This window comes from Gopherus evgoodei, chromosome 10 (assembly GCF_007399415.2).
Source record: "Gopherus evgoodei ecotype Sinaloan lineage chromosome 10, rGopEvg1_v1.p, whole genome shotgun sequence".
NCBI classification, from domain to species: Eukaryota; Metazoa; Chordata; order Testudines; family Testudinidae; genus Gopherus; species Gopherus evgoodei.
Genome location: NC_044331.1, coordinates 75,153,265 through 75,391,670, shown reverse-complemented (window position 1 = coordinate 75,391,670; position 238,406 = coordinate 75,153,265). Strand labels below are relative to the sequence as shown.

At 43.8% G+C, this 238,406-nt stretch overlaps 4 protein-coding genes across 11 annotated transcripts; 2 read left to right on the top strand and 2 right to left on the bottom strand.

Annotated features, from left to right (window-relative positions):
• Nucleotides 1-18,963: 18,963 nt before the first annotated feature.
• Nucleotides 18,964-45,388, bottom strand: AMZ1 (archaelysin family metallopeptidase 1). Of its 2 annotated transcripts, XM_030577863.1 has the most exons (8): nucleotides 45,264-45,388; nucleotides 32,436-32,553; nucleotides 31,592-31,925; nucleotides 30,721-30,888; nucleotides 29,658-29,786; nucleotides 27,558-27,721; nucleotides 25,280-25,456; nucleotides 18,964-19,678 (listed from the first exon to the last, which is right to left on the bottom strand). In XM_030577863.1, exons 1-8 carry the CDS (start codon nucleotides 45,302-45,304, stop codon nucleotides 19,112-19,114), a joined length of 1,698 nt encoding a protein of 565 aa, XP_030433723.1. In that variant the 5' UTR covers nucleotides 45,305-45,388; the 3' UTR covers nucleotides 18,964-19,111. The 2 variants fall into 2 exon arrangements, with proteins under 2 accessions (XP_030433723.1, XP_030433724.1); XM_030577864.1 differs by lacking the exons at nucleotides 32,436-32,553; nucleotides 45,264-45,388 and adding an exon at nucleotides 39,133-40,105.
• An 8,767-nt stretch (nucleotides 45,389-54,155) lies between these two features.
• BRAT1 (BRCA1 associated ATM activator 1) lies at nucleotides 54,156-72,560 on the bottom strand. Of its 3 annotated transcripts, none has more exons than XM_030577859.1 (14): nucleotides 72,498-72,560; nucleotides 71,141-71,285; nucleotides 70,525-70,679; nucleotides 66,681-66,828; nucleotides 65,294-65,666; nucleotides 65,060-65,179; nucleotides 64,063-64,154; nucleotides 63,301-63,419; nucleotides 62,477-62,663; nucleotides 61,965-62,038; nucleotides 61,220-61,322; nucleotides 60,814-60,912; nucleotides 59,548-59,726; nucleotides 54,156-59,354 (listed from the first exon to the last, which is right to left on the bottom strand). In XM_030577859.1, exons 2-14 carry the CDS (start codon nucleotides 71,265-71,267, stop codon nucleotides 58,617-58,619), a joined length of 2,514 nt encoding a protein of 837 aa, XP_030433719.1. In that variant the 5' UTR covers nucleotides 71,268-71,285; nucleotides 72,498-72,560; the 3' UTR covers nucleotides 54,156-58,616. The 3 variants fall into 3 exon arrangements, with proteins under 3 accessions (XP_030433719.1, XP_030433721.1, XP_030433720.1); XM_030577861.1 differs by having other exon boundaries at nucleotides 66,681-66,825; XM_030577860.1 differs by lacking the exon at nucleotides 72,498-72,560 and adding an exon at nucleotides 71,793-71,972.
• Nucleotides 72,561-74,915: 2,355 nt separating this feature from the next.
• Nucleotides 74,916-119,193, top strand: IQCE (IQ motif containing E). Its single transcript, XM_030576702.1, is given in 24 exon segments — nucleotides 74,916-75,167; nucleotides 79,070-79,117; nucleotides 79,923-79,965; nucleotides 81,249-81,389; nucleotides 81,863-81,997; nucleotides 82,768-82,838; nucleotides 83,565-83,678; nucleotides 84,460-84,507; nucleotides 85,915-85,985; nucleotides 86,208-86,280; nucleotides 86,738-86,791; nucleotides 90,555-90,717; nucleotides 92,098-92,156; nucleotides 92,543-92,751; nucleotides 94,642-94,746; nucleotides 97,172-97,274; nucleotides 101,434-101,529; nucleotides 103,258-103,281; nucleotides 106,098-106,120; nucleotides 106,122-106,206; nucleotides 107,271-107,401; nucleotides 111,890-112,011; nucleotides 112,613-112,723; nucleotides 115,522-119,193. Coding segments are annotated over 24 exon segments (2,199 nt in total). The 5' UTR covers nucleotides 74,916-75,125; the 3' UTR covers nucleotides 115,650-119,193.
• A 10,908-nt stretch (nucleotides 119,194-130,101) lies between these two features.
• On the top strand, nucleotides 130,102-235,965 carry TTYH3 (tweety family member 3). Of its 5 annotated transcripts, none has more exons than XM_030576703.1 (15): nucleotides 130,102-130,265; nucleotides 189,670-189,839; nucleotides 198,878-198,989; nucleotides 199,832-200,052; nucleotides 200,976-201,071; nucleotides 204,704-204,776; nucleotides 205,159-205,234; nucleotides 214,628-214,683; nucleotides 215,633-215,725; nucleotides 215,854-215,946; nucleotides 216,727-216,863; nucleotides 220,694-220,867; nucleotides 221,856-221,931; nucleotides 224,046-224,147; nucleotides 229,765-229,850. In XM_030576703.1, exons 1-14 carry the CDS (start codon nucleotides 130,143-130,145, stop codon nucleotides 224,124-224,126), a joined length of 1,581 nt encoding a protein of 526 aa, XP_030432563.1. In that variant the 5' UTR covers nucleotides 130,102-130,142; the 3' UTR covers nucleotides 224,127-224,147; nucleotides 229,765-229,850. The 5 variants fall into 5 exon arrangements, 3 of the variants coding, with proteins under 3 accessions (XP_030432563.1, XP_030432564.1, XP_030432566.1); XM_030576704.1 differs by lacking the exon at nucleotides 229,765-229,850 and adding an exon at nucleotides 225,769-226,733; XR_004002203.1 differs by lacking the exon at nucleotides 224,046-224,147 and adding an exon at nucleotides 222,021-222,140 and having other exon boundaries at nucleotides 130,103-130,265.
• Nucleotides 235,966-238,406: the final 2,441 nt, after the last annotated feature.

The following is a 238,406-nucleotide window of genomic DNA, read 5'->3' as shown; positions in this document are numbered from 1 at the left end:
GTGGAAGCTGATTAAAGTTTTTAGCAAAATTTTTGGTGATAGAGCAGCTGCTTGATTAGTTCCTAACAGCTGACCTTACACAAGAAGAGCCAGCACTCTTGAGATCCCAATTTTACAGCTGCACTGATAGCTTCAAACAGCAGGACTCTGCTGTAAACTAGCCCATTTTTAATGTTTCTTAATGGGATCTTTAGCGTATATTAATTTATATATAGTATTTGTAAACTGTCAAAATTAGTTGCCTATTTCAGGCAATGGTGTACACGTGTGAAATTGCAAGAGGCTGTGAATAATATTGATGTGAACTGTTGGCTTTCTAGCTCTCTAAACTTACGTAGTTAACTATCAGGTGCCTTTCTTTGTGTACAGATAATTCCAACCATGTCTACTACAGTGAGGTACATAAACAAAATTTAAGATCTGCCTTTTATTTCAGTGCTGTAGTGTCTTTTTTTTCTTCTTCCCAGGGAACTTTCAAACACAAATGGTTACTGTGCAATTGGTACCATAGTTTGATTTTATTTAAAAAAAATAAATCAGAAGGGCTTTCTCTAGCTCGACCAAGTCATTAGAATCTCTGTATTTCTTGTCCCCTTTAAAACTATAATGACATGTCGAAAAAGGAACACTTTAGCATTTAATCCGATGAGAAATGCTGATCTAAAAAGAACCCTGCCCTGGAGTTTTCACGTGTTTAACTTGGATAAAATCTAGAATCCTTCCTTTTGTGCCTTGCAGAAGTTTATTTCTCTGTGTGTGGTATGCGCAGCTTCCTAATGCAGAAATCTTGTAGCTTTCTTTGTGCTGGCTTCAGGAGTGAAAAGGATGTGGTTGTGTTCTAGTTTTGTATAATGCATATAAAATGTTTGAAGTAAACCAGTAAGGAGCTGCAGACAGAAAAATCTATTTATTTTAAAATTACACTTCCACTACTTCTCAAATGTAAACAGTAGTTAATTGCCCAGTTAGAAAAGTCTTACTCACCAGGGACCAAATTTACTTTTAGTGATTTTTTTTAATAGAAAAAGGGAAATATCAAGTCACCCCATCTTGACTGTTCTGCATTGTTGCAGATGAGGATTCTGTTATGGTAATTGCATTTGGAAAGGTAAATGCCTCAACATGAGGTGTTACAAATAGTAGCTTACGGGTCTAATGGAATGTGTTCTTCTGAGCATGCCTCTTTATTTGGTTAAACGAGATCTAAAGTGTTAATTCTTCATTACTTAAGCATTCAGATAATGTATTTAGACTTTGCAGTAGTTTCTACTCAACAGAAGGCTTTAGAGCTATAGCAGGGCAACTCAGACTGCCTCACTTCCCAGTCGATTCTTTGTGCACTTTGTTGTTTTACTGAGTGTTCTATTTGGAATAATGTTCTGCCCATTTAACTCTTGAGAAAACATTCCCTTTTTAGAACCAGATATTATTGAAAAGCTGCCTCAGTTTTACATATGAAGTCTGCCGTAGCTTTAACTGCAATACTGGAGCATGAAACTACTCCTCTTTTTAATGCAAATGTAAGGTCTTGTATTCCTGATCATCTTGTTGATTTTTAGAAGAACTCAGCTAATAAATGTGGTGTTCTCAAAGCAACTCTCACTGTTATAGTTGCACTCTGAAAAGTAGCATCATGCGTTTCCATGTTTAATGTCAACAACTCTTAACAAGTTTCAATTTTTTGTAATAGTAGTAAAACAACCAGTTCTTCTGGGATGCTGGGGATGCTTTGTACCATAAAGTTGGCCTGTTAGGACCCCAGGAGGAAAGTGGGGACACAAGGCTGCATAACCGTGATGCCCCAGACTGCATCTATCCTCAGGTGCTATCTTGTCTCCTTTGGGCCATTAGGTATAAGAGCAGCCTAGCTTTGGGCTGGGACCATCCTTTCACACCGTAGCCCTGTGATTGAGGAAGTGCAGAGGAAAATTTTTTTGTGCACAAGTCAGAATAGGGCTTTGCACCTCTCAGCCATAGCTAAGGATCTAGCTAATGTTTTACTCACTGCAAGCCCTGTAAATTCTACTAAGACTCTGTAACTTAAGCAGCTTTCTTGCTCAAGCATTATCATCCAACCATCAAGACTTCACAGTTGGTTAACAGTTTGGATGGGGGATCTAGAGAACAATTCAGGTCAGTATTCCATAGCTCTATTAATTCTGCAACGCAAAGAGCGGTTAACAAATAGCAAACTTGTCATTGTCAAAAGTAATCAATATGGCTCTGAATTTGTTAATGGAAAATGTGAGTTAGTCACTTTTCTGACCATAATGACAAACAAAAATTAGACTGGAATACGATGTGCTTCACTACTTTAATGCAAAATGACACCTTGATGTAAGTTGACACTATGCCATGTTAGTGACTGCTTCAAGGATTCAAGCCCACCACTGTTTTTAGTCAATACTTAAATTAGTTTGAAACAGGTTTGAGTGGACCTGTGTCTTTACATTTGGTGCATGATGAAACCATCTTAAGCAGAGTAGTTTGGAGACACGAGCTATATACCGTATTAGGTGAATATACATCTTTCAGGTGTAGTTATGACATGCATTGTCCAGTCATAGTATTAAACTTCATTGAAAGTTTCCACTAGAAAATCAAAATACCCTTAGTCCAGCAGGATTTCCTCTTGCAAAGAGACACTCATTCTAAAGTGGCAAATACATTTACCTGGTTGGGACATACTTTTAAATACATGCCCTACTGGATTTCCCTTACTAAAAATAGTACAATAAAGCTACTCGTCTGTGGTACTAGTAATTACTAATGCAGAATTCAAAAGGTACTACCCAGTATTGTGCAACGATCTTTAGCCAGACTTGGTGGTCTGCTCAATTCTTTTGCAAGAAACAACTGATAGTCTCCAGGATGTCCCTGAAAAATACAATCTTCTGGTAAACACAGCTGGGAGGGCAGCTCTTTTTTATAAACTTCATAAGTTATTGTTCAACTGACTAGTCAGGAAATGGGTCATGGGCAAGACTACAATCAGGTGGAGGCCTTGAACATATGCTTTCTTTAAAAAAAATAAAGCTCTTCGCTGTCCCTCAGTTGTCACATACAGGTCACTGACAAGGGTCCTCCGTGTGTTTTGTATCCTGCAAGGACAAAGAGGAAATGCCTGCAGCATGTTTAAGCAGGTGAGCCCTATGATGTGATCTACTATCAGCTTTATAAAAAGTGGCAGATGGGAGCCTATACTGAAAATCATGTTGGTAATGTTTTGAAGACTCAGTCAGGTCACCGATAGATGCCTTTTCCTCAAAGTAGCTAACCAATAAGTTTTCTCTTTGAATTAGCTACCTACAAGGCAATAACTGCTCTAGAATTAGCAAGTGAACGGGCTTAAACAATTTTTATCTTTAAAATGTTACGTTATAATTGTTGATAAACTACATGTTCAATAGGTAACTGCCATTTTTAACAACCCATTGAACAATATTTTTGAGATGTAGAGGGAACACAAGATACTGTGACGAAGATTTAATGGAGTTAAGATTAACAGCTGCTCTATTTTAAGTGACAACTCTCTAGAATATTTCTAGTTTCCATTGTAACTACACATCTGAATCTCATTCCATGTAATATAGCATAGTAGTCTGTTTGAGCTTGCCAACTTTATAGTAATGTTTAAAATGTTTAAAATTGTGCTGTTAAACTTAGAACTGTGCTGCTAATATGTCTGAAGGAGCTTCCACCAACTAGCATTTCTGTAGGCTTTTCAAAGCTAACTAAAGGGTTAACAAATTTGCTGGCTTAAGTTCAAACAGAGTGGAGAGCATTTGTGTAGCTCAGAGATTTTGGTACGGAAGGAGCTATAGTTTAAACAGTGTGGGAGGAGCTGATCGGGCCAAAGACTAAAATTTCACTGTACTGAAGCGGTGATAGCAGCTGAAGTGGAGTCTGGGATAGTGTGAAATGCATTCCATCAGTCCATTGACAACACTGATTTCCCCTTTCCGCCCAGAATAGTGTCACAAGGCTTTTAGGGGTGTTATGAGGTGGTACCTAAGTAATCAGGATTTAATTGATTATGTCCAGCTAACTTGTGTCTTATGTATGGGTATCTTCTCTTCCCCACTTCTGTGATGGTCTTTCAATTTAGTGCTGGTTCTCTAGTGCTCTGTAAAGATTTATAATGGGTGCATTTTATTACTGTTCATGTGAAGCCCATTTTCTCTGGGCTTCACAGCTCAGATTTTTCCCAAACCTGTGATTCAAAGTTGTTTAAAGTGTGGGGGCGAGGGGGGAGTGTCTTGAATCTCTGCAACTCTTACTCTGGACGAATCACTCTTATTTCTTCCTTTAAAATATCTTGGCTGACAGTAGTTGTACTTATAGGCTGAGACTGATTAATTAACTGACTAGCAAGAAATGATGATTTTGAGCAACTGCCCCCAGGCCCTCGAAATCCAACCATGCACCCGAGCTCAACCTCCCTGGAGAACAGGTGCTACAATATTGCTTCTAAGCTAATGTTCTGAAGCTCTGCTTCCCCATTTATAATCTGCTTGGTACTGAACAGTCCTGGTGAATGAACAGAAGTGCAGGGGTATCCTGTAAGGAGTTTTCCTGGTCAAGGAAATTGCAGCATGGAGAATGAGCCATTGAAGGGATTAACAACCCTTTTCTGCCACACATCTTTTCTGTCCCTAGACAAACTAAGGCCCATGTTCATTTCCACCTGTGCCCTAAACTTGCTGGGGACAGCACTTTGATAAAGATAATCAGTATGGTCTTTCTGTTTGCACCAATGAGCAGGGCAGTGGCATTGTAACCTATTCTGTAATTCCTTGCTAAGCCCACAACAATAACGTATTCAGTCCTCTAGCTCATTGCTTTGACAATAGGTAAAATGTAAATGCTCCTCTCTGGATATGCCCTTCTTGCATTTGATAATGAAAATCCCTTGAAACAGCTGAACTTGTTTAGCAGCCTAGAGAACAGCCCTCACCCTTGTTTTATTGCAGTAACAAAACACACCTTATGCTTTGCATTCTCCATATAGTTGCCTTTGCGAGCAGTGATGCTACGTGGTGGGGCCTTGATTCTTTTCTTAACAACTTTGAAGGGAGTTGCATGGAGAAAACTTCCCTCAGATGTTTAGGGCGGCCTTTTATACACCTACCAGGATTCCAACTTTCAAATGGAATGAGCCTTGAGGGCTGCATGATGTTTGATGGTTATCAACAGATGTTCACATCAAAACAGCTATTGGTGCTGTCAAGCAACTGGCTGTATGCCATCCTGGGGCAATAAAAACTACGTAAATGAACATTTTTTTTTAAAGTGCAACTTGCTATAAATCAAATACTGATCTCCCAGGGATGAAGGCAGTACCTATTTTTGCAAGCTAGTATTAGTCTCTTCCCCATATCAGTTGTCCAGTATGCATTAAACTAAGTGGTGTAGTGAGGTTGTAGGCCTCAGACCTGACCAACCCCTCCCCACATATTAAACAAGCCTGGGCTGGTGTTCAGATAGCACTTCCATTGTAAGCCCAAATTTACATCAGGGTATCCCTTCTCCCTCACTCTGTAACACAATAAAAGTCAGTGGATTGGGAGATCCTTCAGCCGCTCCTCTAAAGCAATTAGACTGTTTGGTAAGTGAATTATTATCTAAGGATTTCCACAATGGCTGCTTCTTGGAAGACTTGTATTCCTAGAACAGATCTTTAAGATTGGCTTAATCAGTGCCTGAAATTGAATAAGCATGGAGTCCCCTCCACTCACTTCTGGATGCTCCAGCCGAAGAGGGAGGTATGTTGACCAGACATTGCAGCAACTGCCCCTGTGCTTGTGTTGCTGCTGTCAGTGTTGAGTATTTCTTGTGACTAGCTGGAGGACTCCCCCACTTGGTGGTGGTTATTTATTTATTTTTTGTGAGCACTAAATTAACTTTTTGTTTTTAAACAATGACACTAAATTGTTTAACACAAATGGGGATGAAGGGCAGCTTGGATATTCAGAACTCAGGCTGGGTCTCTGGTAACTAATCAGATGGTGCCTCTGGGTGAGTCAGTTTAGTCTTGACTACAAATTGCTGGGCTCTTTGTAAGTCTGTATCTCTTTTTAATGGCATCTTTAAAAGCAGTGTTTAGGTTTCTGGGTCTGACATGCTTGTCTTTCCATGTGAGGAAAAGGGAAGGGAGACACCGGATGGCTCCAGTGCCAGCAGTTCTGTGGCTGCCTTGCTGTACTCTGTAAACTACCACCATCTAGCTCTTGGCGTGTGTCCATGGTTCATCTGGCTGACTTGGAAAGAACCACAGTCAGAAGGAAAGAGCTGCACTGATGTTCTCCAAGATGGACTTTCTGGAGAACAGCCAAAGGATATTGTTGGGATGGGGATGGAGAGAGCAGCGATCTAGTTTCTAAATGGATCCCAAATGCTTCTGCTTATATACGGTTTGTATATTGAAACGAAATGCCATCAGTAGGGAGTTAGTGTTCTTTGATGACTGACTCCAGGGAAGCTATTTGGCTCTGTATTCTACCAGCACATTGGCACAGCTATAGCTGCTTGCACTTCCCTTAAATCTTTTTTTCCAGCTGTTTGTAACTGGGTCCTATAAACTCAATCCTTCCTAACTCGACATGCAAGCCTCTTGTCAGTCAGCATGCCTCACGCCAATTTAAAAACAAGTTAACCTTGCTTTAAGGTATTAAATGGTGAGGAGTATGCAGAGACAACTGCTTTAAAGGGGTCAGATTGCTTCAGGCTACTTTGAGACATGAGGGCATCTTGTTCAAAATCAGCGGCTGCTCTTAGAGTACTTCACACAAACGTGTTAAGCTCACGTGCTTGGCACAATCGTGAGTAAATGATCTTTCGATAATCCACAGGATTTAAAGTCCCTGTGGTAAAGTCTGCTTTGGAAGTTGTGTTTCAGTTCATAGACATTAGTCTGTTGGATAAAGTGCATTTTTCCGGATAAGCCTGTTCTGTTGTAGTATTTGCCCAATAGACTAGAACAGCTAATACACCTTTTTATTAATGACTGACTGCACACAACAATGTCTCTAATACCTACGCGTAAAAATTGGCAAAGTGTGGTGGTGTTCTTTTAAACAAGCTGTCTGATTTTTTTTTAATTTGATTTGAATTGTATACAAGTGAAACGATTATGGCTGAGTGTGTGTCAAACAAGTCACAGATTCTGTGATTTTAACACAGGTCTCAGAGTTCTTGGGCTTCAGCTCTAGCCCCACGTGGCAGGGCTCAGGCTTCAGCATGATTTATCATCTGCCTTCTATCTGTGACTTTTAATAAAAATACCTGTGCCAAAATCCTAGGCATAGGAATGACAAAACACTAGTTTAATTTTGTGACACAATCCTGTATCTTGGAAATCGATTTTAAAATGTTACCTTTTCTGCTCTAACGCCGTGTGGTGCCTAGGTATTGTAGCACACATACTATGCAATATCATACAACTGTTTTTAAACCAGTTTGCTGCATTGAGCAGGAAGGGCCTGAATTTAGCCTTAATTTCTAACATTCATGTAAAACTTCTTTTTAAAGACGGTGACTAACTAAAATAAGTTGAGGTGAAAAAGGCATTACTCATTTAAGTGTCTTTGTAGAACCAAAACCAAAACCACCATAGAAGCAGCCTGTTTGCTGTGATCGTCTCAACTTATGAAAACTGTGTACTAGATAATTCTATTGTGGTGTGTAAAAAGTGTATTTTATAGTTTTGGTGAATTAGTTTACTGTTTTGTATATATGAATTTTATAAATATTAAAACTTGACTTGTTATACTGTTCTTTGTGGAGTGTTGAATCTTTCAGTACAGAGCCTGAATTCTGGTAAAATTTTAACCTTGTTCATGTGCTTACTATGATAATACAGGAACCTGACTGAAGTAGTCTTGGAACTGTTAGCGGTTATCTTCTAGAACTCATGGAGGACACGGGTGAAATCCTAGAAGACTGAAGAAGGGCAAATAGTATCTGTCTTTAAAAAGGGGAACACAGAGGACTTGGGGACTTATAGGCGGACTGAACCTTTATATATGTAAGGATACTGAAATATGAGTTTTTAGGCACCTGGAGGATAATGGGTTTTTAAGGAATAGCCAGCATGGATTGGTCCAGAACCAATCACGGCAACCTAACTTCCTTCTTTGACAGGGTTACTGGCCTAGTGGATGGTAGATGTAATACCTTGATTTTGAGTAAGGCTTTTGGCACATTCCCCCATGACATTCTCATAAACAAATGAGGGAAATTCAGTCTAGATGAATTTATTATAAGGTGAGTGCACAACTGTTTGAAAGGCCGTACTCAGAGTAGTTCAGTGGTATCAAACAGGGAGGGTGTAAGTAGTGGGGTCCTGTGTGTGGTACTAGTCGATATTTTCATTAATGATTTGGATAATGGAGTGGAGAGAATGCTTACAAAATTTTCAGACACCAAGCTGGGAGGTATTGCAAGCACTCTGTTTTGAATTCTGTCTTCCAATCTTGACAAATTAGAGAATTGGTCTAAATTCAACAAGTTGAAAGTCAGTGAAGACAAGTGCTAAGTATTTCACTTAAGATGAAAAAATCAAACTCCTAAATATAAAATGGGGAAGTAACTGGCTAGATGGTAGTGCTGACGAAAAGGATATGGAATTATAGTGGATAACAAATATGAGTCAATAGTGTGATGCAACTGTGAAAAAGACTAATATTCTTGGCTGTATTAATAAGAGTATTGTATGTAAGATGCAAGAAGAAATTGTTCCACTCAGCTCTGGTGAAGCCTCAGCTGGAGTAGTGTGTCCAATTCTGGGCACTACACTTTAGGAAAGATGTGGACAAATTGGAGGGAGTCCAGAGAGAGCAACAAAAATCATTAAAGGTTTAGAAAGCCTGACCTATGAAGAATAATTTAAAAAACTAGACATGTTTAGTCTAAAAAAAAAAAAAAGACTATGGGGGACCTGAGAGGACAACGATCAACGTTCTCCATGCCCACTGAAGGTAGGAGAAGAAGTAATTGGCTTAATGTGCCACAAAGAGATTTAGGTTAGATATTAAGAAAAACTTTCTAACTATGAGGGAAGTTAAACTCTGGAATAGGCTTCTGAGGGAGGCTGTGGAATCTCCTCACTGGAGGTTTTTAATAACAGGTTGGACAAACACCTGTTAGGGATGGTGTAGGCTTACTTCATCCAGCCTCAGCACAGGGGTCTGGACTTAAAGTCTTCTCGAGGTTCTTTCAGCCCTATATTTCTATTATTCTAAGAAATTAATAAAAATGAGACCATGGCTGTCATACAACAAAAACTTGGGTGGAAGAGCACTTGTCCATAATTATGACTGTCAATCGCAGTTAACTCACACGATTAACTCAAAAATTAGTCGCGATTAATCACAGTTCTAATCGCACTGTTAACAATAGAATACCAATTGAACTTTATTAAATATTTTGGATGATGTTTTTCTACATTTTCAAATATATTGATTTCAGTTACAACACAGAATACAAAGTGTACAGTACTCGATTTTTATTACAAATATTTGCACTGTAAAAATAAAATTAGTATTCAGTTCACCTCATTCAAGTACTGTAGTGCAATCTCTTTATTGTGAAAGCACAACTTACAAATGTAGATTTATTTTTTTTTGTTACACAACTGTACTCAAAAACAAAACAATGTAAAACCTTAGTACCTACAAGTCCACTCAGTTCTACTTCTTGTTCAGCCAATCACTAAGACAAACAAGTATGTTTACGTTTACGGGAGATAATGCTGCACACTTCGTACTTACAATGTCACCTGAAAGTGAGAACAGACATTCGCATGGCACTTCTGTAGCTAGCATTGTAAGATATTTATGTGCCAGATATGCTAAACATTCATATGTCCCTTCATGCTTTGGCCACCATTCCAGAGGACATGCTTCCATGCCGATGCTTGTTTAAAAAAGTGTTAATTGAATTTGAGTGAAGTCCTTGGGGGTGAATTGTATGTCTCCTGTTCTGTGTATTACCTGCATTCTGCCATCTATTTCATATTATAGCAGTCTTGGATGATGACTCAGCATGTTGTGTAACAAATCAATATATTTGAAAATGTGGAAAACATACAAAAATATATATAAATAGTATTGTTTAACAGTGTGATTAATCACTAATTTTTTTAATCACACGATTAATCATTATTAATTTTTTTAATTGCCTGCCAGCCCTACCCATAATCTGAACATATTCCATATGTTCTTCCCTTGATTCTGCTCTGAATTGCTGCTCTTGAGTCTGTCAAAGAATTGAACCTTTAGTATGGCATATGGACGAAATGCTGATGAACTGTTATCCTATTTAAATCTCTGTTAAAATTCAGATTCATCCTGTAGAATTTCAGTCGCTGGTGTAAATATTAAAGTTTGACGGGGGTACAGCTAGAACCACTTGTTTGTGTATTTCAAACTCAGCCAGGGAAGATTTTTTTTTAAACTGGTTCAGTTGACACCACCTGTTAGAAGTAATTTCTCTTCAGCTGCGTAGTATCCAATAATAGCAGCATGACCTACGTGTATGTGTGTGTATCTCTCTCTCGTGTCTGTCTCTCATGGTGCCAGTTCCTCCCTTGTCAGCCTCACTTGCTTTTATCACCATGGAGAACTACTGACTTTAGGACAATTTTAATAATCTACCTCATTGGCCACCTCTTAGAGTATTGCATCTTAGCACCAGCTAATTCTATCAGGCCTTGAGCTCCTGCTCTTCGCAATCCATACAACCTTTCCTCTATCGTACTTGGCAGGTCACATGCTATGAGTATTGCTTTTATTGTATGACTGAAATTGCAGTTCCTAATTGTAGATTGACACTACATTGTCAATCCCGTTTGACCGGGGCAGTACAAGCACAATTTGACTCACTTTAATGGGAGTCTTGGCTGTTTTGTTATCTGGAAACGTTGGGTGCCCCAGGTTAGATATCACTGGTCGGGTATATGAATTGGCTTGATTTTTGTTTCCACAGATGCCCTGAGCATCTTCAGCTCCCATTTAGCCTAGTGAGAGTTGTGGTGTGTCAGTACTTCTGAAAATCAGTTCAGTTCAAGAGCTTGAATAGGGATATAGGTGCCTACAAGGAAGCATTCAAGCTCAGATGTTTAGGTCTTGATCAGAATAATGCACAGGTAAGCATTTGGGGTTGCTGCTGCTACTCATTTCATGGTCCAAGTCCATCCAAGATGGGACCAAGATTACATATGTAATCTTCGATGGCATGTGTGTATTTCACAGCTTTAGAAGGATCCTTGGATAGTCGCTGGACATCATACTGTTGCTGGATGTCTGCAGTGAAAGCTGAACGATATCTAGTCTATGGTCTGAGTTTGCTGGTGCTCCTGTACCACCAAAGACCCAGTGAAATTTCACTATGGAGCTATTTTCCGATGAGGATGTGGTCAACTTCAATTTTTTCATGGCACATCCATTGTTTGAAATACAGATCCAGCAAGGGTGGTTAAGGGACCTAGATAAAGATCCCATAACAGACAAGCCCTCAGTGGCACATAATGTCAAAATCCAGATGGTGTCATTTGGGGAACCCAAACCAAAGGGACTTATCACTGTTTCATAGGCAGTTTCACTGCAGCCAGTCACACCATTGGAATCTCAGAGCACTAGTATTGTGTCATGTGGCAGAATTGACTGGATTTTTGCTGATAGCACAATGCATCCTTTTGCACAAGTAATGCATCTTATGTTGGCTTATCGGCTATGTTGACAGGTAAGTGTACATGATGATGTTGGAGCCAAGCCCAGAGTCAGCACGGAGAGACCAAGTTCCTTGTGGTTCAGGTCTGCTACAGGTTATCTAATAACAAGTACCATATGCTGAGTTTGGTGTAGACCATTGGAGTGGAGAAAGTGACTTGATTGCTTCGTGGCAGATAGGCCTCGGTGACACTGGTGATTACGGTCTTTGTAGTAGGTGAGTTCTTTGACAAGAGCTGTCTTGTATCCAGTGCAGTTCGGTGTTAACACATTCTGTGTGGTGGCATAGAACACATCTCTAAGGTATGTCTTGGACTTTCAGGAAATAAGGAAGGTACAGCCCCAATGACCCCAAACATGGGTTTGGGACATGTCTATTCTAATGCATGCAGAACACACATGCGCTCTTCCTGAAGCTTCCTCCTGGAGTCGGTAATAGCAGGGGCTTTAACCCTGGTGCTGTCTGTTATGGCTGGTCTGCTCCTTTGGGACTGGAGGGACAGGGGGTTATTTTGAGGGACACCTTCCTCTTCCCCAGAAACTCTTCCACTAGATGTCTCTGTTCTTAAGGTTGTGGGTGATGGTTATGAAAGGGAAGGCTATTCAGTTATTAATCTAACAAGGACCATACTTCTGCCTTCCTGACTGTGGAGCCTTGGAAAGCCATACAGTAGTGTCAGTGGAGGGAAGTTTCGTTGTAGTATTTCTGGGTTTCATTCAAACAGGATCTTTAAAAATACACCCCCGCCCCCATCCCAAACAAAGAACCCAACAAAACCCATACAGCTGAGTTAAATGACAGTGCAAGAGAAGCTTTTGAGCTCCATAGAGCTTCTTGGTTTCTTCCGTAAAGTTGGCCCATAATGATAATACCTTACTATCTTGTTTCTAACTAGTGTAATTATCTACAAGAGAATGCAACCTCCTTTTTTTCCTCTGCAGACCATTGTTTGCAATTGTTGCCACCTAGGGTTGGATGCAAACTATTCTTCTAATGCCTCTCTCTTGCTCCTCTTCCCTCATAGAGTGCAGTAACTTCCTAGTATTGGTGATGGGAGTGCAACCCAAAGAGTCAATAGTTTAGCAGTGGAAGGCTGATCTACCTGTTAGATCTTGTCCTTCCTAATGGAGGCGTTTGGCTTTCCTGAGCTTGTAAGGCCATGTAACCACTATCCCATTGATGCGGTATGGAGAATTATAGGGTTTACGAGATGGCAAGAATGGCTTAAAAATAGTCTGTCTGCTTTTAGTGTTTATCGGGTATCAACATAACGGATACTGGAACCACCACTGAGGTTTGGGTTATGGGCTAGAACTATATTGAATTTGGACACTCAGTGTGACACCAGCTAACCTTAGCTGATCCACCTCTAAAGCACTCTCGACATCTCTGCTCTTGGGTGTTACTTGAAAGATTTCTGAAGTGAGGCCCCTTGTGCATGACAATACAGCTGGGCGGATGACTGCATAAATCCAGAACAAATGGCAGTCCATCTTCCTCCCCTTCCAGTATACACATGCACACCACCCCACTATTTTACGCCCTTTTGTGTCTTTGCCTCTGCAGCTGGTGGGCTTCCTGGAGCTGCTACCACAAGAAAGTGGCTAGGTAGTAGCCAAGGCTGTTCCAGACCTGGTTCAGGACAGCAAGATATTCTCTCGGTGGTAGTACAGCAGTAAGACTTCTAGGAGGCTGCAGATAGGGCTCCTAAGCATTCAGGAATGGAGCTCTGTTGTTAGCAGGGGTAGGAGTTATATACCTGTAGCTAGCGTGCTCTACGCTGCTATGAAGCTGCAGAGAGTCCTGCACAGCTTGGGAGCTACTTAACCTCACAGAAGTAAAGTCTGCTCTTGGCAGTTTAAGCTTCTCCCCGTTAGCAGCCGTGCTTCTCCTGTATGACAATCTCCCTCTCCTTGCTCTGTTCATTAGCGCCCCTCTGCCCCCCAGATTGTAAATGTCTCCCTGGATTCCTGGGGAGCTCCATAGACCCACAGGAGTGCTCTGCCGTACTTGTATGCAAATCAACCTAGTGTAGTGGTGCTGTGTGCTTCACTTACAATATCCTAACACAATGGACATGTTCCCCAAAATAGTCCAGTGAACGCTGCATCTGTCATGAAGCTTTGTGCCCCCTCATACGCTTCCCCATGCAAAGGCGCCCCATTTGAGGTCTGAAGTGCTGTCTAGTACAAAAGGCACAGGCTCCCCTACCCATTATCACAGCATAATGAGCTCTGTATGTGCCTGACCCATTTGTAACACTCTGTGACCCCCACTAGTGGATTGCAACTAATTTTCCTTGCGTTACAGTGTGTGTAAAGTGCTCATCTACCTCTTGCTGATTGAGTCCTTCAAATTAACTTCCTAAAAACCAAACTTCAAATCCCTTCCTCTTGTTGCCCTGCCCCATCCACAGCTAATAGCTGTACCTATGTCTTTCCCACCTCCTTAATCAAGATAGGAGGGAAGTAATTTAAACCCTGTGTGCTCAATAGCACTGACTGCTACTTAAAGGGGGGGATACTCCTTTTAACAGGGCACCTTCATCTAATTCAATAGCAGTTTGTTGTGCATCAGAAGTGTTCAAACCTTCATACTAAAAGTGTTGGACTTCTCCCTGGAACATATGAAAGATGAAATACGGGTTCTGACACACGTGTTCAACTCCTTAGGCTGATGAATTCCATCCCCAGAATATTACCCATCTAGGTGTCCGGTTGGTGAGTCTTGGGAAGGAATTCTCCTCCAAGACAGATTGGCATCAGCCCTGGGGATTTTTCGCCTTCCTCTGCAGCGTGGGGCACAGGTCACTTGCTGGAGGATTCTCTGCACCTTGAAGTCTTTAAACCATGATTTGAGGACTTCAATAGCTCAGACATTGGTTAGGGGCTCGTTATAGGAGGGGGTGGGTGAGATTCTGTGGCCTGCGTTGTGCAGGAGGTCAGACTAGATGATCATAGTGGTCCCTTCTGACCTTAAAGTCTATGAGTCTATGAATCGTCTGGCTGTTTGCTCCTCCCCTTTTCCTTCCATCCATCCATCCATCCTCAGCTGTGACGCACAGAAAGGGCAGAATGGCGTCTTTGTGCCCTAGCTCTGAAACTGACTTTCTGCAGAATCTTTGGCCAGTCACTTCACCGTTCTGTGCCTCAGTTTCCTCCATCTCTACTAAGGGGATAATGACATTGCTCACCTTTGGTAATCAAACCCTGCTACGTGAGTGCTAAGCATTACCAATCTGCACCTTCAGTGTCCAGTGCCCCTTTTGCGTTCATTGCTACTGCTGGTTGGTCTGTCAGTTGACGCCCCCATGCACATAAGCTGCCCGTGAGTCTGACCAGTAACAATTTCTGAACTCCTGGGCTACACAGCACACCCTGCTTAGCAGCATTACAATAAAAGTAGTGTGATAGATCCAGGCCAGTTGGGAACAGCAGAGTAGTAGAAGGGAGATATACTGGCCACTGGATAAGCTGTTTTCTGTTCCCTGAGTGACCAGAGCAGGGGCTGCTCCAGGATAATGAGAACACTGGACTCCAATTAACCTGCTAAGAGTCAGGTGAGGCAGTTAAGCACTTGACTCTAATTAAGGCTCCTCTGATGCTATAAAAGGGCTCACTCCAGTCAGGCGAGAGGGAGCCAGAGGAGAGGAAGTGTGTGCGAGGAACTGGGAGCAAGAGGCGTGCAAGAAGCTGACAGTGAGTAGGCACACTGCTGGAGGGCTGAGACATACAAGCTTTATCAGACCTCAGGAGGAAGGTCCGATTGTGAGGATAAGAAAGGTGTTGGGAGGAGGCCCTGGGGAAGTAGACAAGGGAGTTGTAGCTGTCGCGCAACTGTACCAGGAGGTACCCTAGATAGCTGCAGTCCACAGGGCCCTGGGCTGGAACCCGGAGTAGAGGGCAGGACTGGGTTCCCCGCAAAACCTCCCAACTCCTGATCAGACACAGGAGGAATTGACCTGGACTATGGCTTCTACTAGAGGCAATGTCTCTGGGCTGTTTCCCGACCCACAGGGTGAATCTGTGAGGTGTGCAAATCCACCAATAAGCACAGGACCCACCAAGGTAGAGGAGGAACTTTGTCACAGTAGTCTCTGTTAACTGGAAATTCTCTTAATGGGAAGGAAAGACTGTCCTCTACTGTGCCTCGATGAAGAGGACTTCACTAGACATCTATCTGCTGGTGCTGAGTGTAATCTGCTGCAAAGGAATGTGATACTTCTGCGTGAACAGAAGTCTACTGATCTGTATTGTACAGACTCTCTCTACCGTACAGCTGCTTGAGGGCTCAGCAGCGTTGGCTTTACATCCATCTCCCTGAAGTTATATTATGGCCCTGGATCCCCTTCAGCTGTCTGTGAATGCGTGAAGCAGAGTTCCAGAGCTCCTTTAGTCCTTACCTGGAGTTGATCCTAGATTTTCTGAACTGGTAAGTGGTTGATATATCAGTGATTATACTATTGCAAACATTTCCGTGATTGTGGAGCGTGGAGCAGGAGGATCTAAACCAGGGGTAGGCAACCTATGGCACACATGCCAAAGGCGGCACACAAGCTGATTTTCAGTGGCACTCTCTCTGCCCGGGTCCTGGCCACCGATTCGGAGGACTCTGCATTTTAATTTAATTTTAAATGAAGCTTCTTAAACATTTAGAAAACCTTATTTACTTTACATACAACAATAGTTTAGTTATATATTTTAGACTTATAGAAAGAGACCTTCTAAAAACATTAAAATGCAGGGCTTTGGAGCAGAGCCTGGAGCACGGAGCAGCTCCACAGCAGTGGAACTGCAGGTTTTTGCCTGGAACTGGAGCGGAGCTGGAGCACAGCTCCAAAGCCCTGTTAAAATCTATTACTGGCATGCAGAACCTTAAATTAGAGTGAATACATGAAGACTCGGCACACCACTTCTGAATGGTTGCTGACCCCTCGTCTAAACTCTTCCATGACAGCAGGGATACTGTTGACAGGTTACTAATAACTATAAGCAAAAGTGTCTATAGCCAACCAGAGTCTCCCCACTTTGCACCCCTCCCCCAGGTTTCTTGCCCCTCTCTGCTTTTGGAGTATCCTAAATAGTGAGTGGGAATAGCTATGCATTCCCTTTGTTTGCCATTGTCTGCATGGGAGACTTCCATATCTCTGCACTTCAGCTTAGCCATTCTTCTCCTGTATTCCCTCTGCAATTGTGTCAGAGCTAAGAGCTGTCTCCGTCACACTCCCCACTTGATTATCTAGCAATATCACCACCTTGCATTAGTAATATCTCTCTAGAAACTGTCTTAAATTCAGCCTTATAACTTGTCTCTTGCTTGATCCTGCAGTAAAGAGGCAAAAAAAAAAAAAAAAAAAAGCTCTTGTTAAAAATAGTCAACGTATTTAAGAAACACTAGACCGAGATTTGGGATAGTGGATGGATTTATAGTTCAAGTATGATTTGTTTTAAAGTTTCTGTTTGTCTGAAGAATCTTAAATGAAGTGATTTTTTTTTAATGTCCTTTAGTATTTAGACAGCCAGCAGGTGGCGGCAGCAGGAGCAGCGTTCACATAACATGGATTCCAGATGTGCAGACTGGAAAAAATGCCTTTCCAGTAATTGACATCATTAGTCTTTTAGAAGTCAGAACCTCCATTGTTCTTTGTATGAATCATGCTGGCTTTAATTTTTTTATACATTTTTCTTTTCGTGAGCTTAACTTAGGTCACTACAGATTTTCTCCTGCAATCACCTGCACTAACAGGCCCCAAGTTTTCTTCAGGTGTCTTCCCCTGAACCCCCTACCTCCCTTCCTTTCCTTCCTCTCCCACCCTCCCCCATGGAATTCAAAGGTTATTGTGGCCTTCTCAATCTCAGATTGTAGGGGGGTGGGCAGGGGACATGCTTAGTATTCTCATTAAAGCCCAAAGCTCCAGCCTGGTAGGAAACACCCCCCCTCCACAAACACACACTGAATGTAATGGACTCAGTTTTACTTTCCTTTCTGCTTTGGACAGTTGGGAATTTAAAGGTATTTTTAGATCAGAACAATCTGAACTCTGACCACTAAACTGCAAGTTGATGAGTGTATTATCAAGTGTTGGAATTCTGAGTGAGACTATAATGGGGAGAGTCAGCCTGCGCCAGCACACGTCTCTCACTATTACAGGGCTTGAAAAACTGTCAGCCTCTCGAGCGCCGAGCTATAAATAACTGAAAAGTTATTGCATGTAGTAGCAACTGAAAGGCAGGCTCTGCTGCAGCTTTCTCTCAGGAGAGGCACCCATGTGCTGCAGAGACTTATGGATCTTGGGGAAAGGACGGGATGCAGCTTTTCTGCTGCTGGAGCTAAAAAGGGAGGGGAACGAATAGTTCCCTTTAAGCTAACACCACTGATTATGTTGGATAAGCAGAAAGGGTTCTTGGTGCTTGCTTGTTTGCTGTACCCCTCATGCCTGTTACATAAGAACATAAGAATGGCCATACTGGGTCAGACCAAAGGTCCATCCAGCCCAGTATCCTGCCTACCAACAGTGACCAATGCCAGGTGTCCCAGAGGGACTGAACTTAACAGGTAATGATCAAGTGATCTCTCACCTGCTATCCATCACCACCCTCTGACAAACAGAGGCTAGGGACACCATTCCTTACCCATCCTGGCTAATAGTCATTAATGGACTTAACCTCCATGAATTTATCCAGTTCTCTTTTAAACCCTGTTCCCCTCTGCCTCCCTTAGACCATGTGTCTGCTTTTCACCCAGACTCCACAGGGCTATGGTTAGAAAGTTTCAGCTCTGCGCCTGTGCTTGGTGCAATCTGCAATGTATGGGCCCGGGACATGGCTGGAAATAGACATTTGGTATAAAACACAATGAAGAAACATTTCCATGCTTAGAGCTCAAATGCTCAGTAGCCTGAGGCCATGCCTATATTGGAAAGTTTGCATGGGTTTAACTTACACCAGTTTTTAAACCAGTTTTAGTTAAGCTGATACATATTCCTATGTGGACATGCTTGTTTTGATTTAACATAAACCAATTCCCAGCGAACTTAAGCCAAACTGAAATATGCAACTTTTATACCAAAACATGGGCATCCACACAGGGCTTTGTGCATTGTTGGATTCACATCTTGGGTTAAACCGGTGCAAACTTCTCATGTATATAAGCTCTTAAAGCACCAGAATGATTGAAACAAATTCCATGTTTGGAACCTCGGAAAAAGAAACAGCTTTTATTTCAGTAGGGACTTCCTGTTTCCTTCTCAGCCAGACAGTAACTTCTGGTGAGAAGGATCAAAGGCATGGCAATTGTAACAAACTTTAAATCAGAATGATGAGCTGAGCTTGCTTTTCCCAGAAAGGAGCAATGACTGCCGAAGGACAAGTCAGACCAAGCACTAGTTTTCCTCCCAACTCCAGCGATGAGGGGAAGATTCAGCTTTGGACAGTTTTCTATAATTTAGTTTCCTCCGCAAGGAGGAGAATTTGTCTCCCAGGACTTTCCTGAGCCCTGCGTTGTCTCTGGGGAAGGGCAGATCCTTCCTCATGGTGGGGAGCTGCCCTGTAAACATTTCCCACTTAGCCAGGGCATCCACGGTTTTGTCCACTTGAGCCAGCTCCTCCTCAGAGACTTTCTTCTCCAGGGCAGCGATGCATGTTTCCAGCCATAGTTCGTAATCTTTAATGATATCTGTGGACTTGGTGGTCCTGCCCAGCTGCGGCTGGCTGTGCGTGTCAGCCGGAGAAACACACTGCTGGTCGTGCTCCAGCTCCTGCCCAATGGAAACGGCTTGGCTGCACGTGTCTGGTGTCAATGGCTCAGACAGGGAAGTTAAAGGCTCAGAGTCATTCTCACAGCACATCCCAGAGTCTGAGCTGAATGGCAGGAGGTCCTCAGATGTTGATAGGTCTGATTCTTGACTAGGCCAGGTAGACAATACAGTTTGTATCCAAGCATAGAGTTTCTGTGGTGAGGGAAAAGGTTTTCATGTTAGAGCGACTTGGCACTTTTGAAAATCGTGGCCAACTTACATTGTTGCGCTAAGTAATCTCAGGTCCCTCAATTTTGGGGTGTTTGTAAGACACTTTAAAGGCATGTGATTTCCAGGAGGTGCTGAGCACCCAGTCTGAAAACGGCGCCCCTTTTAGGCATTTCAAGTTGGGTATCCCAAAATTCAAGACATCCCAAATCACTAGGCACCCTTTTAAAATCTTGACCGTACAGTAACAAGAGTAGAATAACACTCCTAGCATCCGAATATCATTCAGGTGAAACTGGGCCTGGAATATTTAAAAATGCTTTCACAGCCTGTGGTTCTGCACCATTCCTTCCAGTGATTGCTGCTAGAAAAGACTGGGCCGAAACTCCACTTGAGTACCTTACAGATGACGGTAGAGAAGTAGCTGTGTACTCCCCTGATGTTACCCCCGCCACAAGAATCTGTGTGCCATATAATCTGTGTAAAAGCAACACAAAAACAAGTGCCATCTCCCTGGAGGAAGTTAGGTTACATGAATATAAATGCTCCTGAGGCAAAGCTAAGAAGTCTTGTTTCACAAACATGTTCATTCCTATTCAGAATGCATTTTCAGTCTCAAGAGCAGCTCTTCACTTGAACTACATATAAGGAAAGGCTGGGCTCTAGAAAAGAATTAATAGAAAATAATATTTTAAAAGGAAATCTCAGAAATTTTTCATGCTGTAATATGTCAAACAGCTGCTTGCTTCTGGCACACTTTCCTTAGGCTTTTGGGAATTCATCAAAGCACTTGACAGTTGCCAACTGATAAAATTTGGTCTCCTTGTCTATTTAGCTGGCATACATGTTGATTCTTTTTGTTCCTTAGTGTTCACACCCCCCACTCCTATCTTCTCACATACTGATGTATCTTATCTTTGTTTTCTGTTACTCCCCAGCTGGTATCTCTGAAAAGCGATACACTTCCTCAAGCAAATACAGTGGCAGCAGTTAGAAACTATTAGCATGGGGCTGGTAGTTAATGTATGAATTATGTGAGTGTACTGTGCTTTCTGCTCCTAGTGAGGATGGTGCTGGCATGGTCCAGCAGAGGGCATCAGTGTTGCACTTTGGCTAAGTCTCCAGGCCTTATCAGCATTTGCAGAGGTCCCTTGCCAGAACTTTCCATTCCCTCTTCTATAATTGCCTTCTTTTCCCAGGCCAGTGACAGAAGCGGTACAAAGACCAAGCGGAGTGGGTGGTGGCAAGGCAGCCATGTTCCCTATTTCTGTCTTTGTGTGAAGCCCTGGCAAAAAGTTTTGTACAGGCCAGGGTGCGGGAACAATTTGTATAGTGAAGGTGCTGAGAGCCATTGACCCAAACTGTAAACCCTATGTAGATAATGGAAACCACTTCAAGCCGGGTGTGTTTACAGGGATGCATCTGAACAGTTGAGATCCCCTATGACCAAGAAAAAATGCCAAGGGAAGACTTTCTTTTTGCCTTACTGTGATCACTATTATACAGTTAAAGCCAGCTCTGCACACACTCCTGACCACCCATGCACATGTTCAACAGAACATGCATCAGAGCCTGCAGAGGGGCCAGAGTGGAGGGAGGGGCAGTGATGCTGTCTGAAAGCTGCAGCTATGTCCTGGATTTTATCATGGCTCTTTAAGACATCAATGAAAGCTCCAGAATAATCAGAACCACCACTCAGTCTAAAACCACCTGAGGGGGGGAAACATGTATCCCAACAAAAAGGATAGCTGAAGCCAGGACATCCACACAGAGATGTTGGGTAGAGATGTGTGAATAAGGGATGTTTCTGTTCGCAGGTAATTCGGGGGGGGGGGCGAGGATGTTTTCGGTCTACCTGAAAACTAAATTAAAAAAAAAATTGGCAAACCAAAAAGTAGGGGAAACAATTAACTTCAGATTAACAGAGACATCTTGTTTTGACAAATCAAAACATGTACTTTTTGATTTTGATCATTTTTAAAATCTTTTTGATTTTTATATCAAATTGAAGGAAATTCAAAACTCGGTCATTTAGAACCAAAAATAACTTAGAATTTCAAAAATGTAAGTGAAACATTTTGATTAGGTGAAACTGACATGAAGTTACAAAATGCTTTGGTGTTGCCAAATCTGCATTATCTTTTTTACAGGAAAATTCAAGCAGCTCTAAGGTCTTGCTCATTTCAAGTCAAGAAGAGGGAAGAGCTGTCCCTGAAATCCTTGTCATGGGGGTGGGAGGGAGTGGAATCCTTTTCTATCTTCCAGACTCTGTGGCACACTTTAAACAAGCTCTTTAAGGGTTTGTGTGGTTTTTAGCTTCATTCTTCTATTCTGCTGCTTAGCCAGATGGGGGCATGCTGCACATGCTTCTCTTATCTGCAGGAGCCTGTGAAATCCGTGGCCGTGGGAAGGCAGCTGGTATGCCTGCTCAGCATGCACTTGAGCGCTGCTTGAAATCCACTTTTTGCCATTACAAGGGAACGGTGCTACTCAGATTTTAGTACAGGGTCAGCCTGTCCTCAGCTGCAGCAGTGGCATCTCCGTCAGTGCACGGTAGGCTAGACAGGAGCAGTTTGACCTGGTGATGATGATTATCGGTGAGAAAACTGGAACTGAGCAATTTGCAGAGGGCAGAGAGAATAAAGCCTCTGCCTAAGGGACTGCTGGGGTATCATCTTCTGCAATTAGCTGCCATTTGCTGCATTCTGAAGGGGGAAAGGAAAAATATCTTCCATAATGAGCCAGAGAGAAGTCATCCATAGCAGGACTGATTTACATCAGCCAGTGAGAGACTGAACTCCACAGAGACAGGGATATCCCCTGCTTCAAGCCAAACCTTGCCACACCCCAATCTGAGCATCATTAATCCATTAATGGGTCTTATTAACCAATCTTCTTCCCAATGGCTGCAGCTGGCCGAGCAATAAGTTAGGGCTTATCTTCGCTGCAGTGTTAGCACGAACTGTAACTCGAGCATTGACCGAGCCAGCTCCTGTTTCTACACCCATCTCTAGCTTGAGTTGGTGCTTTAAACTTGAGCTAGCTGGCAGGGCCGGCTCCAGCGTTTTTGCCACCCCAAGTGGCCAAAAAAAACCCCAAAAGCCACGTTCAACAGCACTTCAGCAGCAGGTTACCGGGCTGCTTCATTCTTCGGCAGCAATTCGGCGGCAGGTCCTTCCCTCTGAGAGAGACTGAGAGACTCGCCGCTGAAGACCCAGATGTGCCACCCCTTCCTCTCGGCCGCCCCAAGCACCTGCTTGCTGTGCTGATGCCTGGAGACAGCCCTGCGAACTGGCCCAGCAGAGCGCTAATGCAGTGGGGCTGCAGAGACTTCAGTGTTTTGCCGTATGACTGCTCTCACTCCAGCTAGCCTGAGCAAGCCCTTAAGGTCTGGCTACACTGAAATGCCTGCAGCAGTGAATCTCTGAGGCCGGGGCTATGGGCACGAGATTGTGCTACGGCACCAAAAATAGCAGCCCAGACATTCTTGCTCAGTTCTCTGTAACCTACCCCCACCCTGCGTTTCAGAGCTCAGACTCCAGCATAAGCAGGAACATCTACATGGCTATTTTTAGTGTCATTGCACAAGCCCGAATCTGTAGTCTCAGGCTCTGAGACTCAGTGCCCCAGAGCGTGTTTGTAGTGTAGATGTACCCTTAGTTGCTATCCAGCTGCTCTTCTATACTAGAGCCTTGAAGGGAAATGTTGCAGGGGGGGAGTTTGCTGCACAGAACAGCCTGTGACACACTATGGGAAACATGGAAACTCTGTGTAACATTAAGTGCAGCCTGGACTTTTTTTTTTGCTCTAAATTGATCAAGATAAAACAAATCCTGGCTGATGTCAAAATAGAGCGTATTTGACTGTAAACTCAAATCAATTAATTGCAAAGAGTTCATCTTCTTACTGAAAGATTGCCTATCTCCACCCGCTGCCCTTTCTGCCCGTGGCCCGTGCTGCCCTTTTTGGCCTTGGCAGCATTATCTGATATGGGGAAGGCACAGCTCTGTGCCAGGCATTAGCCGTATTTGTTGCTTCTGACCTGGGCTGTTGTGCAATTTAGGGAGATTGGTTCCTCAACCGGAAGAAGCAATAATTCAAGATAAAGCTGATTCCAAACGCAGGGCATTGGATAGCCATGGCCTCTCAGAATGTGCTTTACAAGCAACTTTGCTTTCTGGTATGATTTTGCCTCCATAGGCTCAGTGCCCTCTGCTGTCATGTTAGCTATTTAACCTGTCTTTCTAGGCACTTAAATACTGCATTGATGCTGGCCCTATAAGCCCCTTATGGATCTTATCACAACTCCACTATATAGCCCTGCATATAGTCTACTCAAGAAACCCTGAAAAAGAGGAGCCAACTGGCTCCTCCCCCACAACTGACAATGGCCTCCAGGACAATAAATCCTGGAGGCCGTTGTCAGTTGTGGGGGAGGAAGCGAGTTGGCTCCTCTTTTTCAGGGTTTCTTTCACTGTGGCTGTGGGGAACTTGAGTTAATTACACTAGTTACTGCAATGAAACAGGTGCAGAGGGAAACCAGTTATGGAAACATTTAATTCAGATTGTGTTTCTCTGTTGGAAAGAGAGAGCGCTGCCTTGCAGAGGGCAATTTGCTGCGTGTGCTCTGGCTTGTGTTAACAGCAGCCCAGAGAGGCTGGGTCTGAGGACTGCTCAGTTTTGGATGTAGAGCAGCTGGCCCAAGATCTAGATGAAAAGCACTAATTCTAACCTCACCATCTCAGTGACTGGCAACACAACCGGGTAGTGTTCTCCCCAAAGCATGGTGAAGTCCTTCTGTGTGAATGTGTCTGATTTCCAGTCTGAATGAGTAAGAACTTGGGGCGGGGGGGGAGAAAGAAGCTAGAAAACTTCCTGGAACAGCACAGCTAACTTTATACAAGATGACAATTCAATGCACCGAAGTTTAAAATAGGCAAGCCTGGAAAAATCCAGTCTCTGAAGATGATGCATGTGCTAGGGAACTAATAAAATCATGCAGAAGATAGGGCATTTAGCATGAATTGTAGGCTTGCTTATTTTGATGCTTTACATAATACACCTGTCCTAAGACTAGAGTCCAGCACTTTAGCTATTCAAGGGAGATCCTATTTCCAGCATCGAAAGCTAGTTGTGCTATTAGCATTTCCTTGATGGGCCAGGAAACCCTGCTGACACACAGCACTGTCTGAGCAGAGGACTGGGACCCAGGAACTTCCACATGCAAACCACAATTCTGCCATTGCTCGTCTCTTTCCCTTTGCCTCCATTTCCTCATTAGTAAAATGGGGAGAATAGTTTTGTGCTCGGGTGTTTGTAATATTGTTCGCAAAGAGCTTTGGAGATTGTGTTTAAAGTGCTCAGAATTAGTCACAGTGAATGTGTATGGGATACCCACCCTCTCTATGTTGGATCTTGTGTTAAATATCTTGTAACTCATGCCAAATGCCAGGAGAGAGCTCTGTGTATTTCGACATCCGGCCCTTTTACTTTAACAGAGGCTGTGATTGGCAGATGGGCTACCTGGCTGGAGAACTTCTTGCTTTACCCCTTTGCCCCAAGAGGACTCAGTGGTCCGTCTCTCACCCTGTAGCGCTCGATGAGTTTGAAGCCCGCAACGTATTGCAGTTTCCTGAGGCAAACTGGGCAGGGCTCGAGGGGCCGCAATAATGCTTCATCCAAACTCAGCGCGCCCTGCATGATGCACTGTAGCCATCTGCAGTTCCCCAGGCCAATCAGGTGGCAGATCTCATGACACGTAACCTTTCAGGAAAACAAAGTCGCTTTGTTGTTAAAAACAAACCAGCCAACCAAACTTTTCCCACAACCTCCTCTTGCTCAATCCTGCCTCATTCAGGGAGGTGAAAGAGGTGAAAGCTCCTTGTTTGTTCAATCATGGACATGCGCCAGACTTTTCCACTAATGCACTTCAACCCTGACATAGAGGGATGACCCTTTTCTGGGGTGAGAGGGAAACTCAGTATCCTGAATCCCAGACTGTCCTTAGAAGCAATGTCCATGCATGGGCTGAGAAGGGAGAGTTTGGAGGACATTTTAGTAAAGAACTGAAAGAAGACCCTTTAGGGGCACATAGGCATAGGTAGGGCACTACCAAATCCACAGCCATGAAAATCAGGTCCGGGACTGAAATCTGGTCTTATGTGCTTTTACCCTGTACTATACAGATTTCACAAGGAGATCAGCATTTCTCATTGGAGGTCCTGACCCAAAATGGAGTTGCAGGGGGGTCACGGTATTGCCACCCTTATTCTGTGCTGCCTTCAGAGCTGGGCAGCTGGAGAGCGGCAGCTGCTGGCCGAGAGTCCAGCTCTGAAGGCAGCACCTCGGCCAGTAGCAGCACAGAAGTAAGGGTAGCAGGACCACAACGCCCTCCACCCCCCCCCAATAACCTTGTGACACCCCCTCTCCCCCCGCCCCAACTCCTTTGAGAGTCAGGACCCCTACAATTACAACACCGAAATTTCATGATTTCAGCTATTTAAATCTGAAATGTAGGTTCCTTTAAAACCCTATGATTGTGAAATTGACGAAAATAGATTGTGAATTTGGTAGGGCCCTAGTCATAGTCCTAGGAACACTAGGCAGCCACTTGCATCACCTTCTCCTTCAAGGGGAGGTGTGACTTGTGCCATTGGTCTCTGAGAGACATACTGTTCCACTGGGAGGCAGGAGGGGAACAGTTAAGAGACCCACATCTGTAACAATGCCCACCCCAAGTTATTACCAAAGACCGAACCTGGGTCCTTCAGTACCACAGCCCAGGCTAATACAATTTGAGTTAGCTGCCCTGAGCTAGTACCAGACCCACTTAATTCCCAGCCTTCCAGCTTCTGGACAGCCTCTGCTGCTTTCAACTTCCTGGGCAGTTGTCTAGCATGAAAGATGTTGATGACTGAGAGTCCCTCTCCTTCCCCTGCCATCCAGTCAGGCTGCCTCCCTCTCCCAATCTGATCCATAGGGAGCTAGGGAAGGAGCCCAGGGCAGGGAATGCCAAGTGCCAGCTGGGGAAGTAGAGAGGGAGGGGAGCCAGCCCTGCAGCAGCAGGAGCTGCTACTATTGCTCATAGGCCACCCCTGTGAGGAAATACCACATGCCAGAAGCGCAGCTGGGGAGAACATAGGAGATGTCTCAGAGGGAACACTGGAGTGGAGATGCCTATGGGGATTATGAACATATTTGCATATAGATATGTGTAAACTTTTCTCTGCTCTTTCCGATGAGCTCTCATAGGCAGGTCTGGCAGGGATTAGCACCAGGTTTTCCTCCGCTGTGGACACCAGTCGCTGGAGGGAGATGCAATTGCATACAACTTGCCTCCTGCATCCATCACAATGTTTGATATGCAACTCTGCTATGCTGCCTGTGAAGAGACTACCAGACTACAAATGACAACTCGGGGATAGAGAAGGTATTATCCATTCATCACCTACTGCCAGCCAAGCAGTACCATCTAGTGTCTTCAGCATGAGACTGGGAGCCAAAAATGACTTGGTTCCTAATCCCAGCTCTGCCACACACTCACAGTGTGATGTAAGGCAAATCCTGTGACCTCTCCCTATCTGTAAAATGGAGATAAGTCCCAATTCCCTCCCAGAGCCCAGGCTACAACCCAGGAGTCCCAGTTCCTGCTCTAACTACTAGACTCCCCTCGCAGGGTGTTGTGGGGAATGGTCAAGCAGTGCTTGGAAGGTGTAAAGTGTTATGTGAGCATAGGAACATTGCTGGAACTTTCAATGGCTTTTGCTAAGTTGGTGTCACTCCTCTTTCAGGGAACCGTCACAAGCTGCTGGCACATAACCCCACATTGCAGGACATTGGCTTCTGTGTAGGTTGCTAACCGCACCTTGCAACACTGAACCATCTCCAGCACATTGAACAGCAACGGCCGGTCTCGGGCCTTCTCGGTGACCTCACGCAGTTCCTCTCGCCCGGTAGCTGGATTTAAGGTGGTGCAGCCTGGCTGGGGGAAACTGCCAGAAAATCTGGCAAAGCTGCAGACGCCCACTTCTACAGAAAGAGGCAAATAAAGGTGAGACAGGGTCTCTTAGCCTTAGGCCCCATGATGGGAAACTGCCTTAGCTTCATCCAAAATAGCCCTTCACCCTCCACTGCACTGAATGTGTGGGGGCATGTGCTCCCCTAAAGGCTTAAGAACATAAGAATGGCCATACTGGGTTAGACCAAAGGTCCATCTAGCCCAGTATCCTGTCTTCCAACAGTGGCCAACGCCAGATGCCCTAGAGGGGATTAACAGACAGGTTATCATCAAGTGATCCATCCCCTGTTGCCCATTCCCCACTTCTGGCAAACAGAGGCTAAGGACACCATCCCTGCCCATCCTGGCTAATAGCCATTGATGCACCTGTCCTCCATGAATTTATTTTGTTCTTTTTTGAACCCTGTTATAGTCTTGGCCTTCACAACATCCTCTGGCAAGGAGTTCCACAGGTTGACTGTGCATTGTGTGAAAAAATCCTTCCTTTTGTTTTAAACCTGCTGCCTATTAATTTCATTTGGTGACCCCTAGTTCTTGTGTTAAGAGGAGGAGTAAATAACTTTCTTCCTCCACACCAGTCATGATTTTATAGACCTCTATCATATCCCCCTTTAGTTGTCTTATTAATCTCTCCTCTTATGGCAGCTGTTCCATACCCCTAATCATTTTTGTTGCCCTTTTCTGAACCTTTTTGAAGTCCAATATATCTTTTTTGAGATGAGGCTATCACATCCGCACGCAGTATTCAAGATGTGGGTGAACCATGGATTTATACAGAGGCAATTTATTTTCTATCTTAGCTATTTCTTTCTTAATGATTCCCAACAATCTGTTCGCTTTTTTGACTGCCTTTGTGGATGTTTTCAGGAAACTATCCACAATGACTCCATGATCTCTTTATTGAGTGGTCACAGCTAATTTAGACCCATCATTGTATATGTATAGTTGGGATTATGTTTTCCAATGTGCATTATTTTGAATTTATCAACACTGAATTTCATCTGCCATTTTGTTGCCCAGTCACCCAGTTTTGAGATCTTTTCATAGTCTGCCTGGGACTTAACTATCTTGAGTAGTTTTGTATCATCTGCACATTTTGCTACCTCACTGTCTACCCCTTTTTCCAGATCATTTTTGTATAGGACTGGGCCCAGTACAGACCCCTGGAAGACACCACTATTTACCTCTCTCCATTCTGAAAACTGAGCATTTATTCCTCCCCTTTGTTTCCTATATTTTAACCAGTTAGCAATCCATGAAAGAACCTTCCCTCTTATCCCATGACAGCTTACTTTGCTTAAGAGCCTTTGGTAAAGGACCTTGTCAAAGGCTTTCTGAAAATCTAAACACACTATATCCACTGGATCTCACTTGTCCGCATGCTTGTTGACCCCCTCAAAGAATTCTAGTAGATTGGTGAGGCATGATTTCCCTTTACAAAAACCATGTTGACTCTTCCCCAACAAATTATGTCATCTATGTGTCTGATTTTGTTCTTTACTATAGTTTCAACCAGTTATCCCGGTACTGAAGTCAGGCTTACCAGCTTGTAATTGCCGGGGTCACTTCTGGAGCCCTTTATAAAATTGGAATCATATTAGCTATCCTCCAGTCATTTGGTACAGATGACAGGTAATAGTTCTGCAATTTCACATTTGAGTTCCTTCAGAACTCTTAGGTGAATACCAGCTGGTCCTGGTGACTTATTACTGTTTAGTCACCAGCTTGTAGCTAGTCAGCTTTCCCTGCCTGGACCAACAGCCTCTTGGCGGCTTTGAGCCCTGAGCTCCCATGCTTTACATTGGGAAATCCTGTTTCCTTCCACTGGGGTGTTTATTAAAGTTGTGGGGGGAGGACTTGGCTACTCTGCCTTCCAAGCACTGGTTTAAGGTAAAGTGCTTTCTTGTTCATTCCCCGCTTAGGAAGAATATGGGATGTCACTTGCACCTTGTCCTGGCAGGAATTTGCCAAAGGTGAAGCTCCAGGTCTCACAAGGGTACAGGTCCAAGAGAGTGAGTCCAAGGACGCACAGGGCATCTGGAGGCTTGTTGTTCTTCAAGAAGGTTAGGATCCCATCTGGATAAATGGGAGAGAGAAGGTAAAAATCCAGTTTCCCATTTCTACGGTCCCTGGGATGGAACTTGGAGTCCAAGCCACAAGCTGGTGGAGGTACTGAACTCAATATCCAGGGTGAAGGGGGTGGTCCTCTTCCTTGCTCGTTATCACCCATTCTCTTTGCTCTGGGCACCAGTAGACCTGGCTTCCCTAGAGATGCTGCTGCACTGAATAAAGCTAAAAGAGAATTCTAAGGACAAAGACACAATGAGTGAATCCTGTGCCGAGTCACATGAAAGAAAGGATGGATGGGTCAGAGCACAGAATTTCTCTGTGGGCACCTCAGCCCTGACCTGCAACAGCCCTACTGTGCCAGCACTGGGCCTTTCCGGAGCACACGCTGCCAGCTGTACCAAGCAGCATGGCAGTCTTGCATTGTGGACCAATGGTCACGCAACACTAGCCTGGCACCAGCAAACCCATTTCACCTGAGACTTAACTTCTATTTGAACTCCAATTTCCTCATGTGAAAGGCTAGTGCATTAACCCCCCCAGGCATTCATTTAATCTGGCTTTAGGCAACAGATGAGGGAATGACATAAAATAGTCAAACAGAATGAAATCTAAAAGCACGTTGTACTCTGAGCGAAGGTGAGCAGCAGCTTTTACCTTGCAAAACTGACTTTAAAGATAAAAACTCTGAAAAATAAAAACCTAGAGGAAAAAGTATGATGAGCACTGCCCTCCTGGTTAGTTATTGTGGTGGTTTCCAGCCCCAAAAGCTGGGTTTTCCACGGAAACAGGATTTCTCCCTCTTCCCTCCCTTCCTCCTCTGTGTAGGCAGAGAAGTGATATCACAGGCATTTCCTAAGGGAGCGGATGTGGGCCGAGAGACTGTCATGAGCCAATGTGCCAGATGGACTTCTCTGCTCGCTCTGCTCTTCTCCCTCCTTACCTGCATGGAGTTGCGCTCTGTCTGAATCCTGGCTCTGTCGATAGCAGCAGTGGATGGAGGAAATGGGAACAGAGGGAAGGCACTTGACATGAAGGCCCAAGAAGAAAGACTCTAGGCAACTTCTGAGGGAATCCAGCAGCCAGATCCCAGCAGGCTCTTCAATTAGATCTAAGAGCAGAAGCACCAATGTCAGTTACTTGTATGACAGGGTCAGGTCAAAATATCTTAAAGGATTTCTCTGGGGCTAGTCAAAGGTATGGTAAGGGGTTAGTTCTGCAAGGGTCTTTCAGGGCGGCTGCCAGGTCTCTCTGGAGCTAGTCATTCAGACTGGAGGGTGTTTTTCAGGGACAGGCTGCTTAGGGGATTAGGTGCTGTGGGGAGTATCTCAGTCTAGTCATTTACAGGGCAGGCCACTGAAAGAAGTTAGCTCTATGTGGGGGGTCCGAGAAGTCATTTGGGGGCAGGCATGCCATGCAGAGAGCTTAGCCATGTGTGTGGGGGGGTATCTCTGGGACCACTTTCTTAGTTCACCATTTTGTATGTATTTCTTTCCAGTTATACATGGAGAAACTGCTCCCCAGGGCACGTAATGCCCTTGGGGTGGGACCCGATCTCCAGTTGTCAGTAATGGCTCTTTACTGTGGATCGAAAGCAACCCTTAGCACCACCATGCACGATCAATCACAGGTTATCCAAATGTAAAGGTTGTCCAAAAAGGCCTTGCTGTGGCATTGGCCATTCACAGTTTCAGCCCTTGGACAGACGAGGCTGAGGTAACGACGGAGTGCTGACAATGTTTAAAAAACAACTAATTCCTCTTTCTTTAAAGATGTCCCACATCAAAGATGCTGTGGCTCTTGGCCTGTGTTACCTATAGGCTGCAGGTATATGTGCTTCTGGCAGAAACTCTGCTTCTTCGTTAACATGGAGTGATAGAAGGTCTCGAAGTCCTCAGGGGCATCAGGGTGGCTGAGGAGCCAGTCGAAGGCAGTCCTGATCAATAGAGTACAGAAGAGTGTCCTCTGGGGATTGTATGCTTCAGAAAGGAAAAGTTTCTCTGCGCTGGAGAAGGCTCTGGCATAGAGCTCCTGGAGGGCAGGGTTAGTAGAGATGAGTGCATCCTTCAGAGCTCGAGGCCCAAAGCTGAATTCCTGAGCATGTCTGCACTGCAACATTGCTGACAGGCCCTGGGGCTGTGGCACTGCCTGTAGAAAGTGAATCAAATCATCAGCATTTAGCCTCTCAAGGGACCTGGGGATTTGCACTTGGGTAAATCTGCCTAATGATTTCAGCTGAGATCACTGGGTGCTCAGAGTTCTGTGGTGCTGCTGGCTTGAAGTCCTATACCTTTGTGGTAACATTTGTTACAGGAGTACTCTGTGTTTATGTATATGTAAATAGTTAATAGATAATGAACCAGTGGATGGCACGCAAGAACATATAACATAGTTCCTGGGTTCTGAGAGACTACCAATAGCTTCCTCTAGCAGCTTTTTACACTAACAGTAAAGCATTCATTTGCTTTATCCATAGCCATCTAGCTAGGTACTTACAGGGCCTCATCTCTGTAATGTCTGAGCACCTTCATGCAATGCAGTAAACACTACACGGAGGTAAATACCCTGCAAATCAAAGCCTGCAGCTAAAAGGCATGATATTCCCAGGATACTACATGTTATTTCCAGGTTCCTCGCTGGGGGCATGTCTAGACTTACCTGCGGAGCAATCGATCCGGGGGGGTAAATTGACCACCGAGTGCTCTCCCATTGACTCCGGTATTCCACTGGAGTTAGAAGCGTTGATGGAGATGACGGGGAAGCATCAGCAGTCGACCTACCACAGTGAAGACACTGCGGTAAATAGATCTAAGTATGTTGACTTCAGCTGTGTTGTTCACGTAGCTGAAGTTGCATAACTTAGATCGACACTCTTCTCCTCCCCCGCCCCCCCAAGTGTAGACCAGGCCTAAGGTGGTGGTTTTCATAGGAGTTAGGCATCCAACTCGCATTGCAATTTAGACTTAGCCTACAACTATATCTCAGCCTAGGAACTTGGGGGAGAGGGGAAGTGCTGTCCAAGACTATCGATCCCAGATTTACACTGAGCCCAGGGCACGCTAGGAAATGACTTTGGGCATTTGTCAGTGTTGTGGAAATAGCCATGCAGTGCAAACATGGTCAACATAGCTCACAGTTGGGAGTCTTCCTCCTGAGTCCTTGGTTCAAGGAGCTGCCCAGTCAGCTGGACACAACAGAATGAAAATGTTCAAACAGAAAAGAGAAGCATTTCCTTGACAGCTGTGAAACCACGTCAAGGAAAACTGAGGAATGCTGGGGACAGATGCCAACAGCCTGACCATGAAGAGGAAACCAGCAGAACCCACTTACAGCTCAGTTTTCCAAAGCTTGTGTCTCTGAAATGTAGGAGACAAGACAGTGATAAACATCTTGGCATGACGGTAAAAAGAGGCAAGCCTGCTGTGTGTCTGCAGCACAGGGAATACAGCATCCCTGCAAAGGGTGCTGCACCAGGAAACTGACTCTTGCAAATGCAACACCACCTCCATGTGTACAGCTAGATAATGGCACCTGCAGCTGTATTTCTGTGGAGTCAGAGTGATGATCAGTGGCCCTATAGGGTAGGGCTAACAATAATTCATTAACTGTTAATAAATACCATGGGCCAAATTTTATATACAATTTATATACTTTTCTGCATGTCCTAGATGCTTACAACTAAACAAGTAACCTTTGGAAAGACTAATGTGTGTAAACAAGCATTAACAGTGACTCATTCCGTGTGGCCTTCCTGAGGCTGAAAAGGAGAGCTCCAGAGAGGGCAAAGGATGAGCAGTATCCCTTTGTGTCTGCAAGCCTTGGATTCCAACAGCCCCGATGCCTTGGATTGCAGAGAGCACAATAGTACTGATGGAGGCAATGGGGGCCTACTCCAATCAAAGCTTTACATTCAGAAACCATCTACAACACTGTTTATGCCCAGCCCTCTGGATCTGTCAAGGGATGGATCCATAGATTCCATGGGCGGACGAGACCATTGTGATCATCTAGTCCGACTTCCTGTATAACACAGGCCACAGAACTTCCCCAAAATAATTCCTAGAGCAGACCTTTTAGAAAAACATCCCACTTGCTGCAAACTATTGACCAAGGTGAAGATGCAAATCTACAAGTCTTGCGTGCTGGCATCCCTGCTCTCTGGTACCTAGAGTATGTAGTTCATGTTTCTGAACATCAGGAGACTGAACAGCTTCCATGTGAGATGCCTGCACAAGAACCTGAAAATAAAGTGGGAAGACAAATACCAAGCACAGAGGTGCTGGAGCATGCAGCACTGACACACTTAGAAACCACTATTAAGAAGAGGAAGTTGCAATGGCTCGATCACGTCGGGAGAAGAGGAGACCATATCCCCCAAGAATATTTTGTACAGAGATTCGTGACGGCTCTAGAAAGTGGAGTCGCCCTATATGGTGAACGACTATGTGTGCAAAAATGATATGAAGTCATTCAACATGAATGTAGAAAGCTGGGAGGAGCACGCACAAACCCATCCAATCTGGAGGGAATATCTGGCACTGGGTGCAGCTCAACATGAAGCGGCTTTGATCCAGAGGATGGAAGCAAAGCAAGAAAAAAAGAGAGCAGCCTGCTACAATCTTGGTCTCTATTTCAGACAACATTGGATCTGTGAAACTTGTAACAAGCTGTCACTCTCAAACTGGGCTAGTCAGCCGTAAGCAGATTCATCAGGCACCTAACTAGATCTCTGACATGAACACCCTGATCCAGTGGATTGACAGTTGCCTAGAGATATAAACACACTTAAAACCAAAGGCTTTGGCTTTTTATCTCTCACACTCCAGACCAGCAAAGACTTGGAGCACTGAAGAAGTCTTACAGGAGCTGTAAGATGAGCTGTAAGACTCCAGCCTAGGCACTGCTATCTGGATGAGCAGATGCCACAAGATGGGACCTTCTGAGAAGAACATTAGCTGTTTCTGGTGTAAGTGTGGCTTTTGTTGGTACCTCAGGTCTTCACACCATATTGTACATATTATACAACTACTTTTACTGGGGAGTTCGTGACTTGAACTTTGTTCTAATGGCTGATATTTTCTCCAGGAATGCTCCCTAAAAATACAGCTTCATCTCTCAGTTGGCTTTAGTCATTATATTTCCTCCAGAGCTGACAGTTATCCATAAAAGGTTCTACTTGCAATTCAGTTGCTCATAAATTATTCTCTTTGTAAATCAGCTACCTATAAATTATTCCCTGTAATTGACAATTACTTATGAATTATTCTTGTTCTAATTCTGTAAATTAGTCTCAATATATTGACATTTCTCCCTAGGATAGACATGTTTTGAAGGTGACAGTAACGGCATAATTGAGAACATATGTAGAATAAAACAGCACAAGTACTGAGAGGAGACAGGATTGGGCCCTGGGTGAACAGATTATATGTACTGTTGGTCTGGTGAGAGAAAAAATGCCCAGCACCCATGGGATTTGCTCAGCACTTTCCATGATCTAGCCCTAAGCTGAGTTTAGGTCACTTAAAAACCACCATCTAAGCTGTTTCTTTTATACATCGTTCTACTCACTTTCATACAAACTATGGATTTCAGATTCAGAGAAGGAATCTTTGGAATTTTGTTTCTTCCCCTCTGAATTTCTGTGAAGTGTTTAGAGGTGAGTTAATTTAACTAGGCACTTGGAATGTCTGAGGGATGCTAGCTGAGTCTGTTAAAACTGATTAATCGGTTAAATTAGGTGCTCTACTGTAAATAAGTAGTCCTAGTGCACAAAATTCATAGCCTGTCAACCTAAATGAAAAGCCCGGAGTGCATATAAAGAACATTAGCTAATTATCAGCAAATGCTCTAATCACTCAGTAGGTCCTTCCCGAGATCTGCAATCAGTGCTTGCTACTGCTGCTTTCAGAACATCCTCTTATTTCCAGTACAAAGGGAGATGCAATGCCGAAGGCAATTTTCTCAATTTGTTGACATGTATTGAAAAAGACTTTTTGACTAAGAGGCTGAACTCTTTGATATATAGGACAGTCAAGGTCTGTGAGAGGAAGGGAGAGCACTAAGGGAAGCCAGGGTGTTTAACCCTCATGTAAACAAAATTTGCATTCCCCTGGCCCCGGTGGTACTTGCCTACACATATTCCCGTGCTTAGGCTGATGCATCGTGCCCTGAGTGGGCCTAGCTGTTGAGGTCAAAGGAGTACAAACTTTTTGCCGAGTTCAATCTTGAGGGGTAGTGAAGACCTGCTACTCCCACTGGCTTCAGAAGAAATTGATGGTGCTCAGCACCTTGCAAGATCAGGCTCCTCTGCTCAAGGAGAAAATAAAATGCACCTGGGCCCAACTCATCATTACTGTATCAATGGAAAGTACTACCCAATCAGGACTGTTATTTTACACCCACTTTGCACTGGGGTAAATGACTACTGAAGATGCAGGGCCTTGTGTGCTTCATGCCATAAGGGTAGATTAAAGAGTCCTGTCCCCACAGTTACCACCTGATTCTGCTCAAACTTATTTTCCTGGAGACATTACAAATGTTTGTCACTTTGAAACAGATGCTTCATTTAGTCTCCCTGGCAGAAGTCATTCCCATCGCTGAGAGGGTTTCCCATGCATATATATGCATTACTGATAAGACAATTTACCTGTCACATTGTACCTGTTATTGGTCTGCTTTATTATTGCAGGGAGGAGGGAATCCTCCAAGCCCTTACTGAATCATCCTCATGCAGCTAGCTGCATTGAAGTCAAAGAAATGACTCGAGTAAAGGTTTGCAGGATTAAGGGCTAGATTTGTAATGGTATTGAGGTGCCTAAAGATACAGATAAGGTTGAATGGTTTCACGGGGAGCCCCTTGCTTTTGTTTTATTTATTGAAAAGGAGAAAAGGGTGGATTCCAATACAGACTCCTTCGGGTATTAACATGTATTAAGCAGATCCATTACCCTAACTTCATTCTTCTCTCTCAAGGGTTTTATACGTTCTGTTTCCCGATGGATCATGTTATAATAATTCTTTGCCCTCTTCTATAGCACTTTCCATCTGTTGAGCTCGAAATACTTTACCGACATTAATTACCCTCCAGCAGGTAGGATGGGGGACTTACTGTCACGGTTAGTATTTTATATAGTGTTGGACCAAATAGTCACTAAAAGAACTGATGAGTAGGTCATTTCATTCAGTTTTTAAACAGGCTATTTCTTCCAGTGCTCATTTTAATGTGTATGGGTAACACCTTCAACAGTGCCTAAGTCACTTATGTGCTTTTGAAAATGCTACCATGTGTATGCATGTGGTGGTGTGGCTGCATTCTCTCTTCCTTGTTCTTATAGCAGATACTGCTGGCTACTTCATATCAGGGTGCCAAAACTAGGAGAGGGGCAAAGTTGTCAGTGGCTAGAATGTTTTGTGTGTTATATCCTGCAAAGTCAGGAGGGGATTGGAAGACACAGTGGAGCATATAGAGCTGTGAAAAGTCAGGGGACAAGAGCAATCCCCTGTCCCATAGCAAACTATGCCACTATTTCACATGCAACTGATAACCAAATATGCACACATAACAGATCATCTAATGACATTTTTTTAATAGAAAAATCTTGCTGAAGTACCACCCAAGTGCAAATCATTCATCGCTCAGGGCACCTTAGTCTTCTCTAAACATGTGTAGACAGACCTAATGCTTCTACAGGTGGACCCTCATAGTTTCCTGAATGTTTTAAAAGTTTAAATAAAATTGCAGTGTTATAATGGTTTAACACACACATCTGTGCTCTGCCTTAACAACTGTCAAAAGGGATATGGTAACATTTCATTTTTATTTAAATACAGATGCATTGCACTGATGCCCAAAGCATTTTACAAACAAACTATTCCTTGCTTATTGCACCAAGCTGAGTTATTTTACCAATTTTGCACATTAGGACACTGAGGCATGCCAAGTTGCTGTGACTTGCCTAAAGCCACCCAGCCAGCGGCATACCTGGGAATAAAATCCCAGATCTCATCTAACCTGGTGCTCTAAGCACTGGACTGCATTGTCTTGCATAAAATCCCGTAAGCATAGCTGAAAAGGCATATCTTCAAGAATGATTTTAAATAAACTGAAAATGTAAAAACACGTCCTTTGTTTTGATGACAGCTGGAGCCTCTGAGCTCATGCTGGCTTCCTGCTTGGTTTGGCCCATTGGACCTGGACTGACAATGCAACACTTCCACCCCTGTCTCCCCGTTACTGAGTCACTCCTAGAGCTGCAGGAACGTTCAGCTCCTGTACTTACATGGGAGAGGCTAGTAAATGTTTGCATTAAAGTTATTGCAGGGAAAAGCCTTGGAGAGACTAACAAGCCTCTTGTTTTCCCAAAACACAGCCACAGCCTCAGCCTTATTGTATCACCCGGACCTGGAGCTGGGCTAAGATACACTACACCCACCCCTTCCCCTGCTGGCAGCAAAGGGAGGGTTTCCCATCAACCCTGCCACGTTTATCAGGTACAAGGGGCTGGCATTTGCTTTGATCCATGCTGGGGTTCAGGGCTCCTCCATGCATCTGCCTCCTATTCTGGAATGTACTGCTCAGTGCTGACCTTGTAAGGAAAGAGGTGCTGGTGGTCCAGCCATTTTTTTACATTCATAACTGCCGCCGCAAGCCCAGAGGTGCTGGGGCCATGAACTGCCAAGCCTCCAGGGACAGGGCCTCAGCTCTGGCACAAATTAAGCCATAGGGCTGCCCTACCCCTCTGCCAGCAGCCAGGCATGTAGAGCACATCCCTTGCAGCAGCTCCCTGGCCCCACTCAGACCAAGGTACCAGGGCAGGGCGCTGGGCTACACCAGGTTCCTAATCCCGCCTCCCTGAACAGCTGTTGCATGAACATTCCGGCAGCAGCCCCCGAGCCTGGAGCCCAGGCAGGCAGCGCTGCTGCTCGGGACTCCCTTGCAGGCTGCATTCCCACCCTGGGGCGAACTCCGGCCGGAAAGGAGACACAGGCAGCACAGCCTCTCCAGCGCCAGGCGGAGACCCAGAAGGGACCCAGGGGTGGAGAGCAGCCTGCAGTAGCAGCGCCAGCCCCTCGGTGCAGAGGGTCCCGCTCAAGGCAGTTAGGGACCTGCTCTCCCCTCTCTCCATGAGGGGCGAGAGCTCGCTGTTTTGCACACCGGCATGTGTTCCCCTTAGCTGCAGCACGGGCGCCCCGGCGTTAATCCCCCGCAGGGGTGGCTGCATTTCCCCATGGCCCTGAGCCGCACCGTCTCTCCCTCCCCGTCATCTGCCTTCGAGGGGCGGACCGCGCTGCCCTCTGCTCATCCTGCCCGGGCTGCAGGCAGGCCGGGCCGCCGCTTTGCAGGAGCAGGACTTACCTGGGGGAGCAGCAGCCGACGCCGGGTCTGCAGTGGCTGGGCCGGCACGGAGGCGAGAGACACGCGCTGGGTGAGTGGGGATGGGGAGGCTCCAGCACTCGTGACGTCTGCTCTGGGGCGGGGGTCCGTGGAGAGCTGGTGCTGCGAGACCGGGGGGCGGCGGAATCTGCGCCTTCCCGGGGAGGAAACGGGCCGAGTTGGCCGGCCACGAAGCGCCCCGCCCGCCTCCAGGACACCTGCGCATGGGAGATTCCCAAAGGGGGTGGTGGGGTGAATGTCTCTCCCTGCGGTTCGGGTTCCCGGAGCACGTGTCTGCAGCGATGCCAGCTCCGAAGGGTCCGAGCCCAGGGCAGGGTCTGTTCACACCGGCGCTGCTGCGGTTAAGGGGTGCCGTTTAGACGGCCTGGCGTCAGTGTACGGGTCTGACATGACCACGGGGATCCTCGGGAGTTCTGGCTCGAATCTGTAGTGCGTCAGAAGAGCATTTCAATCCGGGGGAGTGGGGGAAGGGACTTTGCTTTGATCACTTTTTGCCTCTCAAAGGACATACTAATTGAGGATCAGTTACAAATCCGTGGAAGGGATAGTCATTGTGGGATAGTCATTCCAGGACATCCCAGGATCCCATGCTGTGGAAGAGCAGTGCCTTGGCTGTTCTCAGCCCAGGGAGGTGTCAGCCCAGATGATGGGGGAATAGGTTTGGTGGAACAGTGTGGGGAAAGCAATAGCTCCTCTTAGCCTCAGGGAGGAGGCTTTCAGGTAAGGGCTCCAGGCTGGGATGGCATTGACCATGCGCAGGGTGGACAGTCTCAATTCTGTTCTAGCCCTGATGGCTAGTCGTGTGTGTAGATCAGGGATTGGGGGATGGATGAGAGCAAAGAAGTCATGTGCCTGAATGAGCCTGGGGCTGAGCAATGTGATAATGCCCAGAAGTACTAAAGCCCTCTTGAATGTCATCTTCTAATGAGAAATGAATAAAGCCACATCTGCCTGGAGACCAGTGCTCTGGATACTTGGTTCTGCAGCATATCACAAGATCAGGAGTGTGAAAGCTGGTATTTGCATTTGGTTCTAATATACACTGTACCATTCCCACCCTCTGTCCCACATGGACTCGGGGCTTCGCTCTGTCCCTGTGAATTATTTTACACCAGGAACACTGAGTCAGTTAATAGCTGTTCTAGAAAATGTTACTTACCTTAGAGAAATCGATCTCATTTCCTTTGTTTCTTGCTTTATTCTCCTGGATGCTGACCCCCCTTTTGGATCTTAGCAAGCTAATAAGCAGGGAAGGGAAGGAAAAGCATCTGATAGGGGCCTTGTCCTTCTGTCTAAGGTGGGTAGAAGTAGCAGGCAGGGTTGTCAGGAGAAGCTACACCACAGAATTTGTTGCCTAAGTGTGGCTTGTGGGCCAAATGCTGTCAGTTCAAAATGACACTGGCAGGCAATGCAGGAGCTTGGTAGGCAGTGTTCAATCTTGGTGTAAGCAGTGTGGTTCCAGAAAAGGACAGGATGCCACGTACAATGCTCTATCTCGATCAGAGCAGCCAAACCAAGGCATTGCAAAGCCTAAGGCATGGCCTGGCTAAGGCGACAGGCAGAACTACCCTCTGTAGTCCTACATGGCGCAGTCCTCTTAATGCTGCCTGCCCTGGGGTGCAGAAACCGCAAACTGGGTGAGGGCAGCAATGTGTTAAACTGCAGTGGACCCAGGTCATTAAACCAGCTCCCACTCTTCCAGTCACTGCCACACTTCTAAAACCCTCAGCTGTAGGCAGGACATGAGAGCAAGGAAATAAATCAAGAGGTGGCTTAGGCGGGCAGTTGATCCTGGCTATAGGGACGAAGGAGGTGAGGCTCTGAATGCTAGAGCCAGCGGAAGGGAGAAGTGGCAGTGAAGAGAAGGCTCATTCTATGGCCTGTTTTCACACCATGTGAGAGAGACAGAGATATGGGAGATATGGACTCTAAGAGCAGCAGAAACTCTGCCCCAATTAGTAACACTCTGTTGATCTCCAACAAGCTACACTGACTTATGGCCCTCCGAGGATTAGGCTCAATGTGTTTGTTTTTCCTCCGGAGCTGACTGTGCAATGGATGTTTTCTGGGAACGAGGATGCTGGTAAATTTGCAAGTTGTGCCATTCTGTTTTCCTTCAAGGCCTTCAGCGTGGGTACATCTACACTGTGTTTTAAAACCTGTAGCAGCGAGTCTCAGAGCTCAGATCTGCAGACTCAGCAGGGCTCAGGCTACAGCAGTGTAGATGTTGCGACCTGAGCTGGAGCTCGGCCTTCGAAACCCGCCCTCCTCCTCAGGCTTCAGATTCTGAGCTCCAGCCTGATCCTGAAAGTCTACAGACAGCTATTTTTACTGCTGTCACATGAGCCCCCAGCCTAAGACTCACTGCAGCAGGTTTTGAAATGCAGTGTAGATGTACCCCATGATTCCTTTCTAAGATGGAAGCAGTATTATTACAAACCTCAAAAGATTAGGTGCCATTCTAAAGCTACAGCTCATCAGTTGCTGGTCAGTTCATACTCCGTGGTGAATATCATCCAGGAGAATTTGTCCGTGACTTGCCCTTCTTTGATTTAATAGAAAATTAAAAACTCAAACTCAATATAATTCTTGGCAGTAGTATCTGAGTCAGCAGAAACCTTAGCCTATCAGAGGCACCTAGTTAACTGCAGGGCAGTGATTAGCCGGAACATCAGCTATTTATTTTCAGAGTGGATATTGTCAGACAGTGACTGGGCAGTCTGTGTACCTAATCCACTCTTTCCTCTCCTTGGATTTGAAGTGTACTTGACCCTTATTAAACCAGTCACTGACATTGTGCCCAGATATGCTTGAGCTCACTGCAAAATCGTAGTGGTGATCACCACAACGTGGAAGGGAGATGCCAGTGTGTCAGCTGCTGTAGCCAACTGTGTGAGTGTTTCCTGTTAGACCAATGTGTAGGGAGGCTGAATCCAGGAACAAATTAAAGCCACCACCAGAAATCTTGAGAGTCTGAGTCTGGGAGATGACTAAATGTGGTACATGATTCTTACAGCAGTTGAAGATCTGGCCACCCAACAGGTACAATCTTTTCCCCCTGGCACGCTTAAACACCACAAAGACTAGGACCAGCACATGGACTTAGGAAAGGTAGATTAAATGTAAATTTGCTCCAGGTCAATAGAAAACATCAGGTGGAGGATCCTTAGACTTTGTATTAAAGTCCTTGAGATCACTTGTTTCTGAGGAGAAATTCCCCTGGCATGAAGTTCTAAAGTGTTATGTTGGATGTCTGGAGGATTATCCTGCTGTTGGAGTCACTGTAAGCACCAGCAGTTAAACAACCTTGAAAAACATTAAAAGATGACAAACCCTGCTTGGAAGGGTACCTCACAACTGACCCTCATTGGTAGAGGTGGCATGACCTAGTGGATGGGGCACTGACATGAGAGTCACGAGACCTTCCCAGTTCTCTGTCACCTGCTGTGTGACCCTGGGCAAATCCCTCCTTTGTGCTTTTGTTTCCCCTCTTCTTGTCTGTTTGAACAATAAGATCTTGCTGTGTGTGTTAATGTCTAGCACAGAGGGGCTCTGATCCAGGTTTCTGCTCAAGAAGGAGATCTTGGAGTCACTGTGGATAGTTCTCTGAAAACATCCACTCGATGTGCAGTGACAGTAAGAAAAGCTAACAATGTTAGGAACCATTAGGAAAGGGCTAGATAATAAAACAGAAAAATCATAAAGTTGCTATGTAAATCCATGGTATGCCTACATCTTGAATATTGCGTGCAGTTCTGGTGGTTCCGTTTCAAGAAAGATGTATTAGAATTGGAAAAACGACAGAGAAGGGCAATAAAAATGATTAGGGGCATGGTACAGCTTCCATGTGAGGGGAGATTAAAAACACTGGGACTGGTCAGCCTAGAAAAGAGATGACTAAGGGGGAATATGATAAAGGTCTATAAAATGATGAATGATGGGAGAAAGTGAATAGGGACCTGTTATTTATCCCATCACATAGCACAAGAACTAAGCGTCATCTGATGAAATTAATAGGTAAGAGGTTTAAAACAAACAAAAGGAAGTACTGCTTCACACAACGCACAATCAGCTTGTGGGACTTCTTGGGGATATTTGAAGGCCAAAAATAAAACTCGGTTAAAAAAAGTTAGATAAATGCATAGAGGATAGGTCCATCAATGGCTATTCGCTGAGATGGTCAGGGACACAACCCCATGCTCCAGGTACCCCTCAACTTCCAACTGGGATTGGACAGCGGGATGGATCATTTTAAATTGCCCTGTTTTGTTCCTTCTGAGGCATTAGCAGGCAGCATACTGGGCTAGATGGACCAATGTTCTGACCCAGTCTGTTTGTTCTTAGGGGACATTTAATCTTCTGGTTTTCATTTCTGTAATGGACATGGCAAGTGTAAAGAACCCGTGTGGGCTGTAGTGTGGACATGCATGTCTGCGACTCCGCACTGCCAGAGTGGGGCCAGGATTTATGCAATCCAAGAGGCAGTTCAATTTGTAAGCCTTGGCTAATCTCCCACCTGTAGATAAATGGCTTTTTCCCTTCTGCCAATTAGCAAATTAGATTGAAAATGCAGGTGTCCCGGAGCTAGTATGCACCACAGGCCAACAAAGCCCAGTGCCTCTTTGAGGATTGCTGATGCATGGGACTGTCTCTTGCAAATGTATCAAGTGCCGTTTTCTTTGATTATCACCTACTGCAGTGTGTGTGTGAGTGAGTGAGAGAGAGAAGCCTGTCCTGGTCCCCTGTGCAGCCTGCAATATAGGGCAAGACGGTATGTGGCCAGAGATCACTATTCCCCTGCTGGGTTGGTGGAATGGCCTATAAGCAGCTGTGGGAAGCTACTGTAAATTGGAGCAGCCTCTGGGGCTGCTCTTATTTATGCTGGGGAACAAATATGCCTCTAGCCAGGCTCAGAATTCCAGAGGCCCAAAGGAGGCTTCAAGCCATCTTTGTTTTCTCTGCTCCACCCTGAGCTGTACCTCTGGAGAGGTGCCATTCAGAACCTCGCCCAATAGTGATCCAGGTTCTTATACCATGGCATCAGCATAGTATCCAAGCTCCTCACAAGATGATGTGTCTTAAGAGGTGGATACTTTGCGTCAGATCGCTCTCCTTGAGGTGATCTGTATCCTAGTACCAATCCCTTAATAAGACACTCAGTTCTGGGGGTAGGGGAGGGGGCATGGATAATGTTTAGGATTTGTATGTGGGGAAAATGGAATCTTACAGCTTGGGCACTGTTATGTGTATCCTGTGGTACTGGGGACTGTGCCTTTTAAGGGCTAAGCATCCCAGACAGAGAGTCTGGGTGGGGTGCTGTGAAGTTTATTGTTATGCACAGCACTTGGACGTGGACACAGAGCTGAGCTCTTGCAAGTACATAGGCCTGGATCCACAAAGGGACCTGGACATTGCACCACCTAACTTTTAGATCCCTAGAAAATCCCTGGAACAACAATGGGATCCACAGAGCCTGAGTTAGGCACCTAGACTCCCTGTACAATGCATGGGGGCGGGGAGGAGATAGGTGCCTAAGAGTGGGATACCCAAAAGCCAGTATGGTAGGTGGGGAGCTGCTGAAGTCAGTCAATGGGAGATGCTGATGAGGGGAGTGTCCTAAGCCTTGCCCGTCCCTTAGACTTTGGTGCTTAAATCCAGGCTGCTGGGAGGTGCCTGTCTCTGGCTACAATCCACAGCTGGGAACCCTCTCCTGGAGTCAGGCAGCTTAGGCGCGCCAAAGGACTTGTGAGAGGAGGTTAGGCAGGCACCTAACTCCACAGAAGGCAGCCGGGTGGGGGAAAGGAGGCTGGCAGAAGGAAGATGACCTCCCTTAAGACCGTTAGCCCAGGGGTTAGGGTACTCTCTTGGGATGAGAGACCCTCAGTTCAAGTCCCATCTCTGCCCGATAAGGATATGGGATTTGATCAGGTGTTCGCCACCTCTGAGGTGCAGGACCTAGACACTGGACTGGAGGGCAATTCTCACTGAGTCTCGTCCAATTAATATTGAATTCAAGTGGAACAACTTCAATAGGAGAGATGGAGGAAGACTCATATCAGACTACCCCATAGCCTCAGGGTTAGCGCTCTCACCTGAGAGGTGGTTGATCTCTGTTCACGTTCCTTCTCTTCATCAGGTAAGATAGACGTTCCTCTGCATATCTTCCTCTGTGGATCGCTCTGGTGTTCTGGCGGCGGAGCGGAGTCCTGTCGTCTAGAATGAGGCAGCAGTGCTCATGCCTGGAGGCAGAAACAAAGGTACCTAGAGAACTTTTACAGCAAAAATCATAGGCTCCACATGAGTTTAGGCACCACTGGGTTAGGCAGCAGCCAAATGGGGGTTTTGTGAATTGTAGCGGTGCCTAAAAATGGGATTTAGGTGCCTATATCTAGGATTAGGCACCAAAACCTTTATGGACTGGGCCTGAGTGATCACTGGACACCTCATATACTTTCTGAGAAGTTTCTCTGCCAATAGAAGGGGTTCTGTAGAGGTCTGTTATGAAGACAGCAGAAATAACATCTCTCTTATTTTTGGTTGAGGTATTAAGTAGAACACGGTTAAGTTGAGACAGGCAGGATAGATGTTTCCTTTGAAGTACTATTGTTTGATAGTTGATCTTTAGTGCTGAGGAATTTTGAGAGGAATCCTGTACTTTGTAGAGGGATAGAGGGTTGCATTAAAGCAGCTGTTTCTCGTCGAACAGGGTATTTAACTAAAGGAAACAAGTGTTTGAGATTATTTTGTTACTTAGAATATGTGGTATCAACTGGTAACCAATACTGTAACATTTCAGCCTGGGACTGTCTCGCTGATGGCATCCCTTGATAAAACAGTAAGGTCCCAACTAAGTGAGATCATGGAATTCAGATCGTACAACTAACTTGTGTGTATATGGTGCAGGTAGAAGGATTCTGCCTAACAATGTCCCGGCTCTAAGCTTCTTTTGATAGTTTTTCTCAAATTCAGGTGGAAACAGAAGAAGTTTATTACAGGAAATGTCAGACAAAATACCGTTCATGGAAGAATTTCAGTTTAAAAAGAGAGGTTTGTGACTGAGAAATAAACCTGATGAAAAGCTGACTGGGAAATAAAAATTGGTTTGAGGTGAGGTAATGGAGGAGTTGAGGAGGACTGTTTGTAGACACTGAGAAAGATAAGGACTTCCAGCTATTATACTGCATAGGTGTTTGGAGAACTGATTATATGCAGGATATCCCTAGTGCCTGATTTCTCCCCTGCTTTGCTGCTTATGTGATTATTTACACCTGTGCAAAGGGGGGGTGGGTAAGATGCTACTGAACCAAAATCCTCCAATCACTTGCACAGTGTAGCATTTGACATCCGTTGTGCACTCGGTGCAGATATAAATGACCATACAAGGTGCAAGAATGGAGGATCAGACCCTTGGCCTGTCGCACTTTCAGTCTGAGTTAACATCTTCGTTGTTTTGACCTCACTTGTGGCCTGATGTGAGGCTGTTATTTTTCCTTAAGATCAACCTACACCTTAGTTCGCATTTGGCTCAATGACAGTGGTGATGTCCTTGGTGTGGTGTTGTGCATAATGCCCATGTGCAATCGTTGCAACCAGATTGAATTAATACAGCACACGTGAGTACAAAATATTGTGCTTTTAAAATGTATGTGCCTGGCCCCCATCGACTGTAACTGTTGTTGTCACAGTCAGAGTACTCGGAACATTGATTAACCCAACAGATCCCTTCATTTTGTGCTTTCTGTTCCATAATTAAGCCATAAGACATAGCAGGGTACAGCTTTTGTGGCATTCATTCGTGTCTAGCGTATTCTGCCTGTGCACTGGGATAAGGCTGTGTTGGCAGTCTGATTTGACACAGCACAGTTTTTACTCTAGAATTTCTTAATGTGATTATAAAAATGTATTTGTGTTGGTAATTAAGGGTCTGCTTCTATGCCCATTGAAGGCAAGAGTAAGACTCCCACTGGCTTCAGTGAGAGCAAGATCCGACTCTCAGCAGTGTTGGGAGCATTATCCAGTTCCGTAGTGAATTGGATTGATTAGGCATGGCTTGGCATTCTTATTAGCCAGTTAAATCACTTAATGCCTCCCACCTGTTTTGCTCATCTCATGACATGCATTTTAAAATGTGGGTCTTGACATTGAATCAAATTTTCTTCAGTCTGTGCCGTTATTTTTTGGAGATCTCAGAAATTTAAAGCAAATTAAAAATCTCCTTTTGGTTTCAGGCATGGCTCAGCCAAAGTAATTGGAGTCTGGCTGAATCCCAGGGCTGATTTCCCTGGGCTGGCTCAGGTCTGCAAGTCATGACATCCAGGGCTTCAACGGGAAGAAAGGGAGAAAGTCACTGGCCTTGACTTGCGCCTGGGCTGCCTCAGTACAGAATTCATGGATGCAGCTTCTGATGCAAGAAGGGTTAATGTCGTCCCAAGCTTTAGCACGTACACAGCCTTACAAACATGCACAGGCATGCATGTCGATGGCTGTCACGTCTCCCTGCAGCTCAGGATTTAATGTACCATGTTCTTTGCTTTGCTGTCTATTGTGTCTGTTACCATCTCTGGACTCATTTAGCAATAGCATTGCAATCAGCCCCTCCCCCAGGGTGACCAGATGTCCTGATTTTATAGGGACAGTCCCGATTTTGGGGACTTTTTCTTATATAGGCTCCTGTTACCCCCACCCCCATCTCGATTTTTCATACTTGCTGTCTGATCACCCTAGCCCCCCACCCCGCAGTACTTCCCCCTTCATAGCCCACTTCTTCCAAGGCCTACGTGACTTGGGATGGGGACAAACTACAGCGCAGAAGGCACCTCCACTGTCTCATCTCCTCAGTGGACAAATCTGGGACCTGTCAAGTGCCCAACTAGATCTGAGCTGTGGGGGACAAAGCAAAGAAAAAGAGGCTGTCTCCTAGATCCCAGATCCAAACTATTTATGGCTTTATCCATCCACCACCACCACTTTGAATTACACTGGAAGGAAACAGCCCTGGGAGCACAGATGTAATATGCTTCAGGGAGTAGGTGGGTACCAGCAAATCTGTGCAGCCTGAAGTTTCCCAGTGGTTTTAAGGTCCAGTAATCCTGTTGAGACGTGCTAGATGCATGCACAAGAACAATTACAACCTTCCAGCTAAAGCCAAATGCAAAAACTCACAAGCTTCAAAACTCACATGGGCCTTCACGATCACACACACATTCCCATTCTCTTATGTACACCTGTGCAGCTCAGAAGGGAGACCCACAAGTTTACAAATTTTTGTATAGGCACACATGCACACTTGAATTTTGGCTCTGCTCCAGTCTGTCATGGATGCACACATACTAATTACATGCCCACGCATGTGTATGCTGCTCACATTATCAGTTCTTACTAATCAAATCATTTACGCAGAGAAGTGAATGCTGATATATCTAATCTCAAGGCTCCAGTTTAAAAACAGAGCTGAAAACAATAGGCAGGATCTAAAGTCACCGTACTGAAACTGTAGGAGCTCAAATGTTTCCATGGAGACACATCTTTGATCTAGTAATAAACAAAGGAGAAGACAGTCCCAATCTAAAAATGCAGAAAGGGCTAATTCCTGCTAGGCCCGTGTCTGTGAAGTTGGGAATCAGAGCAATTGGATCCAAGACTTTTTGGTTTTGTGATGCTGCAGGGTCTGTAGTGATGATTAGAATAGGATGCCCTCCTGCCTGTGCTGGACAAGGTTATGAGCGGAGGGAAGCTACATTTTGGCATATGGTATTTCCTCAGGCAGACAGAAAACATGGCATATCTTTGAGCTGGTTCCATTTGCATCTGCTGTGAGGTCAAGCCAGATGCCTGTAGGTATCCCCAAAGCATTAGCCAGCATGTGCTGTGGAACATAGACAGGGCCGGCTTTAGGCCTATTCCACCAATTCCCCCGAATCAGGCCCCGTGCCTAAAAGGGGCCCCACGCCCAGTGAGAATCCCTTCCCTGGCTAGAGGCGCCTTTTTAATTTTTACTCACCTGGCGGCGCTTTGGGTCTTCAGCGGCACTTCAGCGGCGGGTCCTTCGCTCACTCTGGGTCTTGGGCGACACTTCAGCAGCGGGTCCTTCAGTGCCGCTGAAGACCTGGAGCAAGTGAAGGACCCACCGCCGAAGTGCCGCCAAAGACTCAGAGCACCGTCCAGTGAATACAAGCCCCATGTGTTTTTTTATATGTTTTTTTTTAAAGTCATCCCTGCCAGGGCCCCGTCGAAATTGTTTGAATTGGGCCCCGCACTTCCTAAAGCCGGCCCTGAACATAGATACCCATGTTACACAGAACTTTGATAAGCACCATGCAGTAAGTGGCGTTCTGATTTTCTTCTTGAGTGGCGAGAAGTGATTTGGGCCATGGGGAACATACTGAGGCATGCTGCCTTTATGGATGGGGTGCAGAGGTGATGTACAAGGAGTGTGGCCTTTGGATGGGATGTAGAAAAGTACCTCATTTTACTGGTATGGGAAGAAGATTAAAAGCATTTACCATGTTCACATGGGGTTTGTGGTCATGTGCATATATCTTTGTAACCATATATAATGAACCCTGGCTCCATATAGAATGTCTTTAGGGGTGTGAGAATAGGAGGCTGGATCACCCCTTTGAAGGAAACCTGTCCACTTGCACTACGCCAGTGTATTCCACTCACAAAGATGCATGTTGACAGATGAACATGTTCATATTGGCTTGAATGCCTAGCTGCAGTATCTATACAGTACCTGTGTGGATATTGTATTCATGGATCTGTGTACATGTGCAGCAGGCTTGGGTGTCCGCATATTTCTGCATATCTATTTGTAAGTTTCTCACTTCCCTTAACTTCTAGGTGGTGCCTTTCCTTTGTCACTTCCTATCTGTCCCACTGATTATTGGATGTGGACAGATTCAGCTGCCTTATCTTTGCTGCCAACAAGGCCACTGCATCAGTCATGCAAGGTTTTTCCATGAGGTTGTGAAGTTACATAATACCCAGGGTGAGTGAGCTCTGTGTGTACTCTGATTTTGATCCCCTCCAGTAATTCTCATTTGTACATCTCAGGCTTACAGGCATTAAACTCCGAAAGGTGGCATCTCCCAATCTGAACCACACTTGCTTTTTTTCTTAGGACCTGTCTACATTAGGGAATTTGCATTGCTACATAGGTCTTCCATATCTATACCAACGCAAATTTCACTGAAGCATTTAGGCCCTTCACAGCCTGCGGTACCTTTGAGAACTCAGCAGCAGCCTGCCTGTTGTTAATTGTACTGTGATAGCACCCACAGGCCCCTTTCTTACTGAGCCAGTCACTGTAAAAGTGCATGGTAAGAGACAATCTCTATCCCAAAAGGCTGATAAGGTGAGAGAGATAGCTCAGTGGTTTGAGTATTGGCCGGCTAAACCCAGGGTTGAGAGTTCAATCCTTGAGAGGGCCACTTAGGGATCTGGGGCAAAACCAGTACTTGGTCCTGCTAATGAAGGCAAGGGGCTGGACTCACTGACCTTTCAGGGTCCCTTCCAGCTCTATGAGATAGGTATAGCTTCATATTATAATCTAAATAGGCAAGACAGACAAAGGGTGTGAGAGGAAACAGGCACAGAGAGGTGAAATGTCTTGCTCCTCCAGGTCAGTAGCACAGTTGGGAATCAGAAGTAGGTCTCCTGAGTGCTAGGTTAGTGCACTATCCAGTATTAGACCATGTTGTCTAATACTAAGATGATTTCCTGAGAGAGGAAAATTGAATTTCCCTTCTCTTTGGTGGGATTTGTTGTTTATCCCAAGGAAATGCTACTGCCAAACTGGGCCCAGGCTTCAAAGGTGTTTGACATTTGTATAAAGTGCCCGTGATTTGTGTGTGCATAAAATTATATGTATTGGACTCAGGGCTGGCGCTTCCATTAGGCGACCCTAGGCGGTCGCCTAGGGCACCAGGATTCAGGGGCGCACGGGAGCTTCCGGTTCCACTCCCGTCGCACTGCCGAAGAAGGACCAGCAGTCATTGAGTAGCTCAATGACTGCTGCTGTCACCTGCGGCATTTCGGCGGAGGGTCCTTCGGCGGCGCGATGGGAGTGGCACCGGAAGCTCCCACGCACCCCATGGGGAGTGCATAAAATGCTGCCCCCCGAATTCTGCCTAGTGCGCTAGAAACCCTGGTGCCACTTCTGATTGGACTGCAAGAAAAACACTGAGGGATTGAGTCTCTCATTGGTGAGAAGGATTCACTTGTGTAATTTCTTCCTCTTTTCCTCTCACACCCCAGACCTGGGTTAGGAGGCTCTCTGATGGCATTTTGAAAGAAACAAATTAAGAGAAGTTGTTTGCTAAGAGTAAGATCTGACTTCCGTTAGTCACTGAAAAGACTCCCAGCTGGATCAGACCCTGTTGAGCACAATTATCCCTCAGTTTACATCAAAAATACCAAAGATGATTTTCTATCACTTTATCAACGTTGACTGTGAGGATATTGGGCCTCTAGCAGACTCTCAGGGAATTAGGATAAATAGAAGAAACCAGCATGATCCCCCAAAGCTCCTGTAAGCCCAGAAGACAATTGGAATATTTATCACAGGTTATGAATATTGCAGGAATCTTCCTTGTGAAACATAGCCTGTATAGAAAGCTGTGGGTTATATCTCCCGGGATGAGACTGCAACCATCACCTATTGTAAAGCTCTATTTTAGAACCCTTTATCACTCTGGCTTGGCCTGGAAATTGCCAGATTAACCCTGGACACCAAGAATGCTGAGCTGAAGTAATTAAAAACAAACAAGCAAAACCCCTCATTAGAAATGTTAATTTTTGTCTCACTCTCGCTCAGAAATGGCTCCTAGAAATAAACTTGCCATGTTGTCAGCTTGAAAATGTATGCACCAGCTATTTTTGCAAGAAAATTGGATGAAATGAAATTAACAGTTTTTGCTGTGGAGACCTTGGAGCCCAAATCTATAGCCACTGATTTCAATTGGAGTTGTGGACCTGCGTTGGTTGTGGGGTTTTATCTTTCACAGCTCAACAACCTTAAAGAATAGCCCTGGGTTAAGGACTTTGGATTATGATGAAATACGCATTTCTTTGTGCTTGATAAGAACATGTTTGATTATGTGTGGGGCATGTTCGGTTTTATGAAGGTTGTAGCTATTCACTTCCTTGGTTTTAAGAGCTTCGGTTAGTGAATATGAGAGGTTTGTACAGATGCTGTCACTTAGCAACCACAGCTGTTTTTTGAAATGCAGCTCTATTAGAATATAACAAGAATTGTAATCTGTGCCTCATTCTCATGGAAAGGGTTTTATATTAGACAATGATGGATTCCAGCACTAAACTGTACCTTCACTGCATGAGGATTATCCTAGTGGAGGGACATGCCCAGACTAGGAAAATCGGTTGTGTTAGCTAATGCATTTTAAGTTCACTAGGTGCGAAGTCCCAGCTAAAATCCTGTTAGACAGGGTGAGTCATGTTTTAAAATGTGTGTCTGGTTGTGATCATGTGACCTATTTTACTACTCTAGACATGCCCTGTCTCTTTATTCTGTTATTTCCGTCTGGTCTCCGCATAGCCTGGGACTCAGCTGGGAGCCTCTCTTCTGAAAGTGAAAGAAATGAAGTCTGCCTGGGACTGGGATTGTGGCAGGGTGGACCATGCCCTGAGGTCCCCTGGCTAGAGGCCTCATGGCCCTGCCACAACCCACTCCAGAAAAGGGCAGTGGAGAGGGTCCTCCAAGCTGCCTCGAGTGACTGTGTGGAACACAGCCAATCAGAAAGGGGCTGCAGGGAACAGCCAATCAGGGCCCAGCAGGCTAGTAGAAGAGCTGCAGGGCCAGAGTGAGCTCAGATCCTTTTTCCTTGGAGCTGGAGGAACGTGGATGGTGTACTGGCTGAAGGAGCTACAGGATGTTAGACAGAACAGTGCTGGCAGAGAATGGCAAGAGTGAGAAGGAGCTCTGGGCTGGTGACAGGGACTCAACTAGGACAAGGTCCTGAGATAAGGGTGAAGAACATGCTGGGGCCATAGAGAAGTGGCCCAGGGAATCATAGCCGCTGGAGCAACTTAGTTAAAAGGACACTGCAGATGGCTGCTTTCTTTAGGGCCCTTGGGCTTGGATCTGGAGTTCAGGGCAGGCCTGGGTCCCCCCACCAACCACTGGGAAAGTGGCCTAGACTTTGATGTACCCCATAAGAGGAACTGAACTCTTTTTAGTTGCCCAGCAGAAAAGCTGGGCCCAGCGAGGGCGAGGACATTGCCTCTAAGAAGAGAGCCCTGGAATACGGTTCAATACCAGGGCCAATGCCATTTTAAAGACTGCTGGACTAATTGAGGGCTACAAGAAAGAAAGGCCAACTGAGGGTTTCTGGGATAGGCCCCCATTCAACCGGAAAGAGTTTTTATTTCACATATAGACTGTGTGTGACTTGGCTGGAGGGCTGAAGCCATGTCTACGCTTACAAGCTTACAGCAGCATAGATGTACCGATACATTTCCTGATGTGAAGCTAGGATCTTATCTAAAGTTTTGGTTTTAGTCACAGCACTGTGCTATAGCTATGATAAACGTTCCTTGGAAATGTCTTGGACCTGGTCTATATACAGGGCTTACGCTGGTACAACCGTTAGTTAGGGATATGATTTTTTTTTTTAACAGAAATTGTTGTCCAACCCCCAGTGTGGATGCAGTTAAATGGTATCAAGGTAACTTTTCTACCAGGATAGCTTATGTCCTTAAATATAAGCTATACTAGTATGACTGCATCTACACTAGCAAAGTTGCAACACTTTAATTATACCAGGGTCACTGCATCCACACTGGGGAGGGGATGAGGAAGGATATTTTAACTATACCAGCATGGTTAGAGTAGTACAGAGTGATACAACTTACATGTGGGCAAGTCCTTCTTTGCTCCTCATTGTGCATTTTAAAGCTGTGTAATGCAGCAGGAACACATGGGTGTGTTTTAATTTGCTATTTAAAATCCAGAGAACATTCTCCACAGTTTTAACAATTGTATTCACTGGTCAAATGCAGGGCATAAATGAATACAGTTGTTCCATTAACCCATAGCTCTTAAAGGAAAATGTCATTTTGAAAGTGTCTCATATATGTAATACAAACAGATCTCTGGTGAAGAATATACATTTCTACAGGCATGTGTGATGATTACATTTTAAAAGCCACCCACCTATGGGGAGGAAACTGGTTCAGCAGTTTCACTATGAAAAATCGCATTACAATTTATACAGGGGGAATCGGCAGTAACACCTTTGTTGTGGCCTTTGTCAATTGCTTTTGCAAACAATGGCTTTGCATACTAAGAAATACAGTTCTAACAAAGACTTCCAAGCCATACTCTGCAAGGCTTGTTCTCTTCAGACAGAGACATCTCAGTGCAGTGGTAGCAAAAAAATGCTTGTTTTCTTGTGCTCTCTGTTGGTGACTCTGCATGAGCCAATAAAGGGACAAATCCTTTCTCCCAAGCTGTGCTGAAATTTGTTGAATAAAGACTTAATGCATAGAATTTCACATCCCCTCATATATCATGCAATAGGACTTATACTGCAAGTGTTTGGAAAAAGCTCTGTGAAATAAGCTTCTGCTCTGATGCATCTTTATACTCTAAATGTGGATACAACAGGCCACAGCCTGAAGTTATTACTCAAATTAATAGCTGATGGCAATGGGGAATTTTGCTTATGGGTTGTATTGTGTGTATGGAAAAGTCTCCCTATGACAGCAGCTAATGTTCTGAGTTATAAAAGCTACAGAGCTTCCACAGTGGGCCCTCCCCCCCAAAAAAACGAGGCAGTGTGGGCATTGCTGGATTCCCTCCACCATAACATGTGTTCTGAATGCTGATGAGCACATGTTCTTGTTCACATACCTACAAAATCCCTTCCCCAGCATGAATGATGGCTGTTGCTCTCAGTATTCTGGATATACACAATTTAAGGAGACCACTACCCCAGCCTAGAGGATGATGTGCTAGATAGCAAAACCTGCAATTCTGTGGTGTTGTGTTCAGTGTGCATATTTCTGAACAGGCAGGGTATGTGCTCTGTAGGCCCTGATGAAGATTCTATCTGAGCCGAACCCTGGTCTCTGCACTGGGGGTGAGAGTGTAGGGGTCTGTTATGAATTTAGCAAGGCACTCTCCTTGGGAAAAGCCCACATCATGAGGTGCTGTGATCACTGTGCTCAGGAGTGAAGGGCAACATAGGCAAACTGCTTAAATTCTCAACACCATGGCAGACTATACCAGAATATACTCAGGGATTGGGATGATGCTCTTGCTGCAGGACAAGACTAATTCCTTATCTTTAATCTGCTCAATAAATTGGAAGCCCTGCAAGGGTTTGGGTTTATAGTCCTGACTCCTCACTGACTCACCAAGAGACCAGAGTGTCCTGGGGAGACATCACTGTACAAGGGAAGGGTAAACCATTGCCAGGAGGCAGATCAGGCCACAGCACTCATCTCCCTCCTTACAGAATAGCACTAGATGACTAAGGTAGGAGGCTCATTTATTTTAAATTTGCTTGTTGGATTTTTGTTGGCATTGGGGCATTTTTCAGCAGCAAAGGCAGAACTCCTTGGGGGTCCAGAACAAGTCTAGGATATGCCATTCTGGAGACAGAGACACGACATGAACCAGGCTTTTCTTTTCAAGGGTGCAGTAGGAAAACGTTCTACTTAACTCTAAAAACCGAAGGGGGGGGGGCAGAGAGCCCCGTGGCTGTTGTGGCCAGAACTCAGTTTCAATTTCTCTTGAAGCTGGCTGTCTGCCCTTACAAGCACCTAGGGGAATGCACTAGTTGCTGGCTGTGTCATTGTGTTCATTTACAAGTCAGGCAGCTAAGGTTTTGGTTTAAACAAGATTTGTAACATCCCTAAGCACTAGCTGAATTTTTCTGCAGTAGCAAAAGTAGGGTTTTCTTTGCTGCTCTTTACACCTGCCTTGATCTTTCCACCTCCCTGCCACTTTGCTGTTATGCTGCTGCTTTTCATGCTGCTCAGCTCTTCCCCTTCTTGTTGGATATGTGATTCCAGTCTCAGCATCCCAGCACTAATGCAAGTCTTGAAGAACAGAGTGCAGTGAACAGACACATGCAAAGAACAATAAAGGAGGTCAAAACAGAAAGATCAGAAGAAATGGAAGCTGTGCAAAAGTCAGTATTGTTTTTAGCCTAATTGCTGAAGTTTGAGAGCTTTTCAGTACAATACTGTTTATGAAAAGTTCCAAAATTAATCCTTCTGTCTGCAAGTGGAGGTGACAGGATGATGAATAAGATGCTACTTCACACTGCAGATGTAAGTAGCCCTCCCTGTCCATCATTCCAGACTGTATGTCTTTCTCCGGTGGCATATAAATCATGCATTGCTTCCAAATACAAGAAGTCCGGGCCCTCAGCTTAGCTTCACCATCACTTCTAGCTAAAGGTGACACACTGAGGAAACAAAGCAGGTAGAATCCAGTGGCCTGTGAGGCAGGAGACCTGAGTTGTAGTCCTTAACCTTCCCCGCCTGTAAAAGGTGGTAATATATACTTGTCTTTCTTTGGGTAGTTGTTTGGATTCCTTTAATGAAAGGCATTACCTAAAAAGTGTCCCTGATTGGGATCTAATAACCCTGCTCTCTTGCCCTTTAAACAGGTCAGAGAATGCCCTGCAACGTGTGTGGTGCTAGCTTTGGATAACAATCCATCCAGCAGACTGCAGCAGTTGAGTAAAACAATCTACGCTTCCTTAAATTATCCAGACTCCTCTTGACTAACCCTCCCAGTTTCTCCAAGTGGCGTGTAGGGTAAGGATATGGCCATCTTGGTCTTATACCTTTTTTCCTTTCTTGAGTCAGATACAGCCCACGGCCTGTATATCATCATCAAAGGCTGCTCCTTCCAGTTGCCATAAGAGAGCTGGAGCTCTTATGTAGAAAGCTGTGTGCAGCGTGGCAGATAAGCTTATTGTCTGAATTCATTAAAGGGTATGTTGTAAACTTCCAACCTCAGCAGTTAAGTAGTCAAACCTATGTCTAGCCTTCCTGCATTGCTGCCAGTGAGCTGTTCAAAAAGACAGAATTTGGGATGCTGCTTCACTGGCTAGCACAGCTGTTGGCAGAAGGGAATGAATGAGATGGTGTTTGAACTGAGACTCTCTCCTCCTGAGACACTGCAGCTGGATGAGAGCTTAGTATCCTCCATTAGCCTAAACTGAATGGCGTGTTCTTACCTTGCCAACCAGGAATGGTATAGTTTCACATCGGTGCTCAAGGGGCTTAGGTACAGTTTGACACTGTTGCCATGGCTATGCTGTTTCACTGTATTAAAACCTCTCCTCTATAGTGTCACTTCTTGGGCTGCTGAAGTTGTAAACTACAAATTTCCCCCAAGCTGTTTTCTAAAAGCTGTCAAATTGTCCTCAGAAAGAAGCCCTGCCACTTTGGGTATGGCTGCTAGATTTCTAATTAAGGAGGTTTGTTGACTTGGATGAGGCAAACCGAAGTCTGACACTGACATTTTATCAAAAAGCTCCAGCTGCCAAAGCTGCCTTCTCCCACTGGGAGTCATTCCAGCTTTTCTGAAATGGAGACTAGAGCACTCTGAAGGCTTAGCAACTGCAATTGCCCCTGTGTCACTGAAATGCAAGTGTAGTGCACCTCGCATCTCATCTTCTCCCTAGGAACCTGTGCGGGAAGAAGTCAGAAACGTTTTTGCCACTGTAATTTTTAATTGATCTCCTGCCACAGTTACAGGAAACATTCAAAACACCGATGTTGTGACTCTTCCCTAAATGTTCTCCTCGGCCTCTAGGCCCTTCACTATAACAGGGACTCTGATTTTAGAGTGGTAGTGTAGACAAAGCAAAAATGGATAGATCCCTTTTAAAACCAGTCTACTTGAACCAGCTTTCAGCAAGTTTAACCAACCAGGCTGTAAAAGAGGGTTTATAGATTTTTTTTTACCTTGTTTACACCAGCACTTTAAATCAGTTTTAAAACTTGGGGGGAGGAGGGCGGTAATTTTCTGTGGCTTTACGTGAGGGTATATTAAAATGAAACAGATGCTTTTTTGGACTTAAAAAAAAAAGCTTTGGGCAGTGACTACAGAGTCTGAATTCATACAGACCCTGTATTTAACAATGACTTGTTAAAATACATTGTATTATAGTTCCATGGCTGTACCTCTTAAATACTCTCTCATTTAAATTCCTTGCATTCTGGGCTACAGCTAGCAAGGACAACATGCCACTAATAACTGTCTAACCCGTTTGATAGCCAACCAAGTTGTCATCCTCACTGTTCAGACCAGTCCAAGACAGAGTCCTCCTCCTGGGCCTTTCTTTCACAGTTTCCCCTTTTGCAAGGCCTGGTTTCTACTCTTGGGTAGCAAGTAACTTCTCCTGCAGCCAGATATTGGTTTGGAATGGCTTCCTCTCTGAGGAAGAAACTGACACTGACTAATAGCAGTCAGCTTCATTGTCCTCCAAGGTCCCCACAGTGGCCAGGATGTCCTGCAAGAGGGATTGAGGGCTCTTCTCAATGTGGTCACTACTTCTGTTCAGAGACCTGTGCAGCCCTTCTAAGTCCACTGTTCTCAAAACCAGCAGCACACCGTTTGGGTCTTGGGATCCAGCCTCATCAGCATCACCTCTGGGACAGGGCTTGGCACAGGAACTCCATCTCCTCAGAGTCTCTTCTAACCAAGTAATACCACGTGCTTCTGTAGACAAGCCTGCACTTGTTCCTTCCTTCAGGCTGCTCTCATCACACAGCTCAGCTTTCAAGGCAATGAGGATATCGCAGGCTTTCTGAGCCACTGGCCTGTCACAGTCACACAAAGCACCAAAAAGGAACTCAAACAGTTTCACCTGGCAGAATATCTGCAGAGACTCACTCATCTGAGTGGAGCGGGTGGCAGAGGATAAAACAGCAGCATATGGGCATGCAGCAAGGCCAAGCCGTCCAAGTGTCTGGGCAGAGAAAATTTCAGCCAGTTCCAAACCACCAGCTTTAACTTCCCAGTCAAAGTCACTGTTCACAGCTTGGAGCACGCTGGAGACAAACGGCTCAGTGTCTGTCAGTACATCTGGGTGGCCTTCTCTCAGCCAGTCACTGAAGACACTGATCACAGCTCTTCTAGGGAAGCCCTCTGAGTCTGTTGATAAGATTTCTTTAAGCTGTGCTACAATGCTTTTCTAAGAATGAGAAAACAAGGAGGGAATATGTTTAACAAAATGGAAACTCTTGGCTAAAGAGTTCAAAACGCTCCAGTTTCTCTCTAGTGCTTCAGCATCTTAGTTAATGGCTGCAAAATCTCCTATTTGCTCATGGGAAGTTCTACCAGATTCTGCTGTGGGTTAAACAAGGGTTATCTTCCCCCTCCCTTACCTCTTTAAGATTTCCATTTTCTAGGCCAGGCTTCTTTGAGATGAGATGGGTGAGGAAGGACAATTGTCCCATGGCTGTCACAGCACTTGCTCGCACATAACTCTCTGGGTCCTCAAGAAGATCCTCTGTGAGCTTGGGCACCTCCGAAGAGAAGAGAACTTGCCTGAACCCCTCCTTCTCTGTAAATATACAGCAGTCCAAAGAAAGGCTTTATTCCTCTGTCCAGCCAAACTGTTTCCAATGCAAACAGGCCCTAGTCTTACCAGGATGTTGTCTGCCTGCAGAATGAGTTGAGCTGCTATGCAGACCAGGCAACTGCTTATAAGAGCACAGATGCACTACCACGGGCTTGTTGAATTCCAGTCAACCCCCCTCCACCCCCCCCCCCCCAATTGTTAGAGCTCAGAAAATCTACTTGCCATTGGTGTGCATGCAAATGAACCTCTCCCTGGCAAGTGGGTATTTACTCTCAGCTTGCTGAATTTAGGCTTTTATTTAAAAATGAATGTCTAGCTCTGATGGTTTTAAAGAACCTACCCAACACACGCTGAGTAACTGACAGTGCCAGTGAGGGGTCTGCAGTCCCATGAAACAGGTGTGAGCTGCTCAAGGCCCAAAGCCAGAGGCTGTGTGCTAGGACAAGCAGCTGGGTTGCACACTGGAGAGTTCCACTTTGGTTTGGGGACAGAAGAAGGGAAAATAAATTAATCTTTCCTCTCTGCCATCAAACAGGAACTGAGCTACCGTGGGGTTAGCTATCCTGGCCTCAGAGCTAGGCCTCTGCCAAGTAAGGGGGGAATGGAGGGTGAATCTGCAATGGGCAGAAAGCCCCTGCACCATCCATGCGTGTGCTCTTGTGCAAACCCTCCAAATCCTGCCCCACTGCCAGCTCAGCGAAACTTTATCCATTCCACTTTGAGACACTGTTGGAGAAGGGGGACATTATTATTTGCCTTTAACAGATATGAACTGCCTCCCTCCATATCTCATTGTTTCACTGCCTCCTAGTCATATTCCTTAAAACTGCTCTGTCTGGAACTTCAGGAGGACTCAGCACTTGGACCACAGTGGGAAAGTAGGATAAACCTACTGATGACTTGTCAGGGTTTCTCATGGCTTAGGCCACTCAAAAGTGTTGGGTGCAACGGGTTTGTTTTTGCAAGTAGGTGAGTTTGCAGGCTAAGTTTTTGGGAGGGTTTCTGGGTATTAAATGCTTGGATGTGGTGATAAGCCTCAAATCTAAAATGTTAATTTCTCTGAACTTACCTCTCAGATGCTTAACCAGGAGGGTGATAAATTCCAGGGCAGAGTCCCGTACTTCCCAGTAAGGGCTGCACAAACGCTTCTGCAGCACCAGAAACAGATCTGCACATGGCAAGCAATAGGTTTAGATCAATAGGAAGGGACCAAGTCAGTAGTAGCAATTTTTTGGTTAACCATTAGCATCCTTTAAATCATCATATGCAACATCTTTTACTGCTGTTGCATACTTCCTTCAGAGATCCCTAGCACATTTTATTGGACACTGCTCCAACAGTTGTGTTATAGGGATTGTGAAAGACAGGCAGAGTAGCAGTTCTGTACGAGCTATTTCTCTGTTGGAACCATTTGCCCATTACTGCTGGAATACTTTATGCCATTAGTTTGACTTTACCCCCAACCGTTTCCTTACCTCGGAGAAACTGCTCAGTCTGTTGCCAGCGATCCTTGGAGCTGGGTGCCTCTGACAAACTCACCAGCCATTTGAGTGTTGCTTGAAATGACTTCTTCAGAACCTAGAACACGACAAAGCAGGGCTACAGCAATCACAGGGAGGCTGCCCTTCTAATATTCACTTCACAAGGAGGCATTTTTTTGCATTTACACTGGATAACATTTGCTTAGTTTTCAATTGTAGCCAAACTGCTAGGGATAACAACCCAACATCCTCTGTTATCAAGAACCAGGCTGCTGGTAAACATTGCCTAGATCAAGAATCCAATGGTGCCTGCTTGTTTTCCTAGCAGGCTACTGGAACGTGTCTACTCTTAATACCAGCTTCTAATTTTCCAGAGTCTCAACAAGCAGGAAATCTCCAGTCATCTCAGCAATGCAATAATGTAATACCAAAAACATTGGCAAACCCAGGACCAAGTACTAGAAACCCCAAGATTGAGGGAAGTGTGATGTGACACTACTCTTGGGTACAATAACTCCTGACTGTGTTCAATATCCTTGAAAGGAAACAGTTGTATAATGGCTTAGTCACATTTCTTGAGCCACTTCCTCTGTCACTCAGAGCTGAGACAGAGGCCTCTTAAGATGTTCCAGTACAGTTGTTTGTGGTGTCAAACGGTTTCTCAGAACCACATCCTAATGACACTAGAATTACTGTTTTAGTAAACTATCACCTTCAGTGATTTGTTTTCTGTACTTACGGTAGGACTGGTATCTGGACTCTTCAGGTATGCAAGGAGGATGTCAAATACACTTCCCATGAATACACTGTGACCTGAACACAGGAAAAGTGATAGCCAACGATCAATACTAATCAGAAAAAAAAGACAAATCAACTCTTGAATTACCAACATTTATTACAGAACTATTTGTAGGGGAGGAAAGCAAGTGTAATTCCACTAAACAGCAAAATACATTATGTCTGAAAGCAGGGGAGAAGAGAAATGGCCTACCTATAAAAACTGCTTTCATCACTAGTTGCTCTAACTTACTAACAGTGATGAAGATTCATTGGTGAAGTTGATGTATGGGCTGAGAAGCCCAGAACTGAACAAACTTGGGAAACGGTTTGTTCTTATACCTCAAAATGGTGGACCCAGAGGCCGAGAGAGGAAATGGGTACAGGACACTCTGCACTGCTACAAATCCAGAATGGCTACAAGTTCCAGAAATAAGTAAATACACTGAAGCATAAAACGTGGGAAACACTCACTTTCCCAGTGAGACAGCACGCCCAGGATGTCAAGTGCTGACCGCTGAACTCTGAAGCAACCAATCAGGATTCTACTGATCTTTTTTCCCAGACAGGATGCTGGAATCGCAAGGCCAATACAGAATTGCAGTATTGTCACTACAGACTGTAGCAAAGGTATATGGGGCAAATCCACTGGCAAGCAGGTCTGAGAAAGAAAGCAGATAAGTTTCTAGCAAATACCTCATACATGTGTTTTTATATGCAGTGTATATATTTTTCTATTAAAAGAGAAGTTGGAGAGCATTGGCAGAAACCTGTTTTGTTCTAATGTGGCATCATCCCTGTGGTATCACAAGTCTGATAGTTATGAACAGGTTCCCTCCCACACCCCAAAAAGCTATTGCACAAATGAGGGAGGGTTACTATTAGTACTAGAGAAAGCAATTTAAACAGGGTTTACAGTAGATGAGACCTCAGAATCTGAAAGGAAACTTAAAAATAGAAACTTCTGCAGTGCTAGAGGGCAAACTTGGCATGGGTGGGTGAAGGAGGAAAGATGATCATCTCTCTTGCCATCACTGACATGTGGTGGACAGTAGCCTCAAATCCACTGTGATGCATAAGCTAAATGCAGCCTTCTTTTAAAGCTTAAATATGCCTGTTCTGCGAGTGAAGAAATCTACTACCCTCTTCTGCCATCTTGCTTCTACAACTAGACGTGTCACCAATGGAAAGTCCCCACTGCCAACCTTTCCCCATGTTCTGTTTGGTTGCAGATTTTCACAGTAAGGCCTATCTTAATGAAATCTTTCAAATAACCCATTCCTTCCCCAGACCACTACCAGGTACTGCAGCTCCTCCAGATGAGCCAACGTCTGACACAGGAGGCTAGCACAAGAGGATCTGCAGGACAGAAGAGTTTCAACAGTGGCAGAATCATTCACAGACCTATTCAGCAAACCTGGAGATGGAAAGGAGGAGAGAACTAAGGTTAGAGTACAGCAATGGGTTTGAAATAGAGAGGGAAACAGAGTTTTAAGTAAAGGAAGGAATGGATTTAGTGCCATCCTTCACAGAAGAATAAGACCCTTCCCTCAGCAGGATACTGCATACCAGAGATTAGCAACGTTTGGCACGTGGCTTGCCAGGGTAAGCCCCTTGGCAGGCTGGACTGGTTTGTTAATTTGCCACATCCGCAGGTTCGGCTGATCGCGGGTCCCACTGGCTGCGGTTCACTGCTCCAGGCCAATGGGGGCTGTGGGAAGCGGAGGCCAGCACATCCTTCATCCCGCACTGCTTCCCGCAGCCCCCATTGGCCTGGAGTGGCGAACCGCAGCCAGTGGGAGCCACGATCAGCCGAGCCTGCGGATGTGGCTAGTAAACAAACCAGCCCGGCTGCGTTCCAAATGTTCCTGATCCCTGCTGTATACTCTGGCAGCTATATCACAAACGCTGCTTCTTGACTTTAGTCTCACTCTTACACAACAGTTGTTCAGTTCCCTCCACTCATTAAAGATATTCATACCCCCATTCCTTCTGGATACAGTCTTGTCCTTTATAGGCAGATTGGTTGTTTATCCTTCACTTGTCTATAACTATTATACCTGGGTATTCCAAGGATTGGGAGGCTGCTTTCAGAACACAGTCCATTGGTTGAAGCAGAACATTCAGAGCTTGGATCCTTACTGCCTGTGGGCTTCAAAGGAAGAAGTAACAGTGAACACACAACAATTTGTTCTCCCTGAGTGTCTGCCCTCAAATTCTGATTAGTAAATTCATAACAATTCACAAGAGTAGATTCTTTCAGCCTTAGATCGGGCTGGTACTGGTGGGAGTGTAACACGTTACCATGTGTGCCAAGCTCTGTCCCAAGTTTCCTGTGCTAAGCCAGGAGAGGGAGGAGAAAGGTCTTTGTGGTTTTCAAGCAATGTCACTGCAGTAGAGCTGACTCATTTTGGTGTGAAGTTTTCCAAGAGAAGGGGACTGTAAAGGGACGGAATCCTGGGTGACCTTCTTCCCATCTAAACAACGTCATATACTTAGAGTGCAGGCATTACTTAACCTGCAACACTGGATCATGTGCACCCAATAATTCTCTCCTATTTAAAATAAATTAATTTCTCCTCACATTTCTGGTTTAGATAAAAGTCCCTAGAGCAACGATGGCGATTTCTGCTGGCAAGCAGAGAGGGTACTTCTAGTAGACAGCATAGGTGAAGGGGAAGGAAATAGAGGGAAGTCGTGTTTGACTTGCACTCAAGATAATGCCTACTCTGAATGTTAACTTTGGCGCTAGAGAGCAAAAACAACGTTTGCTATTCTGATCCTAGAGGCTGGCTGACTGTAGGTGGGATTTGAGAGCATGTACAGGGCAGTTGCTTCTCCTGTTCCTCGTGTTTGAAACTGAACAGTCTAACCACCAGCATGTGCAGCTCCTGGACACTTTCTGTACCATTGGCAGTGAGTTGCACCACAAAGTTTCCCTCCTTATATAGAACACTGACAATCAGAAAGGGACTTGACAACTTATTGAAAGATTTGCAGAATAATATTCCAAGAACGTAAGAAAGCTTTTTCAAGTTTGATACCAACAATTCATACCATTCCTGAAGTTTCAGTACTCCCGCTGCCAAACAACCAACTTGAGCTGGGTTTAAGTGCTCCAGAGCACATGTTACTGATGTCCACAGGCTACATTCAGGACAGCTAAACACAGGAGACCTGAAAGAAAGAAGTGTTAACATATTTTTGGGGAACACCTTGGAAAAGACAATCACATTTCTTGTAACATTTTGGACAGTACTGCATGAATCCAAGTTCCAAAGAGGTCTTTACCTTGCCATGCTCAGGAAAAGGTCCACCAGTAAGTGCCCGGTGTGGACTGGCTCCTCGTCCAAAAGATATACAATTGGCTCTGATAGCTGTGACCAAAGTACTTCAGTCCACAGATCATGACAGCATGCAAACACACTGGTTAGCAGCTTCAAGGATTGCTTGATATGAGAGGCAGAGTTGGAATTAAGGGACTCTTCAATGTGCACTATAAGCTTTTGAGCACATATTGGCCAATCACAGTCCTTTATATTTACAGGTTTTGTCTGGAACGACTGTAGAGAGAAGGTGAGCACGTGCACTACAAGCTGATTGGCAGCTGAAGCCACAAACAGGCTGGGGTCTCCCTGCAGAGTGAAGATCACATCTATGGCTCCTATGTCAAAGGAAAAACAACAACAACAAAGCCATGACACTCAAAGAAACAAGGTTTGTTACAACTTGGAGAATTCATTGCAGTCCAATCACGTGTCATCTTACTTCTGAGTAACTCTCACAAATTAAAATGTAAAATTAAAATGAAAAGAAAAACTTAATGTTACACATGAACAGACTGAGAAAAGGCAGTCCATCCATCATTGACCATATGGGGGAAAAAAGGAAATAAAAATGACAATGGCTGGCATTGTAAAATTTCTGTTTTTCCAACTGTAAGATTTTAGGGGCTGTGATAGGCAGCTTATGCTCTCCCGCCAACATAGCACAGTGCACACTACCACTTATGTCATTCAGGATGTGTTACTGTGGTTTACAGAGAATGAATTGAATCTTCGGGGTGTAGGAACTGACAGCTGGAGGAGGCTGTTAGTTTTAATTTAGACTGATAAACTGATCTGAGTTAAAATGTTCTGTATATGTTAACAGTCTTTATTAGATACCTAGTTAAGTTAGCAGCCATTAATTATTAAGACTAGTGGATTATTTGAATATAAACAAAAATAGGACTGCTCACATTGAGTAAAATCTACAAGCCCAATTAAAAGTGCATGGGAACGAAATCTGGGTTAATTTCCCTGGAGTACAATAATCCTGAGCTATTTCTAATAGACTGCAAATAAGAATTTTGGTGGCTTTCTAATGCACTATTTTTACTTTGCCTATTGGGTGTGTGTTTCTCGCTCCAACATGGAGGCTATTTTTTTTATATTGAGGAACCTTAATACATAGGTACGTGTAACAAAAATAAAGCAATACAATTAACTTTTACAACAGCTTAAGTCCCTTCTGTCATTGTTTCCTCATTTTATTTTTCTCAAAGTAAAATAATGACATCTAAACATAATATCCTATGACGATTCTGCTCATTTAACACTTAAGTGATAGATTACAATAGTCAAGGCACAGTAGGGATTTAAGAAGTTAAAGAAAACTGGCAAGAAACAGAGCTCACCACAGTTGCACAAAAAATGGAGGGCGCTCTGGTGCTGCACCATGCTGTACACCCCCTGGACCCAGCCGCTTCGCACAGATGCCTCTTCCCACAGAGCACTGCTGAGAGGCCCCACCTCTCCAAAGAGACTGATCAACAGCTCCCTCTGCTGAGTCAAGAGGAGAGAAAACAAGTAAACTATGCAGCAAGCAGTTTTGGGGGCTTGTAGGTTAGCTGTGTGTATCAACTTGATAATAACTACCACAGTGAAACCCTACCTAATTAAAACATTTAATAAAAGGCGCTCTGCATATCTAGGGAAAACATTTGTCACATGCTTAACCCAGGAGTGAGAGAAATGTTAACCATTTGAATGAGATTTTTAGAACTTTAGGAAAAATTCTAAGGCTATGACAGCCCCATGAGGTTGTTTCCTAGCCAGGTGTTCTCTTCCCTGTAGGCCTCGATCTGACTTTAGAGTATACTCTAAATTCAGCTACCAGCATACAAAACAAGGGGACTATAAAAACATATTTCCCTCATGTTTGAGGCACACTGAAACTGCTGGGTCCCCACCCTGTCCTACTCACAGGAAAAACTATGTTCCATTATTGCAATTTAAATTAAAAGGATCTTTCTGGGGAGCTACTATTATCCAGCCTCTGCTGTAGGATGCTGTTAGGCCACATACTACAATGCACTTTAAAGATGAAAAACACTGCATAAATTATTATTATTGTGTGCTATTATTTGAAGCACATCATATGGCAGAGACAAGAAAGTGGTGACTACATTAAGTCAGAATTCCCATAGTTTAGTAAGTTTGTAAGTCTGGCTTAATGTATTAATGTTTGCTGATCAATTTGGCATATACTAGCTGCTTTGTCTGAAGCATGCATACTCTAAGAAAGTTTTCACAAATTAAACCACTGCCCAAAATGTGTTTAGATCACTGTAAATTTAGTGTAGATTGAAGGAGAGATACTGGTGTATACCATGGCTTTATGTGGTTTATTTTCCTCCTTCCACAATGCAGCCAGTTTGAGGAAAAACATCCTGGAGCCCGGTTAGTCTGACCTTTTGTATATCACAGAGCACTAAATTTCACCCAGTTACCCTTGTATGAAGCCGAATAACTTGTGTCTGGCTAAAGCATCTCTTCCAGAAAGGCACCCAGTTTTGATCCAAAGACATCAAGAGACTGAGAATTCATTACTTCCTCTACTTTGTAGTTTGTTCCAGTGGTTAATCACACTCTCTGTTAAATTTATGCCTAATTTCTAATTTAATCTGTTTTCTGTTTCCAGCCATTGGTTCTTGTTATGTAGTTCTCTGCTAGATTAAAGAGCCCTTTAGTACACAGCTCTTTCTTCCCATGACGGCACTTAAATAATGTAATCAAGTCACCCTCAGTCTTCTTTTTGATAAGCTAAACAGATTGAACTCTTTCAGTCTCTAACTGTAAAGCATTTTCTCCTCTCCTTTGAATAATTCTTGTGGTTCTCTTCTATGCCTGCTTTAATTTTTAAAGCACTTTTTTTTTTAAATGTGGACACCAGGACTAGGTGTAGTACTCTAGCATTGGTCTCACTAAGACTGTACAGAGGGGTAAAATCACCTCCCTACTCCCCTATTTGTACAGCCATGGATCACATTAGTCCTTTTGGCACAGCATCACACTGGGAGCTCATGTTCAGTTGCTTATCCTTTGAGCCCTAAATCCTTTTCCAAGTCACTGCTTTCCAAGATACAGCCCCCCCCCCATTCTGTAGATATGGCTTGCATTCCTTGTCCCTAGATGTGTAACTTTGCATTTGACTGTATTAAAATCCATTTTGTTTGACTGGGCCAGGTTACCAAGTATCCAGATCACGCTGTATGACTGCCCTGTCCTCACTGTTATTTACCACTCCACCTATCTCTGTCACCTTATGTTTGACCAGCAATTTTTTATATTTACTTCCAGATCACTGAATGCATTGAACAGTATCATATCTAGTACAGATCCCTATGGAACCCTACTAGAAACACTCCCATGTGATGATGCCCCATTGAAAACTACTTTTTGAGATCTGTCAGTTAGCCAGTAAATCCATTTAGTGTGCTCCTTTTATATGGTATAGTGCTAATTTTGTAAACAATGTTATGTGGTAGAAGTCAAATGCCTTAAAGTCTAAGTATATTACATCTACAGAGTTACCTTATCAACCACACTTTTTAATTGCAGAAGAACTAAATCAAATTCATTTAACAAGACCTGTTTTCCATAAAGCCAGGTTGACTTACACTAGTTATATTCCTAACTTTTGATTTTTATCAACTGAATTCCATTATTAGCTTTACCATTATTTTGCCTGGAATTCATGTCCACTTAACTAGCCAATCACTACCTAAGTCATCCCACTTGCCTTTTTTTAATATTAGGATAACATTAGCACTCTTCCAGTCTTTTGGATATTCCCACTATTCCAAGATTTATGAAAATCAAAACCAGCATGTCACAGATCTGCTCTGCCAATGCTTTTAGGACTCTGCAGGCAACTTATGTAGACCTGCAGAATTAAAAATGTTTATGCCTCGTAGATGATGTCTAACATCCTCCTCAGTTGCTAATGAACTGGAAAGTACTTCATCTTCATATGATATGAATACATAATGCTGCTTCTTTCCAAATACAGAAATATTTATTGAACACTTTTGTCTTTTGTGCATTATTAAAAATATCACCATCTCATCTAGAAATGCACCTATACCATTGCTCGGATGTCTTTTGTTCCTAATATACTTATTGTTCCTAGCCCTGCCAGCCATTGAATTTCCTCTAAAGTCTTCAGCTTCTCTTATCAATTTCCTACACTTTGTAACTTTTAGTTTATATTGATTACTATTTCCCCTTTTTTAATATATTGCCTTTTTATTTCTAATTGTTGTCTTTACTTCACTACTGAAGCAGTATGGGCTTTTAGCCAAAGTTGTCCTCTTTCTTGAACAAGGAATCATGATTTTCTGGCCATCTTAAATTCTTCTTAAAAAGAGTTCCCAATTTTCATTCACATTTTTCTATCTAAGTTTTCCTCTCAGCCTTGGAAATTAGCTCTTTTGAAGCAGCCCATGAATATATTACTGGCTGGGACTATCTTGTTTGTCTACATTGAATATAAGTAAGTCCTGATCACTGGTCTGTAAGCAACCACCAACTTTCAGTGACTGATTAATTCATTTTTATCCATCACCCTGAGGTCCAAAATAGTGAGCTCACAGGGGATGCAATACTTCATGCTAAAATGCCATGTGTGATTTTTATAAATGTGTTTTGGTAGCACATTGTAAAGCAGAGTTTGACACTAAGCCATGTAAATTAACTGATTAATTTTGAATGATGGTGTATAACCAGAATTCAGGAAATGCAAAGTTAAAACCCACTGAAGATAGTACCTGCATAGCAGCATGCACGCACAACTCCTTGAAAACAGTTTACTTATTGTTACATGCCTCAAAAGAGATTAACAAACGTGAGACAGTCATACAAGTGGTCATTCTATATTCAGTTTTGGGGCTGAGATGTGTCATTTCTCTTCCCTTCTCCCAAGCATTTGACAGCTGTGTTCTGCACACATACTCTGTTGCATGCAAGGATGAGCAAGTAGCGGCTTTTATTCCCTTCTGTCTGCTCTGACATCCCAGAGTGTGACTCTAGCAACAGGACTCAATGCTTGAATAACTTCAGGACTGGAATGTTCAGGACTGGAATGTTCTTACTAGAAAATAACCCTACATAACTATGGTTGTATTTTATTCAGGTGAGGTCGACAAAAGCTGAGAAGTGGAAGTGCTTCTGTGATTAGTCGCTTAAGGCTTAACTTACCTGTAAATACTGGAAGCAGCTTTCAGAGGCTGCAAATATCCCTGTTAATCTCAGAATAAAGGAAAGAGTGCTAGAACTTGGATCCTTCAGTTTCAGCACGCACATGATGAGCTCTGTCAAGCATGGATTCTCCTGTAACAGCAGCAGGCTAGATTCTGGGGAAGAAACATCCATGGAAGGTGGAGCAACAATTGACTATCATTTCTAGGACATCTCTTTATTTTGTATTACAGTTCTAGCAGCTTCACCTAAAAGCCAACAAGCATTAAGTGTACCCACTTAGTTGTCAGTTGGACAAGGATTCAGAAGCATTTAAAGCACCAGCCCTTTTACAGACATTAATATTTTATTAGATTAAGAATCTCAGCCACTTACAAGAAGTGAAACAAAACTTCTCTTTAAAGCTTTTGTGTGTTCTTGTTACAGTATGAAAATGTCCAGACAGCACCCTCCAAATTGAGGGAAGCTTCTATCACCCTCAGACAAGCTACCATTTTATTTAAAACCAATAGGTACAACCAAGTGGTATGTACAATATTAATTCTTTTTAAACACATCTGTGATGATCCGTCTGGCTACCAAGAGGCATAGGCCAAATCCAGACAGCCAGAATTACCTGTTTCAGTCAGAGTCTTAAACCAGTCCAGAAATTTCTCTAGAAAGGTGTCATCTGCAACAAGTTGCCTTGAGTCTGCTAGAACTGCACAAACCGACGGTAGGAGCTGAGAACATTCCCTGTCCATAGTGTGTCTGGTTTTCTTCTGGTAAAAGAACGTGAGAAACAAACTCAGTGGAAGTGCATCTCCATAACAAGGCAACATTGAAAGGGAGGTACAAGGTAGACACACTTTGCAGTGAAATCTAAGGGGTTGTCTATACTACCCACTGGATCGGCGGGCAGCGATCAATCCAGCAGGGGTCGACTGATGCGATAAATTGACTGCTGAGTGCTCTTCCGTTGACTCTGGTACTCCACAGGAACGAGAAGCACAAGCAGAGTCAACAGGGAAGCATCAGCTGTCAATTTACTGCAGTGAAGGCACCACAGTAAGTAGATCTAAGTATGTTGACTTCAGCTACACTATTCACGTAGCTGAAGTTGTGTATCTTAGATCAACCCTGCGTGGTAGTGTGGACAAGCCTTAAGAGACACGGTGCTTTACATCTGACAGCCTGCAACTGAATCTGGTAACAAGCAACATTTATTTTGATGCTTTTAGCCTCAAAGTGCTTTACAAACATTAAATCATACTTTCTATTCGACTCACACTATTTCAGGAGCCAGGATGATGTAAGGATACAGGCCCAAATCCTCAAAGGCAGTGGGTCTCAAACTTTTTTTCCAGCAACCCCTTTCACACAGCAAGCCTCTGAGTGCGACCCCTGCCCCCAATAAATTAAGCACACTTGTTTTTATACTTAACACCATTATAAATGCTGGAGGCAAAAGGGGTTTGCGGTGGAGGTTGACAGCTCACAACCCCCCATGTCATAACCTCGTGACCCCCTTAGGGGTCCCAACCCCCAGTTTGAGAACCGCCTGCTCAAAGGGATCCCAAATAAATACCACTGAGGACCTGGCCCACAGACCCTTTAAGCTCTCAGCGAGCGGGCTGAGCCATCTACCCACAGCTGCTCCGCAGGCTCCCTGGAGCCCAGCTGTCCGGGCTCTCGCTCCAGGCACAGGGGGAGAGGAAAGCCTGCGGCCCCAGGGCTCCCTCCACATCTAGGGGGCGGCCAGCACCACCCCGCCGACTCAGCGCGGGCCCCGGGGTGTGTGTGTGTGAACCCGGGCCCCGCGCCAGCCGACCTGCCCCTGCCGCACCGGAGGAGCGTCCGGCCCACGCTCGCTGCAGGAGCGGCCCGCGGCGCCGGGCTCTCTGTTCGCGGGGGAGGTCAGGTCTGCTCCCGGCAGCACCGAGCAGGGGGACGGGGCAGACTGAGGGACTCTGGAGCCGGGCCGCGAAACCCACCTCACCACAGACAGCGCAGGATTCAGACCGGCCGCCAACCGCGCCTCCCCCTACTGTCGTAAAACGGCGCAGAAGCAGAATAGCCAAGGGGCGGGGGTGTGGGAGGCTGTGGAGGGAGATTCTGGGGTAAAGTTGTACCGACAGTGGGGGGCGGGGCGGAGGGGCATTTCTACGCACACACGTGCACTGGTATTGACTGAAGTGGTGCAGTCCCCTGTGTGACAGGCTTTACTGGTTTGAGAGTGATCATAGCAGTTTTCATCAGTAGCAGCAAGCTATGGCGCTCTGTCAGGTTTAAATCAGAGTGCCTGTGTACACTGGCACTTTATCTTTGGCTTCACTGAATAAAAGGTGTGTGTGAGGGGATTTCAATTGCAAGAGCTATCTCTAGTTAGCTGTTGCAAAGGTAAAATCCTAGTGGAGACAAGGCAAGTTCTTCCCCTGATGTTCCTAGCCAAGATGAGCCCCAGTGTGATGATTGTAGGAATATGCCATAAGAGTATAAACTATACTGGTGTGAGGCAGCTTATACTGATATAACTGTGTCCACACTAGGGATTGTATCCATTTAACTATATTGTTAGACTATCACACTTCCAACTGAAACAGTTACATCTATTAAAAAAACTTGTGTGTAGCCCAGGCTTACTTGTTGGCAGCTATGCACTGGGGTTCTTTACAAACAGTTAAGCTCCGTTTATACAGCAGGAGGCTTGAGAGGCAGAGGGGACCTAAAGATCATCTACAGTTCTTTAAGGAGGAAAAATCAATTACATTTAGGGTGTATCTCAAAGAATCAGCTCATTAATCCCACCTCCTCAAACCATCAGGCTGGCCCTAGTGGTCAGGAGGCAGTTATATTTGGGGAATGGAAAACTATAAGCCTGTCCAAAAATGGTAAGGCTGACTCTGTGAGAGGTGAGCTGGAAGGACAGTTCCCACTTGATCTGAATTCAGAAATCTGTCTCTCTATCTGAAAGCAAGACCCTGAGAACCTCTGGGGATTTCTGCTTGCTGAAGGACCACTTGATGGCACTGTTGCTCCACATAAATATCTACAAAGCCCCTTTGATGTTTGTATTCCCAATATGATTTTTAATGACATCAGGTAAGTGTTAATGCTCTTTTTATTGGGTTTAGGGTTTGCTGGTTTTCATTGTATTATTCTTACTTTAACAAATGAAATAGATCCCCATCCTGAGTGTGTTGTGTGGGATCATGCCTCTCAGCTATCCCTCATGATGAGAGAGAATACTAGCCCCACGCAAGCTTGAGGTGTAAATTATCAACACTAGACGTGGAATCTGGAAACCAGTTATAGAAGTGTAATTTAAATGTTGTAGTAACGTAAGTGCAGCGAGGCTAGTTTTCTTGTGTCCCTTGTCATTGCCACTGTCCCACAACAGGTCCTGTGCTTGGGCCTTAGGAAATTAAAGATACATATGCCTACAATAACCCTTTTCCCCAACATTTTCCCACTGTTGCTACTACTAGCTCAGTTCCACTGTTGGTATCAGCTATAAGAGCACTGGCATAAATGAGTAACAGTGCTGGCTTTTTTACCACAAGGTCATTTGGAACTTCTCTGGGTAAGGTTAGACAACAAAGTGGTAAAATACACATTGGACTCTGCAAAAGTGCAGTATACACTAGCACTTCCAGTGGTAGAACTGGTGATAGGTAGTAACTGGGAAATTTTGGAGTGTAGACACAGTCGTCTGTGTCTCAATTACAGCAAGATGCGACCCTTGAAAGAAAAAAATATATAATGGTGAATAATAGAAACCAGGATACCAATAATACTTTTCACTTCAGTGGTGCCTTCCATCAGATGATCTGAAAGCACCATACAAACATTAATGAATTAGGTTTCACACACACAGGAGTGAGATATTAACTCCCTTTTACAGATGGAGAAAGGAGACACAGAGCAGCTGACTGACTTGTCCATGGCCACACAAGGAATTGGTGGGGGACAGAGATTCATATTTAATCCTTTGATATCTGGACCTGGGGCTGTAAGAAAAAGACCAGACTTTGTGCCATTGGCCAGACTGCGTGAAGACCCACGGGTGCCATCTGTACATGGCCTTGAGTGCCAGCATCAGGTGCTGCGAGGGCCCTTGAGAACCAGCCCTCCATGGGGCTGAGCATCTGACCATGGCCCTGTTGGGGAGGGTCCCAGGCCAGATTCTGCGTGGGGCCCTTGTGTGGGTGTCTGGCCCTAGCCTGGGTAACCCCATCAGTAGGGCTTCCCCAGCCCCTGCCTGCTGGCTCCCCAGCTGACCTCGTTACTCCCCTGCTCTGTGTTCTCCCAACTCCGAGCAAACACTTGGTTGTCCCAGCCCCGTGACGAAGCCGCTTCCCCAAACGCCGGGCGCAGAGGCTCCTGGCCCGGGCGTCGCGTGCCCTGTTCATCCGGGTATTGGCGCGGCTGCCGCGGCTGGTTGCCATGGCCTCGGAAACCCGGAAGTTCTGAGGGGAGGGGGCTCGATCCAGGCTGGCACCGCTGGTCGCTGCCCTTCAGGCCGCCCTGTCCTGCCCCCCGCCTGGTGACATGCCCCTGCCGAGCCCGCTCCCCCGAAGCGGCTCCTGTGATCCGGCCGCTCCCTGAGCGCCGCTCGCGCCATGTCCCTAGCGACCAGCGAGGCGGCCACGGAGGGGGAGCTGGTGAGCAGGGGACCGAGGGAATCCAATGGGAGCGGCTGGAAGAGGGGCCGGGACCGGGGGAGAGGGGGAGGAAGGGCAGTGGGATCGGGACCGGGGGAGATGGGGAGGAAGGGCAGTGGGACCGGGACCAGGGGAGATGGGGAGGAGGGGCAGTGGGCCCCGGGACCAGGGGAGATGGGGAGGAGGGGCAGTGGGCCCCGGGACCAGGGGAGATGGGGAGGAAGGGCAGTGGGCCCGGGACCGGGGGAGATGGGGAGGAGGGGCAGTGGGACCGGGACCGGGGGAGATGGGGAGGAGGGGCAGTGGGCCCCGGGACCAGGGGAGATGGGGAGGAAGGGCAGTGGGCCCGGGACCGGGGGAGATGGGGAGGAGGGGCAGTGGGACCGGGACCGGGGGAGATGGGGAGGAGGGGCAGTGGGACCGGGGGAGATGGGGAGGAAGGGCAGTGGGCCCGGGACCGGGGGAGATGGGGAGGAGGGGCAGTGGGACCGGGGGAGATGGGGAGGAGGGGCAGTGGGCCCGGGACCAGGGGAGATGGGGAGGAGGGAGCAGTGGGCCCGGGACCGGGGGAGATGGGGAGGAGGGGCAGTGGGACCGGGGGAGATGGGGAGGAAGGGCAGTGGGCCCGGGACCGGGGGAGATGGGGAGGAGGGGCAGTGGGACCGGGGGAGATGGGGAGGAGGGGCAGTGGGCCCGGGACCAGGGGAGATGGGGAGGAGGGAGCAGTGGGCCCGGGACCGGGGGAGATGGGGAGGAGGGGCAGTGGGACCGGGGGAGATGGGGAGGAAGGGCAGTGGGCCCGGGACCGGGGGAGATGGGGAGGAAGGGCAGTGGGATCGGGACCGGGGGAGATGGGGAGGAGGGGCAGTGGGCCCGGGACCGGGGGAGATGGGGAGGAGGGGCAGTGGGACCGGGACCGGGGGAGATGGGGAGGAGGGGCAGTGGGACCGGGGGAGATGAGGAGGAAGGGCAGTGGCACTGAGGGAGATGGGGAGCGGGGGAGATGGGGAGGGGGGCAGTGGGACCAGGGGAGATGGGGAGGGGGGCAGTGGTGGGACTGGGACTGAGGGAGATGGGGGGGCAGTGGGACCGGGACCGGAGACACTGGAGTTGGGGCAGGGGTTGTGGGACAGTGGGACTGAGACAGGAGGAGATGGAAAGGAGGTAGAGGCACCAGGGCAGGGGACACTGGGACTGGGACCAGGGCAGATGGGGAGGGAGACATTGGGGCCAGGGACAGGAACAAGACTTATGAGGATGGGGGACAATGGGACCGGGGCAGATGTGTGGAGTTGAAAGGTAGGACTGGGATGCCCACTACCCTAGAGTCCCTGGGGCAAGTACAACCTTCTCTCCAGTAGCATGTAAAGTGGGGCATCATCATGTCAATGAGGACACTGCACACCTTACTATGCATTCTTAATATGATGTGCCTGGGATTGTGCATGCTGTGGTGACACCAAAGGGCTTTGACATCATGGAGTGTGATAAGGAACTATCTAGCTCAGTTCCTATTTTGGCACCCATCACCATAGTTTCTGAGCACCTCTTGAGAAGACTCCAGTGATATTGTGCTCCTCCTTTCCCGCTGACAAGAGACAGGGTTAAGTTTTGTTTCTAAATGGATGTGATGACAGTGTCATGCACTGAGGTACTGATGTGGCCTGGTGGTTTGACTCCTCTTGATCCGATATTTCTCAGCAGCTTGGTGTCGATGCCTCCTCGCACTGTAGCGAGGTTTGCACATGTTGTGAAGATGCCATGTAATGAGGGTTTGAAACCTGTGGCAGTTCAGTCAAAATGTTGTGAAGTGTTGAATGCGCAAATATGTGGTAAAACTTTCTAGGATTGGGTGTAAGCGCCGCTGGGTGTTGCCACGAGCTCACTCTTGACCTTGGGAAGAACTCTTCCCCTATCTGTGCTTTAGTGTCCTAAAATTACTTCCCTGTCACCTCCATTGCACTAGACTTCTTGAGTTCATCTGCTGAAAGCCATACTGTTCTATTATTATCTGTCACAGTCTTTCTATCTATCCCTTTTATTTAGGGAGATGCAGATTTTCAGGAGTAGGAGATTCTATCCATTGAAGATTTATATGCACATTAGTTAGTTTTTCTTCTTACCCACTGTTGTTTATCTGTCCTCGTTGCTGCTGTTCCCTATCTAATTGCTAACATAGCCGATGGAGTTTCATAGTGATATCCAGCAGTGTGATAAAATGCTCCAAGAATAACAAAAATAACCTGTCAGTATGCTGCTAGGAACATTGACCCAGGAAATTAAAAACTGTATGGCATAGTGTATAAAATGTATGCCTACCTGCACTCAGCCAGGCCGAAAAGCTGCTTTATCTGTTCTTAATATTTTCTATGCTGCCTTCTTTCCTGTCAGCCAACACTTTAAAATCTGCTTTACCTCTTCTCCTGCCTCTCACAATGAGCTAGATCTGGATCTTGCCTAGGAACAGAGCTGCATCTGTAAGTGCCAGTGAAGCCAGCAGCAAGCGGAAATGAATTGCATGGTCTTTTCTGCAAGGGCAACAAAACATGAACATCATATGAAATTGAAATTTTCCAAACTTTCCTTCTGTCCTTGATATACTCGTGTATGACAAGTAGGCAAAGATCATCCATTGGCTCAGTATGAAGAGATCGTACTCTTCTATGTTGGTGCAATGTTAAACCAATAGTTATTTTCAGGTACTGTGATCTGAAGGGATAAACATGGGAAACCTATCCATCTACCTATTTAGATATTTGTATGGCCACCATCACCTTAGTCTCTCACAGTCTTTAGTGTGTTTATACTCCCAACATTCAGCGAGGTAGGGAAGTGCTGTTATCCTCATTTTACAGAAGGGAAGCTGAGGCACAGAAGCGAAGTGACTTGCCTAAGGTCACAAGGGAAATCTGTGGCAGAGTAGGGAACTGCACGTGGGTCTCGTAAGTGCCCTAACCACTGGACAATCCTTTCTCTCTGAATTCCGATGCTGTCTCTTTCACTGACTCACTGTCTAACCCTGGTCAAATCACTGAACTTTGCTATGCTTCTGGTTCCTTGTCTTTAAAATGAGGATGGTGATACTTCCCTCTCAGGGCTGTTGTGAGGGTTGCTTAATGTTGCAATTGAAAATGTGAAGCAGTGTATAAGTGCTAAGGTATTAATAAGGAACTAATTAGCCACCCAGTACTCTTTGGAGAGCCTGTAAGTGGGAGAGTGTTAAGGTTAATATGAGCATCTCTGGTCATATTGCATCTAGAATATAACGAACACTGAAAAATAGTTACTACTTATTAAATGCAGAGTTACTTGAGAGAGAGGCTTACAGGTACATCATGCTCTTTTATTAGACTAAAGGCACTGAAAAGCGGGCATGAAGATATGAAGCTGGCCTTTCTGCCAATTGCTCTGGCCATCCCACCCAGCATTGTCACTATCTGTCAAAGAAAATATAGCGATGATTTAAAAATAATAATAGAAATGTTATTTAATGTAAGTGAGATTTTTATTACTTGCTTAGGAAAATGTTAGGGTTTCCATGGATATTTGTCATTTACTTTATATGTAATCCTATGTTACTACCTTTTCTGAAATTGATTTATCACTCTGCAGTGATTTTTTCATTCTGCACCTACTGATGCTGTCTGATATTGTGAATAAGCAGTCCAGGTTGCTGTAGCCCAGGTTTTCAACATTTTAGGGTCAGATCTTGCAGAGGCTTCCTCTTTAGGAAATGTTTCCCAACTACACTGTCTCTTTGTAAATGCAGTGACAAAGTACACAGTTGAATTTACTGCAGTGATTGTTATAAAAAACGGGTATTATTTAAGTTCTGGTGATCTAAATATTAACCAACCATCTAAAGAGCAGAAAAGGTTATACTGTACATATCTACTCCCCAGGGAGATGACAGTCTGTCTGCTGTAACCTACGAATCTGACACAGAGATGGTGAGTTTTATCATCAATGTGCTTTTTGTAAACACTTGAAAAAACTTCTCAGAATCTGTTTGTATCCCACACAGCATATCCCAGTTATGTCTACTGATTATTGATAGATACTTTAGAAAATAGAGCTAACTATATTGTTCCAACAAAGAATTTAACATGTGGGGGCTCCAGTAATTCCAAACATTATTGGTCTTTCAAAATTCTCATGCATGGTCTGAGACAATTTGTAAATGACATTCAGGGAATTTCTCAATACCATCAAATTAAGGGACCCTAAACTGTCTGTCTAGTACGTTCTAGTTGAATGGAACAAGTAAGGGTTCTTCCATCTTTTAGGGAATTGTAAGCTCCATTCTCTGCCCTGTAATAGTCCTGCACCTCTAAGGACTTGCTGATTCCCATATTTAAAATGGACAGGTAAACCTCACAGAGTTGTTCAATAAATGAGCAAAAATAGGTAGCTTTGGCTTTGTAGCATGCACCATTGTGGGGCAGCACCTTAATTGTGGTGGGATGCTTTGTTTTGGCAAGCATTTATTTTCATTCATTTGCTATAGTCTGCTACAGTGGCATTTGAACTTTGGTAAAACTAGACCGGTTGGGATAGCTATGTTGAATCCGTTTTGTTCTGCAGGTAGTCGTGCACTACAGTCCTGTTTCTTAGACGAGTTGATATTGTTTTATTAGGTCTCTGTTGATTCCCCATTAGAAGTGGCTGCAGTTTCTGTTTTTCAGATTATTTGCTGAGGTGTTTTAGGAATGGGAGAGTTTGAATACAGAAAGCCTATTTTTCTTTTTCTTCCAGAAACGGAAGAAGAAAACTTCTCATAAACCCCCAAAGTCACCAAGTAAGTGTTACCATATTTTTTCTTCTGTTTTCTTTGTCCTGAATGAGATTGATCTCCCTGGAACACACCACCTTGAAGAGATGCCCAAAATAAGAACATCTGTGATTCTCTATGGAATGTGAAGCCTTCCCAGCTGAGTGTTATATCCTATAACAAGAGACATTTTACTTTTCTAGGTGTTGGATTGGAGTTTACAGTTTTCTGGAGATTCTTGTGCTAGGCACTAACTGAGTAGTAATGCACTTTTCCCTTGTGATGGCAAGCAGTTTGCAGATAAAATCACTGTTTGCCTTTTATTTCCTTGAAGAAATGCTGTGTCCTTTGCTGTTCCTTGGCAGAAAGAGATCCAAAGTTTTGGGGTCTAGAAGTACTGAAGCAGTGCATCCTAACATCCAATGGACCTAGTGGGTTGCAGAATATCTGGGTCATGGAGGCTACAGAAGGATTTAAGCCATTCCATTTTTCATTTAGCACTATAATTCTGCGGTTAAGGAAACTGCCCCCTGTTGTCATAGAATCCTTAATGTCTATAAACTGCAGATAAAACCTTTTATTCATTTTTTAAGTCCATTGCCAGTAAACTGTCTAATATTCAGTTTATCTTTTGGGAATTTGTATTTCATACCTAATGTTTGTGTTTTATAAACAGTATATAATATTTCTAAACAGTGGACTTCTTCTAACGTGCTACGTTTGGTTAGGTGCTTCCCTTTCTTTGTACCTACAAACGCTTTTTTCTTTCTGAACTACCTATGACTATATGATCAAGTCGTCTTAAAAATAGCACTTTTATTTCTATCATGGCCTTTGTGACATCACTTTTGACTATGCTTTTATTGATGTCATAAAGGCTGTGACAAACTTGCACACGTAAAAGTGTTCTCTTCTGTTGAGCCATACAGTATCTTTTGTGTAGCATATATGCATACTCTCTTTTTAATAGATCATTTCAATTTATTAATTTAGGTGTGTGTATATTTCTTATGGGTGCATAGATTGTTTGAAGTGTACATACAGATATGTCGGTATATATTAAGTCGTGATTATTCCTCTTTTTCTAAACTCTGTAGCAACTATTTCTGGAAGGCGGACTTTTTTATTATTTTGATGTGGCTATGTTCCACTTGCCTTCTGTTGTTGTTTTTAAGAGCTAAGCATTTAAGGTGTTATAAAATGTATTTTGATAATTCGGAAGACTGTATCAGGGATTATGTTCAAGAAGGAGAAAATTGTTTTGTGACATCAACTGTAATAATGCTGTGAAATATTTTCTCTTGCCTTAGAATCTCCATATATCTCCAGCACATACCTGTTTCCTAAAAAGGCTGCAGTTTGGAGGTCCTTGAAGGGAACAGGGATCATACAGCATGAGAACCCAATGGCTAAAACACCAAGGCAGATGTGGCTAGGATCTCTGAAGCAAGGTATCAGTGTAGTAATTCCATCCACATCTGCAAGTGAAATTTCGTAGGGTTTATAATACAGTCCTGATTTAAGTGGGTTCAGCTTCCATTCAGTCCAGTATAAATTAATCTTTTTTACTCCAGGATTGCATTTGGTCCACCATAATGTTTTACATTTAAAAGTTTGCTTAAGACCATTTTTGTTGGTTGAATATTTGCATAACTTGCTCTTCAGTATTGAGTACCTATAAGCTCTGTGATGCCTCCAAACAGAAATATGTCCTTGATTAAATGCCTAGCTGGAATTTACTTTGCTGTTGTCTGCTTCATTTGTTGGGAATGAATTCGACTTACATAATTCTTTACAGTATTTGGATGTACTTGTTTCTGGTGGGGGTTCGTAGAGGCAGCCAGAGCTGTTCTGGGCTTTGCTGTTGCATTCATTCAGGGTGACTTGAATGTATAGTTATCTGTTATTTTTTCCTCATTACTAGCAGGTATGAGCCAGGCCCTGAAATCGGACTTTGATGTGTCACATGCACGGACTAACCTTTCCAGCAGCACTCCAGAATATCTAAAGGAAGCTCTAGGCATGAAAAAGCCAAAGCATGCTCGTTCTTCTAGCAATGGTGAGCTCAGAAATTAAGCAACATCGTTTTGTTTAAGGTCCTTGCTTCAGTAGACCAAACTCTCAAAAGGTGGTTCTCTGTGAGCTGTCTGGTCACATGGTGCTTGCTCTCCTTATTTCTAGCTACTTAAGTACATAAGACATCTGCCTACCTGAAATTCTGTGTAAAGTATTGACTTCTTTTGTTACTTCTCTCTATAAAGTGTTTGTGATACATTATGTTACTATGTAAAAATCATTTTGATTGTATGAGAATATCAAAAGGAACGCACACACTTGAATATTGCTTTTTCTCCTTTTAGCAATAAATTATTTAAAAATCACGCTTCTGTCTGAAAATTTTGTTACAAGTAACACCTAAGATTCCTATAACTTAGAAGGCTAGAAAAGTACACATTTTTCTTTTTCTTTCCAAAGTATTGTGTGGCTTTTGTAAGTTGTTGATTTCAGTATTTTCCATTATATGGTCCATTGGTTTGTCTTGTTTTTGTGTGGATGGATCTTTCATACAACAACTGCAGGGAAAGAGGTTTGTTGTTGTTGTTTTTTAAAGAAAAAATTGCCCCCAAAATCTGGCAGGGGTTTCAGGTGCAGCTGCAGCAGCTGAAACTCTTTCTGTTTTCAGTTTATTTTTTTTAATTGTCTAAATTCAAATTCATGCTGTTAAAGCATTATTTATTATCTATGAGATTGTCATTCAGAAAAAGAAATGCCTGTTTTAGATTTCCTTTTGTCAAGAGTTTTCCTTATTTTGTGTCTTTCTTTCTGTAGGCTACATCCCGGGAACACCTGACTACAAAGAAAAGGAAGATATGTATGATGAGATTATTGAACTGAAGAAGGTACAGTTGCTTTGCTACTTGAATAGAAAAAGTCCTATGTTCTGCCTCATCCATCTGTGGGTACCCAGCCGTGACCAGATCAGCAGGGTCTGGTGCCTATACCTGGAAGAGCCGCCGAGCTTCTTCACTTCAGTAATGTATGGACTGAACTGAAACCATGCCTATTTAAAGATATTTCATTTTACTAATGGTGTGATAGTCAGTTCTTCTTGATCTGGGAGACCATGTAGTATACCCAAAAGACTGAACAAACCCCTATCTGGACTTTGAAAAGGTTGATAGGGGTTGGTTCCTTTGCCACTTGAATTTCTATAGCAGCCCCTGATTATTCTTTTAGTGATTAAAAGTCAGCCAGTTGGGTCTATGTGTACATGAAGATGGGTGTTGGGCTTGACTCCTGGGCAAAGCTGAGCCAGGCTCTTGGTTAGAGGGAGGAGCTGAGATAGAGGTACCGGTAGACAATCATCTTGGCTGCTCCAGTGGCTCCAGTAAAGTTGCCCTCCCATTGAAGTCTCTTTTTTTCCTCCTCTTCTCCATACCCTGCAACTTTCCCTCCTAATCAGTCCTAATCCAACATGATGGTCCTCTTCTTGCTTTTCCTTCATCATGAGTGCTAGCTATTTTAATTGGGTTGCTCTTGGTGTCCAAGAGTGAGTTAATTGTAAAAGCCTGGAGAACTTGGGCAGAATTTGTAGATGAACCTGTTCTTTTTTTGTTCCACTTTAGACAATACAGGTTCAGAAAAGTGAGGGGGATCGGATGAAAACAAAGATCCGACGACTGGAGGAGGAGAACAACAGGAAGGATCGACAAATTGAGCAGCTGTTGGATCCTTCCAGGGTGAGTCTTGTAACCTTTCCCAGTAGCATAGCTGACAGCAGGATGTTAGTTTACAGTATTAGTGCAAGATAGTGAAAGTGGTGTTTTTGAATTTTTAGTGTCAAACTGAAAGGTCAGCCTGCTCTGAGTCAGTAAGGGAAACTCATGTCTCAGACATGAAAAGTCTGTAACATGATGGCTCCAACTTGAATATGGTTCCTAGGAACTTTCAAGGTAAGTGTGGTAGGGGAGCACAGGAGGTAATACTAAATCAGGCCTGCCCCTGCGCCCATCATTTCTCTACTCTGAATATCTCAATTGTAGTAATGGTGAGCTTGCCTAAGACAGAGATACAGCTGATGATTTCTGTTCTGTGTATCCAAGTTTGCCATTCCAGTCTATCCGTTAACTGGAAGCACAAAATTAAATTCAAGGACAACTTACAGCATATGTCATATTTTATAGATGGGTTTATTTAGGAGAAGATAATTTTCATTTCTACTGGCAAATTTAAGCCCACATACTGAGTTATTTACCTGATGGTGGGGAGCCAAGCCCTGTGCACAGTGAATGGCAGGTATGGTCCTGCCTCCTCACCTGTAGAGCAGAAGGAAAACCCTATTGTAAGACCAGTGAGCCTAGAAGACTAATTCTTGGTCTTTGCTGTAACGGATGGAACAGAAAATCCTTAGATAAGTGTAAGAACATGTTCCTGGGCTGGAGGCTAGGAGGAAAATCTTCAGGGAGGAAGCTGAAGAAGAATTTAACAAAACTAAGTTGATTTTGTTGTCTTCTGTTACAGGGTTCTGATTTTGCCCAGACTTTGGCAGAGAAGAACGATACTAGATGGGTAATTGTTTCTTCACCTTCACCTTCACCTTCAAATATGATTTTTCTCCTTTCCAACTGAACGCTTACTGGTAGAAGAATATCCAAGATACAGGAGGAGACCATACAGTTTAATTAGGCAATCATATAAGTGATGTCTTCATTATTGCCAAATATAAGATCTGAAACAAAGATTTAGAATTAACAGCAATTCAAGGCGCCTTTTCTCATCCTCAGGGTTAATGTGTTTGCATCAATACATCAGCTTATTCATGGCCCTGAATGTAGCAGAGTAGATGTACATTTGCATTCTCCACCTCTTTTTTTCCCACACCCCCTAATAGTGAATGGATGCAATTATAAAAGTTTGTTTTTATTTAGTGACTACATGCTATGTGAAATTCATTAAAGATAAGTGCACAGTGCTATCTTTAGGAAAGAAAATTCAAATGCACAACTTCAAAAGGAACTTAACTGGCCAAGTGGCAGTACTGCAAAAAAATCTGGTGGTTATAGGGGATCACAAATTGAAGATGAGCCAACAATGCTAAAAAGGCTAAGATCATTCTGGGGTGTATAAACTGGAGAGTTGTGTGCAGGACATGGACAGTAATTGTTCTACTCTATTCAGCACTGGTGAACCTCAGCTGGAGTATTGGATCCTGCTTGGGGGCCACACATTAAGAAGGATGTGGACAAACTGGAGACAGTCTAGAGACGAACAACAAAAATAATAAAAGGTTTAGACAACCTGGCCTTTGAGGAGAGGTTAAAAAAACTGGACATGTTCAGTCTTGAGAAAAGAAAACTGAGAGGTGACCTGATAACAGTCTTCAAATATGGACTGTTAGAAAGGGCTGTTAGAAAGAGGATGGTGAGTAATTATTCCTCTTGTCCACTGAAGGTAGGACAAGAAGTAATGGGCTTAATCTGCAACAAGGAAGATTTAGGTTAGATATTAAGAAAAACTTCCTAACTGTAAGGGTAGTTATGCACTGGAATAGGTTACCAAGGGATGTTGTGGAATCCCCATCATTGGAGGTTTTTAGGAACAGGTAAGACAAACACCTGTTGGGGTGGTCTAGATGTGTTTGGTCCTGCTTCAGCATGGGGATGGACTAGATGACCTCTTGAGGTCCTTTCCACCTTACATTTCTGTGATTGTGTGCTTATGTATTAGTAGTGTTTGCACTCAGCTCTTAATGTGGTTATATTTAAACTAGCTGTTTATTAGGCATCTGATTTAACTCTCACCCTCTAAGGATAGCAGTAATGCTTACCGTTTGTTTGTCCTGTTATACATATGGCTAAATATTTCTCATTAGATGGATTTAGAAAGATGAAGTGGGATTCCTGGGAAACAGGAATTCTGACTGGAGATTCTGAGATTTCTCTAGAACTGATGAACCGTGTTCTTTCCTTTCGGTAGGTAATCAGTGGGCTGAAGCAGAAGATTCTCAAGCTGGAACAGCAATGCAAAGAGAAAGACAACACTATCAAGTATGGTTCTTTTGGGACAAGGAAGTATATTGGACAAGAAGGGGAAGGGAATTGGTCATCCGTTTTCTTATGGAGTTAGATTCTCTGACTCATTGGGAAAGATGAATTAAGTCATAACCACATGTGACTCTCGCCATACCCTTCCCAGATATTTTAAACCTTAATGGTCATTCCTTCCTTATAAGATCTCCTGAGGTTACTGTTGTATTCTTCCATTTTCAGTAAATTCCAGACAGATGTGAAGACCACTAATTTGGAAGAGATGAGGATTGCTATGGAGACCTACTATGAGGAGGTACATCTGGTGAGGCCCCTGCCCGTGTAAACGGGAGGAGAGGTTCAATTATAGATTCTAGGTAGAAACCCTGAACAGTTTTACACTTGTTTCCTAGAGCCCAGCTGTACCTGTCTATGTGTGAAAGTCAAGTAGACACGTATGTGTTTTGTATATATATAAAAGCACTAACTAGATGTACTTGTAAAAGCCTTGATGTAAAGCAGAAAACCTATTTTTAATTAAACAAGGCAAATAATGAAAGTAATACAGTGTACAGCTCTGAGCACAGCATCCATGTTAATGCCAGTAGGACCATACTCTCTTTTGGCCATGGCATTGTTACCTGTGCTAATGCCACAAGGAACTAACTTTTATTTTCACTTACCAGACGCTGCATAGTAGGTTAGCATTCTGAGCTTTCCAATAGTTAAGTCTTTTCTGTGTCCATTAAGGCAATCTATTTTTTATACTTCAGATTCATCGTCTCCAAACCCTGCTGGCAAAATCTGAGGCTGTGGGGAAAAAGTAAGTTTATTTCTTTTGGGACATGTGCATGTATATGTTTTTGGTATATACTTTGTATACTATCCTAAGTGATGGAAAACAATTGCATGTAAATTGTTGTTTGTCTCATAACTTAACTACTGGTGGATTTGCTTTTCCATACTACCTCTGTTGACTTCACAGCACGCATGTCATGCCCATGTTCCTTCCACAGTAGATCTACCACACATTTTTAATGAGGAAAACAAAAGGCATCTATATCAATTAGAGTATTAAATTCCCGTCCTGTATCACCAAAACAGGATCCCTCTAAAGAGACACTAAATCAAAAGAACACTCTCATTGTCAAACAGAACAAAGAAATGCTTTTTACTTTACAGGGAAACCAAATATTAAAGCTGTTTGAAAATGAAGCAAAACATTTTAAAGCAGAGCAATTGAAAGCTCAAAAAAGAATTTCTAGCATTTATTCCTCATAAAAGAAAATTCGTTTCTTTACCCCCAAAATTGAACTCCTTCTCCTGGCAACATTACATGTATAGAGATTGTTGGATATTTGATTTGTGCACATTTAAGTCACTTATGTAGGCTACTCTAGAATGTGTGCTGCAAATAAAGAAAGTGCTTTGGTGTGAAAATAATCCAGTAGTGCAGGGGCATTGGTCCACAGTATGACCGAGACAGATTAATGGTAGCAGTTAGGAGGTGTTAGGATGTGGTAAGAGTGAGACATAGTCAGAGCAGTGTCTCTGCATGACTATGTCTGGTTGTGTGATTGCTGCTTATGTAGGCATACCCAAGCTAACTGTGCTTTAGCTAGATCAAAGGTAGCTTGAGTAACAATAGCTGTGAAGCTGCGGCAGCATGAGTGCAAGCTAGCAAGGGCATGAACCCGGGCTAGCCACTCAAGTTTGTACCCAGGGTCAGGAAGCTAGTCTGTGCCGCTGCCACTGCTGCTGCAGATATGCTGCTACTGTCACTCGAGCTAGCTTTGATCTGGGACAGGTACACAGATCAAAGGTAGCTCAGATATGCTTACATGATCTACAGTAACACCTTCTGATTGTGGTATAGACATACCCTTAGGCCAGTTTACCAGTGCTTGTCCCTGATGGACCAGGGATCAAGAGGAGATGCATGTTGGGCAAAACATGCTGTAGTGAGTCTAAAAATAAAACACAAAGGAAAATATAAAATATTAATAACGTTATAGTGTGTCACCTGCCCAACTAAAGGCACACAGGGAGTTGGAGAATGATTTAATAAGAAATATTACAGCATTAAAATTAGCCATTGATCTGAACCAAAGTTCTGGGCCAAACATTTGGGAAAAATCAGATCCAAATCCCAGCTCAGGCACATCTCTAATTACATACCATATGATATACCTGCCCTCTAAACTGAGAATCAGCAGAACTGGATTATAATTGTATAATCATCAGGATTATAATAGCAGGGTTATAAAAATAGGAATAGATTGAGGGGCGGGGGTTGTAGGTCATGCTTGAGGTTAATTGCTAAACGGTGTTGAGGAAGCTTGCACAATAACTGCTTCCACTTTACCTAACTATAGATAGTGCTGTTAGTCTCATTATTAAAAATTAAAAGGAAAAATCAAGACAACAAATTAGCTTGTGAGTGGGGGATGTGAGCACCTAATACCCTTCTGGTCCCTACCCAAAGTGATGTCCACTTGGCTGACAGGAGTGTTGCTCCAACATGGGCATACTGAAGAGGAATATTGGGGGAGGAATGAAGGAGATATTTTGGAGGAATCTGTATTCTTAAAATAGTTTTAAACTCTAAATTAAAAATTGTCCAGATGATATCCAGGGAGATTATAGACATGACGATAAAGATTCTGAAGCAGTGATGGAAGCTACCATGAAGATGGTAGAGAAAGATCTGTGCAGTAGGATGAAGATAAGAATATAGCAGTGCTCAAGGTTACTTTCAAAGTATCTAGTGTAGTATGCTTTTAATTTAACCTGTATCATGAATGTGAGTAACATGGGAGTAAAATTACATTCAGAGGGCAAAGTAAGTGCAGATGTGCAAGGCAGTGTTAGTCCAGCCACCTGAAAGATGAGGGCAGAGTACTGGTTAGACAGGGAGGATGATGATCTGCTGAGCTTGGAAGATAATATCTCAGTACTTCAGAGTGTGCTTGTGCTTCCCTGTCTGAAACACAATGGGCCATTTTAATCCCTGGCATAACTGTTAAAATCAATACAATTCCACCAGAACTGTTGATGGGTAATACTGTATATTCCTTCTGTTCCCCTGTTCTGTCATTTATGGTGGATTAAAAACTGGAATTTAGTTCGTCACTATGAAAAATATTTCCTTTATTTTGGCTCAGGCATGCGGTGAGTTAAAAGAAGTTGCCTTTCAGTGCTGAAGGCTATCAAATTCGATTTACGTTACAGGTGAAAAAGAGTCATCACGTTTCCTCTAGTCCTCATTTGTGCATAGCTCAAAAAAAAATGGTGAGGACAGTCTCTGCCAATTGCATGACTGGCAGAAGTCTTTACTCACAAGGTCAAGGACTGGAATAGCAAATGATGCCGAAGGTCAGAACTACGGTGCAAGGTGCCTGCCTGGATCATTCTGGACTTAACTTGTAGTGTGTTTAGTCTCTCCTTTCCTGAATCTTAATACCTTTGCCTTTTAGAACTATGTGTACATTTGACTCTCTGTGAGCAAGATGCATAAAAAGGACTAGGCAGTTATCTTTTCATTTCTCCAAAAATAACTAAATTGCTCTGGCATCAGAGGGTGTGATGTCCCTTTGCTGCCAAGTTAGAAAACCTTCAGCTCCTCAGTATGGTCCATTCCACGCAATCTGCATCTCTATGATTGTTTATTTTAACTTGACAGCTGCCTGAAATAATGAGCATTGAGTGATGCAGGTACCATTCCTGGCATCTCATTTTTCTCTCTGGGGCAGTCCTATAAAAACCCTTCATTGTTCGATTGTTTGTTTTCACTTTGTTTCCCTTCTTAGACCTCTTAAGAGTGAACTGGGCCCAGCTTTTCATACTGCGTATGCCATATTCCACAACTGTCTTCCCCTTCTCCAGTAGGTTGCCATTGTGATTGTGTTCCAGTGTGCAGAGATGTGTGGCTTCCTCACAAACTGTTTTATGTATGGCCATTGTTACTAGCATTTGGCCATGGCAGGGCTTGGTCAATTCTGTTAAGCCTCTCAGCATGGTTTGCTGGGAGGTTGCTCTATAACCTGGGTCTCTCCCATAGCAGTGCAGAGCAGTTGTTCCAGGTCATCAGGAATCCTGTAATAGGAACAAACTTTACAACCACTTCTAATGGAAGTTGAGTTACCTCAGTATGTCCAGGAGAATAATTAAAACGCAAAAGTGCAGCGACATCATCTAGTTCTGGAGGCTCTGAACACATTGTAGTCTCTAACTTGTCTGTTCCTGGTGTTCCCACTACACTCGTGTTGCCTGCATTCTCCAAGTCTGTTTCTTATCTAGTGTTGATTCCAATGTATCTTTATAAGTGGAGAGATAAGCTTGGTAGGGGACTTCCTTCAAAGGAGAAAGAGCATCTGATAACTGAATGCTTGCACTAACAGGTCTGAAAATTTAGCTTAGAAGTTACTTGTAATGCATTGCTCCTTCTTCCCAAATGCACCCTTCCCTCTCCTAACCCCCAAGCTGCTTGTTTATTGAGTGTGGGGCGTTTTCCTCATTTGTTTGTAGTTACTGCCTATGTGTGCTGTGTTTGAGTCTAAACCCCTGCTCTTGTCCCCTTTCCAAGCACAGATCCATTCCAGAGAGCAGGAATCCCGGAAACGGCTTAAGGTGCTGAATGCTGCTGTTCTGCGATTATCCAAAAACATCAAAGAGCTGCAGGATGAAAATAAGAGCCTGAAAGCAGATCTAGACCAAGCGCTGAGCAGTTCCCCAGCTTCCAGCAAAACAAAAAGTACGTGTTGAAAAGTTAGAGTAGGGAACTAGGCTTCAAATACACAGAAAGGAAGTGGTAGAGAGGCACAGTTCATAGACTGCATGACAATACGGATACAGCTCCTAGAGGCGTTGCAAATGTTTTACCTGAAAATGGGCAGCAATCCATCTGTAACTATTATTCCAGAAGCATCAAACTGGCTCCTTGAGTAGACTGAACTACCTTTTCAGTTAGGGTCTGTGGGCCAGGAATCACTAGCAAGGGTCACATTTTGCTGTCTCATCTGACTGCAGAATGTGTCTCTAGCTGGCAAGTTACAGATCATACTGGAAGACAATTGCATTCTGTTTTTGAAAAGTAAATGCCTTTGTGAAACTGTCCTTCTACTGGTCGCTAAGGCTTGGTCTACACTACAGACTTATGTAGAATAACTACATTGCTCAGGGGTGTGGAAAATCCACAGCCCTGAGCGACACAGTTATATCAACCTAACCCCAGTGTAGACACGCTATGTGGACACGAGGGCTTCTTCTGTTGACATAGCTACCACCTCTTGGGAGGTGGAGTATCCACACCAATGGAGAAACTCTCTTGTTGGCCTAGGTAACGTATTCACCAAGTGCTACAACAGGTGCAGCTACACTGCTGTATGTGTAGACAAACCCTAATTTACCCCTCTATGCATTCCCGCCACCAATCCGTTCACACACCTCCCATCCCCATTTGTCAGTTTTCTCTCTTGCTTAACCGCAATCCAATCCCCCACTGCCTCTAGGGAGTCTTTCTCATTCTCTTTCCCTCCTGCACCCTTGTGGCATTTCCCCTCATGGCTGCTGTTCTCTGAAGGGGGAGTGAGGAGCACCCCTTTTTTGACATTGTGGGCTATGTGGCAGTAGGGAAATCAGGGAAGATGGGGGAACGCTGCAGTCTGGTGTGTGGCTGTGGGGTACCCAATCAGGCATGAGTTCCCTTCTCAATTCCAGTTGCTCCAGCTCCCTCCCAGTCTCTTTGAGCTACAGCAGGCACCTGTAGGCCAGCCCCCTTTGTTTAAATCAGAGGGAATTACAGACTGGAGGAAAGTGTCCTGGGTCCATGTGTTTGACACCCATGCTTGTATCCATTCAGAGTCTGGAGGAAACAAGACATTCCCCATAAAGCCCTGTTTTCCATCATCCAAAAATATACCGTACTGGTTTAAATGGTCTAATATGAAGCCTGAAATGGTTTGAGTAGGAGTTCAAACTTTCTAGACCATTCCATCTCTCAGGGCATCCTCTCTAAAGCTGGTTTTAAGTCTCCTACAATGAGGTGGACCTCTGAATGGACACAAGCTTCCTTTTTCTAGGGATTTGTGTCTCACCAATCCAGCTTCTTGTTTAAACTTTGTTACCTTCTTAGATTACAGTGAGTGGAGCAGACAGAGGCTGGTGAGACGGGATTCTGAACTGGAAAAGTGAGTGACAGAAATAATATAGCCTGTCTTATCAATGGTAGAACAGAAAACATAAAGTCGCTGATCTGTGTTAATGGTGCCTTATCCTTCCAAGTATCTATCAGCTTGGTGCATTCACTTATACATATGAACAGCTATCTATACTGTTCCCTTTTCTGCTGCGTCATACTCATCTTGTATAGCTGCGGCTTTAAGATTAATCTCCCTTTGATCCTGCTTTCCTTTCCTCTTTCCTAGCCTGGGCCAGATCTCATGTGGTGTAAATCAGCATGGCTCCACTGAAGTCAGTTTATACCAGATGAGGATCTTTCCTCCCTCTGTCCCCCTCTTCCCCATATTTTATAGAAGGAGAAAGAGAAAATTTTCAATTTTTCCCCCCTGCACCTCTAGGAAGTGCATGAGATGGAGAACAACAGATTGCAGTCATCAGCTAATGACACATCACCATTGCTTGCTCTGCCACCTTCAGCTTCTGTACAGCTGGATCAACCAGACACTCAAGAACCTGACCCCCTTGAAGAATGTGAGCGTCTCCGAGGACTAGTGAAGAAACTGAAAGGTGATAGGAGTGCACTTCAAAATCAACTGGCCAGCAAATAGTAAGTCCGACTATTGTCTGGGATGTTACAGTCTCTGGCCTTGTCTATGATAAAGGGAAAAGTCGATCTAAGCTATGCAATTTGAGTTACATGAATAGCGTAACTCAAATCGACATAGCTTAGATCAGTGGTCCCCAACCTTTTTGTGGCCAGTAGCACATTCATGTTTTCAGAAGAGTATGGTGGGCACCAACAATTTCTCAAGGCTTATTTTGTATTTGTACATTAAATAATACAAAAACCATGATATTTAATATTACATAATATATGAATCCAGAGAGAAAAGAGAAGCTGCGAGGACAGAGAACACTGGTACCCGCAGCCCCGGAGTACTCTGTCCCCAGCAGCCGCGGGGCCGCAGCTTCTCTCCCCTGCTGGGCACTAGGCGGGTCTTGCACCTGCCTAGGACTGAGAACACCAGCGCCTGCAGCCCCAGAGTTCTCTGTCCCAGACAGGCGCGGGGCCGTGGCTTCTCTCCAGCTTAAGCCGCGGCTCCGTCCCTGCCTGGGACCAAGAACACCGGCACCTGCAGTCCCAGAGTTCTCTGTCCCCGGCAGGTGCGGGGCCGTGGCTTCTCTCTGGCTTCAGCTGCGGCCCCGAGCCTGCCTGGGACTGAGAACACTGGCACCCACAGCCTGCAGCCCTAGAGTTCTCTGTCCCCGGCAGGCATGGGGCCACAGCTTCTCTCCCCTGCTGGGCACTAGGCAGGCCCCGCACCTGCTGGGAACAGAGAACACCGCACCCGCAGCCTGAGTTCTCTGTTCCCGGTAGGCGTGGGGCTGCGGCTTCTCTCCCCTGCTAGGCACTAGGCGGGTGCACATAAATGCCCTGGTGGGCGCCATGGCACCCACGGGCACTGCATTGGGGACCACTGGCTTAGATCTGCTTACTGCGGTGACAACACTATGCGACGTCAAAGGAAGATGCTCTCCTGTCAACTCACCTTACTCTTCTCAATCCGGTGAAGTAAAGGAGTCGACGGGAGAGCTATCGACAGTCGATTTAGCAGGTTTCACTAGACCCGCTAAAATGACCGCTGATGCATCAATCGCCACAACGTTGATCTTCCAGTAAGTGTAGACAAGACAGTCTTTTCATAGGTGTGAAGTGTTTCACATTGTATCATGAAAGGAGCTATGTGAAAAGTTTCTCACATTTTAAACAAAATTGAGGTTTTGGGAGGGGTTTGGCTGGATTTGCAAAAAAGGTTTAAAAATCCACTCTTTATCATATCAGCTTTGTAAAAAGTTGCTATTAATGAATGGCAAGATTGACCATCAAAAATGGAAACTTCTGCATGTTTCTGAAGAATTTTAGAGGTTAATGAAATTTTTGGAAAGATAACATTTGAAGAACACTAAAATTTCATAGTTACTTCTTTAAATCCTTTTGCGAACCTTTTTCAGTTTTGCTGTGAGAATTTTGCAACAGAAGTTTTGACCTAATCTACCATTTTCTCCTCTGAAACATACCTCTCATTTTCTGCTATACTCTGGCGTTCACCCTTCAACTGAGCAGCTGAATTCCTTTGCTATTTCTTACAGTAGTTGTGTTTGTCAGTGCATGGAGAGACAGCTGAACTTTACCAGGTGCTTCGATGTGTGCACAGAGCAGCCTGTATGTTAATATGATCCTTCAGTGCAAAGATGCACAAAGACCTAATATCAATACCATGCAAAAAGTCCTTTTTCATCTAAACCATGTATACCATAGTGTATGGTGTTATGAGGACAAATATATACTTATTTAAAATATAAAGTACCTGTCAAGTTTAAACAAAACAAATGTTATTCAACAGTAGAAGTGTACGCAACAAATAATTCCTCTAATGCACTGAAATGCAAATTATATAAACATTGCCTTAGAGCTTAATTCCCTATTCTCATATAGTTCAGAGGTGAAGCAGTTACAGCAAGCAAAGACTGAATTGGAGAGGGAACTGCAAAAGCTGCAGGAGATGGAGACAGAAAAGAGTGAAAAAGAGGAGACTTTGAGGTACCTTGAGAGACATTTTCCAATTTTGAAAGGGACTGATAAAGTTGAGTATGACACAGTTCTCATACCAAGTGGTTCAAAATCTGCAGAATGTCATACGAAATGTGGGGAATGATGAGAAAATGAGGTCTCTGGGCAGAACTGTTTTGGCCAGACGATGATAATTTTGGAATAAGTTTTGGAGGAAGGTGATTTGAAGTATGAATGATTTCTCTGTGTCTGGAGGGATGGGGGACTGAGGAGTATGGTGGAAGAACTGAAAGGATTAAAATAGGGCTGTCAAGTGATTAATAAAAACTAATTGCGTTATTAATTGTGCTGTTAAACAATAATAGAATGCAATTTATTTAAATATTTTTGGATGTTTTCTATGTTTTCAAATACATTGATTTCATTACAACACAGAATACAAAGTGTACAGTGCTCATTTTATATTTATTTTTTATTAAAAATATTTGCACTGTGAAAAAACAAAAGAAATAGAATTTTTCAATTCACCTCATACAGGTACTGTAGTGCAATCTATTTATTTATCATGGAAGTTGAACTTACAAATGCAGAATTATTTACAAACAAATAACTGTATTCAAAAATAAAACAATGTAAAATTTAGAGCCTACTAGTCCACTCAGTCCTAATTCTAGTTCAGCCAATCACTCAGACAAACAAGTTTGGTTACAATTTGCAGGAGATAATGCTGCCCGCTTCTTGTTTACGTCACCTGAGAGTGAGAACAGGCATTTGCATGGCACTGTTGTAGCCGTCATCGCAAGATACGTGCCAGATGTGCTAAAGAGTCATATGTCCCTTCATGCTTCAGCCACCATTCCAGAGGACGTGTATCTGTGCTGATGACAGGTTCTGCTTGATACTGATCCAAAGCAGGGCGGACCAACGCATGTTCATTTTCATCGTCTGAGTCAGATGCCACCAGCAGAAGATAGATTTTCTTTTTTGGTGATTCAGGTTCTGTAGTTTCCACATCAGAGTGTTGCTCTTTTAAGACTTCTGAAAGCATGCTCCACACCTCGTCCTTCTCAGATTTTGGATGACACTTTAGATTCTTAAACCTTGGGTCGAGTGCTGTAGCTATTTTTAGAAATCTCATATTGGTACCTTCTTTGTATTTTGTCAAAACTGCTGTGAAAGTGTTCTTAAAACAAACATCTGCTGGGTCATCATCTGAGACTGCTATAACATGAAATATATGGGAAAATGCAGATAAAACAGAACAGGAGACATGCAATTCTCCCCCAAGGAGTTCAGTCATAAATTTAATTAATGCTTTATTTATTTAATGAGCATCATCAGCATGGAAGCATGTCCTCTGGAATGGCGGTCGAAACATGAAGGGGCATACGAATGTTTAGCATGTCTGGCACGTAAATGCCTTGCAATACCAGCTACAAAAGTGCTATGCGAACTCCTGTTCTCACTTTCAGGTGACATTGTAAATTAGAAACAGGCAGCAGGATCTCCCGTAAATATAAAAAACTTGTTTATCTTAATGATTGGCTGAACAGGAAGTAGGACTGAGTGGACTTGTAGGCTCTAAAGTTTTACATTGTTTTGTTTTTGAGTGCAGTTATGTAGCAAAAAAACCCCCTACTTTTGTAAGTTATGTTTTCATGATAAAAAGATTGCACTACACTACTTGTATGAGGTGAATTGAAAAATACTATTTCTTTTGTTTATTATTTTTATAGTGCAAATATTTGTAATAAAATATAATAATAAGTGAGCACTGTACACTTTGTATTCTGTGCTGTAATAGAAATCAATATATTTGAAAATGGAGAAAAACATCCAAAATATGTAATAAATTTCAATTGGTATTCTATTGTTTAACAGTGCAATTGATCATGATTAATTTTGTTAATCTCGATTAATTTTTTTGAGTTAATCGCATGAGTAGACTGCGATTGACAGCCCTAGATTAAAGTAAACCTTGAAAAGCTGGTGGGTTAGTCTGGATGACCTTTTCTTGTCCTTCTTTTTGCTTATGAGGAGAGAGCTGTAGAATCTCTACTTTACCCTTCCACTCTGACTCCTAACAGTGTGGTTTCCCATCCACTAGAGGAGTTACAGTATTTAGAACTGAGCAGCAATCGTTAGAGAGACAATCATGGCAAAAAATATGTTCCTGGTACATCAATCAGAAACTAACTTCAAGCCAAAGTAAAACACACAATTTTGCCACATCTTGTATCTGCCAGTCACTGAATTATTGGGTCAGGTGCAGAGGCATTAAAAATAGCATCAAAAGTATCACTGTGACCTTGGTCACTGTTAATTTTAATTTAGTACTGTGACATCTCTTTTTGTGAGTTCATTTTCCATATCTGTCACTATGGAGAAATGCATTGTGTGCTCCTGAACAGCAGAAAAGTTCTGGCTATAAATAACTCTGCACTCCTAACTGTAGGGAGGAAATCCAGAGCCTTACACACAAAGTGAGAGAACTGGAGGCGGAACTACATGAAGACAAGAGACAAACTGCAGATGATACCGTGGAAATGCCAAACAAGGTATAACCTCATTCTTTCTTGCATCCCATTTGTACCCTTACAAATTGGGCAGTTGAAGACTTTGTGGTTGAAAGATATTTAGGTCCATAATGCAACTGTGATTTCTTCAGATCCCTTCATGTACTAACTTAAACTGTAACCAAGGAAGGTTGTCACTTGTTTAAACCAATTTCATTTGTAAATTATAATTTCCCTGGATGTGCCTTTCATTTGCATTTGTGTCCTCAAGGGAAGAATGTCAGCAGGCAGTCCCTTTTGTCGCTAATCCTTTTAGAAACAGTTGTACTTTATGGGCCAAATCCTCCAGTCTTCACTGAGGACCAGATTGACAAAAGTATTTAAACACCTAAAGATGCGGATAGGCACCTTGTGGGATTTACAAAAGCACCTGAGTTAGGCACCTAACTCTCATTGACTTTCAATGGGAGTTAGGCACCTAACTAACTTAGTGGATATATAAAAGTGCCTAAGGTGCCTATCTGCATTTTTAGGTGCTTAAATACCATTGTCAGTCTGGTCCCAGCTTCTTATACAAGCAAAATTCCCATTGAATTCATTTTGAGTTTTGCTGGAGTAAGGATTGCAGGCTTTAGCCCTCTGGGTGTGTGATGAGTGGGCTTAATTTAATAGATTGGTAGATTTTAACTCTTGCATAACATAAGCTGTAGAATTTCACCCATAGTTTCTGCATCAAATCTATCATTTCTGAGCATATCTTTCAGAAAGATATCAAATCTTGATTTTAAAGATGGATAATGCACTACACTGGTAAATTGTTCCAGTGGTTAATTACCCAAAATTTTCTCAGTAGGCTTCATGGTGGTTGTCTACCCTTAATGTAAAGCTGGTCCTTGCTTGCTCAGTGCAGTATTACAAGAGCTCTCATGTTGAAAAGATTATTTTTTAAACAGAAAAAAGAATTGTGGGGCTAAAAACACTTCAAGCAAATACTTTTAGGTTAAAAATATAGAGTAGTACATCTAGTTTACATTGGACATTGTTTCACACCGCCAAAGAGAAATACATTGCAGAGCCTTATGATTCTCTTCCACGCATCTGCATTTTTACTAATACCCAACAAATTTAAAAATAAAATCCTCTGGAGCATGAACAGAAATAACCAAGATACCAAAACTGATATTAGTATCTGTTAGAAGGTTTGTGCTTTGACAGTTTTTGTTTCTGTATTATTACTAAATTTTATCTTCATGCGGTTTGCACAGTTGTGCAAAGATTTCCTAAATAAAGCTAGTATATTATATTGATGCTTTTTCTTTGTTTGATATTGCACGTATTTTCCTGGAGATCCAAGGGCTATGACTTTTTTTATTAATTTGTATTTATTGCATGAATTGGTCTCAGATTCAATAACTGGCCAGTTAGCCCCTTGAACCACATATCTCTTTTTATTATTCTGTTTTCTATATTGCCAAACGTGTGTGGCTTTTCCCATTAGGATTAGCTTCTTTTAGTCTATAATCCAAAATGTTTTTTTTGGTGCTAATTCCTACTTCTGTGATGCTGTCGTGAATTATGAAGTATTTGTCTTCAGCAAAAGACTGCGGTGATATGGAGTTTCAAGTAAGTAATATTGCTGGTGTTTTAGATCACTGTGTAATGAAAAATAGACACCAGAACATGGATAACAACATAATATGAATAAGAGTGCCCGCTTGCATAGGAGGTTGTTGTTTTTGACATAAGGTGCCATTCTGGCAGGGTCAGTTTTTTGTTCTGTGTTGTGGACTGATGAATATTGAGATAGGGTCATAAATTCCAAGTAGCTTTTAAAAAAAATCTGAAACCTACAGATTTTTTGAGCAATATCAGTGCTTTGATTGAAAATACAGGTCTTGTGCCCACTGTTTTTAATCATTCTTGTCTTCCTATTTATGTTTAATTTTAATAATACACTGTAGCTTTGAATATAAGGTGATCCATTTAATAAACTTAAGTCCATAATTCAGTTTTTTTTAAAGTGTGTAAGTAAATAAATCCTTTCAACAGAATGCAAAGCCCTTTTCAGTTCTCATGTAAAATAAACTTTCTATGTTATTGTAAAATGTTTAGTAAGAGAATGAATTAAATCAATCTTCAAATTCTGCTTATAACTTTTTGTTTGATTGATTAGTAAAATATCACTGACATTTTCATTACTATCCTCCTAGTAAGGTGGAAAAATTGGTTTTATGCCTGGGCAGGTGGATTCTCAGTATCATTTTTGCTGTATTAAATATTGACAAAAAGGCTGTCTTAAATATTTCAAAAGTGCAGAGAGTGGATCTTCCTGGTATAAAACCTGGTTGGTCTTCATGGATTATAATAGTGGCTGTTCTCTTGTATAATTGCATTGCTAGCAATTTGGCAAGAGTTTTGTGTCTTTATACAGCAAAGTGGTAGGTTTGTGTGAACTGCAGCAGTGGGGTCTTTTTTAGAGTTGACAAATGGAGCTAGCATGGCCAAGTTAAGAGAGCCTGCTAATAAGTTAATTAGGTGGGCATAGTCAACACATCTAGTAACGGTTTGACTAATCTCTTTCGGGTAGCTTCTGTTAAAGTGTACAAGTAGGCTGTCTGGTCCAGGCATTTTGCCTGGTTGAGCTTTTTAGTAGCTGCTTGGGTTGCTCCCCTTGTGAGGCTTCCCCCCAACATTTTGTGCCTCACACAAGTATAGTGTTTCAAGTTTTACAGTGCATGAGAATTCTTTCAATATTTTCCTGGTAGGTAATTGTATGAGATTGAGATTGACATGTTGTGGATCAGTCATGTGATTTGCCTGAGACAGGGTACAAAACCATACCCTTTTAACCTGAAGTAGGAAGATCTTTGTTTTTATCCTTACTTTTCATTTGCTTTCCAAGTTTCTGATTTGTTAACAGTGTAAATAGGAACAGGACTGTGTTAACCAGGGCTAGTGCAAGGAAGTTTCGCGCCCTAGGCAAAACTTCCACCTGCACCCCCCCACCCAGCAACCCCGCCTCCCACCCGGCAGCTAACTCAGCATCCGACCGGGGAGCCCCCCCCCCGCAGAAGCTAGCCCCCCCCCACCGTGACAGCTAACCTCTCTTCCCCTCCCGCCCCCCCCCCCCGGCAACTAACTCCACCCAGGGAGACTCCCCCCCCCACGCCAGGCAGCTAACCCTGCCTGGGGAGACTTCCCCCCCTCTCCTCCCCCCCACCGCGGAGTAACCCTGCCTGGGGAGACTTCCCCTCTCCTCCCCCCGCCACGGCAGCTAACCCTGCCTGGGTAGCCCACCCCAGCTCACCCTCGGCTCCTCTTCCTCCACTGAGCACGCTGGCGCTGCTCTAATTCTCCTCCCCGCCCAGGCTTGCGGTGCTGATTGGAGGAGACTTAGAGCTGGGCTGTGTGCTCAGCGGAGGAGGCAGAGTAGAGGTAAGCTGGGGCGGGGAGCTGTTCCCCTGTGCGCCACTCCCCGTTACTGCGGGCAGCCCTCCCCGCGTGCCCCCCCCGCGCGCCCCTCCCCCCAGCTCACCTCCACTCCAACCTCCTCGCCTGAGGGGACTTTTAGATGCCCTCAACCACTAGGTGCCCTGGGCGCGCTGAGTAGTTTGCATAATGGTTGCACCGGCCCTAGTGTTAATTTACATTGGCTCCCCTTGTTGGTGTTTCAGGATGGCCATCCATCAGTAAGTTGAACAAATGAGTATGGGACCAGTCATGCGGTCCTTACGCTTGCAAAACTCCAGTGGAAATTAGTGCAAGTTTTGCCTGTGAAAGGACTGCAAAATCAGGTCCTTTGGCATATGTTCTCAAGTTGTCTGTATTACAAGTTATGTTATTTTTCAACAAGATAGTAACTGCCACTACGGGAATGGGTACCTAAAAAAAATACATACAATAATACACCTTTAGATATTTACATAAAAAACTCTAATTTCACATCAGTTCACAGTAAGACAAGTGAGGAGTGTATTTCGATGTAAGGATTTTCCAAATGATGAGCTGAATGTAACAAATGCAGATATCTTTTAAAATGAGGTTTTCTGCTCCAACTTCCCTACATCATGTGAGGAAATGATTCTTCTCTGTTGATCTCCCTCTTTCTTTCCAGTCCTTGCTGTTTTACACCTCCAGAAAGATCACATGCCAGCAATCTCATTTAGTATGTACACTACATTCAAGTGTTTTGCCTTCACAGCCTTCATATTTCTGCTCTCATCAGAGCAAACAAGACAACAGGAAGGAACAAGCAGCCAAACTCATCCAGAGCCAGTGGAAGGCATACAGAAACAAGGTGAAATTCTTATAAATGGACAGAGAGGTGTTTTTTTTTAATATCCTGCTACTTCACCTTCATTTCAGGGTATTGAGTAGCCTGCTGATGAGCATCAGGAATCAAGCACACCGATGCAAGCATAACTAAATGTCTGGACTTTCCTTCTTCCCCTGGATATTTCTCATTTCTTAAGGGCCACTGATTAAGGATAGTTCTTTTCATTTTTGTCATCCTGTATGCTGGAAACTCTGTTGGCATTTTAACAGTGAATGTGAATTTTGCTAGGAGCAGGCATGACTTGACTGAATTAATAGGAAAGGTGTCTGTAGTAGCCAGGACTCGGATAAAGAGTACAAAGTACTAGAATTGGTCAGAAAATTTCATTGAAACTGTACTTTAATGGAAAATTTGGTTTTTTATAAAAATTACTTTTTTCATAATTGTCTGCTTTCTGTGGAAAATTTTGATATTTTTGTTAAAAAAAAAACAAAAACAAACCCAGAACTGAAGTATTTTTGAATTTTTGGCTAAAAACTGAACTATTTTGATTCTAAAATGCTGCTGCCACTGTTCCTTGGGAATTGTAGTTAAAACTGCCTCATGTTCCCCATCCTCCTCTGGGCTGGGCTCTCCAGCTTGACTTCTCTCATGACTCATCACAGCCATGTGATTCCCCTAGATATGGCCTCCCTTACCAAGAGATTTCCCATGGAGATGTAGTCTTACTAGGGGGATCCCAGCCTATAGAGGAGAAAGGGAGCATGACGAATCCAAACTACAACTCCCATCAGGCACACTGGTTACATGTCAGAATTTAAACATGTTAGATTTTGATTTTTCACTGAAAATTTGAAATTTTCAATTGATAACTTGGATTTTTTTTCATTCTAATCAAAATTTTTCTCAGAAAGAAAACCTATTTTCCAGCCAGCTCTGAGTACCGGAAGTGAGGATAAACCAGAAATGCAAGGACATTACAAATTTTTGGAACTTGTATTTAAGTGCCAGAGTTGGAAACCCAGTGCTCAGATTGTGAGGGACAGAGAAAAAAGTGAAATTAAGATATTCTTTCCATAAACACAACTAGTCAGGGCCCAAATGTGAGAACCTGATTTTAGAATATGTGCAACAGAAGCAAAATAAATGATGCAATGAAAAATAATAAAGTAAGGTGCATGAAATACAGAGGTTTAAAATTTATTTTGGAAGGTATTTATAAAAGTTGGGGCAAATCTGTTCCATGGCTTAGCATTCTGAGATCAGTAATTTGCAGAAGGTTCACGTAGGATAATACTGTTGGTATATATGGAGCTACAATGATGGTGGCCTTTGTAACTCAGTATGGTTCAGAGGGATGATTCTGCGCCACTTAAACCATCACTGCAAACCTGGAAATTCCTTAGCCTGAGTTTCATCCAGCTAGGATAAGGTTGAAAAATTAAAAGAATAGCTTATATTAAATTTTGTTATCTGAACAAACAAAGTAAATTATGCAGCTCTATATCCATGATTTCAGGGGTAGGAAATAGTGGATTTTTTATGTTCCCCTATCAAGCTAAAGAATAAACAATCCCCCAAAAAATCCAATTCCAGAAAGCTTCCCCAGGGAAGAAAAACTGAGCTTTTCCGTTGTTTTGGGATGTCTTTGTAGTAGCTGTAAGAAAGATGAGACCTTTTGGGGTAATCTTTTATTAAATAAAAGCCATAAATCCTTATGATGTTAATTAGAAGTTTTCTCCATTTCAGAAAGAAGAAATTGCCCTGGATCAGGTGAGTGTGTATCGCACAATAAAATGACAATTCAGGTTCATTTGTAATAAAAAGTATAAACAAGTAGTTTATGTAATTTTAAAAGTGATTTTAATATGAGCAGGAGTGCTAGTGATTGCTATACTAATAGTTCAGGTTGTGTGACAGTTTACCTTCTGACATCCTCTTTTCAGTTGTTCATGACTTACCTAAACTTCTCCTTTGAGTTCAGATGTTCTATATGTGGTCTCTGCCAAAAGATGCATTCTTTTGGAAAATGGAAGCAGAAATGGTTCTGGCACTTTTGAGCATAAGGAACTGTTGGTGAGATGGAGAAGAGTTTTCCCATTACAATAAAAATAATTCTTGCAGCCTTTCTATCTTCAAAAGGCTGGATGTAGACATTTGACATGGAAACAGCCCTTATTAAGAAGTGCCTGTTGCAAGGCAAGCATGCCCGTTCCCTCTTGGGAATTCACCATAATCAAGCAATATTTCATTAACTACAAATGGTGAATTTTAAGTAAATGTAAGAAATTAACAGACAGAACAAAGCAGATTACTGAGCAAATGAAACAAAGTACACAAGCTAAGCTCAATATACTTAAGAAACAAGTTACAAAATGTAATTTCTTACCCTAAATGGTTATTTTAGGAAGGTTGCAAAGTTTCTGAGGTTCAGAGTTCCAGTTATATTTCTTCTCAGACTGGACCCCTGTTTCAGTCTGGACTCCCCCTGCCTTCCCTTCAGGTGGTTTTAGCAGTCTTTCTTCTTGGCAGATAGGCCATGGAGAGGAGGAGCCACGTTTGCCTTCCTCCCCCACCCTTAAATAGGATTTACATAAGACGGGAATCCTTTGTTTCCCAAACTGACACCCCCCTAGTGGCAAGTTACAAGAAGTCCCCAGTAATGCTTAGTAACTTTGTAGTATCACAGCAAGTATCGCATGAATCAGTGGCAGTATGGAGTGGCTGCAGGAAGGCCAACCGTTTTTCACTCCATTGTCCTCGTTGATGGGCCATCCACCCTGTCTGGCTTTCCATTGTTTTACCTGAAGTGTTGGCAGTGGACGTCACCCAAAGTAGCATGGTTGAAAAACAGATACATAGTCAATATTCTTAACTCTAGATACAGAAATGATAAAGGCATACGAACTGGATAATCACATTCAATAAATTATAACCTTCCAATTATATCTTACAAGACCCATCTGCATAAGTACATCTCAGTTATGTCATATTCATATCATAGCATATTTTTATAAAGAATATGGAATGAAACATCACGTGTGGCCTTGCAGTAAAAATCATTGTGGCTGCTCTCTCTCTCTCAAGGTTGTGTGACCCAATGGCCAGAGTCAGGGTGGCAACCCCTTCCCACAGAGCTATGGGACCTAATGGCCTGCGTCAATATGGCTCTCTGGTTTGGCCGGGGTACATCACCTAATGCTCAGAGTCAACTGTGGCTGCCCGGCTCAGCAAGGCGGTATGGGCTACTGGCAAGAGTCAGTAAAGTCACCCCTCTCTCAGGGGCTGCGTGGCCTAGTGGCCTGAGTCAGCATAAACTGCCCCTTTTGTGGGGCTGCATGGCTTAGTGGCCTGTCAGGGGAGTGGACCATCACCCCAGAGTGGGTGGTGGTTGGGTAGGTGGACCTACTCCACCGGATCCCAGCTCAGGGACCTGTGAGTGGCAAATATGCCCATCAGTGGGGAATCCGCCCCAAACACCCCATTCGATACCACCACTAGTCTCCCTGAGCTACTTCCTACCCAGTTCCTGATGCCTGGATAATGCACCATAGTCACCCCTCATGGTCAAGGGAAGGCCATTGTATCACTCAAGTCCCTGGGTAGGGTGCATCATGGGAGATGTAGTTCAGTTGGGTAGCCCAGCTCATAAAGGACACTGGGCATTGGAGGAGACTGAAATAAAGCTCCTATGAGGCAACATAGCTGAATAGCTGAATTGAAGTAGTTTAACAGGTGCTTAGATTTTTGACAAAACAATCAAAAATTTCCACAGAAAGCAGACATTTCTCACCAAAAAAAAAATTGTTGAAAACTCAACTGTTTTGACAGGGTTGATAGAAAATTTGACCAGCCCTCATTGTAATAGAGTTCTTAATGGCATGATTGTATACTATTTCCAGCTAGCACAACATAATATCATATGCATTTCTTCTTTAGCCTTTGAAAATCTGCTTTGAGTAGGTTAGAAAAGAGAAGGATGAGAAGTGCCAAAGCTCTTTCCACGCTCCTCCGGTGTGAAACTGTATAAACATCTATCAGAATGGTGATTTTAAAATGTCACTTTATACCTGATATCTTCTGATATTTGGGACCTAGTCAGAATTAAATCCCTTAGCAGAGAGGAAGAACGTTTGTTTAACATAATCACCAGAATGTTTGCAGACTCCACTTGGTTTCTGATGATGTTATTAAGCAGCAATGCCTGCTGGATAGCTGGGATCTAGATGAGAATAGACTACATTGTTGTATCTGTGAAATATGGGCTAATGTTGGTACCTTGAATTTAATTGCATTTGACAGGCTCCATAATGTGCAGATTCTCAGGTTAAATTTACTGTGGAGTTGTATGTCTGTGCAGTTCTTTTATAATTTATAGGTCAGAACCCTTTTGGATTCCAGACCAGCACATGTGAAACGGTTAAGGGTGCCTCTTGATTAGAGGGGAAATGCCTGCACATTAAACAGTTGTCACTGCACAGGGAAAATAGTTCTCTCTCCTGTAATGCCTTTTTCCCTCTGGATACTACTTTAATTTGTAACTGCTGTCTTTCAAGGGAGTTAACATCCATTTATCTCTGTCCTGCTAGGCGGCTGTTGTGATTCAGGCAGCTTCAGGGACATTTAGCTCGGCAGAAATGGTTATTGAATAACACACTCAGTCGAAAATCTCCTGCCATGCATAGCCTTGGAAATAAGGTACTGTTGGGGCAAGTGGGGACATAGACACAATGGCTTCTTCATTTTCCCGTTATTACAGTCAGTTTACAATGCAAAGTACTAGGCTTTCAAGCCTTCCAGGTTTCTGTAACTCATCCAGTGGGCTTTTTTAATACTTTGGCATATTGTGTCATTTAAATTCCAAAATGTGTTAAGCCCATTTGTTGGCTTTCCTTTTTACCATCTACTTCATAGTCCTCCTGAGAAATAAAGCCATAGTATCTTCTTGCAATAGGCTGCAACCTGTATCCAAGCTGCTGGCTTTCTTTATCTAGTTCTGTCATCAAGTAAGAGTAAGGGTTATACTGTTAGGTGCAGCCTTTTCAAAAGCTGCACTGCACCCAGGCACTCATGGAGTCCTAGCGCTAGGCAAACATACTCATTGTGCTTTAGAAACAAGAAGTTGAAAATGATGGTTGGTTTGGAGTCTGGTATCCAGCATGCTCTGCTGAAGATTTGCAGCGTATTTCTTAAATCATGTCACTCTTGGCCCTGAGTGCCAGGCTCTGAATATAAAAAGACTTTCTTACTGATTACACATTTTAGATGCTGTAAATATAAAAAGACTTTCTTACTGATTACACATTTTAGATGCTGTAAATGTACTGGTTTCCTAAGTAGCCATTTAGATCTAGGGAGTCTAAAATGAATGAAGAATTCTCTAGCCAGGCCCTCCATCTCGCTACACATTATAATATTTAAGCTCAGCTTCAGCTCAGCTCATCTTAAAGATTGCCTTAACTCTCTTAGCTTGAGGACGAGTCCTGCCCGCAGTACCACTGAAATCATTTAACATTCATTTCAGCTGCCTATCCTTCATCTGTTGTGTAGTTATTTAACAACTGTATGATGACAGATTATCATTGAATCAATAGAAGTCAAGTAAAACCCCACTGGGCTGCAACCCAAAAGAAATTAAATGCTTGCTCACTGCTCAGTGACACCACATTCACAATCAAGAATAAAAATGTGAAAGGTGCAGTTATGTTGGCAAGGAATTTGTTAAAAGGCTAATTTTTTCCTTTGGTCTCTTTACACTGCAGGGCCTCAACGTGTCTCACGGGTCCAGCTCTTTAAGCTTGTCTTCTCACTTCAAGGAGGAGGAGGAGGTTGTAACATTCATCCAGTCAGTTTTCAGGGCTCACTTAGCACGTAAAGGAGAGCATGAGGAAAGGTAAGTCAGGAGTAGGTGTCTCCACCAGGACACAGTATTGTTATTTATTTGCATGGCTATATCGATGTAAAATTGTAGTAGAGGCTCCAAGGCAGCAAAAGAGAGCCCCTTGGAGCAATAGGTATGTTCAGTATGAACAGTTCACAAGTAAAATGTGTAGGAGGGGCATGCAACAAAAATTCCCCGTCCTTCTATTTCTGCAAGGGTTCTTGTTGCAACTGTAATCTCCTCAGGTATTCTTATTGTTTTTGTCCTTTAGAGGTGGGAAAAATAAGTGCAGAAAATGATTGTTACATATGTGACAGGTATATTAATCAGTGCTCAGGGCTACTGCGCTTGGCTAGCGTAGGGAAGTCTAAAGTCTAGGGGAAAAGGCTAGAATGGAATCTCATGTGCAGTCCAGTGGCTTTCCTCATCAGGAGCACACAGATTTGTTAATTTTTTAGATGTACAATGACTATATCGAAAATCATTTCCTCTCTTTCCATGGTTTACTATCCTCAAAGCTTTAGATACTGTCATGGTTACAGGACAAGCCACACTACTGTCAGAGCTCACCCCTCAGGTGACAAGCCCAAGCTTTTTCCTCTCTCAGGATGGAATCATATGATTCTCCCATGCTAATATCCCTGTTTACTAACCCTGAATTCCTCAGCAGGGTTATTTGTCACAGGCAGCCCCCAGCCACAGCCCCCAGCCACCTCTGCACTCTGGAGGCTGCCTGTGACAAATGGTCTATGCTGAGTGACCAGAAAGCATTTTCTAAATTCTATATGGTGTATTTTTAATAGTGGGAACACTGCATAGAGCAAGAGAACAAGGATTTTAAAACAATAAACAGTTTACATGTATTGTGTCAAACCAACCTAATGCCTTTTTTTAACATGATAACAAGCCTTGTGGATAGTGGGGAAGTGGTAGATGTGGTATATCTTGACTTTAGTAAGGCTTTTGATACTGTCTCTCATGACCTTCTCATAAACAAACTAGGGAAATACAACCTAGATGAAGCTGCTATAAGATGGGTACATAATTGTTCCCAGAAGGTGGTTCACAGTCAAGCTGGAAGGCATATTAAGTGGGGTCCCACAGGCATAGGTGCCAACTCCATGGTTGCTCTGGGGTTGAAACACCCACAGAAAAAAAATAGTGGATGCTCAGCACCCACCGTCAGCCCTGCGGATTGGCTTTTCCCCCTCATCCTCAGTGTCCCCCACCTGCCAGTAATCAGCTGCTCAGCAGTGTACAGAAGGCACTGGGGGAGGGGGAGAGGAGCGGGGTCAAGAAGAGGTGAGGGGAGGGAGCAGAACGGGACAGGCAGAGGTGGGGGGAAAGAGGTGGAGATGGGACAGGAAGAGGCATGGCAGAGGTGGGGGCTTGGGAGAAGGGGTGGAGTGGGAGAGGGGCCTGTGGTGAAGCACAAGTTTAGCACCCCCAGGGAAATCACAAAGTTGGTGCCTCCACCCACATGGATTGGTCCTGGGTCCAATACTGTTCAATATCTTCATCAATCATTTTTAGATAATGGCACAGAGAGTACACTTTTATAAAGTTTGCGGATGATATCAAGCTGGAAGGGGTTACAAGTGTTTTGGAGGAATCGCGCTCTGATTCAAAACAATCTAGACAAACTGGAGAAATGGTCTGAAGTAAATAGGATGAAATTCAAAAAGAACAAATGCAAAGTACTCCACTTTTGAAGGAACGATCAAATGCACACATACAAAATGGGAAATGACTGCCTAGGAAGGAATACTGTCAAAAGGACCTGGAGGTCATATTGGATCTCAAGCTAAATATGAGTCAACAGTGTAACGGTGTTGGGGGGGGGAAAAGCAAACATTATTCTGAGATGTTTTAGCAGGAGTGTTGTAAACAAGACATAAGAAGTAATTCTCCCACTGTACTCCACACTGATACGGCCTCAGCTGGAGTATTGTGTCCAGTTCTGGGCGCCACATTTCAGGAAAGATGTGGACAAATTGTAGAAAGTCCAGAGGAGAGCAACAAAAACGATTAAAGGTCTAGAAAACATGACTTATGAGGGAAAAATTGGGTTTTTTTAGTCTGGAGAAGAGAAGACTGAGAGGGGACATAACAGTTTTCAAGTATATAAAAGATTGTTACAAGGAGTAGGGAGAAAAATTGTTCTTGTTAACCTCTGGGCTTAAATTGCAGCAAACGCAGTTTAGGTTGGACATTAGAAAAAACTTCCTAACTGCCAGGGTCGTTGAGCACTGGAATAAATTGCCTAGAGAGGCTGTAGAATCAGGGATGGCCTACCTAATACTTAGTCCTGCCTTGAGTCCAGGAGACTGGTCTAGAAGACTTCTCGTGGTCCCTTTCAGCCCTACGATTCTGTGCAGGCCTGTCCCCTGATGTTAGCCAGGTAACCCAGTTTCTTCAGGCTCCCTCTGCAGAACCCCTCTGTGTCTGGACCCGTTCTTCTGGACAAGCCAGTATGAGGGACTTTTAAACTTTTTAGTATCCTTTTGATCGTAGGCCCTGAGCCATGGCAGAATCAGTCTATTAACTTTATTGGAGCCTTGGTTCTCAGACCAATTAATAGCCCGGACATCGTTTTCTTAAAGACTCACGAAGTGTTTTCTTGAAGAAATTAAGGACGGCCATACTGGTTCAGACCAAAGGTCCATATAGCCCAGTATCCTGTCTTCCAACAGTGACCAATGCCAGGTGCCCCAGAGGGAATGAACAGAACAGGTAGTCATCAAGTGATCCATCCCCTGTCACCCATTCCCAGATTCTGGTAAACAGAGGCTAAGGACACTGTCCCTGCCCATCCTGGCTAATAGCCATTGATGGACCTAGCTTCCTTGAATTTCTTTCTTTCTTTTTTGAACCCTGTTATAGTCTTGGCCTTCACAACATCCTCTGGCAAAGAGGTCCACATGTTGACTGTGGATTGTGTGAAGAAATACTTCCTTTTGTTTGTTTTTAACCAGCTGCCTATTAATTTCATTTGGTGACCCCTAGTTCTTGTATAATGAGAAGGAATAAATAACACTTCCTTATTTACTTTCTCTACACCAGTCCTGATTTTATAAATCTCTATCATATCTCCCCTTAGTCGTCTCTCTTCCAGGCTGATAAGTCCCGATCTTATTAATCGCTTCTCATACAGAAGCTGTTCCATACCCTTAATTATTTTTATTGCCCTTTTCTAAACCTTTTCCAAATCCAATATATCTTTTTTGTGATGGGGTGACCACATCTATTTGCAGTGTTCAAGATGTAGGTGTACCATGGATTTATATAGAAGCAATATGATATTTTCTGTCTTATCTATTCCAGTCTTAATGATTCCCAACATTCTGTTCACTTTTTTGACTGCTGCTGCACATTGAGTGGATATTTTCAGAGAACTATTCACAATGACTCCAAGATCTCTTTCTTGAGTTTTAACAGCTAATTTAGACCCCATCATTTTATATATATAGTTGGGATTATGCTTTCCAATGTGCATTACTTTGCATTTATCAACATTGAATTTCATCTGCCATGTTGTTGCCCTATCACTCAATTTTGTGAGATCCCTTTGTAGCTTTTCGCAGTCTGCTTTGGACTTAACTATCTTGAGTAGTTTTGTATCATCTGCAAATTTTGACACCTCACTGTTTTCCCCTTTTTCCAGATCATTTATGAATATGTTGACCAGTACTGGTCCCAGTAGAGACCCCAGTACAGACACCACTGTTTACCTCTCTCCATTCTGAAAATTGACCATTTATTCCTACCATTTGTTTCCTATCTTTTAACCAGTTATGAATCCATGAGAGGACCCTCCCTCTTATCTCATGACAGCTTAATTTGCTTAATAGTCTTTGGTGAGGGACCTTGTCAAAGGATTTCTGAAAATTTAAGTACAGTATATCCACTGGATCTCCCTTGTCCACATGCTTTTTGACCTCCTCAAATAATTGTAGTAGATTGGTGAGGCATGATTTCCATTTACAAAAAGCCTGTTGACTCTTCCCCAACAAATTATGTTCATCTATGTGTCTGACAATTCTGTTCTTTACTACACTTTCAACCAGTTTGCCCAGTACTGAAGTCAGGCTGACTGGCCTGTAATTGCCAGAATCACTTTTGTTTTCTGCTTGTTTTTCCTAAAAGCCCCTTTTGACTTAGCATCATATAGTTAGGAAGCATCCTTACAGCAATCAGACAGTCATAGAGCATATAAAGCAATAAAGCAATCGGACAACCATAGATCAATAAAGTAATACAGAGCAGGTTCATGTCATCCACGCTGCCCAACATTGTTCCTTGGGAGATGAAACAAGAAGGTAGTTGTTACATAAAGTCCACCTGTGCAATCTCTTCTGGTTTACATGTTGTCATCTCTGTGAGTTGTTACAGTTTCTGTCTGTCTGTCTTTCAACTGTATCTGTCTCATGTTTCCTGCCTGCAGCTCTGCAGGTGGATTAGTGATTCCTGCTTCATGGTAATGCAGTGCATCTTTTGCAGGTCCTCTGTCTCCAGAGCTTCAAGTGAAAGAACATTCCCTGCTGTTTCCAATAGGAAGAAGAAACAAATCTCCTCAGCACTCAGGAAACCTTTATCTTCAGCCTTCATATCAGCCTCTCCTGGTAATCTCATTTCCCTCTATGTTCAGAAGTATGTGGGCTATGAATGGGCACTCTCACTAGACCTAAAGCTCTCTTTAAAAATTGTGAAAGATTAGTAGTCTTGAAGATTGAAATCTTGTAGCCACAAAATAGATACCCGGACAGTCTGAATGCAAGTTCCCCACATACTGCCCTGCCTGTTTGTCACAACCTTGAGTTGGAGTGACCACCTCTAGAGGTAAAAGGGTAGTATCCAAGAAAATACGGTTTTCCTCTGTGCAGCCTGTCTGCTTCCAGCTCAGCCCCAGCATGTAGATGTACCTTGGGAGTTTCCATGACATTTCAGGCTTCAACCATGGAGAAATTGGGACTTGGGAGGATTTCACCTTTCTTGCTTAAGGGAAATAGATTTATCTGATAATAAAGAAGCATCCCCAGTCAGCCAGAGAGATGTGGTAATGTCTTTTCAACTGTCTACAAGTACAAGGGAGACCAGGTAAATAAAAATAACTTTAGCTCTAGAAAATCTGGATGACTAGTGCTGCTATAATACAAATAATTAATAATAATAGAGCACCATCACTGTGCAGTCATGAGGTTTCTGATTGCTGAATTATTCCAGATGATGAAGACAGTGAAGTGACCAGTGAAGAAGTTGTGGAGGAACTTACTGCTGAAGGGAGAGAGAGGAGATCAAAGGATCACAAACTTTCCTCTTTGCAGCCCTCTTCTAGTGAGTATTGGAAGAAAGAGGCAGAAGGCAAAGGGGTATTTGTTCGTTGCCCCTAAGAAAGTGGCAGATTTTTCAAAACACTCTTGGACGTTAGAAAATATTTAGCTTGCCACTGAAGAGAGAGAGCAAGCATACACGTGAATATAAGTCTAACAGATGTTGTTTTCGGGCTGGATACTACATGTCTCTTTGGACTCTTTGCCTTTAGACATGGCCATTTATAGATAGCATAACCAAATCCTCCCAAAAGGCAAATGCAACTAACTACCGAACGAAGGAGAATGCTCTGTCATAAATACCCTCTTGATGAGTGACTCTGACTATTCTGCAGTTGATTATAATTTGTTAACCATTTGAATCCATTCACTAAAAGTCTAACTTCCCTAACTTAGCTGTTGCTTGATCTAATCATCTGCTAGTGAAATAGGCCCCCAGTGCAATAATGCTCTTCCTTGATTGTCTCACACCTATGAAGGGACTTGATAGCTTTAAATTATTCAGCTGTTGAATGAGCTCTTCACCTCATACCTTCCACCCTCAAACTTACATTTGATGACCTCTAGATTTTTGATCCTAAGTGTTCTGTGGAAATACATTTTGCAAGAAGTCATTTAGTTACCCTGTCCCCTGGCATTCTTTTCAGATGACTCGTAAATATTGAAGTGTTAAAGAGGACTTGTAAGTAGGCTAGAATCAGTAGGTATTATTCAGGTTTAGTGGCATCTTGGCTTTCATTATATTGTCTCTACTTGATTCAAAAGGAACCACTGTGGTCATTTTGTCTGACCATCTTATAGCATAAGCCACACAACTTTCCCTGAATTAATTTGTGTTTAAACTAGAGGATATCTTTTAGAAAAAAATCCAGTCTTGATTTAAAAATTGGTGGAGAATTTGTCAGAACCCTTGGTAAATTGTTACAATGGCTAATTTCCCTCAGTTAATAATGTGTGCCTTATTTCTAGTCTGAAGTTGTTTAGCTTTAACTTCCAACCATTGGATCCTGTTATACCTTTGTCTGCTAGGCTAAAGAGCCCATTATCAAATTTTTGTTCCCCATATAGGTATTTAGTTTATAAACTTTAATGAAGTTACCTCTTAACCTTCTCTTTGAAAAACTAGATTGAGCTATAAATAGAGAGGTAAAATTTCACTGTGTGGAAAATGCTAAAATAAGTGATATTTTATTCAAGGCCTTCACTTCATGTGACTTCTGTAACTATAGTCCAGAACTTTCTGAAGATAAGCAAACAGTCTTTAGAGACTGATATTTAGATGTATTCAATAAGATCCTACTTGTTCAGTCACATTTGTTCCTTCCCATAAAGTTGTGTAGATAAGGGTGACAACCACAATATCTGAAACTCATTGGTTTATAACTTCCTTCTCCATCTTAGGGTGGAGCTCTGCATTTCTGTCTTCATGATTTAACTAGAGTGGCATCTCTTCCCACCTCTGTAGTGGTATATAATGGACTCTCGGAACACAGCTAAACTAACTCAAGCTGCTTAGCGGTGATTATTATTTATTTGTATTGCAATAATGCCCAAAGACCCCAATCAGAGTAAGGACCCTATTGGGCTAAGCTCTGTACAAACACAGACATAGAGTGAGCCCAAAGAGCCTAAAACCTAAAAGGAGCACAAAAAGGTGGAAAAAAGAGCAAGATAGTATGTACCAGCAAAGTTACCAGGTTAATGGATCAGGTATGTCTTATTAGAGAGGCAAAGACTGACCGTTTAGAAACAAGCAGTTTATTGTGAGAGTCACATCTTTTTATTACTATGTCAGCTTCTGAGAGTTCCCTTTATTTGCTTCTATCCTCAGTATTATTAGTTCATAAACCATTTTTCTGAAAATCTTCCCTCATCTTTTCAGCAGCAGTCCATACAGAATGTACATAGGTGCATTTAACTGGGGGCAGGGGTGCACACTTCATAGCTTCTGTAGGCTGAACACATTGCATACACACCAGAAAGTCTTGCTTTCCTCCAGTCCCCCCACCACCACCACTACCACACACAAAGTCCCTGTGTGCCATCTTCCCATCCCCGTCTATTTCAGGGACTTGTCCAATCCCCCAGCCCCATCTCACAGGTGCTCAGTGTGTCTTCTCCCCCCATGCCAGAGTCCCCCGTTCCATGGGCTCTGTATGCATCCCTGCATGCAACATTCTTCGTACTGTTCTTTCTTTCTGGGAGTCTATAGAAGAATGCATCAAGTTAAGTGAAGGACCTTCCTCCATTCATCTAAAAAAATATATAATTTTTAAAAAGATAAATCATAGTCTGGTGACAATTTTTTGTTGTTAATATTTATATGCAGTACCAACATATTTATGTATGATACTTTATAGTGCATTCCGAGTCAGAAATCATTGTCCTCAGCCATCTGTCTCCCATTTCTTTATGCATGACTGTCTGAAGGCCTCTCCATGACATTTCCACTTAACTTGATCTTGCTTGGGTCAATTTTTCCTTTTCTAGCCTGCTAATAAATATCTGTTTTTATGATGTGAGATGACTTCGGTCTCAAATTGCTTTATTTTATGGTGTGTAACCACTTGAGAAGATTTTGTGACAATAAGACAAATCAATCATGGTCAGTTTAATGCTTGCCATGCTCTTTCAGGAAAGGAGAGAGATGAGAGTTGTATGCAGGAAAAGAGGGAACAGAATTATTCTTAATAGTAGGTCACTGTGGTAACCTACTGGCTCAGAGATATTATACTTCCCACAGGGGCCTGGTTTTGTCATTGATGTTTATTGATGCCCCTGTCTTCTTTGTGGTTATTTCAGTCTTGTCCTCCCAGGACCAGCTGCAGCCCATATTCTCTCCGCCTTTGGATGAGGCTCACTCAGACGATTTGGATGATAATGTAGTCTCTCCATCCCTGCTGGTGAAGAAAAATTACTCCCACTTCTGAGTTCGGGGAGGTTCTTCTCATTCCCTTCTGCAGGCCTGGCTCACAAACAAAAGAAAATGTTTTCTTCTTTCTGGCAAGATAAAGCAAGTAGGGAGTTAAAAGGGGCAATGTCACCTTAAAGCCATTGTTATTTCAGCCATGAAAAATCATTCAGTTTTATATAACCTCTCTAGTGACTGTATCTCTCTAACCTCGTTACTGTATTTCTTTCCTGTTCTTATTCTATTGAGAATGGGGGAATTGCACTGTTCAATAGTTGTGCATCAGCAGGATCCTTACAGTGCTGTTGATAAGCATAACGCTTCACAGTTAGGAAAGAAGAGAAGGTCCTTGCCCTAAAGAGTTTACAATCTAGAGGCTCAATCCTGCAACTGTTGTCTAGTTTTTACTCATGTGAGTAGTCCCATTGACTTTAGTGTAGAGTAGATGTGGCTACAAGAGATGAAGATAGGTATAGGAAGGAACTGCATGCATTAGGCAAGAGGATGCATGCACAGTGTTCTCGAATGCATGTTTGTGATCATCAGCTTGTCTGTGCTAAGTGAAACTATGCCATAAGATCCGACTCTATTTATTTAATAGGTACTTAATTTTATTTTTTTGTGCTAAATATATCCATTATGTGCAGAACTTAGTTTAAGGGTTTTAGAGAGCGGTCTCTGTCGTAAGCGTATTATGCCATAAGTGTGTCTGCAGTTGAACTTAAATTATTGCATTTACCAAGTATGTATTTTATAGTACATATTGTGTACCGCATTGTATGTGAAATATATAACCATGTAACCCATTTCGTTTACTATAATAGTATCCGTGGAGAGAATGCATAATGGTGGGGAGTGTTGTGTAAGGGATCCTTTGATATATAAGTGGAGCAAAGGGGAACCACAAGTCGATTATGCAAGGTTATCTTTAATGTGTGAAAATATTTCACAGAGGAAATACACTGTTATGTGTTCTGTTTTAGCTTATTGTACTTTTCAATGTCTGAAATGTCATCTATACAGAATGGCTCAATCTGCTGAACACTACTCTATTTTAAAATCTGATATTATTTTTCACCTGTATGTCATCTTCTGTCTGAGGTTCTCAACATGATTTATAAACATTAATGAATTTTGCACTCCTGTTAAGGAGGTAAAGATTATCAAGAAACTCTGGCACAGAGTGGTTAAGTGACCTACCCAAGGCCATACTGGCTATCTGTTGCGCTCTTGATTCTCAGTCCTCTACCTAACCTTGTCCGATGTTTCCTCCATAGTGGCAGAGAAGTGAGCTGTCAATAAATCATGGGACTGCTTAAACACAAGTGCAATTTGCGAGGAGTGAAAAGGAATAGTGCATTCTAATGCTGACTGTAACTAAAGAAAATATACTTTTTAAATGCGCCTTCATTCAGTGTTGATTGAGCAGGAGTACAAATAGATGTTGCATACATCAGAAAGCAGTTGCATATTTGTAAATATTCTGTAAATATGTTCAGTAACTCAACAGGATTCTTAGGGAGTCTACCCATTCTCCTCAGTAGAGGGCTAACACTGCTTTTAGTTGCTGCTTGCTAAGGATGTCATCCAGGAGTTTTTGAGTCCCTTGTACACACAAACCACACTTCTAGATATAAGATTTTTATCACATTCTCTCCCTCCTTCTCTTTTTTAAATTAAAAGTCAGTCAGCATTGTTATGCTGAATACTAATAAGTCAGTTCTTCATTGCAGTCAGGCGACTGAGACTGTGTGTTATCTGAGGTTTATCATAGTCCATGCCAATACTTTCAGCCAAAGAGGAAACTGGATGGCTGCAGCACAGTGCAGCTGATTTCATTTAATTCCATCAGTGGAAATGCTGTCTGCACTATTTCCAGAGGCAGTTGTTGGGAGCTCTCCATACCCAATGCAGTCTGTAAAATGTCATTTACACTCCCATTGGATAGGGTATTCCTGCTGTTACTGCAGTCACGTGATATCATGAGGGGGAGGGGAGAAAAACAGTTCTCTTGGCCGAAGCTGAAAAAAGATGTTTTCCTTCTTTTTCTGAAACAGTCACATAAACTATGACAGAGATTGTCAGCTAGTTAAAATGGTGGTAGGTCTGTAAAAGTTGCTTATGTCTAAAATTTTAGGTCTTAAACCATGGTTAAGTATCATGGATATGCCTGTAGAGACTTGAAAGAGCTCAGGGCTCTGACCGATTAAGGGGATAGTGTGTGGTACATGGCATGTGCTAGGGCCAAGGCTGGAGCAGAATGGCTTCCCAGCCTCTGCTCTGTGGGGAGATACTTGGATTGTGAATATAATGGATAGAATACTCTCTTAAAATAGTAGGCAGTAATAATGTGCTACATAACAAAGCATTAGGAACCAGATACAGAGCAGAGAGGCTTTCATATTCACTAAGCAGTGAATCATTTTAAAAGGCTATTTGCAGTCAGATCTTAGCATCAGCAGACAAGTTCCAGGATAGAGTGGAGGGGAAATCTCTCTGAGACACAGAGTGAGTTCGAGGTAAAGGAGACACAACTTTGTGTAGGGTGGGAGAAATCAAAATGTGTCTGGAGGGAGACTAAAGTTTGAAATCTGAGCTGTCAAAAAAATGATGTTCCCTTGAGTACTGCTCTCTTGCTCACCTCTTAGTTTGGAAAGTAACTGCACTCATTTTATATCAGAGCCCTGAGTTGATATGGGGAGAAGGGAAAAATCTACAATATTAATAGCTTTGCTGTTGCTTTATTTCATTTTATTTATTAAAGGAATACATTGAAAGCAATATATAAACACCGACTAACATTCCGAGCTTTATTTTATTCCTATATGTCTTGGAGTGTCAGTAAGAAAAAGCTGAGAGGAGGCTTGAAGGAAGGAATACTCAAAGTAGATCACAACCCTACATCCTCTTTCTCCTTGCACACCCACCATGGAGACCAGGAAATGAAAATCAGCGTAGCTTAGTCCTGTCTAAACACAGTTCCTATAAAAACTCATTCAGGTTCTGAGAAATAAATGTTCACTGCAGAAGGCACTGATAACCTCGTAAGAACTTCAAGGCCTGAATTAAAATTAAACTCCATTATAACCTATCTAATCTAATTGCAAATTTTCCATTTTGCTGTTGTAGAAGTGCTCTCTGTGCCAGTGTTGTCCATTTTGTCTTCCAACAGATTTAAAATGGGCATGAGTGTGTGTGTGAGTGTGTTTGCGTGTGTTTTAGTCAGAATACAACTTTCTTGAGACTATATCTCCTCCATTTTCTTCTTGATCCTGAAGTGCCTATACTTGTAAATACATTTTAAACGTGGCATCTAGGCCTGATATGTTTATTGTGTTCTGCATACAATTAAAATAACAATTCCAGACAAAAAGCAGTTTTTAATGTAGATTAAATGTAAATGTATTAACCTTGGAACACTAGGAAGAGCAAATATATTTTGTAATCTTTTTAATATTTTATTTAGAACTGTGCTAATGTTGTACATAATTTATACTGAGATCTTTTGGATTTAAAATCAATTGCTATATATTATCCTCTAATTATTGAACTTTATAAATAAACTTTGTTTATAAATTAATTGTTCGTGCATAATTGCATCAGTAACTGCCTCTGATTGTGTTATTACCCTAACTCATAATGCATTAAAGAGGCGGTCATTATATTTTCAGTTGGGTCATTGTTCAACCCTATGCCAGAGGCTGTCTTGCTGCAGCAAGTGTGCCTAGTCCCTCTTTTTATGTTCCACAGGACAAATGAGGAGATGGAGTGGTAGAAAAGTGAAGATGGGAGTGGGGTGGAGTTTGTGTTAACTCTTCTCCTAAAGTCCTCATCTAAGTATGCAGAGAGAGGAGGGGAATTAAGGATGAAAGACATTCTTTGACTCTGTCCAAAGCACAAGTGGAATTGGCAGTGATGATAGATTCAGATATCAGATATTTGTTTCTGGTGTTCTGTTGAAAGGAAGAGTCCTGAAAATGTACTATTCAAACCAAAACTGCCACTGCCTCAGATTTTCCTGCTTTGTGCAGCCAGCAAGAAGTTTCATCTGTATCTCTGTGTTATGGCATAAAATTCAAGTGTAAGACTAAAAAGAAACGTCATGCCAACTGCATGAAGCACTTACTGTAAGCAGAGAAAGATGAAGTGTACAGGTTTCCTGGGTTCTTGATGCTGACAGAAGTGGACTGACTTCTCAGTAGTCTCGTCTCCTATTATGGGTGGATTAAGACTAACCTGGACCCGGATTACTCCTGTGGGAATTCTGCGCCACTACGCAATGCAGAATTTTGCAGAAATTGATGTTGCATAGGCAGAATTTCCTTTCCCCCCAAAGAAATGGCTGCAGTGCTGCTGGCCACCACTAGGGGCCGCTGGACCCAGTGGATCCCAGCTCACACCTAGAAGACACTGCCAGGGGGAGGGAAGGGAATTACAGGGATCTGAGCAGCTGCAGTTCCCTGCATACCCTGAGAGAAGGAGATGGCAGTGGACAGGAAACTCCACACAAACCCTGGACCCAGCATCAGGCTCTTTCTCCCTCTGGATTCCTGGCTCAGGGGTAACGGGGCAGGTGTCTGGGCTGGAGAGGGGCCATGGCTGGGCTCTGGGAGGGTGGGGGCAGGTGTCTGGGCAAGGAGGTCCCTTGGCTGGACTCTGTGGCGGGGGGGTGAGGTTATCTGAGCTGAGAGGACCTGTGATTGGGCTCTGGGGCCCAGGGGTTCAGGTGTATTGGCATGGGGGCATGGCTGGGTTCTGGGTGGGAAAGGGGTTTTGGGTGTCTGGCCCCTGGTTGGGCTTAGGGAGGAGGCAGAGAACAGGAACTAGGTTGTCACAGGGGTTTCTTTAACTTTCTACTTTTGGGGGAATTTTTGTGGGTGTCTGTATCGTTACAGACATACTTGCTGACAGGTATTTTGAAATAAATTACCAAAATAATTGAAACTGGCATGATTATGTAGTGTTCCGACAAATAATATTTGCAGAATTTTAAAATATTGTATGCAGAATTTTTAATTTTTTGGGGCAGAATTTTTAATTTTTTGACGCAGAATGCCTGCAGGAGTAGTTTGGCTTTGCCAGAACCATGGAGCGCTCTGCTTTAAGACCAGGCAATGATGGAAATGCACAGAACAATACACTTAGCAGTAGGCTCCGCAATCTGCTAGAAAGCAGGCTGGAATAAGAATCCCAGGGTTGCAAAGATTTGGGGTTAATATGCCGTCATCCCCATCATTTCTGGATGTTTAAACTGTGTTGGGAGGTAAGGGAGAAGGAATTGTGCTGTGGCTGTCTCTGTTTTTTGCTGAAAAGAGCGTCTTGGTGAAGAGTCCCATGGAAAATAGGGAGAGCCGAGATTCCACTATATGAAGAGGGAAAATCAACCAGTGCCAGGAAATGAGATGACCATGATAACTGCAGTTAAGAGAAGAAAGCCCTATAGCCATGTATTACTTGCTTCAGCCCCTCCCTCCTCCATGCTGGGGAACTCCCCTTAAGGGAGGATGGGCCGAGGGGTTAGCACCAGCAGGGGAGAGCCCTGGCAGTGTGGCTTTGTTAGAGGGAGTAGGGACTGTGGGGACCCAAGGCTAATATGGAGGCACAGGATGATCTGTGGGGCTTGGGGACCAGCCTCTGGGTAGTGGTTGGTTTTTCCTCTCAACGGAAAAATGCAGAGGAAGGTCAGTGAGTGGAATCCTACAGTTTCCCAGCTCTGACCCCAGCACAATTTGACTCAGTAGACGAGAAGGTCCTGGCTTGACATAGGGCATATAATTTGTGGAGGGGCAAGGGCAAAGTCAGTTTGGATTTTGCATAACTAGAAGGTGGCATCCTAGCATTTCCCAAGATGGAGTAGGATTGCAGAAATGCTGCTGAAATACATATGTCATACTGACTTCTCACTGATGTCCTGTAGTTTAGCCCCCAGCCTCAAGAGGGTCATAAAATTACCTCCTACCATTAGTCACAGTACAAGCCTGCATTTTTTAAATCTGTATGTGGGGTAAAATCTTTCCTACTACATGCAAGTTCTGATAAACAATAAGCTAGTGTGAGCTTCAAAGCATGATATAGTCTGAATTATCCAAACTCAAAACAACATCCAGGGGTGTGGGCCTACTTGTTGCATAATATGCTTCTATAGCACAACCAGAAGTAATTACACTGAATAAGTAAAGAAAAATGTACGAATGGTTTGGCTGACTGACTGTCAAGAGAGTCCCATGAAGAGTAAGTGCTTTTACATTTACTAGGTCTATTTGCATTTTTTCAAGCTATATCATGGGCTGAAGTGGGCCACCCTGTTGCATGCCTTGTTTTGAAGGTTTAAATTGGCCTTAATCTCTGACTGTCAAGAGAGTCCCATGAAGAGTAAGTGCTTTTACATTTACTAGGTCTATTTGCATTTTTTCAAGCTATATCATGGGCTGAAGTGGGCCACCCTGTTGCATGCCTTGTTTTGAAGGTTTAAATTGGCCTTAATCTCACTGTCTCTTCAGTACCTTTCATTTTGGAAATTCGTTCATTTGATTGATTGACTGATTGTATCTGGTGAATCTTTAACAAAGCTAATGAGTTACAAAATATGTTGCTACTGCTGCACATTAGCAAACTGTAAGTAACTAAATCTCTCAAGGACCATTTTTTCAGCAGGATTGCCATCTAACAAGATGACATTTGAAGTTGGCTCCAACTGATTGCAGAACTTTTTTTACATAAAGTGAATTACTTTCGTCTTCTATTCCTGTTGTGGCTATTGTGGTTATTCTATTCATTTGTTTTGGCAATAGTGGGAGAAATACCCTTTAAAAGAAAAATTAGGGCGGGGAAGAGGCCACTAAAATCTAATCAATGGGGTCCGACAGCCATTGGTTTTCATATAATCAAGAATTACCTAAATAGGCTCACGAAAGAGATAAAAAAAAATCTGAGATCAGACTCCCTTCTGCCTTCAATCACAGGAAATACCATAACTCCTCTATAATAGAAAATATGCCTAGTATTGAATACTGTACTTGATCTCTACTTCCTAGATCAGTGGTTCTCAACCAGGGGTACACATACTCCTGGGGGGTACACAGAGGTCTTCCAGAGGGTACATCAACTCATTTAGATACTTGCCTACTTTACAACAGGCTACATAAAAAGTACTAGCGAAGTTAGTACAAATTAAAATGTCATATTGCAGACCATGCTCTATAAACTATACACTGAAATGTAAGTACAATATTTATATTCCAATTGATGTATTTTATAATTATATGGTAAAAATGAGGAAGTCAGCCATTTTTCAGTAATAGCATGCTGTCACTTTTTTGTATTTTTAAGCCTGATTTTGTAAGCAAGTCGTTTTTAGGTGAAGTGAAACTTGGGGGTACGCAAGATAAATCTGACTTCTGAAAGGGGTAATCTGGAATGGTTGAGAGCAGCTGTCCTAGATTAAAGAGTGCATCTTTTTCTCTGCTTTGTATTTTCCCTTACACCTGTTATTGATTTTGTGAGGCAGCTTCAAAGCATTGATACCTCTTTGTTCCCTTGAACCCAGCCCTCATTCCAATGTCTTTATGTCCAGTTCTCTCTTGTAGCATACAACTGCAGGTGAGGCATGTTTACTACCATTCTTCAGCCTGCAGGAGCTCCAGCTTGTATACCACTTTGATCCTCATGATGATACTGTTGTTATTCTGTCATTTATACTCTTACTTAATTGTATTCAGCTTGTTGTAATTCAAACAGACTGAAACACTTTGGAATGATTTACAGCAGTGCTGTCAAACTAGGTCTCAATGTTGTTTTGATGGCTCTATGTTCAATTTTTTGCTGACTGAGAGCTCGGTGGATGCAGAAGAGATTTTTTTTTCTGTCCATGGGCAGGAACATCTGTAGGACGGATTCCAGCCAAGAGCATTTCAGCTTACAATTATGAGACATAAATACCTTGCCACTGGTTACCTGCATAAGGATATTTCCAGCTTTCACAATGAGCTCTGTCAGCTCCTTGTCCTAGGATTGTCAATTGCAGCTTGTTGAACTAAAGGTGAAAAATCTTAGAATGTGTGAATCCAAAATAATGTCTGCCTCCTCCTTGATGGCACTCAAAACAAAACAAAATTAAGCAAAACACTTTGACCAGAATCCTGCAGTCCTTGTGCAGGAAAATGAGAGTTTTTCTTACAAAAGGGCCGAAGGGTCTGGGCTTTTATAGTTCATGGTTACTCCTTTTTAGCAATGCTACTGTATGTCTAGCCCTGAATCCTCTGTGTTTTAAAATCTACTTACCATTGATTATAAGGATTCCTGTAAACTGTTTTGGTCTGTGCAGAAAGCCCCTCCTCAGTAAAAAAGACATTAAAATCAACTATATATTTCAAAGCTTTACAGAAACTAACATTTTATCCTAGTTTTTCAAAGAGCCCATTTTAGTCTTTTGCTTTCCATATCTATATAAGCTATACTGGTGCAGACACTGTAAAATCCTAAATTGCTTTTGGATAATATGGTAAAATCTCTCCCTGAAAATAAAGGTGTTCATGATCCATACTCATCTCCTAGTGTTTAGAGGATAAAGTTGTAGGTTTTATACTCATTTTCAAATAGAGAAACTAAGCTATTTATAGATTTTGTAGCTTGATTTATGTCATAATGGTTCCTAATTCTAAAACTATTTAAATAGACCAGTGGTTCTCAAACTGTGGTCTGTGGAATGCTTATTGGTGGCTCATGAAAAACTGGCTGGTCACATGGTGCTGGCTGTTTTATTTTTTCCGGCTGCTAAATTGCAATAAGTTATACTTAAAACATGTTACGTTCACTCTTTCATGTAATCAATTCATGTGTGTTGCCACAAGGATGTTCTACAGTCACAGCTGAGAATGCGTGGTTCACGTGATTACCAGTGGGAGGCAGGTGGCCCATGAGATGATCTCGGTATTAAAATTTGGTCTGTACTGTAGAAAAGTTTGAGGGCTCCTGCAATAATAGACCACGTGCCTCTCTACAGTAAGAATTCACTTAGATATGGGAACATTCCTTTATAATGAAAAACAACAAACTTTTTTTACAAGTTTTAATCTCCATAGAAAACAATACAATCTTTGTAATGAGGCTGGTGAAATTGTGATTTCCACTGTTCCTGCTTGAGGGCACTGGCTGCTTGTTATTTCTCATCCCTATTTACTGCAAGGTCCTGAAGCTAGTCAGATAATTTACTTAATTTTCAGTACATTTCCCAAGAGGATACACTCCACTTCTTACTTTTTGAATCTAAAAATAGTGTTATTTAATCTTTATTTGTTAGAGAATGTGAAAGGACCCTCCAGCTTAATCAGGTTGCAGACCTTAGGTAAGTCACAATGTATGAATGGCTCTGTTAAGAGCACAACACATGATCTGTTGTGCTATGCATAATAGAGTCAATTCATACTTAAATATTTAGGGGTTTATTTAATTCAAGGGTCTGATTTATGTACTGATTGTCCGCCAAATCAAATTAAGGACCCAGTCCAAAGCTCATGTAATTTGTGTCTTTTAATTAACTTCAGTGGGCTTTGGATCAGGACCTAAAGAATGCCAGAAATTTGTTTGAATTCATAGATTCCGAAGCTAGAAGGGATCATTGTGATCATCTGGTCTAACTTGTAAAAAATGGGCCATAGAACTTCTTCACAATAATTCCTTTTGATCTCGAGCATGTCATGTGCATGCTCCTAGTGTCATCTCAAGACCTAAGGTAGAGTGTGAAATTGCTGTGTCCTGTGTTGTGAAAACTCTGCTGTAAGAATCTTAAAAGTGCCTAGTAGGACAGCTATCAAGGGGATGGGAAATTGGTTTGGGCATCCAAGGATAACAATTGTGAGTTTGAACTTCCCCAGGTGACTGGATAAAGTGACCCTGCTTGGTTCTGTGTCAGAGGGGAAAAGATGTGACAAAGTGGGAATCCTCTATAATATTTGTATGAATTCTATTCATGGCAGTGACTTGCTCGACTAGAGCTTGTTACCCAGTGGTGCTAAAAAGTTTAAAAGCTGCTCTTGGGGCAGAGCAGAAGACATGAGGTGTTTGTGTCACATAACTGACTGGGGAAGTATGAATGGGTTGTTAAAGGACTGACTGAAACCCACCCATATGAATGGAAGATCTGGAAAAACAATGGGAACCTGAATGACTGAATATGCTGTAGAAATTATTTTGAGGAAGTTTTATCGCCTGTGTTTCACAGCAAGTTAGATGAGATTAGCAAAATGACTCATGTTGGCCTTGGAATCTATGACTATTTAAAAAAAAACAACTCTTGAATGGGTTTGGAGGATAGAAAAGTGGGTATGAATTTCAACAGTTAAGATGTTTACATGTTTTCAGGAGAGAACTTAAGATACCTTAACAGATTCAAGTCCTTGTTCTGCTACAGACTTCCTCTGGGCAAGTCTTTCTGTGTCTCTATTCCCCATCTGGAAAAAGGGTCTGACGGTACGTCTTTACCTTACAGGGGTGTTGTGAGGAGAAAGACATTAAAGATTGTGAGGTGCTCAGATACTACAGGGATGAGGGCCATATAAATACCTCTAATAAACAAGTAGGATGGGGACTTAATACTTTTATACACTTACCAATTCTAAATACTTGGGGTGTAATCCTGACCCCCCATAAAAGTCAATATTAAAACACCCTCTGACTTTTATGGGGGTCAGGATTACACCCTTGGAGTTTTTGTCTTCATTGTTCCATATCTGTGCATTTCTGTACACCACACCAGGTATGCTAGTAACTCCTTGTTCAATTTGGAATAAACAAAACTGTTGACTTTCTTTATTCATCCGTTTGACATACTATACCCGATGCTCACTAAAAACTCTATATTAAATTTGAAAAAGTATAAATACTGACCATATTTGCCAAAGTGGATCAGAGTATTACTCCATCAAACTCTCTATTCTGCTTCTATCATTAACTAAGACTCAATGTTTTGGTGCTTCAGAGGAGAGTACTCCCTCCTCTGGATAATGTACCTACATGAATGTGGAATGCTGTACAACATTTGTGTTTAAGGAAAAAGGACATTCTGTACTGATCCTTGCAAGCAATTAATGTGAGATTGGGTTAACCTTTAATGAGCTTAGGTGGCTTGTTCTTAAAGATCAGAATTATCCAATCCTCTTTACTTTTGAATTTCTCACATATGCTCCTAGTTCTCTTTCCTCAGGCACTCCTACAAATTTAGAACCCCTCAGCACGCACAAGTTTAGATTGTTTTGCCCAATATTAATTACAGTTATGAAAGTTTAAAATTATCTTTCATAGTGCTTCCCGATTCCCTAATGTACTTAGATCCAGCTGAAGTTACTCATGATTCTCCTTAGTTTTTCCTAAACGAAATAGTTCTGTATTGTCAGTAATCTTCATCAACAGTTTATCCACTTTCCCCTTCAAACCATTAATAAATATATTGAACAATACTGATTCAGATACTGGGCAGGAATCCAATCCCTGAGCTATCCCACTACTAGCTTCTGTCTTCTGAGGACCATCTAATTATTCTAATACTATTTTCTTATTGACTAGTGAAATGGAGAAAGACAAAGGATCTGTAATTTCATACCTGGGGCAAAGAACTTGACATACAAATAGTCTGTTTAGAGAATCTGGCAGAGTTTAGCCCTAATTTTGACCTATATTCAAGTTGATTATTTGGGGAAGAAACCTATCAATTCCAGCACTGCAGGTGAGAAATCAACACAACCATTTTAGATTGTACTTTTGTTTCTTGCCCAAGAAGGGTGAGAGGACAGAGCACTTTGGTGTTGCTTCTTCTGGTAGAACATGACCAGCACACAGTCAGTTTAATTCTAGCTCCTGTCAAGTTTTAAGAACAGCTCTCCTAGCACAGAGAATGAAACTGACTAAGTGTCATTTAGTTTCCCTCAGTGCAGAAAGCTCAGCTCCAGATGGAAGTAAAATGAGGTGGATTTAGGCATCAGCTGCACTGTGCAGGTTTGATTTGGGGGGCAGGAGAGGAGAGATTGGGAGTAGGAGGAAAGATGTGGGAAGAGATGCAGAGGATGACTTCTCTACATTTAGCTATCACTGTTAAATAACCTGCTAGCCAAAAGATGTATTTGTAACTCTGAGTTAACTTTCAATTTTGTTGTTTTCTCTGTCATGTTCTAGGATTGTTGCACACATTCTGGAAATTGTACTGTCCCCTCCCCCATCCTTCCTCTTTTAGACTTGTCTGTAGTACAAAAGGTTATTGTGCACAAATATAATTGTGAAGAACCAAATTAGTTGATATCATGCTGACCAGGGGTTTAACTGTAACTGGATGGTTTTATTATTCCAATATTTACCTAGAAGTAATGACTAAAGATGTCAACCAGGTTGAGTCCCATTGTGCTAGGTGCTGTACAAACATATACTACATGACAGCCTCTGCCCCAGAGTGCTTGAGACTAAATATTGAAAGGATCTTTAAAGACACAGATAGGTACATTTAGGTGCCTAAATACCTCTCAAAATCTGACATTACATTTTGTAATGTAGACCATTTAAAGAGTTTAGGAACTGATTTTTTTTTGTAGATGAGGCATTAGGGAAGAAAGTAAAATTCTGGAGTGAGTGTGGAGTGTTTGTGATAATCCCGGAACTGGAGATTGCTTAATGTCGCACAGTGGTATGGTTGCTCTCCATAATGTACGATGGTGCATTAGGATGATTCATAGCAACACCTGTTGTTCTACATGGTTCCTTATGCTGTGCTCATCACCGTAATATCTGAGTGCCTTTCAGTAGCGCATTAAGTAATGTAACTATACATCTATGATATGTTGTTTGTTCTCTCATCCTCTTTCCTGGGGCAGAAACTTGAGCACTAGAGTAACTTGTTTGGGTAGCATTTTAGTTTTTTTGTTTTTGTTTTTTCTGTCTTTTTTTTCTCTTCAGTATATATTGCTATGTATATATGTCAGAGAGGGCAAGGTCAAAGACATGAGTAAGTAATGTCACACGACCTTGTATGGCAATGTAATGATGTGATGAGAAGTTGCAGGTATGTAATGACAGCGCCATGGTGATGTGGAAAGGCATACTGAAGCGTGGTGGTGATGGTGCTTGCACACCTGCAGAGTAATATGGAGTAACACTGAATGGTTGTAACAGAGCGTCATGATGGTATTTGACATATAATGGTTCAGGGACATGATGCCTCAACCCAGCCCAGCCCTGAACCTGCTGCTGCTGCGGGGTGGGAGAGCTGGGGAGGAATCCTCTCTCCCCACTGTAGCCCCGGGGAGCCCCACTGCATCCTAAACCCCTCAACCCCAGTCCCACCCCAGAGGCCGCACCGCCAGCTGGAGCCCTCACCCCCCTGCACCCCAACCTTCTCCCTCAGCCCCTCCCCCCTCCAAACCCCTCTGCCCCATCCTGCCACACATGGGTGGGAAAAATTAGAGGGAACATTGGTGCCAGTCCATGTTAGTGCATATTGTGATATCCTATGGTGGTGCAGAAGTACCATGAAGGTGTGTGGTATCACAGCTTGTGTTGGTGAAGCATGACTGCACGGTTTGGCGTGTGTGGTGTTGGTGCAGTGCCATGACAATGCACAGTGGGAGGGTTTGTGGTGGCCCTTCAGTGAAGAGGCGGCGTATGTTGTCCGTGGTATCATGATGCATTGGCATGGTGGCCATGCCGTGATGTGATGTGATGGTGCAGCAATGCGACGGTGCAGTGGCATAGTGATGCAGTCTCATGATGGTGTGTGGTGGCAGTGCAGTGGCGTGGGGGTGCCACATGATGGTGCAGCAGAGTGGCGTGGTGGCACGTGGTGGTACAGTGGTGTGGCGTGATCATGCCCTGGCATGGTGGTGATGGAGTGCCATGATGGTGCAGCTAGGGTGTCCAGACAGCAAATGTGAAAAATCGGGACAAGGGCAGCGGGGGTAATAGGAGCCTATATAAGAAAAAGACCCAAAAATCGGGACTGTCCCTATAAAATCGGGACAGCTGGTCACCCTAGGTGCAGCAGTGATGGTGCGGTGACCTGACGTGACGATGGTGCAATGCCCCATCGCTGCCACAGGCCTGGGCCGAAGACCCCCGCCCCCGCCCCCGCCCGACCCTGCACACTCGTCTCAGGGAGGGCGCCCGGGGGCGTGGCCGGCGGCGGGCGGCACCAATGAGAAGCGGGAGGGCGGGGCCAGGCGGGGAGGCGGGGGAGTCTCCGCGAACAAAGAGCGAGCGAGCGAGCGGCCGGGCTGGCAGCGCGGAGCGCGCGCGGGAGGGAAGGAGGGAGCCGCTCACCTGGGCCGAGCCGGCACCGCCATGCGGGGGAGGGCGCCGCCCGGGAGCAGCGGGGGCCCGGCCGCCTGATTGGGGGGAGCCAGCGCGAGAGAGCCGAGCCGGCGGCGCTTCCTTCCTCCCCCCCATGGCAGCGACAGGCGGCTGCGGGTGAGGCGGGGGGCCGCGGCTCAGGTCTCGGAGGGAGCCGTCGGCAGGGCCGGGCCGGGCCGGGCCGGGCATGGCGGGGGTCAGCTACTCGCCGCCCTGGTGGGTGAGTCTCCTGCACCGCCTGCCGCACTTCAGCCTGCGCTGGGAGGCCGCCAGCGCCGACTTCCGCCCGGAGGACGCCGAGTACCAGCAGGTGAGGGGCCGGCTGTGGGGGGAGGGTCTCGTCAGTTTCTCCTCAGACAGCCCCCGGCTGGGCGTGGGCTGCCCCTTTCCCACCCCCTGGGGCAGATACACGGGGGGGGCAGTGTCTGTCCTGCCCCTCCCATGGGGCAGATCCGCCCTGGGGCAGGTGGGGGAGGGGATCCTGCGGGGGGCCCCACCGGGGTAGATCCGCCCAGGGTATCCTGCCCTCCTCCCGAGGTAGATCAGCCATGGGGCAGGTTGTCTTCTCTGCCTGTAGTCTATAATACATCTCTTCTGTTGTCCCGTCCCCCCGCCCCCCGGAGAGAGGCAGGAAATTATTAGCCTCTGGAACAATGAGCACAGACCCTGAGTTCCTTTGAGAGCAGCTGAAGCTCTCCCTCCTCTCGGGGAGGGTAAAACACCAGCCCCCTGGGCCCAGCTGCCAAACGGGGATGGGGAGATGGCTCCTCGGGGCTGGACGGGTAATGCTGCCGCAGGCTGAGCTGCCCAGGTGAGGCACAAGCGCTGCCTTCTATCCTGTGGCTGAATAAGTCCTTGGCTTGCCTAACAGCTGTGGGGCCACTTTGTACAAAATATCCCATCCTACATAGGATTGGAGCGGTTCAGATAGCTCAGCACCATGCCTTTGTTGGGACTCAGTGATATGTTCAGTGTCTCTTTCTGAAGCCTAAAATGCTTGGTAGACAACAGATGGCTTAGTGGCTACATAGGACCAAGTGTGTGAGGAGACACTTTTGTACAGGGTAAGCAAGGCAAAGGACACTTGAGTGACTTGCTGTCTAATTGGAATGATGGTGGAGTGGATCTGTATATTCTAACATCTGTGTTCTCTGCTGCCATCTTAGACTGGAGCTGCCGTGATTCTACTGCCTCATTGTGCCACACTCTTTGGCTTTGAAAACACCATTATGCTTCACTGAATATGCTTAGTTCTGTAGGGCACCACAATACCATAATGCAGGAATGGGAAGGCATCTAAGCGGTGCTTACCTACTGTAAAGAGATGCTACAGGAATATTTTAGCTAGCAGTATTTTTATTTTTAAGTAGCTTCAGATTGCAGGATTGATTATAGCAAAGACTATTCTTGGGGGTCTTTTTTTTTTGTGGGAGGGGGAAGTTGGCTACAAAAATGTCTGAATCTGAGAGCAAAATTGTCTTCTGATCTTCAACCTTGGTCTTTCTCTTCTTAACTCATCTGAATTTCCTTGGTTGGAGGATAAATCAAGATGTGCAAGGTTTGTTTGTTTGTTTTTTTGTTTTTAAAAAACAAAACAAAAAAGCCTCTACATATTTCCAATGATTTTAGCTCACTTCTTTGGTTGCCTCCTGTAGTGAAACAAAGAGTGTGAGGTATTGAAGTGGAGAAACACAAGTGTAGGTTGGGGAAACTGTTCTTGGATTGTTACATATTCAGTGACTGACTAGTGTGTTTCTTTCATATCTGATATCTTGTGTTTGTTTTTAATAGTTTAAAATAGAAGCACTATTTCCAAGTACTGTATCCTCTGTGTATGTATTATAAAATACTCTCTCACAGTAGTTCTGTTGAGACTTAGTGTTACAGTGAAGTCTCTTGGGGCTGGTAAACCTCCTGTTGTTCCTGCCTCACACAGATGCAAGAAGTGCATGTGCTAGTTAAGGACTTGTTTTTGCCATTGCTATCTGGCTATTTTAACTCTTCTCAAACCAGAAGTCGAGGGTGTAAGTTGTGTGTGTTTTTGAATGTCAACCCTGTCTACTTCAGTGCTGTTTATGTATAGCGCACAACCTCTGCTGCTCCATCAACAAATGTAAAGATAGTAGCAGTGTTCCATCCTGTTGCTGACTCTGTAATAAAGATGCTCTGATTCTGTAAATGGAAAGACATGTCAATGATTTGTGTGCATGTGTGCAAAGCATAATATAATACAGTAAAACTAGAAAATTTAACTTGATGGTCAAAGTAATATTGCAATCACCCCCTTCCTCTATAAATTGGTTTGAAGGCCTCCTGGCTTGAATGCTTGTTTTGTCAGTATTTTGAGTATGAATTCGAATATCCTTTTGCTCCATTTACAGTTCACACTGACTTATCTCCCCTCCGTCCCCTGGCTAAGTACAACACAAGTAACTTAACATGCTTCATTCTTCATGCACTTAAAATATAAGCACTTCTGTTTAAACTGGTTCTTGGAATTTGCAATTTTTTTTCTCTGAGCATGTGGTGATGGTGTTTTCCCCTGCCCCCTGGTTTTCAGTACTTAGGAAAAACTACCTATATTAAATGTAAGCATGCAGTGTGGCAGCTTGTAGCTAACTGGAACTGACAGTAATGTTGGAGACTTCATAGGTGCACTCTGTCCTTTTGCTCTCCTATCTTTAGTAAAAAAGGACAGGAGAACATACTTTTATCCATTTCCTGAGAATTGTTAAGCCACTAGATAGTTAGACCCTTGTCATGAGCTGATATCCACACACTTACCAGCAGGGCTTCTGAGTAAATCAGAATTGGAATGGAAATATTTTCTTAAGGAAACTGCATCCTGTTCCTTCATCAGCCCTGGGGGTGGGAGAAAAGAACTTTCTTAGTTGAAGAAAAGAGGATATTTGCAGTTTCCCTTACAATAGACTAATAAAGATGGATACAAGAACAGTTTCAAGATCACCCTGTTTCATCCAAATAGGAATACAGGAAATGCATGGGCTTTAATGGCCACTGTAACATAGCACAGAATGGTGGCATATCAAACTTAGTATCTTAGGGCTTGTCTACATCAGAAAGTTGCAGCGCTGGTGAGGGAGTTACAGCGCTGCAACTTTGAAGGTGTACACATCTGCAGGGCACCACCAGCGCTGCAACTCCCTGTTTGCAGCGCTGGCCGTACTCCCGTTTTGTCTCGGGTGTAGAGGATCCAGCGCTGGTGATCCAGCGCTGGTAATCCAATGTAGACAGTTACCAGCGCTTTTCTTGACCTCCGTGGAAGGAGGAAGCCTCTGGTAATCAAGCTGGTTTCCTTTCCCGGTTTGCTCTCTCGGTCCCGGAGCCACCCAGCAAACCGCAGGGAAGGAGACCTGCTTGCTCGGGGTTCCGGGACCGAGAGAGCAAACCGGGAAAGGAAACCAGCTTCGCCGCGGTTTGCTCTCTCGGTCCCGGAGCCAGCCAGCAAACCGCAGGGAAGGAGACCTGCTTGCTCGGGGTTCCGGGACCGAGAGAGCAAACCGGGAAAGGAAACCAGCTTCGCCGCGGTTTGCTCTCTCGGTCCTGGAGCCAGCCAGCAAACCGCAGGGAAGGAGACCTGCTTGCTCGGGGTTCCGGGACCGAGAGAGCAAACCGCGGCGTTCCCGGTTTGCTCTCTCGGTCCCGGAACCCCGAGCAAGCAGGTCTCCTTCCCTGCGGTTTGCTGGCTGGCTCCGGGACCGAGAGAGCAAACCGCGGCGTTCCCGGTTTGCTCTCTCGGTCCCGGAACCCCGAGCAAGCAGGTCTCCTTCCCTGCGGTTTGCTGGCTGGCTCCGGGACCGAGAGAGCAAACCGCGGGGAAGCTGGTTTCCTTTCCCGGTTTGCTCTCTCGTCCCGGAACCCCCCTTGAAGCCTCCCAACAGCGCTGCAGTGTGGCCACATCTAACACCACTTGCAGCGCTGGTTGCTGTAAGTGTGGCCACTCTGCAGCGCTGGCCCTATACAGCTGTAGTAATACAGCTGTAACAACCAGCGCTGCAAAATTTTAGATGTAGACATGGCCTTAGTATTGATGTAGCCTGTGTTTTGTAAGTGTAGTGTAGCTGCTTTTTTTTTTTCAGGTGGATTGGCAAGATCAAATAGGTCTTTCCATCTGCTATGATTCTGTAATGAGTAAGCTTCCATTGTGCTAAATGGCTTCTATTTGATGTCTGCTGAAACCTGTGTAATGCTCATGATGGTTTTAAGTTGAATCCAGTTTGCTTGTCTTTGAAGTCTGAATCCTTCCTGTGTCTACTGGAACCCTTGTGTATGCACATGTGGAGCTTGTAATTGGTGGCTCTGTTCTTCATGTAGTGAGACAGTACTGTCCAGCCTCTGAGGGGAGGGAATACTCTGTTTGTTTGCCTGGAGATACTACAACACAATGGTGACAGCTAACCAGGACTACATCCTTTTTGTTTGTGAGAACATGAGGTATCCTTATGGCAACAGTGTGCCATAGTCTGTCTGACACAGAGGGTGTGTGTGTGTGTGTGTGTGTGTGGATATACCCTCTGTTGGCTGTTGAAGGACTCTAAACAATCTGTGGTGCTGGCTTTTCATGCCCTCCCACCTTCTTTCACTATATGTTCAACTGATAGGTTAGAACAGGCTGTGCGGGAAGAGTAGAATGAGCCCTCCAGGGTGGGTTAGGTTGGTTATTCTTGAAGAGCTTCTCATTTTCTCTACTGGTGTTACTACCTAAAGTCCATAGTGGCCCTTTAAATGCTTCACATCAGTTGCAGCAAATTGTGCATTCTTCCATATAAAGAATTGGATATGTAACTAGGGGAGACAAGGAAAGGAGACAGTAGTTATGCATCTGCTAACTAGATTAGGGTGAGGGAAGAGGTATTTCTGATTCTGGGGAGGGAATCTGCTTTCATGTTTCTAGTTTCCATGTGTTGCTTTGAGGGTTGCATGTACTGAAATCATTCTCTAGAGCAATGGTTCTCACAACAAATTTTTGGATGGCCCCAGAGTGCGGCCGCTAATTCTTGCTGGTGGCTGCTCTGACAACTTTTCCTAAAATACTTTAATTTTATGAAAAACAAATCAATATGCACATGTCCAAATCATTGTAATTGATGTAAGGTTTTTTCAGACTCAAGTAAAAAAAAAAAAGTACAGTTATCTATTCATTATTGGACCTAAACAGAATAGAAACAAGGTGCTTTGAATGTTTTGGTAGGGTGTGTGTGTGGGGGGGAGGATTGGTGGTTTTGGGGTTTTTTTAGACTTGCTAGCTAGTAAGTCTGTGAAAAGTGAGATTTTTGTATAATTTTTAATATCACGTTTCACAGCAGATTTACTCAAGCTGAGGGACAAACTAAGCTCTGGATGAGGAGGTGGGTAGGGGGCCAAGAGATGATAGGGGGATAGATGGGAGGGAGGGGAGATGGGGGAGGTAAGCTCAAAGTGAGAGCCTGTGGCCCTGGTGCACAGGTGGGGACTGGAGGAGGTAGGGAGGTGTGGAGAGGTGAGCCTGGAGCCCTGTGGCTGGGGGATGGAGCTGCCTGCTGCTGCATGGCGAGAGCCTGAAGCCCAAGCCCCACAGGAAGGTGGGGAACTCACGCTGACTGCCTGCTCCTACAGTTCGTGGCTCCAGAAGGGGACAGAGACCAGCCCCTGCTGGCAGCCCTTGGGGAAGGTTACTCCCTGTCCCCATCTTCCCCACCCCCCGCCAATCACCCAGGAGGCTGTGGCAGCAAGAAAAGCCTATGGTGGCCGCATTTGAGAAAATGCTGCCTTAGGGTATCTTATCAGATAGACCACTTCACCCCCTCCCCCTTGCATGAATCAGTGAGGTATAACCATTATATCTTGAGTTATAAGCAGTTGTTTCAGCCGTATCCTCCTCCTGAGTCATACTGCAGTGTTCCTTTAAAGCTTATTTTGCAGCAAGTCATAAGGTGGGAAATGGAACTGAGTCTGTGTTGCTTTTGACAGTGCAGTACTATCTCCAGTTCCTATGCTTTTTACTGTCTTAATGAATTTCCAGGAGATGATCATACCAGTGCTGTCAAATTACCCTTGGATCCAGTCCACCACATCGGTAAGGTTTCTCTGCAGCTTGTGCTATCGTCCCTGACTAAAGCAATGTAGGAATGTAAAAGCTCTTCATTATTTGCCCAGGTGGCTTGAGTGTTCTCCCACTCAATTTATGGTGCTGAGAGTAGAGCTAGCCAGAAGCCTCTTTCAGGAATATCTTGCCTGCTGGAAAGATGAGCTGAAATCCTAAGAGGCTTCTTAGCACAGCAGAGCTATTGCTAATGGGATGTCCTAGGATTGACTGCTGCTTGGTACTAATGCCATCAAAAGGGAAGTTTTCAATAGTAGCTGTTAACGTATTTTACTATAACTGTTAACTCTTGTAAGCACTCGGATGTGTGGTGTTTTATAAATTAGACTTGGAAGGATTAGATTTCGATTGGCAATGTTGGCAAACATGGATTTCACCGCGCACACTCACAAACTGACACATTTCTATTGATTGAAATTTAGAAGTAGGCAAAATAAGAAAAATGCTGCTTGAGAACTAATTAGAATTTTTGATTTAAGGATATTTACTTTCTATATTTTTAATGTGAGATGTTGACAAGTTGTATATTAAGTTATAAAGCTTTAACTCTTTGAATCTCAATGTCTACTAGTGTTAAATGTCTGACTGCTCTCTAATTTCCCACAACTTTGAACATTTAAGTTGATATAGGTATTTATTTTTTAAGCATTTATTTGTCAATTAAAGAATTCTGCTAAGCCTATTTTTGAACAGATAAGAACTATTAAAGCTTACCCACAGCTTTACTTTTGTGCCTTAGTCATTACCTCAATTTAGCTCTTGCAGAAAGCTGATAAAACATCTCTGAATCACTGCAAAATGCCGAAGTCCACTGGAGTCTGTTTTACTTGTGACTAGATTATCTTGCACCTCTAGAGCATTTTGTTCTAAAAGCATCTAACTACAGCATCATAGGCTTTGTCTAAATTATGTTTTTTCTTTTAAATTCCAACATTACTACCACCTGTGTGGCACCCTGAAAAGGAGCTAGAATAGACTGCAATTGTGGGGAGGCCTAGAATAGACAGTACAGGCAGCCTCTGGCATTTGAGTAGTCATGTCACCTACACCTGCTCTGAACAAGGTTAGATGACATGGTGATTAACCCAGTTACCAATGGTTTATGCCATTCTTTCCACCACTGGTGGAGTTGATGTGATGGTGGTACTGAGTGTACACTAGACTAATTCTCACCTCTGGGGGCAATCCCTACTGTGATGTCACCCAGCTGTTCCCTTGGGTACACCTCCATCTCTACCAGAGCTCATCTGTTGCAGTACCGTCTGGCAACTCTGCTAGTCAGGCTAACAGTCAACTTGCTGTACCAGGATTCTGGAGATGGACTAGCTTGGTGCTATGTTAAATTCTACTGATACTTCACTTTGGTTTGCAGACTTCAGTTTAGTGCATGATTTTTGTGTAGATTTGGGAGGGGGGCGGAGTTCAGCAAGACAGATTCCATCTGGTACTTTCTGGCTGTACAAGGTCCTCGCCCTACACATAACTTTTTTTATTGAGTATTTCTTGGATGGAGACACTCAGTGCAGACTAAGCTGCCAAAGAACTTGGATTAGAGATGTTGTAGAACTCCTCTACTGTACTGGCGTCTCACTCCAATCCTGAAACCTAAGAGCACTTCTGAAAACTCAAAACACGTGGAGTTGGATGATGTTCCTGTCCAGTTACCAGTTGGCTCAAAGTCAGAGGGTAATCTGCCTCTTTTAGATGGGTTAGTCTTGAAGTTTCTTTCAAGGATAGATGGCCTGTTTTCCAGGTCACTTCTATTAGCCTGAAGTAGCATTAATTATTTTCTGTAGTGTCAGGAGAGGCTGGGTTGTGGAAGTCCATTCATTGTTGCTCTCCAATGAAGCTAAAGTTGCATTTAGGTCTCTCAAAATGGTGGTGCCTCCCCCAGTTTCCCATGGCCTAAAATTGAGTCGCTATTATGTCAGCGAATGGATATCGCAGTCTGATTTTTATCATTCTTTGCTCATACAGGGGTGTGGAGGTGGTAGCATGGTATAGCAACATAAGGTATTTAAAAAGTCTTTCTAGCAAACCATGCAAGTTGGGGTTTATGTGGGCTGTGCATTTAGCTCTGTAGCAACATCTGGTGTATATAGTCAGGAGACAGTGAACTCTTGCCAGCTTTCTCTCTGCAGGATCCCTTGCTCACTGATCCAGGCTGCACCCCTGTATTTTCAGCTAGTCCCCTGAGAACTGTTTGTTGCTGGAAACAACAAACTTCTGATTAGGGGTAAGCTAATCAGAACAACAGTTGTTGAGAATACATCATTTTAACGGGTCATGGTGCATGCAGATGGCTACTTGGCTAGAGGAAGGTCTAACTCTTGGCCATCTCATCAAGGCAGAATGTGGGATTAATGTTAACTTCATTCTGGAGAATGCACATTGTCTTACCAGAGCTGTTGAGCCCTAGTTTTAGGAAATCTTTACAGAGCATATGTCTGTTAGAAAGTATCTGGCTGGGTCTTAGCTGGAATAAAAGCTTAAGTTAAAAGCATTAGAAGTCTAATCAGCTGATGTAAATTGAAACCCTTTTTTCCTGCTGGAGACACTCTTGCAGAGTATGGTCAGGCTTTACAGCCTTGTATTTATCTGGTGTAGGTCAAGTTGAAGAATTAAATCCTTTTTTAAAAAAAATCATGAACTGATGCCTTATTGGTTGTGTTTCTGCACTGAGCTGCTTGCATTTGTCTTACTAGTTCTGTTTCCTTTTTGGAGTTTAAGTAGGTAGTTATGCCTATAGTGTAAGTATAGTCCTTAAGCAGGCAGCTGTCAAGTGTTGGAAGAGGGTGTTCTTGTTGGTCTTAATTATTTGTGTTTCAAAATGCTGAGAGTTCCTGAAATGGTCTTCATTTGCTTGGCCTGGTGAATTGAACATGGTGCACTTACCACTTTGTATATCTAGAAGGAATCATGCCTGTTGCTGTATGTGAGGTTTTTTTAAGTTAGGGAGGGGCTGGGGGGCAGTATTGCTTATTGCTATAAATCTTGTCCATTTTCAGATCTGAGTACAGATGGGTATAAATATTCCAGTATTTAGAGATGGCCTTATTTCTGTCCCTCTTTCCCAGGGCAAAAACTGAGGACTTGGATAGTACATTAGGTGCAGCTCACAAACACAATTTTAAGTTGCCAGAGGACTCTTGAATCTAGCTTCAGAGACTGACTTCTGGTATCAGAGGATGAATGAATGGCAAGCTGAACTGATTCTACTCTTTATCCTTTGCTGCTTTGCCTTTCTTTGGATAGACATTTTCTTGCCTTATGTCTTATGCAAAGCCCTTGTTTAAATGTTAATTCTGAGCCAATACATCAGTACAGTTTCAAGCAGAAGCTTGTGTGGGATTTTTTTAATAGACTTTCTCTTGCATTCTGAGAGTGAGAAATTCTCACTGGGAAGACTATATCTCATTAGACCTGACACTGGAGATTAAGAGTGGAAATCTAGGTGGCTTTGCCTTAATTAATCCACAGCTTTGAAATGTGTGTCCAGGAGCTGTGCACCAGGATTAGTTTCTTGCTTCCTTGTCCCTTCTTACTAGTGCTTGGGGGCATAGATTTCCTTTTGAACGTTGTAAACAGAGGTTTACGTCTAGTATCTGCCTGGTCTTTTGAGGTAGTAGCTTCCTTTTTCATTACCCATGTGCAAAAGGTAAGGCCCTGAATTGCTGTCTTGTGCCACCTATTATCTCTGCAGGTCTTTGTGGTGGAGCTTGCAGTAGTGTGCTGTATGTCAATCCAGTCCTGGAGTGCATCAGAAATTGCAAATGGCTATGGCTAGTGGGGAAGGAAGATAGACCTGAAGGCCAGGGGAGTATTAATGTTGGGAGAGAAACCTATTGGTGCTCCTCAGATTGAGCTTATGGGTACGTCCATGGCGGGTAGCGATCGAGCTATCGCGTCTTGTCTAAATGCAATAGATTGATCCCCGAATGCACTCCCTGTTGACTCCGGAACTCCACCAGGGCGAGAGGCGGAAGCGGAGTTGACAGGGAAGCCGCGGCCGTCAATCCCGTGCTGTGAGGACAGGAGGTAAGTTGAAATAAGGTACGTTGACTTCAGCTATGCTAGTCTCATAGCTGAAGTTGCATATCTTACATCGACACCCGCCCCCCTCACCCCAAGTGTAGACCAGGCCTCAGTCAGTTATGTTTGAGGAGTGTGTGTGACTAATTTCTACAAAGGCCATAAGAATGAGCTCTTGATAGCTGCTAGGTCCCCTGCTCCCCTTCTTGTTTTCCTGTTGGGTCTTCTAATATTAAGTGGAAGTTGCAATCTCCAGTCCTTCAGCTTGGGTTGCTTTTCCAGTAAAGGGGACTTGAAATGGGGAGGAGCATGGCACAGTATGCCTGGGTTTGTGCAGGTTTTGGCTCCTTGGATATCCAAACATCTGATCTTGGGGCTGGGTTTTTAACTACTCTGGAAATCGGGAATGCAGAATATTGTCTTTTTTTTCCCCGTCCTTCTGAAGCTGTCCTTATAGAAGACCCATATGAGGACTAGAGGCTCTCCTTAACTGAAGCAATGGGGAGAGATTTAGCTCTGAGTCTGACATGTGAGCAAAAATCATTTTGAATAAAAATTGGCTTCCCCTTAAGTCAGATTTCACTCTCTGTATTTGTCCTCTTATTAGGCAAATCTTTTATTACTATTTCTGCACAAGATCTTGGGGGTGGTGACTTCCTGTCTTCAGCTTGCGCATTCCAGGGTGCACGAGGTACTGGTGCTCCACATAGGACCAGAAGAGAAGTCACTTCAGTGCTGTGATAGATGGGGACTGTCACTGTTCAGGGCAACTGCAGCTGTAGTTCCCCTTCAGTGTCCCAACAAAGACACCTGCTCTCAGGCTTCCAGCTTCCTGGCTGTTGCCTTTCTGGAAGTAGATCTGTGCACCTCTCTCTTCTGACTAGTGTGTTTCCAGGCTACACAGTTCCCTACCTTCACTATCATTCACAGCATACACAAGTTGCCCAAGGACACTTCCTGTTTTCTCTTCAGAGATGGTCAACAGGTGTAATTCCTACCATTGCAAGATACCCCACATGCTTCTTGTGCAAGACTACTTTATTTGTAAGGTAAAAAGCATTACAGAGAAAATCTTTAACAATAAAAAGTGGCAGGCCTGCTAATAAACTCTGGCAAGCTTATCCTCGTATGGATTCTAGCAGGAGCAGTCCTTTCACCAACTCATTTAAGGCAATTCCTTGCAGTTACCAGTTCAGCTCAGAACAAGCACTCAATCTTATGGGATCTCAATATGCCCAGCTGTTTTCAACCCCAGCTGAAGAACTGGGATCCTCCCTGGACCAGAAGTCCTGTCCAGTTGCTGAATCAGACTCATGGCCTTCTTCCTTTCTCCTTTTTCACAGGTGGTGTGTGTCATGGTCTGTCTGCTAGAACCCACAGGCTTCAGGGTCTGGTGACCTAACTGTCCTCCCCCACAAGAAAACCTGTGCTAATGTATACTTAACACTGCAAGGATACTTTCGCTGCCAAAAACTTATAGGTTGTTAACTTTCATATTTAAATACTGAACTCTAAGAAGCCCAGTTAAGGTTCTTGCATCAATTTCTACTTTTATTTAAGCATTGGGATACAGTGATATGAATCCAGTTGGCTACCACATATGCATTACAATAAGGTCTCTTTTTGTGATTATGGGGTGGGATGTTTGAGTGGTGCTGACACTGATGCAAATGACACGTTATCTGTATTAATCAGCTATTACAAATCAGAGCTGCTAGCTTGATTTTCTTTTAAAGAAACATGATTTTCATGTTTTCAAAACAATGAAGAGGCTGTAAGAGTTCTTTAAGACAAGTGCCCCATCAATAAACTGAACAATGAATACAGTTGTGGATGTCAATACTTAATATTGCAATGATTGTTTATAGGTTTACAGGAATCAATATCTCATTCAAATCAGACAGCTGTCAATTCCAGTTGAATAATCTGAGTATCAGTTATTGATCTGATCCCAAATACAAGGGTTATGCAGATTGCCCAAACTGGTGCAGTAGGGGATATTTCTCAAGTTTCTGTTGGAGAGGGTCCTTTGAGGCATGGAGACTAGGGATGAGGAATAATACTTCTTCCTGGATGACCAAATCATGCCTAGGTGTGCACATCTAGTTTAGCTTCACCACACTTCCAGAAGATGAGAAGTTTCATTCAGGTAGTATATAAGTCCATTTTTATGGGCTAGACTAATATTGATGTTTGTCCCTGCTGTGTGCAGGGAATATTCCTTTTGGCCTCCGAAATGCTTCTGCTCGTGTATTCTGCATAGACCTTTAACAAGCAAGCCTTCCATTTGAAGTTGGAGTTAAAACTTCATTATAAAATTCAACTTCAGGTTGAAACAATTCAACTTCTCTTGACTAATCGAGTGCTTCCTCATGGGAGAGGTCCACCTGAACACTTATTGGCCTACATGTACAGTGTGTTGCTTGTTCAGACAGAGTGTGTGCGTGTGTGTGGCACCAAAGGTAAAAGTGGTTATGCCAAAACTGTGAACAAATAGTTGCACTTGTAAATTCATGAATGATCCTAAACTGACTTGGGCTATAATTAATCTCTTATCTAAACAAATTAGCTAATTCCCTGTTGTCTGCCCCTTGAAGATTCATGATTTTAGTAATCTACAAACTAAAAGTACATCTAATAATGGGCCATGGGGTTATGATTTAAATATACCATCTGGTTGAAAGTATAAAGCAACACTTCCCCATGTGTACACCACTGTTGCTTCAAGCTCTTCCTTCCCTCCCTTTAATGACCTTTTCCTACTGTCTTCCTCTTGTTTGGATGTGTGCACTTTGGTCATCTCCTCACCTCTAGTTCCTTGGTGGGTTAGTATGTAGGCACTACCTGGTATACGTGGAATTCTAGTTCAGTCTCTTGTTTTACCAGCACACTCAATCTTCTAAAAGTGGCTTGCTGATGTTGATATTAATGGGTATTTGCATCTGGACTGAGCTACTAGTAAAGTGCTGATATTTGAACCACATGTTTTCACTAGCTGAGATTTGCTGAAGTAATGCAGATTGGAACTGCTGGCCTGTCCTCTGCTTGCATTCAACTAGCTTGCAGTTCATAAGGAACTAGCAAACTTTCTCCCCTCCCACCGTTCCTCGTGGGCGCCCCCCCCCCCTCTTTCAGAATCCTTCATCTTTAAAGACAATCTGACATTCTTGTGGGTGGATGAGAAGACTATAGCAAGAGGATGTTGGTGTATATTGCTTTTGCAGGCAGGCTCAATCAGAGAGAGGGTGGGATATGACTGGCCTCCTGCTCTTCCCTCCCCCTTGTACTCCCTCCAGGAAATGCTGAGAAAGTTGAGAGTAATAGAATTCATGAAACTGAAGCTGTGCTTTAGGAGAAATCTGTTTTCAATTTCTGCCTGTTCTCTGGAAGCCTCAAGCTGAACTGAAATTGTTGAAGTTGGGTGGGGGAAGGATATCGAATGAATGAGAGTAGCTAAGTCAGCATTTAGGATAGCCGTTACACAGTATCTAGCTGCTTCTGTATTCAAAGCCTGCTGGTATGTGTTTTGTAACAGCTTCAGAAAGCATTTGTATGCAGCTACATAAAAGGTGTTAGCATTCCCTTGCCAGCTTTGATCTGACTGTCAGTGGTCTGAGTGACTGTGTCTAGGGCATGTCAGACCGGAGTGTGATGGAGAACATATCTGCTGTTGGCATCTGTGTTCTCCCCTCCCCCCGACCCAACTCCTGTAATGTTCTTTTAGCACCCTGATTATTAAGGGTGAGAGCTACAATGATAACTTGAAGACCATTGGGGAAATCCTTTGGTTCTTTGCTCCTTCAAAGAGCATGCATATAAATATTTGTGTGTAGTGTTTCAAATTAAACAGCACAGCATGTGTGTCAATGCCTAGGAACGCTCTGTTTAGTAAACCATTGAAGGCCTGATCCAGGGGATGTGCATGTAATAGACTTTTAATCAGATTTGGTTTAGCTTTCAGATCTGCATTCAAAGTAAGTTGTCACTGTGTACAGAAACTAAGGAAGAGACTGGGAGTTGTTGGTGACTGACCTCTGACAACATCTTGCCTCCTGACACTGAATAGTAGCAGAAAGAGGAAAGGGTGGAGTGCCTTCAAACATGCCTTTCATGGGATGTGCAATCAGACAGTTCTTCAATATAAAAGCAAGTAGGGCCTTTATAACATTTTTTTTTCCTTCTTTGAGTAAAAATCTGCCAAGTTTTGTGCTGACTGTTATAGAGGGTAACTGAAGTTTAGTTATAAGAAGGTTCCCATCAATGAGAGTACAATTTAGTGTAGAAAAGGTGTCGTCATTGACTTTAAAAGTGAGTATTTATTCTGAGGTGGAAGAGGTGGCTGACTGGATTTTTAACATCTCATCCAGTTACAGTACAGATGGTAGCTACTTGATTCCTTCCCCTATAGAGGAAGCAAATGCAAAACAATGGGACAGTTCTAACTATCCTCTAAACTAGCACTGGCAGCCTGTCTATACTAATGCTTCCTTGATTAGAGTAGTGTGGACAATACCAAAGTGATATCCCTATTCACTCTTAAGTAGATATCTGGTCACTGGTCTATTTAGACAAATCTGATAAATAGGCCTATTCATGCCTCAAGTGTAGGAAATCTATTTTGAAGTCTGGTAATACTCTAGGAATGGGTGGTGGGGAGACATTAACTCCATTATGGATGGAAATGTCTCAACAAAAATCAGGTGTTAGAATGTAGATTTCTCTCTCTTCCCCCCCGTCCCCCGGAAACTGAAAATGATGTGTGTGGTTCTATTCTCTTGCCAACTTGGTTATTTAGTCCCATGTATCTATGCCCAGGCGGAGTGGAAAGCAAAGAGAGCACAGGTAATAAACAATACCACAAAAAGTTCTCCTGATTTAATGGAGTATCAACTTGGATAAGGGTGTCTTCTTTTTATTTATTGATTTTTATCTATCTCTCTCTCTCTCACACACACTATAAAAAGGCTGCAGGACCTTGGCCAAAGATTTGTTTCCCTTTTAGTGTTTCAAATTGTATGGTTCCCTCTGACTAGTCCATTATTTATTAATATAATAAGGCTGCCTGCTTCTGAAACAGAGGCTCTTAAGAAAAGCATATTAAGCTCTTTCACAGTCTTGGGTTTATCCTTAATATTAATCTAAAATGTGTCCAGTCCCCTTGCTGTAGAGACGGTTGCTGAATGGACATATGCTCCACCAGGATGGATTGATATGCTCCCACTGTGCATTTTAGAATGCAGCTCTAGAGCTGCAGTGTGAGCCTGCCCAGAATGCTGGGAGCATTCTTCTGGGGTGTAAATAACAAGCTTGGACACTTCCCCTCGCTCTGCTGCTTTTTATTCATCCTGCTTAGCTTTTAGCCTCTGCATTGCCTGCCGGACTTTTCTCTCCTGGGGCTGTGGGGGCTTCAGCTGTTGGATGTGGGGAGAAGCAGAATGGTGAACTTGCTACTGACTTGAATTGTATTTTTTTCTTCCTTCGCGCCCCCCCTCCCCCACCAATATGAAATTTTTACCCAGAGAATTACTTGTAGAATCTATACATGAGGAAACATTTGGTCTCCCCATCTCTTTTATCCTTGTCTGTTGGCCTGCACATTCTTGCATCCAGTGAAATAGAGCTAGCTACCTGTGAAGAATTTCTATAGCAGACACTCTTTTAGTCCCCAAGGAAACTTTGTTTGCGGTGCTGCTGCTTCTGAGCTACTGCTGTAATACCCATGTAATGGGCTCTTGTGAGCCATGGAATCTTCCTCTCTCTCTCCCCCTCTTGGTTGATCCATTTTTGACACTTTCCCAATGCAGCACAGAATTACAAAACCAATCCAAGCAGTAATCATTCAGAGGACAGCACTGAATCTGTCTTCAATCAACATTGACTAGGCCCTAGTCCTGGTCAGGACAGGTGACAAGCCATCCTCCAAGTATAATCTAGGACTAGCACTTGAAACCCAATTTCTAAATTAAAATTTTTTTTCTGTGCTTACTATAGCTTTCTTGTTGACGATACCCCATTGGTGAAATAAATAAATAACAAAACACTTGTAAGGATATTTGGTTAACCAGGCTCAAATAAAACTGGAATGTTAGAGTGACTTCCCCATGTTTTGCAAAATGCCTCTTCAGAAATATACTGGCCTTATCTGTATCTCCTTATTGTAGTGTATCTAGTTAACTTTTTTGTAACTGTCCTCTGAAATTTCTCCCCTTCAGAAGCCTGTCCTTGTTGAACAGCATAACAATTCTTGACATGTTTGCCAGTCTTGTGAATATCAAGCACTCTTCTAAAACATTAATTTAAAAATTAAATTGTGTACGTCAACTATTCTTTCATCACTTCTCTACCTTGGTGTAATGTAACCATGGCCCCAAAGTAGGTGGCTAGCCTTGCATGAGTTTCTAATGTTGGGGATTTACACAGTTATCAGTTGGCTGGCTCTGAGGGTATGGCTACACTTGCACTGGCAGCGCTTTGAAGTTTCGAGTGTGGTCGCGGCGCCAGCCCTGGGAGAGAGCTCTCCCAGCACTGCACGTACTCCATATCCTCTGTGGGTGTAGCTTGCAGCGCTGGAAGCCGCGCTCCCAGCGCTGCGGCACTGTCTACACTGAGGCTTTACAGCGCTGTATTTTGTTGCGCTCGGGGGTGTTTTTTTCACACCCCTGAGCGCGAAAGTTGCAGCGCTGTGAAGCGCTAGTGTAGCCATGGCCTGATATCGGTCCATTGTTGCTTGGAATTCACTGGATTACATATCATGGTTTTTTTTGCTTGTGTAATGAACTTAGACTTTTTTGTAACAACATGCATTAAAAATACATGAAAACAAAGCAGATATTTAGCTTTATTTTTGTGTGTAGCAAGACTTTTTTTTATTTTTATTTTTTTATTTGCGTGCTTGTGGAAGATGAGTGGTGTCCTGGGGGTGCACCAGCTAAAGGGGAGGACATGTGAACTCCGCACCCCATGTTGCCTTGGGGACAGAGTTATGTCCTCCTGCTGTGTTAGCTTCCCCCAGCATGTTCAGCTGTTATCTCTAGCAGCCAGGCCCTGGAGCCAGTCCTGGATGCTGTCTGGAAGAATACCTGGCTACCAAGGCAGTGGGTTGCTTGGCTTCCAGGATAGTGGCTGAGTAAGTAGGAGTCATTCCCCCACCCTGCCCCACATGCTCTGTGCACAGCAGTAGCTGGCTGTGAGAGAGTCTTGCTGGGGAGGGGGCAGTGGCAGCCTGCATCCTGCCTGGGCTTGACTTCTGAGAACAAGAGCTGACTCAGCAGCTGTCCCTAGAAGCTGAGCCTGGGTGGAGGACAGCCTGCTGCTGTCACAGCCAGATGCTCTCCCAGTCAGCTGCTGCACCGCACTGGGCAGTGTCCCAGGCAGCATGGCTGGAAGAGGCTCTGGCTGTGCTGCTTCTCTTTTGGTGCCTGGCCCACCTTGTCCTCTCCCTTCCAGGCCTGCTGCTGGAGGGGCACGTGACCCTTTGTACCCTTCCCATGAGTTGCCTCAATCTTTGTCTCCTGAAGTGCTCAACAACTCCGTATGCCCTACACCTCTGTAGGAAGCTAATATTTCCTGAAGTTGATGTCTCTACTAAAAGCCTGGTCCTTACTGAGACAAGAACTAGTTGCAACCATATTTAAAAATGGTGGTGGTTCTTGGGATTCTAGCACAGTTTCCCTGGACAGGATGTATCTGGGAAATATCCTAGTAAACATACCATCAGACCACCTATGTTGCAGATTTGTAGGGGCTCAATCTATAGCACAACACAACTAGTGGTGCGGAGATATATTTCCCTGATCAGCAAATGGAACTGAAGCTAACCACTGAATGTAGACATTTTTGCTGTACTGTGGAAGGGGAACTTGTGGTGTGGATGTGTATTAAAAGCCCTTCAGATATCATTAAGCAGTACTTGGGTGGGTAGGTAGGAAAGGGTTTTTAGGCTTTTCTCAACTGCCTCCAAGGAATGGGATCTAAGATTACTTTATGCAGCATCTTGGCTGTGGTCTACTTTTATTTCCAACAGACACCAACATAGCCTCCTACTTCTGTCTCTCTTGCAAATAGGTTTCCAAGCAGAGTTACGTATGCCAGGCACGTAGTTCACTCTGCTAGTTCAAGCTGGGTTAGTCATGCATTTCAGAGTTCGTCATATCTGAAACTCTTTCTCTTGCTTCTGCTCTTCCTGAATCATAGCTGCAGTAAAGCTACGAACAGGAGAATAAAGGAATGGAGTGGTTATATGGTTTTTGGACTTGTCATTTTCCACACCCTGATCTTTGGACTAAGCAGATTTCATCTTGCTGAACTTTGAAACTAAAATGTTTCCAAGAGCCCTGGAAAAAGGCAGGCGATACCATTCAACCCTAAGAGTGTCAGTAATTTTACAATAGTATGAGCAGAAGCATGAAAACACAAACCTCCATCCCCTCGCCCTTGATGCTTCAGGGAAAACTCTGGAGGGTGGGGGGCGGGGTGGAGAGAATCCAGTTCCTTAAGATCAAATTCTGCCCTTGGATACAGTTGTTCACCTCCACTTTACATTGAGTTAGCCTCAAATATATACACGAAAACAAACTTTTTGTTTTCCCTGTTACGTTCAGGAATGAATCTCATGAAAGCATAATAACTTCCATGATCTAAATAACTACCATAAACAGGTTTATTATGTCTACCTAAGGATGACTGAGCAGATGATGAATTTTTAAGAAACAAAGATCCTGTCTGCATGGAAATATCCTCTCTCCTATAGAAATAGGAAGGGTAAATACAGAGTGACACATGTTCAGAATACAACCTTCTATTCAGAGACTACAGCTTTTTATGTCCTTGTATTCACCAGGATCTTATGTGTTAGCTAATATAGGGCTTTTTGGACTCACTCTAAAGAGGCACAAGTTGGGCTTGAAGTGTTGTATTAAAACATAGTTATACTTAACTCCAGAAATCATCTCTGCATAACTGTGTGAGAGAAGACAGTTGTGACTACATTCCCAAACTTGGTTATGTGTTTTGGTTTTTTGTTTCTTCTTCTTGGGTTGGTTGGATCTTGGTTTGCTTATCTGGAAGCTGATGTAAAATATGAGAGAACAGAATCCAGTCCTATTTTGTAGTCCTCAGTACAAAAATGACCTATTGGTTGCTCTTGCAACTGTAAATAGCTGAGTTGTCAAGTCTTTTTTTGCATGCTCATCGAGACTAACGAGACTGCTTCACATATGTAACTATTGCCAGCTGTCTTCTGTCAGGTTTTACTTACCAGGGAGCTACTGGGATGACAATAATGAAAAGTGCTGTGCATCCTGCAGTCCTGTGCAGCATGTTCTTGTGAGCAGGTACCTTTCCAAACCTATTCTAGAAACAGTCAATACACACAGGCCCGTGTGTGTGTGGTGTGTGCAACTCAAACCTCTGTTTCATTGCTTTTGGGGATCCTACTCCAAGGCTGTGCTTTAAATCCTCTTGCTAGAGAATTGCTTCCACCACCTCTTATGTTCAGATGGTGTAACCAGTTGGCTGTTAGACTCACTGAAATCTTCCAAAATGAGTTAACACCTGCTCATGGGGTGGGGTATTCCAGGCAAATACTGCTAGCCTGTTAGTGCTGTGCTAAGACTTACTATAGGCCCATTACTTATGTGTCAGTAGAGGGACTACTTTCTGCTCACTTACCCCCTTTCTCCCTCCACCCATCACAGCATACCTTACTAGGGCTATGTACACACTATAGCTTACTTTTGTGTATCTATTAGGTCATTTGGAGGGGACTAAGCCACCCACCTAAGTGACTTAATTTACACCAAACTAAGTGCTGGTATGGATAGCACTATGTTGGTGGGAGAGGTTTTCCTGCTGACATAATTATTCCAGCCTTTGCAAGCAGTGGTAGCTAAGTCAGTGGAAGAACACTCTCTCTCTCTCTCCCCCCTGTTGGCTTAGAGCATCTACACTAGCAGCCCTGCCTCTGCAAGCTCTGTAGGGTAGTCATAGCCTCTAAAGCATCTTGATTAGGGAATGGATTGCAGTGAGACGTTTTTAAAAGCTCTGTTGTGGCCTTTAGGTTTTTCTGCCCTTCCCCCCACCATCTTTGTATTCAGCTTTCTTTTCCTGACCCCCCATTGGAAGATTCTTAGTATGTGATTGAAGTGCCTGTCTAATGGTTTGGGAAGAACTGTTTATGGGAAACTTCAATATGGGAGATGTATGCTGGAAGTCTTGTGTAGTCAGTAGTAAAATTTGTGTTAGAAACTAAACTGAATGATGTAGGGGTCCTGTGTGTGTGGGAAATATACTATATGATTGATTTTTATGTAATTGATACATAAGCAACAAGGAGACCAAATCAGGGTTGCCTGTGCAAACTTGTGCCAAAATAAAACTGGATGATAGCTTCCCTCTCCTGCCCCCACGTGGAAAACTAATCAAGTGCTTAAAAGTTTAAGCTTTTAAACTTCTTTTTCTTTTCCATGTGGCTAAGACCCCCATCTTCTTTTGGGAGGGGAGAGAAGGCTCGGGGGGGCAAGAGTGGGAATATAAAGGTTGTCAAGTTGGGCTTCTTCTTACCCAACTACTTTCAACTTCTGCTCCCACCTTTTGTCCTGCCCCACCGATATTCTTGTGCCAACATGGGAGAAAGAGCAAAGAGAGACTAGGGGTATGTCTACACTACCCGCCAGATTGGCGGGCAGCGATCAATCCAGTGGGGATCAGTTTTATCAGGTCTCGTCTAGATGCAATAAGTTGACCCCAGAGCCCTCTTCCATCCTGTACTCCAGCGCTGCAAGAGGCGCAAGCAGAGTAAGCTGGGGAGTGGCAGCAATCAACTCACCGTGGTGAAGACACCACGGTAAGTTGATCTAAGTATGTTGATTTTCGCGTTGCTTTGCCAAACTTATTCCTGGCAAAGGACTTCATTCTCTCAAGCAAGATATGCCTAGCTGCACTCTTGCTCGAGACATCTGAAATGAATTTGTGTTTAATTGGTGACTTAAATACTCTCTCTCAGTTTTGTGAACATAATATTACTGCAAAAATACGACAGTGTGGCAAGTCAGGGTGTGAATGCAGTGTAACAGTGTTGATCCAGCTGGTGCATGGAAAGCTAGGTGGGCACCACAAGATAGAAGGATTAAGGCTGTTCCTTCTAGCCAGAATTTGGCTTGTCCTCAAACTGTTAGTCATCTGTACAGTTGGTGCTGAACATGAGGAAACTTGGAGTGCTGTAACCGTCTGGAGCAATCAGGAGTGACTGTGACTTTTCAAGGGCTTTATGGCATGTGAACGTGGAGCATTCTGCTTTCCACAGCCTAAGCAGAGTGGATTCATTTTCTCTAATTGCACCTTTTTTATTCTGCACTAGTGAGTAATGCTTCTCCCCATCTTGAAGCACTGACACTTACCTTCAGTTGAAAAAATTGAACTAAGCGCCAGAAGTTTTAGGGACAATGTTTCAAGCTAGCTAATCTTAACTGTGAGGTTCCAATCTGATAGGAGTAAAGTGTTTTGGGTTTTTTTTTTGTTTCCTGTTCTGATTTGAGCATTTCATTGCTTGGAGGGGGGGGTGGGGAACACCAGAGCAAACCGCGGGGAAGGATAGATCAAATCAATGGGCTATTCCATGTTTAGGCATGCATGCAGGCAGCCATAACCAAAATCCTCCTCTCCCAAAACATTGAAATCTACTTACCACTAGCACGATCCTCAGCTTCCTCCTCACCATCAGCTTCCAGCTGCTGCGACTGGCTGAGCAAACAGGAAGGGGATTTTTAAATTTCCCGGGGCATTTAAAGGAGGGGTCAGGTGAGCACAGGGCAGTGGAGTTTGCTTGATTACCAGAGAGGCTTCCTCAGGTATGCTTGGATACCTGCTTATTCCACGGAGGTCAACAAAAACGCTGGTGAGTGTTTACACCTGATGACCAGCGCTGGTGATCCAGCACTGGATCCTCTACACCCGAGGTTCGACTGGGTGTACGGCCAGCGCTGCAAACAGGGAGTTGCAGCGCTGGTAATGCCCTGCAGGTGTGTACACCTCCTAAGTTGCAGTGCTGTAACCCCCTCACCAGCGCTGCAACTTTGTGGTGTAGACAAGGCCCAAGTCTCCAATGTTGAGGAAAGAGGCTTGTGGGAGATGTACCCTCCCCATACCTGGATACCAAGGACAGTTCTTGGATGAGATCTTGCAGCTGTGTTTTTCAATAACACTGAATGCGTGTATATCCAAAGAACTATCTTGCATGTTGCTTTGTGCATCTCTTTGAAACAGTGGCCCAACACTGCAGCATTTAATTTCAGAAAGGGGAACTACACAAAAATGAGGAAGTTAGTGAAACAGAACTTAAAAGGTACAGTACCAAAAGTTAAATCTCTGCAAGCTGTGTGGAAACTTTTTAAGGACACCATAATAGAGGCTTGACTTAAATGTGTACCCCAATTTAAAAAAACATAGACATACACATAAACATAAACATATCATTTTAATCAGCTTCTCTACCAAATGACTAGAGGATAGCTAATGTGACGCCAGTTTTTTAGAGAGGGCTCTAGAGGTAACCCTGGCAACAACAGGCCAGTAAGCCTGACTTCAGTACCGGGCAAATTGGTTGGTTGAAACTGTCATGACAAGCAAAATTGTCAGACACACATAGATGAATATGATTTGTTGGGAAATAGTCAACTTTTTTTTTTTTGTAAAAGGAAATCATGCCTCACCAATCTACTAGAATCATTTGGGGGGGGTCAACACATGTGGACAAGGGAGATCCAGTGGATATAGTGTGTTTAGATTTTCAGAAAGCCTTTGACAAGGTCCCTCACCAAAGGCTCTTAAGCAAAAGCAGCAGTCATGGGATAAGGTGGAAGGTTCTCTCGTGGATTGGTAACTGGTTAAAAGATAGGAAACAAAGGGTAGGAATAAATGGTCTATTCTCAGAATGGAGAGAGGTAAATAGTGGTGTCCCCCAGGGATCTGGGCCCAGTCCTGATTAACATTCATAAACGATCTGGAAAAACAGGTAAACAGTGAGGTGGCAAAATTTTTTGCAGATAATACAAAACTGCTCAAGATAGTTAAGTCCCAGGCAGACTGAAGAGCTATAGAAGGATCTCACAAAACTGGGTGACTGGGCAACAAAATGGCAGATGAAATTTAGTGTTGATAAATGCAAAGTAATCCACAATGGAAAACAGCATGTTAACTATAAGTATATAACAATGGGGTCTAAATTAGCTGTTACCACTCAAGAAAGAGATCTTGGAGTCGTCGTGGATAGTTCTCTGAAAAATCCACTCAATGTGCAGTGGCAGTCAAAAAAGTGAACAGAATGTTGAATCATCAAGAAAGGGATAGATAATAAGATAGAAAATATCATATAGCCTCTGTATAAATCCATGGTATGCCCACACCTTGAATAGTGTGCAGATGTGGTCGCCCCATCTTAAAGATTTATTGGAATTGGAAAAGGTTCAGAAAAGGGCAACAAAAATGATTAGTGGTATAGAACAGCTTCCATAAGAGGAGAGATTAATGAGACTGGGACTTTTCAGCTTGGAAAAGAGGCAACTAAGGGGGGAATATGATAAAGGTCTATAAAATGAGTGGTATAGAGAAACTAAATACGGAAGTGTTGTTTACACCTTCTCATAATACAAGAACAAGGGACCACCATATGAAATGTAATAGGTAGCAGGTTTAAAACAAATGCGCAGTATTTTTTCACGCAATGCACTGTCAACCTCTGGAACTCCTTGCCAGAGGCTGTTGTGAAGGCCAATGCTATAACAGGGTTCAAAAGAGAGCTAGATAGGTCAATCAGTGGCTATCTTCCATGAATCTATTAGCCAGGATGGGCAGGAATGGTGTCCTTAGCCTCTGTTTACCAGACGCTGGATTGGGTGACAGGGCACGGATCACTTGATAACCTGTCTGTTCATTCCCTTTGGGGCATCTGCCACTGGCCACTGTCAGAGGACAAGATACTGGGCTTGATGGACCTTTTGGTCTGACCGAGTATGGCTGTTCTTACATTCTTATGTCTCACAAATACATATGTAAAAATTACACCTAGACTACACTGAGATTGCAAACCAAGCATTAAGAAAATTCCAGTATTAAGATTTTCCTGCAATGGTCTCTACTTTTTTTTTCCCCCACACAAGATCACTTTTTTGAATTTAATATAACCCAGGATCTACCCCACCCCCTCCCTCTGTCACACTCGCTCTCCTCCACCCTCACTAACTTTCACCAGGGTAGGGAGGGAGTGCATGCTGTGGGCTGGGGCTGAGGGGTTCAGAGTGTGAGAGGGGGCTCTGGATTGAGCCTGGGGCTGGGGTGCAAGTTCTGGGAAGGAGTTGGGTACAGGGGTGGTGTTGTCACATTGCACCTAATCTCCTAGAATCCACTGGACATTTCATGAGTTTTACTTTTTATTAGTGTCATTTGTGGTTTATTGTTCCAAAATCCTTCAGGGATTGTCACAAACCAGTGTAACATTCTCAACTGTGGGGTGTGCATTGGTTGAGTCTGGGGCAGTGGGTTGGGGTGCAAGCTCTGAGAGGGAGTTTGGGTGTAAGGGGGGACTCCAGGCTGGGGCAGGGGGTTGGGGTGCAGGAGGGAGTGCGAGGTAGGCAAGGAAGCACTTACCACAGGCAGCTCCCAGTTTGTGGTGCAGCAGGGCTCGGGCAAGCTGCCTGCATGCCGTGGTCCCATGTTGCTCCTGGAAGTGGCTGACTGCTGGCATGTCTCAATGGCCCTGGGGGGGAAGTGGGTCTCTGTGTGCTGTCCCCAGCACTGCCCCTGCAGCTCCCATTGGCCAGGAAGCAGCCAATGGGAGCTGCGGGGGCAGCAATTGTGGGCACAGGCGGTACATGGAGACTCGCAGCCCTTCCGGACTGCAGATGTGCCAGCAGCCAGTTGCTTCTGGGAATAGCATGGGACCACAGCAGGCAGGCCCCTGCCTGAGCCCCACTGCACTAGGTCAAGCTCAGCTCCTCAATTGATTCACCTGGAGCAGCACTTGGGCAAGCTCGGAGGGACTGGGGGTCATTAGTCAGGATCAGAAACAACTTTTAGCAGTCTGGAGATTGTGATCAGCTCCAGGATCGATGGGTTCGTGACCACTGGTCTAGTGCATGTGGCTAGTTAGCGTGTGGCAAGCCAGGTTGTCAGTATACAGCATACTGACTGGCTGTGTGGACTAGGATGAACAGACAGCAAATGTGGAAAATCAGGACTGGGAGTGGGGGGTAATAGGAGCCTACATAAGAGACCTAAAAATTGGGACTCCCTCTATAAAATAGGGACATCTGGTCACCCTAGTGTGGACCTTGCAGCTGTACACTAGAAGCTTGAAATCGAGCTATGTCAAGGTACATTACAGAGCTTTTAGCCCTCAGTGGAGGGCTCCACACAGCCACTTTGTGTGGCAAGCTACTGCATTATACATTCACTCCTAGCTTGCCATTTATTAACTAGCCATGTCGACAAGCCCTGACTTGTCACAGGTCATTGAGTGCACAGGGGTGACAGGCTCTCTGTTCTGATGCCCAGTCCTGGCCTAGAGCAGCAGTTGCAGGGAAGGTCCTCCTGAGACCAGTAGCCCTGAGCTGAAGCATTCTTCTTTACTCTGGAGATGCAGATTGCAGTCTGGTTAGCCCTATGTGCTGTGAGGGGATGGAGCATGTGGAGACCACATGGAATCTTTGGAGACTGGCTGCTAAATTCTAAAGTCTCTACTGAGAATGTGTGAACTGCAACCTTTTTTAAAGCTTAATGCCTGGCCAAATTTGAGTGAATTTTCACAGGAGCAGCGAAAGGTGCATCACTGTGGCCCACAGGCCCTAAATCTATGTTCCTCAACTTTGTTCTTGGCAACAACTGAACCCTTTTGGCTAAAACTTTCAAAAAAAAAATTCAGCTTCAAGTAGACACTGTGCTGGGCAAACTTCAGTGTAAACAGTTGGCAAAGTTTTATAAGCGACTGAAAAAACAATGGGTGTGTTGGGCAATCTTAGTAGGTAGCACACCCAGCCCTGCCTATAAATAGCTATAAACCTAGGGAAATGTGTTCAAGCTGCACTCAGCGGTGAAGATATACCCTGAGAAACAGATGCTGCATCAGAAGGAAACGTTTCCAAAGAAACTCCCAAAACACATGGTGAAGGATTTTATTCTCCGCAGCATCCCTCTGAGGCATCTTTGAAAGTGTTAGCCTGTTACTGGATTAGCATCTCAAGGGCAGCTTGAAGCTGTGCAGATAAGAGCAGAGTGTTTCCCTCTGAAATTATAATCAAGTGATTTTATATGTCTTGTACATTTTCATGCCCTTACTGAATGGAAAAGCTGGGGCTGCTTGAAAAGTTAGATTTCTCTTTACACCAGTATATTGCAGAAGGATTTTACTGGAGTCCAAAATGGGTTGGGTGCAGAGACTGAAGTTAGTACTAGCAGTGCTTGCAACAAGAGGTAGCACTGTTTTTACAATTGCTTTAACTGAAGCAGAGAAATACAGAAATGCACCCTTATGCCGTTATCATAGCATTCCTTCTCAGATCTGAACCTTAGAGTTCAGAAAATGATACTAGCACCTGAATCCTCTAAGCTTAATTATCAGCTTAGATCTGATAGCGCTGCCATCACCCAAAAATAGTGTTTTGGGGCACTCTGACCTCCCCAGCCTTCCCTGGGGACCCCAAGAACCCAGATCCCTTGGGTTCTTAAAACAAGGAGAAATAAACCATTCCCCCAGAATTTCCCTCCCTGGGGTATCCTGAGAGATACTGATCCAACGTCTTAAATCACCATACAGAGAAGCATCTCCCTTCCCTTCCACAAAGAGGCAAACAGATTCAAGGAAAACAAAGAGATTCTATCTCTCCCCCTCCCCCCCACCTGTCCTGGTGAGTTATCCCAATCCCCTGGAATAACACAAGGGAAACAAGGAAAAAAAATCAATCAGGTTCTCTAAAAAAGAAATATTTTAATAAAAGAAAGGAAAAAAGTAAAGAATTATCTCTGTAACTTCAAGATGTAAATATACAGGGTTCTATAGCTTAGAGATACCAGAAAGAAACTTCCCCCCAGTACCAATACAAATCAAAATATTCCCAGCAACTACACACACAAAAGTTAACCCGCCAGATCCACAATTGCAAATAGAGTAAAACAATCAAAAAGCCTAAACCGCCTGTTTTTACTTCCTATTTGAAAGGAAACTTAGAGCCTGTAGTAATGTCTGGTCTCTCTCAGACCCTCCGAGAGAAGAACACACAACGGATAAAGAACACACACAAAAGCTTCCCTCCACCCAAATGTAAAAGTATCTTGTCTTCTGGCCAGGTGTCCGGTTCCCTGCTTGTAACCCTTTGCAGGTAGAAGAGACATTAACCCTTAACAATCTGTTTGACACCTGTTTTGACAAACTATTTCTACTAGAATAGAGAAGTTGGATGTTCTAGGCATTCTTCCTCTCATTTGTGCGGGTACCTTGTGAAGTTCACCTTTTGTCTTTTAAAGACAGACCATATAGATACAGAATTTTGGTTTCAAAACCAACAAACTGTAGGGCTGATGGATAATTTTTGATCAAGAGAATTTTCTTTTTTGGGGGGGAAAGGGGGTACGGTTTGGATGGTTCACTTTGCTTGTAAAGTGCATAGCTAAGAGACTTACTATTGCCAATTTCTTTTGCAAGCTGAGTAGTTTTGAGAATTGGGGAAGCAGAGCTTTTTCAAAATGTAAAAGTTGATGAAAACAAATCTACGATGGGGTTGCGTGGCTCATAAACCAGGAAAGAACAGTTTTGGTTCTGTGCAGTCCTACCTCTGCCCCCTGTGTGTACATTAAAATGGTCCTGTAAACAATCATATTCCACTTTTCTCTACAATTGTCATAACCTAGTCCCAGATTTGGACCTTACCGTCCAAAATATGGGGGTTAGCATGAAAACCTCCAAGCTTAGTTACCAGCTTGGACCTGGTAAAGCTGCCACCACCCAAAAAATTAGTGTTTTGGGGCACTCTGGTCTCCCCAAAAACCTTCCCTGGGGACCCCAAGACTCAAATCCCTTGAGTCTCACAACAAAGGGGAATAAACCATTTCCCTTCTCCCCTCCAGGTGTTCCCTCCCTGAGTTCCTGGAGAGATACACAGAAGCAAGCTCCGTGAATCTAAACGGAGGGACGGCACCCTCCCTGTTTCCAGTCCTGGAAACACAAGTACTTCCCTCTTCACCCAGAGGGAATACAAAGTCAGGCTAGTAAATCTAACACACACAGATTTCCCCCTGACTTCTTCCTCCCACCAATTCCTTGGTAAGCTGCAGACTCGATTCCCTGGAGTTCCCCACTAAAGAAAAACTCCAACAGGTCTTAAAAGAGAGCTTTATATAAAAAGAAAGGAAAAAATACATACAAATGGTCTCTCTCTATTAAGGTGACAAATACAGGGTCAGTTGCTTAAAAGAAATATGAATAAACAGCCTTATTAAAAAAGAATACAATTCAAAACATTCCAGCAACTACACACATGTAAATACAAAAGAAAACAATATAAACCTTACTGCCTTACTATATTTGTACTTACAACTTGGAAACAGAAGATTAGAAAGCAAGAGACAGAAATCCTCTCATAGCCGAGAGAGAGACAGGCACAAGACCAGAACAAAGGACTCTCACACAAACTTCCCTCCACACAGATTTGAAAAAGTCTTGTTTCCTGATTGGTCCTCTGGTCAGGTGTTTCTGGTTACTCCTTTCCAGGTGAAAGAGACATTAACCCTTAGCTATCTATTTATGACAACAATAGATGAGTATTTTTTTTCACAAGTTCTAAATGGCTCACAGTCTATGTACTCTTATCCATGCTAGACAGGACACGAGTCAGCGTTATAAAAAGCACACTGTAACCATTCTTGGATAACATACAACAGAGTAATGTTGAAAACTTGATGCTATGCTTAGGCTACTGAGGATTCCAGTTCAGTTAGCTCCCTAACTAGCTGTCTCATCCATTGAACTGCACTTGAGTTAAGGTTGTACTATTTGTAATCTATTCACACATTTGCTTTTTAATCAGACAACTAAGATATTCTATAAGAAGTCAAAGCCAATAAAAATATACTGGACCATTTATGATAGTGAAATTGGTTTAAGTATAATATAAAGATGCTACAGATATCTAAGGGTGTAGAGAAAATGGTACCTGAGTAATAGCATGTGACGAGTCCTGTACCTTATACACACAAGGTGACACAGTTCATGCTGAATGAAAATTGAATTATCCTTTCCTGATTCTCTTGTGCTTAACTGTACAATCACAACAGTTCTCTTTATGGAATTCTTATGTGTATCATTCACAGTGTGGCACTTTATGGGAGTGGTGGTTGGTTTGTTTCTAAGACCAGGTCAATACATTGAACAGTTTACCATTAGGTATTTTAGTGGCATCTCAGGTTTAACTCTCAGGAGATGTCACTGGTATGATGCATTGATTATAAATGTCTAGGTTCAGGGCTAGAGCTCCTAGGGGCTATGATACAAATGTTACTTCCATAGTACCCTCTCTCAGATAAGATCAATACCAAAACCTAGCTTTGGGCTGAGCTAATCCTCTACTAAAGAGCACATCTTAGAGGTGTGTGTTGTAATTGGGAAGCAAGATGACATTGGATGGGAGAGAGTGATGGGGCCACCTCCTCTTAATTATGAGTTTATCTAGTAACCTGACTGTGAACTTGTATGTTTCTGCGGGATTGTTACAACATCAGTGCTCTGAACCTGTTGGGACACATTTTGGTCTTGTGTGTAAATAACCAACCAGTGTTACTGAACAACCTTAGACAAGGGCTGTAGCTCATCACCATAACATGGTTTTCACCTGTGTATATAGACAAGACTTTGCAGTGTGCAGACCATGTTATGTCTCCCTTTACTCTACATTTGCTTGTGCAGATGAGCCCTAAAACTGAGGATAGGAAGAGATTCTGGAGTTAGGGGATAGGGAAAGAAACTCTGCTTTCTGAGGAGTTACTTACTAGTGAGAGGCACAGTTTAGTAGCTTCAACAGAGGGCTGGGAATTTGACTTCTAATCCTAGCTTTAACACTGAGTACCTCTTGACATAAGGAGAAACCAAGGCACAGAGCTTCTAGATCAATACAGTAACTCCTCACTTAATGTCCTCCCACTTAATGTTGTTTTGAAGTTATGTTGCTGCTCCATTAGGGAACATACTCATTTAAAGTTGTGCGATGCTTCCTTATAACATCATTTGGCTGACTTTTTTTTTTTTTTTTTTTACAAGGGAGCATTGCACAAGTTCCTCTCCGCTACCCCTTCCCCCCCCCTCCCTCCCAGTGCTTCCCCTTAAGACTTTCTGGGAGGGAGGAAGCAGGGAAGCTCCCCCCCTTCCTTGTCCTCCCCACCCCCCTGCAGGCAGGGTCACCCGGGATGCAGGGGCTGCAGGGCCCTGGCCTGCAGCTCTAAAGCCCCTTACAGCCCTGCGAGCACGGGCCAGAGGACTCGGGAGGAGCAGGGGCAGCCAGCGGCCGGAGAGAAGTAGCACTTTTCCCTTTCAAAGCTCCACTTCTCTCTGGCCGGCTTTGAAGGGGAAGAGTGCTGCTTCTCTCGGGCCGCTGGCTGTGCGGCTGCCCCTGCTCCTCCTGAGTCCTCTGGCCCGTGCTCACAGGCCGCATTCTGAAAGGGGCTTTAGAGCTGCAGGCCAGGGTCCTGGGGTCCCCTTAGCCCTGCAGCCCCTAAAGCCCCTGCATTCCGGGTGGCCTTACCTGCCAGAGGGAGGGGGGAAGCTCCCAGAATCACGGCTATGGGGGCGGGGCCACGCTGTGCAGAGCCACCTGCATGCCCCCTGTGCCAAACAGGAGCTGCCCCAGGTAAGTGCTCTGTACCTCCTGCCTGCCCCAGCCCTGAGTCTCCTCCCATATCACCACCCTGAGGGCCCTCCCGCACCCCAACTCCCTCCCAAACCCTGCACCCCCAGCCCTGAGCCCCAGGGGTAAGCCAGGGACACCTCCCCACCACTGTACAGTATATAATGCCTTTTGTCTGCTCCAAAAAAATTTCTTTGGAACCTAACCCCCCATGTTTACATTAAATCTTATAGGAAAATTGGATTAGTTTAATGAACATTAGTTTCACTTAAGTTGTATTTTTCAGGAACATAGCTAGTGTTAAGTGAGGAGTTACTGTACAGTGAAGGAATTATTGTACACAACGCACTTTGACAGTGAAGTGCTAAACATTTACTTTGGTAGTCTGGTAGCTAGGACCTGGCTGTCATAAACAGATGGTTAAGGATTAATGTCTCTCTTACCTGTAAAGGGTTAGCTAGCTCAGTAAACCTGGAACACCTGACCAGAGGACCAATCAGGAGACAAGATACTTTCAAATCTCGGTGGAGGGAAGCCTTTGTTTGTGCTTTTTGGGGGGTTTCTTTGTTCTCTCTGGGGTCTGGGAGGGACCAGACATGTATACAGACTCTCCAATCTTCTGAAAGTCTCTTCTATTCAAACAGTAAGTAATAGGTAGAAAATGGATTAGATTTGTCTTCTTTATTTGCAAATGTGTATTTTGCTGGAAGGATTGTGTCTCTGTTTGCTGCAACTTGTATTTGTGCTGGGGGAGGCTTCTCTCTAGTGTCTATAAGCTGAAAGACCCTGTAACATTTTCCATTGTGATTTTTACAGAGAATTTTTTACTTTTTTTCTTTAATTAAAAGCTTTTCCTTTTTAAGAACCTGATTGTTTGTTTGTTTATTTGTTTGTTTTTATTCTTGTGTGAGACACCAGGGGACGGGGTATGGTCTCACCAGGGAATTGGTGGAAGAAAGGAGGGAAGGGAGGGAGGAAAAGCCTGATTTCTCTGTGTTAGGATCACTGTCTCTCTCTCAGGGAGAGTCTGGGAGGGGGAGTGAAGAAGGAGGCGACAGTGAATTCCTCTCTGTTTTAAGATTCAAGGAGTTTGAATCACAGTGATCTCCCAGTGTAACCCAGGGAGGGGAAAATCTGAGAGGAAGAAAGGAGGGGAATGGTTTATTTCCCTTTGTTTTGAGATCCAAGGGGTTTGGGTCTGGGGGTCCCCAGGGTTTGGGGGCCAGAAAGTGTCCCAAAACACTATTTTTTGGGTGGTGGCAGCTCTATCATTTCTAAGCTAGTAATTAAGCTTAGAGGGGTTCATGCAGGTACCCTATCTTTTGGACGCTAAGGTTCAGAGTGGGGGAATCATACCTTGACACTGGCATGAGTGTAGTTTCTCACTAAATCAGTGGCAAGCTGATGAATCTCTCCTTTCTTCCTCAAGGAAGAGATGAGTGTATTGTGGAGCTATCCTTTATGTAACTTTTTCATGACAAGTGGGGCTTCAGTGTTTGACTGGAGGAAGCCATTGGTGTTCTGGGTGAAGTGTCAAATGCCCCTTTGGAGTGGTTTATCTTTAAATCAATAAGCAAAATGCAGAAAACATTCTGGTATTATGAAAAGCTTCCTGAACAAAGTGGCTTTTTAATTTTTAGCTATCGTAGAAAACCACACTTCTGGACTTGGCATGTACACTTGTTTCCTACTATTTGTGGGTTTCTCTTTTGAACTCAGAAGTGCAGCTGAAGTGGTAAAGTCGGTAGAACAAACCATCATTATACTACCAATGACAGGCGCTTTTAGTTTCTGGTTACTTGTTGAGGCTTTTTTGTGTAGGCTAGAGAGTTCCTGTCAGACAAGGAGTACTCCTGGTAAGAAGCAAGGATCAGTGTGCTCCTTTCTGACCTATTCTCCCTTCTGTCCCTGCATCTCATTCCTCTGAATGAAGGGCCACACTTGTTGCATACTTGTTTACATGTTATAAATGACAACACAATAGTAGCTCTTGAGAACAGGTCTCCTCTCCCTGTCTTGTGGTGTTAAATAGTCACAAGAAAACCCAGCATGTCTACAAAGAGCTCTGTTACTGCTGCTCCTTCCTTCTGTATGTGGTGCTTAAAGCCCTGGCAACCATAAGAGATGCCAGCACTGGTGGATCAACTCATGAACTGTGGAAGCTCATCTTGGCTCTGCCAGGGGTGTTCTGAAAGCGTACATACAAATTCTTTATTTGAACTGTTCTTAATGCACAGCTGTCTGAGTAGTTGCCAGATTTGTACATCATGAAGTAAACCTTCATGTAGGTGGATACGGTCACTGTCACGCAGGCCTTGCGGGTGCATGCACGCATCTGCAGATCAGTAGGGCTTACTAAAGCTTCAGAAGTGATAAGATCATATATAACGGTGGCTCCCTTGTGCCTTCATATTGTAGGTTTATTTTGTGAGTGTTGGGGCACTCCTATATTGATGCATTTCACTTAGTCTTCATGATCTCTTCTCTCAGTACTAGACTACTTGCCCTGCCCTATTATGCTCCTGATCTCTGTGGGAACACTGTTGCTGTGCTCCAAACAACTTGTTTTAGGCCCTCTTCCCACCTCTGTGTGGCTGCCCTTAGAGGCATGCAAAGTTGCCTCCTCCCTCTGTGTGTGGGAGGGGTGATGGTGAATATCCCCCATTCTGTGACTTTCCTGAAGTTATGAGTCCTAACTCCGCTTGTTCTCAAAACTAGAGTGCATTCTCTGTTTGGTGGGTTCCTGTTGCTGTGATTCTGGCTGTATGCTGCAGCTTGTTGCTGAGTTACACCTCTAAAAGAGTCATGAGCTCGAAAAGAAGATGCAGGACTGTGAGGTAGTTGTAGCCTGTCCATCTCAGTAAAACTTTTTTTTGTTTTCCAGCCCTGTGTACCAATAGAAACTTCAGGCCCAATAAGTATACTCAGTCTTATTTCTTTTCTACTTTGCTCTCCCGGGAACTGAATTTCAGGAAGAAATACTTGACATATCAGTATCAGAGGTTTACTTGAGGACCAGCTTGGAGAAGCCTGGGCAGGAATGGTCTAATTTTGAGACTGCCTCTCTGAGACCAAAACCAGTTTGTTTATAAAACGTTAAGGAGAAATTTAAAATTAAATGTGGAGGGAGTAGCCTTTCAAATAGGCTAGGAGTATTAGACCTGGTCTACACTACGTGTTTAAACCGATTTTAGCAGCGTTAAGCCGATTTGACGCTGCACCCCGTCCACACAACGAGGCCCTTTATATCGATATAAAGGACTCTTTAAACTAGTTTTCTGTACTCCTCCTCGATGAGAGGAGTAGCACTGAAATTGGTATTACCATATCGGATTAGGGTTAGTATGGCTGCAAATCTATGGTATTGGCCTCTGGGCGGTATCCCACAGTGCACCATTGTGACTGCTTTGGACAGCAATCCGAACTCGGATGCACTGGCCAGGTGAACAGGAAAAGCCCCGCCAACTTTTAAATTTCATTTCCTGTTTGCCCAGCGTGGAGCTCTGATCAGCACGGGTGGCCATGCAGTCCCAAATCCAAAAAGAGCCCCAGCATGGGCCGTACGGGAGATACTGGATCTGATCGTTGTATGGGGAGACAAATCTGTTCTATCACAGCTGCATTACAGAAGACGAAATGAGAGAGCTTTTGAAAAAATCTCCAGGCTATGATAGACAGAGGTCACAGCAGGGACTCAGCACAGTGCTATGTGACAAGTGTAACAGAGAGCCAAAGAATCAAATGGATGCTCATGGAGGGAGGGAGGAGGTACCGAGGACTCGAGCTATCCCACAGTCCCCGCAGTCTCCGAAAAGCATTTGCATTCTTGGCTGAGCTCCAAATGGCTGTAGGATCAAACACATTGTCCGGGATATTTCAGGGTATGTCGTCAATTTACACTCCCCTCCCATGTGGAAGAAAAGGGGAAAAATCGTTTCTTGACTCTTTTTATATGTCACCGTATGTCTACTGCATGCTGCTGGTAGACATGGTGCTGCGGCAATGAAAGGCAGCAGCCTCTCCCATCCGCTTCCTGGTGGCAGACGGTACAATATGACTGCTGTCCATCGTCGTCATCATCCTGTGAGTGCTCCTGGCTGGCCTCAGGTGAGGTCGGCCAGGGGCGCCTGGGTAAAAATAGGACTGACTCCTGGTCATTCCTGGTAGATGGTACAGAACGGCTGGTAACCGTCTCTGCTACCTTGCAATGGCAAATGGATGCTGCTGTGTAGCACTGCAGTACCGCCTCTGTCAGCGGCATTCAGTACACATACAGTGACAAAAGGCAAAACGGGCTCCATGGTTGCCATGCTATGGCGTCTGCCAGGGCAATCCAGGGAAAAAGAGCGCGAAATGATTGTCTGCCGTTGCTTTCACGGAGGAACGAATGAGTGACAACGTTTACTCAGAACACCTGTGACACTGTGTTTGCACTATCATGCATTGGGATCTCAATCCAGAATTCCAATGGGCGGGGGAGACTGCGGGAACTATGGGATAGCTACCCACAGTGCAACGCTCCAGAAATCGACGCTAGCCTCGGTACATGGAAGCACACCGCCAAATTAATGTGCTTTGTGTGGCCGCGTGCACTCGACTTCATACAATCTGTTTTACAAAACCGGTTTATGTAAAATTGGAATAATCCCGTAGTGTAGACATACCCTTAGAAATAACAGCATCTTTCCTTCAGTCTGTAGCCTTATTTCCAAGTAGCTATTGCTTTTTAATGCTATGCAGTGTTGGTGACTCGTAGATGCTCAGAATTCAATATTTCTTTCTGGTTGAAGTAGCTCTTCCTGCTAGAACCTACCCTGGAAATGAGTTGGGCACCACATAATGAACAAGGAAGGGGAAGATGGGGGAATGGCTTATTGAGCAGGAACTCATCAGTCATGATAGCTACAAACTGTGCCTCTTTGAGCTGTACCTTTTAACAGACAGGCAAGTGGAACATTCTTTACCCTGTTGACCACTAATGCATGGTGCCAAAAAGAAAACTTTTTGTGCAAATCCTCTTTTTAATCTGGTCCGTTTAGTGATGCCTCCAGAAACAAGACCTCAGCGGAGGCGTTTCTATAAACTGCTTTTTGAGGAAAGTTGCCCGAAACCTTCAACCTGAAGTGTAAGTTTGGCTGGCTCTCTGCAGAGTAGCTAAAGGATTGTAGATGGTGGTTAACATAGGGGCAGAAGTAATACTTGTAAAGCATTGACAAATGCAACGTAATTCTTCTCAGTATCTGGTCCTCTTCAGACTGACTTATATATGGTCCATGTTCAACCTTCCAATAGGGCTCATTCATAAAGCTTGCTGGTGACTTTTTACTAGCACTGTGCCAGCCAGAACTGTGGTGCAATGATTGGGATAGTACGTGACCAGATTTGTCCTAAGTGGCCACTCATTCTTTTCACTGTGTATTTGTTCTTGTGGCCATCATGCCAATATCAACCCAGTAAATTTTGTCAACTATTTATCTAATAGGTTATAGAATAGCTAACTTTATTAATATGATTTGTAGCCTACATCTGTGTGGTGAACCAGAAAATACATTTGGAAAGGAAAATTGCAATTCAGGCAATTGTGGTTTAATGTACATGCCATGTGTGGCTAAGCAAGTGGAGTAAACTCTTAATAAAAAGATTGAGGTCAATAGTGTTTTTAAATATTACAGTATTGTTAGACCACTAGGTGAAACGAAAATGATCTGTCTTAAGATACAGAACATCTGGATGAAAGGATTTTCCGTCTCTGACAATGCCAGGGTATGAGAGGGTTAAATTAGATGCTCAGAGCTACATGGGTTCAGATGTCAGAGCGTGGTATAGCCAAAGCAGTAGACATTATGGATCACTTGAATTTCCTACGCACTTGTGCATTGCAGTGAATACTGCCAAATACTCTCTTCTTTGCTAGTTCAATAGAAATAGCTGGGATGTGGCTTTTCTGAGTTTGATCTGAAGTTCTAGCTGAAAGTGGCTTGTGGGAAAGAGGAGTATGGTGAGAGCACAGTGGTGAACATGTCTGAATGTGGATGATTCCTCTCTATTGCTAGTGAAAGAGCTGCAGCCTGATTCTGTGGGTAATGGTAAGAGTGCCTCAGTTGTACCTGGTAACAAATGGTGGATGTGGCAGTGCACTGTCACATGAGAAGACTTCCCTCTCAAACTGCAGGTGCTGCTCAGCACAAGACTCACTGCTTAACAATTTTCTCATTGGGAGTTACTGATTAAAAACATTGCCACAATACCATTTGAAGTATCTCTGTCAAAACAACAGATTACCAGGCACCTGTGCCATTCCTCCAATTGCTCTGACAACATGAGTGTTGAGGTATTTTGGGAGACAGTAGCTGTTAGATAGAAAATGCCTTCCATAATGTAGGCAGGAGTTTAGAATAACATTTCAGCTTTGAAGTCCCTCCTCGGTAACGTGGGCAGACAGACTTTTTTTTTTGTCAATAGAGCAGTGCTATGGACTTAATATTGGAATTCCCTGATTTGATTTTTGTCCTTTTGCTAAGCGTGAGTTAAGAGAGGCTACTCCATATAGCTAGTTATACTACAATAGTGCTCACAATGTGATAGGTGCTTTCCAAACATAGGAGCGCCTTTCTCTGTTGTGAAGAGATCATTAAGGAGTCAAACAATACATCAATGGGAAGGGAAAAGTCTTGCCTAAATACCATGGTACAGTAGATGGAGTAAGTAGCTATGGCCTTCTTGTCTGAGCCACCAAGGTCATGACATCAGAGATGCTGGCCACATGGCCATAGACAACATGCTGATTTGGTATTTTCACATAGCTTAGTTGTACAACTAGTATAAAAACTACTGGAGTTTTATGGCTGGTGAGGAAAGCCCTGCACTCAAATTAATCTGTCCTGGTTAAAAGATTTAGTGAAAAGACGACTCTCAAGATCTTAATTATCGTAACATGATTGAACCTTGTTGAAGACCTTGTACACAACTTAGTAAGAACCAGCTTGACCCACCACAACTTTTTGAGAGGAAACGCTATAGAGTGCTACTGCAATGCAATATCCCTGAGAGCAAAACCTGTATAACCTCCATCACTTAAGGAGTTTTGAACTGTTTGATCAGTTATGGATTTTTGCTTGCCGCTAACCTAGTAGCGTGAGTAACAGCAGTGGATGCACTCCTCTGAGCTGAATACAGCTTTCTAACTATTGCAGCTGTTCACTTGTATTTAGATATTAAGGGGCACCTTTTCCTAACTGCTGTTTTTGAGGATCAAAGCTTGCCCCCTTTGCTCCTGGGGGCTAGAAATACTGAGGCCTTGGCTACACTCACACTTTACAGCGCTGCAACTGGGGTGTGAAAAAACACTCCCCTGAGCGCTGCAAGATACAGCGCTGCAAAGGTTCAGTGTAATCAGGGCAGCAGCGCTACACCCGTAAGGGATGTGGTTTACATGCAGCGCTGGGAGAGCTCTCTCCCAGCGCTGCCGCTCTGACTACACTCACACTTCAAAGCGCTGCCGCGGCAGCGTTCCCGCAGCGCTGCTGGGGCAGTGCTTTGAAATTCCAAATGTAGCCATACCCACAGTCAGCAATAAGGTACTTTGTCCCTGAGTTGAAGTTTGTTCCAACTTCTCTTGTTGCTGTCTAGCCACCCACTCTAGTGGATATGTGACGTTAACTGATGGATCAAGTAACACTATATAAAGATAGGGCTTTGATACCATTTGTACAATATTTGATAAGTAGTGATAGGCTCCACAGAGAGCTGAGTCAGACCCTCATTTTGAAGAGTACTTCCTGATGAATGTGGCCCTTGTTATCATTCCCTTTTATTTTTCAGTTCTTATAGTTCCCACTTTATCTCTGGGAATGTCTACACTGGCCTCTGTGCTGAAATTTCGCCAGGGTGCTACTGGTGGTGCTGCGTCTGCAAATAAACTGGCAGTAGCAAAAGGGGGAGCACTGGAATAGGTGGGCAACTGATGTTAGCCACTGTTGTCCAAGCCTGCTAAGAGCAGGTCTACACAACAGCGTAATTAATTGCTAGTCGCTGTCCACTGTAGCATTTCCATCACTCTGGTGGTAGTGGTGGGGAAATTCTGCATCAGCATAAGACCCCTGGAGAGCACTCAAGGGTTTTATCTAACACTGAAAGCTAAACGCTGCATCAGTGCTAGACACACCACTTAAAATTGCACTTCTAACTCTTTTTTTGCTTTGAGGAGCTGGAAATAGCCTTGTAAGTTACCTCTGCAAACTTTATTCATCCAATGATTGAGTGTGCTAACTATAGCTACTGCTTTTGAGTGATGACAAATGCTGCTTCTAATCTTCATCTGTCTACTTTATCTCTGCACTTAGTTTCACTGTCTTCATCTTTTTTCAGATCTGTTTGTATAGTAACTTTTGAAGAGTTATTTCCATTTTCACTACCTTCTTGCCTTGCTTGTCTAGCCGAGTTCACATAATGCTTGGAGCTCTAGTGACATTCACATTTAGCTGTGGGGGGTGGGGAGGATAATTCTCACTTGTTTCAATACCTTGCCCATTTTTCTAAGAGACTTGCTTTGAGTTGGTTCATTACAAGCTGTGGCACTGTAGAACTATTGCATCTTCAGAACTCTTTCACCTATTGCTTGGGGGAGGGGCATTACAGTCCTAGGACTGCATGCAGCCTGAGCATACAGTCAGTTATATGAATGATGGCAGAAGGGAAGAGAAACTGGGACTTTCTCATCCCCTCTCCTGCCTCATATCCATTTGTCATGGTCAGGAGCAGATGCAGAGGCAAAGGTGGTGACAATGTGTTAATGGATTTTTGCCACTTGTAGTGGCCATTGATTGAAAGTATTGTAGTAGCTTTTAAAACCTGCAGTCCCGTATGTGTTGCTCCACATATTCCCTTAGATTATTTGCAGCCTGATAGAAAAGACAGCATCTTGATACTAGCCAGCATTAGATATGTAGCACTTTCTTGTGTTCATAACACCCATCTTCATAGTGGGGCATAGATACTTTTCCCACCCAGTCTCAATTGCTTGTATCAAATGTACCTGTGAATGTATTTTTAGTGTGACTTTTTAAAGTGAACAAAGGAAAGTGGAAACAGCACTGTTGATGTAATTCTCCTCTTCAGTCCGCTCTCTTAGCTGAGAACGAGGATGGAAGCCAGAACTGTGTGACCAGACAGCTTTCTGCAGAGGTTTGGTAACTGCTAGTTTAGTGGACCTCTTTCCCCACACATCAGAAAACCACCACTACTTCTTCTACTTTTCAGCTCCATAATGATGGGGCAGCTTTCTCCAGATATTCAGGACCCAAATGACTTAAGGAGTTCCACAGTCTGGGCCAGGACCATATATGATGTAGCCTGTAGAAAGGTCATTCCATTTTGGTTTCAGATCTTGGGTCAGGGTATCTTTACATGCTGGTGTCCAGTAGTTTGTGCAGTCTGTTCCACTTTATGCAAATTAGGCACAGCCCTGAACTAGAGCTCCTAAGGTGCCTGTCGCCATGGTGTCTATTAGTCATAGAAGGCAGTCATTCAGTATATTTTTATCTCCATCTCCTTTGTTTTTTCACAGTTGCAGCAGTTTTCCCCCCCTCCTTAGTCAGGTCTTCTCCGCTAGTCATGTCTCATCACTTACCAACTAATACTGGTTTTGGTAGGTGGGGGGTATTGGAGGAAATCTTTAGTGATGTGGTTGGTCTTTGCTTCTTAAACCTGGTAAATGTCCCTACAGTTGGGCACCCTGGAATTGGTCCACTGCCTTGCCTCCAGATTGCAACATGTCTTGTTTCAGTTTTTGTATGTCAAACCACTGGATCAGGTAACATAGCACAGTATGCCAATTCTACAAGCCCTTCTTGCACTTGAATCTGAGTATCTGGGAGAACACGGTGCTTGTTGGATGTTGAAAAACTTCTGGTCTAACTCATGTTGCTGCAGTCTGGGAATCTAGAACAGAGCTGCACCTTGCTATTCTGTGATTGCTGTGCTCCCTTTCTTGGTTAGTGGAGAGAGAAATCTACATTGATAATAGTGCTGCCCAGCAGCCTGTCTTTTCAGGGGGTCAGTGCTTGAGTTCCTGCTCTACAACTGATTTACCTAAACTGTGACTCATTTTCACGTAGCATTCTTACAATGTCAACATTGTAAATAGGGTAATAGATCTGGCATGGCCCATTGGTGAAGAACTGATGTCTTGAGCAGCCTTTGGCATTGTTGTGAGGAAGCAGGTGGGCTGGCTGTCTTCTGTTCCCTCCTCCTCTGCAAATTCACATTGTATTCCCAGCCTCATTTCTTGGGGAAGAGAAGAACAGAAGAAAAAAGGTTTGTGCTGTGTGCGTGTCTAAAACAAACTACTTAAGCTGACACGATTCAGCTGTTTCTGCTTTTGTGCAAAGGCGCTGCCTGCTGCAATTGTTTTTTCCCTGACCTCTGGATTGGGAAGAGATCATATTGTGATTATCCAGACTGCTGAAGCAGTAGTGGTGTCGTGCTTTGCTTGTGGGCATGTAGCAGAGGAAGGATTGAGACACAAGCTCTCATGCACGCTGCCAACCTCCCACCTCATTAGGTTTTCATGTTGCTGTGCAGCTGTGAAATTCATCAGCCAATCAGTAGCACAGCATCGAGGCAGTACGGCCCACTGAATAACTGTCCTTAGTTTGATCAGTCTGAAGTATTTAACTTACAGTAGAACTTCAAAGATGCGAACACCAGAGCTACAGACTGACAGTGAAACTGGAAGTAACCAATCAGACAGCAGCAGGTGTCGGGGGAGGAAGGAAGCAAATACTGTACTGTGCCTGTATTGCATTTTAAAGGGGGGTTCATCTGGGTGGCCTGTCCCCACCCCCACACGCAGGGTACCCACTTACGGGTAGGAGTTGAAGAGGCTGAGATTTGCAGGCAGGAGCAGCATTGGGATCTACGCTGCTTTCCTGTAAGCCATAGATACAGTTTTTACACTTACACACAGACATCTACCCACCCCCAGTTGGGAAGAGGATGAGCTTGCCCTACCTGGAAGGGAACTGCCTCTGGAACCTGGCCCGGCGTGTGGACTGCTGGAGCCGGAGCTGCGTTTTGTTCAGAGTTTTATGAATGCTTCAGAAACCTCCATTCCTGAGGTGTTCATAACTTTGAGGTTCTGCTGTATTTGCTACCCTTTTTTCTCTGTGGGAGGAGGGAAGTAAGCAAAATAGATCTACACAACTGAGTCCCTATACAAGCCTGAGGGAGAGACTCAATAGCAGAAAGAAGCCTTCTGCAGTCAAGGCAGAAACAGTCAATCACAGTTTACTGGACAATTGCCCCACTGATGTTTGGGCTTCTTGCATCCTAATATGATGGGACCTAGTCTCTCCTGATTCATTGCCGCCATATGCAATCCAGAGTTTCATGCAATCTGGTGCAGTACAAGAGCTTCTGAAAAGTTGCCAGTGTAGCCCTTAGCTGAGCAGAATTCAGAGCTCTGCTGAAGGAGGGGAATCTAGTGAAATCTGACATGAGACCTGTGCTGCCCTGGGTGTATGACTGTGTCCCAGGCATGTAGTATACACAGCTTGCCCTTTTGTTTTATGAAATCAAGAAGCCAACATGATACAGGTGTCCAGGAGAGTGTAGTAATCCACACCTGAACATAGCCATTATGTGAACAACATACCCTCATATATTTCAATGTCTGTACTTTGACCCGTTTAACTTTTACCCTCAGTCAGGGATATTGCAGATTATGTATTCCTTATGTCATCCGATCTGAAACCAAACTTTGCATCCCTTGATAATCTGTATGTTATTCCCTGATAACTGGAGACTTCTACGCTTAAACTCTGTACCATTCTTTGTGTGTTTGTTTTTGTTTTTGTTTAAACCTCTAAATAAAATTTGAAGATTCAGGGTCCATGCAAACTATAGCACTTTACTAGAAGCATGTTTTCAAGCTAATTTTCTAATCCCCTTTCCTACTGCATGCATGCTGCTTAGTGCTTTCTCCTCCCTGATTTGCAGAGTTAATGTTGAAGTGCATTCTCCCTACAAGTTTTTGGTAGGTTCTGGTTTTTTGTTTTCTTCTTTTTGCCTCATCCTGATCTCTAGCTTCAGGTCTGCCTGGAAAAGAGTTCTGTGTTCCTATGGCTAAGGCTTCTGAAATGTACAGACAATCTCTGAGCTACTTATGCGTAAGTGTTGTACTGCTGCCCTCCCTTTATGATATGGAATAGAAGTGGGTGGATGGGTGGGAAGAGAAAGGACCTGCTTTGTCTCTGCTTGTAAGCCTGCCGCTGTGCGCTGTTAGGTTAAAATCTGACTCTAAATGGCAGGCTAATCACCAGCTTTCTTCACCTTCCGAGCTGTAGGGAGGTTATTGGAACAGCAGTGTCCCAGTCTTCTCTTGTCTCAGCTGTGTTTTAAGAACAGTGTCTAAACATGGCTTCAGCTAAACTGCATTATGACAAAGTTTGACTGGCTGCTGTGGATGGATGTTAAAATATTTGAAACTTTTTTTTTTTTAAATGAGATTTGGCTCCATTCACACTAGCCTTGTCAGACTGCATTGTAAACCACTTTAGACAGTCGCTCTTCAGACACAGCTATGAGGCCAGTGTAGGTGGAGCCTCTAAATGGACACCAGGAAAACCCTTCCTATGAAACAGATCTAGAGATTTACTGCATGTAAATAGTTATTTTGAACCATCTATGCAGGAGCGATTCCAGTGATGGTGTTGTCCTAAGCAGGCTGGAGGCATCCTTAGAGGGGGGCTAGGTGGGTGGTTTTTTCTAGTCTACCTGTCATTTAGATGTTTCTGGTTGCTAGTGCAGATAACACTGCAGACTAGTTAATCTAGTTAATGAATTGTTTAGTCTATTTAGTTCACTTCGGGAAGAAACTTGTTCTGTGAGATCGTCCAATATCCTGCAGGCTCCCCAGAACTCAGCGTGCAGGGCAGAGGAATTGTGCAATGGGAGGAATACACATGCCTGAAGATTTACACAAAGCTTGTAGCTATAATATTTAGGCCCATTGGCATTGACTGTTTTTTTTAACTTCATGGGCAGATGAGCTGTAACACAAATCAATAGTTTCGCTTTGAAATGAAAGGGGATCAACTTCAACTTCACTTTAAGTGACGGGACTATAGACTTCCATTCTTGATGATTATTCTAGAAGCAGATTTCCCCCCCCACACCTCCAATCCCACCCAGCCTTTTGGCACCCTGTTTACCCTGTAACTGCTCTCAAGCTGCTGTTACATAGTTTGATCTAAAAGTATATCACTTCAGTGCCTATCTATTCTTTTATGAATGATACTTAAAAACAGATTGTCCTCTCTGATTATCATAACTGGACAGAAGAAGCAGAGTGACTCATCATGAGTGTTGACCGCTTGTCAGAATGCTCTTCTTAAGGACATGCTGTCTGACTGCCTCTGGTTGCCAAGAAGATGTCTGGAGTTCTGTGATGCTAAGTGAAGGAAGGTATCTCTATTTATTTAAAACTATATATTTCCCTTTAGTGTAGCTTGCTGGAGGCCCTAGTCACTTCCAGCAATTGGGTGAGGAGCCTGCACCAGGCCTCTCAGCTGTATAGCTTGCTTTTCCTAGTCTGCTGTGCTGAGACAAAGAAGTGGTTAATGAGGTTTCCAGTCTTGTCAGTGGTGCAGAAGCACAGTCTCCAGCTGTGACTGTGGTGGGTCTTGGCTGGCTTTGATAGCTTTGATCTTGCTTCTTCCTGTATGTTACAGGCTCTAAGTGGTAAAGGGTTTTTTGTTTTGTTTGTTTCTTGATTCGAAGGCTCGTTAATGCTAAATCAGTTGCCTTTGTCTTGGAGCTTAGTGAGTAGTGTAGACATATGTCCTTTTGTGAGCTGTTTTCCTCACTCTTCTTCGTCCTCACTCCCTAAGGGGGAGAGTAGATGGGAAAAGCTTTTTCTTTCCTGCACCTAAACAAGCTTTACCTTTTTTTGTGTGGTCCCCCTTCACCCCCTCCCCTAAATACCCCATGCCAGAAGGCAAGGAGAAAAATTCCTCCCTACATAGATACAAATGCCTTTGAAGGGGAAGTTCTGAGGATTTGTGTCCATTTCAAGTGAAGAGTGCTGCGCTTGATTGTTAGACATAAAGACCTGGTCTACACTACGTGTTTAAACTGATTTTAGTAGCATTAAACCGATTTAACCCTACACCCATCCACACAACGAGGCCCTTTATATTGATATAAAGGGCTCTTTAAACTGGTTTCTGTACTCCTCCCCAACGAGAGGAGTAGCACTGAAATCGGTATTGCCATGTCGGATTAGGGTTAGTGTGGCCGCAAATCGACGGTATTGGCCTCCGGGTGGTATCCCACAGTGCACCATTGTGACCACTCTGGAAAGCAATCTGAACTCAGATACACTGGCCAGGTAGACAGACAAGAAAAGCCCCGCGAACTTTTGAATTTCATTTTCTGCTTGCCCAGCTTGGAGCTCTGATCAGCATGGGTGGCGATGCAGTCCCAAATCCAAAAAGAGCTCCAGCATGGACCGTACGGGAGATACTGGATCTGATCGCTGTATGGGGAGACAAATCTGTTCTATCAGAGCTCCGTTACAGAAGACAAAATGCCAAAGCATTTGAAAAAAATCTCCAGGCTATGACAGAGTCCACAGCACAGTGCTGTGTGACAAGTGAAACAGAAAGCCAAAGAATCAAATGGACGCTCATGAAGGAAGGGAGGGGGTACTGAGGACTCCAGCTATCCCACAGTCCCCGCAGTCTCCAAAAAGCATTTGCATTCTTGACTGAGCTCCCAATGCCTGTAGGGTCAAACATATTGTCCGGGGTGGTTCAGGGTATACCTCATCAATTTACTCCCCACCACCCCCCACCCCCCCCGTGAAAGAAAAGGGGGGGGGGAAATCATTTCTTGACCTTTTTTTCAATGTTGCCCTACATCTACTGCATGCTGCTGGTAGATGGGGTGCTGCAGTTCTGAACAGAAGCATCCTCTCCCTTCCCCTCCCTGGTAGCAGGCCGTACAGTGCAGAAGGACTGGTAGCTGTCCTTGTCATCATCCCATGAGTGCTCCTGGCTGGCCTCAGGTCAGGTTGGCCAGGGGCTCCTGGGTAAAAATAGGAATGACTCCCAGTCATTCCCAGCAGATGGTACAGAATGGCTGGTAACTGTCCTCATAGCAGCTAGGGGCTGAGCTCCATCAGCTTCCCCCCCCCCCTTTCATGTTTAAAGAAAAGTCCAGGCAGTACAGAATCTATCATAGCAGCTGGAGGCTGCCTCCCCCTCATTTTATCTCGCTAAAAAGTCCAGTGTTTCTTATTCCTGCATTCTTTATTACTTCATCACACAAATGGGGGGACCCTGCAATGGTAGGCCAGGAGGGTTGAGGGAGGAGGGAAGCAACGGGTGGGGTTGTTGCAGGGGCACCCCCTAGAATGGCATGTAGCTCATCATTTCTGCGGGATCTGACACAGAGCGGCTGTGTTCTCTAGTACACTTGCCCCATATTCTAGGCAGGACTGACTCTCTATTTTTAGATGCAACATTAAAGGAGGAAATGACCCGGGGAGTCATTCCCATTTTTGTCTTTGCGCCCCTGGCTGACCTCAGCGAAGGTCAGCCAGGAGCACCCATGACAGCAGCAGATGGTACAGAACGACTGATAAGTCATCTCATCTCATCAATTTCCAGTGGCACGGCAGATGGTACAGAATGACTGGTAACCGTCTCTGCTACCTTGCAAAGGCAAATGGATGCTGCTGTGTAGCGCTGCAGTACCACCTCTGTCAGCGGCATCCAGTACACACACACTGACAAAGGCAAAACGGGCTCCATGGTTGCCATGCTATGGCGTCTGCCAGGGCAATCCAGGGAAAAAGGGCATGAAGTGATTGTCTGCCGTTACTTTCATGGAGGAAGGCTTGAGTGACGACATTTACCCAGAATCAGCTGCAACACTGTTTTTTGCACCATCATGCATTGGGATCTCAACCCAGAATTCCAATGGGCGAGGGAGACTGCGGGAACTATGGGATAGCTACAGGATAGCTACCCACAGTGCAACGCTCCGGGAATCGACGCTAGCCTCGGTACATGGACGCACACCACCGAATTATTGTGCTTTAGTGTGGCTGCGTGCTCTTGACTTTATACAATCTGTTTTACAAAACCGGTTTATGTAAAATCAGAATAATCCTGTAGTGTAGATGTACCCTTAGACACTGTATATATCTGTAACAGCCTGCTACACTGTTCCTTCATGCTGGGTCACTTAAATTCCGCATAGTCTATAGACATGGGGTCTGTATTATCCTTCCTCCCCTCTCCAGTCCTCCGAGTCATAGTTTAAAATAACCTAACATCACAGAACTATTGCTTTTTCTCTTCTGTTTTCTGTTTGAAACCTGGCATCTTCCTCCAGAGCAGCTACCCTATTAAAGTCGGCCTTAAATAGCTTATTTTAAAAGAGAGGGTCAAGTGCGCTGGTTTGCAATGGATTTGTGTGTGTATTTTGTCTGTGGAAGGTCACCCATCTGTGGAAGGTCCCCCATAGCTAGCAGGCTGCACTAACTACACAGCCTCATATAAACTGTTTCAATGCTGTGAAAGTTCTCTAATCAAAGAATAGGCAGCAGTGGACCTCTAGAAAATTTAGATTTAGAAACCTAAGAAGGATTAAGATGAATTTCTTAAATGGTTCCTCACAGCAGTATTGTATGTCATGGTTTCAGAGGTAAAAGTCTTTATAGAAATGATCTAAGGACCCCATAAACCCCATTGGCACAGCATAGAGCCTCACATTCCAGGGCACATCACATGCCCATGCTTCTCTAGCCCTGGACTCTTCCTACTTCCTATCTGTCATGTGAATAAATTTGTGATGCTTCACCAGCATCTGCTCTGTGTTACTTCTGATCCCACACTGATGGTAAGAATTAGAATTCCTGGTATCAAGTCACAACTTCTTTGAACATACCCAGATGTTTACTGTGTTTTGCGAATAGTAACTGTTGCAGAGAGAAATGAACACCACCTTTTCATGGCATCCTTCTTCCGCTTGTGCAAACTTCTGAAAATAATCAATTCCAAAGTCAGCAGGGATCATTGTGGTGATCTAGTCTGATCTCCTGGCCATAGAACATCCCCAAAGTAATTCCTGGATCATATATTTTTAGAAAAACATCTGATCTTGATATAAAAATTGTAGGGATTGGGAAAGAGTCATGACTCTTTGTAAATTGTTCCAGTGGTTAATTATTCTCATTGTTTAATGTGTGCCTTATTTCCAGTCTGAATTTTCAACTTTTAGCCATTGGATTGTTATACCTTTCTGCATTAAACTGAAGAGCCTCTTGTTAAATATTTATTCCCCATGTAGATACTTAGACTGTAATGAAGTCACTCTTTAGTCCTGCCATATAAAGCATGGTTGTAGTCTGAAAAGTGGGTAAAAATAGCACTACTGTCTGGTAAATCTGCTCCCTACATGAAATTATCATCTGCTCAGTTTAGGGGCAAAATATATCTTGTTTTTTAATTCCTATTAGCCCTGCTGAACTGAGCTAGGGAAGTGAGCTGGATTCTTTTTCCCCTTTGTGCGTAAGCAACAGCATTGCTACAGCTGTGCAGAATTGTTTGAAGGCAAGGGGTGAGAGAGATCACAAAGGGTATGATTTGTTCTGTCAAAGCTTTTTAGGGGAGGCAATGGGAAAGAAGGAAGAGCCCAGCTTGACTCTTACATAATGAAGTGAGTTTGTAGGACCGGTAACTCGCATGTCCTCTCTCTGCCCCCATAAACTGAAACACCATTAATGGTGGCAAACTTCAAACCCCAAAGTGTGATAGTGTATTTTTTATTGCTCTTCAGAGTAGATCTGCACTTAAAAACAAAGCAAAAAAAACAAAACCTGCACAACCAAAACTCCTGTTGTGAAGACTACACAGTTTCCATCACTCTCTTCTATGGAAGCTTTTGTTCTTTTGTGTTCGTTACAGGATGAGATCTATTCAAACCACTTCCCTTTCAGCTTCTCTTAATAAGCCTCCAAATAGTGAGAGACTCAATGTTGAGGAATGTTTTTGTTTTAGGTGGAGAGGCCATTAGCAGAGAGAACAAGGTATATTGGAAGAACAGTCACTCATGTGCACATGCGCTAATTAGATCTGCAAGTGCATGTGTATATTTAAGACATACACTGTGAAGTGGTTTCTTTCCATAGCAGAGCTTTTCAAACACTGCATATGGTACTGAATCCTTGAAGATACTCAAAAAGCAGCCTAATTTGTATTTAAAGGGAAACAAGTTGAGCTGTATTATCTACAGCTGTCACACTTATGGAAAAATATCATCTTCACTGATGGATTTCCGTTCAGCTAATTTTCCGTGACTGGATAAAGCTTGTTTTGTTTCTGTCCCACATAGATTTGGCTGGCTGCCCTTGCTCCTTCCTTGTTCTTTTGTGTAAGGCTGTCCTCCAGTCCTTCATATTTGACTTCCAGATAGTGACCTTCACAGGCTGTTTCCATTGGGAAAAATCCATGACTTTTTCCATCTCTGCCCACTTTGGGGAGATCCCTCTCTTAAAGGCCCCATCTATGCTGGTTCTCAGTGAATAATTTAAACTGTGTTTAAACGCAGTTCCAGCTAATGTCATCTTTTCATCATTTTGGCCACAGTGGAGGAGAACACACTGCTGTGATCCTGAACTTTGGTCTTTTGCCCTCATACTGGTAAGGGTGGGGGCCCTTTATATACAGAGTTCCCTGGGAAAGGCATTCTGGGCTGACCAGAGGAGCAGGGATGACTGCAGTTATGGAGAGCTGCATCCATCCATCTCTGCTGGATGCAAGTATGCCATAGCAGAGCTCCCTTGAAGTTATGCAGTGTGGTGCATGCTCAGGTCGAAGAGGGTTTCTAAGAGAATCCTATGCTCCGTGAGGACAAAAACAGACCAAGGCTATGGCTACACTTGAAACTTCAAAGCGCGGCAGTGCTTTGAAGTGTGAGTGTGGTCGCAGCGCCAGCACTGGGAGAGAGCTCTCCCAGCGCTGTGCGTACTCCACATCCTCTACGGGTGTAGCTTGCAGTGCTGGGAGCTGTGCTTCCAGTGCTGCGACACTGATTACACTGAGGCTTTACAGCACTGTATCGTGCAGCGCTCAGAGGGGTGTTTTTTCACACCCCTGAGTGCAAAAGTTGCAGCGCTGTAAAGTGCCAGTGTAGCCATGGCCTAACTCTTTTCTAGCCTCCAGTAGCATCTGGACCATCCCTTAGGTATTCCTTATACCAAGTGCTACCACTTCCTTCAGACCTCAGCAGTGTCTGCCCTGTAATTGGGATGGCAGGTGATCTCCCTAATGACACCGTTCTGTGTGTAGTGACAGACAGCTAGCACTTCCAGAGGGGTGGCATGAACAATCCTGCATTGGCAGGAGGTGGAGTAGACTATTAAGACTCTGCATTTCACTTTGTCCCTTGCCCCATTATTCATGACATTGCTAACTGTTGTCACACTGGTAACCAGGAACACTAATGTCATGAGCCAAACCTACTTCAGTGAGTAGGTGGTAACAACTCCTACACACATGGAGATTTATTAGTTATTCACTCCTGAACTACTCTCTTCTATGTGTGGAGTGCATGGGTCTAGTAGATGCTCAGAGGAGTTTACCAAATTAAGAGGTGAAGGGCTGAATCAGTGGCTAGCTCAAAATGAAATTCTCTGTCTGTCTGTCTTGGCTTCAAATTCTGGCTTTGGTACAGAGCTAGTTCTATGAATGTGCAGACACTGGATGTGTGTGGTACCGTGCCCCCCCACCCCCCTTTTCCTCCAGTGACCCAAGGACTGGAACTGGTAGAAAGTGGGGTGCTTCTTTTTTTTAAATTCCATTTAAATGTTTAGAAAGAAGAGACTTACAGGAAGGGGGTTGGTTGGTGGAGCAGGAGAGGAATGGGATTAAGACCCTGACTCCACCCAGAAGTAACTTTTTCCTTCCTTTAAGACCGCTAGTGTTTGGATCATGTGCTTGGGTAAAAATGACTTGATACATTTCTAGTGCTTTATATGCACAACAGGCAGCTTGACACCACTGAGTCTTGCCATTGAGACATGCAGGCTTGGAATAGCAGAACTGAACTCCATAAGCAGAGCTGTGTTTGTGGGGGAAGTGTTGGCAGTGGAGCTTGCACTACCTGGCTAAAGCCTAGTGCTTTTTTGTCTGACTTGTATGGACACTAATAATTTTCTTTTAACTGGACTAACTGTACTGCTGTCCTTGTTGTGGGTCTCCCCTGAGTGTACCCCATAGATGGCAGGCCTCAGTCTCTCAACTTGCCCACCCTTACACCAAGACTTGGGTTACAGCCCCCTGTGTACAAACCCTGACTTTCAGCAGGTCCAGTTGGCATTTTAGGCCTTGTGGTTGACTTTTCCCTGGGAGTTGAGACTAGTGGTTAATAGTCAGGCACCACAAAGCTGCTTTTCACAGTGTTAATATAAACAGCAGGAATACAGCTTTTAGAGATGTGGGTTAAAGGTAACACAGAGACCTAACCAGGTGGCTCTTAGCTGCTCCTGGGCTAGATGCCTAGGCCTGCTTAGAGAGAACCTGCCTGCTCTCAGCTCCTATATCTCCCAGTCTGTGTCCGCTTGTGAACTCTTTCACTGACATCTTGGGCAATCTCCCCTACTCACCAAAATTTCCTCGTTCTCTAAAGCCTTTGAAGTTTTCTAAGGGCTTGTCTACACTTACAGCACTGCAGTGGCACAGCTGCACTACTGTAGCGCTTGGTGAAGATGCTACCTATGCTGATGGGAAAGATCTCCCATCAGTGTAGTTACTCCACCTCCCTGAGAGGTGATACCTATGTCGATGTGAATAGCCTGTCAGCATAGTGCTGTCATACTGACCTAACTCCAGGTGTAGTAAACTACAACACTCAACGGTGTGGGAAATCCAAAAGCTGAGCGATATACCAACGTAACCTTGGTCTGCGCTATCAACTTAGAGTTTAATGTTCCCTTTGATCGCTCTTCTCAGCATGTCACCTGGTCTGGGCCTGTGAAGTCTCTTTTCTCGTGGCTATAAAGGGTATTTGCATTTTTCAGGGGTGTTCTTTATCTGGGCCATTGTTTCACCTGTTCTTGGTTTCTTCTGTCCCTCTTGATCTGACTCGATAGCAAGTAACTCCTCATAAACAACCACACAGGAACCTGTACCATATTAATAAACACACTTTCCTGGTTTATCACAACTGCTTTCCAGTTTTTAGTTTGCTGGCAAACTACTTAGTGCGGAGGTTTTGGGTTTAACTTTTTAACAAAGTAGAACTCTCTGTCTAAGGAGGTAAAATTTCAAATGGAGGAACTCATTGTGGACCAGGAATAGATGTGCTAATCCATTGTGTATTTGCATTGTCACAAATGGTATAAACCTGTAGCAGTTGAGGTATGGAACTATGAACCATACACACTAGTGATGGAAGAGACCCCTTGGGTCCTCTAGGCTATCCCCTTGTCAGTGGAAGGTCCCTTTATCTTAAGTATTGCAGATAGCTGCAGGTTGTCTCCAAACCATGTTACCAATCTGGTCTGATCTGTACCATAGGGAATATGGGAAAGGGGTAGCTTCTGAAGGTGAAGGCCCATTCCCCTTACTATTTTTATCCCAAGCCTGCAGAAGTGGAATACAAACAACTGCTTTACTGATGCATCTGTTTTGTTAGATTCCTGGAAGGGAATTTGCAAAAGCCCCAGAAAGGAAATCCACTTTTTCAGCGAGAATGCTCATTTGATAAGCTGCCAGTTCTGAGCTAAGCCTCATTTAATAAAGATTTTAGTCTGTGAGGACCTGTCACTAGAAGCTGAATTTGGAGAGAGTCTTATTCTTTCCGTAGCGTGTGGAGGCTTTCAGCCATCGTTACAGAGAAACTGGATTAGAGTAACCAATTTAGAGGGACCCCTCCCCTTACAGTAAGGGAGTGTTTCCTTGCTGTAAAATGGAGATTAGAGTGTGTGGTAACAACTGAGGGAAAGAATGGGTTATACTTTAATTTTAACCCATGGGAACACCAGTATTCCGTTGCTGATTAGTATGGCTTGGGTTTGAATTTGCAGTTAGAGAAACTACCAGCTTCATGCTAAATTAATCCTTTGTATTGGGTGGCTTGGGTTCTTATTAGCTAACATTTTGTTTTGTATTGGGGGCTACTGGAATGAATTCTAGACCTTGCCCCCATTTACCTGTGGTAATTAAGGGGTCCAACCTTACCTGCATCACCCTTTGTTGCAGTCTTGGCGTTCTACAAAGATCTGGCAAGACCTCTGATTAGTCAACTTCTGGAGCCCACGTACCTTTAAGCGGCAGCAGTTTGTCTCATGTACACTGGCCAGACTGGAATACAAGCCTCCAGTGCTGATTGTATTCATTGTAAAATGGGAGCCAGAGGGGCAGGGGGAAGAGCAGTGATGGATGCTTAGTCAAACTCTAACTGCAGTCTCAGGGTTTATCTATGTGCAGACACTCAGGAAAATTAATCTGAATTAATGAAAGCTGCACACGTAAAGCAGACTAATTACAATACATTAAACCTGCTAAAGTGAATTAAGATAAACTATTGCATGGTCTGGGGAAGAGCTGGAAGGTCAGCAACTTCCTTCACATTACCAGCTTGAAGAAACTGTCAGCATTGAAAGGCGATGAGCAGTGTTTGCAGTGGATAGGAGAAATGGGACTCACTCCTGGGCTTCTTAATGAGCGAGGTGTGCTGGCCCTCTTTGTACCAGAGGCAAAGGTGGAGGAAATAGCTCTGGGGCTACTTTATATCCTCAGGATATCGAGTCTCCCGCCCCCCACGCTCCTTACTGGTATTACTCACTGGAATAAATAGATATGAGTGCTCTATTGGCAGTGGACCAGTTCGCTTCATTTGTTCTTCTGGATGAGCATCTTTCTCTTCCCACACTCCTTTAACCGCCCCGCTTTTATTTTATATCTCAAGTTGCTGTGTGTAAATCCGGAAGGAACATTAGTCATAGATTGCAGGGAAAGCTTGCTTCTGGCAAAGGCTAATTATAAAGTAAACTATAAATAGTTCAGTCCAGCAGTGATTAAACTAACTGTACTGTTGGGATCCTCTCAAACTGTAGACACTTAGTTTAAAATCCATAATTGTCCACTGGACTGAAATAGTTGAATTTTAAGCAGAAGCAATTTTTAGCTCATTGGTGGGAGATGCAACACAAGTATATTGCAGCCGAATTCTTATCACGGCACCTAGCTCAGAAAGTTTGCTCCTTGAAATCTTGTCTCTGTAGTTTAGTCTGGACCAAATGTCACTGTAGACTGGATAACATCTCACTAACAGTTGTTACACTTCATCCACTACTGTAATGCAGGTGAAGTGTTCCTGAAGTGTAAAGTAAGTGGGTGGTTTTGGTTTGGGCCTTATGAAAAGTCCAATATGCAAATCAAGTGCATCTCTCTCTTGGTCTGATGTTGAGGCCGTATAACTAGCACTATATTTTACTGGGGGTGGTGAAAATGACTGACTGGCTCACTCATGGATCAATAGGTTGTGATGAGGGAAAGTTAGCTCTTCCAGTAAGTACTTTATGCTGTTGCTTTTCAAGGATACGTGAAGGCTTTTTAGTGTCCTGCTTCAGAAGACTTTAATGAAGCTCCATTCTTTACTAAAATAGTGGTGTATCCCCCGGGAGATTATTTTAGTCTGTTTACTGGCAGCAGCTGGCTGCTGTGCCAGTGAATAGAACTGGCACCAGAAAATGGGGGAAATCCGAAGTTAATGTAACCTAATAGGACTTGAAACAAAAAATTGTGTGCCCAAAACCAGCCTTCCAGACCTCTTCCTGCTGTCTGCAGCAGCAGTCTTTGAACAAGTTTTGGTTGCTCAGTAAAAGTGTGGTATTTTTAAGCAAATAAAATCCTGCCCTATACTGTTGTAAAATCAAAAGTGGGGAACCCATAGCTGCAAAATAAATGTAAGTGTTAACCCTTACACCTGCGTCATCCTACCCCCTGCTACAAAACCTTTCAGAGGGAAGGATCTCTTGATTTCAATATACTCTGTCTATCCCTAAAACGAGCACTGGACTGGCTTTGATGGACTAGATGTGGAGCTCTTCTCTTCCAGGCCACAAGTTTAAGTTCTGATTTGAGGAGTAGTGACTGAAAGTTATCATGTTGAAGCTGTTTAGTGGCCCAGGTGAGGACTTCTCAAGCTCTCTTACAGGTAGGATCATCGTACTTTCTGTCCTATTACCTTGTAGACCTCTTGTTCATATGCTATTACACAAATCACTTCCCCTCCCATGCATGATGGTCAGATGTCTTTGCGGCTGTCCTAATAGCAACTTCTCCATGTAAGAAGTTGCTGTTAAAGTATTTTGTGTAGCAGCTAGAAAAAAGGAGAACCAAAACCACTTGACCAGCTATCTCTGTCTCTCTCATGGATCACAGTTGGGGAACTGCTGGCCTCAGAACAATGAGTTGCTGGTTTCGGCTCTTTCCAAAGGATAAGAGTGCACATCAATAAAACCAGTTGCTCTTGGCACTAATTTTCCCCCCCCCCCCCCCCCCCCATTGATGTGATCTTAGTAGAGGTCAAGTGCAGCATTCTGGAAACTAAACTACCCTCTCCCTTCACAGTAATGGTCCCTTCAACTAGGAATAAAGCACATGGTAGGGTCATGTGGATGATCTTGCAAGTGCCCAGATAGTGCTAGCCATCCACTGAATGAATGGTGGCAATCTGTTGCCCTTGGTGCCCTCTCTTGCTCTGGGACTTCTCCCTTTCTTGGCATTGGGATCTGGATACTTGTTGCTCCTGTTTATTTTGTTAATAGTACTCTCGACACCAGGAATCTGTCTCACCTGTCCTAGAGTCAGGCAAGTCTTTAAATAGCACAAAGCCTATGGTTCTGTCCGCTCCAGCCTCAAAGGATGGCAGTTCCAGAGTATTGAATCTCTCTGAAACCAGTTTCATTTGGTTGTTTCTATCCTAGCAGTGCTGCACAATCACTGCTTCCGTATGCACTGCTGCTGTTTTTATTTTGAAAGATTGCTGCTATAGTGTAGCTACATCTGCCAGTCTGTCTGATACTACTTGGATTTACGCTCGCATTCAAGGACTGCTCAATTTTTGGCTTCTGCCAGAAGTGTCACTACAGTGTTAAAATGTTGCCCCTTCAGGCTGTCTCCAGATAAATATGGATCCTGCATCATTTACGATAATGGTTCTGATAGCTTGAGGAATCTGTGCTCTCTACGGTGAAAAACCAAGTGCATAATTTTAAATTTACTCAGAAGAATGTGGCCTTGAATAAGAGAGTCACTTTATCCTGCAACACTATAAATCTGGGACTAAGGATTTTATCTAGTTTAATCCTGGCAAGCAAACACTGACTTGTCTTGAGTTGAAGCTAGTCTTTCACTGCAGGGCTGCCCGGGGGGAAGTGGGGCAATTTTCCCCGCAAGAATATAGTATTCTATAGTATTGCAACTTTTTTTATGGAAGGGGCCCCCAAAGTTGCTTTGTCCCAGACCCCCAAATCCTTTGGGGAGCCCTGTTTCACTGCCATCCTGTCTCTGGGTCCTAAATTGTTTTGTTGGAAGGATTAGCAACTCCAGTCTTACATGATTTTATTTTTTTTATGGTGTATATCCATTAGCTGAGAACAAACACTTTTTTTCTCTCTGACATGAACACACAGAACCTTGGCATGCTCCCAGGCCCATTCAGCTGAATATTTACAGTGAAACAAATTAAAACTTCACTTCACAGTCCTGACTCTCTTTTGATTGGTTCTTGTCGCATCCAATCTTTGTTATGGGGGAGAATGTCATCTCTTCATGCTGAGCTGCAGCATGAAACCTTCACCGCTGAAGAAAGACTATGGTGTGTTAGGAAAGGGGTGGATTATTAGTGAGGCTCCTGTTTTGGGCAGTAATGCTTCTCTGAGCATATCCATTGAAGGGTGAATTTTTTTGTTTTCTTGTGCAGTTTGCCTGGGACTGTATCTTTTAGGTGTTGTAAAGGAATCTCAGTATGGCAGGTGCATTTAGTTGAGTACTGTATGCTGGAAATGGCAGGCCTTGGGAAGTGGGAATACAGTTGTCCTTTTGAAGACCCCTCTCTGTTCAGAAACTCTTAACAGTGCACCCACCATGTGGTATGATCTAGTGAAGGGAATAGAACTCTCCCTTCTGTCCTCTCCACCCTATTTTGTTAGATTCAGCTGTGTGTGTGATTCTTGGTATGTTCTATATACCTTTCTGTGCTGTCTTGTTAGGTATGCATTAATGACCTGTAGTTATTTTTCTTCTGGCAAAAGCTGTGGATTTATTGTTAAAGCCCTTGATTATACTATGCTGCCGTGTGGGCTACTTGCAATCCAACAGGCAGGCTGTAAACTGACGCAAATCTCATGATGTATGGTTGACAAGTACCAAGTTGTGCCAACACTGACACAAGCTTGATTGGAAGTACAGTGAACTGTGCAGCTTGCAAGACTTCCCAGGACACTAATGCAGCTGGGGGTAGCTATAAAACAAAGGGGGTGGGAAGGAAAATACAAATCTATAAATCTTCCCTGAAGTTACCTTGGCATTTCGTCCATGGTATAACATCCCTTGGTTAAATCCACATTTCATGTAACTGCAGCATTCCTCAGCTCAGTTGTCTGACCAGGTAGGAGTTGTAGGTGGATGGGTGGTTGTTGTGTTTTTTTCTAAATAGAAAACAACCACAAATCTCTTTTTGTAATAAAGTGTGGGATTGTAGTGAGAGAGGAGGGGAGGGGGGAGAGAGAGTGATTTAAAAATCCTTTGTTTTGCCCATGCTGGTACAGATCTGTATCTAAACTGCAGTCTACTAGGACTATTGGGTCAGCACTAAATCCTTGGGCTCCATTCCAGATATTAAAACCATTCCTAAATTTTATTTGCTTTCTGGTTAGAATTTGGATGTTGGCGACTATATTAAATGCAATCAGCTGAAGAATCTTTTATTATATTAATGTGGAAAAGTGTGGATTTGATGTTAGAATGTTCTGAATGGAGCATTTGTTTTTTGTTACTGAATCTAGTTTCACTGAGATTCTGGTGAGAAATTTGGAGTTAACACTGCACTCGTGTTTCTGATTGGGTATTGTTGAAGGATACACAGACGTGAACAGAGGCAGACACATAAACTAGCTCTGATTTGTGAGCATTTCGAATGTATTGTGTATATTCCCATCTCCATTGCTATTATCTAGATAATTGTTTTTTGTCTCTGTACAGAATGTGGGACCATACAGGCCCAGCTTAAGCCTCCAGGATACTGCTGCACTGAGGATTGATTTTTAACAGCAGACACTCTCAAGTGTGGATAATAAATTCCACCCTCTGTTTCAAACCCACTCCTGCACTTGGATTTCTAGTCTTAGTGTTGCTCTACCACAGGGGTCGGCCACCTGCGACACGCAAGCCAATTTTGAGCAGCATGCAGCTGCCTGCCGCAGTCCCGGCCCCCAGCCTAACTCAGCCCTCCTGCCCACTGCTCTCCCCTGCGGGGACAGGAGGCAGAAGCTTGGTCCTGCGGCAGCCACGCTTCCCCCCTCCCCCACTTCTTCCCCCAGGGTGGTGCTTTCCTGCCCTGCCCCCTCTCCTTCCCTGCGCCAATCAGCTGATGGCCGTAGCAAGGGGGAGGGGGAAGAGCAGCAGCATGCGCACAGCTCCGTAGAGGATGCAGAGGGAGTTAGGGACGGAGCTTTGGGGAGGAGGGTGGAACAGGGCATATCCCTTCTGGCCCCCTGCCTGGGAGCACCCTACGAGCTGAGCACCCCAGCCCTCTGCCCTGACCCCCCCACACACACTCTCTCTCTCTCTCAGCCTTCTATCCTGCACCCCCATTCCTCCAGCCCTGAACCCCCCACCCCAACACACACTCAGCCTTCTGCCCTGAACCCCCTCCCCCAGCCCTATTCACTGAACCCCCACCCCTTCCGGTCTGGGGTCCCAGTCACAGGCCCTGATCAGCCCGCTGCTGGCCTAGGTGAACAGAACCCCAGGCTGGCAGTGAGCTGAGCAGGCTGGCGGCGTAAGATCAGCATTTTAATTTAATTTTAAATGATGCTTCTTAAACATTTTGAAAACCATGTTTACTTTTACATACAATAGTTTAGTTATATAGTATAGACTTATAGAAAGACCTTCTAAAAAGTTAAAATGTATTACCAGCATGCGAAACCTTAAAATAGAGTGAATAAATGAAGACTCGGCGCACAACTTCTGAAAGATTGCTGACCTCTGCTCTACCATTCATTTTGGAGGGAATATTTTATTTGTGAAGATTGAGACCTGCAGAAATGGAAACAAACTCTTATACTTGTAGCTGTACAGTTCGACCAGCTGCCCCAGTACTGATATCTGCTCTGGATTAAAGGCCAAATCTTGACTCATTCATGTGACTTGCAGACTCAGGAGGTCAATAGTACATTCATTATTTGTGACTTATATTCACAAGTGGATGTGTGGAGTATCTGTTTAATGAATCAGCTTAGTTTAATAAAGTCTTGTGTCCAGGAGAGGAGTCTGACCCATTCCATGAGTGCAAAATCCCTGGGACTCAGATCTGTGTCTGCCATGTGTTTATGCTATAGAGGTGCCAATGATGTAACTTATTTATCATTATTTATTTATTTATTTTGTCTTCCTCAGGCTTTGTTGCTGCTAGGTGGTGTTGCCCTGTCCTGCCTTGCTCTGGATCTCCTCTTCCTCCTGTTCTACTCATTCTGGCTGTGCTGCCGCCATCGAAAAAGTGAAGAGCACTTAAATGCAGATTGTTGCTGCACTGCTTGGTGTGTTATCATAGCGACCCTTGTCTGCAGGTAAGTTGGTTTTTTTTTTTTTTTTTTTTGTTTGTTTTTTTTACATTTTGTCGGTAGGGTAAATTAACGTCACCTATTTTGTCACCGCTGCTTCCTCCACTGTATCCCTCCCACACCGTACATATGCTGAGCATCAGCTACTGACGCAGTGACTCAATATATTGGATACAGGGTATTGTTGGAAACAGCCTCCTCTCTTTTAGTGTGCTCCTAACTTTAAAATCCAGCATAGACTTTTCTGATTGATATTCCACACCTTACTGCATAATGATTTGAATCATATGATGACTATAAAGTGCCATAACAGCAGCAGGGTATTTGCCATTTACTAGCAATTAAACAGGGACCTTGTCCTGAAAGGCTTATCACCTAATTAAGATGGATGTAGGCTTAGTCAGGAATTTTACATTGGAAGCAGGTTTCCCTAAGAAAATAACAAATAGGTAGGTGGATTTAGCGGTAAAAAAGCATGGCTCCTCCTCTTGGAGTTTGGAATACTGACTTCTTCCTATGTAAATAGTATCCAGTGCTTGCAATCCTGATTGCTCCATTTTTATCCCTTCGGTAGGACTGTTGCACTGCCTTAAGGATCACTAGTGATGTTGCTAGTGTCAGCCACTAATGTTTTAATGCCAGAAACATTTGGGGGAGGTGGGGGAGACTGGTAGCATGTGGATAATGGGGAAAGAGAATACAGTTCTATTGGATTCTGCTTTTGGGTTGCTGCAGACCAGGAACTCTGCCTTCCAAGAAGTTAGTGGCAGGAGTTAGGAAATAGAAAACTCAGTTAAACAATTTCTGAAACCAACCCCGAGCTTAATTTGGACAGTGTGGCAAAAACAATACGCTGCAGCCTGTGAACTGTGAGTAAGTACCTCTGCATGTAGATCAGTCCCTGCTGTTTCTTGTCAGCACCTGGGCCGATCAGTGTCTCCAGTGTCCATAGTGCATACTCCCAAAACTAGTCCTGCTGTGGAGGTGATCTCCTAGGTGTGGTCGTGGTGGTTTATGTTTAGAAATATCATGCAACTCTACAGTAGTAGATTACCATGCGTCATCCTTGTTTCTAACTCCTAAAGTATTCTGAGAATACTTGGGAGAAGATCATGCATTCCTTGACCATGCAAACTACTATGTCAGTCAGATCAGACCTTAATTTTCACTTGTGCTGTTCTGAACACGCTGATCAGGTGCAGTTCTAGTGAATCAGCACTGTAAACCGCTAGAAGCCTGGGAGAATCATTAGGGGGCTTTTGCTTTGGTTTATAGTTCTCCTCCTCCTTCCAGTGTTTGAACTTGCAGGGAATTCTTCACTGCTGAGGAAAGCAAAGGGAGAGAAATGAGGAGGGGATTGTCTTTTTCTTCCCCCTCTTTCTCCTCACCTGGTGAGTAGGTGGCTGTTTGGACTGCAGCATTCAGGTTTGCATGGTGGCGGGGCTGTATTCTGTGTATAAGGGGCTTTGTTGCCTGAGGAGAGATTAGCTTGTACTCTGTGCATGTGAACATTTTCTCTTTCCAGGCACAGGGCAGAGAGAATAGAAACCCTCTAAAGTGTTGGAGCAAACACAGTGAAGCAGAGCAGTGCATTCTGTTGTGAGCATAGAAAACTGGAGATGGATTCACCTTTAAAGGCTGAGATTCGCAATGTTTGAGAAGGGCTCACATCTTGTCACACAGTGGCTTCTATTCAGAGAGTAACTGTGCCTTTCTAGGCGATTGGGGTGACGGGTATGAGTGAGTGTGTGTGAGTGAGAGATGTATTGAGTGGAAAGGCGGGGAAATAGTTTTCAGAGAATAAATCTAAACTCCCAGTCAGCTTGCTTGTTTGTGGACCCAGGATCTTTAGCCGCATGAACATCCACTCCCATTTTATTTGAAAGTGCTGTGTTCCTAACCTTTCATTATAGGAGCTTAAACGATGCTATTTATAAATGTGCTGCTGCAGGCTCTTGGTAGCTATTGTTATGCAGTGGTTTTGTGTCCAAGGCATCTGCAGTAGTAACGTTTTTAAACTGTAGAAAGGGTGAGACAAGAAATGTTAGAGTTTCGTGCCTCCCAAAGTAGGCAGGTAAAAGGTTAAGCTTTGCACCAAAATTACTGATGATACACTCCACAAAAAACTGGTGTTTGAAAGCAATCTTCTGAAATCTCAGCTAGCTGCTTCTATGTGTGATTTTGCCAAGCATGAATCAGGAGGAGTGTGTCTTTACAGCAAAGGTTTATGATTTGTCCAAGCAATATCTTCTTCTTTCCTTCCTCCTCCCAGGAAAATTTCTTGCTAGACTCTTCATTTGTTTTACATTTGCCCCTCTCTCACCCCACTGAATTGATAACTGGCTAGCTCATGAAGTGGTAGTTCGTAATCACTGGTGGTGATTGAAAGTGTTCAAATGCTGCTTTTTTCTCTGTCTTTGCAACCTGCAGCTCTGGTAAGTTGCCTGTTTTTTCAGATGTCCTGCTGCTAGAGGTGGGAGTACAGGAGAGTTTATGGCTGGCTAAGGAACAAACAGTATGGCCAACCTTTTGCTTTCTCTGTACTTTAAAAAGGGTCTAGATGTCACAGATTAGCTTGTAGTGCTATTCAGACTAGTTGACTGGGTATATATTCTACCGCAGGACTCGAACTAAGGGTGGCAGACTGGCAGATGCCAATGTATTTTAGGGTGACTGGGATATGACTACTCCAGATGTCTCTTCCAGCAGCTGGAGAAAAAAAATATGTAATTGACCTCTGGCTCTGGCTTGTTCTAGGATGATTACAGAGAAATTCTGCTTGTTTAGCAAAGCTGGCCAACATGGACTATTGATGTGAGGAGTGGATACTACCACTTTTGTGCAAAGATGAAAATGTATAGCTTGGCTCTTCAGACAGTGAAAAGTTCCTGATATCTAATCATTGAATCTCCTTTCAAATAAAGAGAACACAGTTGTGGCTGATAGCTGTCGTCCTCCTGAGAATTAGCTAACTCTGGACTATATAAGCACTCCAAATAACATTGCTAGACTTGCTCATCTGTGTAGTATCTTCTTTCCAGAGGGCCAGTTGCTCCATGAGCTGCCTTTGTCGTTTCTGAATACTTAAGAAGCCTGGTGATCAGTCTTTCACACTGGGGGCTCGAGTGTTTCTCACTTCAAGCCCTGCACCCTGAAGGCCCAATATTACAATAGTTTTCCTCCTGATTAGGAAAACTGACTAAGACACACCAGGGGTGTAGTGAGGGCCTTGATTCAAAAATAGATTAGGGGCCCCCCTTCCCAATTCTGAAATCCTCAAATGTTGCTTACGTTTACCAACATGGAAAATCAGAACGTATGTGTCTTATCCATGAATACCCCAACACAATATGCAGGCTGTCTAAACGCAAGTTCTCTTTATACATTTATACAAAAAGCTCACTGTTCAGTGAGCTAGTGCTAAATTTTATGGTGCAGGAGTTCTGCAGACATGATCTCGAGTTGGTAATTCTGTCAGTGTGAGTGCCTCCAAAATCTATCTTGTTTTGGATGTTTTTGTAAGGTAAAGCACCTGTATTCAAAATCTAACGCTTTACCAGTACATTGTATCTAATGGAAAAAATCTGTGCAACAGCAGTTGAGACTTCATACATAAGTAAATACGTTGGTACAATATGTATAAAACACCTGTAACTCAGTTTTTATGTGCTGAACTTCTAAGTAGCAAAGCATATCCAAAGCACACATCTAGTAGGTCAAAAAGCCTTAGCGCGTCACCATTGTTTCTCCAGTTTCAAGTTGGTGCAACTCTACTGGAACTAACTGGCACTACCGCTGTAAAAGATAGGGGAGTAATTCAGTGGGGAATCAAACCCCAAATCTTCATACCCCCATCCACAATTTTGCCCATGGAACACGATTTGAGTACGAACAGCATTTGCTTTGTGTTCACAAATCATGTGGCTGGGCACTAAATGCAAACAAGTGATGTCATAAATGTGGTCTCTGTCACAAAACCAAAAAAGGATACATACTGCCAAGTTATTTAAATTTTGTTTTTAAACCACCGCCTCCTCAGCACTTTTCAAAGATCCTGATATCCAATCCATTTTACATTATTATGGGTTGTCCGCTTACATTTTATAGAAATTTTACCTGACCTAGATAGAGAGCCAGCCCTCGCCAATATCTAACCTCTCTAAATATCTCTAAGATACGCTATTCAGGTAGGGTTTGATCCTGCCTTAATGAGGCACAGGTAACTGCTATGCTCCAGTTACTTTTAGGCCACTCCATAAACCCAGTTTGACTGGCTAAACACGCTAAGTTGACAATGGAAAATCATTGTCAGTTACATAGGCACTAGAGGGCACCGGTGAATCTAGCCCACTTAGGAGAAGCACTTTGTAACAGAATAAAGAGATGAACTCTGATCAGGGGCTGCACTTGTCCACCACAACAGTACCTTGTGCAGGCCCTGCATCTTTTTGGATGAGCTCCGCACTGTTGAAGCAATGGCCATGGTCTGAATCCAGAGCAAGGGCCTGGGGGGACAGGCATAGTGTGGCAGGTGTGGTCTGAGCATCACCACAAGCAGCTCATGCTGCGGTGGGGTCCAGTTGGGGTAGGCGCAGGAGTGCTTTTGTGGAAACCCAGCTGGCTGGGGGCCACTTTCTGCCCTGCCTGCCTATAGGTAGACTGACATAACTACAGATAACAAATGCCTTAGTCTCTAAGGTGCCACAAGTACTCGTTGTCTTTTTATGGATACAGACTAACACGGCTGCTACTCTGAAACCTATAACTACAGTAGTGACTAAGGCAGATTGGGCTCCCATAACCTCCATGGGCTCTAACTACCTCATTGTAGCTCTGTCCCTGAGACACACTGAGCCTGTTCTTGCTGGTAGGAGTCATGCTGAGTGGTGCAAAGTATGTCTCCTTCATACTGTGAGGTGTGGGGGTGTTGAGCCCTAGAGCACAGTGCTCTGAGATTGGCAGGTCTGCTTACACTCAACCACAGAATATACCTCTTCAGAACCTTCCTGAGTTCTCCAGTGCGTATCTGGTTTGTGTAATAAAACAAATATTTACGTTCTAATGCAAAGAAAATTTTTCCAGTAGATGGCAAATAGTGCTTCCATTTACACAGCCCAGTGGCCTCAACCCCCTCCCCCCAGCAACTGCTTCTACAAAACTTCAGGCAAATGCTTGCTAAGACACACTCTTCAAAAGTGGTTTCTAATTTTTTTTCCAACCATTTTTGGGTGCCCAAGCTGAGTTGCCTTGAGCCCAGTTTTCAGATGATTTTACCTGGAGTTGTCAGCACTCTGCATCTGTATTGACACTTAGAGGGTGCTTTAGATGGGCTCCTGAAATCAGGCTTCCCACAGTGGTGACTCCTACAGCTCTGTCCTGCAGGACTTCCTGGATTCTGCTCCTTGCTACAGGGGGTCACACACTCAGGTTTGGCCAAGCCACTCCTCTCACAATGACAGGCTGCCAGTGGGGCCAAATTTGAGTGAGTGGCCCTGCGACCATAGAGGTCACAACACTTGGAGCAGGGAGCTAGCCCCACAGGACAGGTGTCACTGCTATAGTACTCAGTGTACTTTTTTTTAGCAGTTATTACATTAGTGTCTTTTATATAAATCTAGGTAAGAATATTTACCAAGACTTTCTCTCTAATCTCCAGCTTCCTTCCCCTGACCTGTGACAGCTCCATTCTTTCTCTCAGCTGGGACCAGAGCACAGCAACCCTTGCAGGCACTGAGCTTCCTTCCCTCCATTGTGGTCGGAAAGGGAACGGACATGTTGTGGAACTTGCTTCTGTAAAAAAAACTGCTGTATTTCAGTGGTTTATTGACAAAGAACGGGACTGAATAGTTCTTCGTGGCATTATAATACCGTCTTTAGCCCACAGTAGATGTATGACAGATGTCTTGACTTGCAGACTTCAGTGGTATCTTTTTAATTTTGAGTTTCCTTTATCCTCCAGTCCTGGTATTGAATGTCTTAATAGATTTCCTTCCCATGGAAGTTGCTGTCTCTTGGTGGGAGAAGGACACTCAAGTGAACATCTGCCTCCTTTGTCAGGGAAGTAAGAGACTAACCACTGCTCTAGTGCCAGCAGCTCTGGAACCCTCTGATAGCTTAGTGTATGTCTGTCTCTTATGCGGCTGGCTGCTCAACTGCCTAAAGTCAGTATTTATAAACTGAATGGGATACAGTAAAATTAGCTCAGGCACCTGGCTGTGCCCCCCTTAATAAGTACAAAGTGTCCCCTACTGCTTAAGGGTGCTGTTTCTAGGCAGCTGACTCCTGCACTGATCAAGTCTGTTCTGGAGGAGTGACTCTAATGCAGCTGTGGTTTGCTGCAAAATAGTGGTCCTACAAAAACTATAGGGATCAAATCTACACTGCTCCATTCTTAAGAATGGTCTAGAACGGATTCAATTTAGACGACAAAACAATCAGGAGACTTTGTCTCAGTTCTCAGGGAGGGTGCAATCTGCTCAGTGTCTGTCTCCACCCCCACCCCGGTCCGCAGCTGCTTTCTTTGGCTACTAAACATGGGGTTGGTGGGGCTGATGTGTGTAGTGCAGTGACATGGCTCCAAGCTTCTTCTCACAAAGGACATAGCCCTGGACTGTCAGCTTCTAGTTCGCTTTGCTCATGACTAACGCTCATCCTGGAGTTACAGCTACTGTCAAAGATAAATTCCAGCAGGGGAGGAATCTGGACGGTTTTCTCTGTATAATTACCAATTCCATTTACATGATGAAAATGCTTCTGTGGAAAAGTGTTCATGGGAATTGAATCTCTTTCCTGTACTAGGACTGTAAATGTCATTAGAATTGTATGCCTTTTGCCTCTTCCTGAAGCAATCAAGATGTAGGTCAGCTACTCCCTCTATGGGAAAACTCCTCAACTAAGGCTTTTACAGGTCAAGCCCTTCATAATTTATGAAGGCCCTGATTGCTGGGAAAATCCAGGGGACTGACAGACTCATGCAGCTGCTCTGCTTCCAGTGTGTGATCTCTGCTTCTGTTTTCTGCGTGTGTGAGAACAAGTAGTGATGCAGTCAGGGCTAGATACACTGTCCTGCTGGTCCTTTTTAATATGGTAAGACTAGGGAGAGGGGGCTATTTTTTTTTCTGCAGCAAAGGAGGAATTTATCCAAACTAGCAATTTGGAAGACAGTTTGGCATACTTGCCAGGACGGATCCACGTGCAGAAGTCCATTCTCTCTTCTTCCATTGCCCCTTCTTGGCTGCCTACTGTTCAGGATGTTTGATGTCCTTTTCTAAAAAGGTAAATGCTGGGAGGAGGAGGGTGTGCTTAATGTCCTTCAGTGACCTCTCTGCTGAATATAGCAGCAACACAGACTGGTTGTGAAGATTTTTGTTTGGAGTACCTCCTTCCTATACCACCATCAGACCTCCAGGGCAGTGGCTGTAACCCAGGGATTGGCAGAAAGTTGGTGGAGAGAAATTAGATGTTCAGCTTGAATGCTAGCTAGAGACCTAAAAACACCCAATGAAACAAGTAAACATGGCATCTTGAGGGCCATCGCAGCACCAGGAATCTTTCCCAACTTTGTGTGAAGGCCCAAAATCTGAAATGGGAACAAGAAGTTTAAAAAAACACAAGAATTGCTATAATTTAGGCAACCTGTTGCATAGGTTGACTCCATACCTTCCTTCCTTCTCTCTCTCTCTCTCTCTCTCTCTCTCTCTCTCTCTCTCTCCCTCCTCCCCCCTCCCCCAGCCTGTCCTACTGAGGACAGAACTGCGTGGATGGATTTTGGGTGAGGGAGGAATGGAAAGGGAGATCACTGAAAGTGTCTCTGGTGTGATTGCCTGATGGAAGCAAGGACTTGGAGATACCCGTCCCATTTCCATTGCTGTTCCTTGGTTACCTGCTCTGCCTCCTTTTGGTTAATAGATTCCAAAAGAACCAATCATGTTTTTGACTGGAAAATGGGTCTGTGTGACCAGAGCCCAGGTTACTCATCAGTAAGAGTCTGAACGATCCTAAACTAAATTCTCTTGCTTTGAAAATCAACGTTTTTATTTTTTCTAAACTTGTGCCTCAGTGGTTACAATGCTATCTTAATACCATAATCCCCATTAGAAACCTTGATGCTGTGAGAGGACTGGTCAAAGTAGATGCTGATGCAGTTTTATATTTTAGAATAAAGGGTGGGAGGTGGTTAATAAAATGGGTCTGGAGCAAAGTAATTAGTGCACAGATGCCTGAGGCATGGGGTCTCTGTCTACACTGTAGCCTGTCTTACTGTTGTAATGTCAGGATAACTTCTGTTGCTTGGGGGTGTGAATAAGACACCTGCCTGAGCGACATGAGATGTCGGTTTAAGTGCTCATGTGCACAGCGCTACATTGGCAAGAGGAGCTCTCCCACCATAGATTCTGCCACTCACACAGGTGTGGGTTTTCTATGCTGATGAGAGCTCCCTCCTATTGGTATAGTGTCTTCACCAGACACGCTGCAGTGGCGCAGCTGCAGCTCTGTGGCGTTTCCTGCATGTGGGTTGGAATGTGGCACCTACTTAGCAGTGCACAGCAGTACCTCAGGGTAGTTCTTGAGGGGGTGGGGGGGATTTGGGTAGATGATGATCCAGATAGCCCATGGTGAGGTTTGAATTCTGTTTGCCCTAGAATTGGGGTAAAATTCTGTCAGGGGATTGGACTAGATGACTTCCTGAGGTCCCTTCCAACCCTGCTAATCTATGATAAAACTAACTCTCATTACTGGGCTATAAACTACTCTTCCTACCCTATCAAAAGGGTGCATGTCACTCAGCCTAGAGGCACTGATCAGAGCCCACAGTTACACTTGTACCATATCAGATCTGATTTTCAGGGTCACCAAATCAGTTCCTTATCTTTCTATCTGTCCTAGTGAATAGGGATAGTGTCATTACCCCAGAGCTGAAGGCAAGCTGCTCTCCTCCTGAGGGAAATCCTAGTGGGAGGGTAGGAGTGCTGGAAGAAGCAACAGTAACTTGCATAGATAAACTCTTGTTGTAAACTAGCCCTTCCTTGCTCTTCTGTCCAAAGCGCCGGCATTGCTGTTGGCTTTTATGGAAATGGGGAGACCAGTGACGGCATCCACCGGTTGACATACTCACTGCGACATGCAAACCGCACGGTGGCTGGGGTCCAAGACCGGGTAAGTACAGAGAAGGACTATAGCAAGGAATTGAGGTGTGAGAGACAGATGTTTCCATCTGCATCTGTGTCTGTCCCTCTTTTGTTAGTCTCTGAATTGAGAAGTATTTTCCACAATTTCCATTGATGGGGAGATAATTTCTTCGGTCTCTATTGCTTCTAAAAATATCAAAGCAAATTAAACATGTTAAATGAAGAAGTGTTCTCTCTCGATTGTGTGTGGTTTAAAAACAGCTTCTCATTAGCACTCCTCCGCCTGCAGAAGAAGTGCCAGGCCAAAAGCAGAGAACAGTAGCTCTGTAGTAAATGGTACTGTTAATAAATACGGTGGTTTGCTGAATGGGGTTCAGGTATGCTGCCTCTAGGAGCTTTTATTTTGTTACTTTCTGCAGCCTTGGTCTGCCTAGTGTTATCCCAACACCACAGTGGGCTTCCAGTGCACGCTGACTTGTGGCTTAAAATGAAGCCTCTGCTTTACAATCCATCCCAAAGTAAAGCAAAGGAGCCTGATTAAAAGCAGGGAAATAAGCTTATTCTCTTTCCTGCCCAGCTCTGGTGAATCTTTTCTAGGTTTATGGTGGTACTTTGTGGCTTACCTCCATCTTCAGTGCCAAATGAATCAGAAGTTATGACTCCCCCATTGTAAGTTACCTGTGAAGATAAATGGTCCCAGAGTCTGGAAGAGCCTTGGTGCAGTAATCTGGAAATTGTCTCACCTTGTTCGCAGTGATAATCCGTATCTCCACCCTCCCTGGTTTTCTTCATAAACTGGCAGACTCTCTTGTAAATGGTTCCCCCTGCCCCCCCCCCCCCCCCCGCCCTGTTCTTCTGTCTGATCCACAGGTGTTGGATACTGCAGTGGCCCTGAACCAAACCATGGAGCCGAACCTGCTGATCCTTGAGGAGATGTTCATGAAACAGACTGATTACCTGCACATCATCCAGAAACTCCAGGGCCTCTTGGATGATTTGGTTAGGCAAACAACAGAGATCCCTTTTTGGAAGAATGAGGAACTGTCATTAGAAGAACTGGCTGTTCAGATTGATCTATATGACTGGTACAGGTGGGCAACATGTTGGCCTGTACCATTGATGTGACATCCATATAATGTGTGTGTTGGGCCATGATGGATGGATGCTAGAGCTTATGTCTTTCAGGTCAGATCAACTTGTAAAGATATTTCCAGCTAGTTGATCTATAGGTTTGTTATACACCAGCAGGGGTTTTAGATCTGTCTTTATTGGGATGGTTTTCCTGAGCAAAAGTGTGCTGAGTCTTGGTAAAAACATATTAGAACAGATGTGACTTGACTTAATCAGTAGATGGAGTGTTACTTTTGCATGTAGAGTCCATTAAGTTGTGTTGCTCACACTCTGGTGCTGGCATGGGGTTAGCTTTTTCACTTTGCTGCCTCGCTGTCTGGACGTTCTATAGATGAAGGCCTGCCACGCTCTATAATGCATTCACGATACAGAGGCCTTGTTACACAGCTGCCGCTGGAGATGTGCAGAATTGACCATCACTATTTGGGAGAGAAATGAATAGGTACAGTCTGTACTCAGAGGTACTTCAGGACTCCCTTCTGTCCAGAAGGGCTCTTATTATTCTTTAGGCAGAAATAGATCAAACTAAACTTCATGGACTATTGTTGTATTTGCTCTTTCTGTATAGTGTCCAGCTGCATAGACCAGTCACTTATTATTATTTTTTTTTTTAAGTTTGAAGCATGTTATTGAACATCTTAATGCTTTGGTCACTCTTGCAGACACTTTCTCACACCTGTTTACCAGAGCTAGCTCACCGAGGACCCTACACTAGTTATGTGATCTGAGTAGTGCAGTTCATCATTAGCAACTAGTAGTGAATTTTACTTGCTGGGCTTGACTGTGGTGGGGGAGAGCCAAGTGTTGTTTTTTTCTCAAGACATGCCTGCCTATTCTCTAGACACCAATTTTCGTCTTCAGACTATGTTTCCATATATTGCAGGTGGCTGGGATACCTGGGACTACTTCTATTCCATGTCCTGATCTGTTTGCTGGTGCTCTTTGGACTAATTAGAAATTCCAAGGCCATTCTCATTGGGTGAGTCCTGTCACTGAAACAGTTCTTGAGGAGATGCAGGTAGAGGATTAACAGCGAGTTGAGTCCTTCGGACTGTGCCGTTGGATCCATTCATGGGCTGCCTAGTTGTATTTGTAGAGTGCAATGATGGCTGATCGCATGCTTACCAATTAAAGCTAGCTCTGCAGAGCCTCTCTAAACTGACAGGGTTAGGACAGCATCTGAGATACAGTCACAGGATTTTTTTTTTATTTTTATTTTTTTTTTTTTTGGCAGAAGAACTCTGTGTTTAACATCCAGCTTTAGTGTCAAAAAGACAAGGAAGTTATTCTTGAGAGTGCCTCGATTCCAATAGTTAGCACTGCAAACCTCTTTCTGGCTCACTTACCCCAGGCAGGAAAGCTGCAATGCATGGTACTTTCACCCCAAATGAAGACCGTCTCTAGATTTAAAATGGCCTTTTTTAAAAGGAAGAATCCATTGATGCTCCAGATAGGTGTACGGGGGTGGGGTTTAAACCTGGTGATATTGTGCATGCAGTCTCCAGCCTTACACCTTAACACACATCTTGATAGTATGCCTGATTTGTCGTATTACCTTTCCTCTGGCCTTGGCTATGACACTTCAGCAGACATGAAACTGTTCACTGTGAAGGCCACTGAAATTGCTGTGAAGCAAGAGGGGTGGGTGGGGGTGTGAGTGAGTGAGAGCAGAACTAGTCATGTGCATCAACTTTATTCACATGTACATTGCAGATATTTCCACCATGCTGGGGCATCATGTTAAAATAAAACTATATTCCCTCAGCCATCTTCTGACATGGTTTTCATCCTTGCATATTTGGCTAGGATCACACTGTATCTGTAAACATTATGGAAATTTGATACCATGATGGCTCCTTGGCCATGTTTATCACAATGCCCTAGCATGGTAGTAATTGCAGTGTATATTCAGCCTTTAGTTACTTGCCAGAATACATACCTGGTATGTTATAAGGGACAAAATTGCAAATGTATGCACAGATGGTAAACCTGCAGTTCACATTAGAAACTCATTCTTTATTAGCCAGAGTCTCAAATTAAGGCATTTGCCCAAAGGAAGTTCACAGAATAAAGAACCCATGTTTTACAGCAGCGCAAGATGGTGAAATGCCAGTTGTAGATCTTCTAGTCAAACCGTTACTGACCCAATCCCCTTCACTTACGTTAAAACACCAAATGCTCCATAGTGAACTGATTGACTGAACATGTCAGCGTAGAACGCCACTGTATCCATATGTCACAAGACAACAGAACCTTGTTAATATACAGATCGGATAGTTTTCACAACCACTCTGCCCAGAAGTGGAGCAAGACTCAGGCTGAATAGCAAAGTACTATCCAGAGGCTGTGTATTGCTGAGCCTTCATTTCTTCTATGAAATAAGCCACACCACATACTAATATAATGCAATGTATAATTAAAGCAAAACTTTTCAAGCAGTGGGATTTTTTTTGTGTGCAATTCCCTTGATTTTGTTATGATTTGATGAATTGCAAAATGCAATAAACTATTTTGGCTCTTCTAGCCATTAATGAGGATGTGATATCAGTACAACAAACTAATATAGCTCTTCCCTGGTTTACTATTCAGATGATCCTAATGCACTGGGTATTTAATTTACATTAAAAAAATATGGCAATGAATATCCAGGTAAAGATCTCAAAATCATGAACAGGTGTTTTTTTTCCTTTTTTTTAATGAAACAGCCATTATATTCTGACTTGTACCCTCAGACTGTGTTAATCCCAGAGGCCTGGAATTTGGGATAACGGGTAGACTTGTTTATGATTACTAATATCACCTTTCCTCTTCATCCACCCTCTTCCCCAGATTATAATGGTACTGTTCATGTACATTTAGCGGCTTCTGCTCCTCCTCCAGCTATTGGAATATAATCATTCTGCTAGGATCTCAATTAGTCCATTCTGGCCCAAAAGATGGAGCACATAGGTTTGGAATCTGGGTTTCTCTTAAACTGGGAGAACTGATGGATTTTTTGGAGATATGAAAGCATCTCTTGCTAGAGGGTTTGTATCTTACCAAAGAGAAGGTTTAGGGGTTAACTGCAGTCTATACATATCTATGTAGGGAACAAATATTTGTTCCCAAGCTCTTCAGTCTAGCAGAGAAAGGCATAACACAATCCAATGGCTGGAAGTTGAAGCTGGACAAATTCAGTTTGGAAATAAAGTGTAAACTTGTAACAGTGTGAGTAATTGGCCATTGGAACAATTTACCCAGGTTCCTGCTGGAGTTGTCGTCATGGGCAAATTTAAAACCAAGGTTGGATGTTTTTCTAAGCGAGAGATGCTCTAGTTCCCAAAATAATTGCTCTTGAACATTCTGGGGCCTGTGTTATACAGGAGGTCAGACTAGAGGATCACAGTGATCCCTTCTGGCCAAGGAATCTGTGAATCTAGCATGTAATAGATGTGTTTACTCTCTTCTGGCTGAGCTGTGGGCTGATACACTGTGCATTGAATCTTATTTCCTTTGCTTCCCTGAGTACTTGACACCAGGAAGACTAGGAATTGACTGACTATGGTGGAACCCATTAGCTGCATCGCGTTGTTTGGGGGTGGAACGTCAGGACCATATCTAAGGAATGAATTTCAAAACTCCCTTTGAGGGGAGTTTGCATGTTGCCATCCACAGGCACCATAGCACTATGCTAAAAAGCTGCCCAGCAGTGTCTGAATGCTGACAGCTCAATTTATTTCAGAAATCTTATTCAGATTTTTACTATTTAGATCAAAAGTCCTGTTGTCTGTCGTTTCCAAAGAGCAGTGGAAAACCTATGATGCTGCAAAAGGGTCTGACTAGGTAGGTTAGGTGAAGGGTAGTACTTGGGTAGATCAGAGGAGGATTTGGAAAGTCTAATAGGACAGCTGGGGAAGTGGGTGATATCTAAAACGTGGAGTAACTTTCCAGGTAGATCTGGTCTCTTTCCCCATCCCCTTTTGACTTCCACTAGCAAGTGTCAAGACCAGTAATGAAGGAGTGGTGGGAGGGGGAAGGGGCTTTTTGTGGGATCCAGTCATGCCTATTAGTGTGTAACACTGGACATGCCTCCCTTGCTTGTACCCCCTCTACTTTGGGAATTCAAATACTTTTACATCCTTGTTCTCATGAGATGCCAGATTAGCAATTTTTAAACAGCAGTCTTCTCCCCCAAAGAATAGGTCCAGCACAGATGGCAGGAATACAAACATCTCCTTGCCAATGTGCTTTTAAGGGCCGCGTCTAGTCTCTGTGCCCATTTAATCCTTGATTTCCTTGCTGAGGCTGTCAGTGTCCTGCTAGGAACTGGATAGAGGCCTGTGGGAGGGAGGCTTCCAATCAAATGATACAGGCCACTAAACCTCTTAGATTTACTGCTTTTGGTTACTAAGGACCTGGACTGCTTCATTCTTAGTGTAAGTAATGCGTGCTGGTATGCCGGCTTTTGTATTCCAAATACAATTTGTATATAAGACACTGACTGTCTCTTTCACGTTGCTAATTACAGAAATGAAAACTGGTTATTACTTTTGAATTCCAAGAAGCCCTTGTTTAGATGTTTGAATTGGAGCCAATATCAGCCACCTTATCTGTCTCTTGTTCCTTCTGCAGGGTATGTCTTCTAGGGGTGCTTGCTCTAATTGTCAGTTGGGGATCCTTGGGTTTGGAGCTGGCTGTTGCAGTGGTAAGTGGCTCTGGTTCAACTTTCCCACACCCCATGCTGCAGATTTATTGGGCACATGAATAAATGTCTCCCAGTGCTTGTGTCTTCACGGGACTTCTGGTTTTCAGTAGCTGTCCTTGTAAATAACATGTGAAACAGGTTCAGAAACTATATACCTCCATAGTGCAGTTTGCTAGCTAGTATCTCAACTCCACTCTGCTGCAAGGCTGGGCAACAGATCTGTAGAAACTGCTTCTGGCAGGAGATTGGTGAGAGAGGTGACTTATGGGGCCTGACTTCTGGCATATCCCCAAACTCGGGAGCCTCTAATGGAGGATTCCCTGACATAGATATGGCTGAGTCTTTGTATGGTGTAGTTGACGTTCCTTTTTCTTCTCTCCAGGGCTCCAGTGACTTCTGTGTTAACCCTGATGCCTACATCTCTAAAGTGGTGGAGGATCATGCAGTGCTCAGTACTGGTAAGTACTAGGATTGTGACTGGCTCAGATACTCAGTGCCAGATTCTGCTACTACATTAAGGGTAGTGCTGGTGGCCTAGTATTTGACGCTGGTATTAGAAATGGAGATAAAATGCTGGGGAAAGCAGAGACAATTCAAGATCTGAAAAGCCAAGACCCTACAGGAATCCTCCCCCCTGCCCAAAAAAAAACCAAAAGACATTTTCTTTCACAGACGCATATTCAGTGACCTCTCCTTTTTCATTCTATGTCTTAATTCTTTTTAGCTGTGAATGGAAATTCATAGATGCAGGAAATCTGAACTTGGGGTTTAGACTTCTGTTGGCTGTTTCAGTACTTCCTAGCATCCAAGATTTTTTTTAATTAAAGGAGATCCTATTTCTTCTGATTGTGAATGTAAACTGCAGCCTCTCATATTCAGTTCAGCAACCAAACAGGCCAAAACAACGTTGCAGAGAGTAATATGAATTTCCCTCCCAGAATACAGTGTTTGTTTAACTTTGACCACTTAGTGCCGGTTTTGTTCATATTCCAGTGCTGATTGTTGTACCAGAATCATCCTAATTTGTGTACTTATCCTGTATTAGGAGCAATTACATTTGTGTAAAAGGATTTACCGGAGACACCAGGTTGCAAGCTGAAGTATGAAAATAGTATTCCTTTAAAATATTTTGATCATTTGGATAGTTGCACTCTAGCAAAAAGTGATGTTTACATTAAGTGTTGGACTCCTTGCAAGACTTTGTGTGGGTTCTAGAGAACATAGTCCAGCTGGCAGCCTAGTTTTACAAGCTAACGTATTTAAAAGCTTTCGTAGTCATTAATTCTCATCTGCTTTTGAAATAGAAGGGTTCAGCCAGGTAAATAGAAAATGTCGCCTTGGACCTTCTCAGCCCACTCTCTCCAAATAAATCCTGCAAATCTTCCTGAAAACACATGATTAGTTACTGCAGTCAAGGTTTTCCTGCCTTGGGGTCATTGCATAAATACCTCATAGCCATGGGAAGCAAGAGCTCATGCCGTTTCTATTACACTTAGCAGCCGCACACCACGACACCCTCATGACAAAGGGATAATGGAGCCAGTGGTCCATTACGCAAAGGGGTCACTTTACGTAAGCGGTGCTTTAATGGCTCTTGGATTTGTCACTCCCAGTCTAGATGGAGGAGCATAGTAAAATGAGTGGGGCCTCCAATTTGAGCCCCAGTAGCTAAAAGTACACATTGTTAAACTGCTGCTCAGAACTATGATTCAGTAGTAGGTAGAGGAATCCATTGCTGTATGAGCCTCTGGAGAGCAGTGGCTGGCTATTCAGTTGGTATGTGATTCTGATCTCAGCCTAAAGAAGAGGGATCGTTAGGGCTGGGTGAGAGAGTTAACCTGACCCTATGCTGCCTTGATAATCATCTTACACATCTGTGTTATGCTCTGAGTCAAAATATATATGGAGATATCTCATAGAACTGGAAGGGACCCTGAAAGATCATCGAGGCCAGCCCCCTGCCTTCACAAGCATGACCAAGTACTGATTTTTGCCCCAGATCCCTAAGTGGGCCCCCTCAAGGGTTGAACTCACAACCCCAGGTTTAGCAAGGGCAATGCTGAAACCACTGAGCTATTCCTTCCCACAAAGTCCAGGTCTCTTTTATGGTCAAACATAATTCTAGGGAGCAATTAGGATTGGCCTGTAAAGGGATGTGAACAACTATGCAGCTTTAGTTTTGTTTTATGAAACCTTTTAAAGAAGTTTCATAAGTATAAAGCTCCAAATCCCAGCCTTCCAGCTGTGTGGTGCTGTTTTATATCTGTGTCTCTGCTATTAAGAGTATCGTGAAACTGATAAGGAATTAGAAACACTACTCTGCTGATGGCTGGTGGTTCAGAGATTGGAAACAGGAAATGTTTGTGGAAAGAGGTAAAATTCTGTGTAAAACAGTCTGTTAATATTCTCACCCTCAGTCTCAATCTTGGAATGCCTTATTGATCAAACACTCTAGGAAAGGAAGGAAGGGATTCCAGCTCCTTTGTTTATAGAAGTCTTAACTACAGGAGCCCTGTAATCACAGTGAACTCATTGCCTTATTTCATTTCTTTGCACAGTGATCCAGGCCTGTGCAAAATGAGAATGATCTCTCAATTGAAAAGATGACCAAGACTGACTTCAGACACTAGGCAGCTGCCCTTCATTTTCACTAAAGGTGACAAATGGGTAGACAGGAAACAGCTGTTTCTGACTGTTCACTGATTCAGCTGTATGCAGTTACAGCATGGATATGGTACCGGGAACCAGTTAAATAGTTCATTGATAACAGTGAAGATAACCCTGGAAAAGCAAAGGAATTCACCCTCAGGAGGCAACTTGTATGTTCCTCCTTCACTTGACCTTTCCTAATTGGAGCCTGTTAATTTTTCTCAAACTGAATAATTGCTTTGGAGGTTAGGCTTCCTGCTGCTGCTTCCCCTCAATAGGGGCAGCAGACCCTTCAATTAAATGGGTATCAGTTGTGCTGGCACAGCCAACTATAAGTTTAGCATAGCAGTTCTGAAGGCTCCATAAGGCTAGTAGATGGCTCTAAATGGGACACTGAAGGGAGCAGGAACTACAGGCTTTGCCATGAGGTTGTAGTTAGCAGTGTGGCCTGTTCTGTACTGGGTCACTAGAAGATCACCCAAGGCTCATGGGAGGTGATTTAATTTGTTCATGAGCTCCCTCTCCCTTTTTAAGCAATGAGTTGGTCTTAATGGCTTCATTCCTGATAATTTCATCACATTGGACTGCATGGAGGAAATGGCTAAACACAAGGAGGAGACTAAACTTGAAGTGATACAAGTTTAGTCTCTTCCTACGAGTTACTGCAACTGCCTTTCCTATACCTATTTCCAGGGTGCTAGGCAGATAACCCTTGTCCTCATTATCAAGTGTGTGATGTGCACCAGCAAGGGTGCATCTAAAAACAGTAACTTAAGGGCATCATTAGGTTGAAGCAGGACTCTCTCTAGTCTTTCTTCTCTCTTTTCTAGTAATTTTCTTAAATATAAAATTGCAATGAGCAGGACACTAATCATTGCCTCCAAAATCCAGACAAAGGAATGCAAATATGTATGTGTCTGTCTCTAACTTCTGACAATTTTTGGACTCATGAAGTGCCTGCTGCAGGATAAGTGTGATATCAGAAATATAAACTAGAAAACATTTTTAGTAATGCCAAGTATGAAAGACACATTACATCATAACTGCACTAGTGCATCCATGTAACACCAAACTTTGATGGAAGGTTTAATTAATCTCCCTAAATTCCGTGAAATAAATGCTGACCTCTCTAACGAGTGTAATACTTGGAAATCTTTGCTTACACACCAGTATATTCAGAATTTTTTTTTAAATGGTGGGGAGACTAGCTAACTATATGCAAAAGAAACAGTGAAAACAACTGTATACAAAGTGTGTAGTGCAAAGAACACCGACTAGGAAAAGATTCTCTCTTCTCTTAGGAGGCTTACTTTGTACTAATCTTTTGGCTGTCGTTCTGTTCTACATTACTCCTAACCATGCTAGGTAAATGTTGTTGTTTTTTCCAACAGAGAGGTTATGTTCATAATATCCTTTATTTTGTTTACTTGTCTTGTACCCTATTTGTTGGTTCAAGGATGAAAGAAACACTGGATCCCAGTAGGCTTTATCACTCTTACAGGTATTTGCCCTTGAAACAGTCTCTTTGGCTGATGCCTAGATTAGGCTCCCTTCTTGGAACTTAATCAGTGCCACATCCAAATTAAGTAGTGTCTTGGTAATGGCTGGTCACCTCCCCATTTTTCTTCAGTCAGAGGGCTAAGAAGGCAGCCTCCCAGCCCTGCTAACATGGCAGGCAGTCCAAGGTTTCCCATGTAGCTGTGTGGCCTAGGTTCATTTATTTGATGCAATAACTTGTGTGTAAATTGCAGGCCCTTTCTAGGAGAAGGGAGTATTTTTCCTGGAGAAACTGGGCAGCAGAACTAAAACTGCTTCTGTGTTAGTATTTTCAGCAGTTTTCAAATCTAAGCAGAACTAATGGCGCTGGAAATAATCTGATTAAAAGCATCACTATTGTCATCACCTCTTGAGCTAAAGGGAAGGCTCAGTTTATTTACTGCTGCAAAACATGGACCAGAATTCTTAAAACAAATCTCCTAGAAGAGGAGAGAAACTTAATCATTTTGTGTGAGGCTAGTGTGTGATTCTGGCTTATCTGGTATTCATTAATTGAGAGAGAGCCAATGGAATTGAACACTGACTGGATAATCACCTCTTTTTGCTAGTTTAAAAAAAAAAAAAAAGCCATGGTACAGCCAACATGTTTATCCTCAAAGCAGGAGGCCATCTTCTAACCTCATTCCCGTTCTCTGATATTGTTACTACCAAATGATGTATTACATCACATTAAATAAAAATGTGTAATCTCTTTAGCCGAAAAGACCTCTCTCCAGATTCTCTTACTGGCTCGTTGCATCTGGAACAGACTAGCTTATCTGAGGGACTACATTGCTTAGGGGTTGGGTAATGGAGCTTTTCACCTCAAATCCAGTCAAGTTTGGCAGTGACTGAAAGCTGTGAATATCTTGCTGATCAGTGGTCAGTGTGAAGTGAATTTGGCTTTCATCAGTTATTAGTGGACAGATGTTCATGTTGCAAAAATTGCTGGCCTAGAGGGCCTCTTATTGACTATCTCAGCACAGAAACCAGACTGAATGAACCCTGGAGATAGTCAAGGTTGAGGCATGGGGCAGGAGGTGCCGCGGTTTATGTTGCCACTACTGGTGTCTGTATGGGGTTCATAAACACATTTGAGTCTTCAGAGCTATGAATGGGTTTTTGTTTTTCACCAAGTTTAGAACCCAGATTCCACTTTATGGTTTCACTGACTTGCCCTTAAGCTTCAGCTAATTAGCAAGTCAAACAACAATCAGACTGATGTTTAACTTAGTCTTTTTTCTAACCAAAAGTTTGACTTCCGCTTGCCTTTTTTTTTCCCCTCTCACTTGAGTAAGGTTGAAGTCTTCTATTCAGAATCTGTATAAATACCTTGCAAAACTTCCCTTTTCTGTCCATCCATAGTTCTAAGGAAACTAGATAGTAAGAGTGAATGTGACAGTACCACTTGGGCAGTATGGCTACCGTGGGTGGGGGGGAAAGCTATTTTCTCCCATTTTAATTATCACCACTTCCACAGTTCCCAGTAACTAAACAGAATGGAGACAGTGCATCTTCTTACTATGATCTCTTCTGAGCACAGCATGTGAAATGCAGAGAGAGACCAGTCAGGTAAATGTGAGGAATGGCTGAAGAATTGCAGGTTTATGGCAAGCCAGTTAGGTCAAGGTCTGACTCTATTTTAAAAAAGTGACCTTTTGTAAACAGCCTATGCTGCTTGTTCTCTGTCCAGCCTAGCATACAGGATTCCCTCTAGTTTTAAGATGCATACCCAGAGGCCATACTGCAATTCTCTTGGGCTTCAACGCCATCACATTATAAAATTATGAACTGTAAGGCTTCTACATATGCAGAAGTGAGAAGCAGGTTCTAGCAGATTAAAGTGACTTTGTAGCTGGTAGCCTGTTTCAGTTTCCTTTCGAGGGAGGATTTCAATTGACGCTTTTATCAAATTGTTGCCTTGCCTTATTTCTGCTCTTTATCTTTCTTTTCCCATAGAAAGTGGGTCAGGAGAATTGCTGCCAGCAGCAGGCACAAGCAGCTGCAAGTATGACCCTTCTCTTGGAAACAGCTTAAAGGCCAGTTTCAAAAACCACCTCCAGACTTTAGAGATTGGCCTGTAATAGTAATTCAGGCTGAAAGGATAAAACTAAACTGACATCTCCCCTGCAGGGGTGGAAAGATGACTTTTGAGAACTGATGAAGTTGCCATCAATTTGCTTATGGCAGCTGACAGAATTGGAGGGCTGTATTCTGGACAGATGTCAGGGGAGAATTCCCCTTGTGTATGAAAACTCGTCACCGTTACCCCTTTTGGACCAGAGCAACTAGTCAAACTGGGAGTGTTTCAATTGGAAGTAAAAATTGATGGTGAAGTGGTATTTTCTTGAATGCAGTCTTGTTTTATTATAAGGAATAGACCAAGTCCTGCTTCTCTGAATGCAGGAGAAACCAAGAACAAAAGGAGCAGTTTCTCCACTTAGATGCTCAAACTTCTTTCAACCTGTATGTGTTCGCTTACGTGCTTGTTCTCAGAAAAATATCCAGTGGAACCCTCTGCCCACGTGGTGCTAGTTTCTGGGCGGACTTCATGCGCATGGGCGATGTGTGCCTCCCGCATTTGGGGAGACTGGCCCTAGTGCTGAAAGCTCCCCTGGTGCCCGGACTGTGACTCCATCCCCACCCCTAGGCCCCTACTGCCTGCTGCGCTCATCCCTCCTCTCCTCCACACCCTTCTTCCTCGCGAGGTCCCCACCACTTGCGCTTTTCACCCCTTTCCCTGAGCCGAGTGCTCACCCCACCCAACTTGTTCACTGCCCCCAGGTACCCCTAATTACTACTTGCTGCTCACCAGTAGGAGGAATGCAGCAGACGGAGGAGGGCCACCATGACCCAGGCATCTGTGCTCTGAAAGTCAGAGTCTGCCGCTGCACCACAGGGGAAGCTTAGCCTCTGCTGGCCTGTTCTACCCCCTGCCTATGTTCGTTCAGCCTTATTTTAGGTGTGGCCTCTTATCTGTCCCTTGCAGCAGTCTTAATTGAAGGGAGCATTCACACCTCAGTTTCAGCCTATAACAAAGTTGAACCCAGCTGAATGCCAGCATAAAGCCAGCTGGGGTGATGTAGCCACCTTCCACATCAGCCCATGTGCTAATCTATCTCCAGCATAAGGGGTTGTTGGAGGAGGTGGGGGGATGGAGTAAGGGGCTGGGAAGGGGGTGTGGCAGGAGCAGAGTGCTTTAATATCTGTCCTTGGCTAGCATGAGGTGACTTAGGGATTTTATGCAAGTCATAGTTTGGAGCAGATACTCAGACTTGCACTGGGAGCCCCAACTGTCATCTCAGCAGGCTTCCCCACTTCTTCCCTGCGGCAGAGCTGTGCTCAGTGCAATAAAGAATCTACTCCTACACTCTTTGCCAGACAAAATGACTGGCAGTTTAGATATCTCTCATAAAATGGGCAATTCAGTCGGTTCTAATGCCTTACCACCAAAACGAGCTAGTAGTTAGGATGCCACAATCCAGAGATTGAGGTGGATGGGGAAGAAATTCACTTCTGAACAGAGCACTAGTAATCACATGAATTGAAGCTAGTAAACTCTGATGCCAGGCCCACAGGGTCCAAAATATAACTGGGAAGCTTATGGACAGTTTGCCATGTGAAGCTTCATGGGCGTGGTGGGGATTGTGCAACTTGGTGCTGTTCCATCTGGCAGTCACTGGGCTGTTTTTTCCCCAACTTGAGGATACTGTGGACTGTGTATGATATTCTTGCTCAGGAAAGGTCTATTTGCTAATGTAGGCCGGGAATAAGCAATCTCTTCTGATTCACAGTGTGCGCACAATGCACTCGTGGCATGATCCATTCAGTAGCACACGCTATCCTATTATCTGCCCAGTTTTTACTAATTGCTGTTTAATGGCTCGGCTGAGCTATAGGTAAGTTGTCCCAGAGCAAAATTCAATGGGGAGAGATGGAGCAGCTGGTGGAAGCAGTCTCAGAGTAGGCTAATGAATTATAAATGACAGCTGTCAGGTTCCATTGCCAGCATGCAGGAGCTGACAAGCTACGTTGTACTGCTCAGTCCCAGTGTGCATACAGGCACGATAAAAGGTGCATGCAATATTGGTGGTAAGTGCAGCAGGAGCAGGCCTACTTGTTGGCTCCCTCACGTGGCTTTTACTTTCTCTGTTCTTTTTGAGCCCCACGGTGAGGAGTAGTTGGAAAAGTCACTTCTCTCTCAATGAGTCTTCATAGTGTATAGGAAAAAGATCAATCTGCAAAAGGCCCCAATTATTATTTTTTGTGTGTGGGAGAGAAGAGTCATCTGTTGTATGCATGGCTATTCTAAACTGCCTTCTGTTCTGAGAAGAGGCAAGAGAGGTTGGCAAAATGAATGCTGGAGAGGAACTGAGATCTGCAAACAGGTTAAAAAGGAGTCTGAAGGGATGGGAGTTGTGGAAAGATAAATGGTCATTTACAAAAATCCCCCTCTGTGGCCTCATCAAGGATGGCTTAAGGGAATCCTGATGTGTAACTTGCATGTGCTAATTTCTCCATCCCTCAAACTGTTAAGCCCTTCTAGAGGTCTAGGTGGGTATCCAGGGTACCCTAAAAGAAGGATCAGGACGACATTTCCATGCGTTTGACAGGCTGACCTGTCAATGTATAGGGCTCAATGTGTTTCCCAGCTAGTGGTGGCCACTGTATTGGGGTTAACTGGCAGGGCATAACTCTGTCAGAGGCTGAATTTAGCACAGGGCAAGTTTCAGTAACGTTTGGGGGTGCTATGAAAGAGTCTGGTGATATTGCCTTGTTCACAAGAACCACCCCTGTTTCCAGTACCCTGGCATGCTCCACTGCAGGAGGAGTTTTCCTGTGGGTTAAATCTGCAGTGAACTTCATTGGCTGTGTGCAGAAAGCACCTTTCTGAGTGAGCAAGAAGAGGTGTGAAAAACAGTGCATGTTAAAAGCTGGGTTTTAATAAGTGCAAATACTAGTAGGGGAAGAGTATGATTCATCTCTAATTTATGCTAGAAGTCTTCCATTCTGCAGCTCCAGCCTCCATTTCTTCCTCAGGCACTTTCCAGGCTGTGCCCCCCACTACGTCCCCTCCACAGAGGACTGTTTAATAACCAGCTGCTCCTTCAAGTAAGGCAGAGTAAATCCATGTTGCAAAGATGTCGTCTTTCTCTTGTGTAAAAATGTGTTCAGGCAGCTGTGCTTACTACAGATGTGTAGCATAAGCACCGGTGTGCACACTCTTCCATGTTAGTGTAATTCTTTCTCCTGACATAGGATCACAGAAATCAAATCTCACACTCCAGCCCAGTGTCTTGTCTGAGTGCCACTGAGTATGGTGGCTGCTTTGATTCTGCATAGCATTGGTGGTTCTCTCCTCATGGCTCACTTTCCTGCATAGGTGGGAAAGTCTCATTCCATTTATTGGGAGGAAAATGCAATAGGGTCAGCTTTTAGCATGCCTTTCTTTTATTGAAGAATGTAGCCAACTTCCCTTCAGTGTCTTCCATGCTCCATAACACCACAGAGGAGGGAAGAAAGTGGGTCTGCTCACACTTTGCCTGTCACACAGCGTATCGTTACTAATGCTCTTAGAATTAAATCTTCCCTTGCAGCAAGCATAAGAAGGCTCAAAGTGGGGAAAAAATAAATATAGCCTGATTTCTATTTGTCTCTCTCAACAGATACTCTGCGCTATTATCTTGCCTGTAATGCTGGATATCCAAACCCATTTCAGCAGGTGGGTATCTCAGCTCACACCCTTCTGTTGCCACAAACTGCATTTCAGTGAGGCTGGATTTAAAATGATAAATCCGGTCCTAGAGATTGTTAGCTTGGTCTAAATATCAGGGCTTTTCCCAGCTGAGTCACCCCTTCTTTGGTAAAAAGAAAGGACTTTCAGATCTACTGGTGGTTCTAGCTTCTGGCCTGTAGTTGTGCCATCTCTGGTTGTGATCTCCTCAGCTCTCCAAAGGGAAGCAGGGTTGAATTTGGTCAGTACGTGACTGGGAAACTTTCCAGGGGCTATGAGAAGTGGTACTGGTGCAATAAGAGACTCACATTTCTTAGGTCAGGCACACAGTGTTGTTGGAGGTGCTGCTGCTCACACGAGATGTGGTCAGGACCATAGTTTTACTTTTTGCTTATGCGGCACTTTTTCCCCCCAAGAGCGGAGATGTTACTCTTTCAGACAAAATGCAGTTTGGGTAACTATGTTCTGCCTGCCTAAAATCTCCTTAAAATGTGGCATCATGCCATCAGACGCTTTTGGTCATGCTGCTGAAGAGTGTGAACTTGCCTTAGTGGGATGTGTGTTTCTACGTTTTTCTTTATTTCACTACTGATGATTTTTTACAGAAAAATCTAGCTGCTATGTGTGGAAGGAGCTTGGGATTGTAGGTGGAGCTTGAGTGGAATCACTTTCTTTCCCACTAATCTGACCTTGGCTGTGTTTGTGTATGTTTGAGGAGACCAGAAAGAGTACAGACTAGAAAGCTCATTCCATCCTGTGCTTTTAAAGCTGAAGAAGTGGGTTATGTGGAGTATCACTGCAGCTGTGAGACACTGCTTGTTTACTCTGGATCACGTAGATGATATCTCTGTACTTGACAATGACAGTTCCTAAATTCCTCTGTGCATAGCCTGGCTTCCCCCTGAAGACTGACCATGTTCATGTTCATTTTGAATAGAAGCTGTCAGGAAGTCACAAAGCACTGGTGGAAATGCAGGATGATGTGTTGGAGCTGCTCAGGTCAGCCATCAGAGAGTACCCCACCTCCAAGGTAAAACATCTTGAACTTACCTTCTGAAAGCACTGGACGAGTAAAGGATGTGTCCCCTCAACATGAGGCCCTAAGTAAGCTCTTGCATAGCCCTTTTATTCTACTAATCTCTAGCTTGTTGCTTACAGGAGTACCTTACTCGGATACAGGAGGTTCTAAACTCCACCGAGATCAATTTGCAGCACCTGACTGCACTAGTAGACTGTCGCAGTCTTCATTTGGTGAGTATGGAGAATCAGTGTCTGGAGCTGACAAATATCCACTGTCTTGTGCGGATACAGAGCCCCAGAGTGCTGAGCTCTTTGAAGGTCAGAGTACAAAGCTCTCTGGAGCATCAAAATACAGTAGACCGTTTATTTGGCTTTGCTACTCCACTTCTAGAGAGGTCAGAGAATCTGTTTTGGGGTGGTGTATTTTTAATGGCAGATTAGTGTAGGGAATTAGTTGGTGAACCTTTGTACTTCTACAAATTGCGGCACTGAGGCTTCATGGACCCTAACTCTAAGCTTCATACAGTTCTCGGTCCAATGCCTTTCACATATATAGCGCTTTGTAGTGGGAGAGCAAGATTTCCATGTTGGTGAGTGAATTGCTGCTTTACCAAGATGTACAGTTAAATTTATAGTCCAGGTCTCGCTGTGCACAAGGGTAGTGGGGCACTGGGTGGAAGAGCTGCAGAACTGGAAATTGACATCTACTGATTTCATGAGTAATAGTGAAACTATGGAACAGGCAGACTTATCTTGATCTTCCTTTTTTATATGTATGGCTGAGAATACAAGGTACATCTGTTCCTGAATGGAGTCCTGTGTGAAAACAAGGGGGTTGGTTAGCTTTTTAAAAACCTTGAGTCCAGTGAAACCAAGCAAATTACATTGTGGAAAATGGCTTAGTTTTTAGATGGTGAGCCAGAATCCAGGTGATGGGATTTTTGAAATATGGGAATTGCAGTGTTACTTTTTATGGTGACCCAAGAGGCTCTGCTTAATTTCTCCCTTTAGGATTACGTCCAGGCTCTAACAGGCTTCTGCTATGATGGAGTGGAAGGGCTCATTTACCTGGTTCTCTTCTCCTTTGTCACGGCTCTCATGTTCAGTTCCATTGTGTGCAGCGTCCCACACACTTGGCAGCAAAAAAGGTATGCAGTGGGATTAGATACAGTCAGCTCACACTGTTGGGTTATAGAGCTGTTTCCTAATGAAAGCTGGCAACTGGAGTTATGCCCATCAGCATAGAACTCCTTACCATGTGTGCTTTAAGAGCATGAGGGATAAGATGTTATAAAACGTAGGCCCAAAGGGAGGAGGATTTGTTAGCCTTAACTTGGTCAGTTTAAATCAAAACCTTTTTACTGTATAACTCTGTATATAGGCACCATAGAGGGTATTTGATGGTGTGCAGAGTGAGACTTCTATTAGTCTGAGTTAGAGATTAATGGTATAGCTCTAGGGTGGCAGAGGACAGCAATACTTGAACTATACAATACCTGTTTTTCGTCGCATTTCTGGAAGGGGTGTTTTCCTAGTACTGGGAGAGAGACCTGAAGTGGTGAGGATAAGGTCCTGCTCGCCTTACTCCCTCAATTCCACTGACTTCAGTGGGACTTAACTGCATGACTAATGTGAGCAGAATATGGCCCCAGCAATAATGAGATGACCAAATAAAAAGTGCATCTATTATTTTGTGGCACTAAAGGAATATGAGACCTGTTGCTATTTCTAATGGATATGTAGTGTTGGTAACTAAAAGTGAGATGCTCCGTCAACCTGTGGAACTCTTTTTGCCAGAGGATGTTGAAGGCCAAGACTAGAACAGGGTTCAGAAAAGAACTAGATAAATTCATGGAGGATAGGTTTATCAATGGCTGTTAGCCAGAATGGGCAGGGATGGTGTCCCTAACCTCTGTTTTCTAGAAGCTGGGCTTTGGCAACAGGATGGATCACTTGATTACCTGTTCTCTTCATTCCCTGGGGCTCCTGACATTGACCACTGTCAAAACAGGATACTAGGCTAGATGGACCTTTGGTCTGACCCCGTATGGCCATTCTTATGTTATGAGACTGGGATATATTGGTCCATCTGTCATAGGGCCAGTTGTCATCTCATAGGTTTCTGTACAACATGTTGCATTGGCGTTTTAGCTTTCATTTGTTTGAAAAGTACCCTGTGGTGTTCAACAAATGTTCATGTTCTAAATACGATTTAGGTGATTTTAACAGTGTCCAAGGCTCAGTGTACAGAACTGGAGGCACTCAAATGCATCAGGAAGACTTCCTGGGGTGGTGAGGGCTGCCCTTCCTGGTTTGTATTTTAAAGGGCACCTGGAAATATATCGGTGTCTTCAGAAAACAACTGGAGGTCTTGATGCTGTTTCCATGTGCAGCAGTAAACAGCAGGTCTACATATTAATCTGGGTCCTGTACTCTCTGCACCCAGTTCAGGGACTGGCTTCTCTTAGGGGTAAAATACAGTGTCTGCCTCCTTTTTAGTAAAACTTTACTGTCACCTTGTGGCACTGACACTGACAGCAACTGACAAGATGTGCGATAACTTGTCTTCTAATCATAGACATTGGAGATGTCATTCTGTTTGGTCCAGCTCCCTGCCAGTGTGGAATGTTTCCTATCAGAAATTGACTTGTCCAGTGTGGTATCCAATATCCCTATACTGAGAATATCATGAAGGGGGATTGGAAGGGCCGGAGTTAGGTTAATTAGTTGCACAACAGTGATGTAATATTGCGATAGCCCCAAAATTTCCATACCACCCTATTCAAGTGATGGGCAATGATACCTGTATCTGCTCTTCCAAACTGAAGCAGAGGTGTAGGCTGTGCAAGAGTCCACACTGACTTGCAATCTGTTGGGTTAGCCAGTGTGAACATAATGTGTACAGCGTTCAGCTGGTGGGAAATGTGGTGTCTGGATTTGAGGCTGCCTAGTGTTCCCTTTCACACTTTTTTTTTTCTAAAAGCAATCCTAGATTGTTGATTATCAACAAAACCTTAAGTTGTCTCTAGCAGTGTGGTTTGATTTCTGTAACTATTTAGAACAACATTCCAAGGATTAAGGTATACGTACCAGGCATACGGGAGTTTTGGTGTCTGTCTCTTCAGATTTATAAACCAGCTGTTGCTGTCACCTGCTTAGTCCAGAATTACATGGCTCGGTTTGAGGAGTAACCTAGTATTCACCTATGCCTCTGATAAACACTCACTGTTCAGAAATGGACTCCAGTGGCCTAACAATAATGAGCTATACTGTGTGGCTCAGAATATGAGATTCATGCATCAGAAATGAGAAAATGGTACTGATCTCTCTTGTAAAGCACGTTCAAATCTGATTGAAAAGTGCTGTGTAAGAAATAGGTATTATCGTTTCATGACAACCTCATGCTGTCTGCTTCTGATGGGTTGCTCGCTGCTTTAGATCATTTGGCTAGGAGTAGGACTACATGTCAGGGAGGAAAGAGGAATGAAGGTGGGTAAAGAATACTGCACCAGGGAAAAACAAGGTATGTTGGGTTTAGACAGCTCAGAGGAGAAAGAAGAAGCAGAGGTGGTTTCTCTGAAATCTTAGATCAGCAGGTAGAGAATAGTTTTACTAGTCTGTTTCTACCTTGGGTATTCTGCTTGACTACCAGTTGGCCTTCAGCTGAAGGTTTGGTGTGTAGCAGTGCCCCAAGAAGTGATTTTCTCATTGACTGCATATTAAATGCATCCGGTTAACAAACTTTTCTCCCAACTGCAAACTCGATCTGTGTTCTGAGTGATTTTTTTTTTCCCACATGCATCATTGCTAGTAGTGAAGGTTCTGCAGGGCAAACTCTTCCAATCTCTTGTTTTCATTGGGTTTACACAGATGGAACAGATTCTTCCAGTTACTAGGCAATTTTGTTATCCAGGAAGAAATAGGATTCAGATGCCCCTTTCATAGCTGGGGGGCTCTGCAGGGCTTAAGAGTAAAAATAGCAAAAATACATCTGCAGATTTTAACAAATATATAACTGTTGCACGTAAAGGGGAGATCTGTTGAATAAGGTGGTACCATTGTAACATAGAGCTTGATGTACAGTTCTCCTTTGGAAAAAAAATGACTAAGAACTAACTCAGTTCATAAAGTTCGTGTTTCTCATAAAATCAATCCTTCCATTCCTAGAAAATGTAGGATGAGACTTACCTTTTATAACCCCGAAGGTATAGATAGGAACGTTGACCCCAAGAGAACAATAGTCCAAACAAATACATCAAAATCAGATATTTAAGGTAGCAAGGGCTCTGTTTAGGATAGGAAGGAATAGCCTAGGCAAAAATGCCTTAATCCCACAGTAGCTAAGCCCTACTGCACTGGCTTCCAAAAAAATTTTTTGTTCTACACACTAAAGTAGAAAGAGACCTTTTTTGTAGCTGCTCTGAATGGAGTTCTCATTGTCTTCAGTGGGAGTTCATGGAGTAGAACTACTGCAGAATCAACCTTATTTTGTGGTATGTCACATGGAAGACCTCTAGAAATCAGTTCAAGAAATAGACATACGGCAAAGTGCGACTTCAGTATGGTGTATGAGGAAGACCTGGTATAAGGTTAATACTGTAACCAGTGCCCCGTTTAAATGAGTGCTGAGTGTTCTTGGGTGTGTTCACACTCCACAGCTTCCCCAGCCATATAAACTGGAGTTGCTTTATCTGCCAGGCCCCGTAGGAAGGACTTTCGGACAATATGGAAAATGTTGCATTCTGAGAAAGTCCAGATGGTATTTGTGGGAGGCCTGAGTCACTCTAGTGGCTGGGGAGGAGATGCTTGCTGGGGTCTGTATCTATGCTGCCATATTGAGGCACATGCTGACTGGCTGTTAGGGGGGATGTGTGGAGGAGGATTAGAAGGTTACTGGGACTACCATGTGCTCTGGTTTCTTGCAGGCCCCACTAATGTAACAGTTCTAGGCTATTAAGATAAACTTTCTTTCTTGCAGGAGCTCAGATGATGGAGAGGAGGAATCTGCTGCGCAAGGGAACAGACAAACCCACGATAATCTGTACAGGGTGCACATGCCCAGCCTCTATAGCTGTGGGAGTAGCTATGGCAGTGAGACCAGCATTCCAGCAGCAGCGCATACAGTCAGCAATGCTCCTGTCACGGAGTACATGTGAGTAGCCAGGAGTGAGGAGAGGAGCCATGTTATAGCTATCTCCATCCAAAATGCTTTGCTGTACTTTTGTTGTGGGTGTCCGTTGCACAGCATAGCTAAAGTACACTTTCTGCAGCAGCTGCACTGGGAAATGAACAAGTTCACTAACAGCAGTGTGATAAGCCTGAGACGAAGAGCGATAAAAGATTCTGTTTATATCGCTTGATCTTGGTGATCTTTTTACTTGCAGCATTGGCAAGTGTTTGTGTTCTCTAATAGAAATAACTGCATGAGGTAAATGACTAGAAAATACTGAGTTGCCTTGTATTAGAGGATTTACAGTGTTGCCTATGGAAGGGATGGAGTTAAGTGTCACCAGTTTTCATTACGAGCCTTGTTCCTTAAGGACTGTTCAGAAGTAACTGCTTTGCAAGAGAAGTATTAAGCCTCCCAAGTGGTGGAAATCCACATGATAGCAGGTTTAGACTGTCCTCTCCTCCAAAGCAGCTGAGGTCAACAGTCTTTGCTTTCCGGATCCATCTAGTTCAGGCAGGGCAGTCTGAGTTTAGGTATCCCTTCTACAGAGCTCCTGCCCTGGGAGTGTCTGGCTGGCTGCAAGGACTGTCTGTTGAATTGGTTCATCTATTTCATTCTCCCACATTTGTTGTGGCTGTTCACTTTTGGGCAGGGAGGATGGCTTCGTTTAGCTCTATATTTAAAAAAAAAAAAAATCACAGGTACCCTGAGATGGATACTTCATAAATTAAATGAGTGTACACTGAGATGGACGGGCACCCATGTTAGTGTCCCATTGATCAAAGTAGAAGTGACCCATTTGGCATGTAGGGAAAGCATTCCAGGGAATTGAATTATGACACTTCCAGTGAGCGTCTGTGGGAGGTAATAGTGCCCTGCATTGTGGATTATCGTGTGCCAGTTCCAAAGTCTCTATGCTGGGGAATGTGCCATGTGTCCTTCTATCACCATGTATATTTCCCTTTCATAGGAGCCAGAATGCAAACTTCCAGAACCCCCGCTGTGAGAACACGCCTCTGATTGGCCGGGAGTCTCCACCTCCCTCAGTAAGTGTCTGTCTTGCTTCTCTCTGCTTCAACATCCGAGTCCAAGTTCTGCTTTGGGGATATGCACATGTCACTCCTATGTACTTCAGGGAGAGCTGATTGTGCGGCTTGAGGCAGAAGATCTGGTCCATAAATGGTGAAAAACTTAACAGACAAGGCATGTCTAAGCTGCCATTGAAAATAAAAGCCCAGATGCTACTTGGGGCATGGTATGTATGAAATAGATCAAATTAAATATAAAAATCTAATAATGCTCTTGACCCATCCTGCCACCACTGAAACTTGTGAGTAACTTTGTGTGACTTCCGTGAGTTGGGTGTGTGTCTCACACACACTTACTAACTGCTTGTGGGCTCGGCCCTTTAAGTTTGCAAAATAAACTGCTGAACCAGTAAACCCGAAGGTAATGTGGACTCTCTCCTTAACTTACACTATGAAAACAAGAGGATGAAGTTTTCCTTTTTGAAGGGTTTTATTTTCATTTCACAACTTTCAAATTCTTATTTTTGTATCTAATTTCCTAAGGAGAAAAAAAATCTTTCATGGAAGGTTCTTTGGTAATCAGGAGCTTGAAGTGGCCTCTGGCCATTTTAGTCTATCAAGTAAAGTATGGATTTTTATTCATTTAAAAAAAAAAATTAGATGAGTATTCACCTCTCTCTCCAGATGCTGTAATCTCATTACCGCAATACCGCCTTTTGCCATGGGCCATCAGAATGCTAACTAACCAACCTGCTAACAGTTCCTGAGGACGCAGCATACTTAATAACAGGCCATCCGTTATAATTAGTGAAAACCCACACCATAGGGGCTAAGTCCAGTTCACTGAGTGGGGCCTTCATCCAACAAAAGACTCTTCTAAATTGAGAAGAGGCAAACAGGAATGCCAGCACTGATTTTTATACTTCTCAAACTGGCCAAACTTCTTGAAGCTTGCTTAGAATGGGAAAAAAAAACTTGTTCCAGGTCCCTGACATTCAGCACTTGAGCTTAGAAAGTGTTACCTGCTCTTGGTGATGGAACTGGCTCCAGAGAAAGATCAGCCGCAGCTTTCAGTGTGGTGTCATAAACTGCTGCTGTATTGGTGGAATTCTCTGTTACAGCAAATGCACTGTCCCTTTAACACTGCACAGACCTGTTCATCCTATTCCTCTGAGGCAAGGTCTTGCCACACAGCATTTCCTGCCCCATAGCTCTTCTGCCTCAGAAAAAGGAGGCTTCTTTCTGCAGGAGCTCTAACCATGAGGAGAGGATTCCCTGGTTCTTCAGTAGCTGGTTGTATTAATGGCCCTGAATGTGGAGCTAAATCTTGGTGCTTCCAGCTGTTTCTGAGGAGAGATGCTGGTAAGGGTTTTTTCAAAGGAATTTTACTTGGGGCAGTCAGAGAGAAGGGCTATCCGGGAGACATTATGTCTAAGTTTGGGAGGTGGGATGGAGGATGTATCAGCTTCCCTACCTGGACCATGAGGAGGAAATGGGATGTACATTCTCCTTCAGAAACCCCAGATAGTGGAAGGGACTGTCTAAGGGTGTTCATACACCACATGGGTAGGGGAAAAGGAATGGATCCCTTTGTGCTTGCTACCTAGGCAGACAGTAGGGTAGAGAGGATGCTCCAGAGTCTATGAAGGCAGATCTCTGTATTAAGCAATTGAGGCTATTTCAGGAGTGAAAGAAAAGGCTGAGCCCATTTAGTCAGCAAACGATTCCTGCTGTTTGGGGTTGCACAGAAAAAAATATCAGTGTTCATGCTCCCCTGTTTGCAGGGAACAGAGATCTGCAAAAAGGAGCCACCCAAGCAGAGTAAAGAGACAGTGCATGGCCAGGACTGAAGTATCCTGCTCTGCTTTGATTGTGGGAACAGATTATGAAAACCAAGACAAAATAATCCTAGAAGAGCTAATCACCTACTGCATTGTTTGTCTGTCTGTTCTTTTTTTCCCCGTCATTCCTTTCATCGTTCTCTTCCTTCTTGTCCCAGGGCTATTCCTGTAGGGTGGTAGAGCCCTCCCTCCCACTGGCGCACACCACAGCGTGCCACTTGCTTGCACTGTGTTTTTCATGCACGTTGAGGCTGCACTCTCTTTTTCTCTCTCTCTCCTGCATCATCACAGTTGTATTTGGCTGCCATGGACAGTAGCAGCCATATGAGCTGGCAGTTTAAGCCCTCGGACAGTGCACGGACGTACTGGTAACCGCGCCCTCAAATGGAACAGGTACTGAAATAAGGTCCTTCTCGCTCAACCCCTCCTCCACTCCCACCCGCCCCTCCTTCCCTGCACTATTTACCCCAGGCCAGTGCCTTATTTCTTCACATTCCTTCTCCCTGCACCACCCCGCATTCCCTCCTGCCAAGAGTTGAAGCTAACCAGGGTTGCCCTGGTGCCGATTAAAGGAGCAATGTCAACATTTCGCTGTGGCTGTCAGAATGCATACAAGAAGCCTTGCCAGGGAGCCACACCTCAGAGTGGAGCCAAAGTCACTGCTGCTTTAATCCACAGATTCAGAGTTGATGAACAGTATCTACACTTGGCACTAGAGTGTGCCAAACCAAAAGTGTTCCACACACTAAGCACAAGGTAGAATTACCCCTATCCTGGGTATCCACTTGGTAACAATAATGTGGATCAACACAGCTGTCTTTTAATAAGGACTGGCTGTCTATTACCACCTCTGGCTTCCCTTGAGCCCTTATCACTACTCCTTTGCTCACTGATACAATGGCGTGCTAGAAACCAGAGATTTTTCTGCCACTTTCGTTAGATTCTGCCATAGAATCTTAAAACCAAACAATTGCTCCTGCACATTGCTTGTTAGAACCACCAGCTGTACTGCAAGCTCATATGTAGTTTTCCATTTTATCCTTGCATTCAGGGTTACAAGTAAGCGACTTTCCCCTGATGTCCAGATACAAGCACTAAAATTCTTGATTCTGCCTAGTTCTGTTTCAACGCTGCCGTATGCCAAAAACATTCCCTCAATTTCCTGCATACGCTGTGGATGGCGTGCCAGTGAGTCCTTTCCTTGCACTGCTTCATTGTCGGAGGAATTATGTGCTGTTAATATTGTTACAACCAGTCTCCAGGATAGCCCATATTCTTTCCCTCCCCATAGTGGTCGGCAACCAGAACTAGTTGCAGTAGGAATGAATAAGTGGTTGGTACCAGGTCTTGTAGTTGTAGCTCATGAACTGTGTGACTTGGTCGAGTTGAGGAGTATAGTGTGGAATCTGAATTCCTGAGCAACACATTGTAACTGGTTAAAGTACATTGCACTCAGTCCAAAGAAAACTCTAATCACCATTGAAACAAAGTGGAAACTTTAGCACCGTTTGGAATGCAGGATTCTTTCCAATTGGGTTGGTATGGTCCACGGTCCACATCCTGTCCCCAGCGTACTCGTACATAAAGCTGCTGCTCCTCTTCCATATCTGCCATTCCTGCTGGCGCTTCTCTGCTGTCACCTCACACTAGATACCCATTCTCTCATGTCACTGCTTGGTCTGCCGCCTTGCCATTTGTCTGCTCTGCCTTGTGATGTGCTTGGGGATTTCAAAGATGCTGGCTGAATTATGGGAGGGAATATAGTTTGGCCTTGGTGCACTCTGTGACAGTGTATGAATGGAAATCTGCGTGAACAATTAATGCATGATGCTAGTGCTCTTCAGAATGTCACAGCTTTCCCCACTCTTATAGCACTCCTGCAGAGACCTTCCTTGGGCATCTGACCTTGGTGCTTTCCTGCTTCCTTATTCCTGCAGGTATTATAGTAGTGCTCTTAGCAACATTGTGTTTAAGGGTCTATCAACACTACTTATTATAAACTTTTGTTTTACAGGGATTTGTCTCGAGACTTAAAATATTCTCAGGACTGAAACTTGACAAAGTCTCAGCCTAGAATCTTTTCTGTGTACCAAGGTCAGGCCAAGAATCATATGTGGCTTTGCAAAAATAAAAGGTTCTTGCATTCTCCCAAAGATATCTCGCAAATTGCGCTTATCTTAAACCCTGCTTCTAGCTATAGTTCTCTCTTAAAAACTAGAACTCTGCGATTTCAGGAACCACTGGCTGGCCCTGTCACCTTGCCCTGAAAAAAAAAAAGGCAGGTGTTTGTTGTTTTTTTTAATTGCACCCAAAGTTGTCTAAGATACTTGGGTCAAACTTTAAAAATAAATAAAATTCAAGCCTTGAAGCTTCAATTGGCAGCTAATTAAACTAGGTTAAGTCTTGGGTGTTTAGCATTTTTGAAAGGGAGCCACTGTATACAAGTACTGTATTCCTCTCTTGCCCCCAGGGGTTATATTGCATGGGAGTGGTACCTATACATGGTACAGTCCTGCAGTATAATTTGATAGCTGTGAAGTACCAGTGATCTGCAAAGACCACAAGATTTACCTAATTTACATTCAAATATGGCCTCTTAAAATCATAGCTCTGTGCATGTCAGTTTTTTGCAGCCAAGAATTTTTGTGCCTGCAAAGTGTGTGTGTTAGGCACCTACTTAACCAATGTGTGCTTGCAGAACTTATCGGAATTTTTTTCCCCCATAGTGGGGGGTGTGTGTGTTCTAATTAATTGGGGATGGGGAGAATACACGTTTTGCAGAAATGCTAAAACACAAATGAACACAGCACTATAGTAGTTCTCGCTGACTATTGATATGTGATCAATGATGTACGTCAAAGCACAAGACCTCAGGACAATCAAAATATCCATCTACTGGGTGGTTCATGATGGCCTGATATGGTAGCTAACAAAATGATGAAAATACATGTTAAATCTTGTATTGCTTATGTGTTTGTTTTTAAAAGAACAAATATAGGTATATAGGCACCTGGAGAGTCCTAGCCAGAATGCTTTAAGGATCCATAATACATGATTTTATAACCTTCTATGAAAGCTGTGTTTTGTTGTCGTTTTTTTTAAGGAAATTAAATACAACCGTCTACCTTGAAATAACTTTAGGGTTGTGTCACAGGCCAACAATATCCAGCCAACACTGACTTGAGGATGGTACTTTGTCTTTAACTTAGCTGTGAACTGTCTTTTTGTTTTTTGTTTCCCCAAATGTCCGTCCATGCTATAACTCTTAATAGTGGCTTTCTGCATAGTTGAATGGTTACAGGTAACACAGTTCAGGCTCTGTTCCTCTGGCAGTTTTCCTGACATCACTGACGGGGCACCTGCATCTACAAACCTGCCTTGATGTTAGCATCTCTCTGAGCTCTTCCCCCATGCTCCCTCGGAAGTGCAATGCAGGTGTGGTATCTCAGAGTGGTATCTGTAGCATGTAGGGTAACGCACTCTCAGGACCAGCCAATTCTGCTAGGGGTTCCGTACACACTCCCAAAACAGTGAGGTGAGCTGGTTACAAGAAGACATCATGTGTCTGTCTGACTCCAGAGGAGCAAAACACTTTTAGCTGCTTTACTACCAAGTTCTAACTATGTTGTGTGTGGACGCACAATCCTATGTAGGGCTAATCTTGCTGGTAACTGGTTACAAAGTTGGTTAAAAATTCTAATGTGGACACAACCTAAGGCGCAATACGCATGAATTGAGAACGTCAGCCTTAACTCTGACTTCCATCGCTTTTTATCAGCTTGTATGACATCTGATGGTGGTTTTAAGGTAGGCTTGAATTTAAAACAATACCTTCGGTTTTACTTTCTACCCAATTTTCCCTTTAGTCTGAATTATTGTTCTGTTTCTTGGTGCTACTCAGACTTCTGTATCGTGGATACATTGGAGCAGGTTCAATATCTTTTGGCCTCTGCATGCCACTGGGTGTATCTGGTACATCCTTTAGTGCACCCCACTAGATTGCTTTTCTTTTGATTCAATGATTTTTCTATAGATGGCGGCTGCAGGTCTACGTGTATGATCTCTCTAGGAAGGGGTGTGAAAAATGTGTTCCTAGATTCTTTATCTAAACACTGCCTGTAAGAACCTTGATGGATTGAATTTGTGCAGTCATCCACTTCTCTTCTCCCACCCTGCTTCTCACCTACCCGCACCACACAGATGGAGTGCTACTGTCTGAAAAATTCTCCTTTTAAGACTCCTGCTTTGAGTGACGCCAGTGAGGAAATCCAGCTCTGCCTGCTGTCCCTGAAATACTCTACTTTTGTATGGGTTCCTCGGAGGAGAACTTTGATCTAAACTACTTTGTTGTGCTTACTGCATTTAACTCTTCGGTGTGTTTCTATCAGTCCTGAACTTTTTATTTTTGGGGGCAGTGGGACAACTATAGTTACACACCTGTGTAGAACATCATCCATAGTACTGCTTGACTCCTTTTCTCAATGGTGAGAGCACAGATAAGATGACCCGAGAGAGAGAGAGACACACTCTTCTATGTTTAGATGCTAGTACTGGGCTGGGTCATTCTTACCACAAAATACCTATGTCCTCTCTCAGGCTGAACATTTCCGATGCAGGAAGGCACTTAAAAATGAGCAGTCACTGAGTATACAAACCAAGCATCAACATCTCTACAAGCTAATACAACTGGGGATCCCTGTGCTTTGCTCAGAGGTGGTGAGCTCTTCTATGATAGTTTTATTCCTAGACACTGACGGAATAATGGCAAAATGCTGTTACAGTACATAGTGCTCTGGTCTCTGCTGTGCAGGTACAGAACACTTCACAATGGTCTCGTCAAATGGGAAAGATTCATCATAATGGAGTTTAATATTTACACTTAGTTAGTTATATAACTACACATCTGTTTGTTTTTTTTGCCAGGTAAACTTGATACTTTGTTCAGCCGTTAAGCTGTGTCACTTAATCAGTTTGTGAACAGCATTATCAGGAAGTAAAGACAAAGTTCATAGCAGCTCTTTGTAAAGGAGGATGCAGGAGAGGAGCAGGAATTAACCCTGCTGACATCTGTGTCTTCTCTTTGTTCAGCTGTAATGCATATTGACCCCATGGTGACACAAGATGGAATTCCACATGGAAACAGTAACAGTGTTAAGGTGGGAGCTTCATGCTGGCATGAAGGCACAGTGTCTCTATCTTTACTGCTGTGTACAAGTCTTGGTGTTGAGGATTTTATTGCTGTGTTGTAGCAAAACTGAAGATGGTTTGGATGAGTTCATATCATTCAGCTATCAGATTCTCTTGGAGCTGTTTTCTAAAAACAATCTAGCCACCATGAATTTCCACCTTCACTCCAGAATCCATCTTCATTACTACCAGGCTGTAGGAAGACTATGTCCAAAGCCAGGTTTTGATACTAAGCATCCAGTTGTTGTTAGTGGATATCAGTCTAGTTCCAGCCTTGTGGTTATCCTTTGTGGACAGATGACTGCCCTGTGCATAACCTCATTGTCCCCTTCTAAGCTGTTCTTGTCATGATGCAGTGACGACATCTTTGTTCTCCTGAGAGCATGAAACATACCTCTGCCTCAACCTCCCCATCTTCTACAGGGCTGAAGTGGCAATCTGACTGAGCCACTGAAATCCCGACATGGGTTTTTATTGCATTACACCCACATTCTTCTCTTGTGTTCAGAGTACTTGGATTTAAACTGTGTATTGCTTCTTGATGCTGGAATTTCCATCTTGCTAGGGAGCTTGACTAAATCAGCTGGTCCTTAGATGAAGGCCTCAGCCAGCCTCTTTCTGTAGCAGGAGTAAAAGTGTTAGTCACTCAGACTTGACTGCGTAATGGCCTATGAAAGATTGGTTGTTGGAGCCTCAGAGGACCATGCGCAAGGCTCGTTGGTAAGCTGTAAACATCAACACAAGTCAACTAGGAGGTGCTAATAGTCTGATTCAGAGTTCACATCAATCATTCTGACTTACTGTGTTTTTTGTCTTCCTCCAGTACACCTCCAGCATGAGAGCCAAATACCTCGCTACCAACCAACCTCGCCCAGACTCTGACAGTGTGCATTAAAAACATAACGCAGACTCAGTAAAACTAAAAAACGTGCCAACTGCTGCTACCCTGTGCTGTCCGTGTAGAACAACCCTGCTTTCCTGTTCCAAACCCAGTGCAACTCCTGCTTCTCCAATACAGACCACCCCTCCAACCTGGTACCTGTGCATTGGCAGTCTGAATGGAAGCCCCTTTCAAATTAAATCTGTACCTAGTTGTACCTGGAGAGAGAGAGAGAGAGAACAAACACCTGCACAAGATCACCAGCTTGTCTGGGATTCACCTGCTTTGGACCAGCTTTGTCTATCAGGAAATGTTTGCAAATACTTTTACTTCTGTCTCCTCTACCCTCTCCCATTCCACAGAGGAACTGGATGGAAAAATGTTGCAGATCTTGAGTTCTGTGTGGTGATCCGGCAGAGCTGCTCAGTCTGCAGGGCACTGAAGAAGCAGAGGCTCTGAGACCATGGCTATAGTGTACAGATCAGGAAAGCCATACCAATGTACACTCCTAATTCATGTGCACCTAGTGTTTCTAAAGAAGTCATCTTGCCTGATACCTTGTGCGGAGGCCCTCATCCTGTGTCAAGGAATACCTACTTTTACCTGGGAGTCTGACCTGGGCTCCACGCGCTCCTCTGGTGACTTTAAATAAGCTTTTCCTTTCCTCTTTTTATAACTGGCTTTTGCATTCTTGAGGAGTAGGTGGTTTTCAGCACCAGCCAGCTGTCCCAGATGCACCCCTGCCTGCCCATTGCTGTGAGCCTGACCTTTCTGCTCCATCAGAGAAGCCCTTGTACTCGCACGTGGCATTCTGGGCGCTGCTTTTGTGAGACTGGGTGCACACGACACACAAGAGCCAGCAATTCACTTGGTGCCAAATTTTCCCAGGAAAAGACTTGCAAGACTTAGGGGTTTTTTTTGCACTAAATAGTTTCAAATCTCTAGGGCAATAGCCTGGCACTAGGTCTCATGGGACATTCAACTTGCAAGAGCAAGAGAGATTATAAGTTCCAGTGAACATATAGCAAATGCAAGCTGTTACTTGTGACAGATTGCTGGACTCTTCCATTAATGTTTGGAGTAGAAAAGTCAAATCTCAAGGCATTGGCTTTAGAGGAGGATCCCAGGGCCTCAGCCCAAAGCTTGTCATAAGAGCAGCAAGGTTGCAGCTTCCTTGGTTCTGCTCTCCAGGATCAGAGAACAAGTCTTAAAACATGAAGGGGGCAGTGGGTTTTTGTTTTGTTAAAAAAAATTTTCAGGTCATAACTGCTAACCACTAACTGCCATACACAAGGCACATGTGAATAAACTTCTAGTATCTCCTAGCACACTGTGCATGGGCCATGGTGCAGTGGAGTGTGCCTGCAGGGTGCAGCATCCTACACCAGTTCTGTACTTTCTATTGAAGAATGGTGCTCTACAGGATATAAACCACTTTTTACTAGTAAAGACTCCAACGTGCAGCCGTGCGATAAATGAATATGAACTTTGTACTCAAGTCGGTAAAAGAATCATCCTTTTGAATTTCTCCTTTTTGTGCAAGCCGTCTTAACCTAGTTGCTTAGGGAGGCTTAAGCAAGAAACAGAAGTAAAGTACAAAATCTCTTTCATCGGAGGTGGGCCACAGGACAAATGTGGTTCAAATCTAGCACCACAATATCTGGAATGCATCAAAGGAACTCATTTCTCATCTTTTAGTTTTTTGCTCTGTATAGTGAATGTCCATAATGTGGACCAGTCAGCCTAGCAATCTGCCTTTGCTCTGGATGATATCAGACTTCTCCAGATCTTGCCCTTTTCCCTTTACTAGGGGTGAGTTATCAGCACTCTGGGAACATTTTGTATAGTCCATGGATGATTAACTAGGATGCCAATACTTCCACTAGGGGAAGTTACATACTCCAAGAAAAGGGATATTTTGAGACATCTCAAGGAGATAGAAGCCACTGATGGAGTAGCCTCCAACCTTTGGAGGAAGGGGGAGGAAAGAAGGAAGGAAAGTAGCACACTGACCAGCTTTTCTGGGAGAGGTGGTCTCAGGGTAAACGCTAGTTACGTTCCATCACAGATCCCTTAAAGCTTGGTGTGAGAGCAGCATGTGCATGGTGGGTGGCATGTGGCACTGCTGGCTTATAAGCCTCTGGACAGTTGGATGCTCATAACAGCTGGTATGATTGAGTGGGGAAAACTGAAACCACACTTGATCATTTTAGAGAGAAACAAATCCCTGTTTTCCCCTAGTCGATTGGACTGTTTCCCATGTTGTCTGTCAGCTAGAGGCAGCCCAGACTCAAATACTTCAGGCTTTTAGATTTAGAAGAACCACCCGAAAATCTGCTGCATGCCTCTCAGTAGCATGGCCTTAGTCCTGTAAGGTAAGTGTTTGGAAGAGCATAAAGCAGGAAATAAACTTCTGTCAAACAGGTGCATCTGTTGGCAGCTTTTGCTGTACAAAGAACACATGGGTTTTCCCACTGGGCCTTTGGAGAAGTCGGATGCAGCATGCCAGAGCCAGAAATGCCAATACTGGTAATAACAAAGAGCCAATACCTTTCATTGCAGTATCCAGGCTGGAAACTGCCTTAGCTTGCGTCCTTCCCAGGCTTAGCTTAATCGGTTGTACTGTCCAAAACAAATTCTAACAGGGCTCAAAGGCTACAGCCAGTTGCTGACTGGAGATCTGTGTTCTGTGACCTTAAAGTGTATTAAGGAAGAACTCTGTGGGACACTGTGCGCTCTCTACATGGCCCACAGAACAAGACTGCAGTGTGCTCTGTGTACTGTATGGATCCCACCCAGGACTTGCTTTAATTGACATGGATTTTGCACTTTTATAAAGAGTCACGGAGCCCTGTTGTCCCGCTGCATGTGATGCAGGGACCTCTCTATTTTAACACATTTCTGTTTATTTTTTGTGTGTGTCATTGGGCAACAGTGTGGCACTTCTAAGGGTTAGTCCAAATGGATCTGCTGCAGAGCCAGTAGCATGTGCTCATTGGTATGGGTGTGAAGTGATGGCTGTAGTCTAAGTGACCAGTCTGTGTGCAAACGATGAACACATGGGCACAGCATGGCCAAGGAGAAGACATCTCAAAATTCAAGATCTCCCAGTGTCTCTACCCTCCCCCACCCCCATAGGTGAACAGCAGGAGCTTACTGGCAAAGAGTAATCTGTTGTAAGTGGCCCTACTGGTTATGGGAGTCTTAGATACAGTGAGTAAAAAAAAAAACAAAGTAAAACTGGAGTATCTTTTTCTTCTGTAATTTGTATTGCATTTTAATGTGGGACTTGTCCCAGCTGACTTCTCAACAGCACACAATCATCTCAGAACCAAGCCACGTTATTGCTTATTAGTACATGGCTCCAAAATTCAAGGGAACTGTGAGACTCTGATCTCCGGTCACCTTGCTGACAGCAAAACAGGAGGCAGCTCCTGTGTGACTAGAAAGGTGACAGCAGCAAATACTTATTTTTTAGTGCAGTCATCGGCTTGTCTGGTTTGTTTTGCTTTCTTTCTGCTCCATCGTCATGTACAAAATGATGTTTTGATTTTGGAACTGAGACCTTTCTAGCACATCAACATCTCCACAATGTGAAATGTAAATAGCATGTTGGACTCTTGTGTCCAGAACAGCATTGTAATTGTAAAGGAAATCGAATCAAGACTTGGCTGTGAATTTCTTGTGCTGTCTTGGGAATATAACTGTAGTGTTTGTATCCTGTATGTAATATTAACTGAATTCATTTTACTTGCTGATAAAAGGGTTCAAATGGAGATCGCAGCATCCATCATGTGACCAAACCTGACTGGGGGGAGGGGATTTGATTGCCCCCCATCCTCTTTGAGTTCTCCTCATTTATTAATGAGGTATTATTAATTTGTATAGCCAGATCTGTGGGGGGTGTCCATTTGAGTGCTTTGAACTGGCTGATTTGTATGAGGGGAGTTTTTGGAATGGCCCCAGAGGTGGCGTGTCACACACAAGTTGCCCTTAGAATGTGTAATGTTCATGTGCACAGTCCAGGCTTTCCCAGAAAGAACAGCTTCCATGGGCTGGCCTTGTGCTGTGCTCATTATTCTGGGCACCGTGATGTGGGTAGCAGATGTAGGCACTTGCTCAGCAGAATGGTGTCCATGGTACAAATGTTTATATAGATAAAACCAATCTTTGACTCCTAGATCCGGTTTCTCTCTCTCCCCGGGGGGTAGCCAAGGCTTGAGGTCAGTGCAGAGACAGCACACTGCCCTTTAAGAGGGAGAAGCGGGAGCACATCACTCTGATGACTGGGCCCCTTAAAGTTGATTTAAGGGTAGGTGGGTTCCCATCCTCTCAGAAGGGTGATGGTTACATGGCAGGACCTGGGAAGCAGAGGGATGAATGAACCAAGGAAATGGAGATCCTCATGGTGCCTAAAGGGACAGGGTAGCTTTGGGGGAGAAGAGAACTCTCCTTGTGGCCTTTTCTTTCCTTGCATTGCAAAGTCCTTCATTACCAGGCAGGATACACCTGGATAGTGTTGGAGAATCATGCAGGAAGACACTGGCTCCACAACCGGGAACTCAATGATCTGTTCCCTGAATGTGGCCAGAAATCCAAAAGGAACTGAGAGGGAGGGAGTGCATATTGGCTATCCTAGAACTCCTTCCCTCTAGCCCTTTTCCCGGGTGGTGTATTTCTGCTGGAGCAGCCTGGAAGAGCTGGGACTGTGGGTGGGAGGCACTAGCACTGTGGTCTCTCTATTCCAGAGAAAGTAAGGGTCCTTGCTAGAGGCAGCCTGTAGCCAGGAGTATTGAGGGAAGCCAGGCTTCCACCCACCTGCACTGTGCCAAGAAACCCCACTCTCCCACAGCTGTGCAGGGACATCAGCAAACAGTCAGGTGGAACGTTCCCCCACCAATCACTAGGACAGACTCCACTGCTCCTCAAGAAAGAGGACTTGGCAGGGCACCTGCCCTGGCCCTGCATTTTACCCAAGATGATTCACCTTACACTGCCAGTCTTTCCTGCTTTAACTAGTGGCTGATGTCGGGGCGTGACTTATGCGCTGTTGGTGTGGTAGCATCAGGAGGCAGAAAATTCTTCTAAATGCTCAATTTCTAAACTGAGAGTGGGCCGACCTTCCAAACAGATGAGTGGAGCCTCCTGCTGCCCCTCAGCTATCAGTGTGTGGCTCCACCAAGTGTGGAGAAGGAGAGTTGCCCAGTGGTTAAAGCCCAGACTGGGATCTGAGACTTGTAGCTCTGATTCCAGACTGCTGCTTGTTTGCTATGTGACTATGGGAAAACACTTAGCCTCTTTGTGCCTCAGCTTCCCCTTGTGAAAATGGGGGCTACCCACTGGTGGGGAGGGTTGGGGGTCATTGACAGGCAGCACGAATTATTTATTTATTTCTGAGATCTGTGAAACTGCCCGTCAATCTGAGGGCCTGGACAAAAGGAAATGGAAAATGATAGACCTGACAATATGCAAAGTGTGAAGTTTTATTCTAGAGAGGGTAATTCCTGCCATTGGGGTCTTTCTAGGCACTCTGCGTTCAGTACCGCCCCTCTCCTCATGCAATTCCAGACTCACTCCCTCCCACGTTCACATTGCGGATCAACCAGCAGATGTTTCCAGGGGCCTGAGATCCAAAGGCAACTGAAGTCAATGGAAAGAATCCTATTGACTTCAGTCATCTTTGGATCAAACCCTAGTGGCCCAGCTGTTGAATCATATGCCTCGGGTCCCTTGTTAGCAAGCGTGAGCTGGGAAGTCTCTGTGGGTTTAGTTAACTATCATCTTTAAGAGGGAAGTTTTTTAATTTTGTGTTTGACACTGTGCACAGAAACTTACTGGTGAACATGTAACTGGCCTTTTTGTAATTCTTTTGTTTTATTCTTAACCATAATGGCTGTATATCATACCACTTTATATACATATATGTATAATATATAAATATATACTTTTTTTAAACCTTTGGACCTGCTAGTTCCTTTCAAGTATTCCTGCACTTACCTACAACGTTTTTAAATTGTGAGGGTTAAACTGAGTGAGCCCATTTTGTATCTTTCCTTTTTCTTCTGTAGTTTTATTGATTGTACCGTAGCTATTTTTTACTGTAACTTTTGTTCTGAAAATACTAAAAAAAAAACAAAAAAAAACCCTAAATGTAACTTGTGGTTTCTATTCAGCTTGGGTTTAATGTTTTAAAATAAACATATGAAACTACATAGCACTGTTCTATTTTGTAACTTTCTTTTAGTGGTAGAATCTCTCTAGCTGTGTAGTAACAGGCAAAATGTCAAAAATAGTATACACAACATTGCCTCCACTGGCTTTACACAACATTGTACAAAGGCAATAGGGTAACTCCTGCCATTGGGGTCTTTCTAGGCACTCTACTATGTATTGGATCAGTGCAGGTGTCAATCCTGCTAATGCAGTGGTTCTCAGACTTTTTTGTACTGGTGACCCCTTTCATATAGCAAGCCTCTGAGTGTGATTTCTCCCCCCTTTTATAAAAACACTTTTTAAAAATATATTTAACACCATTATAAATGCTGGAGGCAAAGCAGGGTTTCGGGTGGATTCTGACCACTTGCAACCCCCCCATATAACCTTGTGACCCCCAGTTTAGAACCCCTGTGCTAATACTACCATATGAGTGTTAACTGGTAAAGTGAAGCAAGTGCACAAGTGTTTCCAGAATTGGGGCCTTGTGGAGGATATAGTTTGGAATCTGCTAATATAGTCATTAGAAATCCTGGGTCTGTCTCGGGGTTTATAACAGGGTTCCAAATATGGACTCTATTGTGAAATTTGGTATATAACATTTCTGAAAAGGCTGAAAGACACACCTAAAGGTTTTGTTTATTTCCTCTGGGTAAAGGGAAAATTCTAAATTAAGGTGATCCTTTAAAAACAGTTAAAATTTTGCCTCTACTGAAGAGTCGGCTGTTGGGCATTGGAAGGAAAAATACAGGATCCACAGAGTTTTGAAAACTGCTGTTGAGTATTCCTGGTCACTGTCTTGCACAGCATTTTTTGATTGTTTGTCACATTTGGGTGTAACAAGTGGCCAGGTGAAATGGCTCAACTGGTGATTGGGGTGTATGTGGGTGTGCTCATGTGTCTGCTCACCACACTCTTCAGTAATCTTCATACTATGCTGTGGGAACTGTCCAGCTAATGGGTTGGGCATGTCAACCAGGGGGCTAGATGTCTAGGATGGTTCCAAAAGCTCCCTGTCGCACTGCTCTCTGCAGCGTGCTTGAACACAACAAATGAAAAGGGATTAACTTTACTGGTGAAGTTCACACTTGACTGTCCACATTCCCATATTTACAAATACAATGGGGGGGGGAATCCCACCTTAGACCCTCGCAGACCCCTACAGAAGACTACAAAATTAATGTAAACTGCTCCATAAAAACACCACCTGAAGGCAAGATGACTGGGGCCATTTGTAGTTGAATTGTCTTCCCTCCTTAGCTGGCTGCAGAGTAGCCAATAAGTGGGGTGTTTGTTTTTGCAGTTCATCTGCACCATCCTCTGATCACAACAGCAAAATAAATCCTTTTCCTTCCTAGAGTGCAGTTTTGGTTGATCTGTTTGGTCTACTCATATCAGTCTTTGTGGAGGGTTTTGTTACTAGCTACTGTCTGTTCTACTCCCTGACCGCTGCATGAATTGAGGGCAGCGTGGATTAAATCCAGGAAACCACAGTAAAGCCAAACTCGAGAGAGTGCTGCCAGCTCTTGCCACTCATCCCAGCTAACTAATTCAAGCATTTTAGGATGGAGTTACTGGGATGGGAAAGAAGTGGGGACCTCTAGAGTGCTCGTGCATGAGGGAAGGAATTGTGAATAGTATTGGGGAGAAGGCAGAGTAATCTGGTAATGGAAACGCTCCAGGTAAAAAAAAAAAAAAAAAAAGAAATTCGAACCCAAATTCTAGCACGAGAGCCCTACAGGCACTGAATTTGCTTTGAGAAACCAGGTATGTGATCAGACTGGGTTCCGTTTAAGTGATGGTGATCTGTATTGTGTATCTCTGATCTGCTACATATTTGTGCAGTATTATATTATCACCACCAGGTGGCAGCAGGCTCCACATTGAGATCTGATTCTTCAGCCTCTTGCCTGGGTGAAAGAAACAGGGTTTCCAGGAGAGATTCTAGCTGTAGGGCACAATAGAATGTCCTGGATCACTCTTGCTGCTACCTCCCCTTCCTCCTGTCCAGTTTCCTCTTTCTCTCCCCCCCCCCCCGCTCATTGCTGTTAATAATCAACTTCTGATCTACACCCCCCAGATGCATAGAGCTCACTGGACTCTGGTCAGGTATTCTGTCTTAGCAGGGCTTCAGGAGCAACCTGTGCATCAGATTAACAGGAGTCGTTCCTGGTACGGCAAGGCACCTGTGAAACAGATGGGTTGAAATAGTGGGCTTTGTAAATCAGGGGAAAGACTCCATTGACTTCAGTGGTGTCTTGGAGCCAGACAGGAAGTTTTCAAGGAGGGGCTGGGTTAGACTTCTCTCTCTCTCCTATAAACTCATGAGTTTTGGGATACTAATACTTTACATTTCTATGTCATGTATATCA

Excerpts from the sequence above, each read along its gene's own strand:
- AMZ1 (XM_030577863.1), bottom strand. The coding sequence starts at position 45,304 with ATGAAGAGAAGGAACGTGAACAGAGATCAACCACCTCTCAG. Across the intron at positions 32,554-45,263 it reads AGAGATCAACCACCTCTCAG|GTCGACTGCTGATGCTTCCC; the intron begins GTGAGAGCGCTA and ends TCACTGTGGTAG. Across the intron at positions 30,889-31,591 it reads CATATACCTGCAGCCTATAG|ATCTAATTGAAGAGCCTGCT; the intron begins GTAACACAGGCC and ends TTCTGCTCTTAG.
- BRAT1 (XM_030577859.1), bottom strand. The coding sequence starts at position 71,267 with ATGGACAGGGAATGTTCTCAGCTCCTACCGTCGGTTTGTGCAGTTCTA. Across the intron at positions 62,039-62,476 it reads CGTGCTGTCTCACTGGGAAA|GTCACAGTGTATTCATGGGA; the intron begins GTGAGTGTTTCC and ends TCCTGTGTTCAG. Across the intron at positions 59,355-59,547 it reads AAAATGGAAATCTTAAAGAG|AAAAGCATTGTAGCACAGCT; the intron begins GTAAGGGAGGGG and ends TCTCATTCTTAG.
- TTYH3 (XM_030576703.1), top strand. The coding sequence starts at position 130,143 with ATGGCGGGGGTCAGCTACTCGCCGCCCTGGTGGGTGAGTCTCCTGCAC. Across the intron at positions 200,053-200,975 it reads GATCTATATGACTGGTACAG|GTGGCTGGGATACCTGGGAC; the intron begins GTGGGCAACATG and ends CATATATTGCAG. Across the intron at positions 215,947-216,726 it reads ACTGTCGCAGTCTTCATTTG|GATTACGTCCAGGCTCTAAC; the intron begins GTGAGTATGGAG and ends TTCTCCCTTTAG.